At 39.9% G+C, this 247,122-nt stretch overlaps 2 protein-coding genes and 3 non-coding genes across 5 annotated transcripts; 1 reads left to right on the plus strand and 4 right to left on the minus strand.

Moving 5' to 3' along the window:
- The first annotated feature begins 6,146 nt into the window (after positions 1–6,146).
- On the plus strand, positions 6,147–224,045 carry LOC109042988 (discoidin domain-containing receptor 2). The gene is made up of 18 exons (XM_019059994.2): positions 6,147–7,545; positions 72,471–72,576; positions 91,964–92,195; positions 133,583–133,730; positions 136,902–137,084; positions 155,922–156,061; positions 169,606–169,813; positions 179,800–179,937; positions 181,873–182,090; positions 189,528–189,684; positions 192,546–192,703; positions 193,479–193,616; positions 194,137–194,246; positions 195,534–195,731; positions 197,096–197,188; positions 213,138–213,279; positions 214,175–214,324; positions 217,791–224,045. Exons 1-18 carry the CDS (start codon positions 7,461–7,463, stop codon positions 217,941–217,943), a joined length of 2,757 nt encoding a protein of 918 aa, XP_018915539.2. The 5' UTR covers positions 6,147–7,460; the 3' UTR covers positions 217,944–224,045.
- TRNAI-AAU (transfer RNA isoleucine (anticodon AAU)) lies at positions 96,532–96,605 on the minus strand. The gene has a single exon. It is a non-coding gene; the product is annotated as a tRNA-Ile (tRNA).
- Positions 125,587–125,658, minus strand: TRNAW-CCA (transfer RNA tryptophan (anticodon CCA)). The gene has a single exon. It is a non-coding gene; the product is annotated as a tRNA-Trp (tRNA).
- On the minus strand, positions 126,801–126,872 carry TRNAW-CCA (transfer RNA tryptophan (anticodon CCA)). The gene has a single exon. It is a non-coding gene; the product is annotated as a tRNA-Trp (tRNA).
- On the minus strand, positions 199,116–201,622 carry LOC109042989 (uncharacterized). The gene is made up of 3 exons (XM_019059996.2): positions 201,465–201,622; positions 200,870–201,073; positions 199,116–199,713 (listed from the first exon to the last, which is right to left on the minus strand). The coding sequence occupies exons 1-3, from the start codon at positions 201,531–201,533 to the stop codon at positions 199,312–199,314; spliced, it is 675 nt and encodes a 224-aa protein (XP_018915541.2). The 5' UTR covers positions 201,534–201,622; the 3' UTR covers positions 199,116–199,311.
- Positions 224,046–247,122: the final 23,077 nt, after the last annotated feature.

Below are 247,122 nucleotides of genomic sequence, written 5' to 3' on the forward strand. Positions count from 1 at the left end.
TGATCTATGAGTATTTTTTTTTACCAAAAATTAAGGTCCCCAAAAATCTGTTTTGTTAAGAAGTTAAAGTTTTTGCAATGTGTTAAAAAGTGTTGACTCGAAATTAGTTTTTAACATCGTGTCTCATGAAAAGATGAATTTTCCGTTTTGGTAGTCGATGTTTCCTTTCTAAAGGATATCCAGTCTACGAAAATATGCCGATTTTCAAAAAAAACTCCGATATTATAATCATAATCGATGATAAAGCGTGACCAAGGATAATTCATTCACAGTCTGTTCAGCAACTTTCGTTTACAATAGGGTGAGGAATAAGGACCCGCCGGAAGAATTTTGGGAGACAGCCCTTGCAGTAACAAGAGACGCTTTCTTTCGGAAGGATGGGACGGAAGAATTTTAGAAAAAAAAATATAAGAATCCAAACAGAAAAGGAGAATGTTTTTTTCTGCTGATAGGAGAAATCTGAGGTTTCATGCCACGATCGCGCAATATGTGTGTGTCAGTCAGTGCTATCGTGTCATCTAAATGTCATTTTTCTCTAACCCGCCCCAACCATTCCCTCTCCGTCCGTTCTGGCTTAATCCTGCTGGGCGGGTTTGTTCCGTCGTTTCATTTTTTATTTTTATGTGTTAAAAGTCGCTGATGACAATGACTCTACTCTGCTTTGCTTGAGAGCGGTTATAGGTTCGCGGGCACATTCTTCTTTATTAAGTGAGTGGAAGGGGGACTTTTTGCACTGTCACAGTGTCACACTGGTTTAATTTTTGATTGAAGCATACCAGAGTTCCGTTACTCTGCTCGTGAGTATGTTTATCGGACCGTAACGCAGCTTAATTTTTCCCTCAAGGTTGAGGTTAGGTTAGGTTAGGTTAGGTTAGGTTAGGTTAGGTAGGAATTTTTGATTGAAGAATACCAGAGTTTTGTTACTCTATGCTCGTGAGTATATTTATCGGACCGCAGCGCAGCTTGATTTTTCCCTTAAGATTGAGGTTCTAGCTCCTTAAGGCTTCTTAAGCGTCTTTTCGTTGATGATCGGTCAAACCAAAATGGGTGGATCATGCGGTTTCGTATTTTTTTTTTGACGCGATCATAATTTTTTGGAACAACATCGGGACTCACCAGACCGATGGAAGGTGGAATTCTTGCAAATGTTGGGGCCAAAATATAATCCTACTAAAAGTAGGGTTTGGAAATGGCCTGATGAAGATGATGGCATCCGACCATCATCAATTCCAAAAATCTAACCTTAAATGTTTACCAACCCGATTATGATCTCGCCGCCATCATCGCGGCATTTTTGGCTTGACCCATCATCAACGAAAATATGCTTCTTATCACAATGAGTGTATTCAGTTCCAGATCATTCCACCACCTCAATTTCCCAATAATACTTTTTAGGAACGATTTTAAATCCTCAAACTACCATTCAGTGGAATGCAGCTAGATGACCAGTTATCTCTAGAATTAAAAAAATATTGTGAAGCCGATTTTGAATGCATGCCAAAATAGCAGAAAATGGCCAAATCGGCTTTCTGGCAAAAGTTATACCTCAGAAATTTGTTGGCGTTGACCTTGAGACACCCCGTATTAAAATGAGATTCTCAAATTCAACCTTGCAAATTGAACTGCGCGAATTTTACTCCCAACAATAAGTCACACGCTTTTGTTCCATATTGCCCAGATCCCCTAGTTGAAGAGGACAATCAACCCAGAGGGCAGTCTCATGGACGCAAAACGCAAACAACGGCTAGGGAAAAACTCGCATTAAAATTCAAATGTTGCCAATGTTCTCTTCGTAAAATATTTTATTATGAAGTTAATTATGAATACTTTCCCTCAAAATGTACGAATACATTAGATTAGATTGGGAAGGTAAAATTTTATGAAATATTTTGGCAAAAATGTTCAAAATTTTTAAAAGAATTCATATTTTATAAGGGAAAATTTGGCAACATTTAATTGTTCATACAGAGTTTTTTCTTAGGAGGTTGCTGCTGAACTAACTCGAACTCTTTCACGGAGTAGTCACAGTTATTAACTAAACCCAACTGCGTAGGATTTGCACGGTGAAGCTTAATGGCAGCATGCAGTGCTCTGCCGTTGTTTGGTCTAAAACAAAAGGAGGCTGGAGACTGGGAAAAAAGTAAGAAGGGGGAAAAGGAAAAAAAAGGAAGACTTTCTCCATCCAAAACGAGAAAAATAATAGGTCTTGTCCCGTAAAGTTAATCAGTCGAAACAAGACTGCAGCCAAGTTGTCAGACGTTAGAAAATTCTCCGTAATAAAATCTAAAATGTCCGGGTGAAAAGCTTAAATATTTAAGCTCCACTCATAACAGTGATTGAACTGCATGGAACAGAGGAGAACTGACTCGATTACAGTGTTTTCAAACTTGCACAACTCCTCCTTTGCATTAAAAAATACCGAATATGTGTCTCCCAGGCACGAATACTCACGTACAGGCTTAGAATGTAAGTTTCTTGTGTCCCTCGGTTTTGATATCGCAATGTGCTGAGCATGATTCAGGACAACTTCTCATGTCTAAAAGATGTCTTCAAAGTATAAAGGAAGACCTGAAGGCACTCTGTCATTTTAGATCCTTACATTAAAGCCCACCACCCTATGAAACGAACCTTTTAGAAAGGTTGGACATGGAATGTTCGGATAAAGCTGCAAATTTTGATGTTAATTTCTTCACATTGTAAATTGCACGAGGCTCTGCTAGAGCAAAATTCAAAGATAAAATCAATGAAACCACCTCTAAAATCTCTACGTTCGAATTGAGCTTTTAATGTTTCCCTATTTTGTATGACTCCTCTCAATGACGCTGCAGGTGAAGTGGTGAGTGTCTGGACAGTCAAAACGCCTTCAACTCCGTGCGTATGCAACACGGACATCCATGGAGTTCAAATAGTTGCATCCAGGCGTTATAATGAAGTTCATTCAGTATCCGTTGAATGCGACATTAGAGGGATCTTAAAATGTTTCTGTTACATCTGAACTTACTTCCAACGTTGCCTAACTGAAGTGAACGATTACTGATATTTATTGCGACATTGTCAATTCTTCAAGAAATGTATCACATAAATGTATCACAACGTTGCCAGCACTCGAAATCGCAAAAAATTAGATATCTCAGCATGATTAGTAGAGTTTCCTCTCACCTTATTTGATTAGTCGCCCTTTGTTAGGAATCTCTTTTATTTCTTTTTTAATTTGGAAAAAATAATTTCGGCGTTAAAGTGCAAAATTTTTAGAAAAAAGTCTTGATAAATTAGACGGAATTAAGGGTAATAACGATGACTTTTGGTTTTTCGACAAATTGCGAAAAGGCATCTGTAACATCTCAGGCGTAAATACACGTATATGATTTTCTCTCTCGGCACATTGGCGAAACTACATATAGCACAATAAAGTCTGATGAATATGTTAGTAAAAATTATATTTCGTTCTGCTCTTTCCCTCCTGAAATGTGAGCTGCGTCCAGTTTTCATTTTGACAGTGTACACTTAACCAAATCTCACTCGAAATTACTTCGGTCCATTTTGAAGAAAAAAAGGGAGAAAATATGTAGCATAATTTTTTCATTTGTGTGGCCTTAAAATGAACATGAAATTATTTTACTAATTTTATCCGAGAGGTGTAACCGCTTTAATCATTAAAACTATACACATTGCATGAAACATAATTAGATGAGCAGCAAAAAATAATAAAATAGAAATATTCAAAATTAAGTAATTATTCAGTTAGTTATGTTAGTTACTCAATTATTTATATTGTATACACATTCAAGCTTAGTGTGGATCCACCATTTAGCGCGTCATTGATTCAACTCCCGAGGAAACCGATCTAAAATGTGAACTATTCGTAAGACTTTCATTTTTATTCGAATGGCAATACTGGACTGCAGTCGTCCTAGTGCTCAAGAGAGTTGTGCTAGGGGACGAGGGGGAGGCTGGACCGTAATTTGAGTCCAATTAGCCATCAAGGAGGGCAGGAGCACTTCTTGGTTACGGGATGCGACACTTTTTACCGCGTGAACCACTCTCGCCGACCTTGTAAATTTATACCCTCACCGCAATAATTTCAGGGATATTTTTTGGGGTGGGAAGCAGCCTACTATGTAAATTGAACAAAAATCCTTGAAATCCCCAAGATATCTTTAAGTACGATGCGTTGTTCCTATATTTAATTCAATATTCAGCCTATCAATTAATCCAAAAAAAGCTTGAGACGAGGGGGTAAATATTCCCGAAAGATTTTCCTGAAACAACGCCTCCCAGAGTAATAAGTCACTTATTTTCTATACAAATTAAACTTTTTTGAAAACCGATTATAGTTAGATGACTTATTTGTTTCATTATACTACATTATTCTACTTTTTACTTTTTTTTTTTTTTTTTTTTAGTCATCTAGCTATAATCGGTTTTCGAAAAAGTTTAATTTGTATAAAAAGTAAGTGTTCATAGTGCTGATAAAGTGTTAAAAATTGTGCAGTATGCTACAACATATTGGTAAATTTTAAGTAGTTAAAGCTGAAGATTTGTGAAATAATTAAACGTTAAAATAGAAGGATTTTTTCCCATCTTACTGTGATTTTTCTGCAGTATAAGGTATTAGGAATTAAGAATATCAAGAATCACTGATAATATCCGGAGAGTAAGATGTAAACAATAATTGTACAATTCGTGTTCTTCTTACGATTTTAAAGCATTTTTTTCCCTTCCACTTTTGACTTATGACTCACTGCGGCAAACTTGATTGATTTCGTTTTTTGTTACATCAGGGCTGATAAAGATGATTAATTCTTAGTCATCGATTACAGCATGTTTATATTAATGAGCTATTACGGCTTACTGATAAGAAAACGAAAGAAATAATTATGCAATGAACTGCAGCTCAGCGCTCAAGAATATCACTCCTCGTCTACTATGCGCATTTTGGCAGATGCAACTATTCGAGCTCGAGTGTCGCGGCGTTGTGTCATACAAAAATGAAGGCGACAAATCCATCGCAACAATCACAAAGCTCTGATACATAGCGATAAACCAGTAAAAACACTTGAAGAGTGTAAAAAAACAAAAAAAACATAGGACCGTCCATGTATTAGACAAGCAATTTTGGTCAACTTTTCAACCCCCCCCCCCCCCCATAAGCCATCTGTGAGGCAACTTCTCACCTTCCGCGCATTTCAAATTAATCAAGCTTGGCTTCAGACCCCCTCCCCCATTATTTTTAGAAAAAATAACGCAGAAAATCTGAATAATTGCTGAAAAATGAAAGTTATTCTTAGAGTTTTTTTTTTTCTTTCTTTTTTTTCAAGTAGGAAGTTTGCTTGGGCTTGTACCTGAACTTCCCTTCCGGGAACGGGAACGTAGTACTTGAACTTAGGGGCCGTTCATGAAATACGTAACGCTAAATTTTGAAATTTTCGACCCTCCTCCCCTTCGTGACGCTCTCGTGACGCTCTCGTGACGCTCTCGTGACGCAGGTTCTTCTCTATGAAACTTAAAAACAAAATGGCGTAACACTCTCCCCAACATCCCCCTCCAACCAAAACGTCACGTAAGTATATTCAATGAACGAGAGTTTTTTATTTATTTATTTATTTCTTCCTTTTTTTTGCAATTTAGGATACATCGAGAACGAGAAAGAAACGAGAAAGAGAAAGAGGAAAGCGAGAATTTGACGAGACAGAGAGGAAGATGAAGGCGAAGAATGAGGAAGAAAAGAAGAGGAGTAAGCAGAGGAAAGAGAGAGAAAAAGAGGAAATTTGTCTGGAATGTTTTTTATCACAGCTCACTCGTGCCACGCACAAATTTTTTCATTTCTTCCTTCTTTCTTTTCACCTTTCATTGTATCCACGGCTTACCCCTTGACTCGGAGGCAGGCATCCCGTTCCCGGTCGACAAGAGCGTCCCGGGGGGAGCGTATCGTGACGCTACAGTTTGAACCCGGCACCGCGGAGGGTAATTTCTGCCTCCGTAGCCCCCCTCCCCCTCCCGCGCCCCCGCCGCAGGTGTCCGTCTCTCTTCGCGCGTCGCATCAGTTCCCGCGCGCTACGTTGATTCATCCCGCGCGCGTCCTCCTCTCACCTTCCCGCGAGCCGCGAGCGCCCCGCGACTGCCACTCGACGCCGCGCGAGGCCGCGCCGCCAGTCAGTAAGCGCCGGCACGTCGAAGGGGTCGGACCATCGCCGCGCGGCCCGATCTTGAGTGTGCGTGAGTTTTTACGTAAGTTCGCCGGGAAATTGGTGTGCCCGTTTTCGCCGCGTGGGAGTGTTGTTTTCCCGGTGTCAGGATTGAGGTTTCCTTACGTTTATTACGTTACGGTGTGGAATTAAAAGAATCCGATGGAATATTTTGAAACCGACTGTAACAGTCGAATTTGTCGAGATCGAGTGCTCGCCCGATTCTAGTGTGGCCGTTTTCGCCGCGTGGAAGTGTTATTGTTTTCCCGCTGTCAGAATTGGAGTTTCCATACGTTTATTACGTTACGGTGTGGAATTAAAAGCAACCGATGATCGTAACGGTTGAATCGCAAGATGAGTCAAGATCGAATGTTTGCCCGATTCTAATGTGACCGTTTTCGCCGCATGGAAGTGCTATTGTTTCCCTGTTGCCAGGATTAAAGTTTCCTCACGTTTGTTACGTTACGGTGTGGAATTGAAAGCATCCGATGGAATTGGCCGAAATCGAAAAGTCGAATTACAGATCGAATGTTTACCCGATTCTAGTGTGACCGTTTTCGCCGCGTGGGAATGTCAGTGGTTTCCCGTAAGCAGGATTTACGTTTCCTTCCATATATTACGTTACTTGGTTTACGTTATTTCACGTTTTATTAATAAAGGCGTCCGATGTCATTTTTCGACACCCATCGTAACAGTTTTCAAAATTGTCCCCCTGAAATAAGTGAGGCGCTTCTCGTTACGTGAGAATATCAATGCCTCCCGTGAGCAAGATTTGCATTTCCTTAAGTTTATTACGTTACCTTGCTTACGTCAAGTACCCACAACGTGATTAACATGTGCTACTGAAATAATGAATGTGAATGAAAATTTTGGTGATATCGACACAACTCCCCCTCTTCATTTTTTTAGGACGTAATGTGATTTTAGTTGCGTCATAATTGTTTCTTATGCTGGCCTCCTTTTAATTGTTGTTTCTCTAAATAAATTTTCCGAGGTATTGAAAGAAAATATCAATGAAAATCCCGTGGTTCAAATAGAGCACTTCCCCCGGTGAAAATAATTAGTGTTTTATGGGTTGAACTTCAATTTCAACTCACCAAAATCGGCTCCAGTTTATGTTGAAAGTGGCTTTCGGGAGTGATGTGATGTGTGCCACAACAAGTTAAACCTTGTGGAAGAAAAGTTCGATTTTCCTTGCGCGGGATTGTGCCCGATTTCAATCGGGAGTCAATTATGACGGACCGTCGGTTGTGACTTGGATTACCTTCATCCCTCATGACATCAGAAATGTGGAGGACTTTCTTTTGCCTATGGATACTTCTTCTGCTCTTCCTTGACGTTTGTCATGGCTTGGATCTTGGTGAGTTGATTTTTAACCTGTATTTTTCTCGTTTTTTGTCTGTTTTGCCCATAGACAACGCGGGATGATCCAAAAGTCCTGATCCATTAGCACCAGGGATGACACATGTAATTTTTGAACATATTGAGACAGAGACTTGAAATTTCATGAGTAGAAAAAAAACGACTTTCGAGAACCCCGAAAATTTTAAGGGAGCCACCCTGAAAAGTGGCAAGAACATTGGGTTTTTAAAGGTGGTGCAGGACTTTAAGACCACCCTGTATATTTTAAAGACTTCGATACCGACAATCTCGGTTTTTATTTAATGGTGATTGATGAGCAACTTGTTGAGGAGAAAAAAAAGTCGCAGGAAATCAACGCTATACGAGGCAAGTAATACTGCATAAAAACCTGGAAGCCTGAAAATGCGCGAGCGCATTAGCTTGTTGATGAACGCGACAAGTGAAAGAGTCAATCGGACGGAGTGCGTACGGGTCACTGCCACCATTTAAGCCGATTACGAGGGGAAAAAGTCGAATTCCATGACCTAATGGCATTGTTCATGAGGGCGAGCATGCGCTTTGCAACCGCTCTTGTCCAAGTAACTTCCAACTCAGTGTTGCCGATCTGAAACAGAGATACATATCATTGAACCCAGGCTAAAATTGTAATTACTTCATGCACGGACCTTTGTATTAGCTTTTCAAGCAATGTAGCCGGAATCCGTTGTAGAGGTTACTTCGCGGAAATAGGTTGTTTTCCTTTATTTTTACTAAAAGGAAAAAAAAAACTCGAGTTGATTGTACAGTGATGTATGATCAACTTAGGCCAACAAGCGCTGTTTGAGATCCCCCAACCTATAGGTCGCCTAGCCGGGATTCAAACCGGGGATCTCTTGCTCGTAGAGTCAGCGCCGCACCTTGATGAAATTCTGCAATTTCAGAGACTACAATTTCTGACTCAGTTTAGAGCCAAGTTACGTGAAATTAGTTTCCCTATACAAAGCGAGAAGTTTTAGTTACAATTTGCAAAATGATGTCCAACTATACTTCCGTGTTAAAGAAGAAGGCCGTATGAGTCCTCATACGTTGCCATATTTCCATCAATAAAAAAAAACAAATTTCCTGGGAAAATTGTGAACATTTTGCCTCAAGTTATTCGCAGTTTACTCTGAAATACCTGACAATTTCAAGGAAAAATATGCATAACTTTCCCCATAAATGCATGTTTTATCCGGGGACATATGACAACTCTCGAATGTTCATACAACGTTCTTCCCTAGCACTACAGTATACCACACACAGTGGCGTAACGGGCGCCCCCGCAGACCCTGCTATACAGGGGGGCCCTGGCGCCTAGGGGGCCCTCGGCCGCCGGAATTTTCTTTCTCTCTCTCTCTCTTTGATGTTCAGCTTTGGTTTAAAACTTTGGGCCTTTACTTATCGAGATGGGGCTTCTTCCTTTGATTTTTATTGTTAGCTTGGGGTTTTTCATAATTTTCTTGGACTGTTCCTAACTTTTTGTTTGCTGGAGGGCCCCTGCCTTCCCATGTCCACTCAATGATTCCTAAATAATTTTCTCTCTTTCGTCACTTTTCGAATTTCGGGTTTTGGGAGGCCCAAGAATCTAAAAGCCTTGGGGGCCTTTTGATTCATGGGCCTGGGCTGAGCCCCCGCCTTCCTTTAGATCATTGATCCTTCAGGGGCTCCATTTAATCGGGTACTTTTACGTTTTTATTTTTTTTTTAAATGTATTTATTTGCGCAAACATGCAAGTGAATCAAATTCCACCTCAGAACATAACGTAAAAGTAGGCTAAATCCTGCACATACCATACCTAAAGGTAAAAAGATATAAGCTACTGCCCTTTTGATTTTTTGGTGGTTAAGGCTGATTTTCTCAAAAATTTTCGTGCTGCGGGCCTAAACCATACGGGAAAAAACGGGAAGGGGTGAGGAAGGGAGAGGGGGGGGATAATTTTGGAATTTTATCGACATGGGAGGCCCCTAGAAAAAATTTTGCAGGGGGGCCCAGCGGAAGCCCGTTACGCCACTGCATGACCACACCCCAGGTGTACGACATTTGTGTTGGTCATAAACTGAAAATTAAGATTCGATCAAAGAGCCAAACCAGTGCTAATTCATTTTGGAAACCTCGTATTAGCAACTCAAGCAATATATATAATCGAGTGAGACAAAATTTGAATTTAGTCAATCAAAAAGAAAATGACAGAGGTGAACCTATTCTGACCATTCATTTTCTTGTGCTGGATGAGGTAATGATGTATCACAAACACAAAACGGAACTCGCATTGCTTTGATTTCAAAACCGAGGAATCTCGGCCGACATTTCATCACGCTCTTTGAATTCATCCAGGTGCTTTTGAAACGCTTTCCGTGGAAGTGACTTCATAGCCTGGAATCCCTCCGGATGTTGGTATAGTTATGAAATCCGAACTTTTTTTTTTTTTAAACTTCAGTATAACTGGAAGTAGTGATCGTGAAAAATAATGAGTAACTGCCAAAGACGTTATAAGAAAGAGACTGGAAAAAAACGTCTATTGTATTCAGAATCCATGACTCTTGACCAATTGGACAAGAGAAAATACTCTTTAATCAGGAAGAGATCCGCTTAAATTAAGAGGCTCTTGATTCAAGCAAAAATCCGATGTAACCAAGAGTATTTTTTCTTGTCATATTTCTTAAGATTCTGGACTCTTGATTTTTTTTTTTTTTTTTTAGTCTGTTTTAAAATTTTAACATTTAAATTTTTATCTCCTGTCCAATTAACCACAACAGTGGGTTGATTGCACGGTAGGCGAATTGATTCAATGACACGCGATATAACTTTTTTAGGCAACAACTATAAAATCCCCCTCAAATTAGTCACGACCGAGCAGCAAGATTACCGAAGCTTTCCTTGATTTTAAAATGAACATCTCTACTGCGGTCTCATCGACAGCGAAAGGAGAGAGGATGCCAAGAAGCTGAAAAGCCCTCTACGACCCGCCCTCATAAATATTCAAAATCATAAAAATACGAGCGAGATAGTGGCCGTCAGTAACGATATGATCTTCAATGCACGCCATTAAATCAAGATCAGGAAGGATGATTAGACCAAATTCTCGGGCTAATAAACGCGTTCTCTGTTTCGAATCCGTATACGCCTTATTTAAAAGCTCTAATGGCCGTCTCCCAACGAAAAGTTCCCTCAGATGATTAGGGCACAAATTAAAACGAATAGTTTTTTATAGTTTCATATTTGTTTGCGCTATCTCGATCTAATAGTCAAACGCTTCGTTGTGTAAAACAGGAGGCAAAGGGGGACGCTGCCACACCGTGATTCTGGATTTTATTTATAGTGATTTTTTTTTTCTTTTTTATTTATAGTGATAGGACGAGGCGGTAGGAAGTGTTAATGAACATACTCCAAGAGGATTTTCGACACATCGCCCGGCCTGCCTCATAAAAAGTGTGAATATATAAGTGAGCTATCACGATCCGGTGTTGCCAATCATACAGTTATGCATTTGATACGGAATCGTTTTTTCATGGTTGAATTTAAGTAATGCGATCGTCCGCGGAGAGAGAGGGAGAGAGGCATGATTTCTGTCAAAACTAGTCAAAAAATCGGGATGCGGTTCTTCGATTTAGAAATAAGTTCTCTGTCGTAGGCTGATTATTAGCATTGATGCACAAAGCCATAGACTCAGAAGACGGAGAGAAAAAGGAGCGCTCATTTTGGTGGAAATGGGTGGTTGCAATAGACAAAGGAGGTAAGTAAATAGACTAACTAATGGCAACTCAATACGTACTCTATAGTTACGGTCCATCATTTTGCCCCTTTGTTTGTAACAACCACCTGTTTCAAAAAATAATATCACTCCATTTTCGCTTTATCTTATTTGTTTATAGCTTTTTCTATCAATTCCAATTATCAGCCTGCTGTATCGAGTAAGTAAGCAGTTAAGAGCGTATTTCTATTTAGAAGCCAAAAAAGAGCGTAAATTTGCACCAATACAACGATTTTTAAATGCCAGCATGGCAAATGAAAATGATGAGCCTTTTTCTCCTTAGACCCTATTTTTCGGATGACAAACTTTAAAGCGTTATTAATCTGGATTTCTCGGAAATTCTTGAATGCACTTTTCCAGGCAAAGGTCTTTTAAATTTCAATTATAGACTTTCAATGAGGCCTCTCGCCCTGTGACAGGGCTCAAGCAAGCTAGAAAATAACAAGATTTACACACACAACTTTTAGCGTCGAATTGCAAAGTTTGAAAACCCTGAAGTAGGACGTTGTCCAAAGTGTTGGTGATTACCATTGGTATCATGACAATCAGTGGTGATGACAGTATAATTTCTCCACGTGCTGGACTAAAGTTTATTGAGGTATGCGCAAGTATGGTAAATGACGTCATGTTCTGAGTTTATCAAAAGAAAAAATGTGTGAATTTCCTTCAAAGTGGCAACGTTGTGGGGGCTCGTGGGTCGCTAATATATCTTGATCGAGGAGAGCATCGGGGTTAGGGGAGGGGGAGGGGAGGGACAGCATCCACAAGCATTTAGTCTGTGAATGAATCGTTGCGTTGTGTGGTTTTGATCTAAACAAACCGTATCCTGATTTTATAGACAAGGGTGTTCTTTATCCTACTTTACCGCGATGTTCGATATTTATTGAAACCTATTGGATGGAGCAAACGGGTGACGCCTTAAGCCTTCTTCAACGTGAGAGAAAACTGTAAAATAGCAATTTAAATTCATACTTGCGATTTTTAGGTGAAATTCGGAACCAGGATGGAGTAGACTGTATTTTTTTAAACCGCTAATTAGCTTCAGCCTCCAGTGTGGCGAGAATAAAAACTGCCATCTAATGAGGTTTCTCCGTCTTTCATCTTTTTCCATAGTATAATAATTTTTGGACGATTTTTTATATGTATGTATGAGCCGCTTTTACGGCGCGCTAGGGCGCTCTGCGACGCCTATTCTCCACAGGCATCTGTCATGGTAGAGATCCTCCGGAAGGTGGCATCTCTCCATCTCGACGATTTTTTTTATGGATTTTTTTTAAATTTTTTTTTTAAACTGTCAATTTATTGGAAAAATAGTTAGAGGCTACCGAGTTGAGACACCGCCCGTCCCGGGCTCAGAGGATGAAAGTTCCGGGTGCTGGAGCCGTAGCTTCAACTGCTCCGGGTTCAGGGGTCAGAGCAACGGGTGCTAAACCCGGAACATCAGTGGCGTAACGGGCTTCCGCTGGGCCCCCCTGCAAAATTTTTTCTAGGGGCCTCCCATGTCGATAAAATTCCAAAATTATCCCCCCCCCCTCTCCCTTCCTCACCCCTTCCCGTTTTTTCCCGTATGGTTTAGGCCCGCAGCACGAAAATTTTTGAGAAAATCAGCCTTAACCACCAAAAAATCAAAAGGGCAGTAGCTTATATCTTTTTACCTTTAGGTATGGTATGTGCAGGATTTAGCCTACTTTTACGTTATGTTCTGAGGTGGAATTTGATTCACTTGCATGTTTGCGCAAATAAATACATTTAAAAAAAAAATAAAAACGTAAAAGTACCCGATTAAATGGAGCCCCTGAAGGATCAATGATCTAAAGGAAGGCGGGGGCTCAGCCCAGGCCCATGAATCAAAAGGCCCCCAAGGCTTTTAGATTCTTGGGCCTCCCAAAACCCGAAATTCGAAAAGTGACGAAAGAGAGAAAATTATTTAGGAATCATTGAGTGGACATGGGAAGGCAGGGGCCCTCCAGCAAACAAAAAGTTAGGAACAGTCCAAGAAAATTATGAAAAACCCCAAGCTAACAATAAAAATCAAAGGAAGAAGCCCCATCTCGATAAGTAAAGGCCCAAAGTTTTAAACCAAAGCTGAACATCAAAGAGAGAGAGAGAGAAAGAAAATTCCGGCGGCCGAGGGCCCCCTAGGCGCCAGGGCCCCCCTGTATAGCAGGGTCTGCGGGGGCGCCCGTTACGCCACTGCGGAACATTCGGCCCCTGGGCCCGGAACGAATGGTATGTCCATAAAGCCTGTAAGTGCGGCTTCCATGGCCAGAGTTTTTATTTTGGGCTTGAAAACTGACCTCCGTTCTTCAAGGGAAAATTTGACTGCTTTTTGCAAGAATGAGCTACTATTTATCTGGATCCGCCATAAAACCATCTATCTGCGTTGGGAAACTAATGGCACGTACGCTGTTTCTAAAATGAGCCGAATATACTATTACCTTATTGCAAAATACAGTTCATTTTTTCAAGAGGGGGATTTTTGTGTGGTTTGATCAATTATACACTTTTTAATTTCTGACCCAAATCCTATTTTAATAACAGAATAAGATGCGACGGGTTTAAGTTACTTTTCCAGGTGTGATCTATAAATTTTTTAAGACAATTTTTTGAGCTAGACCTGTGTCAACTAAAAGCTGACATTTTATTTCCCTGAGCAACGTCTTTTGAACTGTAAACAAAAGAAGGTCCGGACAGGTTTGACGTTTTGTGCCGGTTCTTGCACTGCAATTTTCGTAAAACACTGCTGCAGTGGAGCAATGGTGCAAACAACTCAATCCTTTCTTCATGACTCAATTTTAAGTTGTTCGGTATCGAGGCCCCTAACTCCATTGACGGCCATGAAAGTCAAAGGGAATGAGTATAAAGCCGTCATAAAACTATAAAATTATGGAGGGGGTCCAGTCAGCGTTCAGCTACGTGATTTTATCGCTCAGGATTTATGCTCTCTCGTAATTATAATACCTCAGATGAATTACAATTTTCCGGAGAGTGTTTAACTGAATTACTGGATATATGCAAAAAAGCATAATAGCCGAATTAAAGCTGCCGGTAAACGTGACCTGGGAATAACTAAGTAGCAAAAAAGCACAACGTGAAATTAGCGATCAGAAAAAATGGAAATCGTAATCTCGGGGGCAACAATTAAAGCGGAGTCGTAATACCTTCTCTCCGCTCGAAATCTTAATTGATAAGGAAAATGAATAAGTAAGAGTAATAAAATGTTGCTGACCCACTTAAGAATATGCAGTCATTGCAGTCGTGTTTCCTTCACGGCTATGTAAATGTTGAGCCACCTTTCGAACCTTTGACCTTCTTTGTTTTCCATCAATTTCTCGCGATTGTAACGAACTCAAATAACAAGTGCACTTAAAGAATAAGAAGAAAGAAGGAGGCTATTAACAACAAACAAGGTATCTGTGTGTGTGCAATGGAATCAGGAGGACTAGAGGGATGCAAAGAGCAGCGGCGTGGCTTGCTTTGCGGTATATCGATGGTTATGCCATTTAAACCTACAGAAAAGGATCGATAATCATGGTGTTCGCAGCGAACGCCTTAATAATCGATTCTTTACCATAGGTTCAAATGGCATAACAATCGATATATCGCAATTCACGCCACGCCGCTGGCAAAGAGGCTGGGTTAGCTTTGATTTGTCCCTACTTCGTTGCTTACAGATATAATTGGCTCGTTACTTGCCATGCGGAAAATTTAAATATGTTAACAAATTTTCAAGTTTTTTGGCGGAAAAAGGTCAAACGATTTCTGTGGGAAGTAAGATTTTTCTTGCCTCAAATGTATCCTCTTCTTGTTGAGCGCTTTTTGAGCGACTTCTTCACGCATCGACATCTACGAAAATACGGATCTGGAATGTGGTTTTTCAAAAGTTTTCACTTACTTTTTTTTTAAAGAAAATGTTACCGTGCATTTTTGCGAGCAAGACGTGGAATATTTTTAAGAGGCGAAGATTATTTTCACGACATTTTGCCTATGAGTTTTGATTGGTTACCCTGCAAAAAATTAAAAATGTGCTAGGAAATCTTGCATCGTCATAAACCAACCGTGGTTTTGTAATTCAATGAGTCGAAAACCAATGGTGCGTAATCCAGAATTTTGTCAAGTATCAAGGCGGTTTGTCAGATTTCGTTGCTGTTCAAAGTTTTATATTTTGTCAATAAGAAGCTTTTGATTTTTCGATATTTTGATCGTAAACTTGGATCAAACTATTTAACTACTTTCCTCGAATGTTATTCTCATCCACGTGTTTCTCGTCAAAATTAATGGTAATGTAAAAATTTTGTATCTCATTAATTGCGGTGAAATTTTGGAAAACCATTTTTATTAAGATGCTAAAAATCACTACATCATCCAAAAGATCCAGGATTCCGAAAAGAACCCTCATACTTTAAGCTTCGTCTCGTCGAAAATTAGCAAAATATTAGAATTTCGAGATCGGAGGAAAACAACCGACGATTGCCCGAGATTTTGTGAAAATGTTCAGAATAGATATATATTCAATTCGGCAATATTCAATTTGCAATTCAATGATCTTCTTAGTGTATCTGAGAATCTCGATGACTTATGCATTCACAATTTTTTATAAAATAATTTTTATTTTGAGGAAAACTTGGCAGCCTCCGCATGCTTTATCGGCTCTCTCCCTCAGCACAGGAAAAATATCGCGTCGACCAGAGGCAAAAATTATAATTTCATTTCTTTTTAGTATGACATTTCGTAGGTACATCGCAGGGATGTTCAAAATAGAAAGGGGAGGCCTGAGGCCTAGGGTCAGCTTGTTTTCACGGCCAGACATGTTCAAAACCAGTTCTAATTACTATTAGCATTCGTCACGGCGGCAGGATTGTCTGTTTCAATGCGTCTGTCTCGCGTCACAAACCAGCCGTGGCCTCTATTATTATTCTTAATATAAATATTTTGTGAGGGACCCAGCCGCCGAGGGAGAACCTGAGGACTAGACTCGCCAAAAATATTTTTAGACCGGTCATGATAGCGAGTATATTTTTGTCATTAGCGGGACATGGAAAAATGTTGCGTGTCTACGCCCCTGATGACTTCGAGCTTCTCGGAAAGAAGTGCCTCCGGCTTCCTCGCAAGTGTAAAATAGAAATGGAATTTTCAGAACCTGACGGAGCAGTGGTGATTTTTGAAAGTCAGGCAACACTATATTTTCTCTATTTAAATGTCTAAAACAATCAACTCTTTATGATTCTTTGCCTCCCGTGAAATCGATTTTTTTAATGGATTTAAATGGAGGAAAAACAGGTACAAAACAGCACTTAAATACATTAAATCAATAGATAGATGAAAAGAAGATATTTAACAATAATTAGCGATAGAGAAGGAGAGGTAGAATAATATAAGATCATATATGCGCTTTGTAGATGAACAGCCGATTCGAAAGCTTGAGATCAGTTGAAGATTTCTCGGGACGGGTGATTACTTTACACTGAAAAAAAAACCAGATTGGTAAAATTTACCATTCCTCCACGCTGTATTTCACACCGCGTAAATTCAGAGTCAATTCTGCCAGACAAAAGGTAAACATTACTGTATGTTGGTACAGGTAACTATTCCTCTGGCAAACTCGATTTTGAATTCAAGCTGTGTAAAATACAGCGTGAAGGAATGGTAAATTCCAGTGGCGTGGCGTGCTTTGCGATATATCGATTGATTCGCCACTCAAACCTATGAAAAAAAATCGATTATCAGGGTCCTTGCAGCGAACACCTTGGTAATAGATTCTTTACCATAACTTCAAATGGCGAGAAACGATAATCGATCCTTTACGCCACGCCGCTGGTAAATTCTACATTTAGTTTTTTTTTCAGTGTACCCCAAAAAGATGAAAACGTGCTCAATCATAATGCAGTTTTGCTAATTATGAGATGGTTTTCAAGCGAGACATAAAGTTCAATTTTTTTTTTTTTTAATTTTCTACTTTTAAATATTTACCAATGTTCGACTACCAAAATAAGAGCTGGACTCGCGTTGGACAAACAGCAGTCTCTTCGAAATTTTGGGATCAATAGAAAGGAGATTGATAACTTTGTCCCCCAGAAAAGTGTGGCTGTATTAAATTTAATTTTAGTGCTGATGGAGATGTTGCATGTGTGAGGAATTTGCGATTTGACTGTTGATTCTTACGTAAAAGTTTGCAAGAAACACGATGGTGTCACTGGTTTTCTCTGAAATCAATTTCCAAGCTCTTAAAAAGCTCTCAAGTTGAGGCCAAAATGAAGGGGATATCCCACGCTATGCTGAGAGTCCACCTCTACATCAAGACAAATTCTCCATGCAAAGATAGGGAGCAAATACATTGACACGGCTGCTACTTTATTTGGGGACTCTAAAACTGAAAACGCGGCATCACTGCTAATGTTTTTGCTCCCTATCTTTGCATTGAGAGTTCGTCTTAATATAGAGGTGGACTCTCAGGATAGCGTGGGATATCCCCTCCATTTTGGACTCAACTTGAGAACTTTTTTTTAAGCTTGGGAGTTGATTTCAGAGAAAACTAATGGCACCATCGCGTTTCTCGCGAACTTGTACTTAAGAATCAATAGTCAAATCGCAAATTCCTCACACAAGCAACATCTCCATTATGAAATGGTTTTTAAGCAAGAAATAAACTTTAAATGTTATCAAGGAGAGTGAGTCGGAATTTGGATACCTATTGATGGTAACGATTCATGAACTGTTAGTTTAGAGGTGCGGAGGAATAAGAGGATCAACGTATGGCGCGATGTGACGACGCGACCTGCTGCCGCTCAACAGTATCCGGATCCAATTTGACGATATATACATCGAGACGGGGCATACCTGGCTCAATCGACATAAAGTGGCTCGCAATCGGCGCTCAACGTAGTAGCTCGAGATCTTGGGCGGGTTTGCGGCGTCCAATGCGAATCGCATTACCTGCTACTCATTCCTGCTCCCCTAATACTCGCGTCACGAATAGCGAAATGAATGTGGAGCTCAGCCCGCTTAAGTCGGTATCCCCAGCGCCACCATCCTGTAGAACTTCATGTAGAGAAGGAATTAATGGATAAAATAAAAAGAAGTAAAATGATAAATAAAATTATTCTTCTTTTTATAATCGCTATTGGTCAATCGCCATGTAATGTATTAGGGAGCTGCTCTTGATTGGCTCTCAATCTTGAACTTCATAGAACTCTTAAAACTCGAAAATGGCGCACTTGATAAGCAGAAGTAAATACCGAATGACTTCAAATGTGGTTTTATTTGCACATTGGACCGGAAAATCGCCATGTATTAGAGGGTTGCTTTTGATTGGTTCCTCAGTCTTGACCTTCATAGAGCTCGTAAAACTTAAAAATGGCGGACCTTTTTTTTTTCGCACATTGTACCAGGAGCTTTACTCAAATGAATTTTTTCGACTTTGTATATTGGTCAATCGCCATGTGTTAGGGGGCTGCTTTTGATTGGCTGCTCAATCTTGAGCTTCATGGAGCTCGTAACATTCAAAAATGGCGGACTTAGCGAACGAATGTATAATTATACCAAATGACTTTAAAACTGACTGGTTTTATTTGCACATTGCACCGGAAACTTTTCTCACATCAATTATTTCGACGCGTTAACATAGTTTGACGCCCAATCTTGTGTTATTTTACAGAAAACTCAAATTGGATATAAGAAGCTGAGCCAGCTGACAGCTTGTGCGGCTTTTGATTGGTTTCTTTATCTTGAGTTTTGTAGAGCTTTTAATGCCCAAAAATGGCGGATGTTGTAAGCAGACGTAGGTACAAAATGACTGAAAACGTGGTTTTATTAGCTTGTATCACTTCGGGAGCTTTAATTACATACTTTATCACGATCAACTTTCATAGCTTTACGGCCAATCGTGTGCTATTTTCGAGAAAACTCATCCTGGATAAAATTAGGTTCCCAGTGAGTGCGACTGGTAATAATAATTGTCAACAATAAATTGCAAATAATACAATAAATTTTTGTCCAAAATTTTTCTGGTTTTCGCGTGGAATCTGAGGAAAACTCAGTGAAAAAACCAGTTAGAGATGTCCAAGATTGACCTGGGCAATTTGCGAGGAAAAAGACAAGAATGAAATAGAGTCACGTTCTTTCGGGAGGGAAATGACGATCTTTCGGTTAACATAATCAAACTATTTTTCCATGCTATGTACGAGGTCTGTTAGATTAGAAACCGGATTTTGGTCATAACTAGCCCACAATGCGTCCAAATTACGTTTTCTTGAGCTTTTCTGATAGCTGAAAATATACTTAAGAACGCTACGTTCACAAGTTTGAAAAATCCTAATTAGCTTCGTTGGTATGTGGCTTGTCTCTCTTTTTTCGGTCTTGCACTACATTTTTCAACCCACAAGGACGATTGGAGTTTCGTCTCCATATCGTAGCCGAGTAGAATCAAATAAGTTTTGCTCTACCATGTCTCCCGACTTTTTAGCCCTTCAAAATGGAAAAATCTGAAATTTTTTTTTTTAAATTTGTTCAAAATTTTACGCTTAATCAGGTCCCAACATCGCTTTAAGCAGTTTTTGCCATTTAATATCAGAATTTTGGCCCTAAACAGCTGAAATGTCCTGTACCGTAGCCTGTCTGCGACTCAAGTGCGCAACTTTAACGCTTCATAACCATCATCTTGCATCTAAATACTTCCACTTCTGCTGTAAATTCACACTCAACTTGTACCTAACTTATTATTTTCCGTTATATTCATCCAAATAAGTGAAAATATTGACCGTCTTTGCGTCAAGCAGACTTGTCTGCGGAATTCGCGTCCTGTACCGTAGCCCCCTTTTTTCAGCATCATTTCGTCCGTTAGAGTGCAGCACTTATGAACTTTGTTTACTTTTTTTGCGTTATCGTGACTATCACACGCTGATGTCGAGCAGAGGAAAAAAAACCGCAATGAAATAGTAAATTTTGACCGTTTTTTATGAGTTTCTAGGTTTAACGACCATCTAGGATGTCCTTACCGTATACCTACCTTTTTAATGCATAAATCACTTCAAACTCTCGAATTTTGGTATTTTTGGATACGCTCTGATATCTTAACCTCAAATCCAGAATTTCAACCACATGCGCGAATATGCCCGAGCACCGTTGCCAATAATCACACGATTTGTCCGCACCGTAGCCGTCCGTACCGTAGCCCGTAGCCGTCCGGTACTGTAGCCCGTAGCTGACGCGCGATGCGGCCGGGTCTACGGTAAGTACGGACAAAATGCGAAAGTCATCCAAAAATCGGTGCGCTGTTTGATAGATCATCCCACTTTACTTTATTTTATCTATCACCAAAATTTGGAATTTAAAAAAAAAAGAGAGACGCATTTTTTTTTAGTACGACGCGACTTAGAAGAAGGAGGCTTTTTTTTCGATGATTGCATAAGGATCGCCATCTTTTTACTTTTTTCATTTTTTCTTTTAGAACTTTGAGTCCTCTTTTTCGTCTGAAGTTCATAGCAATTTATTCGTTTAATATTTATTCGTTAATATCTAACTTATCTTTTTCTTATTGTCCTTTAAATATTTATTTAAGGTGATTTGTGACCACATTTTCGATAAATTTACCTTTTTGTTTTCTTTCTTATTTTGTAAAAGTGCACCTAAAACGTTCTAACGTTGTCAAGCTTGTTTTAAGAACTCAGCTTCTAAGATTTGTTCCTAATTATTTAATGCGTTTACTTTAAAATAAAAGCAGTTCATTATTTTTGAAAAACTGATTTACTTACTCTTTTTACCTGTATTGCCTGTAATTATTTATAAAAGTGGCACTTATAAGCTATGCTATAACTTAGCAGTTTATTCCCCAATGAATTTCAGTTCTTTATAATTCGGCCCTTGCATACAGTAATATTTACGAATGCCTCTTCGTCCTTACCGTAGCCCGTTTGTCCGTACCGTAGACCAGTAAAAAATTGTACAATTTGTAGCTTTAAAAAGAACAAACCTGTAGAAATTCTTTAAAAAAGTTGTCTACCGCATCTTCTAAGTTAGTTCTAAAGAAATTAATTAAAATTAAGCGTTTAATTACATTTCCTGGCTTTTTTAGGAGAAAAATGATGGCTCAAAATTCTAGAAATCGGACTTTAGAGCAATTTGGGGGCTAAATTTTGAAAGTAAAAACTTTGAAGGATATTTTGTTTTATTCTTCTACAAGAATACAGCTCTATGAGTGCAAAAAAACTTAAAACGGTATTATTATCGCACGTATTGATAGGAAAACAAGCCTGTTTAGTTGGTCTACGGTACGGACAAAAAATTTAACTTCCAGTGATAAAAGAGGCCAAAAAAAAATTTCTGTTGAAAACGAAGATTGACCACTATTAAAATCGACTTTCCAAGAGTATGAGGACTTCAGAAAACATGCTGAAGTTTTAAAATAACTAAAGTCACTTTTTTAAAAAACGATGGCTCCAAGAGCAAAACTTATTTGATTCTACTCAGCCGTACACTAAAGTATTGTCACCGAAAATTATCCTATCCAAAAATGTAGGATCACTGTTAGGACGTTCAAGCAGCTAAAGGGAAATTGACATATGGTTGGATTTTCGTTCAACGGACAACAATCAAGGGGCAAGTGTACCTGAAACTCGATGCGTGTCTACATATTCTATCAAAATTGTATGTACAGAGCCTTCAGAAATATTACTCTGTTCAACAAGCTCGAAACGACCGTTTTCGAGCACTTTTGCCCGCATTTCTTCCACGTGACAAATGTCAGTTGCCGTTGAGGGTCGATTCCCATGCTCCTCATCTTTGACGAACTCCTGACCAGTTTTGAATCGTTTAACCCATTCAAAACAGCGGTAACATCTCATACAATGATCTGGTAAACTTTACTTAGCATATACCAAAAGTTTCGGTACAAGGTATACCGAGTTTAAAACAAAATTTATATATGTTGAATCTTTGCTCTATCAGTGATCGCATGATGAAAATCGCAAAACGCACCTGACTTACTCGTATTCAAGATGACACAGAACAAACATTGATCAAAATAAACAAAATCTGTGAACGTAGCGATCTCAAGTATATTTTCAGCTATCAGGAAAGCTCAAGAAAACCTAATTTGGACGCATTGTAGGCTAGTTATGAAAAAAATCCGGTTTCTAATCTAACAGGCTGCACGACACTTGCGCACACTTTTCGTACCGATAACGGTTGCGCACAAAATTCCGAATTTTCATTTGCGCACAGTTTTACCGATAACGTTTGCGCACACTGCACTATGTGGCAACGCTGCACCTACGCAACGCGAATCACCCGGACACCGGGCCCGGGTTTGTTATTGTCGGCGAGGTGCATTATCGTGTTGTGATAAGGAAGGTCCACGACAAAAGGAGGAAGAGGTGTGTCTGGAAAGGAGTAACTCAGTAACCTGCGGACCGTTGCTGTCAACACAGTGCCGAATTTTAAATTGTTTTAATGTGCAACTTTTTAACGTGTTTTAGCTCGAGTTTTAAACAGTTTTAATGATAATAATCGTTTTTAATAATCGTGAGTTGTTTGACAGCATATTTTAAACCGTTTTTATTCCTTTATTCGCAAGTGTGTGTGAGTGTATTTCAGTTAAAATTTAATAAAATGAGTTCTGATACGGGCTTTCAGATAATGAGAAGCAATAAAGGCAAACCAATGATACTAGTCGAAGGCTATAAATTCCGACAATTTCGCGTTAAAAAAAAAAATATACATTGGCGGTGTTCGAAAAAAGAGTGCCGGGCTACGATCAAAACAGATGTACCGATGACTACTTTGCTTGAAACGACCAACAAGGAACACAGACCGCAACATGCTCCACCAAGTGATAAAGAAATCGAGCTGCAGCTTATAAGAACCAGTCTGAAGAGAAAAGCAACCGAAAATCTAAATGAACCACCATTGAAATTGATACGCCATGAGGTTGAGAATTCAAAAAAGGTAACATTTTCTGACCTACCGTCCCTTTCACAGTCCAGTTATCGCGCTAGAAAAAAGACGACTCTGACGATGGCATTTTCTTCCGGCGAGAGTATTTCCTTTCATGAACCACCCACCAGCCATCCTGAGAATACTATTGGCTCCAGTTCAGACGACTCTGACGATGGCATTTTCTTCCGGCGAAAGTAAAACCAAAAATCTGTAAGTATAGCCAATACTATTTATTCAATTAATTTAACTATTTTTTACATAATTCATGTGGAAATAAGCACCTCACACACACTCTCAAACTCACTCACTTCTGTTTCATCACTCGTTTACTCGCCCCCTCTGTTCGGTTTTAAACAATGCGTGCGTATAAATATGCTCCGTATAATGCAGCGTTGCCACATAGTGCAGTGTGCGCAAACGTTATCGGTAAAACTGTGCGCAAATGAAAATTCGGAATTTTGTGCGCAAACGTTATCGGTACGAAAAGTGTGCGCAAACGTCGTGCACCGATCTAACAGACCTCGTATTGTGGGTCATTAGACCACATTTTTCTTTTGCCTCATATAATAATCAGCGTCACTCTTTCACCTCGCACCCAGTGGCGATTTCGCAAGTTGGCAACATTGTTTTTCCTCCATATATATTCATTGTAAATATCGATTTTAGTTGAAGCAACCCGCCTTACCAAGAATCGATTATTTTACATACTGTTCAATAGAGGTAAAACAATGTTGTCAACCAGTGGCGTGGCGTAAATTGCGATGTATCGATTGTTCTGCTATTTAAACCTATGGTAAAGAATCGATTATTAAGGTGGTCGCTGCGAACACTCTGTCTATCGATCCTTTTCCATAGGTTTAAATGGCATAACAATCGATACATTGCAAAGCACGCCACGCCACTGTTGTCAACTCTCAAGAATCGCCTCTGCTCAAAATGGAAATTAGTTAGTTCCAAGAAGATGTCTGATCCAGGTAACCCGGACATCCCGTCGTAGAAGTTGATGGTTTTGAAGTGATTTTGGCTCGCGGTGCATCCATCGATGGCAGCTCCCGATAAGGGAAGTTGGCGAGCGGATACACGGGCCAAAATCGCGAAACACATGTTTTCGTCTCGCGAAGCCCATGTAGCGAGTGGGATCGATGGTCCAACATCGGTTTCGCCGTGTTGCGCTAATCGCCAGATCAATCTCACGGTTCGGGAATCGTCCGAACGGTCAAGGTGGGCCAAACGCCCCACTGCGAAACTGCCGGGCTGAGCGAAAACGCCGTATGTGCAATTGACCGCTGTCTGATTTTTCCCGCGGCGAAATTATTATTTTTTAGACAAATTGTCAGGATTTTATCTCGAAATTTTCGGGAACCCTGCATTTCGTTGCGAGGAAAATCCACCAAAAAGTCAACCAAAGAAGCTCAAATTTTGCTTTGGAAAAAAAATCATTTATAATGGGAGAAATTTTGCAATGTTCGAATGTTTATGCGGTGTTCCTCTTTAGCGCGAGAGAACAGAGCACTAAAGAAACTTAGGCTTTTTATGTGTTCCAGGTGTGAGAGGTTTTTTTTTTTTTTTTTTTTTTTTTTTTTTTTTTTTCTCTCTTTTTTGCCAATTAGGTTCTGTTGGGTTATAACTTCGTTTGATTGGGATTTGATTCGTAAATGCTCAAATAAAGTTAGAATAACATTAGGAAGTGTTTAAAACAAGGATACGAGTACTTTGACTTCAGAAAGAAACACGAGGAAGTATGGAAATAGCGTTACCAAATACAATTTAGTACAGCACAAATTTTTCGACGCGCCTGTAAATTTTGTACACTAAATTTTTTGACAAATTTTATTGCAAGTTTCACTTTAGATATTTCAAAATTTTAATGAGAAATATGATCACAAATACCAAAAATGTCGATTTTTCACTTTATGGATGTGAAAAATTTACTTGCATTTCCTCAAAAATACATTTAAATCTCCTCCTTATTGAGGGACATTGGACAACATCGAAATTCTCATACAACGTTCTTCCCTAGCACGATGTGTAGGTGACAAGTTCATACGTCGGAGGTCATTTCCGACCACAAATGTAATGATTACTTCAAAGCCTTCACAGCTTTTGCCTTGAAATAGGGTCAAAGCTGAAGAAATCGAATTATCCTCACTCTCTTTCCGTACAAAGAGCACGGTGCCATTAGAGAAAACGTAATAGTAGCAAGAACGTGTTTCATATAAAAGTACACTGATACTACGTGGAAGGAAGAGCTATGTAAAGTCCCTTTGAAATACGTCGTCAAACCAGGAAGTTATTACTTCTGTAACAATTCAGATTGAAACAGCTAAATAACGTTTCATGTTCCAGGCTTTTTGAGGAGGAGATAGGTACATGTTCGTCTCGTAAGTGAGAACAAGGATGGAGAATTTGCACAAGAATATTCTATTGAACCTCATATTAAAGTGCATGACTTATAGCTAATTTGACAGCATATATCGAAATGTCTCTACGGAATACCAGTTTGAAAATATGACTTTCTTTGACGTCACTTTCAAAGCAGAGTTTTCAATTTAAAGTAAACGCGTGTATTTCAGGAAATAAAAACATCCTGCCATAATTTTTTCAACACAAGTTTACGTATTTTAGATGGCAGCTTTCAATGGAAACGTTGATCAAGAAAGCATCTTGCGACTTACAGGCACCAGCATCAACCCTATCTGTCAGACTACCCCTTTAGTCTGTCCGTGAAGTCACACCGAGCTAATCATTTTAAGATTCTAAATCCCCAGAAAAAGAAACGAAAAGAAAAATTATAGTAAAAATTGTGTACCGTATACCAAAGGGTACCAACTCAACCGGCGTTCCATTCGAACCTCCCCTCCCCCGTCTACAGCGGAAATGATAGGATAATGTTGATTTAATACATCCTTAATGGTCCTGCGGTCGCTACCGGTAACCTCAAACTATAAATCCTATTTTCATCGGTGAAAAATAGAAAAGACTCCGAATCATCACTCAAAAGCGAGTACATACGAGCCTCCGGATTAAAAAGTCGTGAGCCTCGTAACAATTCATAACTCCGGCCTTTCTTCGAAGCGACTTTTGATGCACCGTCAAAGGCGGAGCAACAGTCGAAGATTACTGCCATGCTAAGGGAAAACGCCGTATAAACCTTCAGACGTTGCCAAATTTCCTTTCATGAAACGCGAATTTCCTGGTAAATTTATGAATATTTTCCTCCCAATTCTTCAGACAATATAGTTAACAATTTTACCTAAAGATTCAGAAAATTTAAAGGTAAAAAATTCATAACTTTTCTAAAAAATATACATTTTATCGAAGGAAATTTGGCAACTCTCGAATGTTCATACGGCGTTCTTCCTTAGCACGGCAGATTACCACTCCGAATCGGTGGGAGTTCCTCCGTAGCCCTTCCACCCTAAGAGCGTAATTTACATTTTAAGATGAGCCCCGTTACCTGCACAAATCAATGCTTTTCAAGGCTCATGTAAGGGTAGATCCACGCCCTTTTGTCAACGAAAGCGAGGCTTTGAGGTGGGCATCCGGATTACACGGAGCACGGAGCATGAAAGAGAAACAACCCCGAAGCAGGGGTGCACCGCGCCACCGAACCGCCGCGCGCGGGGTAAATGTTCCTTGAAATTCCTCCGGGCCCGGGAGCACTGTCACACGGGGAAACTAATTATGTTCGATCCGATCCAATTCCGAGCCGCGTTTTCAGTCTTAATTCTTTGATTAATCGACTTTTATTTCAATCGTCGCGTGTGACAAATTGAGGTTTCCGCTCCAGGCAGCGGCCCTTCCTGTGCGACCGTTTACGAAGTAGTCATTTTAATCAATTAGACATCGTTTTTCGGAAACGGAGCTGTGGAGATGGTTGTTGATGCACGGTCGGTGCAGGTTGAGCCATTAATCCAGGCTCCTCGTTGCATTGTCAGCGAGAGGCCCTCGCTGTCGGCGATATTCGATACTTACTGCATTTTGAATTGGTGCGCCGCTCGAGCGCCGGCTACCCCGTTCAGACTTCCTCTGATCGCTAGGCTCTTCTCAGTGCGTGAGAATGTTGGAATGATGGGCTGAACTGACTGAATGAGATGCTAAGGTTTGGGAATAATTGGAATTGCCGTGATTCGTGTCATGCTACAGGTCTTCCTAATTGATTTTCATAATTTTGTATAGTTGAGGCATCGTTTAATGTCCACACTGGAAAAAAAAAAAAAAAAAAAAAAAAAAAAAAAAAAAAAAAAAAAAAAACACATTGGATCTTGAGTCCAGACTCTTGAAAACATTGACAAGAAAAAGGACTCTTGATTCAATCAGATTTAAGCTTAAATCAAAAGGAAATCCGCTCAAATTAAGAGGCTTGGTTCTTGATTTAAGCAAAAATCCGACTGAATCAAGAATATTTTTTCTTGTCGATGTTTTTAAGAGTCTGGACTCTAGATCCAATGTGTTTTTTTTTCCAGTGTATGGTATCACTTTGCAAAATCAAAAAGACATTAAATAGAATTTACCATATCTCTAATATTTGCTATAATTTTTCTTTCAGTGTAATTTTTAACAAAAAATGAAACAATGGAACCAAAATTTTAAGAAAACAGTCGTTTAATGTTTATCCAAGTTCAATTGCTTTGAAAATAACATTTGGGAATGAAAGCTCGACCGCATCAGACTTGATCCAACACTCAGCCTTTCTACTTCGACCTTACTGCCATTCTTCGAGACTTTCGCAGGGCGCTCACTCTGCCGTACTAAAGAAGAACGCCGTATGAGCCTTCAGACTTTGCCAAATTGCACGGAGAAAAAAACTTCGTGTGTGGGATCCGAGGTTTAGGTCATGTGGATCTCTGAAGTTTTCAAATTGAGCATCTGTACCCTTTAGGTCTAACTGTCGCGGTTCGGATTACACATCTGAAACTTCAGTTCTTTCATCTGAAGTACTTCGGTTCTCACATCCGAAAAACTTCGGTTCTTACATCTGAAGTACTTCAGATGTAACTGAAGTTTCAGGTGTGTGATCCGAACTTCGACAGCTAGACCGAAAATGTTCAGACGCTCAATCTGAAAACTTCAGATATCCATACGACCTAAACTTCGGGTCCCACGCACGAGGTTTTTTTCTCCGTGTGCCTTGAAGGAAAACCCGAATTTTCAGGGTAACTTTTGAATATTTTCCCCGATTTTTCAGAAAAACGTATTGGCAATTAAACAAAAAGCATTTGAAATTGTTGAGGAAAAATTTACATAACCGGACCGCGTCTAGCAGAAAGGAACCGAGCCGAATCAGCTATTTCCATATTTAACTGGGGGCAATTTCATTTTTGATAGGAGAGTGTTTGTGCGAATTCCTTTGAAAATTTTAAGGGATTCGCTTCGTAGTTTACAGACATTTCACGAAATTTTTTTTGAAGGAATTTTATTTAAATATATAATGTAACTACTACAAGTATTTCCTTGTATCTATCTACGTGGCTTAAAACTAAAACTAAACAAATGCATTAATTTTACATGGTAACGTTAAATAATACGATGATTATCTAAAAGAACAGGAATTGTAAAATTCTCTGCCTTCTTGTGCGAATTCCTTTGAAAATTTTAAGGGATTCGCTGCGTACTATGCAGACATTTCACGAAAATTTGCACAAAAAATGCGACTTAAGGATGAACTTTTCTTCGGGAGAAATCCGACAACGTCTAAATGTTGATACGACATTTCTCCATAGCCAAGAAGCACTGTCGACGCTCGACGGGAGCGAAGTTCCGTGTGTGTCCGCCGTTCATCTTGACTCGGATTCGCCGCGGGAAATCTCCCGGTGTGATCCGCACTCGCGAGCGGACGGTGCGATGCCGAAGAGGAGGGCACGGGACGGAACGGGCGAGAGTGTCAAGAAAAAGGAGGAAAAAATGGACTAGCCTCCTCGATTCCTCGTCCTCCGACCGGGCTTTCATTAAATTATAGGTCAGTAATGATTCACCTTCAGGTTTTCACCTCGGGTGGCGATACACACCCCCCCCCTCCTCCACCGCCCGCGCCCCAGCCGCGAAGGCTCGCTCTTTTTTTAATGTCGAGCTAATATGGTGCACGACATCCCTTCGAGCGGAAGACGAGTGGAGGACACCGTTGTCGGGTCTCTATGGGATGCGAGAGGAAAAATTTCAAGGCTTGATGGTTACTGAGGATTTACTTGTGATGCGCCTTCAAGTACTTGAGTAGACAACCGGTGAAAAGTCTACATTGTCTCTATATGCAAAGTTTCTTAAGGGTTTCGTGAGGGAAAAAGTTACACAGCTTGATAATTTCTGTGGATTTGCTTATTATGCTCCTTCAAATCCTCAAATAGGCAACTAGTAGAGGGTCTACAATGTTTCTGGCTCTTGTAGGGTTCGTGAGAGGAAATATTACGAAACTTGATGGTTATTGTGGATTTACTTGTAATGCTCCTTCAAATCCTCAAGTAGGCAATTAGAGAATAGTATACTGTTTCCATGTGCACAATGTTTCTCGCGGGCAACGTGAGAGGAAAAATGCGATGCTCAATAGTTTCTATGGATTTCTTTGCGATTCTCTTTCAATTCCTCGGGTATGCAACCACAGAAAAGTTTACTATCTTTCTGTCTACAAGGTTTCTCGTAGGGTACGTGAGAGGGAAAATTATACAGCTGCTTAATGGTTACTGTGGATCTGCTTGTGATTCTCCTTCACATCCTCGATTAGGCAACAACAAAAAAGTCTACAATTTCCCTGTATTTAAGGTTTTTCGCAGGGTTTGTTAGAGAAGAAATCACGAAGCTTGATTATTTCTGTGTATTTACTTGTGATGTTCCTTCAAACTCTTGAGAAAGCAACCAGAGAAAATCCTGCGATGTAACTGTATACAAGGTTTCAAGTGTGGAATATGTGAGAGGGAAAACAGCTCGATGGTCTTTGTGGATTTACTTATGAGGCTCCTTCAAATCCTCGATCAGGTAACTTGAGAATAGTGCACAACTCCGTTGTACACAATGTTTCTTGTGAGGCACATAAGAGGAAAATTTTCGAATCTCGATGGTTTCTGTGGATTTGCTTGCGCTCCTTCATATAATCGATTAGGCGACCAGGGAATAGTATACAATAATCCTATACAGAGGGTTATAAATTAAGTATCCCGACGGGCCTGTTGCTGACTGTTACTAGAGCAGAACGAGGGGTTGCTTTTTTTCTACCCACGTGTAGAAATGTTTTCTTTTTCTTTTCCATTTCTGACAAAGAATTAATGTTTAAGCGTGTTGGTACGGCAGCTGAGGATGAAAGGGAAATAAATGTCCCAGTCCAATTTTGTAATAGTTTGGTAAACCCTTTCACCCATTAAATTCTGCTATAAATTGAGTTGCTCTACTTAGACTCCAGTTAAGTATGCAACGCTGTAAAAACTCCACCATCAACCCCCTTCGTAACCCACCCCTAACCCACCACTCTCGCGAGAATTTTTTATTTTTTCATTCCGGCAACAGTCAGGAGATGAGAGGTGCCCTGCCCTATTCATACTGCTCTGATACACTGCTAACATATCCGTTTCAGATATGAGCCCATTTCGTGCTTGCCGTATCGTGCGGTTTCAGATTTGTGTAGCACTTGGCGCGGCAATGCCAAATTTGTATCCCATTTGGAGGATTGAAAAACCGGAAATTTTATGTTATTTGATTCAAGGGACCACCTCAGGATTCCCACGCGACGGAAACATTTTTAGTTACCAACGTTTCGGGGAAAATTTTGAGCCTATATACTTTCTTGCGGCTTCCCGATTTTGATTTGGGCTCTCCTCAGTTTCGTTAACATTCAACCCCATTATTCAAAACTCCCAGTCTCTACGACTAAATCGGGTACCCCGTAGGAAAACCGTCCAACTTCCTCACCCCACGTAACGTCACTAAAGTTTAGGGAACAATTTTGAGCCTACTTTCTTGCAGCTTCCCGATTCTCTTATAAACATTCATCCCCATTCCGTATTCCAAAATCCCAGCTTCTACAACTAAATCCGGTACTCCGTAGGAAAACCGTCCGACTTCCTCACCCCACCTAACGTCATACTAACGTTTTTGGAAAAATGTTGAGTCTACTTTCTTGCAGCTTACCGATTTTGATTTGGGCTCCCCCCGTTTTATAAACATTCAACCCCATTTCGTACTCAAAAATTGCAATCGCTACAACTTAATTCAGTACCCCAGTAGGAAAATCGCCCAATTTCCTCACCCCACAACGTGGCGGACGTTACATCCGCGTATCAGGGCACTGCGGCGGAGGCAGTGGTGGCGCTCCAATCTTTTTGTGTTGCAACAACCCCCGGTCGTTGCGGTCGGAACTCCCCCCTCCCCCGGTCCATTTTCCATCCTTTTCTCTCGCGGTTTTCCCAGCTGCGATGCGTCAGGGCCGTATCTTCCAGCCGGGATCTCGAGCTTCGGTGGCGGTATCGGCTCATTTTTTACCGGGAAATCCGGGCCGTGGGGCACCGAGGCTCCGGGAACTTTTGTCCCCGAGATTTGCCCCCCCCCCTCCCCGATTGATAATGGAGACGCAATTTACGGTCCTTTTTCTCGAGATTTTATGAAAGCGGTAGATTGGGGTCATCGTGCGGACCTGGCGAGGATATATGCGTTACGCCGTTACGATGGCAAAGTCAAGATCAGTAGGCTCAAGGAATAAAAAGATAACACTCTAAGAACGTTCTTCGTAATCTTTGATTAACGATTTCCCAAATTCCTCTACTCCATTCCGTTTTTTTCCTTGCGTACCCTAATTCCTCGGTCTGTTTAAGTTTATAATATTTGTAATAAGAGATAATGTAAGGTTTTTTCGTGTTGGAGGCCCGCAAAACGGGAGTCAATCAGAAATGAATTCCTTGTGTCCTAACTCTCAACTGGACATTTTGCGATTGCGGGAACTACAATTTCTGGCTTAGGTATAAAAACACCTGTGTGCTTCAAGAAACTAATGGTACAAATTCCTTGTGTCCTAACCCTCAATTGGACAACATTTTGCGGTTGGGAACTACAATTTTTGGTTTATTTATAAAAACACTTATGTGTATCGGGAAACTAATTATGCAAACGTTGTTTCTAAACTGAGCCAGAGATTATTATTCCTAAACGCAAAATGTAGTCCAATTTAAAGGAACTCTAGCCACGGCTAAACAAATTCATACCGAAGAAATGAGAAAGTCCGACCCCGACCACAAGACCTATTTTTGATTTATTTGCCAAAAATTTCGTCGCTTGCTTCATCGCTTTGATGTCCATTCGTTTGCGGAGTCAATCGAGTGGTACGCATTTCATCTGAACGAGGTTCATCAGCCGATGACTGCTCGTTTCGTAAGAGCGGACGCAGGAACGAAGGTGAAACGCCCATTGGCCCGGCCGTGATGAAAACATCAAAGTCAGCCGGACAAGGGATGGGAAGTGGAAGGTCTTATTGAAGCGATGCGATGGCCAGATAGATAGTCCAAAACGATCTGCGAACTATTCTGCTGTTCTCAGAAAAAACGCCTTAAGAGCCATTAGACGTTGCCAACTTTCATTCGAAAAGTCACGAATTTTCGGGAAAATATGATAATATTTTCCTTTCGACTTTTCGGAGAACTTTGTTCGTAATTTGATCTAAAGTGTCTGAAAATCTCAAGGTAGAAATCGAGTACCTATTTGGGGAGAGTGGGAACATATTGGTATTTTTGCAGGTTAGGTCATGGAGCTCTCAGGGGCAAAAAGGGCAGCCGACTTATGAACTCAAATTATCTAGAATAATTTTCCTACAATTAATACGATCCGTCGTTTGTAAAGCAGACATTATTAGACTCATTTTTTGCCCTTTACTCATTACTGCGGAAGGACGCTAATTGTGTTAAAATTCGTGGCCATATTGGTTTTATATTGGAATTTAAAGATTTCCTAGTGTTTTTACCGCGTATTATAAGATTGGCTGCCCTTTCGGGCCCTCAAAGGCCCATATTCCTGACATGTCCACACTCTTCCCATATAGAAACTCTAGGAAAGAAATTCATAACTTTTTTTTTTTACTTTTTTTTTTTACTTTTTTTTTTTTTTTTACTTCTATATCCTTCGAGGGATAATCTTGCGCTTTTACGTCCGTTAAGTTCCACCCTTTTCCGTCTCTATCCAAAAATAAATATTTTCTAGGAAGAACTTTGGCAACATTCGAGTGCTCATACAGCGTTCTTCCTTAACATGAAAATATTAGGTAACCGAGGGAGACTGAATCCGAAAACAGTTCAAAAGGGGCCACTTCCTCGAGTGCGCGGTGCGCCGCCGAAATGAAACCCGCGGCCCCCAACTCCCGAAGCGTCCGCGCATATCGCAGCATCATCTTGGAGGGACCCTGGAAGTATTTTAATTGCTGACAGTTCAAAAGAGACTGTCGATTTCTGAAATACTCGAGGCAACAGTTCAAAGGGCTTCTCGAGTGGAGCAGTTTTTATTCAGTTTCTTCGCGGGTTCACCGCTCGTTCAACCTGCCCGCCTTCCCGGCGATGAGTACTGTCGTGCTAAGGAAAAACGCCGTATGAACCTTCAAGCGTTGCCAAATTTTCTTCAGTAAATCACGAATTTTCGGGAGCATTTATAAATATTTTCCTTCCAATTTTTCAGATAATTTTGTTCGCAATTTTACCTAAATTTTCTGAAAATTTCGAGGCAAAATATTCATGGATTTACTAAAAAATAAACATTTTATCGAATGAAATGTGGCAACTCTCGAATGTTCTTACGGCGTTTTTCCTTAGCACGGCAGAGTAGTTGTGCTTCAATCGGAACAAGAAATGCGGGATGAATTCGTGCGGTGACTGAAAGGAAAGGGGTTTCCGTTGCGTCGAGAGGGCTGAGAAACTTGGTCGACAAACTGCGCTCGGTTTTTCAAGTGCGAGTATTTGACACGGATGTCTTTTCCGTTGCACACTGGATGAAAGAGAAATAATAATAAATAAGAAGAGTTGAATAAAATGACCAGATTTTGCGGTGTTCAATGAGTGCAAATATTTACGGGTTCTCATGGGGTCGCGTAGACCCCTAAGGCTCTCGAATTTGAGGCGAAAATATGAAGTGCAACGGGCCGATTAGAGGAAGTTCAAAGCAATCAAACAAGTTTAAGACATCGAAATGCGATATATTGAATGGTTAAGATATAGGGATATGTCTTGTCTTTTTGTGCCGACGTAGTTTCAATTATCGGGCCGCTGGAGTGGATAAACGATGAAAATAAATTGTTTTCCAGAGGATGAATATACTTCGATTCTCAGATTGCAAAATTTACTTTGCGAGAAACATTCAATGTATTACGAAACTTGCCTGTGCAATTTTTGCTTAAAATTTCACTGTTGTTTGTGGGAATCGGAGCAGAAATCAGTTGAATTTTCAGTTAAAAATGTCTAAAAGTTTCCTCGGAAAATTAAAATTTGCGATTGGACAGTTTCCAACATGGAATTGCAATTATGTTCTTTCGTTGGGAAACGACGAACAGATCCCGTGTTAAAAGTCACCGTTTAACGAGGAAATTAACTAAAACCCATTTTCCTCTACCCGTTCCGGCATTTTGCTATAAGAAATATAATGCAAAAATAGCGCAGGCTAGAAAAGTCTAGTATGCGAATTATTCTTTTATAAATTCTGCGAAGTAAAATTTTCCTATTTTTTATCCGCTGTCCTCCACAAGTCATAGTGATTCTATGCAGCACTATATTTGCTGAGTACTTAAAGCCAAGAATGCAGATTCTTTTATAGCCCACAACGCACCGGAACCAACGATCCATTTTCAAGTTTGCGTAGATTGTAACAATTCGCTTTTTAAAATTCAAAAAAAGAAGAAGAAGAAATTGCAGAGCGCGCGGAGAAAAAATACTTCTTCGCGCTGTGGCCCCATTCCGGTAGCGAAAAGACCCCAATCAGCGTATCTCTCGCCATGCATTTTGCCTACCCTGCGCTCTCACGGCCTACACCGATTTTTATAACACACTGGCCATCAACCCGCGGATTGTTGGCTCGTAAAGAATCTGCATCCCCACAACAGCCACAAAACAAAACCGTTATTTCACACGACCTACCTTGCACTTAAAGCGCGCGAAGGCGGTCACTTTAACGGCCACATACCCGGATCATCGCACTTAATCTCCGGCCTCGCGTCGTCGGCCTTTTTTGACGAATTCCTCCCAGTTCCGCGTCGCGATTTCTCACCTCGGATTCCCGAAATTATTTCGGCAACGTCGTCGTCTCGATGAGTCACCATTATCGGACCACTCTCCCGGCAGTGGTTTGCCAATTAAACCCCGCCCTACCCCCACTCCAACCCCCCGCCCCCTCACCCCCCTGCTACACCTCACCCCCGAAATCCCGGTTCCGGTGCCAAAGAATCAAACATTTCCGAGTAATTACTTTCTCATTATCGGTCGTCTCCTTCGTCGCCGAAAAACCATTCATGAGAGCCTTAATCGTGGTTGATTGCGCGCATAGTTGCCGATTTTTTTATTGGTCTTAGCCTGATAGACTCAGATCTAAGGACTCCTAGCATTCCGTAAGCGTAGGAAATCGAAAGGAAGAGAAGGCGAGCAAAAAGAGAAAAAACGGATAGGAGAGTGAGAAGGGGTATGAGGAGGAACATGAAAATTAAGAAGATAAAAGAGGAGAAATAAAGAAGGAAAGGCAGATAATAATTAGACTTCGTTTTTCAATGAAGGAACTGCAATTTCTGGCTCATGCATGAAGACACTTATTTGCATAGGGAATTTAATGGCACACATTTTGTTTCTAAAATGAGACAGAAATTTTAGTTCTTCATCACAGAATGTAGCTCAATTAGCAGTTAAAGCTGACTTCAGCTTGTTCTTTTTCTTTTAATTCTACTTCTTGTCTCTCCTCGCTTCTCCCTTCTCCTCCCTTCTTCTCATCCTTCATTGACCTCTGCAATTTTTTTTTTTCATTTCTCCCGTCTCTTCGTCTTCTTCAGCGTTTCCTTGTCCTCTTTTCTTATGCTTTTTCTAAATTGTCTTCTTAATCCTCTCCTTCTTACTCCTCCTCTTGATCTTCTTAGACATCCTCTTTCAGGTTAAATAGTCCCAATCCGGCATATGTCAGAGCACAACCTTATAACCCTGAGCTTTCGCACTCACATATAATGTGTTGCTTTCAAAACACCTCATAAGAAGAAAGCTCCTATTCAAACATAACAAATTTTAAGTCTGAATGACCCAAGTCGATCAAACAAAGAGTTTGCGAGGATATTTTGCGAATCAAGGTTGAATATTACCACTATTGGGGAGCGATCTGGCAAGAATGCGATACTCGTCGACTCTGAAGAAGCTTCGGCTGTTAACCAGTTATGATTTTTAATGGGGATCGCGGGGCCGGTTTTTTTGGCCGAACTTAATCTGCTCCCGGTCTTGGGCGACAATTAACCGGCCGAGAGGCCGTGGGAAATGACTTCGTATTCGTCAACTCGGCGCCGCATCGACGATGATGTAGGATTAAGATGTGAAGTCATGCGAGGAGTCTTATTGCGCGTCATGCATATATCCAAGGAATTGAAGGGGAACACACTTTTGAAACTGATTTCACCGTCAAGGTAAATGCATGCTTCTAAGTTGGGCTTTGTTTTCCAATAAAGAACCATTCCTTCCGATTCATTCATGAAAGCAAGTATCTGCAGTCGTAAAAGTAAGCCTGCTTTCGTTCCGAGTGAAAATCGCAAATCATTTTGTCTTTGAAAATACGATTACTTTCATCCGAGACATACTTTTGCAGTCATTTCGACCCAGTTATCTTTTCACCGATTGGTCATAGTTTAACAAAAACACACCAAGTCGTATTTTAGAAACAAATTGAAAAAGAGTTTCTAATTTATATAGTTATAAATATGCATTATATATATTCTCATTTTAAACTTAGGAGTGAATCTTATGGAAGACTGCAGTTTTAAACCTCTTTTTCTAGGTTCAAACTTGGTGCAACTTAATGCGTTTCTGCAAAGCTTTGTCCAATTCGTCGGTTGCTAAACGAAAGGTCGAAACTCCATGTCTACGCTTCAAAATTTTCAATCGCAAAATTGTACTTTCACTGAGAAATCTGTTGCACATTTCTGAACTAAAAATTCTACTGATTTTCCTCCTGACTTCTCATAGAAATGTTTAGGCAGAAATTTCTCTTTCATATTCTCTAACAGATTGAATGTAGACATAAACTTTAGACTCCACTCTTGAAACTTTTGAAGTGTAATTCTGTACTGGAATCTATATAGCGCCCAAAATCCCGAGTGACTATGAACATGGATTCTCCTCGCGGAGTGGCTTACACTAAATATTACGAAGCAGAATATACTCTTTTTGCGGAGTTCACTCGGTTTTATGCTGCTAATTTTACTTCTCATTCATATCATTCTGGGTCTATGGGCGCTACATAGACCTCAACTCCGAATTTCACTCCTCGATTTTTAACAGTATGAAATCATCAGGTAGAAGAAAGGGTGCCGAAAATTTGAACCAGAGGCTGCAGAAGAACGTTTGAACATATAAATTAGCATTCCTCATCGTAACTTCACTCTTACCCCTCTTCTTCAAGACGCGAGGGTGAAGCAACCATTGAGATCGCAGGTAACTGTAACTTTATACCCACCCCTCTACTTTGCCGTGCTAAGGAAAAACGCCGTATGAACATTCGATAGTTGCCGAATTTCCTCCGATTAAATCTTTGTTTTTAAGGATATTTATGAATACTTTCTCTTGAAATTCTCAGATTATTTAGATTTGATTGCGAGTAAAATTCTCCGAAAAATTGAAAGAAAAATATTCATAGATTTCTCTGAAAATTAATATTTTTTCATGAGGAATTTGGCAACTTCTAAAGGCTTATACGGGGTTTTTCATCAGCACGGCACTCACGGCAGTACTGGCGTTAAAGTTGGGTGATTCGGGGCAAAGGATGATTTGCATGGGGAATTTCCTCGGCGAGCCGTTCGGCGTTCGCGGGCGAAAAAGGCGATATCCTATAATTTGATGCAAAAATTATGGGACGTAACGCGGGGTAGTAAGCCCCCTCAATGAGGTCGAAATACATCATGAGATGTAGTGCCGCGCGCACTTCGCCTACTTTATTCCGCTGCAGCTCGGCGAGGGCTCTAAATCACTTTATGAAGCCCCGCGTTCGGGGTTCGGGGACTCGGGCCTAATTTAGGGGGGTCTCTGCACGGCCGACTCCCGCGGCACAAAATTTAAATTTATTCTGTGCCCGGAATAAAAATTACTCCGTTAAATCGGGCGCTTTTTGTTCTACGCTCCGCCGATAGTCGTACTTATGCATGTTCTTGCGGTGCTTACGTACTTCAGGGTGCTCGCTTAATGGTTTTGGAATCGCTGAGGAAACGGGGAAATTTGTTACGCTTCGAAAACTTCTGCGGGTCGATTGTTGAAGCGTTATCGAATGAATTTGATCGATAAATGAATCAGTGAGAACGAAAACACACCAACTCGAAAAAATGAAAATAATCGAGACACACACAAAACTGCATAGTAGGTGAAGAAGTTAGTCTAAGAAAAAGATTTCTGGTGCCTAAAAGCAAGTACTTAAGGACACTTTAAATGTCCAAGTTGGAACAGATACGGTAACTTCAATGACATTTATGAAAATTGTCTGTCCTTAGTGAAAAGTGAGCATTTTCAAGTTACCGAGTTTGGTGTGTTTTCGTTCTCACTGATTCAAATCCCTACCTTAGCAATGCTTTTTATCGAAAAAGGCCATTCGATTTAATCGATATCAAACGATCCTCATCGATAAATCCCTATCTTTAGAAATGCTTTTTATCGATAGCGGTCCTTCGATATCGACTGTTGAATTTCTATCGAATGATCATTATTGATAAATCCCTACCTTGCCAATGCTTCTTATCGATTAAAGGCATTCGATATAGATAAAGATCGTTCGACGTCGATTTAATGATCGAGCCGCTGATCACCTGAGCAGTTGCGGTTCGCGCCGTGGGCATTTTTTCGGATCAATGATGGCAAGGGTCTAGAAAATGCTGGATCATGGGATCGCAATCTTGCACTTTTTTTTTTTTTTTGAAACAAGTTGAATACGAGACATTTTTTTTAAAGCACTCAAGTTCTATTTTTTACAATTTGTTTCTTAAATTTTCTTTTTAGTTCCCTGAGGGAAGGAAGCGCGCCTTATTTATGTGAAAGCGGGAGCTTAGTGCGGGTATCCGTGACCCTAGTTGGGTTTGGATCTGACAGGCAACTAAACTAACTCTGCGACAAAGCGTGGAGTATCACAAAAACTGAAGGCGCTCCAAGCCGAGATCGTGTTCCTGAAAACTATTATCCACCCATCAAACCCTCCTCATACTGATTTGCGACTTATCGGAACAACCCGTAGGCAGCTTGCAAATTGCTGGTGATTGCTGAATGTCTGCGAAACTACGATCTCAGTTTTGACTTTATTGGCACTCAGTCCCTTTATCGCGGACAGTCACAAGCCTCAAAATTTCTCGAAATAAAAAAAAATAAATGGTTAAATGGATTCAAAGTCTCCGTTACACTACTTGCTCCTTATTTTCTTCCGCTTCCTTTATCAGCACTTCCTTGACCCCAGACGAGAGCATTCCTGAGGGCTCCGCAGCCGTACTCAACACCGTATCAACATTCCAGAGTTGCCAAAGTTCCTCCGATAAAATGTTTATTTCTAAGAAAAGGTATTTATAGTTTCAATTGAAATTCTTAGATAATTTAGACCTTATTGTGATTAAAATACTCCAAAAAATCTGGAGGAAAAATATTCACAGATATCCCTGAAAATTCTTATTTTCATAGAGGAAATTTGGCAACGTCCAAAGGCACATACGACGTTTCTCCTGAGCACGACAGGACTCTGCACCACTCTGCGACGTAATTGCATCAACGGGTGTGCGGAAAAAATAGCGTGACCCGCCGGGTCGCGCCCCATTAGACGAATGAGTCCGTGAGTGTAGGCACTACAAAGGGCGTGATAAACCATTAGCGGTCGTCATGGCGATATCGTAAACCCGCTTGAAACAAACGCTCCATCCTTAAATTACTTTTTTAATTCGCGACCCGCGAGGCGCGACCTTCGCTTTGTCCACCTCAATCACCGAAGGGACGGATCGGGAAGTCACCGGTCTGGCCCTTCGCTCTCGGTCCCTAGGAACTCGTGAGCCACGGAAGGTGCGCTAGGGTTACGAATCCGTGGCTCATCGGAGTATGGTACTTGTAGAAATGGAGCGAGTCGATTGTTTACGGGCTGTGACGTGTTGAGCAATAGGTATGGCAAATAAACGCCGTACATCAAAAGGCTTTTAGTTCAAATACCAAGCGTCTTGCAAATCTTATTGAATTCGCGGTATGCTATGCTGGATGCGATCGAATTCATATTGATGATCGAAAGTATAGGACAGCTGCAACGAACCGATGCACGGATCGGGAAAGAATTATCGCACAGCGAGACCCAGTTATCAGTATCAGCATCACGGTTGCAAATTACGAGTAGGTACACTGGGGAAAAATATGGTAGATTTTACTATACTCTGACACGGTGACCAGTGATGTAATAAACACCAGCTTCTATGGTAGCATTTACCATTTCATGGTAAGAATCACTAGAGATCTGGCGAATACTACTATAATTCTAGTTATTTTCACCGAACAGTATCACCGTGGCATACTTTTTTCAGTGTAGTGCAATATCACGATTAAAAAAAAAAAAAAAAAAACGAAGTGCGATTCCAAAAATATTGCTCAATGCAACCTTGTTTTGAACTGTTTAAACCGAAAATACAGGGAAACATCATGACCGAATTTACCTGCTTGCCGCCCCCTTCTCATTCATTTTGAAATATCAATAAAAACCATCAAGTGAACGTGCCGGATGGAGAAGGGTGCATATGCATAAGCCGCGTTCACTCGTGTTGGACACATTTTTTGCGAAAGCCCTGTCAACACTACTAGCAAAGGTTCACGGAACTTCGCGTGAAAGTTAAGCTCCGTAAACCTATCTCTGTGGGGACAAGGCCTTTCATTTGTAAGAAATGAACTAAAAAATTAAGAAAGAACAAGCATAAATGTGGTTTAATAATTTTAACTTCCGCCGCCGTGCCGCGCTGACCACACTGTGTTTGGCGCAATGCGTGACGTATTCATGTAGTCTTGTAGGCACTGTGCGTTTCACGCCGCGCCGACCGCTGTTGACCGTCCTGTGTTTGGCGCAATGCGTGAAGTATTCATGTAGTCTTGTAGGCACTGTGCGTTTCACGCCGCGCCGACCGCTGTTGACCGACCTGTGTTTGACGCAATGCGTGAAGTATTCATGCAGTCTCGTAGGCGCTAATATGTGTTACATGTCGACCGCCGCGTCGAGGGCTTCTCCTTTTCATCTCAAGTCCTCGTCATCATTTCTCTTCGCGCCGCGCCGCTCCAGGCCAAATTACGTGTTTGGTTTCTCTCTTAACTCAACTAATTAAAGGTGCGCAGTCTCTTGTATCACCGAAATACGACAAAATTAGAAATTAATGAACTCTCGGGAAATGAGAGATTTTGTCACCTTTTCTTGTTTGTAATTTTTTTCTGAATCCGATTTTTTTGTACCTGCATTTAAAAAAATTGCAAAATTTGCCGCCCCCTAATTTTGCCGCCATGGGCCACGGCCCATGTGGCCACACCCTTGATCCGGCCCTGGAAAACATTCCAGCGGGCATGAACTGAATAAATTATTCCAATGCCCTACTTCACTTATTTTATTTCATTTTTTAATTATTTTTGTCGTCATAGATATCAGGAACTCCAATCGGTGTGTTCGGATATCGTGCCCATTACAAAATGTATTGCCTTTATATAGTGTTAATCATCTATTCTCCTTGCTAAGAAAAAACGCCGTATGAACATTCAGGCGTTGCCAAATTTCCTTCGATGAAACGCGAATTTCCAGGTAAATTCATAAATATTTTCCTCCCAATTTTTCAGATAATTTAGTTCGTAATTTTACCTAAAGATTCTGAAAATTTAAAGGGAAAATATTCATAACTTTCCTAAAAAATGTACATTTTATCGGAGGAAATTTGGCAACTCTCGAATGTTCATACGGCGTTTTTCCTTAGCACGGCAGTATTAAACGGTTACGCGAAGGTCACTAAGCTTCTCGATACCCGAGGAAATTCGCACGGGAGAATCTGGCGAGGAACCAAAAGCTCTTGGCCCATCACATCAGACTTTTCCCTCCTAAAAAACAAACGATGGAAAATATGTGACCTCAGGTCGCAGAGGATTCCCAATTGAACACATTTATGCTAAAAGGAACTATATGCATAGGGATTACGTGTAACATAGTTCCTTTTAGCATAAATACGTCCTATTGACGATCGACGCACGGAAAACGAGGCAAGGAGGACGAGGGTGCGATCAATCATCCCCCACATGACAAAGTCTGTTTGTTTCTCGATGACCTCTCCTGGGTTTACACTTCCAGCGAGCGGGAAAGGCACGAGGAGAGCGGATATAAAAATATTACCGAACACGTAAAATTGGAGAAGAAATATGAGTGCGTCATGACTCTTGTCAAATAAAAAGGAATACACTCCGGGCCGGGTAAACAGGGGTCGAGGGGGAGGGATTTTTCTAAACTCGGAAATACTGTCCGTGTGTAGTCCCTGAATAATTTATCAGTTCATCCCTCGCGAGTTTACGATTCGGAGGGGGAGAGGGGGGCAGCCACCCCTGGCTGCAAATCCCCGTATCATCCCCAACACGCAAGCTCAAATCTGTCCGTGACGGACGAACGTTGCACATGCTGTGCAAATGTGCAACTGCCCCCGGTAACAAATAATCATGCCATCCGAACGAATGAAATTTGTATGGAACGCTCGTATATCGCGCGTTTGCACCATCGCGCTGTTGCCAGATTCCATGTATTTCCTTCTTAGATTTGTGGAAAAATTGTTGAATTTCTCGTTGAAATTGGCAGTTGTGCGCCACAAGGGACGGAAAAAAAGGCTGATGCAACAATGAATCATTCCGTTAACGTATGCGCGCCGCACTTGTGTGACACATAAACTGAATTTCAGCCGTCGTATCAACTGATTCGTTGATGGACTGAAAATATTGCGCAGGGGTCTCTAATGGTGCCTCGGGTGGGTATATTTGCGACAAAAGTTGACCCGGTCAAAGTTCCTCCCCAAGAGGGCAATAAGCTTTCTTTCTACCCCATTCCCTACAGGTGCCCTAATTCAGGGAATGGTTGGAATTCAGCGGTAGTTTTTTGCAATCACAAAATCGACATTTATGCGGGTGGAAATGAGGAGGACCTGCCCTCCTTCCGAGAAATCAACTGTCTTTCCCAAGAAATGTGAGAGATTCTGTTAAGTTAGTGTGAACTTTCTCCCCCCCACCCTCGCGTCTTTCCTCTTTACAATTGTAATTGGATCAACTTTTCGGTGGGAACACTCAAAATTGCTCCTGAGACGAATCAATTATTCAAAATTTTCCCTGTAGTGCTGAATAAATACTCCAAAACCTCCTTTGAACCTGGACGATTCCCACTTATTCTCCTCAGTAGCGTGTCTTTTTATGCCCCCAGAACCCCCTCGATGAGGTGCCCTTCTGGTCCCCCACAAAATAGTTCCACCCATGTCAACATCTGATTAAAATAAGAACGGCCAAGATGTAGCTTCAAAACATACGTTGGATAAAAATTTTGAAGGTCAAAATTTATCCTTTTTGTTTGATGGCTGGAAGTTCTTTTGATTTCACAGGCGAATACATCAACGCATCGAGGCATGTATCCCGGGTTTCCAGAATTTCTTTTCCTAATTTACGATTTAAAACTGCTATTTCCTCCTTTTTGTGTTCTTCAGCTTTTTATCTTAAAACTTAAGGACTTACCAGTGGATTTTTTTTTATATTTGACGGTTTATTAGTATGAAGGACTAATTTTTGAATTTGTATGTGTGTTTCAGGTAAGCCAGGTTTCTGTTATTTCTTTTCGATTGGCTGTAAACTTGCACTCAAATCCTACATCCGTCCTTGCGTAAGTATTAGCTACAGATCAGTATTTCGTGAAAAAAGATGATGGGTTTTTCAGAAAAATTTAGGAATTATAAGGTTAGAAATGAAGTCGCAGAGTTCTGCAATATATGCTCTAAGAGCACGTCTGATGATTCTGAGATAGAAGTAATTCGGCGGTGAAATTTCCAAACCACGTATCTCGTTTGTGGTGTTTAAAAATCTCAATTCCTATCATATTATTTTGATGGGAGCAAGAGTTTTTTCTGAATTTTCATCGTAGAGAAGAAAAATTGCCACGGTTTTAAAGAAGTGAGGTTGAGTAGTTTTCCATTTAAAAAATAAAGTATGGAAGGAACTCTGCAATGTCCTAAACCGAGATTCGTGGTTCGGGACTGCCACCATCGAACTGTAACATGCATCAAAACCATGAGTATCGTCACTCGGCACTACAAAGTTAGTCAACCATGCTAGAGGTATCGAGCGTTGATGTAACAAAGTGAAAAGAGGCATTTTTTTCGCGGCACATTCTCGATCGAGGTAAAATACTCGTAGAAAGCTTTGCGGACGCAAAGTGGCGTAGAGACTGGAGACGTAAGGTTTAGGTCTGGTTATCATGCTCCACGAGCTTCCCGCGGAAGCCGAGCTTTGAGGGTGTTGCAATTCGCGATTCGCGCGTCCCTGTGATTATCTCGCGGCCGCGTGCTTAACCTTTAACTCCTCGGGCCCGTTGCGGGATCACGGCGCTCGTAAAGCTACGCTTCCACAGGCAGCGTGCGGGATGAAACTGGCAGCGAATATTCAAAATTCACAATTTCCACTCGTATGTACTTTTAGCGGCTCTGGTGCTTGCACTAGAGCTGCTATTCCGGACGGTCCCAGCTGGGGAGTATCAATGCAGCATGTTACATTGTAGAGACCGCGCGTTGGTTGATGGGAATCGGCGCCATTTTCGGCTATGTTCCTTGTCATGACTTTATTTTATTGCATACTGTTTTATTGTTAGTCAATGCTATGTTGTGTATTGTATTTTTGGAATCATGGTGATACAGTCAACAATTCAAAACTTGTTTGTGCTTTTATCTCGTGATGGAAAAAATGTACTTTACGTTCAAAATTTGAAAATTTGAATTTTAAAGTTTTCGCGGTTAAGGAAGCTTTAACCACTGGGTTGGAGCTTCCTAGTCATTTACTCGATATCAGCTGATAGCAAACAAAGGTTACCAGGGAAACCGTAAACGTCTAACAACTATCGTGGCCATTGGGGCGATTATTGAAATGATATCGACTGTATGTCGCCGCTTACGACAGGACATAGCCCTATCTTAACTGTGTAATATATCGCAATTCGATATTGTTTTGATTTTTAAAAGGAGCAATTCATTCATACAGTTCCGATTAGTTTTGGCGAACGGGCCCTTAACCTACGGCACTCGGCTCATGGGAATTTTTTAACTCTAAATTTTTTAACCTAACTCTTCCATTCCGGGAACATATTTATTGAAAACGGCGACTTTTTCAACAGTCCTATTTTTATCTACAACATCTAAGTGGCCCTTCATAATCATTTAATTTTGGCCCCTGGCCAGAAAAAGGTTCGGAAATTGCAGTGATTTTGCCGAAAATGCTGAAGTAAGTAAATTTGGGCATTTTTTTTCCTTCTTCAAACTCTGTGGAGAAGCACTTCTCCTCCAGTACATCTATTTTTTTACTTATCTCTCGCAAGGTACATTTACAGAAGGTGTGTTCCAGTATTAACAGTTCAGATTCGTTGTTTTTTTATTATAACGCTTATTTCGGAAAGCAATTATTACATTGTTCAATTCTACTGACTTTCAACACTCGATTATACTCCCGGCAAATTCTGCAGCAGCGTTTCAAATGTTGACTCTAATGCTTCCAACAGCCATCCGATGTCTAAGGGTTTATTCCTAGATTTAGGGATTTTCCGGAATTTCCAGGGATTTAGGGATTTTTCAGGAAATCTAGGGATTTTTTTTTGATGAGGTAAAGTTACCAAAAATCAACTTTTTAACCTCAATTATAGCTTCGACAATCGAAAACATTTTTTCATCTATATTTTGTAGGCCTTTTTGGCAACACTATTTTCCCCGCAAATAAGCCGGAAATTAAAACGATTGTGTCCTTCGATGTACTTGACATTCAACTGCATTCAACCTGTTAATAATAAGAAATCAACTAATATTCTTTCATTTTATTGGTCTGGATTAGCACTGCTTTCAGAGAGCGCCAAAATTCAAACGAGCCAATCAGATTTAAATATTGCAAATCGCTACATCGAATGACATCATGATTCTTCATAAAAAAATGGCGCTTTTTGCAAAATCTAGGGATTTTTTAAGTATATTTGAGCAAATCTGGGGATTTAGGGATTTTTAGCGAAATCTAGGCATTTTTTTTCTTCCCCGCTAGGGATTTAATATCGGAAGACTGGCTTCCAGTATCGCAGCGTTGATCGTCGCTGATGTCGAAATGGAACCTAATGCCGGACATACTGTAACACCTCCATTCCTCAATTCCGGTGAGGAATACGTCTCTACCCTTAACTCAATATAAATATACAAATTGATAAGTGAGTGCTTTAGTCTCCTGAAAACAGAATTGCGAAACTTAAAATTGGAGAAAAATGATGAGTAAATGAAAAAATGGAACCAATTGATGGAAAAGTCGCATGCCATTCTGACACAAAATATGGCGTCTATCGAATCACCTTAACTAAATAAAATAACCAAATTTTCAACTCTCAAACTATCAACTATCAACTATCAAAATTCAAACTATCAAAATTTCCAACAATGACAAAAATGATTGTAATATACCTATAATGTAATGAAATATACACGCTCTAATCATTTAATTTGTATTACCTTTATGTTATGTACCTACATGTTATACTATTTTTATAATAAATTTTGCCAACATGCTTTTCAATTCAGTCTACAACATTTCATTCCGACGTGGCAATAATGATTTATAATGCCCCTAAACATTAAAATGAATTACAATAGTAATGCCGCATTATAATGTCGTATTATACATCGCAACGATTCATGTCCTACTGATTATTGATTATTGTAAGATGAATTCTGTTTTCTCTGATTGTATGTTTCATACGTGCGAAGCAAGTACGGGTCACTAGAAACGTGGTTCGTACGGGTGGCTGATGAAATTGATCTTCGAATACCTTTTGATGAGCTAGGGAAATGGAACCATCTGCATCTCATGGACAATAAATAGTTGCCGTAATTAAGGTCATCCCGTGATTAAGGTGCCGTGATTTAAGTCATAAATTCTTCATCTAATTCTTGATTCATCTCCAAAATGTCTGCTAAAGCTTTCATGCGCTTCTCCTTGTATGCATGAATGAGCAAATTGGGTATCGAACAAGCGGACACTTTTTGAAAATTTAGATGATTCTGGACAATATCGTACAGAAGTCCACGAGCTGCAGATAGAACCATTACCTCTAGCTCATCAAAAGTTATTCGAAGATCATTCAACAACCTCTTTGACAAGTTGCAAAAACTTTTCGTTAACAATAGTGTCACACGGTACTAGGAATATTTACTATTTAACGAACCTTATATTTCCCTGACTCAGTCCTAAATTATAGAAGTATGCGTTACTTTTCCAGCAATCCAAAAAAACAATTATACAAAAAACCAATACCTACACTTTCAGATATAAAAATGCAAATTTTTTGCAGCCTCGCTAAACGACTTATCAACCAGAGATTTTTTAGGAAGCGGACCTCCAAAGAGCTTTCAAAATTAAAAGTATACAACAAGTGATAATGCCATGTATTCGCCATATCAAAGCCCAATACACATTTATACACCGGCTACGTAAATCTGCTAAGTTACAAAACATGAATCGACAGTTGTCGGATTGTACATCAATGACAAAATGTGTCTAGGCCCTCATTCTTGACTACAACTACTGCCCCCAGAGCCGCTCTCCGACGCCAATGCGTTGGAGCTTCCTGCTTGTTTACTTTTTGTGGGAGACTATTGGTCATCTCTATAACCGAAAATGTCACTGATTTTTTCCGATTCCGAGCAAAAATTAGCAGAATATTGGACAAAAAATGCTCATGGTTGTATAATCGTAAAAGAGGTATTTTCTTTAGTAAAATTTTCAACCTTGGAATGGGTTTACGTTCCCTCGTCAGGAAAACGACGAATTTAACTATGTTTGATTGAAGTAATCTTTGAACTTATAATTTGGTATTTTACAGTAAAATAAATGTGTCAAGTCCGACCAGCTTTCTACAATGATGTTTGAATGTGTTGCGTAGCAGGCCGTTACACTACTCATAACCCGATATCTACAATGTCGTGCTAAGTAAAAATACCGTATGAACATGGGAAAGTTGCAAAATTTCCTCAGATAAAATGTCAACTTTTAAGGTGAGTTGTGAATATTTTCTCTTGAAATACAGAGAATTTATATCCGATAGTGAATGAAATTCTCAAAAAAATTGGAGGAAAAATATTCATAGATTTCCTCAAAAATTCGCATTTTATAGGAAAAAAAATTGGCAACGTCTAAAGGCACATATGACGTTTTTATTTGGCACGATAGTAGAGTCTTAAGTTCCTTTATTTTGTCAGATATGCTTAATATTTGCTGGAATACGAATTCAAAATCACAGGAAATATGAGCAACTTGTTGAACAAAAAAGTAAATTAAATTCGTTCAGTGATTACTATTCTACCGTGCTAAGCAAGAGTGCCGTAAATCCATCAAGATTTTCCCTCGTTTTTTAGAACTTAACACTTTATAAAATAAAAATTGTTTTTCCCATGAACCTCAAATTTTCAGGTTAAGTTCTTGATAGTATTTGCGAAAGAATTCTGTAAAAAAATTGTCCCAAGGTACAAAAGTTTTTCTGCTTTGATACATTGTTTCCAAAAAATGTATAATGGCGTTTACGGCGTTTTTGCGTTGCACGGCAGTATTTGCGTCGGTGTGAGCACTCGCTAAGCTCTCTGCAATGTTTAACCAACGATTTCTCTCAGGAGGACAGTGGTCGATAATCGGGCGTTAAGCTTACCTCTCCGCAGCTTCAAACGCCGTAGTTTTGTAATTTTCAGCCTGTTTTGATCCTGTTCTCATCAATGTAAACGAAGCCGTACTTATGAAAATAGAGGAAGTTCAATGCATTTTGTTGCACACCGTCGTTTCTACAATATAAGACTTAAAATACCGTCGTAAAGACGTATTTATCTTCCTTGGTCCACCCGCTAATGCTGCTACATTTAACCTGTCGCAGGAAGAATTCCAGCTGGTCTCTTCATTTGAGGATGACAATTTTAATCATGGTTTATGGCCAATGAAAGTGGTCACGACGAACCGTGGCCGGTTCGGAGCTCAATTTTTCCAGCGCTCCGCCGTCCTTCCAATTTATTGACTTCAGCTGCTCTTCGTTTGATTTATGCTTATGGAATTGCAATCAAAATCCTCTTGGGCCCTTGGATTATAATCCCTAATTGTGCCTCTTCCCACTGAGAAAAATCGGGCTTACCTCTCTCGGTTTAACTTATTTTAGTCGAGTAGTCCTATTTTTGAGGTACATAATATATGAAAGTAGCATTTTAGCCATTTCGATTAAGTCATCGTTGATTACTACTAACTAACTAACAAGTCGCTCTTATAGCGCTTCTGTGCGCTCTGCGACACCCAACCGCCAATGATAGCGATCCTGCCAGAGCTCCTCCGGCAGATCGTATCTCCTCATTTCCTTCCTTATTCCCTCAATCCACGATTTGACAGGGCGTCCTCTACGCTTTCTGCCGGGGGGACCCAATCCAGAACCTTCTTAGGCAAACCTATCATCTGGCATCGTGATGTCTGATCTTCGATGATGAGACTGAGATAAAGGGGGTAAAATCTTATCAGGACCTTCATTGTGTCGAATGTCACAAAAAAAAAAAGAAGAAAAAAATAGAAAATCTGGTGTGATTTCTACAGATAAGTGAAATCTCTCACTCCGGTAATGACCATAAACATCTCTACGACGTATGCATGTAATATGCATTCAAATGGACCGAGTTAACTTAGAAAGGAGCCAACCCACATAAAGTTGAAACTAAGAAAAAGAGGATTGAAGTTTCATTCCTCCATGAGACTCAATGATAGAAAATAAACTTCAACCCCTCTTTTCACAGACTGATATTTTTTTTCGACTTTGAGTTTTTGGCAGAAGAAAATATACAACTAGAGGAACTCAAAAACATTCTTATCTCAATTTTTTCACAAAAAAATGTAGGTTGGTTCCTTTCTGATGAACTCGGCCCAAATAGGCTTCATTACATGCATTCCGGTTTTATCACTGTAATTCCAACATGAATTCATTTTTCTATGACGATAAGAGACCCCTCCGCGCAAATAAAATAAATTCAAATAATGGCATGACGGTAATGGATTCAACTCTTTCAACTACCCCCATTCTGATTTCCCGGTGCTTCCTTTGAAGGACTTACATGCTCGCACCACTTCAGTCCCGCATCCCGTCCGGGAAACCTGCGTCAGTCCACGCTATTTTCGTCCCCTGGTCCACTTCTCCCTCATCACTTCCACCCCTCCACCCTCCCCATCGTCCGTTTCCATCAAATTTTGAGAACGTCAACCCCCCTTGCTCGAATTCAACGACGACGGCCAGGTCACGGTTCACCTGACCGGAGAAAAGAGTTGTTATTTCGAGTGATTCCTCTCCTTTTTTCAAGCTCCGATGAGCATTTTTATTTGAAAAAGCGCGTAAGTGGTGCGGGGATCCCGCAAGATTTACGTTCCTCCTCGAGTGAGCTGAATAAATCGGTCGGAGCAAAACGTGCGTTGAGGTCCCGGCCCCCGAACCGGTCTCACAATAAATTATCGATTGATGCATGTTTCCTGCGATGATGTGCGGGTTGCCTGATCCGATGGAGCCTCTCCAATCAAGCGATAAAATCAATCTCCTCAGGACTGAGCCCGCCGTGTTTTCTCTCCAAAAGTGGCAGCTGTGTGGATGACCACCCAACCGGAAATCGAACAATTTCGGTCGAGCGATGGAGGATGGCTACAGATCAAAATTGAAAGCTATTAATCGTGGTTTTTTTTCCTCCTCTTGTTTTTTTTTAAAGAAAACGAGAGTTTGATAAGCGAATTTCAAAATTTATTGGAATGTCTCGAGGTGAGATGAATGAAACTCTATGCACTACATTGCCGTGCTAAGGAAAAACGCCGTATGAACCTGCAGGCGTTGCCAAATTTCCTACAGTAAAAACCGAATTTACTGAGAAAATTGTGATTATTTGATTCCAAAATTTTCACACAATTTTGTACGCACTTTCATCTAAAATATCTGAAAGTTTAAAGGAAAAATATGCACAACTTTCCTAAAAAATAAAGGTTCTATTCGGGGAAATTTGGCAACTCTTAAATGTTCATACGGCGTTCTTCCTTAGCACGGCAGTACAGAGGAAACAACTTTGGTTCATACACTGCCGCGCTAAGGAAGAACACCGTATGAGCCTTCAGATGTTGCCACATTTCCTACGATAAAAAACGAATGCAGTTTGTAAATTCTAATTATTTTCCCCCAATTTTCCGGATAGTTTTTCTCGCAAATTAATCTAAATTATTGCAGGAGAGGAAAAATACGCTCTCATGCAATCGTATTCGAAGGGGGAAAATATTGTTTCCAGACGAATCCTAGTTTTCGCGCGTATCTTTACGCATTTTGGGACTCATGCAAAATTGACTTGTTCCCTTTTGAAAGCATTTAATTCCATTAAGCCTTGCTGCCTGAGACAGTTTCATTTCGTAAGAACCGCTCATTAATAATCAAAAGCCAGACAAATCTATACAACCTTTGTGACCTTCGCTATCCAGTAGCAAACACTCATTCCCCGAAAAACATATTTTCTCCTAAGAACATTTTTTACTTCCTTTTATTCCCTGAAAAACACATGTCCTTTCAAACGAATCCGCTCCATTTCCACCAAGAGCCGCTCAGCGTATTATACCCAGAAAAAACGCCGTAAGTACACTCGAGAGTTGCCAAATTTCCTCCAATTAAATGTTTGTTCATGTGGAGAGTGATGAATATCTTCTATAGGAAGTTTCAGATAGTTTAGATCTAATTACGAAGGAAATTTTCTATAAAATTGGCGAAAGAATGTTCTCAGATTTCCGTGAAAATTCATATTTTAACGGAGGAAATTTGGCAACGTCTTATGTCTCCTACGGCGTTCTTCCTCAGCACGGCAGTATTACTCCCATGCTTCACGGCTACCCGACCCAAGTTGTGGCTTGATACAAAGGAAAGCTGTCTCGTATACCTCCCCTTTCCAGGAAGGTGTCGCGCGTAAAAACGTATCGGTAAGGAGCTTTCGCCGAGGGGGAGGGGGTGGCGGGCGGCGGGGGAGGGAGAGGGTAGGGTTGGGGGTGGAGGGTGGCGGAAACTCGTCAAAGTCCAAAGTCAGGTGAGTCGCATTAGTGGTCGCGGTCGCCAGTTCCCAAGTTGAGTTTTCCGCTCGATGAGGGCCGAGGGGTACTCCGACGTGCTTAGCGAAAACAGCGTAAATCCATTGAGTTTTCACCTGGAGTTAAGTTGTTTTCGCGCAAAGGGGTAGCGCAGCCGGCACAAAGTAAACACGAACACGGAACGGGCTCGGGGAGCACCGCGACGCGCCCTTCCGCGTTGTCAAATGTTCCTGATTTTAAGTGGGGAACTTAAGTTTTAGTTTACGACGTATGGTTGAAATTTTGGGTTTATAATGCCGTGCATGGCCGTTGAAATTCAGGGAGACTTGAAATATTAGGAATATCTCAATGAGAGGTTGTTTAATGTTGAGCCTTAAAGTTGTTTTGTCTCAACCAAACTTTGCGTTTTAAAAATTTCATGGGACTCTGCGCCTAAAAGTTTTCTTGAGAGTAATTTTTATGTCTAACTTCTCTAAAAAGCCAGGAGATGACGGAATTTAATATGGAAAACTTTGAAAGGTTAGAAAAATTTGAAATCCAAGACAGCTTTTCATCCCCTCAAAGATAGGGTTTCTGTCATGAAATCCAGTAAGGCATTAATTAAATCCTCATTATTCGATAAACATTACATAAATTACCTGTGTACACCTTACGCTTTCAGTTCTCGATGTAGGCCTGAAAAAATTACGCGCCTTTAATGCGTCGAGCAATTAACGAAGGTATGCGCAACACTGGAGGAGTAATGAATCATTTTCCGAAATTTGTTTAAACAAAATTTATTACCTGGCTCCCAACATTTCCAGGACCAATTATTTTTTTGGTAATGTTCCTTACTTTTTTTGAAAAAAGAGTAATTTTTGAAAATTCCAAAGTTGGTTCTATGCCTCTCCTCCCCAGTTCCTCCCCTCTCAACGCAGGTAAATATTATCTTGCGCGTTTCTACTTTAAAGAGTTCAAAAAATCGCCCCTAGACTATATTTTGGACTCCTTTAAGGACGAAAAATTTCCCTCTCAAAGAATAAAAAAATACAGCCGCTGATTTACCACCAATGACCACTTGTTCACCTGGGTATACTATAACGAGAATCAACAAAAATTAAAATCAGTGATAGCTAACCATCATTTTATCAGCACTTCGACGGTGAGGAGACGGCCATAGTGGGTACCTCGATTTACGACGTTGGACTGCAGATTTTCAGGAATGACCTGTTTTTAAATAACGAAATACTCAATGTCATATCTAATAGAAAAACTTTCCTAATTTTTCCTCTTCGGAACACCTCGAACAAGATACGAGTTTTTGCAATTTCAGCGTCGATTTGTAACCGCATCGTGAGGCATCCGTTGGTAGGGAATCCAATACATGAGCGTGCAAGCAATTTGCAGAGTCCTACAAGTGGCAGGAGTGAGAAACCGATGGGATCAGAAAGACGAACATAAATATTCGCGCAGCACGGTGATCTCTGGACACGATTTTATAATAGACAATCCTCTCACTGTTTAACAACGCATAGAAAGACAACACATTTGGCAACAACGCCTAGCAGCTTACCATTGATTCCCCGCACACCGCGGATTCTAGTCCAGCTCAGGACGGACCACCGAACAACATACACCCGACACCACCCTAAAGCGGAAAATGTGGGTGCATATTTAACGAACAATCAACGCTCTACAAGCAAGGAAACTTCCAGACATAAGATGTAGACGGATGTAGACATGCAGGGTAGAAAGAAGGTAAAGGAATGAGCACAGTTCCAGTGCTTGGTTCTTAAAATGAACTCCCATACATGGTACTTTTGATGTTGGAGCTTTGATGGTAATTTCACAAAATCGCAATTTGATCTAAATAGTTTTCCCAGTTTGTATGAGTTTTTTAGCCCGATCTGACGTTCACGGGGAAAAAATGATATTGCTGATTTAACAATTTTGTAGTTAGAAAAAAGTGTCCGAAATGTTTCAAAGTAAATCTTACAATAAAAAATGCTAATTAAACCCAAAATGTCCACTTGAAACATGTCGGACATATTTTTTTAACAATTTAATCGTTAAATCAGCAAACCATTTTTTCCGTGTTAATGAAGTTAAGGATTCACACGTGTATAAAAAATACAAATATGTTGAGATACGTGCTCGAATGATTCCTGAAGTTCCCATGAAAGGACTTTGCCGCACTTGTCGTTCTTAGATCAGATAATGTAAGGACGGCAATCCACATTTTAGGTCGGCAACGTTGTAACATGTTTTAACAATCAAAGCACTATTCGAAACATTGACCATGCTGCGATAAAAATCAGTAACAATTTACTTCATCGGTGCATTAGACAATGCTGAAATCACGGTGTAAGAGAAATGAGCGAAGTACTCTTATAGCTCGTTTTGAATGCGACGAACACCACAGACATATCACTTTAACTCCTGGATGCAACTATTCGGGCTCCATGGATGTCCATGTTGCATACGCACTAAAGTGAAGGCGTTTTGAATGTTCAGGGACTCACTGCTTCACCTGCGGCGCGGCGCGGCGTGAGGTGAGCATTATTGGGAGGATCCAAAATACTACCGTGCTAATATTAAGGAGAAACGCCTTATGAACCTTCAGGCGTTGCCAAATTTCCTTTGATAAAACACGAATATCCTGGTAAACTTATGAATATTTTTCTTCCAATTTTTCAGATAGTTTCGTTCGCAGTGGCACCTAAACTCCTGAAACTTTCAAATCAAAATTTTCGTAACTTTCTCACAAAATGAACATTTTATCGAAGGAAATGTGACAACTCTTAAATGCTCATACGACGTTCTTCCTTAGCACGGCAGAATAGCAGAGCGCTTCGTTCATACTACAAAGATATCTCCCAGGCACAGATAGTTGCATACAGGCGCAGAAACGGCGAGAAAAACGAATGAGAAGGAGAGGTAGATGCGGAGGCAAAAGAAAAAGCAAATCCTGACCTCACACAACACCATCCCGAGTAAGCTATACCCAACGTCTCGCGGACACGATATCCGAGGCCCATAAGCAAACTTGCATCCGGTAAACTTCAACTTCAACTTCGCGCAGTCAATCGCCCATTTACTCGAGCACCTCCACCGGCGTGAATCCGTTTTCCAGAGCCACCCGGCTCGAAAAACCCCGCAACTCGGTTCTTACGCGATCCGCGTAAGCACAACGGTATTCATGCGGTAGAGATCATACTGACAGGCAGTTACGCGGTTATTGACAAAGTGGCTTTGGCCTTGGGACTCGGCGGAATAATTCAAAAATGAAGTCCCTGACAGACGCAGAATCCGCGGATTACAGCGGACAATTAGGGAGCCCGGAGCTGGGATTCGAGGCACCAATTGAGGCCCTCGCTGATGTGCTAAGGAAAAACGACGTAAACACCTTCGAACGTTGCCTAATTTCCCCCAAAAATATCAATTTTTGAGGAAAGTTGCGCATTTATTTCCTTTAAATTTTCAGGTGATTTAGATCACCTTGCGAAGGAAAATTCCATTAAAAAATGGACGGAAGATATTCTCAAGTTTATTTAAAAATTCGTTGTTTCTCGAAAAAGATTTGGCAATATCCAAAGGCTAAACGGCGTTTTTCCCTAGCGTTGCAGCTCGGTGCTTGGTGCTCGGTGCTGGGTGTCGTCCGTGGCTCTAATTTATCGCCGTTTAAGCCGCCAAGCCCGTTAAGAGGATCATCGCCTCCCGACTGCCCGACAATGATGTTCCCGTCATAACAGGACTCGCCGCTGCCACGTCTAGGCCCAATCGCGAATCACGCCGCGGTACAAAATTGGCGGGAAAAAGATGTGATTGACCACCAGAAGCTACTCAAAAAGTGGCGAAATTAGACTGGTTAGGGTCCCTCAAGGCAGAGTTCCGAACAATTTAAGCGTTGTATGTTTCAGGTAAACCAAAAAGAAAAAATTGAGGAAGTTCAGGGAATACGTAAAAGCTAGAAGAGCTAGAAAAAGTCAGGGTTTATTTAGCAAGTTCAATGTGATAACGGGAATCTTACCTAGTTTATGGTTGGTGGATTTTGCCTCAGAAATTTTAGATTTCGACGTACACATTAGGGTTTTCCTGCCGGTCAAGCTACAAAAAGAAAAGGCGAGTTAGGGAATTCGGCACACGCCGTAAGAAACTTTTTCTATAAAGGCAACAAAAATTAGGAAACATACAAGGATTTTTAAACTATGTACTTGAAAATATTCTATCATTGGTAAAGCGATAAGTTGAAATCAGGTGAATTTTACGGTATTTTGGGATGAGCAATCAAGGATTTTGTCAAGAAGTTAAGGCAAAAATGAGGAGAAAAAGGAAACTTCTTCTACAATTTTACTACAAGTTCTAAATTCAGGAAGCCACACTTTAGGAGGCATTTGAAATTTTCAGAGGGCCCCGAAGATTTCTAGCACAGCATAGGAAAATTTCGCAAAATTCTAGGTTGCAATAGGAATCAAAACTTCACTAATTCTATTGGCGTTGCATTTGGTCAGGTGAATAATTCAATGATCAAAACTAGATTTCATTATTGCAGGCAACTGACTTGCGACGATAATTTTCAAGTCTTCATCAGTTTAAAATAAAAAATCTATTTTTTAAAAAAATAGAAGAAAAAAATCTGCGGAAAGGATGCATCATTAGCCTGCTTAAAATATTTTCAGATGAATATAAAACCAAAACTCCCTCCACGTCTTTTACTCAATTTCATATGATGGCAAACCAGCACCCATGCAAAATGCTAGGCGCGTGAGCATGATGTGGCAATAGTCAAGATATTTCAGTGCCAATAAATAACGCACGATCACGATTACACTAATCTTCGGGAGTTTTTTATGATTCACGGCGAGTGGAAGAAAGCGACAGAAATCGGAAACGCGAATGAGAAAGAGGAATGACCCAGGAAAATGAGAGATTAATTCGCAAAAATGAAAGAGGTTCCTCGCTGTAACCGAGCGACCTCATTCACAGAATTAGCGGTAGCAGTGGCGTGGCGCGCTTTGCGATACATCAATTGATTTGCTATTTAAACCTATGGAAAAGGATCGAAAACCGGGGTGTTCGAAGCGAACACTCTAATAATCGATTCTTTATCATAGCTTCAAAGGGGAAATATCGACAGTCGACCATTCATGCCTCGCCATTGAGCGGTAGGTGGAGGCCAGACGAGGAAGGTGCGAACTGACACAACTGCTGGCAAAAAGCAGAAGCTGTTTCGGCTTAACAAGAAAGCTGCGAAGGAATTTCGAAGAAGAGGAAGAGTCGTTTTTGGGAGATACCAGGACGACTTTAAATACCAATTCCAACGCTCTATAACGATACCTTGAAGTGATTTTATACCCATAGCAAATAGGTAGCTTTAAACGTCAAAGTTTACACGTGCAACGAAAGCTCAATGAAGTTTTTTCAGCTTGAATTTTTCAATATTTTGATGCCGTTTTGCAGGAAATAACCAGTTCAATCGTCGTAATAATTTTTTAAAGATGAAAATGTCTGTTTAAATGTTTATTGACGAATAATTTGACTAAATTCTGATATTCGGAATCGGAACTATAATTTCTAGCTCATTTGTAAAAACAAGTACGTATTTTAGGAAAGTAGTGATACATACGCTGTTTCTAAATTGAGAAAGAAATTATAGTTCTTAATTGCAAAATATAATCCAGTTAAGGAGTTTCTCTTAATTGTTTTTAAAACAGTTTTGTAGTTTTTTTTCTCAATTTCGTAGAGAATAATGCGGATATGAAGATACAGAAATGTAATGTAAAATAGTTTTTGCTTTTGATGTGAAAGCCCACTTTATCTTGGTCGAAAAAAAACAAATGAAATGAAGTTTTCACGTCCAGAAAGTTTTTGGGTGTTAAAGAGAGTAAATGGTGGTGTCTAAAAGACCAAACAACTAAGTATAAATTAAATATTGTTTTTTTGTGACATTTCCTTAGTAAACTCTTATTCGAAGGAAAAACCGCGTGCATAATTTTTTTGTTCCGAACAAACTGGCTCAGGCGGAGTTCATATACACCCCCCCCCTCCCTACTTTATCGGATAAAGGCCAATGAATATTTTAATAACGCGCTCTAATAATGAGTAGCGAACAGACTGGTATAACGAACATTTAGACGGGAAAATGCGCTCTCACTGACCCATACTCTTGACGCCCGCCGATCACCCTTTTTTCTTGATGAGGGAGGATCCAATTATCTTGAAAAATTATCTTGAAGGGTTAAGAAGACCTTCCCTCTGCCATCACATTCTCTCCTTGCGTTAATTTCTAACGATAATCTGCTGTTTGGCACCACCCACTTCTATAATCTCCTGTTCATCCTCTCAATCTATGCCAGAAAAGGGCAGCGAATAGTGAGACCCGGGCCCATTATCAAAATTAAACATTGTGACTTGCAAAAATACGATAGCCAGATGATGAGACTATATGAGGCTAGCCAGAACTTCATCCAAATATTTTAAGCTGAAAATTAAGTGTTGCCTGCGAGACCGCGGTCATTATAATCGATAGATTTGCATAGAGGGGTCAGCTTTATCTGACCCTTGGTGAGTGGAAATGAGAAGTTTTGACCTTAGATCAGAAATCATTAATTATTCCCTCGCGTGGTGATGAGCAATACAAACAGATTATAGTGATAGTTTTTAATTTTTTTCAAACAGATTAACCTTAATTATTCACGATTACGTATACGAGATGGTGAATATCTCTGGAGCTAAAATCCCCATTGACCGGACACTTCCGTCAAACGGGCTATTATCATCAATCAACCACTTTTTTTTAAAGTGAGAGTCGACCTCTCACGTACGGTGAACTGAAGATTACGCGGCCCAACCCCCACAGGACGCTTCCCGTGTCAATTTTCAAAAATTCAGAGAAAGCGGGCTCATCGAGAGGTTCTAACATGCTGATAGCCGTAAAAGTAATGGAAATCATTGGAGCAGTGCACAAATATGAAAGAAACCATGACAATAAAATGAAAATTCAAATTGTTCAAACATAAAAAAATACACAGTTTTATCTCGTATTATTAAATTTACCTAGATTCTGTTCCAAAAATGTAGATAGAGCAGGCCCATACAGTAGTGTGTTGTATACCAACCGATATACTATTGTAAAATTCATTTAATTTGGTCGACAAGGTCTCTGAAACGATGCACGACAAAAATTAAAATGTAGGAGTGTGAGAGAATTGCATTATAAATCTCGATTCAAAAGGACATGACCTACATCACGAAAATCGATTGTTTTACATACATTCAATGAATGAAGAAAAACAACTGCTAGTGGCACCTCGCGGCAACCAAAACCTGAGCAAGGAAGTGAACCCATGCGAAGATTATTACCTGCCGATAGTCAAAAAGTACGGAAATCCGGTGACTAGAAATAACTCGGACAAAAAAAAATATTTAAGGAGTCAGGGATTTTTTCTAATGATGATACTCGTAATTCATACCTCACCAGTCATCATTACAAGTTCGGAATTAGGAATAAGGGTTTTATGATGAGGCATTTACACGTGCGCCAAAATCGTGTTTTATTGGTTTAATTTCATGAAGCATGACTTAAATTGAGGGTGCCACAAACGGCTACTTTATGTATTTTATAGTATTTTTTTTTTAAAAATTGAATTTATTATATTATATGAATTTATTCACCGCGTTCCGTGCACCCATGACCACGGCGTCCTCATATCAATCATCACCATTCCGATGGGAAACGGAAAACTCTTCACACCCGGTCCGCCGAGAAATCAGGCACAGAACAAATCATCTCCTCTCCGATGATGTAGGGGCGTATCTCAATTTCTATATGAGCCCTGTTTTCCGTATAACTTTATGCTTTCCGGAGCTCATGAAGAGATAAAAATACACCCTCACGTCAGAGGAGGGACGAAATCATGCTCATCGGCGCGAAAAGGCTCAGAACACCCGGAAGACATTCCGATTCACCGCACGATGCGGACCCCCCCCCTCCCACTCCACAACCCTCGGTGTGCCCCCTCCCCCCATCAAAGTTCGGAGCATCCCGTGAACGCATTCCCAACGCCGGATATCATTGGCTGATGACCGCAAGCTACGCGCACTATTTTGATAAGCATTCATTTTCACGCTCGGGGGCACTCTATAAGCCGATTATGCAAATTTAATAAACTGTTGTTTTATTTATCACTCCTCACCGCCGATATTTGCCCGCTCCGGCCGCCCCCGCCCCCTCTGAACCACCTCTCGCTAATTATTGACTTTGATACCTCCATACCCCCCCCCCGCTCCTTTCGGGTCCATCCGGTGAAATCTGTGCCGAAGTCGCCAGATTTAGGGGGTTGTTTCAACACTCGGACAGGCATACAGGGTGATCTAAAAGTCCTATACCACCTGCATAGCCCTTAGAATTCTTGCCTCTTCCTTGGATGGATTCTTTAAAATTTTGGTGATTCCCAAAAGTCGCTTCTTTTGACCTAGAAACATTCCAAAAATTTCAAAACTCTATCTCGATTTGTACAAAAGTACAGGGGTGAAGCCTGATGCTGTTGGTGGTTGGGGACTTTTGGATCACACTGTATCTCTGGGTACTGAAATGAATGAACTGATTCAGTGGCTACATCATTCAAAATATCTTTAGTCAAGCTATCGATATCAAAATATTCCATTTGCTTCGGGTGAAACCATCGAAAATCGAATGACATACGGACTAAATCAGTTAGAAGGGTACTTGTCGTCGTGTTCCTCACAAAGAATTATCATTTTTATCTAAGGTTGCAAAACGGACCGAAATATTCTATTTGATCAAGAATATGGCCAAGCAATTGGTGTCTAAAATTTTGTTGATTTTTGCATGTAATCAGAAGAAAATCATTGAAACTTTCAGTTAGGAACGCCTAATAGCTACCTGGTAAAAATACATGTCGAGAGAGGAGTGTTCGTAAAGTTGAAATGTAGATACGTCCTTTCATCAGTGGCGTGGCGTGAATGATCGATTATCGATATTTCCTCATTTGAATCTATAGGTCGATAAGAATCGTATTATTAAGGTGTTCGTTGCAAACACCTTGTTAATCGATCTTTTTCCGTAGGTTTAAATGGCAAATCAATCGATATATCGCAAAGCACGCCACGCCACTGCCTTTCATTCGACAAAGAAAGGGAAAATTATGGGTAAAAGGGAAAGTATCATTAATTTTCTACGCACCATGAAACCCAGACCAATTTAGACGAAATCCGGCACCATTGCATAATCCAGTTTGCACTGATTCAATTCCTCGCTTTTGATTTGTATTTCCGACTCCTTGGGTTATCTTCGCTCTGGTTCGGCATTGATAATTCCGCGAGCGGTCCCACATGAATATCAATGAATTTTCTTCCCTAAATTGATTTTCCTACCCTTTCTCTTTGATTTTAGGAACCGAATTTCACCGCGGTCCGGTCTCCTCGGGAAATCTTAGGTGTTGATTCGTGCGACCTCAGATCTATCTCTGTTTTTTCCTCATGTTCAAGTTTTGCAAATATATGTTCCTTGACGTCTGTGTGCAGTGTCAAACCTCGACGAATAGAATGAAAGAATAATGAACGGCGCAAAAACCAACAAAAGCAAATTGCGTATGCGTGATGTTGGACAAAATTCGTCATCCAAATATTTTGATTCCTAAGAAGCTTAAACTGGCAATTGCTAAGCGTAACGTGCGCCTGTAGCACTCATCCGTACCGCAAGCTCAGACCTCCTCTTCTCCTAGAGGGCTACGCATTTATCAACTTATTATTCAACAAACGCGAGAAATTACGATTGCTAGAAATACTGCCGTGCTAAGGAAAAACGCAACGCCTGCAAGACTCTCGGAATACTTCACGCTTTGCGCCGAACAGTGCGGTCGGTGCAGAACCCATATTAGCGCCTACAAGACTGCGTGAATACTTCTCGCATTGCACCGAACGCAGTGCAGACGGTCAATTTCTGCCGTGCTAAGGAAAAACGCCGTATGAACCTTCAGGCCTTGCCAAATTTCGATTGATAAAACACGAATTACCTGTTAAACTCGTGAATATTTTTCTTCCAATTTTTCAGATAATATTGTTCGCAATTCCACCTAAAGTTCCTGAAAATTTCAAGGAAAAATATTCATAATTTTTCTTGTAAATAAACGTTTTACCGAAGGAAATTTAGCTACTCTCGAATGTTCTTACGGCGTTCTTCCTTCGCACGGCAGAATAATTTCTGGCCACACCTTAGCGTACCGACGCGACGAAAGAAACTCCTAAACCACGTATCTCGTTTGTAGTCTTTAAATATCTTCTCTCCAGCTTTATTTTATTGAAGAAGAACATAATTGACATCATTCCTTGAAGTATTGTCAGAATTTGCCTTGTATTGTATAGAGAAGAATAATTATGGACATTTTTAAGAATCGACGTTAAGTAGCCTTCCACTTAAAAATGAAGTACGGCAGGAAGTCTGCAATGTTGCAAACCGAGAAACGTGGTTTGGAAATTTCACCGTCGATACGCAATGAGATTGTGTATCCGTTTAGTGGGGAATCATCGAACAGTGGTATGCATCGCAAGATAAAGCCACTAGATTTATCGTCCAATGCCATGAATCAGGTTGCCTCCCTCCTGAAAATCTACCTTCTTGAAACCCCATCATCTCCTTGTTGAAAACGTTTGTGCATTATTTTATTCCCCTGTGTACATTTTAAATTACGTCATGTGGGATTGAATAATTCCTCGCAGAGGTTGATGTTGGTCCTGTTAATTCCGTCACGAGTAGTGAAAGGTTACGCAAGGTTACACGTTACATATTACACAAGGTAAAATAAATGCACGGAATCGTTCGAGTTAACTCCAGCAAGCACTTCGATTAGCCAATCGGAGGTGATTCTAAAGGTGCATAGCGGATTGCTTCGCGCTGCTACAGGAACATCGACTTTAAACACTGTAATTGTCTGAGCTGTCTGTTCAGCGGACGTATTATGCTTCGTGTTCTAATCGTTTAACAAGGCAGCGTGTGTTTAAGGCACCGCGCAGGGGTACAATTTTGAAAAATATCGGAAATCGCACACATACATTCGCCAACATCGCCTGGAAGTTAGGAATGTAAATAAGAAACGGCAATCCATGTACTTGAAATATTACTCAGAGTATGAATTTTAACTGAATTGTATCGAGCGAAAATCGCTAATGTCCGTTTTTCCAGTATTGAGTTTTTTTGGGTTGATAATACTTTTCAGAGTTACATGCAATTATGAAAGTGGTGTTGATACTCGGTTTAGGGATATCTTAATCCCAAAAAGAGTATTTGCAGCGCTTTTATGATCGTATCAACTCTTGGAGAGTATTATCAACATGAAACGACTGGAAGCAGGAAAAATGGATATAAGCGGTTTTCGCACGACACGATTATCAGTCAGATTACATTCACAATATACCAAGACTTTTCCTGTACATTAACTTAAGTTTCCAATTGTGTAAACTTAAGTTAATGTTGTAAAAACTAAACCTTTAGTATATTGTGAATGTAATCTGACTTTATTGTATTCCAAATAAAGATTTTGGCAAAATGTTATGAATTACTGATTCGTCACGCTGTATCTTACCGCTGAAATAACGGTTTTGTTTCAGCAATAACTTTCCTCTGAACTTTGTAATTAACAACTGAATTTTTCCTTTTTTTCGTGTCGTTTGGTCTCTCAAATGGTTTGGTCATCGCAATAGTGCTGTTCATAAATTGTATGCAAACGCGACATAAATGAAAACGCCTGAACTGCAGAATGGATACAACTATTCTTGTTCAGTGGATAACCACATTGCCTATCAAAAAATTGAAGGCGCCCTGACTTTTGAGCCCTCCCCATCATAGCGATCTGCGCTTTGCCCTTTTACGAGCGGCAGCCCACCAGTCATTTCGACCTCAGAATTTTTTGGTCCATCATTCTTCCTCTTGGTCTGTACGTGATTTTTGTCTATTGCTGCGTATCTATCGATATCAATAAGCAGCTCGTAGCGAGGATTAAAAGCATAAATATTTCAGTGTAATTTAATGGAGCTTTGTATGGTTATTGCATTTGCTAGCTACTACCAGCGTCTTTGGTTGAGCTCACCCCATTTGTGTTCACATTCCTAACCTCGAGTTAGAATATTTTACCGATCCTAAACTATGGCGAATACTAATTTTTTTCAAAACTCTTAGGTGCAAGGTGTCACGTGGAACGAGGATGTAGCGGTTAGGTTTCGCCATTTCGTCTTTCGTTTCAGTCGTCTGATAGTGAGAATTTGCGAATTTAAACTTTTCAAAGTGTGCAGTTATTATGTTTCGAGACAAGTCAACTAACGACGACTCCATCCAATCACACAAAAATTGTACCAATGTTTCAATTTCGGAAATTTTGACCCCTAAAGTTTGATATGTTCCCGGCGAGTGGCGTGCTGTAACTGCGGCACACAACAAGCTGTCGGTTGCTCTGTTATAATGGACGCGGTGAAATATGCGCACGATTACATGCGCATGCGCGAGTCATCATCCCGCAAGCGCCTCGGCCAGTGCTCACCCGGCTGCAACCGCAATTGTGTCCACGGCGCTTGTTTAGGTTAGTTTGAACGCAGGGTTGCCAAAGTTACACGCATTTTTGAGACAAAAGCGTTGATCTCTCGCTTTTAAAATGTTTGACGTATTAATATGAACTTCAGATAAGGAAATATATTTTGCAATGATTTAATCCAAAAAGTTTCAACGGTCCATTTGGACCGAGTTTATCAGAAAGGAATCAACTCACATTTTCGAAAAAAATTGAGATATAGTGTTTTCGAGTACCAGTCGTATCTTTTCTCCTGCCAAAAACTGAAGTCGAAATACAGAGATTAGTTTTTGAAAAGAGGGGTTGAAGTTAGTTTCCACATGGAGCCTCATGCAGGAATACAACTTCAAACCTCTTTTTCTCAAATTCAACTTAATGTGGGTTAGTTCCTTTCTGATGAAACTCTGTCCATTTATCGAACTCCTGATATGTTTCTTTGAAATTACGTTGAGTGACTCTTTCCGAAAGTGGATAAATTAGTCGTGCTTGATAGATGGCTGCGTGTCCGTGTGGATAACAACATTTTTCTCGCTTCGAAAGGTACAGCCAAGTGCTAAGTTTTTTAGATTTTTAAATTTATTACTGTTTTTATCCAACTGAAGAAGGTTGAATTTTTAGCCATTTTTGGTGGTATTTATGTGGAAATTAGCCTTATCTCCCGCTGTTTAAATTGTTATTACTGTATATCTTGTCACGGGCTGCGGAGCATCAAACATATCCAATGTCCGTGTTATATCCGCAGAATCGAAGGCGCGATAGCGCGGGGTGTTACTTCGCCATGCTCCGCTCCATGCTGCTGTATTGTGAGGTGTCGCTCAAAATAGGGAGAAAAGTCCAAAAACGAGGCCGGATTACGTCTTGCCTATCTTCGGCTGTGTTGCTCCCGGAGCCCATGAAGCACCACTACAAATAAGGCGAACGAAAACAAACACAATACAAATACATATAAAAATGGAGCAAGGGAAAGGACGCGCGTAGTTGACGGCGCAGAGATACAACTATTCGTGCTTGATGGATGTCCGTGTTGCGTGTGCAAAATTGAAGGCGCGATGGCGCGAGGCGAAAACTTGCAATTATGCTATTCTCATTGCTGCCAATGTCTATTGACGCAATTAGAGTTAAGACATGAAGTTTCTACTTCAAATTATAACACAAGATTCACGCATCGAAAAAGATGGCGTGCAACGTCGTCCATCGCGGTAGTGCATACCATGATTTTCCATCTGTTTTCATCTGTGTTTTAAACGTCAAGCAACCGGAGGAAAAGTAACTGATTGATGAAACTTAGATGGAAGAAACCATAACATGTGACATTGCGGTGGATGCACGTACACTTTGTATTTCGATAAGCGGCACCTTCGGTAATATTGGACGTTAAAATTTGGCGTTTATATTTTTCTGTGATTTTTGAAGCATAAACCATCAATAAACGATTCTGAGACTAGCGCAATCAACTGACGGATTCTTAACCTGTATTCTAGTCCATTCCTCCAGTCCAAAAATACGAAAATTATTTTCAACCTGACTTGAAAATTCTTACTTTAACTGAAATAAAAATGTCTCAAAATTGACGTATTCTCAGGCAACTCCGGCACAACGGCCGCGAAGGTGGCACTGAAACTAGGGGCGGCGGCGGCGGATGGCGCTACGAAGAGAGCGTGGTTAAATATCCGTCATTCTTTCCGCCGCGGTCTTTGTATCATATCTTCATCACTCACCGAGACCTCCACCTCCTCATTACCAGTTACCCGGGGACAGCTTTGTTTGTTGATGAACCAACGGTCTGTTTGTCCACGAGGCCATGCATCGTTGATCCCCGACTCGGTTCAGCTCAATCAAACGAGTCACATGATGAGAGTGTAATGTCTTCATTTTTTGAGCCCCAGTTAAGAGTATATCAAGCTTGATCTCATTCGATCTAAACGGGGTATAAAACCAGAGACCACTTTATCTCGATTATCTATACTGAAGGAATATTTTGATTCTGGAGAGCATTGTGGTGTTCTTTATGAGCACTTAATTACTAATGGACCAATAACCAATGGACCACCAAGTACCCCGAGGACCGTTCAATTATTATATAACAGACAACTTGGGCGACATTTTGGCATCCTCCCCCTTGTAAGACCTGTCTATCTGGCCTTCTAACCAGTTCATTGCCTCCATGTCATCGTGAATTAAACTTTCAGGGTTGCCAAAATCAGGGATAGTCAGGGAATTCGCGACGACAGGGGATGGGGAAACTCAGGGCATTCGTGGGAGAGTTCATTGTCTGTACGTTTAAGCAGTCTACTGGTATTTGGCCTTTTTCCACGAAAATGGTTGGTTGATATGATCTCTAGACAAGGGAATTTTGTCTTAAGTTTAACCAAAGTCAGCATATTTAACACCAAACAGAAGAAGAAAAAAGTGGTAACTTTATTAGGAGGTTAGGGAATGTCAAGGAATTGGAAAATTTTGAAGTTAGAGAAAAGTAAAAATAATTAGGGAAATTCAAGGATTTGATGATAAAGAAATGTTGGCAACCTTGAACCTCGAAAAATTCAGAATTCGTCACGTTCCAGCCAAAGTATCGCAAGCTAAATACGACGTTCCAAAATTCCCGTCTCAATTTTATGTTCTTCACAGAGAAATTGTTGGTTGAATCTGTTCGAAAATTTCACCGAATTCTATCGACGGCACATAGAAAATTCAGTAAAATTTTCGGGCAGCTTCGTTGAAAAATTCCTCTGTAAAAAATGGACCGACTTAAGCAGAATGGAGCCAACCCACATTTTGGAAAAAATTGAGTTGAGTGGTTTTGAACGCAACCACTGCTCTACTATCTATCGCCAAAAATTCAAAGTTTTTGTTGGAGCAAAATTTGCAGAAATTGAACTTGAAGTTTATCTTTTACGTTGAGTCTTGTGTAGGAGCCAAACTTTAAACCTCTTTTTCTCGGTTCAATCCCGATGTGGCTTGGTTCCTTTCTGTTTAACTCCGTCCAAATAAAATTGCGGCGAAAATATTTAAACGTCGCATGGCGCTTGTAACACTTTGGCTGGAAGGTGACGAATTGTTGAACCTAGAATGCCCCTCACCATCGCAAATCGACAAATTTGCCAGCATCGTTAAATCCATCGCGAAATCCCTCTCCTGACTCGTTCGAATCCGAGATGCAGGCTGTACGCTTAGTTCTAATGCCCCCGGGCCCATCTTTCATTCGCACATCCGTTGGCGCTCGTCTCCGGCGGAAAAGTCAGCGTCGCCTCCTCGGAAACGAGAGGGGGCCTTAATTACAGCTGTCATAAATTTCGTCCTGAATACGTGCTGAAGCTGGATCAAGTGTCTCCGCTGAAATTCACTGCCTCTGACAGGGCCGCCGCGGCCGTTTGATGTATTTTCGTCTCCGCTTTGAACTCCGCACAGGACGCGCAACCGCAAATCATCCCGCCTTAGTCGAAAGGAACCTATCACCGTTCCAATATTACGCATTCATTTTCAGTTGGACCTCGAGGCGAGTGTGTATGAGCCGTGCTAAGGAAAAACGCCGTATAAACCTTCAGGCGTCGCCGAATTTTCATTTATAAAACACGAATTTCCTGGTAAAAGGATATGTGTCCCATTAAGGAGGGTATTTTGGCCCTAACTTTGGTCGAAAATGGAAACAGCTTAGAATAATGTCATGTATGGTCAGATCGACTCTCACTCATCTACCCTGCGAAAACTTGTCCTTATTTGAGGTGTTTTTGAAAGATTTTTGCATGATTTACCAGCGCAAAGTTGTGAAGTTTTGCAGTTTTCTCGAATAATTATGCTCATTTTCGGTCCTAAATTAGATGTTTATGTATAGCACAAGCGACTATACCACTTTCATATTCGAATATTTTATTCTTTAGTACACCCATTACAATATATCTAAAGGAGAAAGTGGTAGTCGCTTGTGCTCATGCATAAACATCTAATTTAGGACCGAAAATGAGTAATTATTCGAGGAAACTGCAAAACTTCACAACTTTGCGCTGGTAAATCAGGCAAAAACTTTTCAAAAACAACTCAAATAAGGACAAGTTCTCACAGGGTAGATGATTAAGATTAGATTTGACTATACATGACATTATTCTAAGCTGTTTCAATTTTCGACCAAAGTTAGGGCCAAAATACCCTCCTTGATGGACACATCCCTCATGAATATTTTTCTTCCAATTTTTCGGATATTATTGTTCGCAGTTTCACCTGCGGGGCGATTATTGAAATGATATCGACTGTATGTCAGCGCTTTGTCGTGTCGCGCCATCGACTAAGCAATTGCTTAGTCGATGGCGCGACACGACAAAGCGCTGACATACAGTCGATATCATTTCAATAATCGCCCCGCTGAAGTTCCTGAAAATTTCACCGAAGAATATTCATAACTTCCCTTAAAGATAAACATTTTATTGAAGGAAATTTGGCAACTCCCGAATGTTCATACGGCGTTCTTCCTTAGCACGGCAGTATACGAGCACGCCGGAGATCGGCTGAAATTTGACTTGTTTCCTTTGGCTCGAATGTTTGCGGCCGTGCGCTCAACCCCATGAAATGTTTTCTTTCGCTATGAATCACTTTCGATGAATTAATGTTTGGACTTCAATGACGCGCGATGACAGGAGTATAAGGGAGAAAAAACGTCCGCTAAAACTTGCATCGGGAACACCTCTGCTGGAAAGGGTATTTAATTTCAAAATTCTCTCTACAGTGGAGAGAAAATGCTCGGTTATAAACTGAGCTTTACGTTTAACGCGCTGAACTATTTGCGTAACAAACGACCTTTTTTGCTTCATGAAGTGGTAAGAAGCTAAAACTAAATTAAACGCATATGGATGCGCAATGAATTTTTTTCTTTCTTTTTTGGTTAATGAACACTGACTTGGTTGCAATTATTACAAAATGTCACTAGGTATTTGTTAGCTCAAAATGTACGCAAATGATCTTACACTTTTGAAAATACTTAAAATGTTTATTGGATGACAAAGGTGTATATATCGATCTAAAACCTATTGATTTTCTCGAATAAACTGTGTTTATATACATCACAACATGATATGTGAATCTAGAAGGTCAATAAACCGAGTGTTGACCTACACGTGTCAACCGAGTTTATGAGAGACATCAATATTAACCCACCATACGATCAGGAACCAGTTTTCCCAACCTGGTGAGATAAGTAAGTTTTTTCGCAGTTTTCTCGCTGTATTATTGTTTTCATGGTCTCGAGAGTTCGGAAAAAAATACCTTCGTCTCGCCGTAAAGAGACCCACCGTCGAGAAATCAAACTGCGCTAATGTCATGAACCCGTGGTGCCTCCAGCCTCCCGCAGCGATCAGCTGTGGAAGTTGTAAAATTATGGGAAGCAGTCGTATGGAATTTGAGCTGATCGGGAGACGCGCTGAAAGATCGGAAAGTAGGTGAATACACGCTCACTGTGTTGCCGAGTGTAAAGTTCTTCAAACGTGATGCATTGGTAGTGGATGAATCAGACTCAAATGTTCGAGTCTTTGCGGTCGGGACTATTTTTTATTAATATTTTCCCCGAAGTCTGTCGTAATTTATAATATCAAGAAGATATTAATGGGCTATTCGTCGTTTTCTTCACTCAGGAACGTAAATGCATTTTAATCTTTCAAAATGTCGTCCTCAATATGTCCACTTTTACCAAGAGGATCTGGGCATTTCTCATCTAAAATTACAGTGATTTTTCCTGATTTCATGCAAGAATCGACAAATATAGGTTCCATTGCCTCTTGATGCTACCACGCGAGAAAAAAACCTCGTGCGTGGGTACCCGAAGTTTACGTCCATAGGATCTCTGAAGTTTCATTTGAGCATCTGAACACTTCCAGGTCTAGCTGCTGAGTTTGGATCACACATCTGAAACTATCAGTTGTTAACTGGTACCTCAGAGTGAACACCGATGTTTTTCGATGTCAAGAGATACTTCAATTACGTCGATTTCTTCCTAGAACTGTAAATGCATTTTAATCTTTCAAAATGTCATCCCCAATATTCCACTTTTACCAAGAGGATCTGGGCATTTCTCATCTAAAATTGCATTGAATTTTTCCTGATTTCATGCAAAAATCAGACAAAATATTGGTTCCATTGCCTCTTGATGATAGGTGGAAACTTTTTCTTTCGGGGATTCAACACGTCCTAATGGACAATTATAAGAGAGCAGCAGTCATTACCCTTTTTTCAGCTGTTGAAGCACCTATAAGGTGGATCAAGAGCTTCGGGTAACGTAATGAGCCGAACAAGTTTGCCAAACTTCGATGTGTTTGCCAAACGAAGTACCCAACACGTTGTTCAACATCCACTTAGTACTTAAGTCAACAGTTGAATTTTGGGGCCCCGAGAGTAAAAGCTTCCACCATTGCCAAGATAACAATAGAGGGTCTCTCTTTGTCTCCAATACGCTCTTTATACAGGGTGTTCCAGGGTTAAAAGGCTAGACTGCAGGAGCAGAAACGCCCCAAAACCTCCTCTTCAAATTGAGGTTTCGACTTGTTTTCGATCATAAATGAATTCGGGCATAAAAGTACGGGGGAGTACAAATTTTCATGAGATTTGGTTCACATTGTCGCCAAAATTCAGGAAAAAACGATTTACTTTCCGAAATTTTTTTTTGAGGGGGGGGGGGGGCGTAGCTCCGACTGGGGGCACTTTGGGGAAAAACTTGATGCACAAAAAAGTATTTTTTTGACCTATAGAACACGCTCCTACAGTCCAGCCGTTTAACCCTGGATCACCCTCACTGAGAAAAGTTCTGTAAATCCGAACTAGTTAGGATCATATGGAACCACGATTTTGTTCGGTACACACGACCGAATTATTCGGTCTGCTCAGCCGAACTGTTCGGTCCACTGAACCGAACTGTAAGAATTTATTATGGTTCGGTCGCACAAACCGAACAATTCGGTTGAACAGACCGAATAATTCGGTTGTGTGTACCGAACAAAACCTGGTTCCATATGATCCTAACTAGTTTGGATGTACCGAACTTTTTTTTCAGTGCTGTGTACATGCTCTAATTTTCAGGATCCGAACTTCGCATGGAAAATTTTGTCTCGGCACGTTTTCCACATCCGCGAAAAAGACTAACACGAGATTTTTCTGTTGACAGTGCACTGCGGTTCACCGTTGGGGATGGAGTCGGGAGAGATCCGCGATCAAGATATAATGGCGAGCTCTTCCCACGATGCTAGCATGACAGGACCCCACCACGGCAGGTAAGCACCAGCACCTCGCACGCCGTATACCATTACACCGCGCACCACTCACCGCAAACTAATAAACACTCGACCTGCAGACGTGTCCTGCCTCGAGAATATCATATTAGATAAGAGGAAATTAGAAATTGCGCCCGGCACGTAATCAACGGCCCCTCAGCGCTGAGTTGGGGGCGTGCGGTTAAAAATACTGATAAAAATCTCATCCGGGGGCTTTTTTTCTGCCTCCGTCTCGTCAGGAGCCCTGGGGCCGCGTGAAACGCGATTGTTCCCGAATCGATTTTTCAAGGTGTCGGATGTAGCAGTGGCGTGGGGTGCTTTGCGATATATCGATTGATCTGCCATTTAATCCTATGAAAAAAGATCGATAAAGAGGGTGTTCGGAGCAAACACCTTAAATCGATTCTTCACCGTAGCTTCAAATGGGGACATATCGAAAATCGATCATTCTTGCCTTGCCACTGGTGTGTAGTGAGGCTCGATACACTGAAAACATTCGACTCTACCAACAAGCGTTGATTTATTCAATGAGTTTGGACGGCGTGAGTCTAGTGTGTTTCGAATTTCAAAATCAAGGATAACGATAGCCCAAGTGCGAAACCGCTTATCTTAATTGTGATGTTTCAAGATTTCCAGTCTTATTTTGTTTTTTCGAAGAGGAGCAAGCCAACTTTTTAGCTTGAAATTTTTTCAGAATTTTCTTCCAAAAAAAAAAAAAAAAAAAAAAAAAAAAAAAAAAAAAAAAAAAAAAAAAAATCAAGGAAGTTCTCATGAAATTACGTTGAATGGTTTTCCATACAAAAAATAAAGCACAGCAGGAAGTCTACAACGTTGCAAATAAAGATAAGTGGGTTCAAACTTTAGCTGACCTGTACCCAGTGGCGTGGCGTAATTTGCGATGTATCGATTATTATGCCATTTAAACCTATGGTAAAGAATCGATTATTAAGGTGTTCGCTGCGAACACCCTGTTTATTGATCATTTCCATAGGTTTGAATGACACAGCAATCGATGTATCGCAAAGCACGCCACGCCACTGCCTGCACCGTATATGAAACCATTGAAAAATATCTATTCGCGCTCAGTACAGTTCATGGCGATTCTCTCGCTAGTGAGACTGAGACTCAAGTACTTCGGGCTTAAAATAAGTTACATTTACAGAAGAAGACGTCATGCTTCAGCGTCTTGTTAAAAACATACATCAGATAAAAATCACACTTGGAACATTCGATTCATAACTTCGTTTATTTTTTCAAAGCCAAAATGCATCGTAAGTAGAACCGACAGCTTCCCTTCCTGCGGGCCGATTATTGAAATTTATAGACAAAGCTACAGACAAAGGAGACAAAAAAGATATGGAGAGATCCTATTGGTGAAAGCGGGTGGTTGCAATGGACAAAGGAGGTAGGTAATAGAGTAACTAACGGCAACCCATGAGATACCCGACAGTTAGTCTATCATTTTCTCCCTTTGTCTATAGAAACCACAAGTTACAACCAATAGGATCGCTCTATACTCACTACGTCCTCTTTGTCTATAGCTTTGTCCATCAATCTCAATAATCGGTCCGCTGTGTTGGAAATTTGTTCTCAAAGCAAACTCATAGAGAAAAAGAAGGAGGTGTTTGCATCTCGGGCAGCTTGGATTTTTTTGATGGCGTAGGTCGGTATGAACGAATTTTATCTTTGACTTTCTTTGAAATAATGTAGTTTATGGAAAAAAGTCATTCTACATAAAGTGTTTGAAATTATATCATGGGTTGATTTAAGCAAAAAAATTGGACATTATGGTCCGTCTTTCACATGCAAGAGGGTGACTAAAAAAAGGCCTGACTAGGAGTCCAAGGTGGACTTGATGGTTGAAAGGGTAGGACATGCAGGGCCGGATTTACTTACTTGCCGCCCATGGGCCGCCTGTATTTCGCCGCCCCCTTCTCATTCACTTTGAAACATCAATAAAAACCATCAAGTGAACGTTCCGGAGAGAGAAGGGTGCATAAGACGCGTTCACTTGTGTTGGACACATTTTTTGCGTATGCCCTGTCAACACTACTAGCAAAAGTTCACGGAACTTCGCGCGAAAGTTCAGTTCCGTAAACCTATCTCTGTGTGGACAAGGCCTTTCATTTGTAAGAAATGAACTAAAAAATTAAGAAAGAACAAACATAAATGTGGTTTAATAATTTTAACTTCCGCCGCCGTGCCGCGCTGACCACACTGTGTTTGGCGCAATGCGTGAGGTATTCACGTAGTCTTGTAGGCACTGTGCGTTTCACGCGCGCCGCGCCGACCGCTGTTGACCGTCCTGTGTTTGACGCAATGCGTGAAGTATTCATGCAGTCTCGTAGGCGCTAATATGTGTTACATGCCGACCGCCGCGCCGAGGGCTTCTCCTTTTCATCTCAAGTCCTCGTCATCATTTCTCTTTGCGCCGCGCCGCTCCAGGCCAAATTGCGTGTTTGGTTTCTCTCTTAACTCAACTAATTAAAGGTGCGCAGTCTTTTGTATCACCGAAATACGACAAAATTAGAAATTAATGAACTCTCAGGAAATGAGAGATTTTGTCACCTTTTCTTGTTTGTAATTTTATTCTGAATCCGATTTTTTTGTACCTGCATTTAAAAAAATTGCAAAATTTGCCGCCCCCAATTTTGCCGCCATGGGCCGCGGCCCATGTGGCCACCCCCTTAATCCGGCCCTGCAAGACTACTTCGAATTCCGGATTTTGCAGTCCAGGTTGTACCGACCTACGTCACGGGGTAAACAATTCTCAAGATGCAAACACCTCCTTTTTTTCTCCATGAAGCAAACTTGGATGATTTAAGAGTACCTTCTAAGTCTCTTTGATATTTTACTCATCTTTCAAGTAAATGTCTTCCTTGTTAACGTACAAGAGTGATTTCCTGGGCTGTTCTTTCACAACCTTGACCAGGAACAAATCAAGTAGTAAAACAGAAGTGTGGGTTAACTTTTATTGAAATCGGTCGGTATTAAACCTTAACACACTGAAAAAAAATTCTCGGCGTTTTTACCATGGTCCGTTGGTACCTTTACCATCTCACTTTTTTTACCAATTATTGGTAATTTTACCAAGACAGCTTACCTAAAGACCGGTATTTTTACTGTTTTTTTTTTCAGGTAAGATTACCTCTTTCATTGGTAATCAATTCCCGGTAACTTTGCCATTTTATCTCTGTAATTCTACCACGCTCGATAAAAAATATTGGCGTTTTTTACCAAGGTCCAGTGTATTTACCGAGAAAGTTCAATAATTTTACCGAGATTTCTCGGTAAAATTACCAATTCCATTGCCGGTAATTTTACCAAGGAAAAACTGGGATCAAATAGAACCCTGAATTCTTGGTAATTTTACCATTTTCTTAGTAAATACACCGAGATTTTTTTTCAGTGCACAGTCGGGCAGTTGCTGAAACCGATGCTGCACCGCATCACCTCTTGATCCATTCTGATCTCGGAGCGTGCATCCCTCCATTCCCTCCCCTAGCATCGCAAGCATCGCGCATTGGACGAATCTTGCATTTCGCTCGCAGCATCTTCGCAGGATCCGCGCCAGAGCGGGAGCGATTAGCGGATAGTTGGCGCGCGCGCCTTTTAATTGAATTTAAATTAGGCGTCGTAACTTGTCGGCTGTCGAACTTGCCACGACGCCGCACAATGGGGACTACTGACTGGGATTTTGAACCACGGAGGAAAATACTAAGATTCTAGAACTTCATCCTGCCGTAATAAAGAAAAATGCTGCATGACCATTCGAATGTTGCCAAATTTCCTCTCAGAAAATGTGTGTTTTTTTAAAAAAATTGAAATTCTTCCTTGAAATTTTCAGGCACTTGGGATCAAATTAAGATAGAAGAACTTCATCCTGCCGTATTAAAGAAAAATACTGCATGACCATTCGAAAGTTGCCAAATTTCCTCTCAGAAAATGTGTATTTTTTAAAAAAAAATATTGAAATTCTTCCTTGAAATTTTCAGACACTTGGGATCGAATGACGAAAGAAGTGCTCCGAAAAATCAGAGAAAAAATATTTACGAATTTTTCCAAATCCATGTTTTATTAAAGAAAATTTGGCTACGTCTAAAGGCTCATACGACGTTTTTCCTTAGCACGGCAGTATTAATCGGGGTACGGCGTGATCGACTGTTGTCTGATGGGGCCCCGACCATAATGAATAAAACGGCAATGGTTCAATCGCAATGCAGTCATGGATTTTTTTTTTTTTTTTTTTTTTTTTTTTTTTTTAAATCATTAAAACTCTCTGATTACCAAAATTGATGAAGTCAATCCAAACGCCAAGCTTTCTAAACCCACCAATGATGAGCTTAGAAAGTGCGATTCAAGGGATAGCAACTATAACGATTCAAGGGGGCACTTTTTGCATACCCTCGCAAATAAAGACAAACTGCACCTCGGAACTTCTATTATTAACTTGTAGGCGTAGAATTCAAAATGAAGCATAGGTGTATCTGTTAACGTGACTTTGAAGTCATGCGCAAGGTATTGAGCCCTGAAAAAGCAGTAAAAACTTTGAACAGGGCGTCAGGCGTCTACAAGTCCGGAATTTTCGGAAAGTCCGGCAACAGTACTGATTTTTTAAGGGCAGTCCGGGAGCACTGAAAAAGTGCGGAAATCCCGCAAGAAGGTCCGGAATTTTTGTTCACTTTTTTCATTTTTGGCGCAATTTGAGCAAGAAATTCAAATTGTTGGTCTGTTTCGAATTTTGTCGATTGGAGGTACTTAAAAAGTGCCGAATTTTTCCGCTGAGGAGGTACTGAATTTCATGGGAATGTACTGAAAAAGCACTGTAAAAATACTGACTTTTTGCCAGCCTGTTTTAATAGACAACCTCAAGAAAATCGACGCAAATTCTGTATGATCTTTAAGTATCTACCGAAAGTCCGCATTCCGCCAAGATCCGCGGAATAATCAGCATACGTACAAACTCTACGTATCGGGTAGAGTTTTCAATACGTCGACAGCGCTGAGGCTGCGTCCTAGATACGGACCTCTGTGCGGCGGCGTTACGGATGCTTGCGGCGTTGTTTCGCGGGGGATAAGAACGTTGTTTTACAAATGAGTGTGAGCCGACTGGGGTCGGAACATGTAGGTGTGCGAGACTGGAGTTGTAGCTCCGGGCATCCAACGTCGTTCGCTAACCGTACGTTCACGTGAGGGAGCTTTTCAGCCGACTCCACTGACAACCAACCAGGTAGTCCGTACTAATTTTAGTGGTAGCCGTTTTACATTGAACATTCATACGCTACCTCGGCAAAATATGATCAAATTCACATTGAAAATCTTTTATCAATAATTATTCCGTCCGTGATAGGGAGAAGCTGAGAGGTGTATCTACACAGAGAAAAAAACTTCGTGCGTGGGACCCGAAGTTTAGGTCATATGGATCTCTGAAGTTTTCGGATTTAGCATTCGAACACCTAAGGTCCAGCTGCTGAGGTTTGGGTCATACATCTGAAACTTCAATTCTTACGTCTGAAGTACTTCGGTTTTCACATCCGAAGAACTTCGGTTCTCTCATCCAAAAAACTTCGGTTCTCACATCTGAAGTACTTCAGATGTAAGAACTGAACTGTGATCCGAACCTCGACAGCTAGACCTTAAGTGTTCAGATGCTCAATCTGAAAACTTCAGAGATCCATATGACCTAAACTTCAGGTCCCACGCACGAGGTTTTTTTCTCCGTGTATTTTGGGGAGTATTGAGAAATAAGATCATTTTGTGATCTTGTGCATACACTCCAAATAATCTTAAAATTTTCTAGAGACATTTACTTCAGCAAGTTCGTTCGAAAAATTTGACTTCGAGATAATTGCGTAGGAGAGGGTAGGCCGAGGTATTGATAGTCTGGGCCCCTCGTGACCATATTCCCACCAAAAATACCTTTTGTCCTAAATATATGTAGTTGGTTGAGAGTGGTTATGTTGATTTTAGTTCCAATTGAGATAGCGGCGTAAAAAATGTTCTCCTAGTCTTCCTGCAACGGAGCTCAGGAATGACCACACTCGTTCTACTTATCTCTTTATATATATATAGGATGATTTGCAAAAGTCCTATATCACCAGCGCTAGGCTCCAGGCATCACCTCTCTAATTTTAGAGCAAAATGAAACGAAATTGACTTGAAACTTTTTGAGTGCTCCTAGGTCATAAGAAACGACTTTTGGAAAGCCTCAGAATCTTAAGGGTATCACTGTGAAAATGGGAAAGAAACCTGTGAAGAGGGCGGTGTGGGACTTTTGTATTACCCTGAATGTAGCTACACGGTCAGTAACCAATTCTATTTCTAACGAGATGCTCTATACTACCATAGACAAAAAAAGGCGGTGTTTGCATTTCGGGCATCTTAGATTCTTTGATGACGTAGGTCGGTATGGAAAATTTTTACAATTTATTTTCTTGGAAATGGTTTAGACTATGGAAAAAAGTCACACCATAGAAAGTGTTAGAAAATATATCATGAGTTGATTTAAGCAATAAAATCGAACGTCATGATCCATTTTTCATACTCCAAACTCAGGATTTTGCTAGGGAACCTGTACCGATCTACGTCACGGGGCAAACAATCCTCAAGATGCAAACACCTCCTTTTTCCTCTGTGCCATACTACTGTCTTTTCCACCAAGGCATCGCTCTAAACGTCTGCCGTGCTGAGGAAGAACGCCATATGAACATTCGAGAGTTGCCAAATTTCCCCGAATAAAACATGTATTTTTGAAGAAAGTTACGCATCTTTCTCATCGAGATTTTCAGACTTTTCAGATAAAATTACGAACAAAATCCTCTGAAAAATCGAAGAAATAATATTCACAAATTTTCCTGAAAACTAGTGATTTGTCGAAGGAAATTTGACAACGCCTGAAGGCTCATACGGCGTTTTTCCTTCGCACGGCAGTGTTCTCGAGCGACATCAATTCTGCGACGAGGGGTCCTCGAGAGCGAATCGACCGTAGACAGAGGGCGAAGGTGCATGCGGCTATAAAAGCACATGCACTTGGGTTAATGAATCTGTGCTAAGAGCCCGATTGGCCCGGCGGGGGAGGGGGTGGCGGGGAGAGGGGTGGAGGGGGGGCTGAGATAGCGGCGAAGTGGCGGTGGCGTCCATAATTTGCCGATTGAAAGTTAATCTGCCGAATCGCGGTCTCGCGGTGTATTTTCATGAGAGCGCTGGGTGGGTCGACGCTCGTGTCATTACGAGGATCGATTAATTGACATTAGCGGGCTTGTCGGACTGCGGGAGTGCAGGGATCTCGGGGGGATTTGCGTTGCGGGATTCGGGGCGGACGGGGTTTATTTATCGGGCGATGTGACGGGCATGGATTTCGGCCCAGCTCCTTGTTGCCGATTTCGTGGGTGGTTAACTTCGTCGTTTTTGTGCTCCTCCGCACGAAAAAAAAAATGAGGGGCTTGGGGGACAAGACTGTCGTGCTAAGGGAGAACGACGTGGAAGCACCCAGATGTTACTATTTTTACCTTGACAAATCATGAGTTATCGGGAAAATTTGTGCAAATTTTTGCCCTGATTTTCCAGAGAATTTCTTTCAGAACGGACCACTAGACATGATACGAATTTAAGCAATCTGATACATGATTCTTAACCAGAATTTCACGTAAAACACGATTCGCAAAACGAAAATTACTGAAATCAACTCCTAACAGAGATATGAACGTTTTTATTTCACATTGATTACGAGGAATTTGAACTGCCCGCTCACAAGAAACTCAAAGCTCTACGTGAGTCAAATCGCGCTCTACAACGGTTTCAGCAAGCTCCTCAATCGAGCAATGTTCATTTTCCACCATGTGTTGTTCAAAATATAAGCAATTTGCGATAGCTGAGCCAAAGCGTCAAGATCGAGTCGGCCAGATTTTTATATTGCAGAGACTATTATAATAAAGATTGGCGCGCGATGTGAATCACGTAGAGCATTGAGTTTGCATGAGCGGATGGTTTGAATACACGCATCAAGAATCATTAAATATCTTCGCACGGGGTTAATTTCGGTAAGTTTCGTTGTACGCATCGTGTTTTACGTGAAATTTTGTCTAAAAAACATATATCAGAATGCTGAAATTCATACTTTGTCTAAAGTACCTGAAAATTTGAAGGAAAAATATTCACAACATCCTTCAAAAATACATATTTTCTGAGAGGAAATTTGGCAACATCTGAATGCTCATATATAGTTTTTACTTAGCACGGCAGAGGGCCGAACAAAGTGCATAAGTACAGTTTTTGAAAAAATTGAGATATTAATAATTCCAACTTAAACCAATCTTAAAAATCATTCTGTGACATTTTGATTAATTTCCAAATCATTGATTATTATTAATTATGATCCTTAAGTTCCTTTCAGCATACATACGCCCAGTTATGACAAGGATCACTGGGAAAAATAAACGCATTGGATCTAGAGTCCAGACTCTTAAAAACATCGACAAGAAAAAGTATACTCTTGATTCAATCAGAATCTAGCTTAAATCAAGAACCAAGCCTCTTAATTTAAGCGGATTTCGTTTTGATTCAAGCAAAAATCCGGTTGAATCAAGAGTATTTTTTCTTGTCAATGTTTTCAAGAGTCTGGACTCTAGATCCAATGTGTTTTTTTCCAGTGATTCTTGTAATGATACCGAGGTATTTGTTAGTGAATCCCGAGAGTTGGCCAATTTTAAAAGGCATGAATACAGCCCTATGTTGCAGCAGCGGCCCAGCTTTTTCATCTGCTTTTTAAAGAGCTAAAGATTTGGAAGAGCGAGAGAACATTAGCTTCCGTCGTCTCTTTTGTCGCCGGTTTCCCTCAGTCACCATTCCGCGCGAGAGTGATAAGAGTGCTACTTGCCCCTCGGAAATTAAAAGGGGAAAAGGGCTGACGGATTCGCGATTTTTAACGAATGCATACAGCCTCTCCATTAAACCTAGAATCACTCTCTCAGAAAGTGTCTCGCTGTGAGTGCTCAAGGAGTTCAAGAGTTTGAGCTCCCGGGATACTTAGCAGTGGCGTGGCGTGAATTGCGATTTATCGATTGTTATGCCATTTAAACCTATGACCTAAAGAATCAATTATGAAGGTGTTCGCTGCGAACACCCTGTTTATCGATACTTTTCCATAGGTTAAATGGCAAAACAATCGATAAATCGCAATTCACGCCACGTCACTGATACTTAGAAAACGGGACTTAGAAGTGTTCGAGTGAATCACGAATGGGTCGGTTATTGTTAAAACGTAGCATGTCCGGTTTCTATGAGTTCGAAAATCTGTATAAGAATGCTCGAATCGTAGACACTTTTCAGTCGAAGGAATGCGCTAAGGTTTAATACCGATCCCGATTCCAATTGAGAGCAAAGTTAACCCACAGTTCTGCTGTGCTTTCTGATTTGTTCCTGATCAAGGTTGTGAATGAAAAGACCAGGGAAACGTGCTTGTGGATCAACAAATCAGGCATTTAGTTGAAAGATGATTGAAATCTCAAAGAAACTGTGAAAATGCCCTTAAATCATTTGAAATTGCCTTGAAAAAGTAGCATTTTCAACACAGGCTGGGTATAGTTTTCGGCTATACTTACAACATGAAGTGGCAGTGAAACAATAAGCCTAAGTAGACCACATTTTGACAACCATACAATTTCAGGCTTATTCTAGAAACTTCGTTTCCCTTAGTTTAACGGATTAGCCAAAAGTCGTATTCTCTTATTGCAAAATGTGGTCCAATTATGAATCGTATCCTCCTGGTGTTAGTGTAGGTTTTTAACAATTTTGGTGCCCTCTTGTTAAGTAACGAATACGTCGTGTAGAAAATATTTAAAATCGCAGATTTTCTCACAAACCAAATAATTGCACAGTCTCTATTTCTCTAGATTCTCTTTCACATACTGAAAAGAGGACGCCGGCCGTGGAAGCCGGACTTACGGGCTATTCGGACGTACCGTTTTTGTTCTTGGCTGAAAGGCCGATAGTTCCAGGCGTGGCACCCGAGGCAGTTAAAACTGTACGGCTCCAGCATCCGGAACTTTCGGCCTCTGAGCCAGGAATGGACGGTATGTCTATGAAGCCTGTAACTTTTTTTAGTGCTAAAACAGCCTACGTTACGATCCAGCAGGCTGAAGGGACGCCAGGAGAAATAACTGTAACCATCTCATCATACCTCACTCGTTTCGAATTTATTAATAATCCCAACCTGGACGAGATGAGAGAGGGGGGCTCCGTCTCCACTCTCCTTTGTCCGACACCATTAATCTCTCGAGAGGCAAACAAAACAATCGACCGCGAGCTTTCGACTAGACAGCGGTCGGGCCCGAACGCGAAACGCGAAACAGGTCGGGGCTTTTTTCTCTGCGCATAAGCTCCGCTTTCATGGTTGTTAGTCATAATTAACATTCGTTTTCTTAACCTCTCCAGCTCCGACTTGAGGCCGCTGCAGTCTCGTTACCCCTGCCCCCCCCCGCCCCCTCCCTTTCGAGCCCGGCCCCTCGTAACCGTGAACGAGGCATCGCTTGAGACCGCTAATCATCCCTGAAATTGACGCTGCCGCCGACTCGGCCGACGGAGGGGTGGAGGGGGAAAAATTATAAGCTCTGCGATTCCGCGCTGGCTCTTATCAGTGCGATCTGTAGCTTTTGCCCCGCTCAAAGGACCCTCCGCTGATTGTGGGCGGCCGGGGATGCGGCCGCGACGATGCGTCCGGGGCCGCGAAACGCTGACCTGCACGTCGCTTGACGTTTCCGCGAGGAGAGTTTTTTTTTTGCGGCGCTGAGGAGCTGATGATTTACCGGTGATGTGGAGGTTGGTAACGTGATCGCAGAAAAGAAAGTGTGCGTGGAAAAGAGAATAGGATTACAGGGTCTCCGGCATTCACTAAAACCTGGAAATTTAGGAATGGAGAATTTGCACGCAATTTTTTTATTGCTTCATCTGAAAGTGCCTAATGAGCTGAGTTCGCAATATTTTTCATAATTTTTTTCTGACATGGGAAATTGGAGAAAAATTGATTTAAAAGTGAGAAAATGCGCCGCCTTGTGACGTCATCTGGCGGCATTTCCCATTTAAACACATGTATTTTAGCAGAATCGGTTATTTTGTTATATCTCCTCTAATAATCGCTCAATTTATGAATCAAGGGTATCTTCGTGTTCAGTTCACTCAGAGGATTCCACTTAAACAGGAAATTCATCAAATTTCAGACCCTTGCAAATTCTCCATTCACGGCAAACTGCAAAAGTCAGGAAAAGTCGAGAATTCATGGAAAACTGCAGAAGTCAGGGAATTCATGGGGAAAGTCACATTTTTTTTTTTTTTCCCACTTCAAATATCCCACGAGGGATAACCCCAAGCTTTACCGTTCCTAGAGCGCCATCCCCCTCCGTCCCTAATCAAGCCAGCCCCAGGTAAGCGTTGATTGAGGGCACTAAATTCGGGTCACCTGACCGGGAATCGAACCTGGGACCTCCCGATAAAAGAGCGAGCGCTACTACCACTACACTGCAGGAGGACGACAAAGACCGAATTCGCAAGAAACGACAGGATATTTCACGGAAAAAGTTTATAGCCGAAGTCAGCACAATTACAGGGAAACGAATTTAAATGGAAGTTTTGTTTGAAGGCTTGGGAAAATCAGGGAGTTTAAACATTTATGAGCTAGGAGAAGCAAAAAAAGACACCGAAAAGTCAGGGAATCAAAAAATGAAGAAATTATGGCAACCCTGGCTTTATCGTCTTCCGGCTGATTTTTTGTCGATTTGGTTGTTTTCTTTGGATGAACTTTACATGGACATTTACAAACTGCTTTAGTCTTTACAAATTTTTTTATCATTAAGTAATCAAATATGATTATTAGTTCCTTAAGATTTTAGAACGCTGAATGGTTTCACTTATTTTGCTATAGTCGTCGTTTTGGTTAAAATAACAAAATTCCGTCGTTCCCTAGACAAAAGAACGTACACTGGGAAAAAAACACATTGGATCTAGAGTCCAGACTCTTAAAAACATCGACAAGAAAAAGTACTCTTGATTCAATCAGATTTAGCTTAAATCAAGAACCAAGCCTCTTAATTTGAGCGGATTTCCTTTTGATTTAAGCTTAAATCTGATTGAATCAAGAGTCCTTTTTCTTGTCAATGTTTTCGAGAGTCTGGACTCTAGATCCAATGTGTTTTTTCTTCGAGTACCTTATTCCGAGTTACCTTCGTGTCTTAGCTATTAATGAGATGACGGGTTTTCAGCGTATCTGACTTTTACTACACTTAATTTCCCTCTCAGTGTATGAGAATGTCTCTATCCGCGCTAATCTCACCGCAAAATAGCGCCGTGCATAATGAACGTTCGCGGAGACTCAGGTGAGACTGCATTTTAAAATGCGGGGTCCCCGCCGGAAGGATGAGTAAAATGTGGCAAAGAACCTCCCCTTAATCCAAGGATCAGCTCCTGCGCTGCCCTCGGAGACTTCATAAACAAGGCGAAACAATGGCAAGTTTTTCTCTCACCAAACTTTTTTTCTTCGTTCCCCTGACGATGTTTTGCGCCTCGCGATGCAAGGCATGCCGTGCGGGAGGACGGACGTCGCTGTTGCCAGATTATGCTAAAAATCTCCACTTTTCTTATTTAAAATACCACATTTTACTGCATAATCTGGCATCTTCGACGGACGTGGCATCCTCATAATTAATGGAGCCCCTCGCAACTTCCTCCAATTAACTTTCAAACTTTACTTACCTCTGTCCCGCCTCGCGGTACTGCCGTGCTAAGGAAGAACGTCGTATGAACATTCGAGAGTTGCCAAATTTCCCTTGATAAAATATGTATTTTTGACGGCATTCTTGGATATTTTTCCTTGAAATGTTTCTGATATTTTAGATTAAATTGCGTACGAAATTGTCTGGAAATTTTGGAAAATAATATTCACAATTTTCCCAGTAAATTCGGTTTTTATCGAAGGAAACTTGGCAACGTCTGAAGGCTCATACGGCGTTCTTCCTTAGCACGGCAGAGTAGCTCCGGGATCAGACGTAAGAGAGTGACTAAAAAAAGGCCTGGCTAAGAGTCCAAGGTGGACTTGATGGTTGAAAGGGTAGGACATGCAGGGCCGGATTTACTTACTTGCCGCCCATGGGCCGCCTGTACTTTGCCGCCCCCTTCTCATACAATTTGAAACATCAATAAAAACAATCAAGTGAACGTGCCGGAGGGGGAGGGGTTCATAAGACGCGTTTACTCGTGTTGGACACATTTTTTGCGAGAGCCCTGTCAACACTATACTAGCAAAAGTTCACGGAACTTGGCGCGAAAGTTAAGTTCCGTAAACCTATCTCTGTGGACAAGGCCTTACATCTATATGAAATGAACGAAAAAATTATGAAATAACAAATATAAATGTGGTTTAATAATTTTAACTTCCGCCGCCGCGCCGCGCTGACCGTACTATGTTTGGCGCAATGCGTAAAGTATTCCTACAGTCTTGTATGCGCTGTGCGTTTCACGCCGACCGCTGCTGCACGCACTGTATTTGACGCAATGCATGAAGTATTCATGCAGTCTTGTAGGCGCTATGCGTTTCACGCCGCCCGCTGCTGACCGCAGCGACCGCACTGTCTTTGACACGAAGTCGCGTCGTTTGTCTGCGTGAAGTATTCATGCAGTCTTGTAGGCGCTAATATGTGTTACATGCCGACCGCCACACCGAGGGCTACTCCTTTTCATCTAAAGTCCTCGTCATCATTGCTCTCTGCGCCACGCCGCGCGTTCCAGGCCAAATTCCGTGTTCGGTTTCTCTCATAGTCTTAAATGGACTAATGAAAGGTGCTGTCTATTGTATAATTTTTTTTCTGATTCCGATTTTTCTTTATAGCAGCTACATTAAAAAAATTGCAAAGTTTGCCGCCCCCTAAATTTCCCGCCATGGGCCGCGGCCCATGAAGCCACCCCCTAAATCCGGCCCTGAGGACATGCGATTGATCGCAGCTAGTTTCGAGGGAAAGCCAAAATAGAGTCTGGTGGTCAAATTGTCATTTTTTAAACGAAACAGCGTGGCTATAGTTTAATGTTGCAAAATTTTTACTTGAGATTTGTAATTTTATCTTCAAAAAAAAACTGTAATGTGTGTATCATTAAACTTTGCATACTCGTCAATTGTCTTCTGATAATTGTCAAAATTTCAGTGCATTTTTTATAGAAATTTTAATCTTATTCTTCTACATAAAAATGAATTGCATTAGTCAATTTTTACACCTTAGAATTAAGCTAAGTTCCTTTGTTTAGAAGAGGACCCTTCATGTTTAATTATATTTATAATGTACTCTCGTTTCTCAAAATTTTAACTAATTCATGTTATACTAGGCTAGTACTTGCACATATCCCCATTAAATTTCAGGATCATTCTTGGATGCTAAGTAAATAAGTTAATGCTTGCGTTCACACAAATATGTAATCTGCAGTCGGAAATTACGTGACCTGCATGAAAGTTGTCTCTAATAATTTTCCTAAGTATGAAAGTTGATGTAAGACACAGTCGTTTTGATCACCTCACTAACGAAATTTTACGTCAAATGACTTTCTTCATACGCGACTAGCTAAGCCTCTTGTAAACGCTTTAACTTCAAGCTCCGCAAACACGGACATTTTTCGTGACTCCCTCCTATTTCACTGAAATGTACCATGAACCATTACCCGAAGTGTTTTTCACGCTGTCGAGTATCAGTTTGATCTACGCATTTATTAAATTATTTACACAAATCTCCACACATATAACTGGCCACTTTAGAATAATAAGACCGAGCTCTGTGACCACGAGCGGTCACAAATCGTCAAACCCTCACGAAAATACGTAACTCCATTCCAAGGTTGCCAGATTGACTCAAACAATGAATTAATTTGACAAAAATGTACGAGATGTACAATTTTTATCAAAATTTTTCCTGATTTTAGCATGAAATCTGAGGGAAAATCAGTGAAATTTTCAGTTAGAAATTCCCAAGATTCCCCTGGTTAATACGCAATTACGAAGGAAATTTGGCAACATTGAAGTGGAGTTACGTTCTTTCGTTAGAGAAACGACGAAATAACGAGTCACGCACGCGGTGACGTCATCACGCATGCGTAGGATCATGCGACTTGACAGTCGCTTCAAAATTGGACGACCCCCGAGCTCATTAAGTTTTTGTTTTATGTGTCCACCAAAAATTATCAAGATGACGGAGTGGAGATCATGATGCAGGTGTAGCGGTACAGACGGATTCTTTTTTGTATCTCGCTCCTACGTGAGAGAAAGGGAGAAATTAAAGTCCTGCCGAGATCCGGACCAGTTTTCCGTGCTTTTATGGCGGTGCGTGGTTTCTGTGGCTAACGATCCCGTATTTTCAGTACTTGACGTTGGTGCATTCATCTCACGAGCTGTTGGATCGACGTTACAAAGATGAACCAACTGTGTGAATACGTGGTATGAAAGCACCAAATCGCGTGGAGAAATGAATTGCAGATATGTTGTTTCTGAAATGAGTCCGACAAGTTGGCTCATTTCTACCTAACTCTAGCCACTTTGTAAAGTATTCAGCATGTATAGTGCCTGCCGCAAAAACTGCCATGAACACGGAGAAAAAAACTTCGTGAATGGGACCCGAAGTTGAGGGCATATATGGATCTCTGAAGTTTTCGGATCACGCATCCAAAAACTTGAGGTCCAATCGCCGAAGTTCGGGTCAGACATCTGAAACTCTCGGTATGTACCGGAGTACTTCAGATGTGTGACCTGAACCCTTCGGTACATACCAAAGTACCAAAGTACTTCAAAAGTCTGACCCGAACTTCGGCAATTGGACCTCATGTTTTCGGATGCGTGATCCGAAAACTTCGGAGATCTATATGACCTCAACTTCGGGTCCCATGCACGAAGTTTTTTTCTCCGTGAATAAGCTTCCTTGCGAATTGTTGCGATTATACGTTTTTGAAAAGTGCCAGACTCACTGTATATGCAATTGACACACTTCATCGAGATCCAGTAGTCTGGTTAAAGAACAAATATCCTTGATGCACGCGGTTACAATTGGAAAAGGAATTGCACCAACTATGATAATTGAACTTTCATTGCCGTTCATGGGGTGATTCCACTTAATTTATCTCCTCTTTCGGTCAAGGAGACCCCTTCCTCCTCCTCCTCCCCCCTTCTCCTGCGACCGCGGTACACTCATCTCATGCGTTCAAAGTTCTCCTTCGCTCCTTAAATGAAGTGTATTGCACCACTATCCGGAATAACTTACTAAGATCCATGGTCGTATTCACTAATTTTCTCTGAACAACCAAATGTAATTCCTAGTAAATAGTAAATGGCCCGTATAAAGTGTGTGCGGAATACGTTATCTCAAGGGCGGTCTGGCCGGGGGTGCCAGGATGCTTAAGCACGCCAAAAGTTCTGAAAAATGGCTCAGGAGCCCCATCAGGACACCTTTAGGAGCCTCCAAAACTTGAAAAACGCACGTAAAGGAAGACGGTGGCGTGGCGAGGAATTCTTTGAGGGTGGGGGGGGGGGGGTCATTCAAAAACATGCCGGTAAATTTACATGATTTTGAGTACGCCCCTGATAATATTTTATGTCTGCCCTCGAAAAGTAAGAAAAAAGGTACGATTAACGAAGGTAGGGGGGGCGGTCCAGACTTCTAGCCCCCCCCCTCGTTTACGCCACTGAAGGAAGATTTTAGTTTCGGGGCCGTCCCTAAATCACGTAACTAACCTATTACTAGAGGGAGGGGGGTCGAGGAGAGCGTTACGCCATTTTGTTTTTACGTGTTAAATGATAGGGACCTACCTCACAATTTCACAAACGCGTGAGAAAGGGAGTGGGGGGTGGGAGTACAAAATGCCAGAAAAGTGCGCGTTGCGTAATTTAAAGACGGTCCCATAGTTAGAAGGGCCTCCATCCAAGAAACGAGGCCCCGAAACGTATCACCACTCCATGAATTTTCGAGCCAGACCGACACTGCCTCCGTATTCATCACGATTAAAAAGGCGTTGATCCCTCATTCCGCGCTCCAGCGAAGACCCCACTCAGTTCCCGAGAAGCATCAATTAAAAATCCCTCGAAATACTCCACATTCCGAAGCCACATACCGAATCTTTCCAGCGTGGAATCGATGAGCGATGAATAAAAAAATATGTAACAAGCGACAAGCGTCAGGCTCTTGGCAGAGCCGGGGAGCAGAGCCCGACAACATCGGGATAAGTAGCAAGTTCAGGACCCGCCGCGGTCGGTCGCCGGGAGAGGGGGTGAGAGAGGGGTGGGGGAGGGGGATGGAGGTGGCCCTAATTGACAATTTACATGGCGGGGGTGACTCGGAAGTTTCCAAGACGGTAGCCGTGGCCCGGGCGAGGGGGACTGCTCCCGGAGACGTCAGTGGCGTGGCGTGCTTTGCGATATATCGATTTTTATGCCATTTAAACCTATGGAAAAGGATCGATAAACTGGGTGTTCGCAGCGAACACCTTAATAATCGATTCTTTACCATAGGTTTAAATTACATACCAATCGATTTATCGCAATTCTCGCCACGCCACTGGACTGCTCCCGACGACGTAGCCTACCGACGGGAACTTTTCTGGATCTAGTCCAACTCGCAACAAGCACTTGCCGTCCGACTTTTAATTTGTTTATTTGTGTTTATTAACTTTTACCCCTCCCTCCCTCCGGTCATCCCCCTCCGGGGTTGGGTCGCGGTTGTGCAGCGGGATTTTTCTCGTAGCGGGTTTGTCACCTGGTCGTTTAGCCACGAGGCAAGGAGACGGGAACCTGGATGAAAGGAGGGTTAGGGGAGGGGAAGAAAGTTTGGGAGAAGAAAGAGAAAAAAAGAAGAAGGAGAAAGAGAAGAGAATGACAAGATAATAGAGAGACGAGTCTTGATTCAATCTAGATGAATTATGCAAGATTTAGGAGCAGATGAATTATAAGTGGCGGAGATCAGAAAGTGTCATTTGTCTCATGATCTGTGGGAAGATCGATTCCAATGACGATTGGGGGTCGCAGAGCGCTCTAGTTCGCTGAGGTAGCGGCTTGATAAATACATGGGTTTTAAGTTAGGTTTAAACTAAGAGAAATAACACTATTTTTGACTTTTTGGTACATGCGAGGCAATATTTATCTCTGTTCGTCAAATTTTCAAAAAACTGTGGCTTCGAAGCAAAGTTTTTCATATGTATCCAAAAGAAACGTACTCTGCTTAGATTTTCGGTAACTCCAACGTCTTTTGTGAAATTTTGGGTAAACTTACCGAAATAAAATGACGCTGTAAAAACCTCATATATTGATTTGGATTTATTAACTTTTCCCTGTATCCGTTTCCCTTCACAGGGGGACTGGGGATTGGGAGTCGTGGTTTCTGCAGTGGGGTTTTTCATGTACCGGGTTTCCACCTGGTCGTTCAGGCACAAGAAAAGAGACAGCACCCGCGGCCTACACCCTGGAGGAAGAGATGGATACGGGAGGGGGATAAATGAGGAATGAGGAAAAAGATAGAGGAAAAGAGAGGAGGGAAAAGAAAAGAGAAGGGAATGACAAGATAATAGAGAGAGGTGTCTTGATTCAATCGGAATGAATTATGCAAGGCTTAGAAGCAGACGCATCCAAGGGAAAGCTCAGCAGTATTTGTAGTCTCGTGTTTTGCCAGTCAACTTTTATCTCTGCTCGCCAAATTCTCAGCGCTGAAAGCTGTGAAGGAAAGCTTCTTGGATGGATCCAAAAAAAATATCATTGTATTACATCCTAACGGAATATCTCTCACTAGATTTCGAAATCAACTATAGGAAGTTTGTAAGGGTTCACAAGATTGGAATTACACTGCCCACGCCTTATCAAAGAATATTGATGTTGACAATGTGGATATTTTGGCACAAGAAATCTCCGATAATTGTCAAACCAAACTGAAACTGTTACAGTTAATGCAGTTTAGAAAACTTGACGTGGAGAAAGAACCATTTTTTGTTCTGGTTCACCATGTTCGAGTTCCAAAATTTTCTGATAAATAGTCAAGTTTTCCACCTCTTTTTTGGCACACGGTTCTTTTCTCTACTTTTTTTTTACAACAAAAAACTATACTCCGCTTATCCTATGATTAATTCTGTAACAGTCAATGACTATAACAAACGATTAAGTCTCATCGGCATCATCAAAATGTGAGCTGTCGAGTCCATCTCGACGACTTTCCATCAAAGATTTTCTTTCAAAAGGTGTTTTTGTGCAAACTTGAAACTACAATTTTGCTCGGTATTATTTGGTAATGACAATTTTTCTCTCATGAGTCTTACTCGCCATCTTTGCGTATGCTAATTAAAAGTTTTAACACTCTAATGTTTTGTTTTTCTTTTCTTTTTTCAATTTCAGATTGCGCCACGAAAAGTTAGGAGGGGCGTGGTGTCCGAAAAACGTCGTGACGAAAACCGCCCACGAGTACTTGGAGATCAACTTGAACAGCCTGCACATAATCTCCGGGACTCGAACCCAGGGCCGCTACGCCAACGGGCAGGGCCAGGAATACGCGGAGGAATTCATGATCGAATACTGGAGACCTGGCTTCACGTCTTGGGTCCGATGGAAAAACAGGAACGGAAAACATGTAAGTGTTGACTTAATTATTGAAACATGTTCACTATTTTTAGGGCGCACTTGAACAGCATTGGATAAGGTGGAGATTTGTGGAGAATTGCCCTTTTTCGAGGATTCGTTTCGCAGTTACTACGTTGTGAACTTAAGACCTAAAGATTAGAGTTTACTAATACTGCTATCATGACTAAGAAAATTTTAAAAAAAAGTATGGAAGAGAAGAAGAAGAGACGGAATATTTAAGTAGATGTAAGAGAGAAGTAACGATAGAAAGAAAAATAAGAAATTTCCCTGTTCCTCTCATTTTGATTCTTCTCGTATAACAGTAACGCGTGATACAACTATTCCAACTCCGAAGTAGCTTAAATTGCATAGACACCGATGTGAGGGAGTTTCCGAGTTAAAGCCTCCGAGTAGCCAGGTCAATATGCGTGAAACGTCCGTAAACGTACCCCTGCCCCTTAACGTTTGACTGCACGGGAATGCGCGATACAATGAATCGTATCCGATAGTGGCTCGATTAGTCGTTTGGTTCAAAACAATACAGCATAACCTAAAAAAATAATTTTAGGATCTAAGTTAGAAAAGCTGGAAAAGAGGAAATTCCTCACAATTTCACTTTTCATTGCCATACAGTACTCATGAGAATCAAAAATCAATCACGAATTCTGTTCCCACAGATTACTCGATTGACTTTTAGGGCTGTGTTTACATGTTAAACCGACCGATATCGATACTACCTCAGCGATAGAGGGTGTGTTTGATTTGATGTATCGAGCACGATCTAAAATTTCGACTTCCAAGTAACTCAAATTGTATCAACGCCAATTTGAAGGAGTTTGCGCATTCTCACTATTGAGTCACTAAAATCTACTACGGTTGAGTCTTCCTCTGCCTCTTCTTTATCTTTCTTCTTCTTCCTCCTCTTCTTCTTCTTCCTCTTCGGTTATGGGACATTTCGTCAACGATTTTTTGTCCGAGCACTTGTTTTTTTCCAATTTTTCGCGGGCGACCAGCGTGACACGCGCATAGGCGCCTACAAACCTAACAGGGATACTTCACGCATTGCGCAACGCGTGAAGTATCCCGTTAGGTTTGTAGGCGCCAGTGTGCATTCCGCTCTGTGTTAGGCTATAATATTTAAACTCGCCGAGTCAGCGTTTTTCAACTCATGATTTTGACATTTTTGCATGCTCTGCACGGATTATATTCTCATTTAAATTTATGGGGAAAAAAATGTATTAAAGGAAAATATAACGTGTGTTTTGTATGTATTAAGATGGTTCCGTGTCTAATTTAATGATTTCCAAAGCTTTTTAATTTTCCTTTATATTTTGTGCTTTTAATGTGCTGCAGCGTTGTGTCTTTGCAACCAAACGCTCATAATTGGACGTGTTTGACTGTAAAAGATCGATTTAAAAGTGGGTTAAAACCAAAAATTGCGTCCTCCTTCGTTTTTTCTCTCTTTTTCATTTTTGTATAGTTCCCTTCAACACAAGTACGGCTCATTGAGATTAATATCGATGCGATCGCTTGGAAAAGGCTTTACAAATATTTGCCACGTTTTAAAAATATAAAGTTTTTAAAATGAAGTAATATTATCATTTAAAAAAAGGTATATACATATGGTATATTTTAAATCGACAATTTTATAGATAGAAGGAAAAGTAATTATTCACCAATGAAAATTTGGAAGATGAATAAAACGAAGAAAGTAACATTTCATATAAAAAATGAGTTACCATAACAACACCTTCTCCTCTCTCAATTTTCTACAATTTTACGTACGGACTGGAATATAACCTTTGGACCAGGTCACTGTTTCTTATTTTAAGTGTGGACGTAAATTACTGAACTAAGCAGGTGCCCGGACAAAAAATCGTTGACGGAATGTCCTGAACCTCCTCTTCTACTTCCTCCTCTTCTTCTTCCTCTTCTTCTTCCTCTTCTTCTTCTTCTTCCTCTTTTTCTTCCTCTTCTTCTTCTTCTTCTTCTTCTTCTTCTGAATCTCTTTCTTAGTCCTCTTTCTCTACTTTTCTCTCTCTTCTTTCTTGCCTTCTTTTCCTTCCTCTCTTCCTTTTCGGCCTATCCTCTTCGTTGTCCGCATCTGACATGTCAGGATCCCGACGATTTAAGTCTATCAGACTAGGGTTAATGACGTCAAAACCCACCACTACACCTCTTCACCCCGCTAGAGTCATCATGAGAAGGCCACCCGGAGATTGGGCAATTTGCCGCAAAGCACCCAGACACTCGACGCGGCTCGGCGCGTGGACGAGCCAGAAACGTACACTCGAGTCTTATCCGCTTAAAATTTTCAATCAAAAGTCGGGGGGAGCGGCGCTAATTGGTCGCGGGAGGGCGCATCGCCACATCGCCCGAATTCCCGATCATCGAACGCCGATAATATCCGTTTTATCGAGCGGTTCGGCAACGTCGGCGGGCAGATAAATTTTCTTGTCAGCGATTTAATTGCGACAGAGACGACACTAATCAGCGGCGCTCGCTCGCGCGCCGCGCTCCAGGTATTCCGGGTGATCGCTAATCCGATTTCGCGCTAATGCAGTTCCGATTCCTTGATGAAGTTCGCAGCAGTCGATAAGATCGCGGGCCGTCGCGCCATGTCAGCCGCCGATCTTCGGCCCGCTACCGAGTCGCCAAGTTTCGTCGTTGACGTTGACGTCGTTCCGATGACAGCCAGCGCGTTGCTACATTTAACGCAACGGTGGTCGATAACGAGTTCGTGGAACCGTAACGCGGGATACAATTATTTAAACTCCGGAGTAGCTAAAATTGCATAGACGTCGATTTGAAGGAGTTTTCGAGTTTTCGCTGCCATGGAGTCAGGCGATCAGACATGAAACGTCAGTAAACGTCTCTGTTGACGTTTTCCCTCACTGAAATAGGTGAGACAATTGGACTGCGTTTCACAGAAATGAACCAAACCACATCAGTAATTGCCAAATTTAATTGTGCAATTTAATTTTGTACAAGCGAACGTTTATGCGGATTCTCTTGAATTTTTAAAGGATTTTGCTTCGCACTGCGCGGAAAATTCACGGAAATTTGCACATATAAAAATTCGCTAAACGCTAAACAACAAAAAATTAATTGCCCAGTTAAGTCGGCAGAGGCTGATGTGCTGCTGTTTCTGTCTGCTTAACGCGGTCTCGTTATTTTGTCACGGGGGTAGCTTAAATTGCATTGACATCGACTTGAAGGAGTTTTCGAGTTTTCGGTACCATGAATTCAGGTGAGCAGGCAGGAAATGTCAGTAAACGTCTTTGTTGACTATTTCCTTCACTATAATGGGTGATACAATTATTTCACCCTCAAGAGGCTTAAATTGCATAGATACCGATTTGAAAGGGTTTCCAAGTTTCCCCTTGTCAATCGCAGAGTTTTTCCTGTGATGTTTGACGCAGTGGCGTGGCGTGCTTTGCGATATATCGACTGATCGGTCATTTAAACCTATGAAAAAGATCGATGAACAGGGTGTCCGCAGCGAACACCTTAATAATCGATTCTTTTACCATAGGTTAAATGGCAGAACAATCGATACATCGCAATTTACGCCACGCCACTGGTTTGACGTAGTTTGAGGGGACAGACAAAGTAACATCGTCTCAGGCGCCTTTTTTTTCTACACTCCTCTCTCCCTTGAGACGCACCCTTAACGCACATTTTGATAAATCATATCTTTTATCATCGTATTTTCTCTATCATATCGTTTGATGTAGTAAATCGCTAACCGTTAATCATATAATAATTTCATATAAGTGGCCCAAAATTTTGTTTCTCTTAAAAAATAACTCGATGTTTGACATTTTTCTCTTACCGGGAATGTTGCCCTTTATTCCTTTTCCCTTGTAACACGTGGTTGCTCAGACTCAAATCCTCATAAGCGCGTTCCGTAATTCTTGAACACTTGGGGCATAGGTGAGGCGTTATTTACAGGTGTTCCGTATCCTGTATGACTCAAGATTGCAATACTCTCGCAACGAACTTACTTCAGCTCCGAGAACAGTACCAGGAAATCTCAACACGTCGGTATCCTATATTTCTGCCGTTCTAAGAAACAAACATCGTGCGGACATTCAAATTTCTCTTTTCCGCAGATAATTTTTTTTTTCATGAGTTAAAGTAATACCATGGCCATTTTTACGCCAGTGAAAAGATTTTCTCCCACTACCACTTCGTTGAAAAAGTTATATCTGGTGATAATATTTATGATATATAACTTCAGACCCTAACTCACCTTCATAAAAATACTGTCACATTTCGAAATTTGACACTCTAATTGACTGTGTCCCTATTTTTTCCTATCGTTTTCCGAATAAAATATTGAGTGGCCCATGAGGGGATCGAACCCGCGACCTTCGCGTTATTAGCACGACGCTCTAACCAACTGAGCTAATGGGCCAGCTGTGAGGTGAGGGTTGAAAATATGCACAGAAAACCGGCAAGGTATGGCGACTTTCTCTCGAATTTATCAAGTACATTGAACAATTGCGATTAAATTATTTGAAAAAATTCAATGGAAAAAAAGTTGGGAAAACATGAAACTCGATTCCGGCATTTTTATCGAGAATGTTAGCCAAGAAAATCACTATGCCCTGACTTTTGAAGAGTGTTTGCTGCTGCGCATTTTCTGATGTAAAAAAAAAAAATAAATAGATAAATAAATAAATAAAATAAAATGTTGAGTAAAAATGGAAAAAGAATTCGTATGTAAACGAACGTCTTTTCAATCTCACAAACGTGATAACGTTCAACTATCTCACTCGCTGATAGCACTGGTTCAATATCTAAGTCGAATGCCCAAGAACACTAATACCGTTTTGCATTTTTACCGAACTTAAAAATAATTCATCTTGGCTTTTGAAGGTAATGACCTTGGCGAACTCCTTTCTGTAGATGGGCGAAGGCATTCTGACACTTACGCCGAAAAAATTAGCAAACAATCCTGAATCTAAAATTTAATGAAATTAAATCTCCAAGGCAGAATTTGTATCACAATTTATGCTTACATGGGGGTTCATGGGGGGTGTCTGACGCTGAAACTCGGAATCTATTCGGGATTATTAACTTCCGCCGCGCCGTGCCGTACTGTGTTTGGCGCAATGCGTGAAGTTTTCCTACAGTCTTGTAGGCGCTATGCGTTTCACATCGACCGTTGCCAACCACACTGTATTTGACGCAATGCGTGAAGTATCCATGCAGTCGTGTAGGTGCTAATATGTGTTGTATGCCGACCACCGCGCCGGGGGCTTCTCCTTTTCATCTCAAGTCCTCGTCATCATTGCTCTCTGCGCCGCGCCGTTCCAGGCCAAAATTGCGTGTTCGATTCTCTTTTAACTCGACTAATTAAAGGGGCTGTCTTTTGTATCACCGATCGACGACAAAATTAGAAATTACTATACTCTCTAGAGATGAGAGATTTTGTCGCCTTTTCTCCTTCGTAATTTTTTTTTCTGAATCCGAATTTTTTTTTATAACTACATTTAAAAAAAATTGTAAAATTTGCCGCCATGGGCCGCGGCCCATGTGGCCACTCCCTAAATCCGGCCCTGATTCCTACCCGACGTAGTCGACCAATCTCGCATCGCCATTTAACCTATGTCATCCATTTCTACCCGCCAAACAAAAATTTCAACAATCAGGCTACTGCAGGCCGATTATTGAAACTGATGGACAAAGCTATAGACAAAGACGACAAAAGGGATTTGGAGGGATCCTATTGGTGGAAGCGGATGGTGGCAATGGACAAAGGAGGTAAGTAATGGACTAACTAATGGCAACCCACCAAAGACCCGACCCTTAGTCCATCATTTTCTTCCTTAGTCTATAAGAACCAACCATGTCAACCAATAGGATCGCTCTATACTCCCTATGTCTTCTTTGTCTATCGCTTTGTCTATCAGTTTCAATAATCGCCCGCTGACCTCCAACTTCTTTTCGCCGTTTATTAGAGGCGATCCGGCAAAGTCCGACTGTTCACACGACGACGTTTCTCCTCAACCCCGGTTTTGTAACTCGGCTGATCCAGCGCAGCGTCCCTTCCTCCCTTCGCCGACCTTGCCGTCGCGGCGCGTCGCGCCGTCATCGGCGCGGGATTGAGACGAGGTGTCGATCCGCGTGTTTGCCCGCCGCGTGGCGTAATCGCATCGGTCGGGTGTCGCGTCTCGCAAAAATCCGCGCTCTCGGGTCCCGGTCCCGTCCCGGTGACTGTCAATATTGACGCAGGCCAAATGCAATTACTCGCAGGAACGCTCGATCCCGGGTCCCGAGTCCGCGTGGTTCCCGCCGCCGACGCCCAGAGCGCGCACCTGTCGCGCTAATTAAATATCCAGACTGCGCTGTCGCCTCCCGTGGCTCGGAATCAGGGCTCTCTCTTTCCATTGGAAATTTTTTATAATTTTTGTGTTTCATAGAATGGGATTGTGTGATTTTCCCGGTAAGCATAAAAAAGCGAGTTCATATGAATCGTAGTGTGTAGGATCTCAGAAATCTATAATTACTGAAATTCATCAGGGAATAAACAAGGGTGGTCTGGCCAAGGGGTGATAGGTTGCTTCAGCACCTGTCGCGCTAATTAAATATTAAGACTGCGCTGTCACCTCCCGTGGGTCGGAATCAGGGGTCTCTCTTTATATTGGAAAATTTTCATAATTTTTGTGTTTCATAGAATGGAATTGTAAGATTTTCCCGGTAAGCATAAAAAAGCGAGTTCGTATGAATCAGGGTGTCTAGGACCTCAAAAAATCTACAATTATAGTGAAATTCATCAGGGAATAAACAGGGGTGGTCTGGCTAAGGGTTGATAGGTTGCTTCAGCACCTGTCGCGCTAATTAAATATCAAGACTACGCTGTCGTCTCCCGTGGGTCAGAATCAAGGTTGTCTCTTTCCATTGGAAATTTTTTAATTTTTGTGTTTGCCAGAATGAAATTATGTAATTTTTCCGGCGAGTTCATACTGTTCATGGGGTCATGGTGTCTAGAACCTAGAAAAACCGGGAATGGAGGATTTGCAAGTGACTACAATTTAATGAAATTTTAAAAAAAAAATTGAAAAAAAATTGAAAGTGATACTACTGAGTGAACTGACCACGAGCATATCTTCGGTTCCTATATTGAGTGTACATTTACTGGAGGGGGTATGACAAAATTATCTATCTGCTAAAATAAATTTGTTTAAATGGGAATAAAATTAAATGTCGCCAGATGACGTCACTAGGCGTCGCATTTTTTCACTTTCAAATCTATTTTAAAATTTTCCCCGTATTAGAAAAATTATGAAAAGTACTGCAAAATCAGTTCTTTAAGGATGAGTGTACAATTAGACTAAATTACTCGCACACAACATATGGGTGGAGAGTACTAAAAAGTCTTCTCCAGGGAAAACTCAATTTCAACTTTTTTGACCCAACTTGACAATAATCTCTCTGTAAAAAAATTCGCCGTATGTAGTTCACGAATGTCACATCTCCCATGTACGGTCACATTTACGCTTTCAATAATAATACCTTGTCGTAACAAACTTCAAAACCCGAGCCGAAGCATGGTCATTTTTTGGCCTTTGTTACACGAGTGTTCATTAGCGGCCGGGGTTGAAGAGGGAAGCAAGGCCGGAACCGTTAACGGCTGGAAGTTTCCTCCCTCGGCGGCACGGTAGATAACCGACCGGAAAAACGGGGTGTTCGGGGGGAAAATGGGAGGGGGCGGGGGTTTGGAGTCCGAGCACAAAAACTAAAAGCATGCAAATAAAACAAAATGCAGCCGGGTATCTAATGGATATCTTGATAGTCCATTTACACTCATCGACAGACGAACGACAGTCGGCAGTCGGCGCGGCGCACACTGGAGCGAGTCCATCGGAGAGGTCGGACAAAATTTGAAAACTTCAAAAGCTTATAACTCCATTTACACAAAAATTTGAAGTTCTGAAAATGGTTACATTGGTTTCCTTGTAAAATTTTCTTTCAGAAACACCCCTTAAAATTTAAAACGTGACAAATTAAACATCAAAATTTGCAGTTTTAGTCAAAAATTTCATGTTCAACCTCTCTGATGGAGAATTTGCAGGTGTCTGAAATTTGATTAAATTCGTGTTTAAGTGCTGGAAACTACTGAAAGAACTGAGCACAAGGATACCATTGGTTCATGAATTGAACAATTATTGGAGAAGATATGGCAAAATGATCTAATATACTAAAATACACGTGTTTAAATGGGAAAGCCGCTAGATGACGTCATCATGCGGTGCATTTTCTCACTTTTAAATCTATTTTTATACTGTTTCCCATTTCAGAAAATAAATTATAAAAAATACTGCGAAATCAGCTCTTCAAGCACTTTCAGATGAAGCAATAAAAAAATTTGCATGCGAATTCTCCATTGACTCGATCCCCTGTGTGGCGCGGCGCTACCAACCTAATTCCGTCCTATCAACCATTACCCAGATAAGACAGGAATATTTAGCCAATATTTAAACAATATTGTTTTGGTATTTATGCAAACATTGGGCCAATATTGGTTAAATATTGAGCCAATGTTAAAATCGTACACCATCTTTCCTTTTGGCATAAATACTGTGCCAATACTTTGGCTGAGAATACTGTGCCAGTACTTCAAAGGGAAAGTATTTGGATATCAATATTGAGACAATACTACACCAATATTGAATCAATTTAGGGGTTCGCAGCTAGGGGATGGTGGAAAAGGGTTAATTGTGGATATAATTTTAGAAACCATGACAAATAAAAATAATTAAACCACTGGGATGTTATTGAATCGATTTTGCAGATTAGAAATTTTTCTTCCACCTTGGGGATTGAACCCGGGACCTACCTAACACTAACCGACGACCCTACCGATTGAGCTTCACTAGACGATGTACTTTAGTGACTTAAAACCGGTATTTAACGTCGAGTTGGACGGGCAACTAGGATATTTTCCATCTGCCTGGATTTGTCCGTGTATTTATTTTACTTTTTACTTTACTATATTTTTTAAATTTATTTTATCGTTTTACTTTGTTTTATTTCCTTGCTGACTCTATTTTTTTCTTCACTCTATTTTTTTTTTTTTTTTTCAAGCACTTCATTTTTTTTCTTTAATTATTTACTTCTTATTCCTTTACTTTGTTTTGTTTTACTGTAATTTATTTTAATACTTCATCATAATTTTTTTGACTTCAGTTAATTCTTTAAATTCATTCTATTCTTTAACCTCATTTAGTTTTTTCCCTTATACTTTATTTTTTTCTTCATCTCAGTTTTTTTACTTCATCTCCTTGCTCCCTCTAATGTTTTACTTCAGTTTAGTCTTTGACTTCATTTTATCATTAATTTGATTTACTTCATTTTATTTCTCTTCTTTTGTCTCTGTTATTCTATTATTTCCACCATTCTATTATTTTATTTATTTTTTTCTCTTTAAATTTTTCATCGACATTCTGAGATGCATTTTGCATTTGATTGCAGTTTGATGTCTTCCTCATAAAGACTATGCAGGTGCGATTGCCATAATCTCACAGCTGCACAGCTACTAAGTGCAAGTTCTACAGGAGACCAATAAGCACACGAGATCAAGAATTTCTTCTTCAGTTGAATTTAAATGTTTCATTTGAAATTTGAAAAATAAAAAATAAACAACCAGATGTGAATGAATGATAACATTCTCATTCAATGATAATATTCACAACAGTACATGAACTACAAACGAAACAAAAAAAGAAATAAACTGAGATCACGCGCAAATACATTGAAAATGACCTCAAGGAGGTGGAAATTCAACAATTTCTTGGGAGGCAAAAAAATATATATTATATTATATTATATTATATTATATTAAATTTGACAACAACTGCAATAACCTTTATGAATAATAAGGTTGAAAATAATGGATAATTGTTCAGAAAGAACACATTTGAGCTACGTCTTAAATCTAAGCCTTATTATGTTTAATACTTTTCGTTATGGGCAGGCATTTAGTATGATGACTTATACCGATTAGGATATCGAAAATATTTTAAAAATATTTTGAATAGCAGTATTATTGTTTAAAATATTTTCAAAATATTTTGAAAATACTTACCAATGCATTACTGTCTTTTAAAATGTTTTTAAAATATATAATAAATATTTTGAATATAAATATTATATGTACTGATATTTTAAAAATACTCTCACGATATAAATTTTTACAGTATTGAAATACAAATATTTTGAAAATATTTTTATGATGTTTTGGGTAAACATATTATTTTTAAAAATACTAAATGATGATTCTTTAAATATTTTCTAAAAAAATAATTTTGATTATAATATTATCAAAATATTGTCAGTATTGTGTAAATATTGCGACAGTACTGACAATATTTGCCCAATATTGTAAAAATATTATGTCTTATCTGGGTACGCCACCGCGCCTCGCCAGTTCCAATAGATTAGCTGTCAGCCTTTGAAATTGGCAGCATTGAGTCTCGTGATGCTTTCGTCCTCTGCTCCCCCTCCTCTTCCCCCATCCCCCGCGGCTAGGAAGCCGATAACTGACCTCTCCAACAACGCCCGAGAAATATTTTAACGTGTTTGTTTCCATGTTTGTGTTCGCCCCCGCTTTCCCTGTTTTCCCGGTCCCGATGCGACTCTATGACGGCCGACGGTTATTGATCTCTCGCTCTTCGAATAACGTAATCTGTATTGAATTGAATTCGGTCTAATGACCTCCTGTTGATAATCTTTCGCATTACACCGTGCCAAGTGAGCTTACGTCCTTCCAGAGTGCAACACGGATCTGCCGTCCTCAGTTGTCATTTAAATAAATTATCTATAAGAATAAGAATGGCAGATCCACTGTCGCTCTCTAAAAATGTTTAATCTTATTCGTCAAGGACCCTTCTTCTCACTAAAAATGGAGAATTTGCAAGCAAATTTTTATTGCCTTATCTGAAAGTGCTTAAAGAGCTGATTTCACAGCATTTTTGATAGTTTTTTTATGATTTGGGGAATAGTATAAAAATAGATTTAAAAGTGAAAAAATTCACCGCCTGGTGACGTCATCCAGCGGCATTTCCCATTTAAACGCGTGTATTTTAGCAGATTACATAGTTTTGTCATATCTTATCCATTGATTGCTCGATTCATGAGCCAGGGGTATCCTCGTGTTCAGTTCACTCAGTAGTTTCCACTTAAACACGAAATTTATCAAATTTCAGATACCTGCAAATTCTCTGTTGTATCTATTTTTGCTAGAAGGAACTATGTGCATACAATTTACGCGCAGCATACTGCATTTTAGCATGAATAGTCCAATTATAATTATAGATGCGTTTTTAAAATCAACAAAGTGGGCCCTTTCAAAAAAAAACGCTTGGTGGTAAGTAGATCAATTTTCATCTGATTTTAGGACTTGCATGTTTGGAGCTCTTTAATTACTTCCATATGATATAAAAATAATATGTATACGCATTTGGTAAGTTAAACATCGGAAATCGTCACTTTTCAAAAGTGCTGGAAAAAGCCTAAGAGCTAATCAAGATATGAGGTTGATGATTTGATCTAGGCTTTTTCTTGAGCATTCTCCAGAAAAATAACAATTCCTGACTTTTAAATTAGAGGATGTGTGCAGATATTATTTTGGCATCTAATTGAATAATATTCGAAAGCTCCAGACATGTAGGTATTGTATACGTTCTAGCATCCGATGCAAATAGATTACTTTGCCGTTGAGCCCTTCCGTTTACTGAGCCCACTTACAATTAGTTGCCTTGATTAAGAGGATGCAACTATTCAAACTCTTGGGAGGTGATTTTGCCTACACGAGGATTTGAAGGCAGTTTTCTACGAGTATCTAACTCTCCCCCATTCATTATCTTGTGCATTGTATTTAGTCCGCCTTTGGGATAGCGAAAACTTTTTCGGAACTTCGATGAATAAAATCAGCAACACCTGAAAACTCCTACCCCGTCTAGTTTGATTCATTCTTGAAAACTGAAGAAATAACTTTTCTCCGGCACAGAATGCGCCGCACACAATGTGCATCATATACACACAACTACTCATTTGATTAATTTACCGTACTTTTCCTCTCGGAGCACGAAGAAAGAGACTGAGCAATTTTACACCGGCCTTTGTTCGACCTACACAATGACACGGGAAGGAACTCGTTATGAAACAAAAGGGCTCCTGTTGGGATGAAAAAATTCCGTCTAGCGGAAAGCCCACGATAGCCTGCAAAAAAGAACATAGCTCGCGCTGAAGCCCTGTAAAGACGGAATTAGAATTTTAATTAATTTGTAGGTAGCGCGCTCATTCCGGAAGGGCAGAGATGAATTCTGAAATGAGAAATATTGCGATCGGTGCTCAATCTCCAAAGACATCACGACAATACGATGATCCCGCATTCCGCGATCTCCGCTCATTTTTGCCCTGTTTTAGGTAGAGCACCTGTATAGGGAGAGTACCCACAGATCGGTTCATGGAGGGCTTAGGGCCCAAAAGTGCAGCCACCCTTCTAATCAACTTCTAACGCACAAAATTTCACTGCCAGTTTGCAGATTCCAATTCTAACCAAGATGGCTAAGAATGTACAGAAATGAGCGTTCTTTCGCGAAATTGAGTAAATTTATGCAAAAACTGAGTCAAACACGTGCTTAATAAAGGACGGTTCGTAACAATAGTATCAGTAAATCGCTCTGGATAATTGAAATTCATAGGTTGGCTGCCCTTTTGGGCCCTAACTTTATTCGCGGAGGCATCGGTGAAGGCCTGATGGACTTTCGGAGTTTCAGATCTGTCGGTACTCTCCCTATACAGGACTCTAGTTTTAGGGTACCTTGATATCCGTACCGTAAGGACTCTATTGAGGGTTTCAGGACATTCCGTCAACGATTTTTTGTCGACGCACCTGTTTTGTCCAGTAGTTTACATCCATGCGTAGAATAAGCAACAGTGACTTGGTTCAAGCATTATATTTAAGTCCGATTTTAAAATTATATCGACGATATCGAAATGAGAAAATTGAAAGAGAAGGAGGTGTTGTTATGGTAACTCATTTTTTAAATGAAATGTTACTTTCTTCTTGTGATTCATCTTAGTAAAACGTAGCAAACATTTGTAAAACATTTTCAAGCGATGGCATCGATATCAATCTCAATGAGTCGTGTGTTGAAAGGAACTGTTCAAAAATGAAGAAAAGAAGGGAAAAAACCTAAAAGCACGCAATCTTTGGTTTTAACCCATTTGTACATCGATCTGTTCGAATCAAATACGTCCAATTTTGAGCGTTCGGTTGCGCTGCAGCACAGTAAAAGCACAAAATATGAAAGGAAAAATCAGAGGGCTTTGAAAATCATTAAATTGGACACGGAATCACCTTAATATTTACAGAATACATAACATATTTTCCTTTAATACAGAACTTTTTTCATCAATTTAAATGAGAATAGTCCATGCAGAGTGTGCAAGCATTTTAAAATCATGAGTTGTAAAACGCTGACTCTGCGAGTTTAAATATTAGAGCCAAACAGAGCGGAGCGGCGCGGCGTGCAGCCAGCGCAAGAGGCTCCCTGACGCCTACAAAGCTAAGGGGAAACTTCACGCATTGCGCAATGTTTGAAGTATCTACTTAGGTTTGTAGGCGCCAATGCGCGTTTCCCGCTGGCCGCCCGCTCGCCGTGCCGCGGCATGACTCCTCAAGCAACTATTTCACAACAAATGTGTTGCATACTATCATTCGAAATTGAAGGCGCCCCAACATATTAAAAATGACGAGCAACCTCTATAAGAATACGAAGCGTTCTCCGCAAAATAAATCAGGATGCTACGGCACAAAAAGAGAGCGGTAGTCCTAAAACTCATCAAGTCCTAACATCCGTATTTAATCAAGTTCAGCATAACTTTCAAATTTCATTAAAGGAAAAAGTGACTCGATTTAGGCAGAAAAATTCCTGAGTATGCCGTCAAAAATATTTTATTTTGAGTCTGAATAATAATTGGTTCTGTAATGATCGAATCTGTTTGAAAATTTCATTGAATTTTAGCGGCAGCACAAAGAAACTTCAGTGAAATTTTCAGACAGCTTCGTTGACAGGGGCGTAACTAGGAAATTTCTCTGGGGGGGGGGGGAGGCATGGGACCACCTCTCGTGGTGAAGTGAGCGGGGGGGTGAGGAATGAAGGATCCCGTTTTTCGAGGGGGGGGGCAGGCCCCCTCAGGACCCCCCTAGCTACGCCCATGTTCGTTAAACAATTTCTCTGTAAGAAATAAAACTGCGGCGGAAATGTTTAAACGACGCATGGCGCTTGTGATACTTTGGCCGGAAGGTGACGATATAACTTCTCCATCTCTGAAATTCATCACTCAGCTTGGACAGCAGACGCGCGATCTCTAATAGCCGCGCCCATACTGCCATGCTAAGGAAAAACGACTTATGAGCCATCAAATTTTGCCAAATTTCCTAGCAGAAATATGTTTTTTTGGGGAAAGTTATGGATATTTTTCCCTCAAATTTTCAGGAACTATATGGGAAATTGCGGACAAAATTATCTGAAAAATTGGAGGGAAAAATCCTAGCAGAAATATTTATTTTTGGGGAAAGTTATGGATATTTTTCCTTCAACTTTTCAGAAATTCTATGGGAAATTGCGAACAAAATCATCTGAAAAATTGGAGGGATTTATTAGAATTATCTGGAAATTGGAGTTTACCAGGAAATTATTTTTCTATCAAAGGGAGTTTGGCAACGCCTGAAGGTTCATATGGCGTTTTTCCTCAGTACGGCAGCATAGCAAAGATATTTCCAATCGCATTTTGTCCCTTCCTAAGTAGAGGCCGTTCGCATTAGCTCCCTTACGCAAGAACGAACTCGGCGTTCTCGGTGACCAGGTAGCAACAAGCAGTTGATAATTTTTACATAGCAACTGAAATGCATCACGCGCGAGCGGAGCTAAGCCATATTGATTATCCCCTGGCCCCTCCCTGGCCCCGCGCCGCGGAGGGGGGCTCGCGGGGGAGGTAGGAGTCGTGAATGTAAATTATTAAACATTCGGCCGTACAGTTGGAAATGGAAACTCACGCCCCCCTCCTCCCCCCGGGGGCCCGGGGTGTACGGTATGCGAGCGTTCAAAGGAGCGCGCATCACCCCCTGTCTCGCTCCCCGACTGCTTGCACTGGTGACTGTTTCGTCAGTGGAACTATGTCTGTAGAGGGGGGGATGTAGGGGGGTCGAGTACTCCTCGAAGGGGCTAATCTTGGATAGTTCTGCGAGAATGGGTAAGGGTTGAATCTTAAAGGGTCAAATATGACCGAGTATGGGGCAATTTTTGAGGAAAATCTGTGTATTGTGACTTTTTCGTCAGTGAAATTATGTCTGTAGAGGGGGAGGGGGTGAAGGGGGGTGAAAGGGGGTCGAGTACGCCTCGAGGGGGCCAATCTTGGATAGTTCTGCGAGAAAGGGTAAGAGTTGGATCCTAGAGGGTTCAGTATGACCGAAAATGGGGAAATTTTGGAGAAAACCCTACGTGTGTTGGTCCCAGACGTCCAGTCTATGTGGCTGTAAAAATTAAGAACGCGGCAGGGAAGAAAACTAAAATAATGCTGGTCACTAGGTTGTTCAACTTTTCGGCAAATTTAGTAACCATCTCGATCCTCCGTTTTCTTACGTATTTTGACTAATTATTCTGGTTAAATCTGTGTAAATGTTCATGAGTGTGGTCACACTATCAATATTTTTCGTATTTCAACGTCCCGCACTTATTATATGTAGACGGGAAAGACGTTACATGAACATGTGACTAATCCCGTCAAAATTTAGACGGTAAATATATTGATTAATGTAGCGGATTTTACCAGGATGAACCAAACTGCGCCAGGAATAGCCTGATTTCCTCTGGTGTTTCATTTTTGTCCCAAAAACCAAATAGGATGAGCTTGAAATTCTTTTAGTTCATTCTTTTACAGATTTTACATCATTTCCGGCGGACGGAAAACTGCGCAACATAAGATATTGACAAAAATATTGATAAGATGACCAACCCCAAGTTTTTCATTGTTTATTCTGCACGGAACCAAATCAGAAAATAACAGGAAATCCAGTTTTTTATCCGTCTATGGCAGCGATTGCGAAGTGGCGTAACGCAACCGCAGATAATATTGCGGATGAGCCCGAGCGCGAAAGTTGATAAGTTGATAAATAACGAAACGAAAACTCCGGTTTTTAAAGCATCCTCGCCTCGCGGAACGCGGGGTTCCACGATGAGGTCCAATAAATTTGATTAGACCCTGCTCGCACACTGCCGTGCTAAGGAAAAACGCCGCATGAACCTCCGTCAGTTGCATAACTTCCTTTGATCAATTACGGATTCTCATGAAAAATTATCAATATTTTCCGTTCAATTTCTCAGAGAATTTTCTTTGTAATTAGATCTACATCATCTGAAAATTTCACATTGAAAAAAAATTCTTGGCGTTTTTACTACGGTCCGTTGGTACCTTTACCATCTCACTTTTTTTTACCATTTATTAGTAATTTTACCAAGATACACTGGTAAGCTTACCTAAAAGCCGGTATTTTTACTATTTTATTCAGGTAAGAATACCACTTTTATTGGTAATCAATTCCCGGTAACTTTGCCATTTTATCTCGGTAATTCTACCACAGTCGATAAAAAATATTGGCTTATTTACCAAGGTCCAGTAAAATTACCGAGAAAGTTCGATAATTTTACCGAGATTTCTCGGTAAAATTACCAATTCCATAAATGGTAATTTTACCAAGAAAAAACTGGGATCAAGTAGAACCCTGAATTCTTGGTAATTTTACCCTTTTCTTAGTAAATACACCGGATTTTTTTTTCAGTGTAGAGAATTTTCTTTGTAATTAGATCTATATCATCTGAAAATTTCAAGAAGAAATATCTATGCCTCTCCTCAAAAATAAACATTTCATCGGAGGAAATTTGGAAACTCTCGAACGGACTTACGGCGTTTTTCCTCAGTACAGAGGCATAGTTTTCCGCTCGTCCTCGGCCAAGTTCCCAAAAGTTTCGCTTGTCATCCGAAGACCCGGGACCCGGGAACATTTAAATTAGCACCACCGTCTCAAGTGCGCGGGGGATCCGGTCTTAGTTTTCAGAGGCCTCTTCAGGTCTCCCGCGCTAAAGCCAAAACCACGCAACTGCAATGACGAAACTCGGTGTATTCGCGGTTTTTGCCGGTCTTCAGGTGCCTCTCCCGGATTTCCAATTAAAATGGCAATTACTTCCGACCCTCCCCGCCCCGCCCAGCACCGAACAGAAGGCCGTTTACCTAGTAATTGCCTTCGGATAAGTTTAGCGAAAGAAAATTTCCTCGCGGCGCCCCAAGTTTAATCTCGGGATTCTTCAAACTTCCGGCCGGAATTCGGGGGTAGCGGTCGGCTATGTTCTGTTCTGCCGTACGGAGGAGGAACGTCGTATGGGTACGCAAATGTTGCCAAATATCTGAAAAATTTGATAGGTATTTGAGAGAAAGTTTCTTCCTGGAGTTTTCAGTTACACTATGGGTTGGATTATAGGTCATTTCGTCAACGATTTTTTGTCAGCGCACCTGTTTTTTCCAGTAGTTTACGTCCGTTTTTTCGGCAGGGAGTTTTGGTCCACATACCAATTATTATTCAGACTCAAAATAAAATATTTTTGACGGCATACTCAGGAATTTTTCTGCTTAGATCGAATCACTTTTTTCTCTAATGAAATTTGAAAGTTATGCTAAACGTTATTAAATACGGATGCTAGGACTTGGTAAGTTTTAGACTGCCGCTCTCCTTTTGTGCTGTAGTATCTTGATTTATTTTGCAAGGAAAGCTCCGTATTCTTAAAGGATACCTGTCATTCTTAATGTGTTGGAGCGCCTTCAATTTCGTATGATACTGTACACCACTTCTGCTGTGAAATAGTTGTTTGAGGCGCCGCCGTGGCACGCGCATTGGCGCCTACAAACCTAAGGGGATACTTCAAGCATTGCGCAATGCGTGAAGTATCCCCTTAGGTTTGTAGGCGCCAGTGATCCTCTCGCGCTGGCTGCACGCCGTTCCGCTCTGTGTTAGGCTCTAATATTTAAACTCGCGGAGTCAGTGATTTTCAACTCATGATTTTGAAATGTTTGCGCACTCTGCATAGATTATTCTCATTTAAATTGATGGCAAAGATAAGTATAAAAGGAAAATATAAACTTGTATTTGTAAATATTAAGGTGGTTCCGTGTCGAATTTAATGATTTCCAAAGCACTTTGATTTTTTCTTTTATACTTTGTATTTTACTGTGCTGCAGCGTGGTGTACGCACAACTATCCGCTCAAATTTGGACGTATTTGACTCTAAAAGATCGATGTACAAATGGTTTAAAACTAAAGATTGCGTGCTTCTTGATTTTTTCCTCTCTTCCTTTCATTTTTGTTTAGAGTTTCTTTCAACCCAACTACGGCTCATTGAGATTGATATATCGATGCCATCGCTTGGGAAAGGTTTTACAAATAATTGCCACGTTTTAAGAATGTAAATGCTTTTATAATAAAGTAATATTTTTAAAAAAAAAATAAAAAAACCTATATACAAGATATATTTTATATCGACAATTTTAAGGATAGAAATAAAACCAAATACTCACCAATGACAATTTGAAAAGACAAATCAAGTAACAGTTTATTTTAAAAAATGAGTTACCATAACAACACCTCCATCCCTCTCAATTTTCTAATTTTGATACTGTTATTTAAATATTACATGGACAAAAATATAACACTTGGACCGAGTCACTCCTGTTAATTTTTCGCGTGAACGTAAACTACTGGACAAAACAAGTGTGAGGACAAAAAATCGTTGACAGAATGTCCTGAAACCTTGGGTTGAGTTCATCATTTCCCAGGTGAAGGGACGTAATTCCATTTGAATGTTGTTAAATCGCCTTAAACAACCTAATTTTTCACACATTAAACCGTTCAATGGGCTACCAGACAAGGTATGAACAAAAAGAAGACATCGTCTTCAAAATCTCGTGGAACTTTTTCCTGTAGAAACCATCCATTAAATTCTTGCAAAGGAATAAATAATCAGTAATTTTTAAAAATTGTACTTATTACGGAAAATTTGGCAACGACGTTTTGTCTTAGCAGTTAGCACGACACTGTTGCAAAAGAGGATTTAGACTTCCGTCAACGGCTACAGGAGTTGGCCGAAATGGCGCTAACCTGAACTTCCGGGACGTCCCTACTTCGCGACGCTGAATTTTTCGATCGTTGCGTCGGGGGCGTGAAGTGTGAGAATCAATCTGACATTTGGACGCGAGTTTGCAATGTCAGGTTTGTTTTGCCCGTGCAAGTGCGGACCGCCGATGTCGCTTTGGATCGGTATCGATTGGCTTTTTTCCCGAAGCATCTCATCTTTTTATGTTGTCTGACATTTCAATTCTGACCCAAATAACTTCCCCGCTCGTGTAACTCCACCTCCTCCAATACAGGGACAGTGCATTTTGTGCTAGTTGTATTAAGTTCCTAGAATTTTGGATTTTTCGCTCCTAGAAGACAAACTGGGTCAAGACCCATCGGTCATCTTTCAGTTTTTATAAATTAAACAATTAGTCCCTCTCAAATTCTATCTTTGAAGTCACGTTAGGACTGAACATTGACAAATGATTATCACTACCATCATTTAATGATTTTTTGCAGTTAACAAAGACGTCAAACTTCAGTTAACAAGTCCTCGCATTAAAGCCCGCCACACAAGGAAACAAGCCTTTCAGAAAGATTGAACGTGACTTTTTTTAATATATTTGGAAAGTTTGATGTTAAAATCTTCAACTTTAAAATCATAACTGGAGTTTTGTAGGGAATTTGACGAGAAAATCAATGGAACTGCTTCTAAAACCTTAACGTTCCGTACCAACATCGATGCATGTGAGCTTTGAATGTTTTTGCATATTTTTCGACTCATCCTCTTATTGACTCACTTTGCTAAGAGCCACTGGTGAGGCGGTTAGTGTTTGAAGTCAAAACGCCTTCACTTGAGTGCGTATGAAACACGGACATCCATGAAGCCCGAATAGTTGCATCCAGGCGTTAAAATAAAATTCTGTCGTATGCGATACTAACTGAAGCACGGTAGCTGGCGCATTTTTAACCAGCCGCTGATTGTGTCGACTACCCTATTTTTTTCCGTGTGATGATTGATCTTCAGACAAAACGAAATGCGACAGGAAATCTGTAACATCACAAGCCTAAATGCACACACGTATATGATTTCTTCACCGCAATGGCGAAATCAACACAATAAAGTCCAGTTTTATATTATTTTCCATAGATACATACTTCAAAGGTTTTGTGGTTTATCGAGTGCGCTCAACTCGACAGCAATGACATAATGTAACAACCTAGGATCTTTGCCGCTCGGTAAGCTCAAATAAAAATACAAAATAAACTAAAAGAATAAAATGAAATAAACAAATAAATAAATAAATAAACGAACCGGAGTCTCAAGGCAGCGTCTAGAGTTACCTCGCTGAAATAGAAAAACGCAACAACGAGTTGAAAATCGAAACACGTTCAAATAACAGAGAGTGCAATTGTTGAACTTAATCCGAGCTATTATAAACTCAAATAACGCGCGGCGAAAGCTGAACTTAACCGAAAGAGCAAGCCCTGGCCGTTGTTGCAAAAACATGCGAAAAATATTCCGAGACCTTTATCGGCTTCGAATCCATGCTTTTGAAGGCTACAAGACCAATGTCAATAAAATTGCGATTTCTCTTTAATAATGAAAATTATCGGTCTTGAAAAATGTACTCGTCTGGATATCCAAACTTTTGAGTGAATGAATAAAATCATATTTCAAATATCTAGTTTTTAAATAAATTGATTTAATCAAGAAATGTTTTATTTATCCTTATGAAGCGTAAATCTAGAATTGAAACAAATTAAAACTTTAATAGAGAAATATGAAAGTAAAATAAATTAAACTTAGTGATAATAGCTAAAACTCTAATTTTTTTATCTTGACTTAATTTTAGTAATGGATCATTTTCTCTTCTAGTTCGCGTAGAAATGCCGTCAGTTTTGATTTCTTTAAATGTCCTGAAATGTCAGCTGCAGTAAAATACTGTGATAAGAATATCCCATACAAAAATATCTCGATAACCTGGTCAATTGAATCAGCATTCACTTTCCTCTATTTCTTCCAGATTCAGGATTGGTTGCAAGATGAGCGTCTTTAAAAAGCGCCGTGGTAGTTGAATCAGCTCTTGCGAAAAGTGTCATAATCCATTTATCATATTTTTGGTTTTTAAGACTCGTGGAGGCTCCGAAATGTAGTTTTGGGGATCTAAGAGGCGTGACGTTGGGTCTTAAGGGTTCAGAGGTCACCTTATTTTGGACATTATTACATCTCGCGATTGAAAGACTTGTAAAATTTTTGTTTGCAGTTCTAAGCAGACTCAACCAAAATTCGATCTTTCACAAATCTGTTAATCAAAGAATGGATGAAGTTGATTTATTTTTTCATTTTAAACTTAAATGTGAGGAATTTATAATAAAAGTAAATACTAGAGACTACAACACGGTAAATTGCAAATTTTTGTCTACGATAATTTATTATTTAAATTTTCCAGTTGCAATATTTACTCGTAAAACTGCGGTGACAACATGGTCTCCGCGGCGCGGTGCAGAATGAGAGGACGGATTTGAAATCGAATCACGTCTTCTACAGCGCGAAAAAAGCCTTCCACCCCTAGCCAGGCTGCCTGCCCAGACACATCCGCAGGCGCGGGGTGCCAAAAAGAGAGGGGTCGCTAGAAACATAGCCTAGGCACGATTTTTCAAATTCTGATGCATTTGCAAAAATGTGAACAAAATCATTTGTCACGGTCGATGAACAATGCGCATACACTTACTTTTACATGATTTGTATTTTCAAAGCAGCCAGTCCAAGCCAAGAAGCCTTTGTAAAATTTCCTCGAGGACATGTGAATCGTGAGACAGGAACGTGCTTTAAACAGATAGAAATTTTTTAAATTCGAATACATTTGTGTAAATAGTATGACAGTTTGAAAAATGAGGGGAGATTACAGAGGGTTTTACCAGGTTTCAGAGGGTTTTTAAAAGGGTAAAAAACAAGGTATTTTGGCCAGCAAATGAGTTATTTTAACAGCACGGCGTTGGGCGTATAGAGCATTCTTAAAAAATGTACATTTTTTTCTTAGAGGCTTATAGTTATTGATAAATTCACAGGCAAATGTCCAAAACATCAAGTTTCCAACCGAATAATCCAAAATGTCCTGGTTTCACCCTTCAACTTAAAAACTTGATATTTTCAAGGTCATGAATGAATTCAGCGCAAAAAAATTTTAAAAAATAACAATTTCAATGAAATTTGGTCCATTCCTGTAACCGGAAATCAGAAAAAACAACGATATTCCCAAACTTTGGGGGATGGGGGCTGTGGCTCCTCATGGGGGCACCTTTTGTCGTTTCCTTTAAGCAAGAACGTAACTCTATTTCAATGTTGCCAAATTTCCCCTCGTGTATTGATTTTTAACTAAGAGAATCTTGGGTATTCCTAATTAAAGATTTCACTGCTTTTTCCTCAGATCTCATGCAAAAATTAGATAAATTTTGGATAAAAATTGCACAAGTAGATTTTTGTAGAATAAATTAAACGTTTGAGTCAATTTTGCAAAAATGGAGTGGAGTTGCGTTCCTTCGTGTGGGAGACGACGTTTTGGGTAAAATCATACTCCGATCCATGGTCCTTGGCTCATGTGGCCTGGCCGTTCAACCCACAGAGGGCATTTAATACAATTCTAAATTCCGAAAGGATACGAGAGGATTCCTCGGGGAGAAACTCAAATCAAGTACACAACATTACAGGTTCGGAGCTCGCGAGTGAACTTTCAGAAAGTTTTTGCGCCTGCGGAATGCGACTTACAACTCGGCGGTGGGTATGAAAGCTGTCACCGAGCTCATGAGCAGAGTCAAGGCATCCGGCCAGAACTGCCGTACTAAGGAAGAACGCCGTATGAATATTCGAGAGTTGCCAAATTTCCCTCGATAAAACATGTATTATTGACGCACTGTAAGCATATTTTTCCTTGACATTTTCAGAAATTTTAGATTAAATTGCGTACAAAACTGTCTGAAAATTTCGGGAGAAAATATTTACAATCTTCCCAGTAAATTCTGTTTTTATCGACGGAAATTCGGCAACATCTGAAGGCTCATACGGTCTCTTCCTTAGCGCGGCAGAGAACCGAGCCGGCCGCACTCGGACTAGACCGGGCATGAATAACATCATTTGAACACATTTCAGTCAAAACGAACTATGCCCATTCCAACATGAGCCCTGTAATGTATGTGTTCTTATGGATTTCAGAGCTCATGTCACAAACGAGATAGTTCGTTTTGATTTACGTATGAGCATATTAGTAGCGGAGGCTGGAGGAATCGAGCGTCGCGCGGCCGGTATTAATCAAATCTAATTATTCCCATTGTAGGCTGATATTTTATCGCCCGGGACACTCACTGGGTGTCGCTTTAAACAATAATGACCCTATTTATGGCGGCGTCCGGTGACAATCGAGGTAAATTATGCCGACGCCCGAAACCGTGAAAATCGTTTAAGCGAATCGCTAATTGGAATCGTGGGTATGAATCGTGGTCGACGTCACGTGGCGTGTGTCCAGTCGGATCCCGATTGGTTGTTTCTTTTATTTACAACTTTGAAAAGCTCGGCTCTTTTCCTTGGCTTTCGACCGGTCGATGGTGGAACGTGACGTTATTCATGATTGGTAATGGAAAAATTGAAGAAATTGATGTGAAGTACCGTCGGTGGGTAATTTTACGGTGTCTGGGGTCAAGCTATCTGCACACGGTCAAAACGGGTAGATGCAAATTCAGTCATTGATGAAGTCGATGACTGATGGTAAGTGAACGGAATAGCGTGAAAAAAATGAATTTTTGCGAAAGTTGTTAATGATTGGAATCATGAGTATATAAGCAAACGCGGTCATGGCTGACTTCACATTGCGCGTGTTTAGGGGGATTTCGATTAGTTTTTATTTTATTTACAACTTTGAGAAGTTAACTTTTTCTCTCAGCCTCCGACCAGTTGAAAAAAAGGAGCGTGTTCATAATCATTCATAAAAATGATGGAAACTGATATAAGTTACCATCGGTGGATCGTTTTACGGAGGTGGAGGTTAAATCGGAGGTGCCGGGAATCACACTTTTTCCGTTGGTATCAGAACAAATTTCTTTTAATCGCGGGTTTATTTATAGCAATTGTTCCACAAATCCTAAAACTAATGAGCCAACCGGGCCTGGTAATATGCTCCCTACACATGGGCGGAATCAGGGGCAGGGATCCACTCGGCCTTTTCCAATGCGTGAGATTTTGTAATAAAGTGCGTGACATATATTTTACCTTCGATATTAAAATTGGATCAATTTCTCTGTAGGTTTCATTCAAATTGCTTCCGAGGGGACTCAATTTTTCAAAATTTTCCCGGGTAGGCTCCCTTTACTCTATGCAAATTTTCTGAACCCTCCTTCGGAGCTAGGGGGTCCCGCAGACCTACCTTCGTGGGGTGTCTTTTAGTGTTCCTTGTACCCCCTTGATGAGGTTCGCGAATTCCCCCACAAAAATTACCAGGTTCTGCCCATGTCCTTGTGTAGATAGCTCCGCTGACACTAGATTACCACTCGCTTTCAAAGTGGCAGCGGCGCATTTCGATCCAGAGGTGTGAACAAGACGCGGAAGACAAGCACGGCCCAGACGAAGAGGAGCGGAGACACTCGCCACTCGGCCGTCCTCCTTCTGGTAACAAACGAATCAATCAGCATCGTCGGGCGGGTCGTCTACGCGGCGCGGGGCCGAGTTGTAATACAATTACCGGTCATCATCGCGAATCAATCACCGTCCGAGCTGCCGGGTGGCCGCCGGGCCGCGACCCATGCCATGGACGGATGCCTCTGCGGACGTGGGCGGACGCGGACAGTAAGACAGACAAAGCAGTAAATGCATTTCTGTATGAGCCTCGATTAGCACATACTCTTATGTGTCTCGAGGTTCATCCAAGAATCCACTTACGGCTCTCTTATATAAAACGGCAGGGTCGCAGCGTTCCGATGGGCCGCTCTCGAGGTCCGATTCCATTGTCGACACCGCGGTCGGAGGAGGTCTGGGTCTACGCAGGCGCAGGTGAGATTCACGGCACCGTTATGCCGGTCCCGCGTTCCGTACGGTCACACGTTGAGGGGAAGACGTCGGTACGTCGGTTCGTCTGCAACAGAGATGTTCTTGGTGCGGGCGTGGTGTGACCGAGTCGGGTCTTTCAGAGCTGAGGTTTATTGTAATTGGATGGAACTTAGCAATGAGGTCAATTCATATCTACACTCGACATGGGTAGTTTTGACAAAAACACGTATGTGCAATAGCCAGAGACTTTTGACGTGTGGTGGATGGGAACGCATTTGGAAATCGGACTGCATGGGTAGTTTTGACAAAAACACGTAAGAGCAATAGCCAGACACTTTTAACGTGTGGTGCGGATGGGGATGCATTTGGAAATCGGAAGTGGAGGTCGTACCTACACTCTGCATTGGTAGTTTTGATAAAAACACGTATGTGCAACAGGCAGAGACTTTTAACGTGTGGTGGATTGGGACGCATTTGAAAATCGGAAATGGAGAAGAGGGAGAGGGGAGGAAGAAGGGGAGGAAAGATGTAGAGAGGTGGGATGGGGGATGCAAAGGAAAAAGAAAAGGGAGAAAGAAAGGGAAAATGAGGGAAAATGAGGCGGGTGAAAAAAAAGGAGATTAAAAAACAGGGATAAGGATGGGGAAGGAAGTAAGGTAGAAGAGGAACAAAAAGATGGAGGAAGTAAAATTTCTTTTTTCTTCCTGTTCCTCTGCTTCTCCGTATGCTCGTCTTCATTTTCGTCCTCTTCTTTCTTTTATTTTTCTATTTCATAGGATGCATCGGAGATCCTTGAACACAGTAATGGCGATGCTCATTTTTCAACTTTAAACATCAGTATTTCAAACTGCTAATGTAATTGGATACCTTTCCATGACGAGGGTCATACATGTGTATGTATAGATAGAGAGGAGAAACTCAGACAGCAAAAACTTGGTAATTTCATTGGGAGCGGTTGGCATTTCACCGTAACTCTTACGGAAAATGTGTATGTATCAAACAGACATTTTTAATACAAATTTTTGACCTCTGACAAAAAGTAACCTGAAAAGTTAAACACATAATTTGTCAGGTCAAGCACTATTCACTCACAGAATATTGAGCGCATCCATGTTCAACACTTTAAATATTTACGGTGCAAAAATACAGATTGGCAAATCTGCGGGTCGCAGCAACAGCCTTGCCGATGCGTTTGTCGGGATCGAATCGCAAATTAGGACAACGAAGCTTTGTCGAAGATTAGGATGACACAGTGACGTAAACTAAACATTCCCGGTCGAAGCTAAGCGCAGTTTTTTCCGTAAGTTTGGAGCGGCTCGAAAAAATTCTCCTAATTTATTTGCATGAGATCTTGCCCAATCGGTCACATAGCGTACTTTGCAAAAGGCCGTAGGTCGCATGGCAAAGAGGTAATCGACATTGAGTGCAAGCGGTCCTCGTCTATTTGGTCCGCAAAAACAATGACCTAATGACTCTGATGTGTTTTACTTCAACATTTTTGGCGTGTTGACATCACTCTGCGTCCCTATCGTCAAAATATCTGGACACCCTCCTCTTCGCTCACCTAGTGCCCTTGATCTGATGGAATAAGGATTTAATAATTGCAATCATTCACACTGAAAAAAAGTATGGTTTGAGGTACGGTATCACCAACGGACTTCATGCTAGCAAATGTAGCACTCAAACTGCATTCACCAAAAATATGGCAAATGGTACCAAATATTTGGTTATTTTTACCCTACAGTATCTCTGGGTCAAAAATGAAGTAAACTCGTGGTAGAATTTACCATACCTCCGGTGAAATTCACCGTGCTTCTTTTTCAGTGATGCCAAAGAAGTTCATCGAAATTTGCAAATTCAAGAAAGAACCTATTTGTGAGAGGGATGGATCGAAAGTTAGGTTTATAGTTAGGACTATAGTTTCCACCAATACAGCGTAACTATCTTGGATATTATGCCTATTTTTGTACCATATTGTATGTTTTTCCGAGGATATTAAACAAAGTTTTGCCTCGAAAATTTTTGAGTGCATTCCAAGTATTTGAAAGTTCCGTGGTATTATATTTCAAAGTTTTCTTTATGAGAAATGAGACAGGAAAACATTATTGAACGTAAAAGGCAGTGAAGCTAATTTTTCAAAGAATATTATCATCCATAGTTTATATTATAATTACATTGACAGGTTCACATTAAAAATAACACATTTATAGAATGGTTGAGGGTTCGTTTGAGTGGCTATGTACGTTTTACTTCCCGTTTATTGTGAAGAAATTAATTAGTTTTAATATTTATTTTTAACACTTATCATACATCTCCGATCAAAATCAGAAAATTTTAATTTTTCATGATATCGTGGATAACTGATAACGTAAGATCCTCTTAGGTTAAGTAAACAGTCAACGAGAGAAATGTCGTACACCATTTTGTGTAAAATCTGCTTTGAATTTCGCTCTAACGCTTTTGAAACCTGATGCAAGGTGAAATTAAACATTTCTCTCGATTGAACTTTGTTACCTTGATTCGCGAGGGAACTCGATACACAATAAAACGGAAGTTTTACGAGTGTTGTTGATAGTGATCTCTCGTAAAGTAAGCGTTAAATCTAAACGTTGAACTTTTTTTCTAACTTCCTCGATCGAGAGGTTGGGGCGTTTGGCTTTTGGCCAAACGAGGCCTGAGTTTGAATCCTGCGGGAGTGAGGCGGGCGATTGCTTTACATTTTCGGTAATAGGAAGACCCAGAGCCCATGCCATTGAGTAAATTACTCCAAATCTTAAGCCTGTTCGGCACTGGGTTGGCAAACTGGGGTGAAAGTAAAAGCTAAACTTCTCCAAGAAACCTGCGTATTACTAAATTAGTTACTTTATTTTGACACTGCCCTGCTTTCCTAAATAGGGCCCTTTTTACAAAATCGGTCAAAAGCTCTTTCGAAGGATGGAAACTCGTTTAATTTAAAAAGAAATTACAATATCAATGGCAAAAGTGTGAAATCACGCTTCTCCGTTGCGACGCGGCAGACTTCCTGCCATACTTAGCTTTTTCTTCGGAAAACTATAGTGAACGTAGTTTCTTGAAAACTTCTTTGATGTTTCTTATCTCTTTTATCATAGTATTTCCTACAAATTTCAAATCATGAAAGACGTTTTGCTCTTCAAAAAAAAAGTAACAGAGATTTTGAAAGACTGCAATGAAATACGTGACTTCGCACTTTCGCCATTGATTTATCATTCACAAATGTTTCAATTTGTATTATGGAAATAGAGGGGCTTAAACGAATCGGTTCTTATTATGTGAAATGAACCCGGTTAAACATTCACTCTCCCTTTTGATGGCTGTATTTTACTTCATTTTGCAAGCTATGCAATTTGAGCTACTCAATAATCGATTTATACCGTGGATGCACAATTGCACACCTGACCGCATACCGTGGATACATACCTAACACTGTGCCACTTGCGTACGGTAAATTCAAACGCCGCACATAAAAATATACCTTCCCATGTCATGGAAATTGTTGCTAAAAGTAGAGTCCCTTCAAAGCGAGAGTTGAGATAACGCGGCTCATGGATATCACAAACGGGAATAAAGATTACACAAATAGGATGTTTTTTGTAATATTTGATCAGCCCATTCCCGAATTCCTGTCTCCGATCCCACTCTCATTTCATTTCTTCCTTGCCGAGCCTCCTATTCCCAGGTTCATTTCAGTTCATAATCTTTATGATTGGTGAAACTGTAATCTTTACGATTGGTGAAACTGCAGGGCCGAATTTACCTACTTGCCGCCCATGGGCCGCCTGTATTTTGCCACCTCCTTCTCATTCGTTTTGAAACATCGATACAAGCCATAGAGTGAATGTACCGGAAGAGGAGGGGTGCATAAGACGCGTTTACTCGTGTTGGGCACATTTTTTGTGAAAGCCCTGTCAACACTAGCAAAAGTTCATGGAACTTTGAGCAAAAATTAAGTTCCGTAAACCTATCTCTGTGTGGACGAGGCCTTTCATTTAAAAGAAAAGAACGAAAAAATCATGAAGAATAAACGTGAATGTGGTTTCATTTCCGCCATCGCGCCAACCGCGCTGTTAGGCGCAATGTGTGAAGTATCCCTACAGTCTTGTAGGCGCTATGCGTTTTACGCCGACCGCTGCTGATCGCACTACATTTGACGCAGTGCGTGAAGTATTCATGCAGTCTTGTAGGCACTATGAGTTCCACGCCAACCGCACCGCTGCTGACCGCACTCCACTACGTTTGACGCAAAGCGTGAAGTATTCAGGGAGTCTTGTAGGCGCTAATATGTGTTCCATGCTGACCAGCGCGCCGAGGGCCTCTCCTTTCCATCTCAAGTCCTCGTTATCCTTGCTCTGTGTGCCGCGCCGCTCCAGGCCAAATTGCGTGTTTGGTTTCTCTCTCAACTAGACTAATGAAAGGCGCTGTCTCTTGTATCACCGAAAGACGAAAAAATTAAAAATTACTATACTTTAACTCTCAGGAAATGAGAGATTTTTTTCGCCTTTTCTCGTTTGCAATTTTTGTTCTGAATTAGATTTTTTTCTTGATACCTACATCTGGACAAATTACAACGTTTGCCGCCCTCTAAATTTGCCGCCATGGGCCGCGGCCCATAAATCCGGCCCTGTGAAACTGTAATTTTTATTCCCGTTTGTGACACTGTGAAGGCCTACACACAGGAAGCAATCAGAAATGGATTCGAATTGTCTTTAATCTCAGTATAAAGGGGCTCTAACCTAACCGTATACCATGGATACATACCTAACACTGTGCCGCTTGGGTGGACGGTAAATTCAAACGCCATGCCGCGCAAAAAATATAGGTATCTTTCCACGTCATAAAAATGGTCGCCAAAACTGAAACCACCCCCTCCTTTTGTTCAAAGTTATTCCGTGCGTCCTCGTCGGACACATTCTTTTCTGTCACAGTTCGGACCCCAGCGCTTCAACTCGAGGCTTTGCTGGTCGCCGGCGTTCGACAGTAAGTAGCGCCCCAGGTGACTTCAACTTTTCTCCAGCGCTCCAAGTTCCCAGGCTCCCGCCCGCGAGCCCCGACGCCGCACGAAAACACGTTAAAACTTTGCTCGTGTCAATAATTTCTCGTTCGCGGGATCCCTCACGTTATCAATATTGTGGCCACCGAAGTATTAGGAATGATGTAAGCGAAAACCGCCACGTATAACGGGAAAGTTTTTAATGTGTGATATTTCACTCAGGAGTTTAAAGTGCACCGCCGCTCCCGCCGCACAAGGAATCAATTCAATAATGTCAAGTAGATCCGATTGGAATTTTTTCACTAACACTGCAAATTTTGATGGCTATTTCATGAAATTCTCAATGGAGATGTTGCATGTGTGAGGAATTTGCGATTTGACGATTGATTCTTATGTAAAAGTTCGCGAGAAACACGATGGTGCCACTGATTTTCTCTAAAATCAACTCCCAAGCTCAAAAAAAGCTCTCAAGTTGAGGCCAAAATGGAGGGATATCCCACGCTATCCTGAGAGTCCACCTCTACATTAAGACAAACTCTCCATGCAAAGATTGGGAGCAAGTACATTAGCAGGGTTGCCGTGTCTTCAGTTGTGGAGTTCCCAAATAAAGTGGCAGCCCTGTCAACGTATTTGCTCCCCATCTTTCCATGGAAAGTTTGTCTTGATGTAGAGGTGGACTCTCAGGACAGCGTGGGATATATCCTCTCCATTTTGGCCTCAACTTGAGAGTTTTTTTTGAGCTTGGGAGTTAATTTCAGAGAAAACCAGTGGTACCATCGTGTTTCTCGCGAACTTTTACATAAGAATCAATTGTCAAATCGCAAATCCCTCACACATGCAACACCTCCACTTTAAGGAACGCTCATGAATGGTAATGTTACGAGAGGACGAATAGAACCACTTTCAAAACCTTAATGTTCTGTACCGTCGTGCTGAGGAAAAAAGCCGTATGAACCGTTAAGTGTTGCCAAGTTTCCTTCGATAAAAACCGAATTTACTGGGAAAATTGCGAATACTATTTTCCAAAATATCAGACAATTTTGTACGCACTTTAATTTAAAATAACAGAAAATTTCAAGGAAAAACGTGCATGAATGTTGTCAAAAATCCGTGTTTTATCCAGGGAAATTTGGTAACTTTCGAGTTTTCATACGGCGTGCTTCCTCAGCAAAGCAGTGCACAAACGGTGTTATGAGCTTTAAAGTTTCCGCATTTTTTCCAACTTTTCCCACTGGCTTGCTCCATTGTGCGCCTGTAACGTGCTCCTGCTTTCGAACTCATTGATTTTACCGCGGAACTGTAGTTTTCTTCTTTCAAGGAAACCTTAAGTAATCTTCCTTTAAAAGGTTACTCCAAGGATGGAGACGAGATTGATTGATCATAAACTCGTGTGGCAGCGGTAGGGTGATGATGGTATAAAATACACCAATTTCTAGTCACTTTTTATACCTGTTTTGCTCATATACGTACGAGAGCCGCTCATACTTTTTTTTTAAAGTTTATACCCTGAGAATTTTCATTATTTGTAGGCTCATCTAATTTTTAAACTTTTCTGGGAATTTTCATTGTTTGTAATAATTGGCTCATCTAATTTTTAAACTTTTTCCCAAGGTTGAGATAACGACACGGAATAAAGTTTTAGGGATTATCCCCGAAAATTTTGGTGCTACCCAATTTGTTGGATGATATGGATAATTCCAATTAATTTTCGTAGTACCTCGTGGTACTGCAACTCCGGTTGGAGTAGTATCATAACATTTGGGTCAGTAACCTAATTTTTTGGGGTACTACGTCAATCAATGGGAAATTTTCATATAATCCACAACCCCGTGTTCTTTTTTTCCTGTGTAACCAATGATTATTTTCACATGTTCAGCTGAAACCAAAGGCTGAAACAGATTCTCAAAAATAAATAAATTTAAAGAAGAAAAAAAAAACTGCCAATTTACGTTGGTCTGGGGCAAAATGACCAAAACATGTAATGTCCTCTGAGCTTTCCCAAATTCGACTCGCCATAAACTTCTGATCCACTGTTCAAGGTGCATCCTCATTTCCAGATTTTACAAAAAGTTTTCGAAAAACGAAACTCACCTAAACTTGAGAGTCATATTGCGCATCAAGCAAATGAAAAGACTTCATCTCAGATTCTTATTTCAATTAAAAAAAAAATTACGCGAAAATATAGAGGGGTCTCTACAACCGGGAGACGAAGCAAAGTACGAATTTTCAAACTTATCAAAGACAGCAAAGAGGACCCCCTTCCCCCGGGCCCCACCCCGATTTCCTTTTGACTCCGGCTCCGCGCAGATTTCATTCTGGGTCATTCACACGAAGCAAAGTTGCTATTTTTACGTTCCCTGAATTAATTTCATCTCCTTTTTTTCAGGCAAGAGGCAGAGCGAACAAGATATAAATTAATTAAAGTCTTCAGCTTTCATGGGAAAAAAATCCCGGATCAAATGAACAGCGTTTAAATAGATGTAAATATTGCACGCCGCGCGGATGAAATATTATTGCAGATATATAACCCCCCCCCCCCCCCCCATCCCGGCTGCCCCCTCGGCCAGTCGTTACTCTCTTCGCAACGTAAAATATTTAATTAATTTTCGCTCATTTGTTTTTATTAGAATCTGAAGTTTTATTAATCTACCTTCCTTGGGATCCTCACCTACCTTGCGCGGTAATGTAGAGGGAATTTTTAAACCAGTCACTCTCTGTAAATAAGTTATTTTTCATTTAAATTGACCCAGTTTGATGTAACTTGGAAGTTTCGAATCAACCTCCGGAAGTCTCGGGATGGGGAATCAATTTACACTCACTCCTTCGTTACTAGATAATGAACCTCTTTTGCTTCTCTGCTTCTGATTAGCTATATCTATTTTTTTTTTTTTTTTTTTTTTTTTTTTTTTTTTTTTTTTTTTTTTTTTTTTTTGAAGAAGTGAGATTTTTAGCCTCAATGAGACCTGATGCAAGGTTTTCAAAGAATTAACCAGACTGCGTGTCATATAATTTTTTTATCTTTATTTTTACCCTCCAATCAATACACATATCTCAGCTAAGAATAATATCCGTGTCAGAGGTCAAATTTTCAATAACAAAAAAACAAGCATTTTGGCTGAACAACTAACAATGTGCTGAATTTTCTTTGTCTCGAAATTTTTTTTTAAAATGAATGACCCCGACGTGATTTGAACACGCAACCTTCTGATCTGGAGTCAGACGCGCTACCGTTGCGCCACGGAGTCGACTGACGGGATCCGCTAAATGATACAAAAATCAGTACTACATTTTCATTGAAAACTTTAGTTAATGATTCCTCATAATTATGTTAATTTAGGTTGACAGAGTACCGCTTTTTCTTACCCAAATAACTCAGGTTGCAATGCATTCCAATTCAATTGTGAAATGATTACTACATGTGAGTGTTGTTGCCTATCTATTAATTGAAGGGGCTCCTCTTATTGAGATTCATTACAATGATTTTGAAATGAATTATAATTGGACTACACTGCCGTGCTTTGGAAAAATGCCGTATGAACCCTCAGGCGTTGCAAAATTTTCTCTGATGAAATACGAATTCATTGAAGAAGTTCCAAATGTTTTTCTTCAAAATTATCACACTATTTTGTTCACAATTTAATCTAAAATATCAGAAAATTTTAAAGAAAAATATCCACGATTTTCGTCAAAAACGCATCTTTTATCCGGGGAAGTTTGGCAACTCTTGAATGTTCATACGGCGTTCTTCCTAAGCACGGCTATACATTGTGCAATAAAAAATAACCCAGTTCGGGATTATGCATCAAAGCGCCTATCTACCTTGGGAAATTAATGGCACACTATGTTGTTTCTAAAATGAGCCGGAGCTAAAAAGTTCCTTTTTGGGAAAGGTGGTCAAATTGTGCTTAAAATTGTGAATATTGCCTTTCTTTTTAATATAAGGAACTCAGAAATCGTTCTTGGGACATCGATAGTTTCAATCGGCATTTATTGGCACTTGTGAACTAAATTTTGCAATAAGGAACTACTATTTCTGAATAATTTCAGAAACAACATATGGATCATTGGTTCCTCTATGCAGATGGATTCTTTTTGAATGACTCAGAGCTTAGAGTATTAGTTTTTCATTTTGAAACGCAGTCCGTAGAATGTTGAATTAACGAACTTTTATTGGTTAAAAAATTACAAGATTATTTTAGTATTTTCTTCGGAAAATGTTACACTTGGGAATCTCTTTGAAAAACCCGCGCGGAAAAAACATGTGCAACCTCCTGGACGTGAACTGGACCATATTTAGCAATACGAAACTACTACGAAAATACGAGCTATGGATGAACATTTTATTTACCTTGTGCTAAATTTTCATGGTCATTTTCCCCAAAACGTATGACCCCGACGTGATTTGAACACGCAACCTTCTGATCTGGAGTCAGACGCGCTACCGTTGCGCCACGGAGTCGGCTTGCGGGACATTATTTAAGATACGAAAATCACGACTAGATTTTGACTTAAAACTTTAGTAACGGTTACTACAGTTCTGGCTCATCCGTAAAAACACTCATCAACATACGGAAACGAGTGGCTCATTCGTTGTTTCTGAGATGAGCTAGAAATTGTGGTTCCCCTAGAAGCAGTGGCTGTTGGGAAAAGTTGTAAAGAAACTCGTAAATTTTAAGAGAACTTAAAGTTTACTTCAAAACCACTAGAAAATTTCGTAAAAAGTCTTGAAATATTCGTATCAGGAAACTCTTTTTGATGGTTTTTTTACATAAAATAGAAGAAAAATTTTAAGTAAATTTTTCTACGTAAATTTTAAGTTAAATTTACGTATTTTTTTATAGACTTCATGCGGGCAAAAACGAGTAAAAAAAGTGGTGAACATAAAAGTATAAAAGGAAAAGTTGGACACCATAAAAATTGAGGATATAGTTTGTTGTTTCTTTCGTAAATTTTACGTTTCATTTTAATAAGATAACACTATTTTTTTTTATTTAAAAGAAGTCCCCAAAAGGGTTTCCTAAAACGAGTATTTTAAGAGATTTTCTACTTAGAATTTTCGAACTCTTAAATTTTACAAGTTTTTTACATTTTTTTCGGACAGTTTTTTGTATAATTTTTCTGACAGCCATTGCTACAAGGGTCCTTGTTATAACATGTAGTCGAACTGAAAAATCTCCAAGGAGCGCTACAAAAATTCTATCCGAAGAGAGAGAGAGAGAGAGACAAGAATTTCGATCTCATTGGACGAGGAGGCGATCAATTGGCTGGGGCGCGAGCCGTTATAATCGAAAATCAGCTCACGAACAATATTTACCGCGCGGCGAGATTAAGGTGATTGACAGTGATAAATATCCAATACGCCGAGTGGTAACAAAGAGCTCAGCGGAGCACTGTAAATAAACTCGAAAGTCGGAACTGGGAACTTGGGCGCTCTTGTTTTGAAGGTAAAAGTTCGACCGCGAGGGGGTGCGGATGGGGGGGGGGGGGGAGCATAAAAACGCATTTAGAAGTTTTACGTCGCGAGTCTCTTAGGCGGGGACTTAGTCAGCGATTGATTGTACCCTTTATCCACCGAGTTGCCAGATTTGACCGTCAAATTCGCCTGTTTCTCACTAAAGGGTGTGTTTGTGACCTTAACTATTTACACAATTATTGAATCAAGTAATTTTAAAATCCAACTTTAAAAAATAACGAACATAACACACTGGAAAAAAAGTTGCTTGGATCTAGAATCCAGACTCTTAATAATATTGACATGAAAAAATATCCTTAATTCAATCGGATTTTTCCTTGAATTGAAGAGCCAAGCCTCTTGATTTAAGCGAATTTCCTTTTGATTTAAGCGGATTTCCTTTTGGTTTAAGCAAAACCCCGATTGAATCAAGATTATTTTTTCTTGGCAATGTTTTTAAGAGTCTGGACTCTAGATCCAAGCGAATTTTTTTCCAGTGCGAATAGTATAGTTTGCTGTGTAATTCAGTGCCCATAAATGACCGTTACCTGGAAGAGGGTAGTTGCGGGACGAATGGAAGGAAAAGTGTGGACCTAGCATGAGGAGATGGAGAGGCAAAAAACTGGGGAAAATTCCTATAACGTTTTTTTGGACGCCTCTTAGTCCGAATTTAACACCCCTGGTCAATTTGAAAAATGTTGGATGGCAATTAAGTTTTTGCTTGTTATGATCTGAGAAGGTGGCTTCTTAAATGAAAAAGGTCATTTACTGCTGCTTAGAGCGTGAGAAGTGAGTCAATTAATACCGATCTCAAAACTGCTTATTTTGCATTTAATTTATGAGCACATTTTATTTTGGGACACGATCTAAACCTATGATTTTTATTGAGCAACAACCTATCAAAACGGGGGTTTCGTACTCCGTTCATAGGGGTGATGCCCCGCTAGGCAGACTTGATAACAAAACCTCAAATTCTCCTCAAAGCCGATTTTTTTCACGTTTTGAGTTTTAATATCAACCCATTCTAGTGGGCAAATTATAACAACGATTCGACAACCGTGCGTTAAAGTCACCGCGCATGGTTACTGCATCACACGTAACATCCAACCTCACCTCTTTTTAATAAGGGTGAATCGATGACTTTTCCAGACAATCTGGCAACCGGACCTGGTCATGGTCCCGGTCGTGGCTTGGGAAAGTTCAGATTGTTTTTCTTGGCAAACTTATTGAAAGCCCGGTGACAGAAAGTTGCGATGCAGTCACGTGACCGGGGCTCGGGGACATCACCGAAGATGAAACTGTTCCATGAATTGATGGCTTTTAATCGGGTTACCGCAGCGGGCGCACCGCGAAGCTACCACCCCATACTTCCCTCATACTTCCACACATTATTCAATGGAGAATGGAAGAAACTTTTTTAGTTTTATCTAGAAACGGAGTGTTCGACATTGATGTCGTGTACACTCATGTAGATATTCTCCACACTTTTACATAATACACTTGCATGAACCTTATTTTTGATTTTAAACATTTATTTTGGACATACATAATGACAACCATTATATTTGAATTTCATTTCCTTCCTCGGTATGAAAGTATACAATTTCAAAGGTCAATGATATGAACAACATTTTTCAAATAGAAACTATAATTTCTGACTCATCGGTAAAAGCACTTACGTCCACAGGGAAACTAATAATACATACGTTGTTTCTAAACTGAGCCAGAAGTTGTAGTTCCTAATTGCAAAATGAAGTCCACATATAGTATAATGGCGTTTTGTAAAATGCAGAAAAAAACAAAAGCCAAATCTTCTCTTTGGGGGCTTGAAATTATGAGTCTTCATCCTCTTTTTTTTCATAAACTGATGCGTAGAGGGAAATTGCACAAACTGAGCAACACCTGACACAACTTACCAGGTTATGAATTTTCTCATATCGATGGAAAGAGTGCAAAACCACTCCGTTTGTGACGTTGCAGACTTCCTCTCATACATTATTATTCTCGGGGAAACTGGTCAATGTAATTTTTTGAGAACTTCCCTGATTTTTTTCTCTGTTAGCAGAATGTTCTCTATGAATTCCGAGTCATAGAGTTGTTCGTCCTCCTTCGAAAAAATGTAATAGGATCATAATTCTTGAAACACTGCAATGAAGATACGTGGTTTTCCACATTAGCCATCGATATTCAGTAGCGGCATGCAGCAATCTTACCGAGACATTGTAAAAGAAACATTGTATCCTAGACTTGAATCACAGGTAGAGTTTTAATTCTTGAAAAGTGACCGCAAAGATTAAACTATTCCATCTAACGAAATACCTGCTTTAACTACCAGCTTGCAACATAAATCGTCGTTTCCCGAACGATGGAATGAAACACCATTCCAAGGCTGCAAAGTTAACTCAAACAATTCAATTTTTTACAAAATTCCACCTGTGCAATTTTTCCCAAAATCTTTTTGATTCATACATAAGATCAGAAGGGAAATCAGTGAAATTTGCAATTAGAAATATAAATGATTTTCCTAGTAAAAATACAAATTGGTAACATTGAAATGCAGTTACGTTCTTTTATGAATGAAACGGTCAAATATGCAAAAATCCAAAAAAAAACCCCTCATCCTGCCCCACCTCGCCAAAGAAACATCGCCAGTGACGTGGCGTGAATGATCGATTATCGATATTTCCTCATTTGCAGCTATGGTAAAGAATCGATTTTTAAGATGTTCGTTATGCGAACACCCTCCATTTCGATCCTTTAGGTCCTTAGGATCCTTTCCATAAGTTTATGTGACCGATCAATCGATATATCGCGAAGCACGCCGCGCCACTGTACATCGCTCCAGATTCCCATGACCAGGTCCGTCAGGCGCGTCGCGTCATCGCTCCGTTATCATCCCAACTTTTCCCACTCACCTAGTTCGGGCCGGTGCAGTGGCCTCTCTCGGTTTTAAATAAATATTTTTGCTGGCCGGGCTGGCGGTGGTCCGGACACTTTGGGGCTGGAGACAGATCGTCGTCGGCGGCGGCGCTGCTGGCTTATGACGACCCGGGTCCCGGGCGCGCAAACAGAGCCGGCTGGAGAGGAGCCACGGATAACGGTTTATCTTTCCACTTCCGCCCCGAGAGCCCCCAAGCGCCGATGCACATGCACCATGCACTTCCGCGTTTCGGGGTTGCCGCCGCGCTCTGGAGTTCCCAATTTCAAATGTGGAATGAATTATTGGCGAGGCGTGAATGAGCGATTTTCGATGTCTCCCCGTTGGAAGTACGATATAGAATCGATTGTCAAAGCAGTGCTCCCATTTCCCGGAACTAGTTACAAATTCCGGAATTTTTCTAGATTTTTTTCTGAGTTTTTCCCGGAACTTTTGGTATTTTCCTAAATTTTTCCGGAACTTTTGAAACTCCCGAAATGTTCCGGATCTTTTACATTTCCCCGAACTTTCTCGGATCTTATAGAAAAATCTGAAAAGAATCCCGGAACTTTTGACGGTCATGAAATAGAAGAAGTTAGAACAAAAAAGTTCCGAATCTCGGAACTTCTGACGAACACGGAACGACAGCAGTGAAAACGTTCATTGCGAAATCTTTAATAATCAATCACACTCACTGTCGATCGACACCATTTATCGATCCTTTTACACTAGGTTTAAACAGCAGATCAATCAATATATCGCAAAGCACGCCACGGCACTGACTGATTCTTACATGACGGCACTCCGAAGTTTGTCCGTTTGCATAGATGAGTGTACTACTTCTGTGCTGAGGATATACACCGCGCCATATATATGAACATTTCGATGGCCAAAGAGCAAAACCTTCAACATTTTCGCTCCTATATTCCTTTGTAAAAAAAAAAAAAAAAAAAAAAAAAAAAAAAAAAAAAAAATAGCTAACTGCATATCCTAAAATGTATACAGAATTTCTGTTCATACTGAAAACTTTAAATATGTTATTCGACTCAGGTATTTCCCAGTGACAGAGGACATAATACGAAGATTGTGAAGAGCCATGCCCCAAGCAGTGTAACTATCAACAAAGAGATAGAGACAAAAAAGAGGCATTAAAAGAAAATTTTCGACTTGTATTCTCTTCTCCTCGCTCAATGACTCTTTTATTACCTCTTCTAAACCAGTTAATCACTGTACCCACAAATGTTTAGTTTTCACAGCTTGACAGCGTTTATCACTCACAAACGCAAACTCATAACGCCTACACTTCTCCGTGTATGCAACACTCACATCCCTCGAGTAGGAATAGGTGCGTTTTCATAATCACGGAGTCGCTTAGAAAAGTTGGAGTACAACTAAAGGTATAACGTAAAGTGGCTCTTTTTTCTCTCGTGCAGTGGTCCATTGTTCGTGTCCCGTCCCCAGGTGCCCTTTCACGGGACGCGAGATAAAAACGAGAGCAAACGCTGAGCCTAAACATTAAAAACAAGGTTTTAATTGAATAACGGAGTGGATCCCGCGTCCCTTAAATAATTAACCGGAGTCATACTTCACCTCTGTGCGACTCGGGACTGGACAAAACTGAAACTGGGGCAAGTGCACGAGCCAGTTTAATTATTACCGGCAAGGATTCTTTTCCACTCTCCAGTTTAAACATTTATCTTTTCAGCTCTGCAGCGGGGGTTTCGAGCCGGGGACGGAGCCTCGCTGGATGTACCTTTCTTAATGGCGAATGTCCTCTAGGCTCGAGAAGTTTACCTTATAATAATGAAGGCGTCGCTTTCGAGAGACGGATTCGGGTCAAGAGATAGTGTCTAAATTACGTGGATTCAATGTTTTCTAACTTTTTGAATTTTCGTGTTCGGTGCGCTGCACACGCTGAAAATTTCAAAAATCAAATCCAAAGAAAAGAGCATCGAGAGTTTTAACTAGAAATTATATCGACGGTGTAAGTCGGCAATCGCATAACTCGGTTTGTGACGTCACTGACTTGACAGAAAAAAATGGTATGCTGTTGTAGCACCTAGGATGTTGAAAATGTGTCTGATGATCCTAAGATGCTGCCTTCATTGCCCACGCAATTGAATCTGCATTCACAGGATGTAAAGTTAACTGCGGGGGCAATAAAAGCAGCATCTTGGGATCACCAGACACATTTTTAACATCCTAGATGCTAAAACAGTATATTATTGTTTTCAGTGTTCCTGTCATACTTTATTTTTTAAACGGAGGACTACTCAGCGGCAATTCTTTAAAACTGCCGTGATTTTTCTTCTCTGTGCGAAGAAAATTCTGCAAAAACTTCAAGGAGTGATGTCATTTTGTTATCCTTTAAAAAAAATAACGTAGAGGCGGAGATTTTCAGACACCGCAAACGAGATATGTGATTGCGGACTTACGCCGTCGATATGCATTCACATTGCAGATGTTTGAAAGGGTCCGATCAATCGCACATAAGTGTGTTCCTTTTCGTCTGATCGAAACTATCATGTTGGAAATGCAAGAAAAAATGTGATTTGGACACTACTCTCCTGAAAAAATTAAATATGAACGCAAGTTTTCAAACACCGCGAAGGAAACATGAGTTTTTCAAGTTTCATCGAGTACATATCAGTACCCTAGATTCAAAATATACTTAACTCACACTTTTGCGAAAATCGAACAGTTAGAGAGCAAACTGATACAGCGCTTATGAAAAAAAAAGTAATCCCTATCCCTCTTCTTCAAAAATTAATATTCTGTTTTCTTTTTTGTGTCTGCGCAGACGTTGGCGGCAAACGGAGACACTTACACCGTCAAAGAGCAGAAGGTTGACCCCATCATCGTCGCTTCCAAAGTCCGAATCGTTCCATACAGTCAGTACATGCGAACAGTCTGCATGCGAGTTGAGCTTTTGGGATGCCCCTGGACCGGTAAGTTTAACTCTCTCTGATTTGTCACAAATGAACAAAGAAAGCTCTCAAATACAATTGAAACATTCCTCCGAGAAGCTCGAGAGAGCGCTTGTAAAATTTCTCACACAAAACGCCATCCGCTACTGAAATATCTGTGGACCTAGCCGTGTTTCCTCCGTTTTGGATATTCGATAAGTAGCTGCCAAACACAGATAGCAAAAGTGTTAACCTCAGCGTTCCTCTCCTCGCTAGCTATCCAAACACACCAACTCGAGAGCCAATATTAACTTATTGATTTAAAAATTACGTTAGACGGGTTTACAGTGCGAATTCCTAGCATTGTGTTGTCAATTTTATGTTTCTTACCTTGACTTTGTTGTTAGTATTTGCTGTAAAACAGTAACATCTTGCTATGATGAAACAAAAAATCACGATTCCGTGCCATTGATAATTTCTCAGAGTGCTCTTCACAACCTCCACTCACAATCAGCTGATCATGATCATATTGGTAAATTTTGCCTTTCTCTTGTGGCTAAGTCGCAATAACAATTTTTAATAATTTTCCTACATTCGAGTCGCTTCACAGCGCGCCCGGGCGCTCTGCGACACTTAACCGCTATCCTTGCCTATAGATCCAGAGGTCATCTGGTAAATGGCATCCTGTGATTTCATCTTGAATGTCACCTATCCACGATTTTGCTGGACGTCCCCTACGTCTTCTCCCAGGAGGAACCCAATCTAGTACCATCTTAGGCAATCCGTCATCCGCCATTCGTTGAATATGACCGTACCAGACAAGCTGTTTGGTCATAATTCCATGCACGATGTTCTGCTCGGCGTTCGTAATCTCACGCACTCTTTCGGTCCTTACGTAATATTTTTCCTCCTTTTCGTAAAAGTATCTTATCTTCCGGCAAGATCGCTGTCACTAGCGGTTGGGTGTCGCAGAGCGCACAAGATCGCTATAAGAGCGACTTACCAGTAGTATCTTATCTTCCCTATCGGTGTCTTTTCAGTAGCCTGCATCTTTGGTCGGATGCAGTCCAAATTTTTGAGATGGATTAGATTATTTCCAAAGATATTTAAAAGTAATAATCTTGCATTATGTGAAGCCAGCTCTCATAGTGTTATTCCGCTCCTCTCCTATGTTCCGTCTGTACATCTGTTGGTAAAGCCAATAGAAAGCCAGTTCGCCTTCATTTTCTCCCATATGCAACAATGATATCCATCATGCAGGAATAGTTGTATACATTCTTTGAAATCAATATCAAGTCAATACACCTATTGACCCAGATAATGGAACGCAATTTCGCCTTCAATCTCTTGTATATGCGTCGCAGACACCTGTCAAGTAGAGGTAGCTGCATCCAGGCTTTGGCATTTGTATCACATCATTACGCATGTAACCCAAGATAGTGACTGAGGCACCGTTTTTTGGCCGTGTTAAGCGAAAAGGAACCGGCCACATCACAAGTGGCCAACATTACTATGGAAATTTAATTTTTAATATGAAAATGGTTGTGCGGATTTTTACGCATGTTACAGTGAATTTTCTGCAAAGTACGAAGCAAATTCCTTAAAATTCTCAAAGGAATCCGCACAAAAGTTCTAGTTAAAAATTGCCCAGTTAAATTTGGCAATAGCTGATGTGGCTTGGTTCCTTCCTGCTAAACGCGGTCCATTTTATTTCCGGGCCCGATATCCGAAAGTCCATCATTCGCGAACTGACAGCACGGCAGGCCTCAGACCGGTGCACTGAGGAATGCACCTGAAAACAGGACGAAATTTCAAAGCCAGCGACAAGCTGAAATGCCAGGGCAAGGATGCATCGGCGAGCATCGTTAAAACTACGCCAGAACAGAGCATCCTTCGAAAAACAGCAGTAAATCCGTTTTAGTAAGAGCCACGATTAGCACACAACCACCCGAGTCCCGAGGCTCACCACTACTGTCTCTCAAGGATTTTCTCCCCTGCTGCGATTAGCAGTATGTGCATCGGAAAGTGAACCTCGGTTAGGGCTCACCCATACGAGCCTCGAAGCCTACGCAAAATCGCACTTACTGCTGTCTTCCGGAGCAAGGTACCCCGATGATTTTCGGGAATGTTACGCGACCTCACTGACAGGTTTGATGAAACGCGTCGCCCGTTACAAAGGCTTGCAACAATCCTTTTGATGCGCTGTAAACTGCACGCTCGCTCCAGCGCTCAGGAATTTCGATTGATTAAAAAGAGTTCGCCCGTCGAGCGATATAAAAATTGGTTCATTCCAGCCCCGAGATCCAATGACTTGGACGTATTTGAATCGAAAGGAGCTACATCCATTCTGGCGTGAGCTATGAGGCTCATAAGAATACATGCATGACAGGGCCCATGTCACAATGAATATAGTTACTTTTGATTTAAATGTATCCACTTCATCATCGAATAACTCTCTCCGGATGTTGCAAGTGTTTTCCGGCGAGATTTACTCGTCGATCTCAATGAATTTCTTTCATCTTCGGTTCGGGTTTTGTCGGATAAGGTTGCTTCACACCCTTGATCCTCTCCGTAGCGAGAGCTTTTGGAAGAAATCTAATGATATAAGTCGTTTTTACGTTTGTAAAGACTAGCTATTGGAGTTTGAACTTCATGTCCTGTGTTGAGTCAATGATAAGCGCCTAAAATTAAAAATTCTACCCCTAAAAAATTCGAAAATTTGTAATGCGTTTGGCTGCTAGTTTTTCACATCCGGCCAAACTAATGTCTCCTAGTGTTCCGGGGTGGACTTAGAGGATGAAGTAGATGATTTGGGATCACTTTCAAGATACTTGCAGAAACCGGTCCTCAGTATTTTGGCGCTAATCAAATACGGGCAGAAATCCATGCGCTATTGGTTCACGATGATAAGGATGATATTAAAAACAATGTTTTTTTTTAAAAAAAAAATGAAAAAAATTGTGTTGTTATTCGTTTTACCTTAGTCAAGATACTTATATTTTAAAATATTTAATTGCGAAGTGCGAATATTTTTCGGCGCCTATTTTTTCTTGCTTTTTTTCCCATGGAACATATTATCCATTTTCCTTGTTCGTTCAGAATTTTGTTCAGAGACTTCCCTCAGATTCGAATCAAGGAACGCAAGGTCTATGTTAACCAAGAAAAATTTGCATGCCCGCGAGTAATTTCTGGTTCTTTGTTTCATTTTTGCAGAGGGTGTATTGAGCTACTCGATGCCGCAAGGGGCCTCAGCTAAAAATCAAGGATTGGACCTTTTGGATGAAACCTACGATGGACTACATGAGCAGAATCTCCTGATTCAAGGATTGGGACAGCTCACTGATGGAATATGGGGTCATGACGACTTCAGATCAGACGTGAATGGATACGGCAAAGGTATTTACTTTATATTTTCTTCGTATTTATTTTACCTAAAGTTGGTAATTTTCTTGATGCACTATAGTGACGATACGGTAAAATACAATGCATTCAACAGTAAAACATCGCATTTACCATATTTCATCGATATGAAATTACCCTTGATGTTCCGTCTCTTTCTGCAGCGCATACTAGAATATCTTTATGCACCGTCGACCATCTGTAAGGTACAACGCGAATTCCCAGCTTCGCCGTATTTTATCGACGTTATCGTTATCGCCGCAAATTATGGTACACTTTTCACAAGGCAGCGTTCACTGTATTTCACCAATTTGAAAAGTGGTCACAGTGCATTTCGGATGAGACTGCAAAAATGCGTATCTCGGTTGTGGTGTTTTATATCGCTACTTCTTTACTTTTTAAAAGGAGACCGAATTTTCTCAGCACAGAGAAGAAAAATCACCTAAGTTTTCAAGGAATGAAGTAGAGGAATGGTAGTTTTCCAAGTCGAAAATAGAGTATGACAGGAATTCTGTAACATCATAAATCGACACACGCATTTCTGCAGTTTCACCATCGATTTACCGTTCACTGGAAAAAGATATAGAGTTTTGCACCGTTAGTATGACTGACCCAACCCAATTCGTAATTAGAATTAGCCTGGGAAACAACTCAAATCTTTCTTTTAGCACTTTTTCTCTCGTTTCAACAATTTCAAAAAGTGTACCAGGCTGATAGTCTTATATGAAAAACTTAGAAAAAAAAAGTTTGGTACAAGATGGTGTTTGGTTCATATTGAATACCGAACTTTTTCGGTTTGGTAGCTGAAGCTCTCGATTCAGATGATAGTTTCCGGTTATACGAACCGAAATTCTGTGTTAGTGACCGAAACACTGGTTGCTTGTACTAGAGTCCCTATATACTGAGAGTCAAGACAATGTGAATCCATTTCTGATTGGTTCTCGTATTTTAGGACTTCACAGTGTCACAAACGGGAATAAAGATGACATTTTCACCGATTGCAAAGATTATAATCTGGAATGGACCAGGGAATTACGGGTTCGGCAAGGAACAAACGGAATGAGAGAAGGAACGGAGAAAGGAATTTGAGAATGGGACGATCAAAGTTTAGATAAAACGTTCAATTTCTATAATCTTTATTCCCGTTTGTGACTCCATAAGGGGGTGTTGTCTGGACTCTCAGTATAAAGGGACTCTAGCTTGTACCGAATACTGTGTTCGATATGAGCCGAAGTTACCGAACTTTTTTTCTAGACGTAGCACCATATACCAGGTTCGGAAAGATACCTAACTTGGAGGCAGCGCTTATCCCGGCGAATTTCCCGCCAAGATCCACTCGTTTATGGCGCCTTAATGACTTTCCCCCGGATAGGAGCCGCGCTCGGGGAGCCTCAAAGAATGCCGTCCGAGACCGTTCGACCTAATCCTAGCGCCGCACTATTAATTTAAAAAGAAATAACCATTACTCAAGTCCGTCCGGGAAATTTATCGGGTCGGGGCCGGCAGTAAAATTGTGGTGAAATTCGCCATACTTTTTCCGCTAATCAGTGGTTATGCACTCTTAACAATGTTTGTTTACGAGTGAGTAATTAAGCGCCGCGCTGCCCTCCATCTTCCGTTGTCGCGTCGCCCGCCCAGCGCCGGAACGGGACCAGGTTATGGATTCCGGATTTATGCTTTGAAAAATCGATGTTGCGGGCACTTATTCTCGGCAATCTCGACACCGTTTACGATGGTTTTTTTTTTGCGGGGATGCGAAAGGCAACTGGTGCGAGGGCGGTGTTGCGTGGTTTGATAATCTATCTGGGAATATTCCGATTTGCGAATAATTTGCATTGAGAACAAATATTACAATAAGATTACCTGGTGATAGATTTAAACATCATCTTAGATGCGCCCTTTGCGTCAGGGGAGCAACGATTCTTGGGCCGAAAATGAGCGAAACTTGCAAGACAATATTCAAGGATTGAGGGACTTGTAGGACAAGTGAAATAAGTGCAGTTCTTGCTGTCTCAAGAAATACGTGTTTAAAGTTTCAAAATTACACCGAGCCTAATGGCAGGAAGAAAGTTAAATTTCACTTTTTGATTTTTAAAAATTGGATATTAGTAGAGAATTTTTCGAGGAATATATTTTAAGACTAGTTTTAGTGGAACTAGTTAAGATCTCAATTTTTTTAAAAAAACTGCATTCATCCCTCCTGTCTTCGAAACTCCTCAATTATAGGCAGTAAACATGGCTGTCAGAAACTTGAAAGAGCTTTCAGTAATAGCTCGTTATTTTATTGCAGAACTTGTAGTGATTCTTTTCATGCAAACTTCAACGTAATCGCTACAATTATACCTTCATTTGACATTTTTGGGCATTCGTTTTGATAAAATATTCGTAAATCACTCTTTCAAGAGTAGGTGCGAGTTACTCAGTTGAATCGGTCATTCTGAAGAAGACGTAAGCGCAGAAATTAAATTACGAGAAACGCACGGGAAAGTCCAAATTAACCAACTTTTAATCTTAAAGCTCCAAAATATTAAAGCACTTAATGGATCAATGGCATACTCAATCGAGGTTTTGAAACGGGTCGATTCCAACAATTTTTGCCGTTTTTTTTGCATTTTTATTCCTGGCGCTTAAGTTTTTTTGAGAATGGCCAATTCAATTTTGAGTTCGTCGGCGGTAAGGCCCTCTCTCCAGTGAAATCCGCACATGCCCAATGTCCTTTACAATGGAGCATTCGTAATTGAATGTTTATTTATCTTACTTATTGGTACCGATTCTTGATACTTGCGGTTACAAATCATACGGGTTACGATCATTTAGAGGACAGAACTGCATCTCGCCCGCGTCGGAGACTGCACCGATGCAACTATGCACCGAGTAGGCGTCGAGCTCACGAAAGGGTTATTTAGATAATGTCAGCCCCCCCCCCCCCCCGCCGGCCCCTCTCGAAACGACGTCCCCTTTTCAGCAGAAAATTATACCGTCATTCCGTTTCATAACGCGAAACACGAAAAATCGTTTAGACAGTTATAACCGAAAGCCGGACGAGAGAAGAGCCTTCACACCGTCCATGCTGCGCAAAAACAGCGCAAATCCAATTGAATTGTTACGTAGATACGCGGTTTATGGACGTTTCTATCGGAAGAGCGTTGACAGGAGCAACGTATACCCGACTTGCGACCGGTTTGGAAGGGCTACGCCGGGCTCTGACGGGCTTTAGACGTTGTGCGTGTCGACGTCTGAGTTGCAGCCCGTCCGGTAGACAGTTTTTGCGCCCTGTCATATTTTGATGCTCGATGCGTAATTAATCGTAGGCGCATTATATGCGAAGGTATGTTACTGGTCGTGTGGACGCTCTGATCAAACTGCGCGGTGCCGCGTTCCAAGTTTTCTGGGAGATGCGCGCATAAATTCCCTTCTCTGGGCACAGGATGCTTGAAAATTTTGGTTCGCATTTTGAACATGCATGTCATGCACTGGAAAAAAAACACATTGGATCTAGAGTCCGGACTCTTGAAAACATTGACAAGAAAAAGGACTCTTGATTCAATCAGATTTAAGCTTAAATCAAAAGGAAATCCGCTCAAATTCAGAGGCTTGGTTCTTGATTTAAGCTTAAATCTGATTGAATCAAGAGTATTTTTTCTTGTCGATGTTTTTAAGAGTCTGGGCTCTAGATCCAATGTGTTTTCTTTCCCAGTGTGGTAAAAATATACTCCAAGGATTCATGTTTTCGAGCAAATTTTATTTAATCTTTGGTAAAAGAAAATTCTTCACGAGAAATAATCTGATGTGAATGAATGGAAAGGAGGGGTACCGAAGAGGGCCGTTTTTGAGCCCACCCTGAATTTCTTCAACTGTAAGGTTTTCTGCTCATTTAAAGTCTAGTTTACGGGATGCATCATGATTTGGACGGAGGATGGCGGACGATCGGTTGCCCAAGCAGATTTTCGATTGGGTTCCTCCCGGAAGGCGACGGCGTGGACGTCCCGTGAAAGTTTGGCGACAAGGGGTGGAAAAGGAGATCCGAAGGTGCCAATTGCCTGATGGTCTCTGGGAGGATAGGGCAATGGCGATTGGGCGTCGCGAAGCGCGAGGCTGCGCTATAAAAGCGGCTTGATGATTTCGGTATCATGATTCGGTCGTTTGCTGTTTTTTTCCGGGTCCAATACTTTCCAAAACATGGGTCTGACGTCCGATTTTGGCGAAAACGACGGATTTATTGGCATTCAACCGCGAATTCGCAAAACGTTCATTTTTCGCCATAATCGGTCCACAGGTCCCATGTTTAGGTGAGTATTAGACTTGAAAGCAGACCCAAAATGACCAAATAATGATGAATTCCGTAAAACATGAGCTCTCATCAGCATTGAATGAGGAAGAAAATTATGAAAACAGACAGAATACGAACACTCTTAGATTTTCCGGCCCAGCTGATGCGAGTGCAGAATAGTGCAGATGTATACTTCTGGCACACCCTATACCCGACCTCACATCTTTTCCCAAGTGATGTATAAATCTGCTCCTCGATCTTGATATTATCGGTGCTCAGGAGAAGATTCGAGGATGATTTGAGCGCGTGCCAATTCATTCAAATTGAAGATCGCTCGCGCTTATAGTGTCCGTAACCGAGTCCTGCGAGTGTGTGTGTAAACATTCCAAGTTTGCCTTGCGGACAGAGTTAATGTGTATAAGTTACCTTATCTTCGAAAGTGCGGGCTCCCCGTGCGTTTAGCACCTCTAAGACTACCCGCATTGTACTTCGCTGGAACTGAAATATGGTAAACGCAAAGCATCTAGCATAGAGTCTTAAACTTCTTATGACAGCGGTTTTTAGATTCGTGGGCTTGGACGATTTATGTCCACTAGAAAATGTCACATACGGTGGTTTAACGTAGAGAGATTAGGTGGTTTTATGTTTGAACACTGGAAAAAAAACACATTGGATCTAGAGTCCAGACTCTTAAAAACATCGACAAGAAAAAATACTCTTGATTCAATCAGATTTTTGCTTAAATCAAAAGAAAATCCGCTCAAATTAAGGGGCTTGGTTCTTGATTTAAGCAAAATTCCGATTGAATCAAGAGTATTTTTCCTTGTCGATGTTTTTAAGAGTCTGGACTCTAGATCCAATGTGTTTTTTTCTAGTGTATGTTTGAATTGCATTTTGCAAAAAGGAACCAGGAGCATTGGAATGTTGCAAAGATTGTGCAACTTAATTCTTTTGTCATGGAGAAAAAAACCTGATTGCCCATTTACAGTTTCTGATCACTCGCTAAAAACTGTAAATTTATGACAGAAATTACCGTGTAAATTTCATATTTTTTCAGGATTTCAGTAATTTTATTGCATAGGATGAAAATGCACAATCTTAGCATCATTGTAATGCATCTGGTTCCTTTTTGCAAAATGCAATCCATTTTATGCTCTCATAAAAAAGTAATCCTTCTGGGGAAGAGAAGGAAAACAATTGTAAAAGAAGAAATAAAAATGTGAGAGGAAATTCATGAAAATTGTAGAATTTAATCTGCCAGCTTGTTTGCTCTCTTTTTTTCAATCTGAAATATCCAATATTAAAGTTATAGGGATGATTTTAGGCGGAAAGGTCGAACATGTTTGCATTAAATTGTTTTTGTTATAGGCTCGCTGTCTACGTGGCAGTTAGCATTTTTGACTCACTTCTCTCCAATTTATACAATATGTTTACAATATGTAGATGAATCTTCATTGGTTGCTTTACAGGGATTATACGCTCTTGTTTGGATCATATTCGATAAAATAACCGCGATCTGTTTCAAAAGCTTCAAACCAGATCCGGACAGTAACGAAACACTTTCCATTCTCCAATTGAAAAATAATCGATTCACAATATCTATCGAATCGATACACTTAGAACCGTGGTGACTCCAATCAGTCGCTAACTTGGTTCCCATTTGTAGAACGTAACCCAAATGAAGAATTGCACGATTCAGCGTTGCCAAATTTCATGAGAAATCCGTGGGAATTTCAACTCACTTCCGATTCACTTCGAGTGAACTGAGCGAATTTCAGTGCATCTGACACCAATGATTTAGGCGTTCACTCACGCGCAAGGCGTTTTCTCGGCGCGATGCCCTGCTGATTAAAAACCACATAATTCGGCATGATATCCCTATGCAAATACGCTGTTCTCGCTCACGGCACGGCAGCATTGCTGACTTACTAAGGGAAAACAACGTAAGAGTCATCAGGTGTTGCCAAATTTTCTTTGATAAAATACCAATCCACTGGAGCATGAGTCCATGGTATAGTTACGGATTTTACGCCGCTTATATTCATATGAGGTCAATGGAAAATTGTCTTACCCATAAACGTTTTAAGAAACTGTTCCGAGCCGATTGTCGTCAAAAACCAATTTAATTTTTTTCGCGATTTAATCTAAAATATCTAATAATTTCAAGGGAAAACATTCATAGCTTTCCTATATTCATATGAGGTCAATGGAAAATTGTCTTACCCATAAACGCTTTAAGAAACTGTTCCGAGCCGATTGTCGTCAAAAACCAATTTAATTTTTTTCGCGATTTAATCTAAAATATCTAATAATTTCAAGGGAAAACATTCATAGCTTTCCTATATTCATATGAGGTCAATGGAAAATTGTCTTGCCGATAAACGTTTTAAGAAATTGTTCCGAGCCGATTGTCGTCAAAAACCAATTTAATTTTTTTCGCGATTTAATCTAAAATATCTAATAATTTCAAGGGAAAACATTCATAACTTTCCCATAAAATAAAGTTTTAATGGGGGAATTTGGCAACTCTAGAACGTACATACGGCGTTTTTCCTGAAAGCGGCAGCGTTACGGTCGAGCGGCAAAACATTAATCCGCACATAATCATTCATCGATGGAAGATTAATGCGCTTGAGTTTGTGTGAAACGCACGGTGCAAATCGATCCCTCCTCCCCCTCCCCCTCGCCACGCCCGGGATGGTGGAGTTAAAACAAGCAGTGGGTACTCATGTTGTTCGGATAGTTGATGTTTCCAGTACGTTTGTGCTCATTAATTATCGACGCAAAAATCTGGCCCCCGCTTCGCCAAATGACTGCGAGATTGATGAACTTCAATTCGGAAGAGGGGGGGGGATTTTGAATGAGTACCGGTATGGCCCCCTCAAAGTCTGAATTAGAAAGAGTTTCTAGTCGTGATGATCATTTGTGGAAACAGGGATAGATCATTAAAGTTGATAGAGAAAGCTATAGACAAAGGGCCCATGGAGGTCCATCCATCCTATTGGTGGAAGCGGATGGTTCCGATGGACAAATAAGGACCGTATAAATAGTCTATCATATTCTCTTTTAGTGTAGAGCAACTACCCGTTTCTATCAATACGAGAGCTCCATTTTCTCTTTGTCTTCTTTAATAGCTATTGCTATCAAATTCAATAATCACACCGCTGCGCGGCCCTCTTCAGAATTCAACTCGGCCCTTCGATTGGCCCTTCGGATTCGATTTTTTTTTTTTTTAAATATAGAGTTCCGTCTTAGATATATATAAATGCTCTTCTTCAGGTGATCTAATTAGGAAGATTTAAATTTATAATCACTAGATGATTTCAGTCAACTTTGAAATTGCATTCCTATTAATTATCAGTGAAAATTGATCAAAATTGCTACCATGTTATTTGGATTTTCGCATTTTTTCAGAGGAGGGCCTCACACGATCAGAAATTCTTCTCTAATAGGGCTGGAGGGTGATAGTCCTCTTAGTCGCTTTTTGGAGGTGCACCTGCGCCCTCCCTCCCTCCCCCCCCCCCCCCCATAAAGAAATCCAGAGTTCCGCCCAAGGTGGTACACGAGAATGGTCGGAGGGGATCCATCGTGGTTCTAAAGATAAATGTTAGTCGCAAAATCTATTTTTTACTTGTAAATGTTGCAGTCAAACAAAAAATTAATGTAAGTGTAAGAAATAAAGGGGGCCCGCCTTTCTTTGCACTAGGACCTAATCAGCTCTGTATGATCGATACATCAAAGGGTAAAGCCACCATTTTTGTATTTTTCAACTACAATTATTTATTGCTCCTCCAACGATAAAGTGTACCTTTATTTTCTCATGGTCCATGGAAATAAAGGAGTCAAGTGAACGTACGGGGCTCATCTTTAAATTAAGTTACGTCCTTCCGTAAAAGAAGCGACGAGCTGTGGGAAATTAACGAATTTTTCAAACGCGACTTCCTCTCTCCGCGCCCCTCGTGATTATGCTAGTCAAATTGCAGCACATTGAATAAAAACTACGAGCATGCTGTTATCCTGACTTATCTAGAGTCTACAATCGAATTGCCATAACTCATGGCCAACAGGCTTATAGACCGGGCGATCGATTGCTGGACTGCTGAAACGATGGACCTCCAGGAGGAAAGATCGAATCTTTGGCAGTGTTGCCCGGTGGTGGATAAAAAATTTCCCGTTACCTGGGCATCATGGCTCGGTTTGTAAAACTCGAGTCTTTCCAGACAAAGACAAATTCACTTTAAATTAGGGAACATTTTCATTACAACCAGAGTCAGGTTGGCTCTTTTTTATCGGTTTTGTGTAAAGATCGTAAGAGCAACATACGAAGCTCTCACACCGCGTCTGTACAAAATCATTTATCAGAGTTAATTTTTTTACGCTAGTTTTCGTAGCTCAAATCGTGTTCTGCGTGATATTTAGATGAGAAAACATAAATCAGCCTGCTTAAATTCGCACCATGTCTATTGGTCCATTGAAACTTCCCAGTCAAACAGAGCTCCATAATATTTGAGGAGAAATTTTACATAAAAATGCTTAATTCGTACCTTGTCGTAGTGGTTCACTGAAGCTTCCCGGTCAAATAGAGCCCCATAAAATTTCTCCCAGCAAACTACAACCCTGCTCCTCAATTGCGCAGTACCCTACCCCACCTACGTATCCCTCCACCGAGCCCCAGAACCCTCACAAAACCTCGAGGAAAAAACTCGAGATCCTCGCACTGCGCTGGCACTAACACACGGCTAACGTGCTAAGGCAAAACGCCGTACGAACATCCGAGAATTGCCAAATTTCCTCCGATAAAATGTTTATTTTCGAGGATTGCTATGAATATCTTTCCTTGAAATTTTCAGGAACTTCAGGTGGAATTGCGAACAAAATGATCTGAAAAATTGGAGGAAAAATATTTGAAAATTTTCCAGAAAATTCATGATTTACCGAGGGATACTTGGACCGCGTTAAACAGAAAGGAACCAAGCCACATCAGCTATTGCCAAATTTAATCGGGCGATTTAATTTTTTACATGCAAACGATTGTGCGGATTTTTGTGCAAATTTCAGCGAATTTCCTCCATAATACAAAGCGAATTCCTTAAAATTTTCAAAGGAATCTGCACAGACGTTCTCTCGTAAAAAATGCAATTTCCCTGTTAAATGGCAGTAGCTGATGTTAGAGTCCCTTTATACTGAGAGTCAAGACAATGCGAATCCATTTCTGATTGGTTAACCGGATTTTAGGCCTTCACAGTGTCACTAACGGGAATAAAGATTACATTTTCACCAATTGCAAAGATTATAATCTGTAATAGACCGAGGAATTTCGGGTTCGACAAGGAACAAACGGAATGAAAGGAGGAACGGAGAAAGGAATTTAAGAATGAGCCGATCAAAGATTACGAAAAACGTTCAATTTCTGTAATCTTTATTCCCGTTTGTGACTCCATAAGGGGGTGTTGTCTTGACTCTCAGTTTAAAGGGACTCTAGCTGATGTGGCTTGGTTCCTTTCTGTTTAACGCGGTCCACTTGGCAACACCTGAGGGTTCATACGGGGTTTTTCCTTAGCGCGGCAGACGGGGCACAGGGGCTCCGTATATTTTTCATGCGATGGCGCGATTAGGCGCGAGCAGACAGACGGTTTCCCGGGATCGCGATCTCCCCGCCGCTGATTGACTCCGGCAGCCCGCTCCTCCGGCTCCGAGCTCAGCCCAGGAGTCACCGCCATCTCGCCATCTCGGAAGCCCCCTAATTACCCGTGTTTACACATGTTACCCGTGATTTATGAATAAGACACCCAGGCATCATCCCCTCTCCCGGCCCCCGCTCCTTGGCTCTAAACAAACGATCCGTATGCAAAACCTCCCCCTCTAATTATGGACCTCGACGTCTATGACCCGAGGTTATTTCAGTCGCTCCAGTCGGAGGTATAGTGTTGCCGCGCTTGGATCCGAATCAACGAGAACAATTGGACGGATGAGGAGGTGCTGTATGCTAGGAGACATTTGAAACAGTGGTTTCTGAAATGGGATATGCCCAATTTGTGATGAGCCTGCGGGGTAATTATTGAAATTGATAGTCAAAACTATACAAAAACACTGGAAGAAAAACACATTGGATCTAGAGTCCAGACTCTTGAAAACATTGACAAGAAAAAATACTCTTGATTCAATCAGATTTTTGCCTGGATCAAAAGGAAATCCGCTCAAATTAAGAGGCTTGGTTCTTGATTTAAGCTTAAATCCGATTGAATCAAGAGTACTTTTTCTTGTCGATGTTTTCAAAAGTCTGAACTCTAGATCCAATGTTTTTTTTCCAGTGAAGAAGATAAGAATAAAATTGGACAGGTAGTTGTCACTGATTAAGGGGGAAATGATGGACTAACTTAAGAGTCTCTCGTGGGTTTGCCTCTAGTTAGTACATTACTTACCTCCTTTGTCTAAGGTAACCACCCTCCTCCGCCAATAGGATCGCTCTATTTTTTCTTTGTCTTCATTGTATATCGTTTTATCTATCAGCTTCAATGATCAAATCCATTTACTGACGGAAGACGGTACATACGGCAACATCGCTTTTGGATGGGCCTAGACAGACACCCATCAAGCACCCTTGTTGAATAGCTCCTCCTATTTTCATAAGATTTTTTCCAGTGATTAGCGAATGCGAATAATCCTTCACTACCACTCAGATTGCTAAGATGTAAAATTGCGCCAAGTATTTCTCCCGAAAAAGTATTATTAAATTTGACGAAATTTGGAATTAAAAACTTCAAAGGACCTCTTATCCTGATTCAATGCTCAATTGTCTTCGGGACTAGATACATTCTTTTTATTGTATTTCTATGTATTTCTCTCATACACATGATATTCCCCATTTCTTCCTTATTTTTTGTATGCTTACTCATCCTTTCAAACATGCATTTTGAAAGGCAATTTTTATATTTCAAAATTATTAAAATATTTTTAGTAAAAAAATCCATGAAAGAGATACCCTAAAATTTGGAATAATAGGTATTTCTCTCATACACATGATATTCCCCATTTCTTCCTTGTTTTTTTTCTCGGCCAATTTTACACAATTTTAAATGGTTGCTACCACGATTTAAAAAAAGAGATCCCTGCAGTTTTTTCCTTCTTCTTTTTCTCCGAAGTAAACAGCCAAATCCGCACATGTTTCCTCCCTTTAAATGGAGAAGAAACTCCGTCATAAAAACCACAATGAAGTCAGTCTCTAACCATCCCTTTCCTCCTCTTCTCCCACGCTTAAGGACTAAATCTTGTACTTCGCAAAACTCGACGAAAAAATAAAATCCCTCCCGCACAACGCAGCGACTTCCCCACCGCGGACGCTGACACATTATCCGCCGTAACGTGTGTGCACGCCTCTCGTTCGACGAGGAAGGGGTTGGGGTGGAAAAGGGGTCAAAAGCTTTCTTGGTCTTCAAGGTGTGTCTCCGGGCACGAGTCTCGATTTCCAACGCCTGCCGCACAGTGGATCGAGTCGATAGGAGAGGTCGGACAAAATTTGGAAACATTAAATGCTTAACACCGTTTATTCAAAACTTTGGGCTCTAAAAGTGGTTCCATTGGTTTCCCAGTGAAATTTTCTACTAGTGGCACCCCTTGAAATTTGACGGAATAAACATGAAAATTTGCAGTTATTGTCAACAATTTCATGTCCGACCTCTCCGATGGAGAATTTACATGCTAATATTGTATTGCTTCATCTAAAAGTGTTTAAAGAGCTGATTTCACAGTATTTTTTATAATTTTTTTTGTAATATGGGAAATGGTATTAAAATAGATTTAAAAGTGCACTGGAAAAAAAACACATCGGGTCTAGAGTCCAGACTCTTGCAATCATTGACAAGAAAAAGGACTCTTGATTCAATCAGATTTAAGCTTAAATCAAAAGGAAATCCGCTCAAATTAAGAGGCTTGGTTCTTGATTTAAGCTTAAATCTGATTGAATCAAGAGTATTTTTTCTTGTCGATGTTTTTAAGAGTCTGGACTCTAGATCCAATGTGTGTTTTTTTTTTTTTTTTCCCCCAGTGTGAGAAAATGCACTGCCTAATGACGTCATCGGAATTTCCCATTTAAACACACGCATTTTAGTAGATTAGATCATTTTGTCATATCTCTCTAATAATTATTCAATTCATGAAGCAAGGGTATCCTCGTGTTCAGTTCACTCAGGAGTTTCCATTTAAACACGGAATCCAGCAAATTTCAGACACCTGCGAATTCTCTCGACCCACTGTGCGCCAAGCTAAAAAGTCCTAGTCAGAAAGGAAGGAAAAAACGCTCCCGTGGAAGCTGCTGCAAAAAAAGGGAATTATAAGCGTTCTCGGGGGCCAAGTACGCGTCATTTGCTTAAGTGATCTGCACTTCAACTCCGGTCATGGCGAACCGAGAAAATAGGGGGAGACCCCCCCAGGGGGGGGAAGGTACCAGGGCGTAAATGGGGGAAAAGGATCGGGAAAACTGTTGCATTTTTCATGAGCGTCTCTTCAAAGCGCTCGCGCGCCCCCGACGCGACGACCATGTTTATACATTAGCTGTTTTCCTTTTTAAATGGCGTTTTTTTTTTCAAAATTTAAAGTGTCCGATTTCGCCCCCTCCCCACAGTCCCCATCCCACACCTCAATGATGAATGGAAAAATAATCGTCGGCGACCCCGCTACGTAAATTCCGAGGAAAAACGCCGTATGGATATTCGAAAGTTGCCGAATTTCCTCCTATAAAATATCGATTTGTGAGGAAAATGCGGCGTCTCCCGGACGAAAGAACGTAACTCCATTTCAAGGTTGTCAAATTGACTCAAACAATCAATTTGTTTATAAGAAAGTACTTAAGGGATTTTCGTCTAAAATTGTTCTGATTTTTGAATGAGATCAGAGGAATAATTAGTGAAATTTTCAGTATAAAATATCCGAGATTCTCTAAGTAAAAATGCAATATCGGACGGAAAATTTGGCAACATTGAAGTATAGTTACGTTCTCTCGTGAGGGAAACGACGAATTATGCAAATTTTCTTTTGAAATTCTCAGATACCATGGATCATATTGTAGGGATAATTCTCTAAAAAGCTTGGAAGAAAATATTTACAAACGTCCTGGAAACTTTGTATTTCATCTGAAGAATTTTGGCATCGTCTATAAATATCCATATGTGGTTTTTTCCTCAGCGTGGAAGTATCGGGCTTTCGCGAAGTTCGAGTTCTCGAGTTCGGCGCGTAATGGTTAAACTTTAAAGCTCCGAACTTTGCGTGCGGGCAGTCGATGCTCCCCCGGGGGCTCTGAACTTGGATTTAGTGGAAAGTTTTTCATTAGTCCGAGGTGGAATATTTGTGGAATGCCTTCGTTGTTCTCGTCTTTTTCGGGGAACGGATCCGCACAACTTGAGTGCTTTTTCTCGGTAAAATGTCGCCCGCGAAGCCTTTTCTCTGTATTCAAATTCAATAAGTATTAATAGAATTTACGATGGTTTACTTTAAAATAACGATGTTACAGTCTTCGGAGAAAAGGTATTTGGGCTGCATTTTGCAAAAAGGAACCAAGAGTATTCCAATGTTGCTAGGATTATACAATTTACATTCTTCGCAACAAAATACTGAAACTATGCAAAATATTAAATTTACAATGGTAATTTTCGTCATGAATTTATAGTTTATTGAGAGTAAAGATACAATTTGTTTAGAAACTTAGTTTATATTGGCAAGGTAAAGAAAGTTGCACAATCTTAGCGGCATTGGAATGCGCTTGGTTCCCTTTTGCAAAATGCAAACCATTTAATCTACGGAGGCGAAATTGTGACCGGATCTGAGGAAAGGTACCTCCTCTTCCGGGAGAAAAATTTTCTTCAGCTTTTCTCAAAAACTGTTACCAAATTTTTCTACAGCGTAAGAATTTTGGTTTTGGAGCTTCAGGACCCGTATCTCTTTCAATTTTTGAGCTTTCGGGTTCGTACCTGACCCAAACTTTCAAGAATTTCCTCGTCCGTGCATTCACAAAAAGTTGAAAAAAAATTTCGCTTGGAAGATAAGATCCCTTAGTTTTCACAGATCTGCACACAATTATTAAGAAAATTGTCTTTTTTGCCTTGTTTAGTCGAGGAAGCAGATGAAGAAATTTCCATGAAAAACTCAATCTAGTGTTCGAAAGAATAGATTGGGGCTGTGGGTGGCTTGCTGCATTTTTAGGCTAGAATAGTGAATGAGTGTGCATCACAATCTGGAAATTTTGGGAGAGAAAAATTACAACCTAAAATCGAACTTTTTCCTCAGCTTTTTTTTTTTTCAAAAACTATGCAAAGGATGGAGTTGCACTCGGGGTGCCTTGATTATTTAGATGAGGGAACTCCAGGGGCGCTTATTGGCAAAGAAAAAGTGTGAGACGTACGGTATTACGTACGGGAGTGAAGTCTGGCAATTGAAGAAAAGATCCGAGGATATCTTACGAGCAACCGAAATGGACTTTTGGCGAAGGTCTGCAGGGATCTCGCGGAGAGAGCGCGTTCGTAATGAACGAGTGCGTGAAATAATGGGAGTTGAGGAAGATATTGTGCACGATATCAAAACCAGGCAGCTGGTTTGGTATGGATATGTGCGGAGAATGGCAGATAGTAGGTTGCCCGGAAAGGTATTTGATTGGGTTCCTCCCGGAAGAAGGCGGCGTGGACGTCCAGTAAAAGGTTGGCGGGAGGGAGTGGAGGGGGAGATCAGACGGTGTAATCTGCCCGATGATTTATGGGAGGATCGATTCCGATGGCGATTTGGAGTCGCAGAGCGCTCTAGTGCACTGAGGTAGCGGCTTGATATGTATGTAAAAGTGTGAGACGTAATGAGTAATAAATAGAAGATGTTCATCGTATCTTTTCCAAAACTTCACGAATCAATCGGTCTATTCATTATCTATCGGTCCTTTGGAACGCATCACTTTCGCCGTTACTCTCTTGCCCTACTTTGAAAACTTGGAGAGAATCGAGACTAACACGGTCCGAGAACTTTTTGAATTCCGGGAAGAAGGGGCGTACGCTAACTCGTCAAAGACAAAGGACTCAAAGGGGAATGATTGCATTCCCACATCAAGTCACGAGTTCATCTAAGTGCGTGTACTGTGCAATTCATCGAAACTATGCAAGCTTTCGTTATGGTGTGGACTGTCAGGCGATCAGCATGATTGACCACAACAAAGACCATTGACCAAAGTTACTGCTCACGAAACACTGTTGTCAATCCTCGCTCAAACGTGCATGATCCAAAAAAGCGAATAGCATAAAGGGAATGTCTAACCATACATGCTCGTGTTGACCGACAATAGATTTTTAGCAGTGTTAACCAGACAGCTATTAGATGTCAGTCAGTGTAACAGGGCCCTTTCACCTCAGTTTTATCAGTCATGTACGCGCAACTACCGAATTCAAATGAGTTTTTACCAGGGTCGGATTTAGGGGGTAGCCATGCACATGGGCCGCGGCTCATGGCGGCAAATTTAGGGGGCGGCAAATTTTGCAATTTTTTAAAATATAGGAATAAAAAAAAATCGGACTCAGAAAAATGTAAACGGCGACAAAATCTCTCATCTCTAGAGAGTATAGTAATTTCTAATTTTGTCGTCTTTACGTGATACAAGAGATAACACCTTTAATTAGTCGATTTAAAGAGAAACCAAACACGCAATTTGACCTGGAGTGTCGCGGCGCCGAGAGCAATGATGACGAAGACTCTAAGATGAAAGGAAGAAACCCTCGGCGCAGCGGTCGGCATGTAACACATATTAGCGCCTACAAGACTGCATGAATACTTCACGCATTGCTGCGTCAAACACAGTGCGGTCAGCAGCCGTCGGCGTGAAACGCATAGCGCCTACAAGACTGCATGGATACTTCACGCATTGCGTCAAACGTAGTGCGGTCAGCAGCGGTTGGCGAGAAACGCATATAGCGCCTACAAGACTGCATGAATACTTCATGGATTGCATCAAACACAGTGCGTTCAGCGCGTCGCGGCGGCGGAGGTTAAAATTATTAAATCACATTTATGTTTATTTTTTCATAATTTTTTCGTTCATTTCTTATAAATGGATGGCCTGATCCACAGAGAAATAAGTGTACGGAACTTAACTTCCGCGCAAAATTCCGTGAAATTTTGCTAGTGTTGACACGGCTTTCACAAAAAATGTGCCCAACACGAATAAATGCGTCTTATGCACCCCCCCCCCCTCCGGCACGTTCACTTGATGGTTTTAATTGATGTTTCAAAACGAATGAAAAGGGGGCGGCAAAATACAGGCGGTCCATGGGCGGCAAGTAGGTAAATCCGTCCCTGGTTTTAACTGAAATTGAAAAAATTAAGGACGAAAAAATTCATAGAGTGCATTAACGTGGTGAATAATTAAAATTACATTTGGAAAGCACAGGGTGACAAAACGGCAGTGCTGTTGAGGATTGCAAAACTTGTTTCATCCTGCAGAGAAAACCTGTTTAACAGCTTTGATTTTTGAACTAAACGTTTTCCATCAATTTTGTTTAAATACTCGTGTCACTTGTTGAAAATTTTTAAACTTGACTGACAATGATTATCACCGATTATGAAGGATAAAGGGAGACGCCTTCAGTTTGCAGCTAGGCAAGAAGCACTACTACCATGAGCGAATAGTCATCTACTTGTCTACAAGAGCTAAAGTCTAGGTTTCGTCTTAAAAAGCGTCCAATTCTACATTACATTTCAGCTAGTAGAAACACTTATGAAGTCAACAAAGGTTCAATATGTAAAAAATAATAATATATGAGACTCACTTGCACTTGTTATAAATAAAAATTTCAAGTGTGTCCCATACATTATTATTTTTTACATTCCAGCGGGTCTAGCCAAAGAGTTATTGTAGCGTTATGGGGCTTTGTAGGGTGGTTGGAGGTATTACGCTTATTGGGTTTAAGTACTAATTTAGTGCGATTTCTCACAGTTTTTCTAAATATTTTCGGCCGCCATCTCCAACTACTTTGATTATTCAGTGCTTTGACAAAATTATCATCCACGGAATGTGGTGAACCACAGAGTTTGTGGTCGAGCACACACTGTTTGTTCTTCATGAAAGTTCAGTGAAAAACTGCATGACTACTTTTTACACATTTTGCATGACACATTTTATCAGCTGCAATACTTTTCGGTGAACTTGAAAAATATGCTCTGAGCATCATAGCGAAGCGAGTCCAAACGATTCATTATATTCGAAGGGATTTTTTCAACATTTTTGTGTCTGCAGAGTCAGCGCCAGATAATTTAATAGGGGAGTCAATTACGGCGCTATGGCGCATCAAAGGGGACGACAATCTCAAAAAATCTAAATTTATTACGTAATTTAGGGATGACCCCTAAACGCTGTCCGGATGATACCCGTGGTTGATCATTTATTCGCACCACTTGGCAAAGGCGGCGGCGGTTGACCGCGGTTCCGAGAGAGGGCTTTCGCTTGACAGTTTGCATGCACTTGACCAATCAGTTCTAATTGGTCGGATCAATCAGAAGGCGCGGACCACCACACACCACCGCCCCCACCCACCCACCCCCTCAATTACGTGCCGTACTTTCACTACTCCCCGAGTACCCGCTTATGAGTCACGGTCCTTTCCGACGCGATTATTGTTATTATTTACGGCTGGCTCTTGTTCATCGCACCCGGGCAAGTGTAATAGCTCGCAATTCGCCGATGACTGATTTAGTACAATGAAAAAAAGTTACGGGCTAAATAGACAATTTGTCCGTTCCGGGCTCTGAGCCCGAATGTTCCGGGTGCTGGAGCCGTAACTTCGACTGCTCCGGATGCTGCGCACGGAACTTTCGGCCTTTGAGCCCGGAACGCGGACGTTATGTTTATACAACCCGTAAGTACGGCTTCCATGGCCGGAATTGTTTTTCCGTGTTAATATGTAGCTTGAATTCTTCAACACTGAGAAAAATCGGATTCATTGAGGCCAAGAAAACCGTTTTCTTGCCTGCTTCTCGTTTTGGGAAGGAAGCTACTTCTTGCGTCCAGTAGAATATTAGTATAAATAAGGAGGGAGTTAAAACATGGGTAAACAAGTCTTGTTTCCCATGTTCTAATTCCCTCCTCATTAATTCGTATATTTGGGCTATGTTTTGGTGCTATATCGTACAATATTAGTTGGACTGCATTAAATAAGAATAAGCCAAGTCACGTCAGCCATGACCAAATTTCATCGGACGATTTATTTTTTCACAAAAGAGTGCGCATTTTTTTGAAAATATCAGGGAATTTTTTCTGTGGCGTGAGAGATTTTCCCTAATATTTTCAAAATATTCTATATAACCGTCCTCCTGAAAAAAAAATAAATTGTGCGATGAAATTTGGTGATGGCTGATAAGACTTGGTGTCTTACTGTTATACGCGGTTCAATTGTGTGTAGTAAAAGTTTCCTATTCGCCATGAAATTATCGTTGTGACAAATATGTTTGTTATTGCTTATCGTCAGAATTCCATTGAATTTTTTTTTAGGTGTTTGCCTATTCCATTAATATCTTTATGACTCATTATTTCTTGTTCCTTTCAGGTTACGAGTGGGTTGGCTGGCGAAACGATTCCACTGGCAATGCTGGGCGTCCTCTGGAGATGGTGTTTGAATTTGATAGGATGAGGAATTTCTCTGCCATGTATCTGCATTCAAACAATTTGTACTCCAAAAACGTTCAGGTAAGGTTAACTTCCTACTTTCAACAAACTCAGAGTCAGTTCCATCACCTCTGCGCTAAGATTCAACCGCTCTTAGACGATATTCCCAGTTGCTTTGTTTTGGAACAAGGAGGTCCCAAACACTTGATTTCAAAGTATTATGGGAAGAATTTCTGTTAAACAGAACCATGTGCATAAAGACATGAGCCCTGAGACCAATAAAAAACATATGCATAACAGGGCTCACGCCAAAATGCACATAGTTCCATTCGCCAGAAATACGTCCCATTACACTTTTGGGCTAATTGGAACTGAAGATAACGAAACAACTTAACCTCTTGCTAGAATGCACCCAGAGCACCTGTTAAAGTTGTAACACTGGAGGTTAGCTCTCAGAGGGGAGCAGAGGTGATTGAAGTGGCCCTCAAAAAACTATCAATGTCATTTTTCTGCGACAAACGTACAAAAAGAGCCCTTTTTTGTTTAATATAAATACACGTGAGAGTAATTTCAAGTGTGGAGTGATGGAGCTGGAAGGGTCGAAGTTTTCACCTGTCGAAATTCCAAAGACTCTGGTGGAGCTTATCTACGAGTCATGACTAAATGAGAATAATCAATGCAGAGTGTGCAAACATTTCAAAATCATGAGTTAAAAAACGCTGACTATGCGAGTATAAATATTAAAGCCTAACAGGGCGGAGCGGCGTGCTGCCAGCGCGAGAGGCTCTCTGGCGCCTACAAACCTAAGTTGATACTTCACGCATTGCACAATGCTTGAAGTATCCACTTAGGTTTGTAGGCGCCAATGCGCTGGCCGCCTGCCCGCCATGCGGCAGCGCCTGAAGCAACTGTTTCACAACAGAGGTGTTACACAGTACTATACGAAATTGAATGTATTGAGAATGACAGGCATCCTTTAACAGTACAGATATTTCCTCGCAAAATAAACCAAGCTACTTATCGTACACAGGAAAATCTAAGAGCCTCTAGCTGAGGCAAATCTAGAGGTTTGTCCGGTTCAGGTATAACAGGGTGGGAATTTCTTGAAAGATAATTAAGTCCTGTTACACCAAAGAGGTGTAGAGAGTTTTAGTGAATTTTGTCTCATGGAATTGACGCTCCCCCATTTTTACCAAAACTCTCAACTATATATTGTCTCCATTGGACCAAATAGACAAAACAAAAAAAAAAAAACAAGCAAACCCTCATTCTTCCAAGACATTATACATTTTTATCCAAAAACGTCATGAGCAATTGTCGTTTGTATTTACATGTGGGTCAAATAACTTTGGGTCTCAACTAGTGCGTGGACCAAAACTCCCGTGCCGAAAAAACGCGTGGACGTAAATTACTGGAAAAAACAGGAGCGCGGACAAAAAATCGTTGACGAAATGTCCTATAACCAAATTTTCAAGAGCTTTAGGTGAAATTGCAAACAAAATTATCTGAACAATTGGAAGAAAAATATTCATAAGTTTACCAGGAAATGTGTGTTTTATCAAAAGAAATTTGGCAACGCCTGAATGTTCATACGGCGTTTTTCCTTAGCAGAGCAGTACATATAGGAACCCCTTTTTACACACCAAGAAAACTACGTCCGGTTGGTAACCGTAAGGAAACCTGCCCGTTATCAAATCGTATTAAAACGCAAATTTCCGGAGCACGTTCCAGCGTCCGAACAAGTTGCTCAGATCAAAAGCGAGCGCGCGCGAAATTCCGGCCAATCATAACATCGTAAATCAGTGCGGTTAAACTGCTGCCGCGAAAAGACGCTTTTACAGCGAGAACTGGGTTTCGTAAGCTGCGTTCTCCAGATCTGCAGCTCGTAAATCTGCAGCTGGTTAAAAATACAAAACATTAATTAGCGGTTAGGGTGTTAGGAATAGCGAGCACCGCGCTGTTGGTGATTTATGATTGACTGCGCGTGGCAAGTCCGACGGAGCCCACGCGCTCCAGATAGTTGCACTTGTTTCTTGGTTGTTTTACTTAAATTTTATTTTTATTTCGATGTACATTCGCGCTGCAATACTCAAAATTGCACGTATTTATGCTGAAAGAAACTACGTGAAAATGAATCAAATGAAAAAGAACGTGTAACACCTAATGATATATTGTTTTCATGTTACTCAATGTTTACGTACTGTCTGCCTACTGATATCAACATGACGTCACCCTAATATTGCATTGACTCGTGAAAAATAGTATGAAATCGAATTACTCCAGTTTTTCAGAGAGTGCATTGCTAGTAGTTCTTCCGTCCAAAATGTAGTCCGATCGATCGATCGACTATTTGAAATACATTTAGCAATTAGGAACTACCATTCCTCCCTCAATTTAGAAACAACGTATGTGGCACTACTTTCTTAATGCACATGAATGTTTTTACAGTAGAGCCAGAACTCGTATACGAGTTCTAGCTAACTAGGGAAACTAATGGCACATACGTTATTCTTCATATGATCCAAGAATATCGGAGTTCCTGAGGGCAAAATTCAGTCTCATGATGGTGATAGGTATTCCCCGACACTTAGTCAAATAATAAGATGTGAAAGGTTATCTTTCATTTGTTTAATGCACATTTAATACACTGGGGGGGGGGGGGGAACACATTGGATCTGGAGTCCAGACTCTTAAAAACATCGACAAGAAAAAATACTCTTGATTCAATCAGATTTAAGCTTAAATCAAGAACCAAGCATCTTAATTTGAGCAGATTTCCTTTTGATTTAAGCTTAAATCTGATTGAATCATGAGTCCTTTTTCTTGTCAATGTTTTCAAGAGTCTGGACTCTAGATCCAACGTGGATTTTTTTTCCAGTTTATCTTAATAACCACTCTAATAGGAGGAAATAAGATAAGTACATGATCTCATTAGATTCCTTCACCACACATGATGTAACTCCCTTTTCTCAGCCATCAGGTTCGAAGAATGAGGCTGAAATCAGGGTTTGACCCGCAACTATTAATCAAATTCGTCCTGCGCGGGTGACGCGTTAAGCTCCATCCGAAGCACCGCACTCATGGTTGGATCACCCATTCAGCCGCCTATTACACCTTTATTTGCATACGGTGTTAACGATACGAGATAGAGCGCAGATCGACCGCAATACACCCAGGACATATCTAATTCATGGTGTGTATTCATGATTGGCTCGCGTCTGAGAGCAGGTTTCCAGGTCCGCTCGTATCGTAATAGGAGTTCAAAATGATTAAGCGATTCGTGGTTCATAGGGACGTGGGCCCATGTCAACACTTTACCAAACTTCATTAATTATCGTTAATTTTTTTTGGCGCGTATACGTAGTATACCGCCTTTGCGATCGTTTCGAACCCTGCTCGATACAATAACCGAGTCCCTTAGTTCCTTACCGAAAAGTGACTACCGCGAACTTCTGAGATTTTCCAAAGCGTGTAAAAAGTTTATTTATCCGTCAATAATTATGATTTAAAGTTGTTTCTCATTCTGGGGCTCTCTAGTTTATGTGCAGTGAATACCAAGAGTCTACGTTACTTGGTTTTCTTAAAAAAAGCCTAAGAGTAGGGCGCGCTGATTTAAAATATGCATATATAAGCAGAATCAAGCGAACTGATTCGAGGATGACTGACCAGTTCGGCACTTTAAGAATGAGAATTTCACTCACTCCGTTTTGTTCAAAACGTTGCTTTGACAGATCTCCACACGGCTGTTATGATTTTCAAAAGTTGGTACCCGTGCTCTGATATTGCAATCTGTGTAAGTGCAATCTGTGATGAGCCTCGAGACTCATTAGACCATTAGCTAAACGTGGCTCATACAGGAATCCACTTACCCCTCTCTTCCTCACGCTCCTGATCACTGCATCGGCGTCTCGACGAACAATAGCTAATGACGGTCGCCAAGCGAGGCCGGGATCCTCAGCCCCTCGTCCAATTACTTACGCTTCATTAACCATTTCACCGTCACGCTAGGATTCGCCCAATTTTCCAAAAAAATTGTTTCGCGAGTTTTTAGCAATTTTTTCCTTACTCTCCGTTGAAACACGAATTAAAAGAGGTCTCATTCATAAAAATCGGCCAAATAGAAGAGAAGTTACAGTATTCGAAATCCGAAGAAATCAACAAAACTTCTCCAAACAAAAAATAAAATGAAGGGGGAAGAAAAGAAATGTATAAATTACAATTTAATATGATTGACCTCAGAATGTGATAAGCAATTCAATTATAAAAAGGAGAAAAAATTGAGTGAAATCATAAAAAATTAGCCTCTCGCAAGGGGCGTCCTTGTATGAGTTTTGACCTGAAGACAAGTAAATCCCGTTATATTATTAAAACGAAATTGACTCCATAGTTTAATGCCTTAGTTTCTTGAATACGATTATTTTAAGCACTCGAAAATTTATACCAGCAATTTTACCCATGGGGTGATTTCCTGAGAGCTGATAATATCACGAATTTCTCATAGAGCCCTTCAAAAATGGCTTGCTTTTTGGGCAGCCGATTCGGCCATCAAACCGGGGTTTATAAATGGAAGCTGATAATAACACAAAGCTCTGAGAAAAATTTTGAGATGAGTATAGGAACGGTTTGTAAATTACGAGGAGAGGCGGGCATTCTGTTCAGCATATCGATACATAAGTATTTTCACACGTAGAATTTAATTTTCACGTCAGGGAGTCGACATATTTTGATTTTTTCGATTTTATACGGAAAATTTATGGTTTTTCGGGATTGAAATTACTTACAATTGTTTCATGAAAAATGAATGCACCCAAAATGACTATAGCATTTTGACTTTCACATACGTGCACTCACTAAACTGATTGGTAAATTCAAAGAGTGGGTACATCGACCTGGTATATCAAGTTTCTGCGATTTTTTACGGCAAATCGGTAGATTTTCGGGATGTGGATTGCTTACTTTCAATTCATGAATGAATAAAGCATGGACATGGTTGAGCTTCTTTGCATGAAAAGACGTTTAAAATAACAAAATCAAGACATATTTAATACAATTGCATTTATATCGAGTCAATTTCTTTTCAATAATATAACGGGATTTATAATACGGGTGATTTGGGTATTTTAGCCCCAAAATACCTTTAAATCGACTTTATCTTCTAGGAGTTCGACAGAATTTTTCCTTTCTTCGCTTAAATTTTTCCGTAGCACTTTTCTTCAAGAATCTGATAAGATTTTGCTTGAGGCAGATCAAAAAACTTAAATTTGTTCGAATAGCTTTCTAGATTCACAATACACGGTCTCGTCAAGGTGCGTCGTTGACCTTGCAGTGTTGGATCGTGAATTCTCTTGTTGTGCTGCTTGCCTTTTTTGAAATCTCTGTAAATGAAAACTAAAGGGGTTGATAAGTGCGAGTTAATGACGCGCCTTATCAACACATTGTGTTGGAGTTCACTGCTTGTTTTTTTTTTTTTTTTTTTTTTTTTTTTTTTTCCGGATACAAAGTGAATGAGTTGATTGAGCTTTCGGAAACGGAGAGAGAGTGGATGAGGGGGGAGAATAAATATATCTATGATGCTTAAAAGAATAGAACAAAGTTATTTTACAATTTTTTCTTCTTTTAATTAACCTCAAGTCGTGAATGGAGAGGGACGGATCTTGGGAGATCTTCCAGGTAGGTTCATGTCGGTTGTCGGACGTACTGAATTCTCGCTTCAACTTCTGGAAAACTCGGGTGGAATCGTCCTTCGTTTATAGTGCTCCGTATCAAAGATTTGTTTTGTATGTTCTGAAATATTTTTTGTGCATTATTGGTGCGCATTTAATAAGCACAAACCTGATCGGCAGTTCACTTGTGTTTTTTGTGACAAAATCAACGCCAAGTGAGCGAAGCAAACACGAACTGTTACAGTTGAACATGTACATAATTTCTTTGCATCAAGGTATTGACTGGTCGTATCGATAATTAACTATATGATTCATGTTTAAATCAAGTGAGAGTGATTGCATTCTTCACAAGCGAGAGAGCGAAGTTTCACTGAATCAGCGTCAATTATAAATTTTGAAAAGAATCGACTCCGTCTTAGAATGTTTGTGTCGGACTTGACATTTGCTCAAATAAAAAGGCTGATTTACGCAAACTTTTGTAAATACAATATGCTCTATTATGTGGTAAAATAAAATAATTTCAGGAACAATAATCATTAAAATAAAAAAATGAGCTCCAATGAGTATCAGTGCACGATGCACTGGAATTACATGGCGGATCAATCACACTGGAAGAAAACACATTGGATCTGGAGTACAGACTCTTAAAAACATCGACAAGAAAAAATACTCTTGATTCAATCGGATTTTTGCTTAAATCAAGAACCAAGCCTCTTAATTTGAGCTGATTTCCTTTTGATTTAAGCTTAAATCTGATTGAATCAAGAGTATTTTTTCTTGTCAATGTTTTCAAGAGCCTGGACTCTAGATCCAATGTGTTTTTTTTCTTTCCAGTGCAGAGGCGGATCCAGGAATTTGGCAACACCGGATTTCCTCCATTTAAACCTATGCTAAATAATCGATTCTTGTTAAAGCACCCGGTCCCTCCAAGAATCGATACAATCCCATAAATTTAAATGGAGTACGCACAATGTTGCCACTTTGCTGGATCCGCCAATGGGATTACTCCAAAAGTAAATTTTTAATCAATGCTTAAGTCCAAAAAACTGCACTAACTCCCTTAGAAAATTCTTCCAGCCTTGGAAATTTCTTCACCAAAAATCTTTCCTGTATTTCCAACGGTATGCTGAATCCGCTCCTCCGATCAAAAAACCACCTCTCTTCTCTGGCACGTCGTGTACTCTTCAGGTCCCTTGCACTCGAGATCCCAAACACAGTCATCGAAGTGAAAACACCGCTCACCCTCCAATTTATACCGATTCTTCCTGCAGACACCCCTCTCGCAAGTATGGTGTTTCGCGCAATCCGCATCGTTGGTCCTGTACACACCCGCGACACAATTCTCCCCTGCGACGTGTCCACGTCTACACACATCGTCGCGACAGATGAGATCTCCCTCACAATCGCCGTCCCATCGACACCACTCGTCCTCCTTGTGATCGACGGGCGGTTTCCGACAAATGCTCACCCCGCAAGTGTTGATGAAACACACGAGATGCCCCGCGCAGTCGGATTCCACGTTTCGAACGTCGGATGCATAGTTGATTTCGCAGCGCTCGCCTATGGTTTTCCCGCGTATGCAGATCCCTTTCCGACAAATTAGCCCCCCCGAACAGTCTCTATTCACCAGACACGACTTTGCTCTCAATACTTTCACTGCGGTGGCGGAATAACCGATGGAGATTATAGTGAGAAGCGCGAGTGACTGTAACACTCGCCCCATGTTTCGAACTTCGAACACTTCGCGAAATAGTGCAAAGCTCGCAAGAACTTTGGGATCTCGTTCACGGAGTTAAATTGCGGATTGCTGATTGATTGGGGAGGTCAAACCAACTGGATCTGAGGTAGCGTGATACCGACGCCTCTCAATCTTTCGTGTGTTATCGGTGGCTCATGACTTTTGTTCACCGTCTAGTTTCGTCACCTTGCATTCTTCCCGCTTTTGTCGCACTGTATCACTTGCATAATGCCACGATACTGTTCCATTAGCGCAGATGAAACGAGGCGCCTGGAAGAGAGGGCAGAGGGAAAAGAGTGAGGAATAGAGGAAATACGAAGGGAAAATGAATACGGAGAATATAAGGTAGTAGCACAAAAATGTTAATTGAGCAGATGTCCTGGGTACATTGGTCATTATTAGACTTTGAATAAAATAAGATCTAACGGGAGTGAAGTGCAGGTATCAGGTACGAGTAAATGAGTATGTAAGTAAAATGACAAAAGTTGGAAAGAAAAAAAAATTAGATACAAAAATAGTTTAAAGGAGAAACTCTGAATTTACATTTGAATGATATTGAATACAAACACATATAGTATATGTAGAACTTATGAAAAGAAGTTGAACTCGTGTTAAAAATCGAAAAGTTCTTCAATCAACGTCAAATTTTTAATCAGGAATATTAGTAACTTTAACTCATAACTCACACTAAAAATCTACCAACTCAGGCACCTCGAAACAACAACCCTTGGTTATAGGACATTTCGTCGACGATTTTTTGTCCGCGCACCTATTTCTTCCAGTAATTTACGTCTACGCGTTTTTTCGGCACGGGAATTTTGGTCCACGTGCCAGTTGAGACCCAAAGTTAATTGGCCCACATGTGAATACAAACGACAATTGCTCACGACATGTTTGGATGAAAATATGTAATGTCTTGGAAGAATGAGGGTTTGCTTGTTTTTTTGTTTTGTCTGTTTAGTCCAACGAAGGATAATATATTGTTGAGAGTTTTGGTAAAAATGGGGGAGCATCAATTCCATGAGACAAAATTCACTAAAACTCTCTACACCTCTTTGGTGTAACAGGACTTAATTATCTTTCAAGAAATTCCCACCTTGTTATACCTGAACCGGATAAACCTCTATATTTGCCTCAGCTAAAGGCTCTTAGATTTTTCCTGTGTACGATAAGTATCTTGATTTATTTTGCTAGGAAAGATCTGTACTTTTAAAGGATAACTGTCATTCTTAAAACGTTCAATTTCGTATAATACTGTGCAACACCTCTGTTGTGAAATAGTTGCTTCAGGCGCCGCCGCACGGAGGGCGGGCGGCCAGCGCCAAACGCGCATTGGCGCCTACAAACCTAAGTGGATACTTCAAGCATTGTGCAATGCGTGAAGTATCCGCTTAGGTTTGTAGGCGCCAGTAAGCCTCTCGCGCTGGCAGCACGCCGCTCCGCTCTGTTAGGCTTTAATATTTATACTCGCATTGTCAGCGTTTTAACTCATGATTTTGAAATGTTAGCACACTCTGCATTGATTTTTAGCGGTCTCCTTTGAAAATTTAAAGGGATTTGCTTCGTACCATGCAGAAAATTCACTGAAATTTGCAACAGGAGTCCGCATATCCGTTTGCATGTAAAAAATTACATTTGCCAATTTTTGGCAATAGCTGATGTGGCTTGGTTCTTTTCTGCTTAACGCGGTTTACTTAATCGTCGTTATAGAAATTATCGCCGGTAGATGGTTTAAAAATGGACCATATTGGCGCGTATACGTAGTATACCGCCTTTGCGATCGTTTCGAACCCTGCTCGATACAATAACCGAGTCCCTTAGTTCCTTACCGAAAAGTGACTACCGCGAACTTCTGAGATTTTCCAAAGCGTGTAAAAAGTTTATTTATCCGTCAATAATTATGATTTAAAGTTGTTTCTCATTCTGGGGCTCTCTAGTTTATGTGCAGTGAATACCAAGAGTCTACGTTACTTGGTTTTCTTAAAAAAAGCCTAAGAGTAGGGCGCGCTGATTTAAAATATGCATATATAAGCAGAATCAAGCGAACTGATTCGAGGATGACTGACCAGTTCGGCACTTTAAGAATGAGAATTTCACTCACTCCGTTTTGTTCAAAACGTTGCTTTGACAGATCTCCACACGGCTGTTATGATTTTCAAAAGTTGGTACCCGTGCTCTGATATTGCAATCTGTGTAAGTGCAATCTGTGATGAGCCTCGAGACTCATTAGACCATTAGCTAAACGTGGCTCATACAGGAATCCACTTACCCCTCTCTTCCTCACGCTCCTGATCACTGCATCGGCGTCTCGACGAACAATAGCTAATGACGGTCGCCAAGCGAGGCCGGGATCCTCAGCCCCTCGTCCAATTACTTACGCTTCATTAACCATTTCACCGTCACGCTAGGATTCGCCCAATTTTCCAAAAAAATTGTTTCGCGAGTTTTTAGCAATTTTTTCCTTACTCTCCGTTGAAACACGAATTAAAAGAGGTCTCATTCATAAAAATCGGCCAAATAGAAGAGAAGTTACAGTATTCGAAATCCGAAGAAATCAACAAAACTTCTCCAAACAAAAAATAAAATGAAGGGGGAAGAAAAGAAATGTATAAATTACAATTTAATATGATTGACCTCAGAATGTGATAAGCAATTCAATTATAAAAAGGAGAAAAAATTGAGTGAAATCATAAAAAATTAGCCTCTCGCAAGGGGCGTCCTTGTATGAGTTTTGACCTGAAGACAAGTAAATCCCGTTATATTATTAAAACGAAATTGACTCCATAGTTTAATGCCTTAGTTTCTTGAATACGATTATTTTAAGCACTCGAAAATTTATACCAGCAATTTTACCCATGGGGTGATTTCCTGAGAGCTGATAATATCACGAATTTCTCATAGAGCCCTTCAAAAATGGCTTGCTTTTTGGGCAGCCGATTCGGCCATCAAACCGGGGTTTATAAATGGAAGCTGATAATAACACAAAGCTCTGAGAAAAATTTTGAGATGAGTATAGGAACGGTTTGTAAATTACGAGGAGAGGCGGGCATTCTGTTCAGCATATCGATACATAAGTATTTTCACACGTAGAATTTAATTTTCACGTCAGGGAGTCGACATATTTTGATTTTTTCGATTTTATACGGAAAATTTATGGTTTTTCGGGATTGAAATTACTTACAATTGTTTCATGAAAAATGAATGCACCCAAAATGACTATAGCATTTTGACTTTCACATACGTGCACTCACTAAACTGATTGGTAAATTCAAAGAGTGGGTACATCGACCTGGTATATCAAGTTTCTGCGATTTTTTACGGCAAATCGGTAGATTTTCGGGATGTGGATTGCTTACTTTCAATTCATGAATGAATAAAGCATGGACATGGTTGAGCTTCTTTGCATGAAAAGACGTTTAAAATAACAAAATCAAGACATATTTAATACAATTGCATTTATATCGAGTCAATTTCTTTTCAATAATATAACGGGATTTATAATACGGGTGATTTGGGTATTTTAGCCCCAAAATACCTTTAAATCGACTTTATCTTCTAGGAGTTCGACAGAATTTTTCCTTTCTTCGCTTAAATTTTTCCGTAGCACTTTTCTTCAAGAATCTGATAAGATTTTGCTTGAGGCAGATCAAAAAACTTAAATTTGTTCGAATAGCTTTCTAGATTCACAATACACGGTCTCGTCAAGGTGCGTCGTTGACCTTGCAGTGTTGGATCGTGAATTCTCTTGTTGTGCTGCTTGCCTTTTTTGAAATCTCTGTAAATGAAAACTAAAGGGGTTGATAAGTGCGAGTTAATGACGCGCCTTATCAACACATTGTGTTGGAGTTCACTGCTTGTTTTTGGTTTGAAACCCCTAAGCTCACTAGTATCTTTATACCTGATCGCGGTAAGAACGGCAAAAACCCCAGTTGCTCAAAAATGCGACGTCGGAACCTGAGAGTGGAATAAAATGTCCGGGGCATTTTGTAGAGCACGCTAAAGAGACCTGGAACGCACACGAATCGAAAATGATGAATGGTTGATGCCTATCGTAACTACGGTGAAAAGTTCACAAGAGTTGAATTTCTATTGTCTAGCTTTATCAACGACTAGTCGCTTCGCTTGCCGGGTGCTGTCTGATAAATCGCATCGCATGCACCGGTGGTTTAAATGACGATGGACGAAAAAAAGCCTCAGTTGTTCCAATCTATTAAATTCAATGAAATTTTCGAGGGGATAAACGCGTGTTTCGTGTATGGTAACCTCTTTCGTGTGAGTGTTAAATCATCGTCAGTTTTTTTTGAAAATCTATTTTTACGCTCGCATTTTACGAACATATCTGGGAAAGCTTCGTAAGTCGCATAACGTTCCTAGGGTACAAAATCCTCTGAAAAAACCTGTCTCCTCAAATGATCACTCGTTTTTCAGGTAGATGCGAGCCTAAGAATGCCATTTTCTCCTTGAAATGTGTACAAACACATGTGAAAAAGGATTTTATTCAGAGCCTCCGGTCATTAGTTTGGTGGCTTCCTTTAAATAATGATCAGAAGCTCCAATTAAAATCCGGTTTGCATGTATCATATGCTTTCAGTTCCATACAGTCACTTCAGTTGCATACACTGGTTAAAAAAACCTCTTGGACCAATGCCACATTGCATTGACTTAAGAGTGCAGTTTCTTGTCGCCGGATTTAAGAGTCTTGAACTCTTGTTTCAAGCGGATTTTACAATAATTCAAGCGGATTTTGAATTGATTCAAGCAGATTTTGCATTGAAACAAGAGTCCAGACTCTTAAATCCGGCGACAAGAAACTGCACTCTTGAACCAAGAGGTTTTTTTTACCAGTGCATAGTGAACATAAAAAAATGCATGTGTAAAATAAGTAAAACTTCGGTGTCGACTAAGCGATGATGGAGTCTCTATTTAGGATGCCTACACAAGATTTCAAGGACAAATAATTTCGTCGAATTTGGAACTTACTGCGTGGTTGGGGTTTGCAGAGATAACGTAAACATCAACGTTGTAAGTTTTCTTTTCGAGCAATGATCGCTTAGAGGGAACATGCCGATCTCCAGTTGAACTCTAAAATACACAAGAGTACAAACATTCCAGGGTTCTTACGAAAATTGAGATATTTCAACTACTGTTTATGGATTTTTTTCTCAGAGTGGGTGTTTTCGTGTAGGTATCCCTCGGTAAAATATTTCCGTTCTCCGGTTATTCGCAGGGTATCCCGCGGTGTCAGACAAAAACAACGCAAGTCCTTCGAAAGTCTCATGTAGATCCACGGTTTTTGTTTAGCAAGGCAGCAAGAGGGTCGTGAATTATTTATCAGGGTCATTTAAATACATCGAGAAAAATTGAACGTTTTACAGCGTAGCGCTGGGTCACCGCCGGATTTTTCTTCCATCCATCGATCCTGTCACAGGGTCTCCGACGTACTAATGAGTATGGACAAAGTTAATGTGAACAAATATTTTTATTACCGTCCACGAGATTTGATATTGTGGCATTTTGCGCACAAATGTTCGAGAAAAAAAAATAACTCTTAGAAAGCAGTGGTGTATTAATACTGCCGTGCTGAGGAAAAACGCCCTCTGAACATTTGAGAGTGAATTTCCTCCATTAAAATGTGTATTCTTGAGGAGAGTTATGAATATTCTCTCTTGAAAATTTCCGATAATTTAGATCTGATCGCGGGTAGAATTTTCTGAAAAGTTGGAGGAAAACTATTCGCAGATTTCCCTAGCTAGTCAATTATTTTACCTCTTTCTATCTTTACTCTTAGGATATTAAGTAATTAATCTGTTGTTACCTCTACATACATTACGTATAATTTAAGCTTACTGTATATATTTCCTGTATTGGAAGCTTACAATAAAATAAATTTTTTAAAAAAAAAAAGATTTCCCTGAAAATAAGAAGTTTATTGAGGAAAATTTGGCAACGTTAAAGGCTTATACGGCACTTCACTTAGCACGGCGCATGATACTTGAACAACACTAGTTTTTGGGCACTTCAGTCCTTTTATCCGTGGACAGTCACACTTTAAAAAATTCTTATTTTGACCCAAAGAGTCGACCTCTGGTATATTCTCCAACTTATCCCTGTATCTCCCTCTGTGTTAGCAAGGCCCATTTATCTTCACTTTTCTTTAATGCCATGATGAAAATTAATATCCTCGCCCCGTCTTCGCTCACATAAACGACGCTTTTTGATTGCAGGTATTTTCACGAGCCAAAGTTTACTTCAGCACGGGAGGGCAGCAATTCTCGCTGGAACCGGTTCATTTCACCTACATGACTGATCACGTGATAGAGCAAGCCCGCAACGTCACCATCAAGCTCCACCATAAATGCGCCAAATTCCTCAAAGTTCAACTCTACTTTGCAGACAAGTGGATACTCATCAGCGAAGTCTCATTTGAATCTGGTAAGTATTCTTATCCCACATCGTAAACTATACGTATTCCAACAGCCATATTGCGAAACCACCTATCTCCGTTTGCGACGTCGTAGTCTTCCTGTCATTTACACTGGGAAAAAAAAAACACATTGTATCTAGAGTCCGGACTCTTGAAAACATTGACAAGAAAAAAGACTTTTGATTCAATCTGATTTAAGCTTAAATCAAATTGAAATCCGCTCAAATTAAGAGGCTTGGCTCTTGATTTAAGCAAAAATCCGATTGAATCAAGAGTATTTTTTCTTGTCAATGTTTTCAAGAGTCTGGACTCTAGATCCAATGTGTTTTTTTTTCCAGAGTACTTTATTTTTTCCCAGGAATACTAGTCAACGTAATTTCTTGAAAACCTCCTTAATTTTTCCTCTGTGATAGCAAAATATTCTGTATAAACATTTCAAGCAATATCTATATCTTCATCTATCAATTTCAACAATCAGTCCGCTGGAATCTTGATTGAACAGGGTGTCTAGTATCAGGATTTTTCCGATTTTCCCGATTCTCTCAGGATTTGAGGTCAATCAGGATTTAATCCCGAGTTCATCAGGATTTGAGGAAAAATCGGTCGTAAACTCAGGAAATTAAAGACGAGTCGACCGTCAGATCGGACGTTTTTATCAAGCTATTTTTGTGGTGTCCTATTCGCCTCCGCAAAAAATTAGGATTTCATCAGGATTTGGAAAAATCATGAAATCAGCAATAAGTAGTCAAAAATCAGGAAAAACCAGGATTTCATCAGGATTTTCCTAAATGAAATAAAACTAGACACCCAGTTGAATAATTGTATACATACCCCTCGTCCTTCGCGGGCCAAGAGTAAGACCCCACACTGGAAAAAAAAAAAAAAAAAAAACACATTGGATCTAGAGTCCAGACTCGAAAAATAACTATTGATTCAATCGGATTTTTCCTTAAATCAAGAACCAAGCCTCTAAATTTGAGCGGATTTCCTTTTGATCTAAGCAAAAATCTGATTGAATCAAGAGTATTTTATCTTGTCAATGTTTTCAAGAGTCTGGACTCTGGATCCAATGTGTTTTTTCTTTTTTCCAGTGCACGAATCGCGTACGAAAACCCTTCGAGGATCAAGGCAAAAAAGCGGGGTGGAAAAGTAGGGATGGGGGTGGATGAGTGCGAATTCGGGGGAGCTCGGATTTGCCGTCGTGCGTGGATTTTTGCTTGGTGGCGGTGCATTCATTATCGACTAGCGACAGCTCCCGACAAGTTACACTTAAGCGATGAACACGGGCGCGTGACAAAAATACATTCCCCGCCACGACCGACCCGACGACGACGCTCGCAGTTCGCGATCCGTGTTGCGCGACCGCGAGCGTATCCGCGGGTTTTCAATCCGGAAATCCAAATAAGGGGGGGGGGGCACGGAGAATTTTTCGGATTGTGTTTTCATCTCCAATGGAGATGTTGCATGTGTGAAGAATTTGCGATTTGACTATTGATTCTTATGTAAAAGTTCGCGAGAAACACGATGGTGCCACTGGTTTTCTCTGAAACCGACTCCCAAGCTCAAAAAAAGCTCTCAAGTTGAGGCCAAAATGGAGGGCTTATCCCACCCTACCCTGAGAGTCCACCTCTACATCAAGACAAACTCTCCATGCAAAGATAGGGAGCAAATACATTAGCAGGGTTGCCGTGTTTGCAGTTTTGGAGTCCCCAAATACAGTGGCAGCCCCGTCAATGTATTGGCTCCCTATCTTCGCATGGAGAGTTTGTCTTGACGTAGACGTGGACTCTCAGGATAGCGTGGAATATCACCTCCATTTTGGCCTCAACTTGAGAGCTTTTTTTGAGCCTGGGAGTTGATATCAGAGAAAACCAGTAGCACCATCATGTTTCTCACAAACTTTTACATAAGGATCAACAGTCTTACAGAGAAATGATGACGAGGACTTGAGATGAAAAGGAGAAGCCCTCGGCGCGACGGTCGGCATGTAACACATATTAGCGCCTACAAGACTGCACGAATACTTCACGCATTGCATCAAACACAGTGCATTCACTGCGGTCAGCGTGAAACGGATAGCGCCTACAAGACTGCGTGAATACTTCACGCATTGCGTCAAACATAGTGCGTTCAGCAGCGGTCGGCGTGAAACGCATAGCGCCTAGAGGACTGTTTCCTAGAAGACCTACTTCACGCAATGTGCCAAACACAGTGCAGTCTGCGCGGCGCGGCGGTGGAAGTCAAAATCATTAAACTAAATTTAAATTTGTTCTTTCACAATTTGTTCGTTCATTTCTTATGAATGGAAGTCCTTGTCCACACAGAGATAGGTTTACGGAACTTAACTTTCGCGCAAAGTTTCGTGAACTTTAGCTAGTAGTGTTAACGGGGCTTTCCCAAAAAATATGTCCAATACGAGTAAACAAGTCTTAGGCACCCCTCCCCCGCTGGCACGTTTACTTGATGGTTTTTATTGGTATTTCAAAACGAATGAGAAGGGGGCGGAAAAATACAGGCGGCCCATGGGCGGCGAGTAGGTAAATGACGGGACTGGTGCTTTTATAATTCCCATTCATTTGTACGGCCCGCAACTAGAGATCGCACCCCATCTTTTCCACCTGCACATAGTTCTGTTTGATAAAAATACGTCCAATTATAGCACGCCTTGGGCTTAAAACACTCAAGGTTACCAATCAAATTACTCAACACGGCTAGTCGCCGTTAAACCACACTTACCATTGATTCCCGAAAGCAAATTTTACGCCGTACACGGAGAAAAAAAACTTCGTGCCTGGGACCCGAAGTTGAGGTCATATGTATCTCTGAAGTTTTCGGATCACGTACACTGGAAAAAAACACATTGGATCTAGAGTCCAGACTCTTGGAAACATTGACAAGAAAAAGGACTCTTGATTCAATCAGATTTATGCTTAAATCAAAAGGAAATCCGCTCAAATTAAGAGGCTTGGTTCTTGATTTAAGCTAGATTCTGATTGAACCAAGAGTCCTTTTTCTTATCAATGTTTTCAAGAGTCTGGACTCTAGATCCAATGGTTTTTTTTTCCAGTGTAACTGGAAACTTGAGGTCAAGCTGCCGAAGTTCGGGTCAGACGTCTGAGGTACTTCGATACATACTGAAGGGTTCGGATCACACATCCGAAGTACTCGGGTACATCCCGAAGTGCCTCGATGTCTGACCCGAACTTCGGCAGCTCGACCTCGAGTTTTCGGATGCGTCATCAGAAAACTTCAGAGATCCGTATGACCGCAACTTCGGGTCCCATGCACGAAGTTTTTTTCTCCATGTAGGAACCCGAGTAGCGGATTTCCACTCGGATATTTCGTCGTCAGTGTCAACAAACCACGAACGCACCGCAAAGGCCCACGCGGCAACATCGCATGAAATGCAGAACAGAGCGATCCAGAGACGAAGACATAACAACACGATAAATTATTTCGTTTCCGGATGATTTATTCAGTGCTGCTATGCTATGTGCTATCTGCCGTCGCAACGGGACGGGTTGCGCGCAAAGCGATACACACGTTCGATTTACGCGGTGGCGGATATCCTATCTGACGTGTGAAAAGTATCGAAGTTCGATGTATCGAATTCGACGAGGGTTCGAGTCCCGATCCGACACGCGTTACGCTCAGATTGAGTCGATCCGAGTCGATTGACAGCATCTAGACAAGCCGCAGCCGCGGTTGTTCCCTATCCTGATGCACAAAATCGACTTTTGGCGGTGTTGCCAAATTTGGCGCGGTATTTGAAAAATCTGGGGGGAGGGTTGAATGATAATCGAATTTTTATGAGAGGGTGTTGAGGCCTGGATACACGCTCAAATTTCCATAAATTCTGATCAAAATTATGACATGAATGGTGGTTAAGGGTTATCTAAATTGTTATCTAAAATTAATTAAAACAGCGTGTTGATTGAAATAGGCACGAAATAAGCACGGTTGTGTGGCAGTCAGATGACGGATGAGACCCACAGTTCCATCGTCTACCATCAAATTTTTGCAGGCCGCAAAAATTGATGGTAGATGGTGCGCACCAGTCACCATTTGATCGGGAATTAATGGAAATTTGAGTGAGTATCCAGGCCTTGGAACTTAAAAAAAATTCGATGATTGGTGAGTAATGTCAATTTTCGATGGAAGCTGTGACCGAACAGAACGGATTTCTATGCGAAATCCCGAAGAATTAACAAGAAAATTTGGTGAATTTGATTTGATGTCAAACTCATTGTCATCATTGACTGACAAGTTGCTATCTTCTGGATACTTTCCTCGACGGAAATTCATGTGCACGGGGTATCAACGATTACTTTCAGAGAGAGGTTGTAAGCTATATGTTAATAATCTGATCAATACACTCGAGGCGAATATTACCCCCTGATTGGACCCAGGTAAAATGTATGGACTCAATTAGAATCATGGGGACTGCATTTCATGCCGCCTAATTTCCTCCTTAGTTGTATTTTTTCAACAAACGAATAAAAACTATAACGCCCTGAAACTTCATATACATTTTCCTTAAATTCTAAAGACTCACAAAATATCAAGTCAGAGTGTATAGATCAGTCTATCGAATGAAATCCATTTTTTAAACTCGTGGCAACCGTGGAATCATTAAAGGACCTGGGCCCTTTATTTTATGACTGAAATCCCTTCACGTGACCGTATTTTTTCTTCCCTTGTTTGTTTGCGTAGTCTTCAAAACTCCTCCTTCAGCTTAGTCTTTCACCATTCAATGTCGGCGCCAACCATCTGCAGCCGTGACGTATCAAATGTATAGGCTTCGTTTTGATCATTTTTAGACAGAGAGACGGAAAGTTTAGTAGATATTTTATGTCCTTGTCTTCACACCTTCGCTTCTCTTTCGCTTCTTTCCGAGGAAAATACACTAATATTTTGGGTTAGTTTTACATGGTTCGTTTTGAACAATACGCGGTAAACATAATGTGTAGGTAACCTCGAGTTGGGTTATGGGTAAACATGAAGTACCATTTCCACGAATACATTTATCCGCAAAAAGAAGAAAAGGAAGAAGGGATATTTGATTTATAATAGTATGCCATGATGTCTACTCATACCATGTTCTCCTTTTTAGGGAAGAATGAGCTGGGGATCTCTAACTACACTGCAAATAAACTTTTTTTCTCCTCTCTCAAAGATTGAATTATGAAATGCAATCTTGCAAGAATGTAGTGCAGAATAATCCTTTTTGCATAGCAGTATCCATTATTCCGTCATTTTTTTCACAAATTCGGTTCCATTCCCGGCTTGTCCACGAAAAAAACTTCGAGGGTTCGAAGTAAAAGTAAAGGTTTTTAATTTGACAAGCAGAGATTATAGTCTCAAACAAGTCGCTAATTTGTCTTTGCAAGTTCGTCTCGCAACTTGCAAAGAGTTTGAGTTTGAGGCGCGTGAAACTTGCAGTTTTAGTTACAAAGTTTGGGGCCATAATTGCAAAGTTACCCTGGTGTTTTAGTTTGCTCTCTTCATGAGTATTTACGGATATTTTTATGATTGGCGCTAAACTTTGGCGGTGTGCAAGGATCGTAATTGCCGCTGTCAGCGTGTTCCTCCGTCCCTGTCATCAGACTTGAAAGTTGAAACGTTCATTAAGGCGTGGCAATAACTACTTCCTTCTCCTCAAAACATTGTTGATTTTCTTTATAAATCGTCCTCCGCACAGGTGTATTGCAGTCGTACCTTGAAATCGAGGGGAATTCGAATGTCATGAGGCATAATTACAGTTTTTGCTATTCCGAGAAATACGTGTTTGAAGTTTCGAAACTACATGGATCCTTATGTCGGAGAGGAAGTTCAAACTGACTTTTGGATGCTTAAAAACTGGAATTTGGAAGCGTATTTTTCACAGAATATGCTTTAAGACTAGTTTTACTTGATATCATTAAAATCTCAATTTTTTCAAAATCTGCACTTGTGCGCCTTGTCCTCCAAGCCCCACAATTTTTTTGCCATTTGCGTCAACAGTCTACGACGGTAGTTGAATTTTCACGACCTTCAACATATGGCTAAATGAGAAGATGTGAAGGAAAATAAATTGAAATTAAATGAACAAATTATCGCCTAGAATTCCGAAAGTAAAGTGTTCCTCATTTTCCGAATTTTCTTACTCCCCCGTCTTTTCTTTCCCTTTCGGTACCGAGGACTGGCAGATCGCAGGCAACATAACTTCCCACTGAAAACGACGGGAATATAAATTAATAACAGGTAGACAAGGTATAATAATTAACAAACCTGAAAATGAGCTCCCTGATCACATTGCAACCAGAACATTTTAAACAGGTTGAAAAAGTCAGGAATCAATTTTGATCATTCAGAAATTAGTGTATCATGTTCGCTAGACACTACGCGACGATGATGAAAATACCTTTGATGCGACGACTCTTGTTCAGAGGGTGTCCGATTGTCCGTGACCGTTTTGTGGATAAAATTAATTCAATTCAATATGAAACGAGGATTACTATGGAAAATTCATAAGCAAAAAACCTACGGACTTCTTCGTAAAAGCAAAAGCACCGCTTCTCATCAAGCATGATAATGAGTATACATAACCGGAGCGCCTTCAATTAGATTACCGCGACACGCTTATCCGCTGGACACGAATAGTTGCATGAAGGCATTAGGTACTATTACCATCGTCATAAAGTATAATAACTTAAATGTGGAGAGGTTGCAAAAGGGGGACACATTAGAAGAAAAAAAAATCCGGAACGTTTCGAAATAGTTACAATTCCATTATCAACCTGAAACAAAATAGTCAATATCAAGTCGCAAAATACAGCGGTATTTTTATTTAATTTTTGTTTCCGGTTGAAAATGGAATACGTTCCGGGTTTTTCGTTTGATTTGTCCTTCTCGTATATATTATACGTATATATAAACGTCAATATTCCTTTTTTCATTAATCTGCTCTTTTCGAGATGATATAGATTGAGTTGCTTGAAGAACGGCTGCTGCTGCACTTGACATCCTTTGCTCACCCGTCATTTTTACAAGGGTGGTTTCATTAAGGCAACCCGGAATACGCTTACAACACGATTTGCATTACTCGTTAACATTTTCTCTCCATCGATCTAAACTCAAGTGATTATTGTTTTTCTATCTATTGTTCATGATGCAATTGCCACGCTACGCTATTCTTTACGACTTGAAAAATTTTATTCAGCTAAAATCCCGCAATGCTTGGAAGAGATCGTCGCATAAAATTGGACTTCATTTGCATAAGGAGCCACCGTTTCCGACCAATCCATGAATTCACGTATCTGCATAGGAACACTCATGCTGCTGTTCATGCCACATTCGAGTGTTGCCAAATTCCGCCGGATAAAAATGTAGTTTTGAAGAGAGTTACGCATATTTGTCCTTGAAAATTTCAGATATTCTAAATTAAATTACGAATAAAATACCCTGAAACATTGGAAGAAAAAATTCAAAAGTTTCCCTGAATAGCCGTGTTTTATCGAACGAAATTTGACAATGTCCGATGGGTCATACGGCGTTCTTCCTTAGCACAGCAGTGCGGTGCGTGCGTTTCCTCTAAAATAAGCAAGAGATAGCTGTTCCTTTTTGGAAAATGAGGTCCAATTATTGGCTTCAGGCGACCCGTCAAGACAACTCTGCTCTGTTAATTTAAAACGACGTAACCTCTACGGTAACTTCATGTAATCTATGTTTTTTTTTGCCGCAACGGTAGGGCTCCCGGGTGTTTCGAACCCATCGACCGGTTCGGTAGGCCGCGCAGATTAAGTCGTCGCGGTTTCCAGAAGCCGAGAGGTCAGATACATGCAAGCGGGGACAACATGCGAATGATCGTGATGAAAATTGCGATCTGAATTCGCAACTCTCGTGCGAAAATACAGTAAATTCCCGAGTGAGATGTTGTTGCTCCGAAATTCTCGCATTTCTCTCTGGGAAACACAGAGGGTAATCGAATTTTGCGTGAAATGAAGCAATCCCGCGACGAATAATTACCGGTTTTACGTTATTTTTAACGGGGACCTATTTCTCAGAGATGATTATCCGCGGTACTATCTGCTCCATTTAAACCAATTACACATATCGATGGCGAAAGTGCGAAATAACGCCGTTTGCGACGTTGCAGACTTCTTGTCATACTTTATTTTTTCCTCGGAAAACGAGTGGATGTAATTTCTTGAAAACATCTTTGATTTTTGAGCTCGCCCACTCGGGAGAGCTCTTTGCGATCGATTTCTTTTAGCATTGGTACTGTCCGTGGCGACGAATGGATGGTTCTCGTTGCCGTCGGAGGAACGGCCAAAATCCCATTGATTTCAAGGTCTAAAAGTTGAATTTTCGCGGGTTACAGTTTTCCTCCGTCGAACATTTCCGTTCCCTCATTCAACTGAGGATTAATTGTTCCTCGTTTGCTACACTAGAGAGCAGCACTTTCCAGTGGCCGAGCATATCATAGCATGTTGCTATGGTTTTATATCAAATAACCTAATTGTATGTTATCATCCTCTTATTTTTTCAATGCAGTTTTTGTGTGCAGTTGTACTTGCAATTGTTATTATTTCTTAAAATAAAAAACATGGTGACCTCGACGTGATTTAATAATTTGTTCAATTAATTTTAAGTTACTAAGACTAAGATTGAGATTTGCGCATAATTAATGGATAATCCTTAAGATTGCCGTTATTGGTACCATAGAAGGTTAATTAACCTCAAAATAATTGCATGCTTGAGAGCTCGGTTGAGACTCGCATTGGGATCCTTTCAGAGTTTGTTTAAACCTCATATTAAGAATGCTTTAGGATTCGTTTGAGCCCCTCGCATCAAGAATGCTTGGGAATTCGTTTGAGCCTCGCATTTAGAATGCTTGAGAATTCGTTTGAGCCTCGCATTGAGTTTCTTTAGAGTTCGTTTTAACCTTAAAATACAGATGCATGAAGTGCTCTTTCGAGCTCCGTGCTATTTATAGTGCGCGAGGTGCTCCATTGAGCCACCCCATACCTACAAAGGCGTGATGTGCTCCATTGAGCCACTCGCATACAAAGGCTTGAAGTGGTCTCTCGAGCTCCACGCTAAAATTCAAGTGAATTCCTTTTCAGCTCTTAGTGTATACCATAAGTATTGTGTAAGAATTATGGCAGAAACGTTCCTCCAAACCGTGCTAAATTATAGTTTCTTTGAACTCTGTGCCGATAAAAATTCAGAATTTCAGACTGCCAGCTTAACAAAGTATAACCTTAATTCAAGTTGGCGACTTGATTTAAAAAAAAAATTAAAATTAAATCATATGGTTTCATTACATTGTTGACAAGTTAAGAAAAAGCTTATCAACGATGAAAGCCAGAAACAAAAATGCGATGGCAAAAATAGCCATTGCAACATTTGCCGCAAAATCACATTCATAAAAGATAATTCCATTTCTCTCTCTTTATTTCTCTTTATTTATTGTAATGTGAAAAATTTGTCATATGAAATTACGTCATAACATTTTGCATCGGCATGTAACCTCTGATAATTGGGTAAAGATTCATTTAATACATATACAATTTCAGAAAAAATCATTAATAGTTGTTAATAGTTTCCCAAAGGCGAGCTCTCCAACACAGTAGTGTTGGAACCAGCAGCTTGTTTCATCTCTGTTAGCAGAATATACTGTATAAATTCTGAGCTGTAAAGTTGGCCTGTTTTTCTTCGCAAAAATAAAATTAGGGCGGAAATATTGAGACACTGCAATGGAGATACGAGATTTTACACTATAGCCATCGATATCAATTATGTTGTTTAGATTCTTGTTAAAAACGATAGAACAATGAGAAGACATCGGTCGATGTTACATACAGTGAAGATGGTTTTGGGTGAGTTATTTCGACTGGGGTGTAATACGGCAGCCCTAAACCATTACTTCTAAATTTGTGAAATACTTTTTTTTCTCCGGTGGAAAGAATTTGAAAATATATTATTTTGTGACTATATTTCGTTGTTGCAGAGCCGGTTGATGGAATCGAGAGTGAACCTAAAGAGGAGGACAACAAGATTAGCAAACATAGCGAGTACCCTCTGCAAAGAGACCAAGTTCATACGACACCCACCAGAGACTACCATCTTCAGAATTCAGACTTAGTCGGTAAGTGGTTTGCATGTACATTACTCACTTTCAAATTTTAACAGCCAGTCCTTCTTCAGGTCAGATTGATAGTTTTGATGGAATTTTGATACCATAAAATATTCGCGATTTTTCCAGAAAATCCGAAGTTTTTCAGAGAGCATTTGTTGAAGAATGGAATGCATGGTACAAAACATGGTAAGCTCCATCAGGGGTTGCTAACAGAGGCGTGGCGTTATATGCGATATATCGATGGTTATGCCATTTAAACCTATGGAAAAGGATCGATAAACAGGGTGTTCGCAGCAAACACCTTAATAATCGATTCTTTACCGTAGGTTTAAATGGAATAACAATCGATGTATCGCAATTCACGCCACGCCACTGGTTGCTAAGATTATGTATTGTGCATCTGCTGCTCTCATTCACCGGGAATCCAGTGGCTCAAAAGTAACGCTTCTTGTGACGGAGAGCAGCCAAAATTCAGACAAAAATTTCCAAATTAAAATTTCGCAGAGCAAAGACGTTAAGGTCTTTTCACAGTGAAGAATACCATCCACAATATTAACAAAACTTGATGGTTACCAAGTTTTGAATTCCCCCTCTTTATTTGGCAAATCCTGAAGACTTATAAGACATTTTTCCATGCTGCCTTACTAGGGCAGAACGCAATCTGAAAATTCGAAGGTTTGCCAAATTTCCTCGAATAAAACATTAACTTTTGAGGAAAGTTATGCATATTTGTCATGCAATTTATATGCGTAAATATCGATGTCCAAAGTGCGAAGCCACCATATCTCCGTTTGTGACTTTGCAAACTTCCTGTCATACTTTATTTTTTCTTTGGAAAACCCGTTAACGTAATTTCCCAGAAACTTCCGTTATTTTTCCTCTTTACGAGCAGAATATACCATGTAAATTTCAAGCTTTAAAGTTGACTTGTTTTCTGAAAAAAATAAAATAGAAGCGACGATTTTGAAACACCCCAATGCTGCTGTGCTAAGGAAAAACGCCGTATGATCATTCGAACGTTGCCAAGTTTCCTCTCAGAAGATACTTATTCTTGAAGAAAGTTGAGAGTATTTTTCCTTGTAATATTCATACTTTTCAAATTAAAGTACGAACGAGATCCTTTCAAAAAACGGAAGAGGAATATTCACAACTTTTCCTGAAAATTTGAGATTTTTCGAAGGACATTTGGCAATGCTCGATGGCCCATACGGCGTTCTTCCTTACACGGAATAAATTAAATTGCTGATTTAACAATTCAATTGCTAAAAAAAAGTGACTGCAATGTTTTAATGTAGATTTTACAACAAAAGAATGCTGCTTTAACCAACCCCGTGCGTGGTTAAATTAGCTTTACAATAGTGGTTAAAGTAGCATTTTTATGTCGTGAAATCTACGTTGAAATATTGCAGTCACTTTTTTTAGCAATTGAATTGTCAAATCAGCAATTTAATTTTTTCCATGTAGCACGATAGAATTGAGATACGTGGTTCCGCACTTTGGCCATCTATACTACCGTGCTAAGGAAGAACGCCGTACGAACATTCGAGAGTTGCCAAATTTCACTCAATAAAATATGTATTGTTGACGACATTCATGCATATTCGTCTTTGCAATTTTCAGATATTTCAGATTAAATTGCGTAAAAAATTGTCTGAAAATCTTGGGAAAAAATATTCACAATATTGCCACTAGATTCGGTTTTTATCAAAGGGAACTTAGCAACGTCTCAAGGCTCATACGGCGTTATTCCTTAGCACGGCAGTATACAGCAGTGTCGGAAGGCTCATACGTCGTTTTTCCATAGCGCAGCAGCAATACCGTCCGTTTCCGTTCCTGTCTTTTCGACGAGGATTCGGGAGCTGTGGACCACTCCCTTGGTGTCCTCGGTGGCCGGATAGGCTAGGGCTTATCAGCAATCACGGCGGTTTGTTTTTGGGATTTCAGGAGGAGTGCCGCCGCCGCCGGGCCCGGCCGGGAAGGACTCGGACTCGCATCGGATCGTCGGCTTCGTCATCGGGACGCTGATGATCGTCATTGTTGTCTTGTCCGCGGCCATCGCCTACATCGTCCTGCGCAACCGGCGCATCAAGGCCGCCGGCAACCCCCTCTGCGCCCTCCCCGCCAGCTTCACGCCCGAGAAGAACATCCCGCTCAACATGAAGGTAAGCACCGGCATGTCGTTTGGCAACAGTAGAATGAGGGTACCAAACTGCCTTCGGTATTAGACACTGGAAAAACGCACATTGGATCTAGAGTCCAGACTCTTAAAAACATCGACAAGAAAAAATACTCTTGATTCAATCAGATTGAAGCTTAAGTCAAGAACCAAGCCTCTTGATTTGAGCGGATTTCCTTTTGATTTAAGCAAAAATCTGATTGAATCAAGAGTCCTTTTTCTTGTCAATGTTTTCAAGAGTCTGGACTCTAGATTCAATGTGTTTGGTTTTTTTTTTTTTTTTTTTTTTTTTTTCAGTGGATGGGAGTCGTCATTCACTTAAACAGAGTTGCCCTAGAGTGATTCCATTTTCCATAGAAAATTCCAAGTTCCGGAAAGTTTGAGATTTTCCTGAATTTTTCCCGGAACTTTTGAAACGCCCGAAATTTTTCGGATTTTTTTTATTTTCCGGAACTTTCATGGAACTCTTGAAAACATCTAAAAGGAATCCCGGAACTTTTAACGGCCGTGGAGTGTGAGAAGTTGGAACAAAAAGTTCCGAATCGCGGAACTTTTGGCGGGCATGGAATGGGAGCACTGCCCCACCCATACTGTACGAGAGTACCTGTACATAGAGGAAGAGTATAAACATGTCGAGATATGGAGCTCTTAGGGCTCAAATAGGCTGCCAACCTACTAACACAACGAAAATGACTGCCAATGTCCAGATTCGCCAATCAAACTAAAATGGCCAAGAATGTTCATAAACCTTCAACAATTCGAATTCGAACAATCCGACCTTTTCAATCAATCAATTCATTATATCTAAGTGTTACTCTTTTTTCTGAAAAATCCCTGATACGTATAAATAACCCTGTGGTACGTCAGGTATAACTGAACTAATATTTATCCGATAACACCTTGCAAACCTTAGATATATCTGTGGACATATCTGTAAATATATCTGTGTGGATTTATCTGTTCTACTCAGTGAAGTCCAATTGTAATTCATTAGAATTTCCGTGCGCATGCTTCATTTGTCAGAGAGGAGAAGCAAATCAGCATTAAGACTCGAGACTTCTTTAGATTTCCTCCTGCGGTCATTCTGTAAGAATTTCAAATCATAATGTTGATTCGCTCTCGTTCTGGACAATAAAATATGCGCGGAAATCATTAAAAATACATGATGCATGAGTGCGTAGCTAATCGACTTGCTTTCAGCCAAAAACTGATACGCATAAAAACAAAGTAGATGAGAAATGTAGGATTAAGCATGTTCTTGGAATCTGGGTAAGACTGCAGCGTTTATGCTTATCACAGAAAAGAAAACAATTCCAACGTGAAGAAAGTGTTAATGTTCCAGTCCTAAAAGACGCTTACATTTTACAGGCGTCGCGTCATGAGTGGAAGATAGGTATAATTATTTTCTTCTACGTGGTCAACCCTCCAGTGGCACCTCACCGTGGGCTCCTAAACGTCGAATCGGGTCTGACACGCAAAATGCGATAGAACACGCAACCAAACCCTTTATTTAAAAAAAGGCGCAAGTGCTAAAATAATCAGGAGCCTAGAAAGTCGTGATAGAAAGGGAAAGACCGGGCTAACGAGTTGTTGGTGCTGGGCCCTTTTGTTATAGTGATTCCCGCCATCATGCGCATGCGCTGCAGTCCCCCCCCCCCCCCCTCAGGGCTCGGAGCTTAAGATCTTATCCAGGCCCATTCCCATTTAATCAACTTACGGAGATACTTAAGGAATTAAATATTCCACGCACTATTTTGAATTTCGTTGTCGGTAAAGAGGGGCTTCAGGGCCAAGCTGTCTCACCTCACCTGTGCGTATTGGAATCGGACGTTCAGGTTTTTCGACACCCCAACTGTGAAACAACGAAAACTAGGGATTGACTATGGTCTTTCAAAATTTTTGCTTCCATTTTATTTTTTCGGAAAAAACTTTGAAAACATCCGTGAGGATTATCTTGAGAGGGCAAATAAAAATTACAGGAAACTTTGTAAGGTAGCGATGATAATTTGATCCTTCAAAAAAGACAAACGGGTCAAAAGAAATTTGTGACGTCTTAAACTTGGACAAACAAGTAAACTTCGGTAGCTCCGTGGTTTTACATTGAAATAGTATAAAAATTAGTTTTATTTTTAAAAAAAATCTAGACCTAAAATAATTGGACAACATTATGCAATAAGGAGCTACATTTCTGGCTCATCGATAACAACACATATTTGTTTAGGGGAGCTAATGGTACATATTTCCTAAAATGAGCCAGAAAGGACCCTACAACAAAACGGCCAAATCGGCCTAAACACGGAATCGTACGATTTTCTCAGGAATGATGGAGGGTCTTCCCAGACACTCAAAACTGGTCATATTTTTTGCCTAACCCCCAGGGAAAAGGGGGGAGAGGGGGTCAAAGTCAAAACTTTTAAATTAGCATAACTTCTCAACGGTTTGTCGTAGAAAGATGATCTTGGTGTCAAAATTTCCAGAAGAATGAGAGCTTTCAGAATATATGTATGAAATTAATTAAATTTTAAAATTTGACCCACTTTTAGGGCATTTTACAAGGTCCCCCTTTCGTAAATTTTCGTTTTTTGAGATTTTCTGTTGTTCGGTTCGCACGGATCAAAACAAAAACAATTTCAAATAAAAGTAGAACGTTTAAGCTTTAAAAGAAGCCCAAGATGATCTTGGGGAAATGATTAGAAGCGGAGTTATGAGTCTTCAAAGTTGACGCGGCGCGCGGGAACCTTGTATGTTCCGAGTCTCAAGGTCACCTGCGCGCTCCGGATTGCCTGCAGGTTGCAAGTTTTTGTGTTTTTATGCTTCTGTAGGTCATTTTTAATGTAAACCATGCAATGAAGATAGTTTAATTAGAATTTTTTAATTTTACACAATGGGCCTTCGGCGAGGCACACCACATTAACGTCAAAAAATTTTAACGGCGTTTCAAATAGCCCCTTCAAGAATAACAGAGACTTGTTTTGAAGCTCAAAGCTCGTCTGCTTCAACGAGAAACTATTTGGCTTTACCAAGTGAGTTCCGTCAAGCGCTGTAGCTTATAGCTCAATTAAAAAATTTTAAAATTAGGGGTACCCCAAAATTTGACATCAATGGGTTATAATTTCTAAATGGTTCAGTTCTGTATGGATCATACGTATATTTGAACTGAGGGTCCATGGTTTCCTCTAAATTATAAGAGCAGAATCGTCATCGTCAGCAAATGTTTAATGAGGTATGATGGACATAATGGTTGATACTCTAAGCCCCCTCTCGCTCCTCCCGTAAAATTAAAAAATTTCGATTATTCTATCTTCATTGAATGATTTACATTAAAAATGACCTAGAGAAGCATAAAAACACAAAAACTTGCAACCTTCAGGCAATCCAGGGCGCGCAGGTGACCTTGAGACTCGGAACATACAAGGTTCCCGCGCGCCGCGTCAACTTTGAAGACTCATAACTCCGCTTCTAATCATTTCCCCAAGATCATCTTGGGCTTCTTTTAAAGCTTAAACGCTCTACTGTTATTTGAAATTGTTTTTGTTTTGATCCGTGCGAACCGAACAACCGAAAATCTCAAAAAACGAAAATTTACGAAAGGGGGACCTTGTAAAATGCCCCAAAAGTGGGTCAAATTTTAAAATTTAATTAATTTCATACATATATTCTGAAAGCTCTCATTCTTCTGGAAATTTTGACACCAAGATCATCTTTCTACGACAAACCGTTGAGAAGTTATGCTAATTTAAAAGTTTTGACTTTGACCCCCTCTCCCCCCTTTTCCCTGGGGGTTAGGCAAAAAATATGACCAGTTTTGAGTGTCTGGGAAGACCCTCTATCATCCCTGAGAAAATCAGACGATTCCGTGTTTAGGCCGATTTGGCCGTTTTGTTGTAGGGTCCTTTTAGTTCCTAATTGTAAAATGTTGTCCAATAGATCCTTGAAAAGAGCAAAACACTGCTCATCCGATAAAGCCTCACCGTTTGCCATAATTATTTTTTCAATTTGACCAAGAAGAGGATCTGGAAATGTCCCCATCTCATCATCAAAATGGGAAAAAAGTAATAATTATTCGCCATTATGTAATAATTACATGGTCCAACTGGGCTACTCCTCCACCAAAAAAAGGGGAAAAGGTAAAGGAAAAAACCTAAAATGAGGATTTGCCTGATTTAACTTCTCAGATTCCTTCCTATGTACAGAAGGCCTTGGCTAAAAGCCTGGAGAGCAATAACAGAGCGAGAAAGGAACCTAAGTGAAAACAAACGAAAATTAATCGCAAAACACGGTAAATAATCGAGGGAAACTTCCGAAACTCTCTTATTTCGCTCGCGCTCGGAACTTGAGCGCTCCGTTCCAGTTGATGACGGGCAATTTAAATCAAGCGGAAGTAACTGAGCTTTCAAAGTTCAGTCCAAATCGGCGGCGATATTTCACAATTAGCTATTTCATTTCCGTTTGTTTCGATTCGCCTCTGTTTGGCTTGCCGTTCCGAGCCTCCCAATAACGCGGATTCGGAAAATCACAACGACATTGTGAAACAGTTGATTGGTCGGCGGATTTAGACCGGTAAACAGTCCGTCCTTTTTTCGACTTATTTAGTTGGCCATTGGTGAAAATCGAGCCGTCATGGGCCCCTTTGAAGTCTCGAGTTTGACCGTAGGCCTAGTCACTATGGAAGAGGCTTAACGAGAGGCAAATAAATTATAGCTTTGAGGCCTCGCACTGGTTATCCAATGGGTGGACTCGTTTCTGTTCTTTTTTTTATCGTTTCCAAAATCCAAAAATGGGTAGGAAAATATGATGATTGATTGAAATTTGTATTATACATACATCACCTGCTTGATTCATTTTACAAGGAAATGAATGCAATAAAAAAACCTGGGTAATAAGTTGTTTGATAAGAAGTGTGAGGTAAGAGAAGCTTGCTCAAGTTGGGAAACACTACACTGAAAAAAAAGTAGCTTGGATCAAGCATGATAATTCTTGAATTTGCCGCCAAGAATTTGTTTTATCTTGCTTTAAGCTGACTTTTTCTTGATTCAAGAAAAACAATGCTTGGGTTAAGCAAAAAAGTAACTTATATTAACCAGCAAAATTCTTGATTTAAGAAGAAATACTTCTTGGCGGCAAATTTAAGATTCTTTTTTTTTTTCAGTGTATCCGGAGAAAAAAGGACATGCAATCAAAACAACATGATTACATGCTAAAAAAAACCTAATATGAAGACAATAAAAAGAGAGGACGAAAGGAAAATCTGTTTCCACAAGTTTATGTTTGTACCCAAGATTTAAACATAAAGTTAGATTAGGCCCACCACATCCCATCTCGGGCCCTGGTACCAGTTTTAAGGCCCGGATCCCAAGCACGGAGGGGGGGTCCGAGGGGCATCCCCCGAGAAATTTTAGAATTTATACGACTAATCGGACGCATTTTGAAGCTTCCATAAAGCATTTTTCCATCAATTTCCACGGAATAATTATGTTTTTTTTTTCTACTTTCAGCAACAAAATACTTGCGAATTGTTGCATTCAAAAAATCTGGAAAATTTTTATTTTTTTTTTTTTTTTTTTTTGGGGGGGGGGGGTATGATACTATTTTCAGTTCTAAGAGGGCCAGGCCTCCCTGGACTCCCCCTTCGTCTGTCTATGGCAAGGGATTTGAGCCATGAGCCATTGAAGTCGAGGATGCCCAGACAGGAGACTCTTAGCATCTGACGACGGAAGAAAATAAAATGCAGTTACTTAAAATATCCCTCTTTACTGAAAATGTTGAAACTACATAGATATTTTCCGAGAAGTATACTTCTTTGAAAATTTAAGAAGATTTCTACAATGCCCCAGTGTGTTTCTGAAAATCTATTCACCTTTTGAGAAATTTTGAGGGTAAATTTTTCACCATTTCTTACGAAACAAAGGTTGCATGTGAATTCGTGGTGGTTTTTCAAGGGTAACACGGGCCCCCTCCTGGGCCCGGGCCCCGGTAGCAGGGACCAGGTATCCTTCCTTGTGGCGGGCCTGCCTTCATGCTAGCTGGGCTTGTCGATTTCCTTTGACATTTTTGCAGTGGTGAATGCATAGCTGAAGTGCGCTCCAGCTAGAATTTTATTTACAAATGGGTGGTTTTTCTACGAAGATTAAAAATAAACAAGTGGCACGGGCACAATGCCCCAGTGTGTTTCTGAAAATCTATTCACCTTTTGCGAAATTTTGAGGGTAAATTTTTCACCATTTCTTACGAAACAAAGGTTGCATGTGAATTCGTGGTGGTTTTTCAAGGGTAACACGGGCCCCCTCCTGGGCCCGGGCCCCGGTAGCAGGGACCAGGTATCCTTCCTTGTGGCGGGCCTGCCTTCATGCTAGCTGGGCTTGTCGATTTCCTTTGACATTTTTGCAGTGGTGAATGCATAGCTGAAGTGCGCTCCAGCTAGAATTTTATTTACAAATGGGTGGTTTTTCTACGAAGATTAAAAATAAACAAGTGGCACGGAATATAACAAAAGAATATGAACTATGCAAAACGATAATCCGGAAATCGGTATTTGGCTGATTTGAAAACGCCTTCAAATGCGGCATGATACCTCACGCGTTCCGGAGAGTTCAAATAGTTGTATCATTGCGCCGTAAGAATGTGACGGCGGATTTAAATGGAGACAGCCTCCATGCACGCTGGGCTTGTCGATATCCTCTGAAATTTTTGCAGTGGTGAATGCATAGCTAAAGTGCGCTCCAGCTAGAATTGTATTTAGCAAATCGGTGGTTTTTCGACGAGGAATAAAATTAAACGAGTGGTACAGAATATAACAAAAGAATGTGAACTATGCAAACCGATAATCCGGAAATCGGATTTTGGCTGTTTTGAAAACGCCTCTTAATGCGGCGTTATACCTCCCGCGTTCCGGAGAGTTCAAATAGTTGTATCATTGCGCCGTAAGAATGTGACGGAAGATTTAAATGGAGATAGCCTTCGTTAGATTCATGTTCGACATTTTTTAAAACGCAATCGCGTGTGTGAAGAGGGAAACTAGATGTAGGAGTAAGAGAAATTGAGAATTTGTTTATTTTATGGAGATGCCTTACTTTGGCCATTCATACCGCTGCAATTCAAGTACAGATTTTTTTATCTACAGTATTCTATTGAAAAAGAAGTATCTTGCCCCTTTCGAAGAGATTTTAAGACGAGTGGAATGATTTCCAAAAAATGAAAAAAAGAAAGAAAACACTTTTGATGCATTTCAGGTTAGAAATCAAAAACCTCGGTTGATTCGAACCGCAAAAAATTTAGGCTTTTTTATTTATTTTTTCAATCATTTTTTCTTCCATCTAAATTTTTTACGTGTTTCTAAAATATTCCAGAGATATATATTCTAGATATATATTTCTAGATATAAATTCTATATTTCATTCGCTTTTCTTAATGTTTTTTTGATTAGGAATTGCAGATGAGAGTGAGCGTCAACGCTAGTGGCCGCGTCTACGGGCAGGTCTCGTTGGAGGATCCAGAAAAGGCCGAACTTTACCATGAGCCCTTCGGGAACATGTACTCGCAACCTGTTCTTCAAAGGCTCCCTCTTAGTCCTGAGTATACAGGTAAGCTGGTTTCCCATTTAAATGTTTTATTTATATTTTTTAAAATAATTTTATTTTATTTTACATGTTCCTTCATTTTTAATTTATTTGACGCAAGTTCCGCTTCGACTCTTGAACGCGGATATCTTTCGTAATGTTTAGATGTAAGCGTTCCTACCCACCTTTTCAACCGACAACCTACTGGGAAAACGTAGCATTCGATACAGAAATCGATTTCTGTATTGAAAACAATAGTTTTTCGTGGATAAAACTTGTACCTACTCATCTCTTCGAATTTTGCAACTTTTTTGCTAAGAACGATTTAATTAGACGCCTGCTCTCAGGGCCATCGTCTTTTTTTGGGGGGGGGGGGGGGGGTAAAAAGTCAATTCTGCCAAGATTTTTTATAATCGATTCTATATATCGTACGCCAGTTCGACCATGCCCAGAACCAAGAATGAATCACCTTGATCGAGGACTGCCCATTTCCAAAAGAAACCTTGATTTCATACGCAATTCTGTTGGACAAGGCAGATTTCGTGGTTTTTTCGGACGAAGGAACGATACTCTATTTCAAGGTTGCAGAATTGGCTTGGATAGTGAAATTTTGTACAAGGATGTACCTTTTCGATTTTTTCCTAATTTTTTTTCTTAATTTTTGAATAAGATCAGAGGACAAATTCTGGAAATTTCCAGTCAGAAATGCCGAAGATTCCCCTGGTAAAAACGCAATTTGCGGATGGAAATTTGGCAACATTGAAATGTAATTACGTCCTTTCGAGGAGGAAACGACGATTTAAACACCGCTAAGTGAAAATCGCCCAGGTTCAATGGAAACTTTGATTTCCTACGTGGTTTTTGCTAAAGGCACAGCATTTTGAACACAGTTCAGCGGAGATCGCTCAACCAGTATGTAAACCTAGATTTCATACGCGGTTTTTGCTGGGCACAGCATATTTGAACGGAGTTCAGCAAAAACCGCTTAACCACTATGAAAACTTAGATTTTATACGCGGTTCTTGCTGGGTACGGCATATTTGAATAGAGTCCAGCGAAAACCGCTTAACTACTGTTTAAACTTAAATTTCATACGCGGTTCTTACTGGGCACGGCATATTTGAAAAGAGTTCAGCGAAAACCGCTTAAGTAGTATGTAAACCTAGATATTTCATACGCGGTTTTTGCTATGCTACGCGTGAATTGAGTTGCGAGCGTCTCGGGATCGGCCCGGAGTCGGTGCCAGCCCCGATAAATTCTCCAGGGGAACATTCAAAATCAAATTCTCGCGTTACCCACATCCCGGGAACCTGCCGGCCGTAATTCGTTCCCCCTGTTTTTCCGGCGCTCGGTGAACAGCCGCCTCGCACGGATCCGGTCCCGACGTTCGACTGCGGCGTTGCCCAATTTCCGAGGGGAAAATCTTAGGGTTCCCACAGGAAAATCGGGAAATATCAGGCAAAACGTGGAAATACCAGAGAATTTTGTTAGATTATCTTTATTTGCTTTGTGGGCGCTTTCATACTAGTTTTTAACGCCAAATGGACCGCGTTAAGCAGCAAGGCACCAAGCCACATCAGCTCACAGTGGTCTTGAAGAAGGAAAAAGAAGAAAAAAAAATGGGATAAAAATGTACCCTTAAACGGGTTGCAGGGAGTGAATCTATGGTGTACACGTGTAGACTTAAAATCGCGGAAAATCAACATTTTGGCTGATCCGATTTTCGAGGTATCACAATTTGAAATTTTCTCGGTAAATGCAAGGTTTCTGCTGATTTTGGTCCGGTTTTTTTTTTATTATTATTATTTATTTGTCCATTGAATCGGCGTCGATCGATTCACGCTTTAATTTTGCGTTCGATTCATGTCAATCGAACACATGCTCTCCCGATGGATGCAGACTTCCTACCATACTATTATTTTTAACTGAACAATTCGCCTTTTGCTGCGTCTGTAGCAATTGCGCTGAAGGCGAAAAGCTATCACACATAAAACGTCCTCAGAGAGTCGAGAATGTAATGAGCTATAATCAGCACGCACAAGCACAACATATTCGTAACAACAATTGCTATAGACGCAGCAGAAGGCGAATTGCTCAGTTTAAAAAAATAGTATGATAGAAAGTCTGCACTCAACGAGAGGGTTTGTGTTCGATCGAGATGGAATAAAACGAAAAATAAATACGTGCATCGATCGACACCGATTCAATGGACAAATAAATAAAAGCTAATCAAAATCAGTAGAAGACATGCATTTACCATGAAAATTTCAAATTGCGATAGGTCGAAAATTGGATCAGCCAAAATTTTGATTTTCCGCGATTTAAAGTTTATACGTGTACCGTAGATTCATCCCCTGCAACCCGTTTAAGGATAAATTTTTGTCGCACTTGTTTTTGCTCACATCTAAATATGTAGTTAGGTCTTCATGACAGCCAAGCGTCGAAATATGTGAAAACAATAGTTTTCACATATTAAAACTGACTTTGAATCTTGAGTGAATATTTTAGAGTCAATTATGAACATATAGATGATACTGTTGTTTAAATTTAAATTTTGGAATAAATATGTTAATGACAATATTTTACGACTCTTTCAATAATTGTCACTAAAATATTCATTCCAAAATTTAAATTTAAACAACAGTATCATCTATATATTCATAATTGTCACTAAAATATTCATTCAAGATTTGAAGTTAAACCAAAGTGTCATTTTTATACTCAATCAAGTTGGGAACTAATAATATAATACCAAATTTTTAAATTTTGAACCCTTCCTCTCTTTCAGAGCTTTCAAACAGTGATTGAAAATTTTCGATCGAATTAAAATTGTCTAGACCTCCATACAAACTATTGTTATACCTCAACCACCATTTTGATTTCAGATTTACCTGGCTCAAGGCACCAAGACTACGCGCTGCCGCAAATAAGTTCGTATCAACAGAATCACAAACCGCCCCCATCTTTACAAACCTTACTCCCCAAACCACCCTCCGTGCCTCCGCCTAATGAGCAGTTCTACGCAACTACTGATATATGCCAGGTAAGATAATATCAGTAGACACAAATTTCAAAAATAAAATTCTGTGACTGACAGGCTTGCAGTATTAAGGTCAACTTTTGACTAGAAATATAGTGCACGCGGTGTGAGATTACTTGAATCCAAGATACTCACGACCAAATCATCAAGGGTCAGTTCTCTATTAAATGATAAAATCAGAATATTACGGAATGCTATGCTTTGAAACTTCCATTCACCCGATTTATTCTTTTTTTTAAATAAAGAAATAATATGATTGAAAAATATTAACGATATATAATCTTACTACAAAAAATTCGAGAATACCCTTAATCGGGCTAAGGGAACCCATTAGCACGCAAAGTCTAGTTTAATAATTATTGGACGTCGTTGAGCAGAAAGGAACCAAGCCACATCAGCAATTGCCAGATTTAAGCAGGCAATTTAGCTTTTACATAAAAACGGTTGTGCGGATTTTTTGTGCAAATTTCAGTGAATTTTCTGCATATTACGAAGCAAACCCCTTTAAGTTTTCAAAAGAGTCCGAACAAGCGTCCTCTTGTAAAAAATTAAATTGCCCAAATAAATTTGACAATAGCTGATGTGGTTTGGTTCCTTTCTACTAAGCGCGGTTCAAATGTGATTGATTTTCCCAAATATGGGAAGAATAATATATTCTGATAACTATCCCCAAACTTGTTTATAATTCCCAAGATTAAGATATCTTGGGAGGAAGCAAAACCTGAAATATTTTCACTTACACTAACAATAGGATACTTTTTTTCTTCTTTTTTTCCAGAAAATGCCTATATCCCCCGGGTCAATATCATCTCACTCGGGACACTCACTGAGATCATTAGTTACCGAGCCAATCGCCAAATTCCCCACGGATTATCTGAGGGTCCTAGAGAGGTTTGGTGGCGGTCAGTTTGGAGAGGTAACTGCTATCTTGAGAGAATTTTTACTTTTTAGAATGTCTTAAAAAATTCATTGAAATCCTTCTGCTGATTTGATGACCGTAGTAAAATTCCGGTCTGCATTAAGTGAGCTCTGAGCTGTACGAGTGCGGAAAAATGTACGAGTTATCAGATGACGGAATTAGGTAGAAAGAAACCAGGTCACAGTGAGTTACGAAAAATTGTGGTTTTTCCTAGTAATGCTCGTCGTAGAAAGTGACCTTTGATTCTATACTTGGCAACTCACAAATTACTCGTGATATTTAGTTTCTTTGCAGGAGAATGCAATGATTGCAATGTGTCTTAACAAATCGAAAAAATTATTCATACATGAGAGTCATTTTTTCCAATCAAAATGTTGCTGCGAGCATGGATGGGGTCAAATAAATGGGAGATTTTTAACCTTTTATAAGGACCCCAAGCGTTGAGGGGTGGGGAGATAATTCTAAAAACACGGCAAATTTGGGTATTTTAATGTATGTTTTTCTCGTTTTCTGTCAGGTTCATTTATGTGAAGCCCTCTCTTTTCCCGAGTCTGTCCCAGACGAATGTAGGAAGTGTAAACTAGTAGCAGTTAAGACTCTTAGAAAAGGCGCTTCCGACATCTCTAGGTGAGTTAATTTAATCCCCTCATAAACTCGGCTAATACATCGAAACAAAGCCGCCAAAAGCTCTTCGAGTTTCAGAGCATTATCTGGTTCTATCGAATAGTGCTCCCATTCCATGTCCGTTCCGGGATTCGGAACTTTTTTGTTCAAAATTCTCCTACTCCGTGATCGTCAAAAGTTCCAGGATTCCTTTTAGATTTTTTCATAAGTTCCCAGAAAGTTCCGGAAAATGCAAAAGATCCGGATCATTTTGGGAATTTTGCAAAAGTTCCCGGTAAAATTCTGAAAATCTTAACAATTCCGGAATCCGGACTGTCAAATCGAAATACAGCGAGTAGGATCCTGTTTTCGAGTTACGGAGCGGCTGATTCACTCGCTGATGGAAGTCCAAGCATGTTGAAAGAACGAGGGAATTAGACGCATGGTTTTTGGGTTTTTCTCGAGGAGTAGATTTTCCCACGAGGATCAGCTTTTCTGTCGTATTATCGAGCATTTTCAATTACTTAACAAACTTTGAAGTATGCGGGCGTGTCTTGTAGTCGATAATTATCACCTATCTTATAATAACAAGATATTAGAATATAGTGCTCATAATATTCGTCATTTCATTATTGTTAAAAAAAAAAGAAAGAAAAGAGAAAAAAGAAGGAAAAATGTTCGTCGTTTCCCGGGAGAGGGAACGTAACTCTATTCCAAAGTTTCCAAATCGACTCAAACAATTCAATTTTTTACAAAAATGTACCTGTACAATTAAAGTCCGAAATATTTATGATTATCGCATGAGATCAGAGGAGAAAGCGCGAAAATTTTCAGTCAGAGATGCTCAAGATTCTCCTTGTAAAAATGCAATTTGCGAGGGTAAAATTGGTGACAATAAAACGTAGTTGCGTTCTTTTGTGAGGGAAACTATGTATTTTAAGGTGTGATCAAAACAACGAGTGTCGAAAATTAAAATCACAAGAGTGGATCATCACTGAGTGCGGAGTGCATACTAAATGGACTGCGTTAAGCAGAAAGGAACCGAGCCACATCAGAAATAGCCAAATTTAGTATGGAAATTTAATTTTTTACATGAGAACGGTCGTTCGGATTTCTTTGCAAATTCCAGTGAATTTTCTGCATAGTACGAAGCGAGTTCCTCAAAATTTCCAGAGGAATCCGCACAAAATTTTTCTTGCAAAAATTAAAGTTCCCAGGCTGTTGCGAATGCGGTTTGGTTCCTCTCTCCTAGACGCGGTCCAAATAGCTGTCTCCTGTTGAATAATCCACTTATCATGTGCGTGCTTACAGGACTGAATTCATCGAGGAGGTCAAACTACTATGGCCCCTGAGGGATTCTAATTTAGTGAGAGTTCTAGGAGCTAGCCTGGAAGATGAACCACTGTGCCTAGTTATGGAGTATACACAATTTGGTGATCTGTATCAGTTTCTGCAGGAACACGTAGCTGACACAACGACACCAGTGCCTAGCAATGCCAAAGTTCTGAGGTAAGTCGCGGTGAATAAAATAAAGATATATGCAAGGATGTTGTGGAAACACTGACAGTATCACGAGAACAGCATGTGAACACTGCTGAACAACGATGCAACCATATGACTGACGAAACTAAATGGGTAACCGCGACTGATATGCAGAAAGAAATGCCTCGGTCGTTTCGGGACTGTCTCGGAGGTAATGGGACGAAATGTCCAAAAATAAAAGTCCAAAGTACAAAAATGTCCAAAGTCAAAAAAGTCCACATCTACAACATGTCCAAATATCTGGGATGTCCGGTAGCAGAATTGTGGCCAAAAACAAAAATGCGCATTTGTGACAAAATTTGACAAAGAGGCTGAGCTTGGAAGCTTCTGTAGAAATATCCATAGAAATTGTATAGAAGCAGTGACACAGAGTTTTCCTAACCTACATTCTCGGTATAGTTAAACTACATAGACTTATAGAAACCGGACATTTGGGCATTTTTCATTTTGGTAATTTCACTGCTACTGGACATTTCAGACACTTGGACATTTTTTACTCATGGACTTCTTTCTTATTGGCCATTTTTCTACTCTGGACATTTAGTTTTGGACATTTTGTCCTATCACCGTCTCGGAACTCATCTGTCAACTCAGAAACCAAACAAAGGATACATTAAAGTAGATAAAAATCAACTGTTAAGCCTTATTAATGCAATTGTATATACACAATCTCATTATGGATAAATGCACACTACGACAGCCCAAGAACATAGTTATAAAATAGGACAGGAAAGGCGGGGACGAGGCTGAAAACACAATAATTTACAATGCATGGGACGTTTCGACCGGTCTCCCGGTCATTATCAATCTTCGTAGAAGAAAATATTAAAAAATCTAAAAAAAAAAAAAATCTAAAAAACGGTGTTAACGGTCTCTGGTCATGGCAGTGAGAAGACTTCTCAAGACCTTTAACCCAATCTCGAATCTCATTATTGTATACATTTTTTCCAAGGTCGGCAAAAGGGTTGAGACCACTCCGAAATGTTGGAACCGACCGAGTTATTACAGCCTAGGCTACGATTTTTTTGGGTTTTCGTTCCATCAAGTTTTCGGAATTTCTTTTTAATATTGTATTCTTATAATATTCCGAACTTTACGCCGAATCACTCAATTAAGCAATTCCACCTTTTGCCAGGGCTCTTTTTTCTTCCCTTTTGAAAACTTGTAAAACGGAAGTAAGTGTATAGAAACTATTATGGTACACATAAACATATGGTGAACATGAGTAGAAACTACTTTGTCACTATGTTCCGATCGAGTCTAACAAGCGATTCCCGCACTACAGTCCATGATTCTATAAATCAGCTCCGATAATCTTTTCTTTGTTCTAGCTATGGCTGTCTCATATACATGGCAACTCAAATAGCCTCAGGGATGAAATACCTAGAGAACGTTGACTTTGTCCACAGAGATCTAGCAGCTCGGTGAGTATATGACTACACGACTCATTTATAGATAAATTTGGGCCACTTCTTAGTGTTTAATTTTTTTCATTTATAGATAAATTATGCGTTTTTCTTCCTCAGAATGTCTTGGTCAGAGACACGAAGAGACCCTCCACTGACCCTTTTATGATGGAAGGAAACTTACTTTTGGGTATTCAACATTTCGTTAACAACAATTATGAAGCAGTTATCACTCTTATGTCGGCTCTCAACCTACCTACCTGATATACGATGAGCTTCCGAATATCTAATATGCCAAACGAGTTTACACAAGTGTAGTTGATTGCAGAACAAACTGCTCAAAACGTTGCTGAACATTCACCTAATAGTTACGTCAATGAATGTTGAAATCTCGAGAGTGAAAACTTCCACCATTACCAGAATGTTAATAGAGGCAGGCCCGCCGCAAGGGGGGGGATACTGGGTCCCTGGTACCGGGGCCCGGGCCCTGGAGGGGCCCGTGACGCAGGTGACAAACCACTACGAATTCATGTGAGTAGTATAGGCGGCCATTGAGGACACTCCACTCAACTCTCTAACTTTTCTCAAAATCAATGCTATTTTCAACAAGAATGAATCAAGAATTTTGTAAATCTGACAACACTCTATTTTTCTTTCTAAAATCAGCCTAATTTCACAAAAAATTAGAAAGACAACGAAACGAAAAGTTCAATAAAAATAAATTAAAAATTCTATCTAAACTATTCAATTTTTGTTAAATAAATAGCATTTCTAAAGTATAGGAGTCTACTCATCCCACCCATTCAACTTTCTCATTTTTCCTAGAAATCAATACCAATTCAGGCAATATCAATCAAAAAGTATTGCAGTTCTGAGTAGGTACATTCACAGCACTCTCTTTTTCATTAAAAAATCAGCACTAATTTCACCAAATAAATAATATCTTTTAAAAATTACGATAAACAATCCACATTCGGGACACTCACCCAACAGTCTATTTTTCCTAGATACTCTCACTCAAGATATTGAATTTTCGTTTCAACCATAGCTACAAAAATTTATTTTACGTAAATGGAGGTCTACAGAAATTCTTTTGTCATTGAAGATGAATTTGATTTTGAAAATATTATACCGTATTTCAAAAACCCATTTGAGCGGACAAGATCAAAATATGAAATTGTAATGGACCCACTTTCTGATAAAATTCAACATCTACCTGAATCTAAGAGAATGAAATATAAAAAACTTATGGTAATAATATTGTTGCTCATTTGAGTGTTTTGTCAAGAATTGTTGAAAGTGAAATTAAAAATCATGAGTAAAACAATACATAAATTGAATAAAAGCTTTTTGAGTAATAAAAGGTTCCCAAGCTCTCAGAGTTAACCACCCAATCTATATTTATTTTATTTACAGGAACTCTGAGTTGAGGAGTTAACTCTGAGAGTTTTTTATTTTTATTTACATATGAACATATTGACTTGCTTGTCCACTCGGTTTTCTTTTTATATACAGTAACCATATGGCACAGTACCATAATCTTGCAAGATTATCCTCTTGTCATACTCAAACTTGAACTTTTTGGTTTCTAATTTATTCACTAAATTTTTAGTTTTTGTCTCTCGGGTTATTGTATTATAAGTCAAGGCTACAGATCTTTGCTTGAGTTGAGATACACCCTCCTTTATTAGTTTTATCATTGTATTACCGTTCAATTTTTCTAAATTTTGATAATTCAACGTAAACCCTTTGATTTTTGTTACACTTTTACCAAAGTTAGTTTGATAATGGTAACTTTTAGGACCCGTCGACGCCCATAACTTTATATATTCATCCTTCTTGAGCTCATCCGTCCATTCTCCAAGCATATCACCTGTCTTAACAGTATTTAAGGTATAATTGTGATAAAGTATTGAATGAGATAAAACGAAAAAGAAAAAGAAACTAATGTTTACACGTATTTTTATTTTTTCATTACACTTTCTCAAAAGTACACAAAAGTTTACAAAAGTAAACTAATATTGCAATGTTTACTGATTTTAAAACTGCTCCAAATTAGTAAATATTCATTAAAAAAAATAACCTTTCGAACATAAAATGAATCAAAATAATACTATTGACAGAAGTGGCTAAAACCCTTCTTAAATTTTCTTGATTATAACAGCCACTTTTATAAAATTGGCGTCTTCTTGAAAATTGGCCCTCTTTAAAGCGGATTTTAAGTCTCTCACAGTGTATTTACCTAATACCATTGTAGTGTGAGCGGGTTCAGACCCCAACGAGAAGAATCCTCCCCAGTACTCGCAAAATGTATCTTTGTTTATACCTGATCGTATTACCAATTTCTGAATTCTTATCGCTCCGTCAGTTTTTCCCTGTAGAATCGTATGGCAGAGTTGTTCATGAAACGTGATCTTTTCTTTAATGGTATTGTATTTAGCTCCTTTTTTTAAATGTTGAGCAAAAATACCCTCAGTTACTTCGATTTTACTTCTGATTGATAACATTAGTATGATCGCCTCCGTTTCTTGATACAGTTGGGCCTGAAAGAAAAAACAGGATATGAAGCGCACTTTAATGAAGTAAGTCCGACGTTATTTTTCCAAATAGTTTTGAAGCAATGATCAAAGACTTGAGTGCACTGCACGTGAATGAAAAAAATAAGACCGAGTACTCTCTGGACGAATTCTTAGAGTCTTTTCCACAATTACTCTTTTCATGATTTGGAAGTCAGGTAATCTCATTCACTAACAACCCATTGAGTTCCTTTTCATGGAATTGGAAACCTTCCAAAGGGAGTCCACTGACGTTGTAAAGACGTTACTTATGGCTGAATCGAAATACGTAATCAGATTATATTTTTTGTTACAAGATGAAATAAATACAAAAATCGTTAAGAAGTCAAAAATGTAAAACATAAAAAATTTAAACTGATCACCAACAACGTCACATATCTCTTTACATTTTCTCGTCGCATCGTCTGGTAACGCTGTGGTAACGTCTTTCTCGTAATGTTATAGCAACATCGCTTGATCATACGTTGCAGTAACGTTTTTTAACGTTGGTGGGTACGTTACTACAACGTCGTATCGATAACATTACGTTTGGCACATCATAAATCTCTCGTTTACGTATCGCTGTTACATCGTTACCACGACCAGCATCGTTGGGTTACGTTCATACGTAACCTTGGTAAAGTAAAATTATCAAGATTCGTCTTGAAAAGCTCCGGTATAGATTAAGGTAGCATTTATTGTTAAAGAAAGTCTTAGTTAACATATAACATTAACTTTTCAAGTTAAAGTAATTTTATTTTAGTCTTTAGTGCCCCAAATAAGAGCAGTGTGGTGATTGGCCCTTTCTAGCGTCTTTGCTTGCTTTTTTTTGTTTACTTATTTTTTTTATTTTCCTTGTGCAGCTTGTACGTATACCTTTTGAGCTACAATATTCTCGCAAAAGTTTACGTACCACAGACACAATAACTGAATAAATAACATACTTTTTAAAATTTTTGTTGAATAGAAATACGAAAATGGAATCAATACCATTAAAGCAATTAGGTATTTCCGGCTTAGACCCACGCCTCATAAATACCTCATACCTAACCATTTTTGAACTATAAAAGAGATGAATTTTTCCCTTACATTTGTCTCTCTTCAAAACTATAACCGGCTGGAATATATGGACGTTACGACTTACCTTATCTTTTTGACATAATATATTTTCCGTTGTCAAGTTCTGAATTCGTACGTCTTGCTCGGCATTCATCTTGATGTACTTCTTATTTTCTTCTCGTTCCTGCTTGAGTTGTTCATCTTTCTTGTTGAGTTGTGCTTTCAAAAAATCAATCAGGTCTGTACTATCGCCCGGCTGTGCCAATAAATTTCTAGGCACTTGGTGCACCTTCAAAAAACAAAATTGAAACACATTTTTAATAACCAGTTCAAAAAAAAAACAACGCCAGTTATTACCATCAACAGTTATAATATTAGAATGATGAAAAAAAACACCCAACGAAGGAAAGCAACTACATTATTCAAAAAAAGGAAACGATTCTTTGTCAAACCAAAAAAAATTCTTCAAAAATAGTGGAAAACATATATTTATCCTGAATGGATATTTTTGAAAATAGATGTGAAACATGAAATAACGAATTGTACCAAAGCTATGGAGCTAAAAATGTGAACGGAGGATAAAACTTGTTTTGACTTTGATTGGGTTTACTCTAAGTCATAGTTAATTACATATACATAAAATAGGTAAATAAAATATCAGTTATTGTATTTGTACTTACATAGTGCTCCGGCTGATACAGTGCCGCTGCAAGGGTAATAAACGCGGAAAGGACGAAGTAGAACCGCATGACTGATGAATAGCGCTCACACAACTGGTTAAGATAAATAACTGGGTCCAAACTCTTTCACTCTAATCTCACCGTGATAAGTAACTCGATGAAAGAATAATACTTATCAAGCAGAAGTCCGCACTCCTCGCTGACAATGATAAAACATTTTCAGCTTTATCTTCCATGAGTCAGTAGGCAGTTACAAATAATTATAGGAATAATATGACGTCAATGGTTGCTGTCGATCTAAACGATTCATACATTTCCGGCGAAAGACTATACAGTCACGCTTTCGAGACATCCGGCTGACAGAAATCAGAGACAATATTTTTTTCTGTGTTTAGCTTATGCTTCTTGATAACAACGATTCTTTCAGTTACCAAAGAGTTCAAATAATCTCAAGTAACGACTTTGAATGAATAATTACACACCGTTTAATTTATATTTGAGTCAACAAACCCGATCATCAAACAATGCACATTAATACAACACGATTCAATCGTGTAGTATAAGAACAAGAAATTTACTCTGACGATCCTCGAAAATACTTTCCATATTTTTCACTAAACTCTGTCAAATTTTTTACTCTGCTAGGATTATTTTTATTTAATATCATTTCATTACTAATATCTGCAGGATTGTTTGCCGATTTCTGTACAAAATTAATCGCATTTTTATCACTTATAACATTCTTAGACAGACTCTGATTTTTACCAGATTTATTAGTAACTTTATTTGCTTCAGAAACCAAAGGCTTCACATCACTTACAACGTATTTAAACGTGTATTGACCTAAGCTATTTCTAGTCATTTCATGAGTTAGGTTCCTATTATTGTAAGGTATATTATGTTCTTTTAAATATTTTAGTATAGTCTTTTCAGTTATTTTATATTTTAAAGAAAAACTTCTCACACTATTTTCCTTGAAGTTGTATTCCTTTAATATTTTAATCAACTCGTTAGGAGTCATTTATTTATATAAAAATTATTACTTTACCATACAGTACCATACTACCATACAATATTACCATATTTCAGTACAGTATTTCCTTACCTTACCTCACCTTACAATACCTTACTTTACAATACAATATAAAAGTATAAAATTTTAGTCTAATAAATGGAAAGCCAAATAAAAAGATACATGCCCTCTAAAATTGAACTAGAAGGCCTGGACAGGATAATTTCAAAAAATAAAGAATTGGAAGACTTGATTCGGGATGAGGAAACGAATTTAGAGAGAATAATTGAAGCCATAAATGGATTAAAAAATATCAACAGTAATATGAAAACTATCATGAAACAGTTCTTTATAGCTCTACAGCAGACAAGTATGACTTCAGATATTTATAAATATGCTAATTTTAAAAATCAGGAGTTGATAGAAACTCTACTCGAGAGGGAGGAGAAATATAAGAAAATCATAAAATCTCAAGCTGAAAAACATAATGATAATTCTGGGGTTGAAGAACTAAATAAAGTTTTCTCGACTATTATTGTAGATTCAAAAGATAAGAAACTATCAAAGTATATGAAAAAATCCTTGAAAGATATTAAATTTCATGATGATTTTAAACCAGTGTTTTCAGAACTGGGAACTAAGGAATTAACACGTGATGAATTGAAAAAAATGAAATCAGACCCTAAAAAAGGACCTAGATTTAATAATATTAAGAAAATAACGACTGTAAATGTCCCCAGTGTAAATAACGATGCAACTATTATCCAACGGAATTAAACAGTCTCATGTTTTTATACCTATGTTTATGAAGGCTTTTTGCTGCGTCAGTAAATATGGAATTTCTTATTAAAAAATTTTCTATATAAATAAAACTATAAAAATGGAGTTGTCTAATAAACTCAAAACTATTTTAAAATTAGTAGATGCATATGATTTTCGTCGTTGTTCAAAGTGTAAAGAAATAAAAAAAGAGATCGAATTCAACAAAAATCAGCACTGGTGCAAAGAATGTAGAAATGAAATAATGAAAAAGTATATAGATAGTAAAAAGTTCATCGAAAAGCAGTGCGAATGTGGTAGGATAGTTAAATTTTTAAGTTACAGTGCTCATCTGAAGTCAAATTATCATAAAAGAAGACTTGAATTATTGAAAGAGAATAATTTTGTATTAATTTCAGCTCAATAGAAGAGCCGGGTTGTCCTGCAAATAATGAATTGAATCCTCTTATATATGCGACCCACCTGTCAAGTCGTTCCAGAACCAAAAAGTATTATCTCTTTTTATTTTTAAACTGTTCAATCATATTATTACAATTTTTAAAGAGTACATAAAAATATTTATGAAAAAATGAGGATGAGGGAAAAAATATTTTCTTTATAAAAATTTTTGTCTAATAAATAGTATAATAAAATTGAAACTGTCTACATAAACAATTATGAACACCGTAAAAGATTTGAAAAGAATTGCAAAGGAGAGAAAGATAAAAGGATATTATAGAATGAAGAAAGATCAATTATTAAGCGTTTTGAATATTGAACCAGATCCCATGACAAAAACTGTAAAATATTTGAAAAAAATCGCAAAGGAGAGAAAGATAAAAGGATATTATAAAATGAAGAAATCTGATTTAGTTGATGCAATAAAAAATGTTGACAGAATTATCAATGCTGCATTTAACTTTGATGATTCATTCTTTGAACCTGAAATAGAAAACCCGAGTAGTAGGAATGATACCCAACTTATCGAAATCACAGAATCTCGATCTCGGTTTATTCAAAAGTATCAAGCTTATTCATGCGATTACACCATTTCTATTAAAGATAGCGTGTTAATAACACAGCCAACAGCTGATGAACAAACAAGTTTAATAACGAGAGCTCTTGAAGAAATGATCGAAATGGCTAAAAAACGTACCAACTTTAGAACAGGTGATCGAATAAATATTGTTATAATGAATGACGAGCTTCGTATGCCTATCTCAACAGGCTTTCAGAGAGGTAACGTAACTCAAGATTTAGTACAAATACTAATGGATACCGTTTCAAGAATCTTGACTTCAAATGAAGATCTCGATCTAACAACTTCCCTTTTTCATATAGAGGTGGTTGCTATGCCCCAAGGAGGAAAAGGAGAAAAAATCCTGAATTTAGCTCAAGCTAAACAAACCAAACTCTCTATTACCCAGATAAAAAATAAAGACAATTTATGCTGCCCAAGAGCAGTAATTGTGGCTCTAACCTATCCAATGGAAAATCCACCTATAACGAATATATTTAAGAGGGAGTTCTCAAAACTTCATCTGACTTACATCAGAAAAGGAAGAAAATTACAAACAGATCTAACTAATCAACTATGTAATCAACTCGGGGAGTATAATGAGGAGGGTTTTACATTGGATGATATAAAACATTTGGAAGAGTTAATAAACATTCAGATAAATGTTGTTTGTGCAGAAAATTTGAACTCTGTTATTTATAGAGGGCCTGAAAAAGAAATAAAAGTATATTTATATAAGCATGGTAATCATTTTGATGTAATATCATCAATGGCTGGTTTTATAGGTTCGTCTTACTATTGTTATAGTTGTAATAAACCTTATGATCATAAAGATAAACATACATGCAAACCGGAGAAAAAAAGATGTAGATTATGTTTTCAAGAAGAGCATTTAGACTCAACAAAAAATAAAATATTCTGCAAGGATTGTAACAGGTATTGTTTTAATCAAGACTGTTTTGATAATCATCAGGAAGTTTGTGACACTGTATTCAAATGCTTAGCCTGTAATAAAATCTGTTTTAGAGATAATAAAACCAGCAAAGAAAATATTTTGAAATATTCGGTCTCTGAAGAAAACCATCAATGTGGAATTGAAAAATGTCGAAATTGTTTTAAAGAAGTAGAAATAAAAAATCATAAATGTTATATGCAGTGGAAGAGACAAAAAGGGGGCAAATGTAAGAGAGAAGTTTGTTTATGCAAAGGTAACCTTGATCAGCTTGTAAAACCTGTGAAAGACTATAATCTGAATGAACTGAGAGCAAAAGGTAAGAAGGAAGAAATAAAAGATTGTGGAAAAATGAATAAACAAGAATTGTTAAATATATTGAACCCGTTTCCTTTTGCAAATGAAATTTTCGGAGAGGAAGAAGAGAAAAAATTACCTCAATGTACTTATACAGAAAAATACCTGTTCTTCGATTATGAGGCACAACAAGAAACAGGAATTCATATTCCGAATTTAGTAATTGTTCATGACTTTTATGGTAATAAACATGAATTCAAAACAAATGATGATTTTTGTAAATGGTTAATATCAAAAGAGCATCGAAATTATACTTGTATAGCTCATTACGCAAAAATTTATGATTCCCAGTTTATTTTAAAGTATTGTGTTGAAAATACTCTTAAACCTTATACAATTTATAATGGAACAAAACTCATGTTATTAGAAATACCTTCCATAGGATTGAAAATCATTGATAGTGGTAATTTTGTCAATGGTCCTCTGAGTGATTTTCCAAAAACATTTGGATTGACTGAATTGAAGAAGGGGTACTTCCCACATTTGTTTAATACTAAAGAAAATGAGAATTATGTCGGGCCTATCCCTGATAAAAAATATTACAATTATAATCAAATGAAACCTGAGGCAAGGAAGAAGTTTTTAGAATGGTATTTACAAAAAGTTCAAGAAAATTATATTTTTGATATGAACTTCCAGAATATTGTGACTCAGATGTAGACATTTTAAGAAAGGGGTGTTTAAAATTTAGGGATGAATTTCTAGAAATAGCTAATATAGATCCAGAATATTCCAGAATATTGTGACTCAGATGTAGACATTTTAAGAAAGGGGTGTTTAAAATTTAGGGATGAATTTCTAGAAATAGCTAATATAGATCCTTTCCAATATTTAACGATAGCTAGTGTCTGTATGGCTATTTATAGATCAAAGTATATCTATAATAACACAATAGCTGTCGTAGATGAACCGATGGAAGAAAAATATTCAAAACAGTCCATAAGTTGGTTAAATAGTCTTGGGAACCCAAACATAAAACACGTTTTAAATGGTGGCGAACAAATTATCTGTGCTGCAAAAGTTGACGGTTTTGATGAAGAAACCAATACAGTATATCAGTATCATGGTTGCTTCTGGCATGGATGTCAACAGTGTTACAAGGAGGATAGAATAAATAATGTAAATCGAGAAGAAATGGGTGATCTGTATGAAAAAACAAAGGAGAGAAGCACTCGAATAAAGAAAGCAGGGTATAATTTAGTTGAAATGTGGGAATGTAATTGGACTAAATCACCTGAGTATAAAAATAGTAAAAAGCCGGAAATAATCGGATCTCTGAATCCTCGGGATGGATTTTTTGGTGGAAGAACTAACGCCTTTAAATTATTGGCAAAATCTACAAAGAAAAAGAAAATTGGATATGTAGATGTTTGTAGTTTATACTCAACTGTACAGTATTATGATTATTATCCTGTTGGGCACCCTGAAAAGATTTTCAATCCAAAAAATTATGATGAAAAATGGTTCGGAATAATAAAGTGTAAAGTTTCACCACCTAGGAACTTATATCATCCTGTGTTACCTGTTAAGGTTAAAATGGATAAAAATGAGAAATTATTATTCCCGTTGTGTTTGAAATGTGCTGAAAAGAAAATGAAAAATTGCACCCACAATGAAAATGAAAGAGCTATGACAGGAACATGGTCAACTATTGAAGTTAATAAAGCAATCAAAAAAGGTTATAAGATTTACGAAATTTATGAGGTGTGGCATTTTAAAAACAAGAGCAATAAATTATTTAAAGGATACGTCAAAGACTTTATGAAAATAAAATTAGAATCCAGTCCTCATAACTATAATTCAAATGAAGAATACATACAGGATATAAAACAGAAGTTAGACATTGACTTGGATCCTAAGAAAATTGAAGTAAACCCTGGTAAAAGAGCAGTATCAAAAATTTGCCTAAATAGTCAGTGGGGAAAATTTGGACAAAGACAAAACATGAGTCAAACAGAGTATGTGACTGATGTGAGAAGATTTTATGAGATATTACTAGATGATAGATTAACAGATATAAATGTAAATTATCTAACTGAAGAGACAGTACAGATGAGTTATAAGTTTAAGGATTATTATGTTGAGAATAATACGAGTACTAATATTTATATAGCTTTATTCACAACAGCAAATGCTAGACTAAGATTGTATGAAAAATTGGATGAATTAGGTGAGGATGTCATTATGTGTGATACAGATTCTGTGGTTTATTTTGATGATGGTATAAATACTGTTAAGACAGGTGATATGCTTGGAGAATGGACGGATGAGCTCAAGAAGGATGAATATATAAAGTTATGGGCGTCGATGGGTCCTAAAAGTTACCATTATCAAACTAACTTTGGTAAAAGTGTAACAAAAATCAAAGGGTTTACGTTGAATTATCAAAATTTAGAAAAATTGAACGGTAATACAATGATAAAACTAATAAAGGAGGGTGTATCTCAACTCAAGCAAAGATCTGTAGCCTTGACTTATAATACAATAACCCGAGAGACAAAAACTAAAAATTTAGTGAATAAATTAGAAACCAAAAAGTTCAAGTTTGAGTATGACAAGAGGATAATCTTGCAAGATTATGGTACTGTGCCATATGGTTACTGTATATAAAAAGAAAACCGAGTGGACAAGCAAGTCAATATGTTCATATGTAAATAAAAATAAAAAACTCTCAGAGTTAACTCCTCAACTCAGAGTTCCTGTAAATAAAATAAATATAGATTGGGTGGTTAACTCTGAGAGCTTGGGAACCTTTTATTACTCAAAAAGCTTTTATTCAATTTATGTATTGTTTTACTCATGATTTTTAATTTCACTTTCAACAATTCTTGACAAAACACTCAAATGAGCAACAATATTATTACCATAAGTTTTTTATATTTCATTCTCTTAGATTCAGGTAGATGTTGAATTTTATCAGAAAGTGGGTCCATTACAATTTCATATTTTGATCTTGTCCGCTCAAATGGGTTTTTGAAATACGGTATAATATTTTCAAAATCAAATTCATCTTCAATGACAAAAGAATTTCTGTAGACCTCCATTTACGTAAAATAAATTTTTGTAGCTATGGTTGAAACGAAAATTCAATATCTTGAGTGAGAGTATCTAGGAAAAATAGACTGTTGGGTGAGTGTCCCGAATGTGGATTGTTTATCGTAATTTTTAAAAGATATTATTTATTTGGTGAAATTAGTGCTGATTTTTTAATGAAAAAGAGAGTGCTGTGAATGTACCTACTCAGAACTGCAATACTTTTTGATTGATATTGCCTGAATTGGTATTGATTTCTAGGAAAAATGAGAAAGTTGAATGGGTGGGATGAGTAGACTCCTATACTTTAGAAATGCTATTTATTTAACAAAAATTGAATAGTTTAGATAGAATTTTTAATTTATTTTTATTGAACTTTTCGTTTCGTTGTCTTTCTAATTTTTTGTGAAATTAGGCTGATTTTAGAAAGAAAAATAGAGTGTTGTCAGATTTACAAAATTCTTGATTCATTCTTGTTGAAAATAGCATTGATTTTGAGAAAAGTTAGAGAGTTGAGTGGAGTGTCCTCAATGGCCGCCTATACTACTCATGTGTAACCCTTGTCTCGTAGGGAAAAGTGAAAAAGTTACCCTAAAAATTCCGCAAAAGGTGAATAAAGTTTCAAAAACACGCTAGGGCACTATACAATTTTTCTTACTTTTTCTTAAGAGCTTTATAATGCGTCCAAATAGATTTAAAATTTCAAAAATTTCCCGGGGGAGGCCCCCCGGACCCCCCCCCCCCCTTGGCTAGGGGCCCAGGCCAGAAAATTGGTACCAGGGCCCGAGATGGGATGTGGCGGGCCTGAATAGAGGGTCCCTCCAGCAATTATTTATTGAGGAAGTCATTCAGTACACCACGGATAGACAATTCTCAAACCAGGGGCGGATCCAGCAAGTTGACAATAACGGCTTTCCTCCATTTAAACCAACGCTAAATAATCGATTCTTGTCGGAGCACCTGGCCCCTCCAAGAATCGATACTTTTCCATAGGTTTAAATGGAGGAATTCCGGTGTTGCCAAGTTGCTGGATCCGCAATGTCTCAAACGTCACCGGTCACACATCCGAAATACACGTCATATTTCGCCGTACCAAGCGCCTTCAAACGTGTGAGGATACAGCATGCAATACGTTAAAATTGCTCCGGTACTTGCCTACTTTTCTGCATCCGCGTTTAAGTCTCTTTAAAATCTCCGAAGTGCTCATATTGCACCGATTACAAAGAAGGGATTTTTTTTATTTTTGTCATGGGAACGGAGTATACAATCGTTATAAGTCGGATATTACAATCGTTCCGTTGCTTTCGCTATGGGATTCCCTATACCTCTGCGACCTTGAGCGTTTCGCCCAGTCTCCGATTTTTGGTTGATTTTCCGATGTATCAAAAACCGTTGTATTTTTTAGCCAATCGTGTCTCTACGTCAAGTTGTGTTGATTGCTAAAATTCGCTTTCAGCGAGTTTTTTTCCACCTTGAGATGTCGTGTCTGACTGGTAAATCTGCGCAGAACCACGAAGTTCCGTTTTTAGGCAAATTCTTTTTTTTGGGAGGTTCTGATTGGTTATTTTTCGCCATCAGTTTTCTGTTCGTTGGTGCAAAAGATCGCCTACCTCGGTGTTCTTGAGAAGCCGCCATTATCCCACCTCAAATTTGAAAAATAGAAGTAAAGAAATAATAACCATCGTACAAGGTGGAAAATTGTTCTGGAGGACTCGTTACGGATAAAGAAGTCAAAATCAGAGCTCGATTGATTGATTTAATTCATGGATACGCAAATATTGCCTTAGCTCAATTGCCGCGATCGGAATGCGTGCTGGGATAAACCTCGAGACGCATTAAAACAGTGCGAACCATGGCTCCTACAGCAATGCGCTTCATATGAGCTTCATATTTCAAAAGCAGTCAAGGTCTCTTGTGATAAGTCCCCCCCATTGCCCGAGTCTTTTAAATGCTATTTTCCCCCCGCTCACGTGGATCTGTCATAGCCTAGTTGACTAAACCGCCTCGTATTTGTGATTGGATGCGGGCACCCGGCGATCGGGAGTTCGATACCCGACGAAGGGAACTATTTTTTAATGGTTGTATTGAATGTTTTAGACTAATCATTAAAAAATAATTAATAGTAGATGATAAATGTACGAACATTTTCTCGTGAGTTAATATGTTAAACAAAAATACTGGAATATACCTCCTTCATATAATCAGCCACATGTTCCCCCAAATTAATGACGTTATTTTCTTTTTTCAATAAAGTTAATTTGATAGAAAGACATGAAAATAGTATGTCTAACATTTCAGTTGTTTTTTTTTTTTTATTTATTTTTTGTTTTTTTGTTTTTTCAATAAAACAAATTGACTGGGACTAGAATCATCGTATCTCTGAAGACAAAAGCTAAGTTTTTTGATACAGAAATACCAATATATTCATCCTTTATATAATCAGGGAGATGTTGACCCAAATATTGATGTATATTTTCTCTGTTCGCCCAAATTAATGATGGTATTTTCTTTTTTCAATAAAATTAATTTACATTCCACGTTCTTAAAGCAATATTTTCTCCAAAATTCAGCAAAAAATAACAATTTATACCTACGCAAAAAGTAAATAAATAAATAAATAAATAAAGCAATGACATGAAAGTAGTATAGGTAGTACACTTCTAACATTTCGGTTACATCTATTTGAATGAAAAAAATGGCAACTTAGGAAGCACATAGGTCACTTATCGACGGTGAAACTACCAAACCACGTATCTCGGTTTGCGACGTCGCAGACTTTCTGTCATACTTTATTTTTTAAATGAAAAGCTACTTAACGGCCAGTCTTGAAAATTTCTGTGATTTTTTCTCTTCGCGCGGAGAAAATTCTGTGAAAATTTCAAGGAATGATATTGATTTGGTCTACTTCAAAAAAATAAAATGCGAGCGTAGATTTTTAAACACCGCAAACGAGATACGTGGTTTGGTAGTTTCACCATCGTTATGATGCGTATTCGGGCATATGCGTAGAGTAAAAATATCATACTTTACGCCGAAAAAACGAAACTGAAAGTTAAATGCGTTAACTTCCAAAAACCATACATAATCCAACGAAAATAAATAATTGGTAAATAACAGCTTTCTTGTATGCAAAGAAAAAAAATTAAAAATGTTAAAAAAGAGATGTCGACACAAAATTACATAGCCCCTTCAATTCTGAAGGTACTACAAACGAACTGTACCTTAAAATTTTCATATCCCAGAAGCAAAAGTTCCCATGACGAATATTGCTATCGCTAGCGATTGCAAAAACCAACTTGTTATATTTTGAAATCGGATAATTTTTATTGTGTTCTTCTTTGCACCGTTCAATTCGAAAACCATCCGAATTCAAGGGAATAAGTGCAGAGAAAAAAACGGGGTGGAGAGAAAAAAAAACTGACCGGAGCCAATAGTTTATATCTTTTGTAAATGCTTTTGGTGTATGTTGAAAATGTATCATACAGTTACTATTAAATACTAGAAAGCGATAAATTTAGCACGCCACGAACGTCGCCGACACACATCCGAACTACACGGGATATTCCGCAGTGCCAAGCGCCTTCAAACGAGTGTGGATACAGCATGCAATACATACAAACTGCTCCGCATTGGAAGCCTACTTTTCTATACCTGCGTTTAAGTATCTTTAAAATCACCACATGCGTATTGAAATTGCACAGGTTACTACGTGAGGGTTTTCCTTTTTTTCTTTCTTTCTTTTTTTTTCTTTTTATCACATAACTTTTCTTGAAAATCTCTTTCAGAAAATCGAGTATAGTTCAATTGGAAAACCATCCGAATTCAAGGGAAGAAGTGCAAAAAAATAGTGTGGAAAGAGAATGAATGCGACAATATCAATCTTACGATTGACTCAAAGAGGAAATTCGCGGCCGATCCTAAAAACAGTTTTTTTTCATAGTATTCTTTTTTCTTTTTCTTCCAATAAATTGAATGAATCGTTTTTGAATGAGTGGTTCGATCATTGTAAGGTGATCATTCTAAGTTTCGCTTCTGGTCACTGCGGTGTTTGTAAAGAGACACAAGAAAAAATGACGATACAACAAACATTTTGAAAAAATACAGTTCTCTACCGCTTCCCATGCTCTTCCTTTCAAAATCGTACTCTCTCTTGTAAGAAAAACGGTGCAAACATTTTGCAATGTGGTTCCAGAAAATCTGAAAAAGGTAGCAGCCTGAAAAAACGTTCGGTAAAAATTATTTAAGGTAAATGGCAGAACAAACTTGAAGCATCACCCTCTATAAACGAAACTGAGAAGTGACCAGAGGGCCTCCCAGCCTAAAGCTCTCCCTCCTCGATTGCATGGCTGGAGGCGAAAAGCCTGTGCCCCTCCCCCTCCCCTCCAAAAAAAAAAAATATTGAATATTTTTTTTTTTGCAGAAAAATGCGGTCCCTCCACCAGCAGTTAATTCTTAACTCTGGAAAAATCTCTTTAAGTTTCTCCTGTTTTCCATGTATGTAGATGACACAAATCGATTAAAACTATCTTTTTTTGATGTTAGAAACTGTCTCCTGGGTCCTAACTATACGGTGAAAGTATCGAATTTCGGCATGGCGAGGAACCTGTACTCCGCAGATTACTGTGATTTAGACGGTAAAACTGCATTACCAATCCGGTGGATGGCCTGGGAGAGCATACTTCTTGTAAGCAAAATTCATATTTCCTTCATTCTATCCCAACTTCAGTCATTTCCTGTGTGAACGGTCTCAATGGACCGCGTTAAACAGAAAAGAACCAAGCCATATCAGCTATTGCCAAATTTAATGGGGCATTAAAATGTTTTACATGAAAAAGGTTGTGCAGATTTCCGTGCAAGTTTCAGTAAATTTTCTCCACAGTACGAAGTAAATCCCATCAAACTTTCAAAGGAATCCGCACAAATGTTCACGCAGAAAAAATTAAATTGCCCAATTAATTGGCTTGGTTCCTTTCTATTAAACGCGATCCAATTAGTGAGGAACTTTACAGGATACGGTCTCAATCATTAAGGACAATCGCTGAAGAAAAAATATACAGTTCCAATCTTTTTTTAATAAGAGGGCCTACAGAACGTAAGTGGGCATATTTGGACGCATTTACATCGGAAGAAACTATATCAGAATTTAAATCTGCTAATTGACCAGTCGCGCTGAGGACGGAGGTCAGACCTCAGGCACCTCCAAAACGCGTCCGAAATTTTAATTATTTTACGATTTATGCGAGTGAGTGGTTTTAAGTTTTTAAATTTGTTACCAATTTTAACCTTGTGTGGTGACTGAAACTCCTTAAATTTTCATCTCATAAACTGTATCCATGGAGACTTTACCCCTGTCATGCATGTATTCTTATGGATCTCAGCGCTCATGTTAGAATGAATAGAGTTCCTTTTGATTTTAAGATGTCTATTTATCCTTAGAAATTGTAAGAGGTACAGACACCCTTGAAAAGATACTGGCTTGATGGTGATTGAGATGGACCTTCCTTTACTGTATGATGGATCCACTGGTATTGATCAAATATTCTCTATCTGATCTATGAATAACAACTGTTTGATTGCAGGGGAAATTTACCACCAAGAGTGACGTCTGGTCATTCGCTGTAACCTTATGGGAAGTTCTGACCTTTGCACGAGAGCAGCCTTTTGAGGAGCTGAGTGATCAACAAGTGATCGACAATGTCACACATTTTTACCAAAGATCAAAGCAACTAGTAAGTCCTCTAATACTGAGAGAAATCTCGCAAATGCCTCACTTATTTATCTGTTCTTAATTACTTTTCCTCTTTTTATTTGGATTTTATCGGTCATTTGTTCAATTTTGGACAACGACGGAGCATAGGTAAAGGCACAGGTACATCCCTTTCTCGCTCAGAAAAGTGTAAAGTTTAAGTTAAAGTTTAAAGTTTGAAGTTTGTAAACGAGAGGACGGATTAAACTTTAGATTTTCAAATCAAGTTTTGGAAAGAGAGAAGAGCATGCCATGAGTACCTTTTTTAATTTCTAGTGGTCAGTTTAGTTATTTTTATTGTAGACATTCAGCATCTTGGGCTTTTCATGTCATTACAGGAAATATGAAGAGTGAGTACAAATACAAAAATTTACATTCTTACCTTAATGGATGCAAACAATTTCAAAATTTTGGTCGTAACACTGGGCTCATCGGAGGTTAGTGTGTTTGTATCCCTGGTAAATGCGTGGCAGCAAATATATATTTTTAAAAAATAAACTACATGTTCTGTACCGGTGAGATCTGGATGTCTATTAGGTCAATCCTCACGAAATTTTTGAGAATGTAGCGATGCTTCTTAGAATTTGCCAAATTTGATCACATTTAAAATTCCTCAGTTTTTTAAAACAAAATTCAAAGGTTCCATTCACGTATGAACGCTGCGGTCTAGTTTTCTCTTCGTTGCCTTGCGCGGTTATTCACCTCCAGCATCCTCATTCCGTCGAAGTCGCAGAAGCAAATCCAGCAAATTGGCAACACCGGATTTCCTCCATTTAAAGCTATGCTAAGTAATCGATTCGTGTCGGAGCACCTGGCCCCTCCAAGAATCGATACATTTCCATAAGTTTAAATGGAGAGAAGACAATGTTGCCGATTTGCTGGATCCGTCATGGCAAAGTCGTGAGCATTTCTAGAATCGCCTACCGATATTTGGACTGCATTCTGCAATTTGGACCTATAAATTCCAGCCCCGTTTAAAAACAACGTATGTGCCATTAGTTTCTCTATGCACGTAAGTGTTTTTTCAGATGAGCCAGAGTTTATAGGTCCAAATTGCAAAATGCAGTCCAATGTTTTGAGGTCTCGTGAAATCTATTTGTGGCTTCAATGAGGGGGCCACACTTTCAACCGATACTCTTTCCCAGCGAGGGATTATTCTATCTTGGCTGTTCAAAATTTTAGTGAAAATATTTGTGAGGGTTTTTTGAAAACACCAATACCTAACAAAAGCAAAAGTGAGAGGAGAAATTTACCAGATTTTTGTCAACGCCTTACCTAGGATTTTGTGCGAGAACGTTGGGCCAGCTTCTTTCAAATACTTCATAATTTATTCGTTTTTTTAAGAACTCGGTCCTTGGTCGCTCTGATTTGATGACCCTGAGACAATTATGAACGTAAGACATTTTTTTTTCAAGCTTCGGGTCTTGTCGCACTGGGCTCTGAATTCATTGTAGGTTGATTTATATCTCTGGCCGGACTTTTTTCTTCATCCAGATTTCTTCAAAATCTCCAAGCAAGAGAATACAATTGTGTTGAGATGCGAGCTCGAATTTTACCTGAAATGACCAGAAAACGATTTTGCCGCAATCGTCATTCTTTGAAGAGGGAGAGTAGAAGGCTTAGCCCATATTTTTAAACGGCAACGTTGTAATATTTAAACAATCAAATCATTTTTCGGAAATTTGACAGTGTCGCGATAGGCATCAGTAACAATTTACTTCATCAGCACAAAGGCGACCACGGGTTAAGTGAAACAAGCTTAGCGCCCTTAGTTAGTCTCGAATGCGATGAACACAGTACACATTTCATTTTAAGTCCTCGGTACAACTATTCGGGCTCCACGGATGTCCGTGTTGCGTACCTCAAAATTGAAGGCGTTTTGACTGTCCTGACACTCACCGCTTCACCCGCGGCGTCAATGCTGCCGTGCGCTGAGGCAAAACGCCCTATGAACATTTGAGAGTTGCCAAATCTCCTTCGATAAAATGTTTATTTTCGAGGAAAGTTATGAATATTCTGCCTTAAAATTTTCAGGATCTTTAGGTGAAATTGTGAAGAAAAGTATCTGCAAACTTGGAAGAAAAAGATTCATAGGTTAACCAGGAAATTCTTGTTTTGTCGAAGGAAACTTGGCAGCGTCTGAAGGTTCATACGGCGTTCTTTCTTAGTACGGCAGAATGGCGGGCTTTACCGCGAGGATCCAAGTAGCAGAGCGCTTTTAACCCTTCGTTTTACGCTGTAAAGATGCACGAATAGTTGCGTATAGAGACGTGTCTCATGTGCTTCAGTTTTGATATCGCGATGTGCTGAGCATGTTTTTTAGAGCAACTCTTCATGTCTATAAGATGCCTTCGAAGTATAAATGAAGAATTGAAAACACTCTATCATTTTAGATCCTCGAGTACAGCCCGTCGCACTAAGAAACGAGCCTTTTAGAGAGGTTGGACATAAAATTTTTGACTACAACTGCAAATTTTGACGTTAATGTCTTCCTATTATAAATTGTATGGGGTGCCTCTTGAAGGAAACTTCACAAGAAAATCAACGAAGCCACTTCTGAAACCTCGACGTTCCGTAATAACATCGAAATGGGCTTCTAAAGTTTTCACATTTTGTCTCGCTCCTCTCTTTGACTCGCCCCACTGAGCGCCGCGCACCGCTGGCTGTTGAGGTGGTTAGTTTCTGAAATCAAAACGCCTTCACCTCAGTGCGTATGCAACACGGACATCCATCGAGCCCGAATAGTTGCATCCAGACATAATGATGAACTTCGTTTAGTATTAATCGTACAAAATGCGAAAAATTGTTTAAATGCTTAAAATTGTTTCTCTTATATCGTTGCTTATTGTGCACTGGAGAAAAACACATTGGATCTAGAGTCGAGACTCTCAAAAACATCGACAAGAAAAAGTACTCTTGATTCAATCAGAATCTAGCTTAAATCAAGAACCAAGCCTCTTAATTCAAGCGGATTTCGTTTTGATTCAAGCAAAAATCCGATTGAATCAAGAGTCCTTTTTCTTGTCAATGTTTTCAAGAGTCTGGACTCTAGATCCAATGTGTTTTTTCCCCGGTGAATTACAAGCTTCATTAATGACACGTTTATGATTTCCTAGGTGCAATGGCGAAAGCATAGCACAATAAAGTCCGATAAAAATATTAGTGAAAATTATATTATGTTTTGCTTTTTCCCTTCTGAAATGTGAACCGAGCTTATTATTTGTATTCTATTACGTGCCCATACATTGCTGAATTCAGACAAACCAGCAAAGATATCTCTGAGCGGTAATTTGAAAAGAGGAGCTGACCACGTAGTGCAATTAAAATAATTAACTTTAAAATAACAAATTCTTTAACTTAAAGGGGGTTTTTTTGTCTTTTGAGTAACTGAAGCAATGCTTAATTTCCTGACGATAGGTAACTCAAAAATTGTATATTTACGATTACAGGTCCTTCTTCCAATGCCTATCAACTGTCCAAAGGAGATATACGATTTGATGCGTGAATGCTGGCAGTGTAAGGATACCGACCGACCGACTTTCCGGGAGATTCACCTGTTTCTCCAACGCAAAAACTTGGGATATAAACCTGAAATGACTTAAAGTGCATTTACTTATAAATATACACATTGTGTTACCACTCTTGGGTAGAGGATCATGGACATCTTCTTGCCATTGTATGTAAGCCACTGAAATGGCTCCTGCAATCATCACTTTCTTTCATTGAGATTCCATGTCGCAACATCAAAACAGCAACGGTTAATTAAATGCTCAGATATTTGTCAAAAATAAAATCAATTCAGATACGTGCAGCGAGAGATTGTAAATTCGGTTCTGTCTAAATATTAAAAAAGAATATTGAAGGAGACATGAAGATTTATTGTTAAATTTGATTTTTTTGTCTTGTTTTGATACAAACTTTGACGCGTTATACGTTTTATTAACGCTCAGGGTATTTCCGGTAGGTATAATATTTTTTCCGCTAAAAAACCTCTAGTGCTATTTTTCCTTCAAAAACGTTATAAACATATATGACTGTGCTGGATGGTGCGTCCATAATGAGCGCCAAGTAATAATGATGTCAGCCTGGACAAAATGTATTCACTAACTGTATTTGTTTTGAATTCCGTCACCGCAACGCCAATGGAATCATTTCATCTTTTTCCTAATTTTACTTCTATGAAACTGGTGAAATAATTACCATACTAGTGGCTTAATTCATTGGAATTTATACTGATTAATACTTCCACTAGATGAAAAATAAATTGAGTAAAAAAAAAATAAGTGAAGGCACGGTACATTTTTTTCATTTAAAACAATGAAGTCAATTTTGTGCTTCATTGAGATAAATGAAGGTTTTATTAATGGCGGAATCCCAGTCTTAACGCCATTACTATGGCTGAATCGTAGTATGGACTTGAATCACCAATCGATTGTTAATGACAAGGAATTTGAGCAAAAAAATGTTCGACATGGTGCATAAAATACATAATCAATACTTAAGTATACTCTGGTTGCGATTTGTTGCATAAAGATGGACACTAGGAGTTTGAGTCAAGTGGTCTGTATTATTGCTTTCTGTGATGTTATTTAGTTTTTAAGCTAGGAATCAATTATTATGATTGTAAAGTACATCTTGTAATTACTTTAATTTATTTTCTTTTCAGTTGAACAAATATTCTCTTCTGACGTTGTAAATAACACTAATTTTTTACATAAAAAACTTGATCAGTTTTTCGAGAAGAACTTTGAAAATTTTAATTTTTGCTGTCAATGGGTCAGTTGCGCTGGTCACAGAATCGTGTTTTGATGTTTGATTCTTGTAGATTAGCTGAAAACAATAGGATCTGCCTCAACCGCAATTTTCTACGTTCAATATTAACCGAGATAGCGCCCTTTGAAAAGTTGGGTTTTTTATGTCATCCACCGCGACAGTGACATCCTTGCCCTGGTAAAAATTGGCAGTAGAATCTGTGTTCCAAAATACCATAGACCTACAGAAGGCTGTAAGATTTCCAATAGCTTCTATAGCCGGCTACACAATTTGTTATAGCCTTTTATAGCCGATGGCGATTAAGCAACAGCCAGGCGATAAAGTGTATGCTAAACGTTGCTAATTACGGATGCTAGGACTTGGTGAATTTTTGGAATACTGCTCTCTTTTTGGGCCGTGGTATCTTGATTTATTTTGCGAGGAAAGCTCCGTACTTTTGATGGATGCCTGCCATTACTAATATATTAGAGCGCCTTCAGTTTCGTATGATACCGTGCAATACCTCGAGTGTGAAATAGTTGCTTCAAGCGCCGTGGCAGGCGGGCAGCCAGCGCGAAACACGCATTGGCGCCTGCAAACCTAACAGGGATACTTCACGCGTTGCGCGATGCGTGAAGTATCCCTGTTAGGTTTGTAGGCGCCAGTGCGTCGCCGCTCCGCTTTGTGTTGGGCTCTAATATTTAAGCTGACGGAGTCAGCGTTATTCAACTCATGATTTTGAAATGTTTGCACATCCTGTATTGATTATTCTAATTTTAATTGATGAAAAAAAATATGTATTAAAGGAAAATATAATGTGTGTTTTGTAAATACTAGGGTGGTTCCGTATCAAACTTAATGATTTCCAAAGCACACGAATTTCTACACAATTTCTCGTAGCCTTTTATAATCGATGGCGAAAAAGCAACAGCCAGGCGATAAAGTGTAAAGCCCGGCGATAGGAACTATAGCTCGGCTGCATAGGTAATTTTTTATCACTTCGTATAGCCCGGCCGTATGATTTTCTCCGCATCCTACAGCCAGCTATATGATTTTCTGCAGCCTTCTTTAGCCGGCTATAAGAATTCCTACGGTATTTTGGAACGCAGCTCTTATCGCCAATTTTTACCAGGGTGGTTTCTTCCTCTTTTGTTCGATTAGTGATGCAGCAGTGGGTGCAACGCGAAATTTCAGCGACGTTAAACGTATACAAACTGAGGTGAACTGACTGAGCGCCTAATCTCCTGATAAGAAGATCTGTAAAGTGTGAATCCGTCTGTTTCTTGGGTTTAATTGCGTTTAACGTCGTTGAGGTTTCGCGTTGGACCCTCTGCATCACTGGTCGAACAGAAGAAGCAAGAGGAAGGAACCAAAGATGTCACTGCCGCGATGGATGACGGCAAAAACCTGACTATTCAAAGGGCAATATCTCCGTTAATATTGAACGTAGAAAGTTGCGGTTTGGACAGATCTTATTATTTTTCGCTAATCTACAAGAATCAATAATTAAAACAAGATTCTGTGACCAGCACAATTGACCCATTTCTACCCTTTGATCGAATCAGCTTTAGTGAGCCACTTCGGGACATCTCCTGCTGAACTTTTGATGTCGACACACAGTTCAACCCATGCAATCTTAAGCAAGTTTAATGTGCATGCTACCTATCTATCTTTGTACTCAAACCGAGGACAATAAATTGAATTTGTATTTCATTCTGTACATGTGATGTGGCGTGAGGAAATCAAATCAACAAGTAAAATGGGCGACTAGACAAAGTCTTAGCAAGAAAAAAAAATGCCCATGTTTTATTTTTCCTTCAAACTTATAAGTGTAGAAAACGATTTACACAATGGGAGGTCTGATCGTGATAATATCAAATATGTTTCACGAAGATCGAATAGTAATTAGTTTATACAAATAAGGTTATTTGCAATTTGCCATTTCACCTATGTTGATTAAAACAGTTATACCTTGTTTAGAGGTTAATGTTAATTCCAGACTTCTCGTTCTGTAATTTGTTTTCCTGGGGAGACTTCGAATAAAAAACATGTTGCAAATGGCTTTAAAACATAGACTCTACGCCAAATATGTTTATTAAATTTTCCAATTTTACAGTGTAACAGAGGACCCGCCATCTTAATGCTTGTAGCTACTTCGAATGCTGAGCTGACGATAGCTGATTTTCTGTCGCGCTGGTAATAAAACATTTTTTCGACGATTTTTCGCCCGCGCACTTGTTTTTTCGAGTAGTTTACGTCCACGGGTTTATCGGCAGGGGAGTTTCGGTCCACTAACCAGTTGAGACACAATGTTAATTGGTCCACATGTAAATACAAACGACAATTGCTCACGACATTTTTGGATGAAAATGTATAATGTCTTGGAAGAAGGGGGTTTGCTTGTTTGTTTGGTCCAACGGAGAAAAATATAAAATTGAGATTTTTGGTAAAAATGGGGGAGCGTCAGTTTCATGAGGGAAAATTCACTAAAACTCTCCACACCTCTTTGGTGCACAGGACTTAATTATCTTTCAAGAAAATCCCACCATGTTATACCTGAACCGGATAAACATTTTGATTTGCCTCAGGTAAAGGCTCTTGGTTTTTCCTGTGTACGATAAGGTCGCGACGGCGCCGGCGTGCCGCAATGCTTCGGGCTACTATTTCGCCACGGAGGTGTTGCACAGTATCATCGAGACTGAAGGCACCCCAACGTATCATGATTGATGGCATCTTTCAGAAGCACGAAGTTCCCTCCTAAGTAAAATCTAGTGACGGCGACAAACAGAGAGCGGTAGTTGAGAAACTTACTAAATTCTAATACCTGTATTCAATAACCAATATTTCAACTTTACCGCCGAGAAGATTTCATTATGAATCAGTAAAAAAAATAATGCTTGTTAAAGAAGAAAATATGCTTATACTTATAACAAGTTAAGTCACTTCGGGGTTGCCAGCCGAATTATTTTTTTCCATTCCCTGACTTTTCCCTAACTTTTCCCTGACTTTCTAATATTTTTCCCTGACTTTTAAGTATGGATCTGACGCAGTCTGTTAAAGTGAAATTGATCCGGTTGATCCCGCAACGCGAGCCCGAGACCGCCCTCGCCTAATTCCACGAAAAATCAGAAAAATCCCTGACCAACATCGAAATTCCCTGACTTTTCCCGGTTGATTTTTCATCCCTGACTTTTCCCGGTTTTCCCGGTCGCTGGCAACCCTGTCACTTGCATCAAGCAGAAGCCCGCTCTCATTCAGCTATCTGATCCTTGATTCAAAATAAAATCGTCTTGACGGCACACTCAAGAATGTTTCTACCTAAGTCGAGTCCGTTTCTTCCCTAATAAAATTCAAAAATTAAGCTAAACGTTATTAAATACGGATGCTGGGACTTAGTGAGTTTTTGGGCTGCCGCTCTCTTTTTGTACCGCAGCATCTTGATTTATTCGGCGAGGAAAACTCCATACTCTTAAAGGAATGTCCGTCATTCTTAATATGATGGAGCGCCTGCAATTGCATATGATACTGTTCAACATCTCTGTTGGGAAATAATTGCTTGAGGTGCCGTGGCACGCTACGGCGCAGCGCGGGCAGCCGGCCATCGCGAAACGCGCATTGGCGCCTACAAACCTAACTGGGATACTTCACGCATTGCGCAATGCGTGAAGTATCCCAGTTAGTTTTGTAGGCGCCAGTGCGCGTTATTCGTGCTGGCAGCTCGCCGCTCCGCTCTGTGTTAGGCTCTAATATTTAAACCCGCGGAGTCAGCGTTTTTCAACTCATGATTTTGAAATGTTTGCACATTCTGCATGGATTATTCTCATTTAAATTGATGAAAAAAATAAGTATAAAAGGAAAATATAATGTGTGTTTTGTAAATATTAAGGTGATTCCGTGTCAAATTCAATGATTACCGAGGCTTTTTAATTTTTTGTTTTACATTTTGTGCTTTTACTGTGCTGCAGCGTGGTAAACGCGCAACCAAACGCTCAAAATTGGACGTATCTGACTCTAAAAGATCGATGTACAAATGGGCTAAAACTAAAGATCGCGTGCTTCTTGGCTTTTTCCCCTCTTTCATTCAATTTTGTACAGTTTCTTTCAACACAACTGCAGTTCATTCAGATTAATATCGATCCCATCGCTTGGCAAAGGTTTTACAAATATTTGCCACGTTTGAAAAAATGTTAATTTTTTTAACATGAAGTAATATTTTCATTTTAAAAAAAGAAAAGGATAGAATTAAAACCAAATATTCACCAGTGAAAATTTGAAAAGATGAATAAGAGGTAGGAAGTAACATTTCATTCAAAAAATGAGTTACCATAACACCTTCTTTCCTCTCAATTGTCGATATAATTTTACAGACGGACTAAAATATAACGCTTAGACCAAATCACTACTGCTTATTTTATACGCGTGGACATAAACTACTGGGCAACACAGGTGCGCGGACAAAAAATCGTTGACGGACCGTCCTGAAATCTTCGCGCTCTAAAAGTGCGTTACCTAATTTTAAGTGAACTCTACATTGCTCAGAGGCCCATTGGATTGATGTTTAAATTGAATGTCAGATTTTCAGGCAAAGTTTCGTTGTGAATTATGTAAAAAAATATTTTGCTACTTGCGGAACATGTTCGTACTCTAAATCTTTCAATTATTATCTTCACTTTTATTGGTTGATTTTTCAATTAATTAATTTATAAAGCAACAGGCAATTTTCGAGTTAGTCCAATTTTTGTATCCTCCACAAAACGTATTGACTTTCTTGCCAGACTGTACATTATACAGAATGTCATCTGCAAGGATAAATAAGAGTGAAATTCATACAATAAAATCTGATAGATAGAAAAAAAACGAAAAAACGAGGAAAAAAACCGACCCCAATGAATATTTATTAATTTTGTATTTTTGTGATGAATGAATAAATCTTTGACTTACTTGAAACGTTATTGATGGCTATTTTTGTTCAACGTCTTCCTTTTCTGGGCATGGTTATTTATTTTCCAGCTCTCAATCTAGTTTTATTTATTTATTTTCTTTGTCTAATTTTTTTTTTAGGAGCGCACAATTAAAACAAAAGAAATTTTCAAATCAAAAGCACTTACAGCGCTTCGATACGATAAGCTGCGCTTGCTTCTTTTGAAGTTATCTACTTATTAGTAAAACCATACAATGTTTTTTTAAATCAAAACTTGGACTCGGACACAAATGTTTATCTGGTGGTCAAATATTTCTGCTCAGGTTTGTATTTCACCGTTAGAGAAAAATTGCAATCGAACACCTACAATACGACGGTAAAACTACTAAACCACGTATCTCGGTTTGCGACGTCGCAGACTTCCTGTCATACTTTATTTTTTAAATGAAAAACTACTTAACATCCAGTCTTGAAAATTTCTGTGATTTTTCCTCTTTGTGCGGAGAAAAATTCCGTGAAAATTTCAAGGAATGATATTGATTTGGTCTACTTCAAAAAAATAAAATGTGAGCGTAGATTTTTAAACACCGCAAACGAGATACGTGGTTTGGTAGTTTCACCGTCGAATACCGTTGCGGTAAAATGACGTTATACTGTCAATGAACACTCATTACGCCGGTGCTCATTTCGTCGCTCCTCTGGCGTAAGAGCGTATCTCTATTTCCACATGAGTCTTGAAACCAGTGGCGTGGCGTGAATTGCGATATATCGATTGTCACGCCGTTGAAACCTATGGAAAAGGATCGATAAACGGGGTGTTTGCAGCGAACACCTTAATAATCGATTCTTTACCATAGGTTTAAATGGCATAACAATCGATAAATCGCAATTCACGCCACGCCACTGCTTGAAACGCATAGAGTTGTACGTAGAACAGGGCTCACGTGGATATCGAGACGCGCTCTTACGTCAGAGGAGCGAAGATTTATCACTACCACTCCTGAAAGGACCCTGCATGGAAAGCCAAGGGATTCGGCGCTGGTTAAATTATATATGATGTTCCTCATGACCTTTTAAGCATAATATTAAAAATTGAGCTTTATACGTGCCAATTTTGAGAAAATCAGGGCAGAAAACTGAATTTTTATGCATTTAACAGAGAATTTGCGAAGGTCTGAAATCTTGTGATTTTCATCTTTAAAATGATACTACTAGGAAAATTGAGTACGAGGATATCCTTGGTTTCTAAATTGAACAATTCATTGGAGAAAATAATATGAAAATAACCTAACCTGCTAAAATACATGTGTTTAAATGGAAAATGACGCCAGATGACGTCATAGGTGGCACATTTTCTCACTTTTAAATCTATTTTTCTCAAATTTTCCAGGTCAGAAAAAAATTATGAAAAATATTGCGAACTCAGCTCATTAGGCACTCTCGGATGAAGCAATAAAGTTTTCGTGTGCCAATTCTCAATTGCGCACTCGCAACACCATAGAAGCAGTGGCGTGGCGTGAATTGCGATTTATCGATTGTTATGCCATTTAAACCTATGGTGAAGAATCGATTATTAAGGTGTTCGCTGCGAACACCCTGTTTATCGATCCTTTTCCATAGGTTTAAATGACCTAACAATCGATATATCGCAATTCGCGCCACGCCACTGCATAGAAGTGATCAAGAGAAATTCTTCTTTACTTATCGGGCGAGAAGATAAAACAGACAAAAATAACTCAAGTTACTTTAATTAATAATAGCGTACGGCATAGCGTCCGCCATGTCATCAGTTTCCGAAAAAAGGACCCACAGGCCCGATACAGCAATCTTGATATGAAATTGCTGGAAAATTGACTCCTCAGCCCCGTTTATGTAAACACTGGCCGAAAAAAGTTTGAATTTTTAGGCTCATAGTGCTTAAGGGTTGTGGAGAATATTACATCCAATAATACGAGATTTACCTGGCACTTCATTTTTGTTTTCAGTGCAAGGTCCTTTCTGCTGGATTTTCCGATCGTAAATCAAAATCGGTAGTACTATAATTCAGGCGGAAGAGACAGATACCAATTACTGGCTTTCTATAGAGATAAATGATAAAATCTGACTTCGTCATGGACAAATCTTTTCACTTTATTAATTAAAATATAATTTGAAATGGGTATACAGTGCATTCATGGACAATCAGCCATGATATCTGAGAAAATTACAAAAAAATAATGATAAGACACGCAAGAAAATCTTGGGGCAGACCCGTAACAAGAGAGAATGATACAGAGGAATCCGATATCGAATCCATAGAAAACAGTATCAATTTAACGGTATGAGAGTTCAACAATCATCTACGCTTATGGCTTTGAAATTAACACTATTACTTTACGTGTTTCGTTGTAGCTTAAGCTAACCTTCCAGTTTTTATTGAGAAACCGAACTATGTGTTAACAAATTTTAGAGAGAGCATCGTTCCGTACATAAAAATAACAGAGCATGAAAATAAGGAAACTTGTGAAATGAAAAAGGCAATTTTGCGACTGACAAAACTTGAAAATCTATGAATTTATAGCATGCATCTCACGACAAAGGAGCTGATTAAATCGATAGATGCAACATGATATTATTGTTGCTTAGTTTGTTGGGGTCATACACAACAAATTACATGTATATAGTTGGTGACATATAATTGGGAAAAAACGGATGAGATGCAGAATATTGGGAAAGAATCATTGATTAAATATAGCATTGAAGGCGTTGCGGATTCTAGATGAAGATCTAGAAATTCTTAACCAAGCGTCGGTTAAACAGAGCTTTCCTGTGACACCTCTGTGCCTCCGCCAAGGTTCGATCAAGTTCTGTTAATAATCAACCCGAATCTTAAAAATGAAAGAGTGCTGGGCACTCAACGAAGCTGTCCCAGCAGAGAAAAATTCAATTATGTCTCATGCAACATCATAATTAATGTTCTGATGAGAGAAAAATCAACTTTTACATTGCTCGCTATCTTTCCTGAGTCTTGTCATATCCCTCCAGGGAACTTCCAGTTCAGGAGCTGGCTAATGTTAGTTTGAAAGAACTGAGTTATCTTTTGGAAAATGTTCAACTTGTTGGGATACTATTCCCCGATTAAATAATTTGAAAAAATCTGTGCTTCTGAGTAGTCCAGGAATGGATCACAAATCGCCGATTAGAAGAAGCGATTACATATGAGGTTTTATGTGCCTACGTTGATATTAGGGTGTCTGAGACTCCCAGCATGAAGTCCCCAAGAATCCCTGTACGTTGCCCCCCCCCCCCCCCCCGTCCCCCATCGACCTTTTTCCGGTTTTTTACTATTTTGCTGAAAATTAGAAAATACAAACTCTGGCTCAAGCTAGAAAGGGAGTTTGTATTTAAGGAAATCGCTACGATTTGTAGTGACGGGGAAAGCATTCATATTTGGACTCCTTCGCCCCCCTCCCCCTACCCATACCCTCAACTTTCCCCTTTCGATCGCACATCTGTTTCACGAACCAGTAATTAAGTGCTCGGTCTCGCGTGGGAGGACGGCACAGTCCCGTACAAACATGTTTCAACGATTTTTGAAATCGTAGCAAGGGGATTACGAACGCAGACGCTGGTTCGTTGAAAATGAGAGAACTCTACAGCTTCTCCTCCGTTACAAATCAATCAATGTTAAATCAAGATTCACACCCCCTCCTCCTGTCACTTTGTCAAACTTTGTCATTACCTGATTCAAAGTTTGAAACTGCGTCCAGTAACTGGGATACATCCCAAGAAGAGGAAGATATCAGAAATTGCGCATATTGTCATGCAAATTGTGCAGTTAAGAAAGCTGTAGCCATGTTTAAACGATTCCCGTCGGATAACGAGTCAACGCCCCCCCCCCCCCCTTTTCCGTTGAGTTACGGTTTTCGGGTGTATATTTTGTTTGCGAATGACTTAACGGTGCATATTGTATTCCTTATCAATTACTTTTCTTCCAAAATGTGTGTTTGAAGTTGTCTAAATACGTATGCATGCTTTCAGCATGAATGATATTTTGTAACTGAAAATGTGTCCGAAATTCTGACGAATGAACGCGTCAAGAATGATGGATCACTGATGTATCTTCTTTCTTATCGACTAATTTGCAGAACTTCTCAGAGAGGACCTATTTTTTACCGCAGGCTTCGACCGCTCTGTCGGTATCGACACTTGCCGAAGAAACTCAACTGCTAATTTTCAGGAACTTGTTGAGAATCCTCTATTTTGGCTCGAGACATGTAAATTTATGGCTCACATTTATGTGGTGATCATAAACTCATTTCACCATTGTCTATACCCAACCACGAGTGCACAAAAAATTTCCACACTGAATTTAGATTTGTTATCTTCAATATTTACCCGGTAAAGGGACGTTAATATTTATGCAAAATCTCTGCTAAAAACTATTCCATGTAATTGACTTAAATCGTAATTTGCATATTTTTTATCTTGCACTAATTCATAAGTGGAGTGAAGACGGTCCAACCAACGAAGTGCTCTTTTCATTCTAGGAAGCTGCCTGTGTTTTTTCATTAAGACGGTACTACACCATGCACACAGAAAAAATAATAGAGCAATAAAAAAAGATAGCCCCAAAAGATGCATGTTTAAAAAAGTTAAAAATAAAAGGGCCACTGGCAATCTTCGCCCTCTTCTTGATATTTTTCACATTCAACCGGTGTCAATTTAAAATTTGAGACTGGTTTTAATTCTAAAACATGATTATCATTCCGTTGATAAAATATTTGTAGGCGCAATTTATGCAAATTATCAGAATCTAAAAAATCGTGGACAAAAGTGTCTGGTTTGAGTAATAATTTGATAGTACCAATACCAATAAATAATCGTTGTATTTTTTCAGGTGGTTGAGCAATTCTTAAATGGCTAAATATCTATGAACATGAGAGAATAATACAGATTTACAGATCAAGAAATTATTTTTAATTTCAGCTCTAGAATTTGATAAAAAGAATACACGTACACTAAGAGCAATTTCAAAATTTAGCCTCTCTAACACGAGTAATTCTTCATTTTTTATTTTGTTTTTTCTCTGTTTCATCGAAACAAGAACCAAGAAGACTAATGAATTATAACGCATAGAAGAGTAAGTAATTGCACTCTTAGTGCAGCGCTGCGTGATTATGAGTAATTCTCGCACTATAATAATGTGAGAAGGCGGTAAGGCCGTCAAATGAAGAAAAAAGTAATTTTTTACTCTTAAAGGTACGCAATCTTAAATCTTGGTTTCCATAGTAAAAAAACATGCAAACATACAGTAATAATGGGAGTATATAAGAAAATTCACCCAAGAAAAGCCCTTAGTTTTGCGGAAAAAATGCCGCATAGACTGCGGCATTTACGCGATTTCTTCTTAGGAGTAACGGTTGAAGAATATAAGAATAATATAGAGTTAAAAAAAGTAGATGTTAATTCAAGTGTGTTTGTGAGTAATGTATATGCGGGTTTTTGTTATGTAACTTTTTGTTTTTTAAAATTTGAAAATTTAACTGTTTTTGAAGAACTGTGTGAATGTTTAGATTATGAATATTTATTAGTTATAAGTAGATGGTTATTTACGCCATATTGGCAATTAGAAATAGACTTTAAGAACATGACTGAATATTATAAAGACTTAGATTTTATGTTATCAACAATGAAACCTATTATAGATAAAGTGATTTTAAAAATGAGAAGAGAAAGAACTGAGAGGCGGCAGTTGGAGTTGAGGGAGCAGAGAGAGCAGCGGCAAAGGGAGCAGAGGGAGCGGAATCGATGTTAAATGTTTTTTTTGGTGAGTGGAAATAATCTAATCACTTGGAATCTATAGTTTGTTGGAAAAATGAGAGCCAGTCACTGCACGTCTGCATTTGTTTAAATTTTAACTCTTAAAGGTACGCAATCTTAAATCTTGGTTTCCATAGTAAAAAAACATGCAAACATACAGGAATAATGGGAGTATATAAGAAAATTCACCCAAGAAAAGCCCTCAGTTCTACGGCTTTGCGAAAAAAATGCCGCATAGACTGCGGCATTTGCGCGATTTTTTCCTAGGGGTAACGAGTGAAGAGTACAAAAATAATATAGAATTAAAATAAGTAGATGTTAGTTCAAGTGTGTTTGTTAGTAATGTGAAAGCGGGTTTTTGTTATATAACTTTTTGTTTTTTAAAATTTGAAAATTTAGATTTTTTTGAAGAACTGTGTGAATGCTTAGATTATGAATATTTATTAGTTATAAACAGATGGTTAATTACGCCATATTGGCAATTAGAAGTAGAGTTTAAAAACATGAGTGAATGGTACAAAGACTTAGATATTATGTTATGGATAATGAAACCACATATAGACAAAGTGATATTAAAAATGCGCAAAGAGAGAACTGAGAACAAAGATTTTCATGGTAAATGTTTTTGGTAAGTAGCGCATGTTTTTTTTTAAAAAACCGGGTTCCAATCTAATCACTTGGAATCAATACTTTCTTGAAAAGAAATGAGAACCAGTCACTGCATGTCTGCATTTGTTTGAATTTCACTATTAAATACTATATGCTCATCCAATGTGTCGTCCTCTATCCTACAACAATTATTAATTCCTACCACACATTCCTACCTTGCCAACAAAGGCCTACCTAAGGCCATTTCAAACAATCCTGAGCAACTTTTCGAGGCAGTTCGAGCTAACTCACCGACTATATTAAGTGAAGAGATAAAATTTTGTCTATACAAAATAATAGCCAAAAATTTACTTTTGTACTGCCGTCATTGTTACGCGTTTGATACACCACGAAGAGAGTCAACACCAGATTTCGGCCGTCGATAGTGGCTCGCATCAAATACAACAACGAGACTCGAAAGCTTTTCCTGCCGAAGTATTTAGCCGAAAAAATAAAGGATGAAGATCTCGAAATTATATACGAAAAAACCCTCAACATAAAGTACAACGGAGCATTCAGGGCCACGCAAAATTTTGAACTAATCGATAGGGGGTAAAATGTTCTTCCAACATGCTCTCGCATCAATGCGATGACTTTGGTACGTATGACCTGGAGGAAAAAATTCATTTCTTCCGGAATACTTTCCCGCCAGATAGTTTTAAACTATTCTGTTTCGTATTCGATCAATTTATTTGGTGTATACAACCATTACGGGATAATGATAATTCTATTAAAATTCTTTCAGCATCAATTCTGTACCCTCTGCTTATGGATTGTTTTGAGGTGCCAGACAGTTACATTTTTATGTACCGACACGCTTATCAAAATTGTACCTATTATAATAAATATAAAACCGTCTTGACGCCCTTGGAGGGTTCAAAGATTTTTGCCAAGATATTTCTCAAAAAGATACGAGACAGGCTTTATCGAATTCGAGGGATACTTCATCCATTCATGGGGAACCCATCCACTTTGGATAAAATAATAATCACTTCCAGGAAAGTAAACAACAGTTGGGGGGGGGGGGGGGGTTGGTGGTGATATGGCTAAATGACAACACTGCAACATCGCATAGTCCTGTGTTCCCCAGGATTGTTTCATGTCCTTCCAAACCGAGGATAGAGATAGCAGCGGCCTGATCGTGCGCGAGAGAGGGAGATATGTAGTCACTGACGTTAGGCCTAACCACCCCTGTCCCTTCCTCTCGCGGCGACGGCGCAGCACAGGCGACGCAACCGCGTGGACCGCGAGCTCCACGCAATGGCCGGGACCTGCGTCGCACCTCCGGTGACTTTGTGGGAGTGAAGGCCTTTTTTTATGGACCGCCCGCTGCACCGAGCGTTCACGCTCCCGGAACCGCGGGGGGCTTTAAGAGCCTTTTTAGGCTTTTCCTAGCTACGGGGGCCACAAGGGTCAGCTAAGACTGACCAGTCAGAAGTAGCGTCCTTGCAACAACACCATATCAGCCGGGCATAAGCCGCAAGAAGTCGCAACGCCATGTCGCAGTATCCCTCTCCCTGACCAAGATCAACCAATGGGCCAACTTGGGGGTTGGCCGACGAAAGTGGAACGAGGTGTGATGCATAAGGGCATTATCATGCACCACTTGGCATAGCATCACCCACTACTCATCGCTCATTAGCACCGGTCTAAATATGCGCTGGACTCTACCAGCCCTCGGGCTGGACCATCGCATATTTGAGCCCGATGCAACTGATCGATGGGATCTTATCTCACCTCAGATTTCGACATCTTCACGGTTTCAACCCTTGTGTGTCCGGGCCGAGGTTGTTCGGAGTTCCGTTTGCACTAGCACTCTGTGTTTCTCATTTCATTCTTTTAGCGTTGCCGACCCTTTCCCAGGGCCCGCATCACAACTGGTGGCAGCGGCGTTTCGCTACCAACGCCCCCGATCTCTTCTCCCGTTGAGAAGAATCTTGAGAGTCCCGACTCTCAACGAAAAAATTCCCAAAAATACCTGTGCGGAGGTCTACGAAATTAAAGTTCTTTTCCTTCAACGAGAGGCAAATTAAGGAAGAGCTAACGGCCATTCTACAAAAAGCCTAGAATCAGCCTTACCTGACGGTTTAACAATAGATGAGATTAAAAGAAAATTGCGATCCTTTCCGCTCACAGCAGAAAGCGCTAGGACCTATTCTTATACTTGGTTCACCGTAATTATCTTTCTCCTGACATTGATTTTAGGTACAGTCATAACCTACCTATACTTGCGAAATAAGAAACCTAATCAAACTCCTCGACCGAGAATAATTAGATTCTCACAAATCGGTCAACAGGAGGAGGACTTAAATTTTGAACTAGCACAGCCGGCGGAATTAATGTAGTCTCATCAACCGCTTAGGCTCATAAATTAACTATATTCCTCTTTGGTGAAGGCATACATACTCCCGAATAACTATTTTTCAACTATTCTGATCTTCATTTTATTAATCAAAATTATTCTAGAAAATGTTAGAATTATTATACTTGTAAATTTCAGGAAAAATCGCTTAGGCTCACGCGTTATTTTTCTAGGTGAAGGCATATCATTTTATTAATCAATTTTTTTTTCAAAAAGAAAATTTTTGAATTTTTTGTAAATTTCAGAATTGGGAAAAATTCCCTGTAAATCCTCATATGTAAAAACCAACTTAGTACAAACTTCATTTTAGGCTTCAATTTTTACAATACATGGAACGAAGACGGCTGCGGCGAGGGCGCCGCACTTTGGGGCCCCCCAGACTTGTGATGCATAAGGGCATTATCATGCACCACTTGGCATAGCATCACCCACTACTCATCGCTCATTAGCACCGGCCTAAATATGCGCTGGACTCTACCAGCCCTCGGGCTGGACCATCGCATATTTGAGCCCGATGCAACTGATCGATGGGATCTTATCTCACCTCAGATTTCGACATCTTCACGGTTTCAACCCCTGTGTGTCCGGGCCGAGGTTGTTCGGAGATCCGTTTGCACTAGCACTCTGTGTTTCTCATTTCATTCTTTCAGCGTTGCCGTCCCTTTCCCAGGGCCCGCATCACACGAGGGATGCGAAAAGAGAGTCCGGAAGGCCGGAAATTTGTTCAATTCTTTATCAAACGAAGAATATTTGAATTATGTAAAGTTAAGACATATTGAGACTTATGACTCTTATTATAATAATTTAAAAGTATGGTTTTGTTATTCATCCTATATTAAAGTTACATTTAGTGGTAGTATAGAATATTAATTATTTGAGTGTGTAAATACTAGTATTTTAAAAGACATTAATTACATTTTATTATCTCCATTTTGGAGAAGAATTTTTTACTTTAAAAACATGGAGGGACTAGATGAAGAAGTAGACACTATGTTTTGTTTATTAAAAAATGATGTTGAGCGTGTGTTAGCTGTACGGGAAGGAAGGGCGCTCCGGTGAATATTTTTTTTGGTGAGTGGAAATAATCTTATCACTTGGAATCTACAAGGCGCACGACTTGGCTCTAGGAGACTCTCTGAAGGATGTGATCAACATGCTTGTGGATGCCCAGAGAGAAAGGCTGTACGCACAAGAAAGGATCAAGAGGAGGAGGGAGTCGCCGTGGTAAGTGAAATAGTTTGTTGAAAAGAGAGTCCGGAAGGCCCGAAGAACGGGGATGAACTTCACTCTCGCAGCGATTACAGAGCGAGATCCACATTATTTTCTCCGGCTATTATTTTTTTAGCCATTTCGAGACTTGGTTCTGTGCTTTTTTTGTCATATTCAGTTTTTGTTTTTTTGCTATCGACATTTTTGCTTTTCATTGTCCATATTTCTTGAGCCATGATTATATTGCATTTCATTTCCGTATCTCGGATTTTTCTCGTTTTCTCCATCTCAACCCCGATATGTGGTGGAGAGCTCCCCGCGTCGCCCTCTATCCCGTTAACCTTATCAGAGGGCACCAAGCACGGTTCATCTGTCTGCCGTATTGATTGCCCAAGATTCTTTCTCTCATTGACATCCCTATAACTGCGCAGACAGATCAACCCTTGGGCGTCCGTCGTCGCACTGTAAAACACCGATTAGCCGCTGCTTAGATCGCAGTTCAGATTTCAACCCCTCATCAACACTCTTTCGTGATTCCACCCCTCGACCCCTCGTTTCCACCTTCGTCCAGCCACGTACGGCTCGTCGCTCGTCGACTCAACCCACGTCAAGCCACGTACGGCTCATCTTCAACCCTCGACCACTTCAAAACCTCACACGGTGAGTCTTACTCCTTGCCCGGCAGTAGCGTACAGTAAGCGATACATGTACGAATTCTTTTATGAGATTCTTTTTCAAGAATTATGGTCCCAACATTAAGCTCATTTACACAGACACAGGTGCCTATGCTGTTCTTGTCTTTACAGAGGATATTTGTAAGGATATTTTGGATGAAAGGGAATTGTATGATACTTCCAACTTTCCAACGGACCATATCAACTTTAGTAGGGCAAACGAAAAAGTTTTAGGCAAATTCGAAGATGAATGTCCTCCTAACATGATTATATCCGAGTGGGTTTGCCTAATGAGTAAAATGTACGCTTTTCTTGCAAAAAGTATGGATAATGATGATAAGAAATAGAAATCCTATATGAAATGTAAAGGAGTACAGACGAGCGTAGTCCAAAAAACTTTCAATTTCGATTTATGAAAGTTGTATTTGAAAATCGAGAAGTCGATTGTGTAACTCGCAGGATTCAAAGTAAAAAACTTCAGCAGTACTCTTTCGAAGTAAGAAAAAAGGCTCTAAGCTCCTCTGATGACAAACGATTTATGAGTAATTCTGTAGAAAGCCTCCCGCATGGCCATAAAGATTTAGTAAACTATGATAGTGACGATGAATAGAAGCATATCAGTCAATTCTACTCATAACTGCGTCATGAGTCATCCATCTAACGAAAGTGTTTTTTTTTTCCTTTCTTTCATTTACAGGAAAATAAAAAATGGCTGCTCAGTCCCCAGTTTTCAAAAATTCTCAAAGTTTTGAGAATGTAGTCTTGCCGACCCCCAAAAAACGACGCACTTCTGTACCATCGAAAAAAAAACCCGAATCATACGACTCTTTTAAGGAGGTACAACTACCGGTTCCCGAATTTCCCACTCGCGTTAGCGGTGCTGATCTAAAATCGGTAAAAAGATATCAGTTGAAAAAAATGGAGAAGAGAGAGACGAAATTCGGCATCCAATTAATGGCATGGTTTCAGAGGAAAGGGAAAGATTGCTTTATTTACCTTCCGAAAGAATATGCCAAGTTGTCAGATGAATACATCGCAAAAATCAATAAAAAACCTCACGATCTCATCTGTATTGGCCCATATTTCAAATCATACAAATTCGCCGTGAAACCTCGAGAATAATAGGAACGTCATAAGACCAAAGAAAAGGGAGAGAGTCTCATCATCTATCATCTCTGTTTCCGTGTAAGCATCTGCAGTCATTGATGTCCAAGGACTATTTTCGAATGAAAATGAATTTTTTTTAGAGAGGTTACGATCCTCTCCTCGGATGAGTCAGTTGAGCAAACATTTTTCTTTGAGCCACCGATGAATGAATTTCAATGTTTCAAACAGAACAGCTGGTTAACCAATCTCCATTACGGGCTTATGTGGGAAGACGGAGATATCCCATACTACAGAATTCCGAAAATTTTTCATGAAATACCGGCTCAATTTAATATTTTCTACGTTAGAGGGTTTCAGAAGAAACTCTGGCTCTTGAAATAAATCAATAAAAACATTTTATATGTGGAGGATGAAGGTTGTCCATCTCTTAAAAAAATAGTGGGGGCGAAAACATGCTTGAAAAAACACGGTAATTGTACAAGGGCCAATGCATATAAGATATTAGGTTGGATTCATTTAACCCAACCCTATTGTGTGGACACCCTCCCCTTTTAATATATTCAACGCTGTCTGATGAAACTAAAAAAAAAGTCATTATATTTTTACGAATATAAAACTTTTTTTTAGATTTATCAATCAACTAGGGTCTTTTATCTTTGAAAAATACAAAATGTATGATTCAAAGAAAAGAAGATCATTGGTTAAATGAACGTTGATTGATTTGTCGTAAAAAAGTATTCATTTTTATTAAATGACTAAGAAGACATTTCTATGAAACGGAAACTTTTTTCGCCCAATCAGACAGCATTTAACTTAACTACTGTACTTTTCCACTGAAATTACATTTCGTATGTTTCAGTGATAAAAGAAAAACGGAGATGAATGAAAGGCTATGTCTTGCGCATACTGCTGCTTACTCTCTTTCAGTAGCTACAATTTACGATCTCTTAAGCCTTCAAAACTTAAATCCAGAATTAAGAATCCATCTAATTCACTGCTTTGCACTCAATTACCTAACTAAGTATTATTATCTACATCAGCTTTGCTCATCTGACTGCAGACAGGTTTTTCATCTAAAATGTTCTGAAGTTCAGAAAAAAAACATCTAATCGAAAATAAACATTTAATCGAAGCTATCACCGGATACTACTTGTATAAAGTGAATTTTTATTCTTGAATCCTTTGTTTCCAGGAAAAATAAAAATTAAATGTCTCTTTCAAGCATCGTGAAAGACTTGCGGCATTTCCTAGCGAATAACCCTGAACAACTCGGCGAAGCAGTGCGAAGAGATTCACCGTTAAACCTTAGCAAAGAAGTTAGATTCTGTTTTTATAAGATCATTGTTAAACATTTATTTCTAGCAACCTCCCATTTTTATGGGAATGAAAAACTTGATTCCCCATTATCAGTACCAAACCACGAAATGGACCATTAATTACGATGCCGAACACCAGTTTCATCGGTCCCTTTTTACTTTCCATTTTCCCCGCGCCTTAAACGAGTTAGCCGCGTACGCGAGGCACGGACAGTTGCCCGATGGCACAAATTTTTCTACTCCGCCCGACCAACGACCGGCCCCTTCCCCCCTCGCCCCGTCCTCGCCCCGTCCTCCCCCCGTCCCTCAGCTCGGTTATCCCAAATTTTTGCAGAGGTAGTTCCCCTTTTTACGCGGGATCTAAGCGTCGCGCCGTGGAAACTTCCCATGAGGAGCAGCGTCAAAATCTCCACCGAGACGCTCACGACGCTTTGCACAAAGCGCAAATGGCTATGGAGGAGGCTTCAAATTTCCAAGCTCTTTTTCCCGAGAAGCGGCAACACCTACCGCGTCTCAGGTTGATCAATCCCGATCCCCCCGTCCCCCATCAACCCACGAACTTTGAAATTTTGTCCGAATTCGCCGCGAAAGTTACCAAAAAATTAAGGGATACGCGCGCGGATCCCAAAATCCAATTATCCCTCGCGAGAAAAATATCTGCCGAAATATTTGACGAAGATGATGATTTTTCCATGAAAATGCAGTTTAAAAAATGCATCCCCACCAGTCTATTTTCTCATCTTGTCCCCGCCACACATACTCTAAAAATAAATTATGTTCCTTTTCTGCGCTGTGTTGTTCGTGGTGTTGAGTGCCGTTTTCGGTCAACGTCTTCGCCACCACCGCCGCCCGCGTCAAAACTCGCGAAATGTCAACCGCGCCACACTTCAGCGACGTCGTCGGAAAAATCTCGGAGCGCGACCCGTCCAGCCCGTGAAATGGACCATTAATTACGATGCCGAACACCAGTTCCATCGGTCCCTTTTTACTTTCCATTTTCCCCGCGCCTTAAACGAGTTAGCCGCGTACGCGAGGCACGGACAGTTGCCCGATGGCACAAATTTTTCTACTCCGCCCGACCAACGACCGGCCCCTTCCCCCCTCGCCCCGTCCTCCCCCCGTCCCTCAGCTCGGTTATCCCAAATTTTTGCAGAGGTAGTTCCCCTTTTTACGCGGGAATTCAAACTAGACGCGGCGACGGAGTTACGCGCTTTTGAAAAAAAGCAGACGGAATTTGAGTCTAAGCGTCGCGCCGTGGAAACTTCCCTTGAGGAGCAGCGTCAAAATCTCCACCGAGACGCTCGCGACGCTTTGCACAAAGCGCAACAGGCTATGGAGGAGGCTTCAAATTTCCAAGCTCTTTTTCCCGAGAAGCGGCAACACCTACCGCGTCTCAGGTTGATCAATCCCGATCCCCCCGTCCCCCTTCAACCCACGAACTTTGAAATTGTGTCCGACTTCGCCGCGAAAGTTACCAAAAAATTAAGGGATACGAGCGCGGATCCCAAAATCCAATTATTCCTCGCGAGAAAAATATCAATTGTTAATTTTTGTCCTTGACCAATTCTTGGGAGTGTCGTGTCGGATGGCCACCTCCGAAACATTAAGAAATGGAATAAATACATTCTTCAATGGAGAAAACAGATTGAGTTATAATTATAGCGAGAACTGTAAAACATTGGAAGTCGTCGGTGATTTTGGCCCCTTCACCATCAACGGTTACCGCGGCTACGTTCGTATGTTTGATCCGGGATTCCAACGTTTTCAATATCTATTAAAAAGGAGGAGACATATCGCGAAAACCATAATCCGTCCTCTATGTACCGTAGTAAGGGAACCTCAAAAAACATACATCCATCTTCGTAACACGCGCGTCGTTTAGAATTTTATATCCAAGGAATTTTTATTCTTGAATCCTTTGTTTCCAGGAAAATAAAAAGTAAACGTCTCTTTCAAGCATCGTGAAAGACTTGCGGCATTTCCTAGCGAATAACCCTGAACAACTCGGCGAAGCAGTGCGAAGAGATTCACCGTTAAACCTTAGCAAAGAAGTTAAATTCTGTTTTTATAAGATCATTGTTAAACATTTATTTCTAGCAACCTCCCATTTTTATGGGAATGAAAAACTTGATTCCCCATTATCAGTACCAAACCACGAAATGGACCATTAATTACGATGCCGAACACCAGTTTCATCGGTCCCTTTTTACTTTCCATTTTCCCCGCGCCTTAAACGAGTTAGCCGCGTTCGCGAGGCACGGACAGTTGCCCGATGGCACAAATTTTTCTACTCCGCCCGACCAAAGACCGGCCCCTTCCCTTCCCCCCGCCGTCCCTCAGCTCGGTTATCCCAACGTTTTGCAGAGGTAGTTCCCCTTTTCACGCGGGAATTCAAACTAGACGCGGCGACGGAGTTACGCGCTTTTGAAAAAAAGCAGACGGAATTTGAGTCTAAGCGTCGCGCCGTGGAAACTTCCCTTGAGGAGCAGCGTCAAAATCTCCACCGAGACGCTCGCGACGCTTTGCACAAAGCGCAACAGGCTATGGAGGAGGCTTCAAATTTCCAAGCTCTTTTTCCCGAGAAGCGGCAACACCTACCGCGTCTCAGGTTGATCAATCCCGATCCCCCCCCCCGTCCCCCATCAACCCACGAACTTTGAAATTTTGTCCGACTTCGCCGCGAAAGTTACCAAAAAATTAAGGGATACGCGCGCGGATCCCAAAATCTAATTATCCCTCGCGAGAAAAATATCGGCCGAAATATTTAACGAAGATGATGATTTGTCCATTCTATCCCGTCGCCTTGAGTTTTCCGATGCTGCCGGAGCTGGACCCAGCAATCGCGCCCCGCCATATGCGGTTACCTCCGCGAATCGTGACAATAATCTTTCGCCCCTCGAATTACCCGCGCGTCGTTTAGAATTTTATATCCACGGAATTTTTATTCTTGAATCCTTTGTTTCCAGGAAAATAAAAAGTAAACGTCTCTTTCAAGTATCGTGAAAGACTTACGGCATTTCCTAGCGAATAATCCTGAACAACTCTACGAAGCAGTGCGAAGAGATTCACCGTTAAACCTCAGCAAAGAGGTTAAATTCTGTTTTTATAAGATCCTTGTTAAAAATTTATTTATAGCAACCTCCCATTTTTATGGGGATCAAAAACTTGATTCCCCGTTATCAATACCAAACCACGAATGTAATAAAAAATGTATCAAGGATCTCAAGCGTCGCTTGAGGTTGATTAAAAATATCATGTCAGGGGAGGATTTCGATTTGTTAATCTTCATTATCGATCAATTTTTTGGTGTCTCGTGTCTTCTCACCCCATCGGAGGATTTGAGGCGTGAAATTTGGAGGGGAGGACAGGGGGATCGAGGAGTTCAGAGAGAACTGCATGGCATTGGACTGAATTGGAAATTTTAACACATTCACCATTAAAGGATGCACCGGGTATATCCGTACGTTCGAGCCGAATTACTACAATTTTCAGGTCTTATTAAAAAGAAGAACACGGATAGCAAAACGCATTATTGAAGCCTTGTGTAAGAAACCAGTACGAGTACCAATGGAAAAAAAGAAATGTATTCACATTCGTATTACGCTCGACGAGCTTCTCACCAACTCGTGGCGCATAGAAGAGTAAGTAATTGCACTCTTAGTGCAGCGCTGCGTGATTATGAGTAATTCTCGCACTATAATAATGTGAGAAGGCGGTAAGGCTGTCAAATGAAGAAAAAGTGATTTTTTTACTCTTAAAGGTACGCGATCTTAAATCTTGGTTTCCATAGAGTAAAAAACACGCAAACATACAGGAATAATGGGAGTATATAAGAAAATTCACCCAAGAAAAGCCCTCAGTTTTTTCTTTTTTATTAAAAAATGTCGTCAGAGAGATTCCCCCGTTTATTCCATTTATTTAGTTCTATGTCCATTGAAGAATATTTAAATCATGTTACCTTAAGACATATTGACATTTACGATTCATATTATAACAATTTAGAGTCCTGGTTTTGTTATTTATCTTATATTAAAGTTACTTTTAGTGGTAGGTTAGAGTATGAACTATTTGAATGTGTTAGTAGTAAATTTTTAAGAGACATTAATTTCATTTTGTTATCGCCATTTTGGAGGAGACTTTTTATTTTTACAAATATGGATGGACTAGGTGAAGAGTTGGACACCATGTTTTCATTGCTAAAAATTGACGTTGAAAGTGCATTAGATATACGAGAAGGAAGGGCGCTCCGATGAATGTTTTTTTTTTGGTGAGTGGAAATAATCTAATCACTTGGAATCTATAGTTTGTTGGAAAATGAGAGCCAGTCACTGCACGTCTGCATTTGTTTAAATTTCACTAATCTCACGCTTTTGTGTTTTCATTTTAAGCTTAATATCTTTCTCCTTTTCTTTTTGAATAATATGTTTACAAGGATATTTTTCCTTGTAAAATTGTTTCATCATATTCTTAATTCTTAGGTAGTCTTTAACATTAGATGGCTTACCTTTTAATTCAGTTTTTTTTTACGTTGGAAGTCGAATCATCAGAAATGAGATTTAACTTACCTGTTTTTCCTCAGAAGAAAATTCCTCAGTTCTACGGCTTTACGGAAAAAATGCCGCATAGACTGCGGCATTTGCGCGATTTTTACTTAACAGTAACAAGTGAAGAGTACAGAAATAGTATAGAATTAAAAAAAGTTGATGTGAATTCAAGTGTGTTTCTTAGTGATGTAAAAGCGGGGTTTTGTTATGTAACTTTTTGTTTTTTAAAATTTGAAAATTTAGATTTTTTTGAGGAATTGTGTGAATGCTTAGATTATGAATATTTACTAGTTATAAACCGATGACTTCTTACACCACATTGGCAGTCAGAAGTAGAATTCAAAGATATGAACAGATTTTATAAAGAACTAGATATTATGCTATCAATGTTAAAACATTATGTTGAAAAAGTGATCATAAAAATGCGGAAAAGAGCGATGAGAGCGGCGGGAGCGACGGTAAATGTTTTTGGTAAGTAGCGCATGTTTTTTTTTTAAAAACCGGGTTCCAATCTAATCACTTGGAATCAATACTTTCTTGAAAAGAAATGAGAACCAGTCACTGCATGTCTGCATTTGTTTGAATTTCACTATTAAATACTATATGCCCATCCAATGTGTCGTCCTCTATCCTACAACAATTATTAATTCCTACCACACATTCCTACCTTGCCAACAAAGGCCTACCTAAGGCCATTTCAAACAATCCTGAGCAACTTTTCGAGGCAGTTCGAGCTAACTTACCGATTATATTAAGTGAAGAGATAAAATTTCGTCTATACAAAATAATAGCCAAAAATTTACTTTTGTACTGCCGTCATTATTACGCGTTTGATACACCACGAAGAGAGTCAACACCAGATTTAGGCCGTCGATAGTGGCTCACATCAACTACAAAAATGAGACTCGAAAGCTTTTCCTACCGAAGTATTTAGCAGAAAAAATTAAGGATGAAGATCTAAAAATTATATACGAAAAAACCCTCAACATCAAGTACAACGGAGCATTCAGAGCCACCCAAAATTTCGAACTAATCGATAGGAAGTAAAATGTTCTTCCAACATGCTCTCGCATCAATGCAATGACTTTTGCACGTATGACCTGGAGGAAAAAATTCATTTCTTCCGGAATATTTTCCCGCCGGATAGTTTTAAACTATTCTGTTTCGTATTCGATCAATTTATTTGGTGTATGCAACCATTACGGGATAATGATAATTCTATTAAAATTCTTTCAGCATCAATTCTGTACCCTCTGCTTATGGATTGTTTTGAGGTGCCAGACAGTTGTATTTTTATTTACCGACACGCTTATCAAAATTGTACCTATTATAATAAATATAAAACCGTGTTTGACGCCCTTGGAGGGTTCAAAGATTTTTGCCAAGATATTTCTCAAAAAGATACGAGTCGGGCTTTATCGAATTTGAGGGATACTTTAGAGTTGATTATGAACCCATCCATTTTGGATAAAATAATCATCACTTCCAGGAAATTAAACAAAACGCATCCACTTAAGCGTTGGAAAATGGGGACTTTTTAGATGTGACACTGTAAGCTTCGGAAGTATGAGCGGTTCGATTTATTTATTTATTTAATATTTAATATTATTTATTGTTACGGGTTGGTTTATTGTTACAGGACCCGAGCTTGCCGAAACCAATCAAGCTCCCCCTAGACAATTAATCGAGACGCTCAGTTGACTATTTCATGTAAATCAGTTTCTTTAACCAAACGTTTCGATTAATTTGTTTGCAGACAAAAACATCAGTGAATCCCTTCAAACATCTGAGGTTTTCCATTGCGAACCACCCCGATCACCTATACGAGGCGGTTCGAGCAAATTCTACAATTGTGTCAAGTAAAGATATCAAATATATCCTATTCAAAATAATGGCAAAAAATTTATTTTTACCCTGCAGACATTTCTACGGATGTGATACACTCGACTCGTGTCTCCTTTATCTACTCCAGATCATGAGTGTTATCGACGATGTCTAAAAGACACGAGACGCCGTCTGGCCCTCGTCAAGTAAATACGTCAGACTATGATTTTAACCTGTTAATTTTTGTTTTAGACCAATTTCTGGGGCTGTCCCGTAGGCAAGGGATCTTCGGACGGTGGGTTTCCACCCAAACTGACTTTGGAAGAAGGCGGCCTGAAGGACCATCGCTCGCGACCAGACCATCCAACGTCAACCAAGGAGAGTGACCAATGGAAAAAAAGAAATTTATTCACATTCGTATTACGCTCGACGAGCTGCTCACCAGCTCGTGGCCCGTCGATCTGGGCAGAGACGCAACCCTAACCACACTACAGCGCCGCTGCGCCAATCCTCCGGCGATCCCCGTCTCCAGAGACGTTCACGTCATCTTCGGTGAGGCTACGCTCCTGGTACAGCGTTACACGACTATCCTCGAGTCCCACGTCACGCCGCTCAATTTTGTCAGGCTCAACGAGGGGTTGCTGGTAGCTCTAGCACTCTGCAACGGACGACGGTCGTCCCAGTTAACCGGGGCACCCTTCGAGTGTTTTAGGAGTCGGCCCGCAGGGGACGCTCTCCAAAGAGAGCTCCGGGTGGTTCCCCTGCTCGATCGAGCCGTTGGGGTAACCCCCGCTAGCCTGGACGACCACCAAAGGCGCCCAGAGTTCTTCATGGTTCCCGGCGGGAAAAACAAGAGGCCGGTCGCTGTGATTGTGTGAAATTTTGTCCGACTTCGCCGCGAAAGTTACCAAAAAATTAAGGGATACGCGCGCGGATCCCAAAATCCAATTATCCCTCGCGAGAAAAATATCGGCCGAAATATTTAACGAAGATGATGATTTGTCCATTCTCTCCCGTCGCCTTGAGTTTTCCGATGCTACCGGAGCTGGACCCAGCAATCGCGCCCCAGTTACGCGCTTTCGAAAAAAAGCAGACGGAATTTGAGTCGAAGCGTCGCGCCGTGGAAACTTCCCTTGAGGAGCAGCGTCAAAATCTCCACCGAGACGCTCGCGACGCTTTGCACAAAGCGCAACAGGCTATGGAGGAGGCTTCAAATTTCCAAGCTCTTTTTCCCGAGAAGCGGCAACACCTACCGCGTCTCAGGTTGATCAATCCCGATCCCCCCGTCCCCATCAACCCACGAACTTTGAAATTTTGTCCGACTTCGCCGCGAAAGTTACCAAAAAATTAAGGGATACGCGCGCGGATCCCAAAATCCAATTATCCCTCGCGAGAAAAAATATCGGCCGAAATATTTAACGAAGATGATGATTTGTCCATTCTCTCCCGTCGCCTTGATTTTTCCGATGCTACCGGAGCTGGACCCAGCAATCGCGCCCCAGTTACGCGCTTTCCAGCTCGGTTATCCCAACGTTTTGCAGAGGTAGTTCCCCTTTTCACGCGGGAATTCAAACTAGACGCGGCGACGGACTTACGCGTTACGCGTTGAAAAAAAGCAGACGGAATTTGAGTCTAAGCGTCGCGCCGTGGAAACTTCCCTTGAGGAGCAGCGTCAAAATCTCCACCGAGACGCTCGCGACGCTTTGCACAAAGCGCAACAGGCTATGGAGGAGGCTTCAAATTTCCAAGCTCTTTTTCCCGAGAAGCGGCAACACCTACCGCGTCTCAGGTTGATCAATCCCGATCCCCCCGTCCCCCATCAACCCACGAACTTTGAAATTGTGTCCGACTTCGCCGCGAAAGTTACCAAAAAATTAAGGGATACGCGCGCGGATCCCAAAATCCAATTATTCCTTCATTTCCAAAAAATATCGGCCGAAATATTTAACGAAGATGATGATTTGTCCATTCTCTCCCGTCCCCTCGAGTTTTCCGATGCTGCCGGAGCTGGACCCAGCAATCGCGCCCCGCCATACGCGGTTCCCTCCGCGAATCGTGACAATAATCTTTCGCCCCTCGAATTACCCGCGCGTCGTTCAGAACTTTATATACACTGAATTTTTATTCTTGAATCCTTTCAGGAATTAAAGGAAGATCTCGAAATTATATACGAAAAAACCCTAAACATCAAGTACAATGGATCATTCAGTGCCACACACAATTTTGAACTAATCGATAGGAAGTAAAATTTTCTTCCAACATGCTCTCGCATCAATGCAATGACTTTTGCACGTATGACCTGGAGGAAAAAATTCATTTCTTCCGGAATATTTTCCCGCCGCATAGTTTTAAACTATTCTGTTTCGTATTCGATCAATTTATTTGGTGTATACAACCATTACGAGATGATGATAATTCTATTAAAATTCTTTCAGCATCAATTCTGTACCCTCTGCTTATGGATTGTTTTGAGGTGCCGGCCAGTTGTATTTTTATTTACCGACACGCTTATCAAAATTGTACCTATTATAATAAATATAAAACCGTGTTTGACGCCCTTGGAGGGTTCAAAGATTTTTGCCAAGATATTTCTCAAAAAGATACGAGTCGGGCTTTATCGAATTCGAGGGATACTTCAGAGTTGATTATGAACCCATCCATTTTGGATAAAATAATCATCACTTCCAGGAAATTAAACAAAACGCATCCACTTAAGCGTTGGAAAATGGGGACTTTTTAGATGTGATAGTGTAAGATTCGGAAGTGTGTCCGGTTCGATTTATTGTTTAAGGGGTTGGTTTATTAGTAAAGGACCCGAGCTTGCCGGAACCAATCAAGCTCCCCCTCTAGACAATTAATCGAGTCGGGCTCAGTTAACAATTTCATGCAAATTAGTTTTTTTAATCATTCGTTTCGATTAATTGGTTTTGCAGACAAAAACCAGTAATGAATCCCCTCAAACAACTGAGGTTTTTTATCGTCAACCACCCGGAGCAACTTTACGAGGCGATCCGAGAAAACTCTTTAATTGTATTAAGTAAAGAAATAAAGTTTGTCCTTTGCAAAATAATCGTAAAAAATCTATTTATATATTGCAAACATTTTTACCGATTTGAAACAATAGTGTCACCTTTATCCACTCCGGATCACGAGTGTGATCGACGGTGTTCGAAAGACATGAAACACCGCCTGACCCTCATAAAAAAAAATATGACGGACTACGATTTTGCTAGTTTGCAGTTTAGCTAAGATCTACCCTTGAAAATTAAAACCTCCTTATCCTAAATATGCATTAAAATTCGTCGATAAATTAGCGACCAAAAAAAAATCGAAAGCTTTACAACTCAAGTAGGAAGATGGTTTGTCTCCATACAAAACCATTCCTTTATATTCGAGCAACTGGGTTCCGAATTTATGGAATGGATAGTGCTCGATCAAAAGACTCTTGATAGGATTAAGCCCTACAAATCTTTAAACGTAAATCTTAATGTTTTTGAAACTCAGGAGGCTGGAACCGGTATGAAGAGAAAGAGAATATCTCCAATGACATGTATTTACAACCATCAAAATCGTTCTCTGGGGTCCGTGACTATTTTATACAAAGATCATAAGCGGGCTTGCA

This window comes from Bemisia tabaci, chromosome 6 (assembly GCF_918797505.1).
Source record: "Bemisia tabaci chromosome 6, PGI_BMITA_v3".
Classification (NCBI taxonomy): Eukaryota; Metazoa; Arthropoda; class Insecta; order Hemiptera; family Aleyrodidae; genus Bemisia; species Bemisia tabaci.

Coding starts and splice junctions, on each gene's coding strand:
- LOC109042988 (XM_019059994.2), top strand. CDS start 7,461: ATGACATCAGAAATGTGGAGGACTTTCTTTTGCCTATGGATACTTCTT. Junction 195,732..197,095: donor AGCAATGCCAAAGTTCTGAG/GTAAGTCGCGGT, acceptor TCTTTGTTCTAG/CTATGGCTGTCTCATATACA. Junction 213,280..214,174: donor CCTGGGAGAGCATACTTCTT/GTAAGCAAAATT, acceptor GTTTGATTGCAG/GGGAAATTTACCACCAAGAG.
- LOC109042989 (XM_019059996.2), bottom strand. CDS start 201,533: ATGCGGTTCTACTTCGTCCTTTCCGCGTTTATTACCCTTGCAGCGGCA. Junction 201,074..201,464: donor TGTATCAGCCGGAGCACTAT/GTAAGTACAAAT, acceptor TGTTTTTTGAAG/GTGCACCAAGTGCCTAGAAA. Junction 199,714..200,869: donor TATTATGTCAAAAAGATAAG/GTAAGTCGTAAC, acceptor TTTTTCTTTCAG/GCCCAACTGTATCAAGAAAC.